Source organism: Macrosteles quadrilineatus, unplaced genomic scaffold (assembly GCF_028750875.1).
Source record: "Macrosteles quadrilineatus isolate MER2022 unplaced genomic scaffold, UCM_ALF_1.0 Scaffold_4__1_contigs__length_99947679, whole genome shotgun sequence".
NCBI classification, from domain to species: domain Eukaryota; kingdom Metazoa; phylum Arthropoda; class Insecta; order Hemiptera; family Cicadellidae; genus Macrosteles; species Macrosteles quadrilineatus.
In genome coordinates this window covers 97,121,080-97,409,437 of record NW_026542597.1, presented here as the reverse complement: position 1 = coordinate 97,409,437, position 288,358 = coordinate 97,121,080, and the positions used below count along the sequence as shown (strand labels likewise).

The following is a 288,358-nucleotide window of genomic DNA, read 5'->3' as shown; positions in this document are numbered from 1 at the left end:
TCTTCTTGATAACATTACTTAAACCCCAATTTTAAACCATTGTTTAACTTCAGGAGACATTTTGATCTAGATTTCATCTCCTACAACCTTGCTTAAGAAAATATCTGGCAGCGTTACGTTACTGGAGGGGGGTAGAGGCACGGCCGCCAGGTGGCTGTGCATCAGCTCAATAATTCGCCCTTTATTGACTTAAATTTAAATTTATGAACATGAATTTATTAACTTAACATATTGAAAACTAGCTGTTGTACCCGTGCTTTGCAACGGGAAGAGGATACAAAATGCAAAAAAGTTAATAGTACTGCACCCTGTTGGTAAACCTTATAACTTTTTAATGCTATTTAATATCATAGGACCAACTTGTGTAGTTGAAACAGCTGACAAAATTCTTTTATTCCTTTTAAATATGATTACTCATAAGGTTAACATGGGAAACTCCAGAGCCACTGGGGCGGAGCCCGAAAGGACTTTTGAGATAAGAATGCGTCTATATTTTAATCAGGAATGTGAGATATCATCACACCAAATTTCAGACCGATTCGACCAGTATTTTTCGCGTTTACTTGTCACAAACATACATCCAAACTTTCTCATTTATAATATTAGTAGGATAAAGATAAAACATACAGAATTGAAAACCGAAACAATATGAATTAAAATCTATATCCGTACATTTTTAAGCGGAGTCAATATTGTCATAGTCCAGTAACCAATCTTTCGTTAATACACAAATACCATTAGCTGCTTCCAAACAAAACAGCTGTTACAACACCACTTGGGACGTTGCCAGTTTGAAGGCCGCGGCCACTGGAGTTAAAGGCGGCCGTGCTACTTCCTTAGCTGTATGGGCTATTAATTAACAGCTGTGTCTAAGGAATATGTCGGCCTTGCCTTAGTCACTAACAAGACTACAAGATCGCGCCACCATAGATAAAACATACTCCTCAAGCAAACTATTTATAAAATTCTGTTTTTCATCTGCATTTTTTAAACGGTAGTAGATAGAAAGAAAATTTAAATACCTAAAATTGTAGAAAAAGGAGGATAGCAGCTAGCTTACCTTAAAAGTGTGGGTAGGCCATAGAACAAGTAGAAAAACACTGTGCACACAATATTTCGTCCCCTAAGGGACTTTGTTAACTGTTAAGTGTAGAGAAAGAGTTTATGTTTATGGGTTTATGTTTTCAAGGTAAGCTAGCTGCTACCTCCTTTTTCTACAATTTAAAATCCTGGCCTAGAGCCTTTCCTTAAACAAAACTAAATAGGTACGTAAAATGTTTGTATTGTATTTGGAAAAAGGACCTTTCACATGATATGAAATTGGTTGTACCTTGCTATTTAAGAATTTTGAGCTTTCAGCTTTCTTTTATCCTTCAAAATTGAGGTTTTTTTTAATTAGAAAATAACATGGAAAATGCCATTGTAGCTCAAGAATAAGCTTGGAAAGAAATTTGGCACTGTTCCGTTCAGTAGTTAGGGTAATACAGTAGTTAACTTCAAAGTCCTTTTTTAAACGTTTAACATTTTTTTGCACCAAAATGAGCAGGGTGATTAGACCTTTAAATTGATGTATCACACAACCCATGTTTACATTTGAAAATTTCTCAAAAAACACCCCTACCCCCAAATTGGGCCCTTTTCAAAATTTAAAATAATTTTATTAGATTTGCCATGTCCAAAATAGGGGGAAATGAGAACAAACAAGTGTTAAAAGCCCTACCTTTGCACACAACAGATATGGAAGTTTTCATATGAACACCCTGTATATAGCATACAAAATAAAACAAGTTATGTTCTAATCAGCCCATTGTTCACAACAGAGGCAAATCTCCTCATCTGCAAAGCAACACAGCACTTCCATTTACAGTATTTAAATAAAATACAGCACAGGTGAACAGATCCCTTAAACTCCTGGTTTATTTATTTATTACATGGCGTGCACCAATTTACATATTACAATGTCCCAAAAAAAGGGTTTGAGAAAACATTCTTTTTGCTTGAATTTTTAAGCCGCGTTTACACCGTGTTTTTAACAAAAAGTTATTAACATAACAGTATCGCTCAAAAACTTCTCTAAACAAAAGTTAATAACTCGTGTTTTTAACAGAAAATTCCTTGTTATTAACAAGATTTATGTTATCCACCAAGAGTCGGTAAAGATCAAAGGAAATGTGTTATGTTTTTAACAAATGTTAATAACAAAAGTTAATGGTCCCTTTTAGCGCGTTAACTTTTGTTAATAACAGGTCCCTCTCTTCCCCGCAACCCCCGTGCCCAGCATCGTGCTACTGCTACAGAGAGCGCCCTAGTCGCCCCTAAGTACCAACTGCAGCAGACTCTCAACATCACAGCTGGTCATGCGGAGGAAATTCTTTATGCTTCCATCGCACCTTAGCTCACCTGAAAGAGGGTCACGATTGTCTTCTTGCATATCACTCAAACTGTACAAAGTCCTTGCTCTGAGTGATGGTTTCACACAGCATCTCCTAGGTCTCCTTTGGGCAGCAGTAGCCAAAACAACGCACACAGCTGCAGCGAGAACCACGTCATCCTCTCGCACCATTGTCTCATCTACAACTGCTGACTGTGCATGAGCAATGATTCAAGATAGTGGAGTAACTTAATGTTTTTAACATAAATGTTTTTAACAAAAACTGAAGTACAAAATAATATGTTAATAACTTTGTTATTAACTTTTGTTAATAACTGCCGGTTAATAACAAAAGTTAATTAACTTTATGTTATTAACTCCGGTGTAAACGCGGCTTTAATAGTTGAAGCCTCTTAATTTAACAAATATTGTTACTTAAACTGGATCTGGAGCATCCTTTCCAATTTCCATTCCTTAAAGGTAGTGTTTCTCAACTGACGAAATGGACTCTTACTCTTCACATAGGGGTTAGTAGTTGCCGAATTCGTCAGGGGCTGTTTTAACCACATAAAAAACTGACTTGACATTCACAATTCCGCAGCTAGAAAAGAAGGAAACCCAGACTTAGGAAAGGAAATTTAAGTCGGGTCAAAGTGACAACTAGTTCCAATCTGACTTTGGACACATGTTCTTATTGGTCCTTTTTACCTTGGACTAACCCTTACAAAACACAAAACATAATATGACAATTTTATGTGACAACATCACATTTTTTCACCAGCTTTTAGTGGCAGTTTCATTTTACTGCTACATCTTAGAGAGTAGGAAATCAACAGTTATTATTTGTATCTAGTTAATATAATTTTTAATGTTACTTTTTTATGCAACACAAACAAGTGACCTACCTTAATTTTCCTTTTCGTTTTACTGGCTCGACTATGAAGAGTCATATCTCATTCTGTGGCTCTTGATGATGTCACGTAATGCAGTTTTATTTTTTACCATCTCAAACGTTGATAAGGAATTGGTTTTGTTGAAAAGGAAATGCTCAAGGCCAAGACCCTAACCAGTAAACAGAATTCAAGGACAATTACGCCACACTTTTAAGTTGTTTTTTTCTCATTTTGCACAAACAATCATTTTCTAAAGTAAATATATATATATATATATATAAGAAAGCTTGAAAAGGTTGCAAAATATGTGTTTCTTTCAGCTTTTTGAAGCTTGAAGATAATAATTTAGACATTTTTCAATAGCTAATAATTGAAGTACCTATTTTCTTTCTGTTAGAAAATAGTTTCATATCCTCCTTGGTACCAACTACGTTTTACAAAAGGTAAAGGGAGAAAAATAAAATCGTAGCACAGAATTACTAATAATTTCATTATATAATATTTACATATTTATTCATCATCCATTCTAGTCGAAACTTTTTGACAAATTATACATTTAAATAATTATTTATACTAACTGCGTAGATAAAAACATTAACAAAAATTTATAACTCGTAAAAATGACTGATAAATGATCTCCAAAGGTAAGGTAAATATAATCGACCAAGATTTATGTTCACGCATAAGTTTACAGCCTCAATGAACTAATTCATTAAATTTCATTTTTACATACATTTCATAAGGTGAAAAATATCTTACACAGACTATATTACACCGCCGCAGTTTCGAATACACTCGAAAACTTAAAAAAACTAAACTCACTATAAATAAATTATACAACAGATAAAACACGTATAAAAATATTTCATCGCCTATTTGCAAAACGATCGATTCGCTAAAACTCAGTCTGACACGTGCGCCCTACAGTCCTATGTACAACGGCGCCCGCGTATAAAGCATTTGCACGATAATTTCAAACAGACAGTCGCGAGTTAAAAAATATTACACAGCACATAAAATACGAATCACTTTTGAAATTTGAAAGTAAAAAAATCAACACACTGTCTCTTAAGAACAAATTTAAAATCCGTCGTCAGAATCCGGAGACTAAGGCATGTTGGGCTCGGGGGAAGGCGGCCTGTCTGAGACATGGTAGAGCACGCGGGACACGAGCGCAGCGACCTGCTGGTCCAGGATCTGACTCATGACGAGCGCAAGCAGTCGCTGCTCCTGCTGCAGGAACAGCGGTCGGTTGTCCGGGTGTTTGGAGAGGTGCAGCAGAGTGCGCGCGGCACGTCGCAACATGTCCAGACTGGTGCCCATACAGTCAGGGTTGTCTCGTAGGGCGTTGATGCCGAGCTGGTTAGCCACACCCAGGGCACTGGCCTCGGCCTGCTCTATGAAGGCAACCAGCAGTGACACGCAGGGCGACTGAGCTGCGATGATGCGAGCGACGCCGCTGTCAGCCGCAGCCAGGTAGTGGAGCAAGTTGACAGAGAACTCTCTCAACACCTTCAACAATCAAATATATATCTGGTTAGATTGTGAAATATATGATAGACTCAAACAAGGCAATTATATTGAAAAAAAAAAAAAAATGTTTAGGATTTTAGAAACACTTAACACTTGGATGAGAGGGTAACATTGCAGATGGCTGAAGAATCTGAGGGAACTGGTTGCTACGGAAAAGGCCTGGATTTTGGAGGTAACACTTTTTTTATTTACTTGTACTCCTTGATTAAATAAGGTAACTGTAGCCTTAATTTGTATATTTTAGTGTAATATAAAAATTAAGTCAATACATTATTTTCCTTTAACAAAATATTTTACAAGAGAACATACATTTTTACAGAACCATTTTGCCTGGAAGTGCATGCATTTTGCTCCTCTCCTGCTATACCAACCACACCAGGTTAGGTTAGGTATCCAAACTTGGAATGAAAGTGTTTTTTAATGTACAAATAGCCCAACCCAATCTTGTGTGGTGTATAAAACAGCCTAGTGTGGTCAATATAACATTAGAGCACCATTATTTAATAGAAAGAACTGTAGATAATTGTTAGTTGGCTCACCTGCTCCTCACTCCTACACAACAGCCTGGTTAGTGTCGAGCACAGCCTCTCTAGCCGAGAGTGAGGCGGGGTCGCTATCACCAAGTCTACGTTGTTCTCCGTGACACACAGCTTGCAGAGCGCCTCCAGTGCTAGCCGCTGAGGCGACAGTCCACTGGACGGGGCGACTGTGGGGAACGGGTCTTGTCCTTGCGCCGCCGGACACACGGCCCAGTGTAGCAGTCCGTCGAGCAGAGGACGAGACACATCCTCCGAATACAGCCCCAGGTCTACGTAGCCAGCCATGTTGGCCAGACACACCAGCGCGTTCTCTCTCAGATGGTGTAGAAACTCCCACCTGTAAACATTGTAGTCGTTGAAATGCAAGTTATAGATGAGTTATAATCTTCCCCCCATATAAACAAAGTTAAATTAATAGTAGAAACCATGTCTAAAAAGGATTAAAATATTACATTAATCAACTAAACCCATTAACAAGATAAATAAATATTTGTTGTTTTTATAATTATTTGAACAAATGTGCCCACGTTTGTCAATGTGTTGTGTAAAACACTACAATAGTTTCAAAACCAAATTGGTTTATTTTGATCACAATAAAAAAAGATTAGGCCTTATGCATAACAGCAATTAGACAATTCATGTCAAAAAACTAATTGTATTTTTAGGAGGACAGAGGTCCCAGAACATTTGCTTTATTAAAATTGATTCTGGAGCAAAATAGCGTGGAGTAAAATTAAATGGTAACTTTACTAGGCCTACTAAAAGTAATAATTATATATGTTTCTCATAAGTAAATAGCCTGATCACTCACCACCATTCACCCTCGCCTTGCAGAGATGAGCAGCAGTCACCGTAGTCAGCGTCGTCATCTCGGTCATAATTCCTCTGTTTCTGAGTCCTAACAGGATGTTCGTGGTGTAGCAGCAGCAATTTGCCCAATAAATTAAGGAACGTTACATTTTTAGCAAACTCGGCTTCGTTGCCAGGAACAAAGGTTAAATTTCTCAAGATCGTAGAAATACATATACACCGCCTCGCTAACGCGTCTTGACTTTCCGTTACTAAATACAAGCTGGCTTCGTCGCGGCTATAGCACTCGTCTTCGTAATCGGACATCTTTCTCCGCTTTAGTATTCCCGCCGGGTCTTTTATCCTTTCGTCAACTTCCTCGTTTTTCACTTCCGACTCGCTCGGCTCTAACTTTACCCGCGTCAACAAGTCGTTTAACGACCTAGTCCTTTTCGAGTCGGTCTGTTCGTCAGAGTCTTTTTCTCGTTTCACTTTAACATCACATTTGTTTTTGTCGGGCAACAGTCTTACAAACGGCACAAGTCCGAATTCACCTTTAAAACAGGGAATTATATATTTGGTACTAGAATAGTCCGGGACTTCTGGCGTCTCCTCTACTTCGTCTTCGTCCCACACTCTCCGCTTGTCCGACACAAAGACTTCCTCGTTGGCAGGCGTCAGAGTCACAGGATGGCCTTTCCTGGACTGCATCGTGTAGTCGGGTCCACGGATGACTCTCAACCTCTCACCAGGGTCCGGGGGCGTAGCTATGCTGCCGAGGTCAACTGTCTTGCTCTCGGAGGAAGTGCGCTTGTACCAGCGGTGCTTGTCTGCGGTCTCGACCGTCGGCTTGTCCAGCATCTCGGAGAGGGCGTGCTTGAAGTGTTCCAGCAGAACGTCCAGCAGTCCTGGGAGGTGTGCAAGGCCGAAGTACGCGATGCTTGCGTCATCAAACAACAGGATGTTGAGGATGTCCAGTGCCCACGTAGTCTCACCCAGCAGCCCGGAGCGCAGTGACATCATCACGCGCCAGGCGTCCACCGGCGCCACGTCTGTCTTGGTCAGTCTGCGCCGCTTGTACAGTACAGGCTGCACGGCCTCCACACTGTCCATAGGAAACACTAGCTCTCGCTTGACTCCTGGACCTCCCTGCATGGGACCTGACATCTGACCCTGGCGACACAACAAACAACACATTACAACAATGGACTAAAACAAACTTGAAAAAAAATCTAGAAAAATTATTGGAATAGATTGCTAATAATTGTAAAAGCAATAATAGCTGTATGGATAACATTTTTGGTTAGAGACACACTTGTTACTGTACACAAAACACAAGCCATTTTAACATTTATGGATAATGGGTTTGTATCAATTTATTTCTCACCTTAACTTGATGAAGATGTAAAAGTGAGTCTGAAAAACTATTATTTTAAAACTAGGTTAGTAAACTTGCATTATTAATATTTTGAGCTAAAAATCAGTCTATACAATCTTAACTATCAAAAATTACTCAGATCTTTTTTTATTATGGTAACATAATTTTATTTTTTCTACAAATACCTGCATTATTTACTTGAGTTGTTGTTTGAAAATTAAAATTGTTGCATTCATTTAGAAATATTATGAACAGAATTCTGCTATGTTTATTTATTTATTTTTCTTAAATCACCTGATATATTGTATAGGAGAAAGTATATTAGGTAAAACATATGTATTAAAGTTTCATAACTCTTTACAATTTTATCAAGAACAATATGTATAATCTAGTTTATGTTGGGCATACTAGGATACTAAATTATTATTTAAAGAAACCCTAATAAGAATAATATTTTTTTTATGTGCATATTAAATGTAATAGCAAAAGTCTTAATCATGTAGTTAGCAGTCATAATAAGTAGCAAGAAAAACTTTTAAAAAATTGTACAATATTATTTTTTAATAAAAACAGATATTTGAAAATAAGTTGAAATTTGTTTAAATGTGCGTACAGAGGTAATGGTTAACTTTGGTAATCCAATGTAGCTTAGGCTTACAAAGGCAAAAGAATACAATTCTAAACTGATAAATGGTTCCATTATTTAAACACCACAAAATATGTTAAAATAAATATATCATAATTAAAAATAATCATTAACTATAGTTCGTTCTCAAAATATAGGCTGTTTTAGGGGAAGAAATCTATCCCCCTCCGTTTGAACCTACCTCTTTGAAATAATAGCTCAACAGCTGAGGTTTGCCTAAACATGAATAACAGCTGCACCATATATATTAAGAAAAAAAAATGTGGGGGAACTTCTTCCCATTAAACCACCTAAATTTTGTGACTGGAGTATAGTAGTACTGCTAACATAAGAGCTTTGGTAATTAAGCCTCTATACCGCATTATTGGCGCGATTATCACTCAATACTCACTTTCATACCACCAGAAGAGTTCATCTGACAGTAGGGTTTGCCGTCGGGCCTGTAACCTCGGGGCCCCATGGGGGCCCTATGCCCCGAGTTGGGGCCCACAACAGTGTTGCCCATACTTGGTGGTACACCCCACTAAAAAAATTACAAAACCAAAAATAAAACAGAAACATAAAAAAGTTGAAAATAAACAAACTGTAAAACAATGTAAAAAATTATTGAAAATTTGCTAAAAACAAATTAGTTTCAGAAAAATCATTCCCAGGAACACAAAATTAAAACAGTAAAGACTCAAAATATAACTGGCCTAAATAAAATCACCGCATATTGTACCTGGTGTGTAAAATCAAAATAAGTTTGTGATTAAAATATGAAAAATGTAAATAAAAGAAAAGTCATATCGACAATTAGCCAGAACTGGTGAAGTTTGGTTTCTGTGAAATTCATATTCCATTTTTATTTACTTCCAGTAATTAGTGTAGGTGAAAACATCACATTACATAACATCTCATAACATATTACATGGACCCGCTGTAGCCAATTTGTATTAGATTTGAACATAATTGAATGAGCCACTCAGAGAATATGCCAGTGCCGAAATTTGATTTTTTCCCACAGTTTTTTTCCAGTTGATGAGACATAAAAAATTATACAATAAGTTCTTTTATCAGTTTGGATTGGTTTAAATGTTGGCATAATATAACAGAGAAGTAAGATACAAAAGAAATATGATTATTGGCAACCGTGCACTTTAAGCTCTGGAATGGTGGGGCAGAAATATACTAGTACCGAGCAAGGAAAAGGAGAGCGGAAGGGATGACCAATAGAATTTACTAGACACAAGCGACTGGTGCTAGACACGAATTTAATGTACCATTGAACGTTTCCTCTATATCTTACTTCTCTGTGCAGGAGAACACTCCATGGCTCAATTCAACAATGTAAATTCTTATCCAAAAACTGGTTACAACTTAAATACAAAAATGGGAAGTCTATTTTGATCAATGGTCCGACAGCGACTCAACTAAGATATTATTGAATTAGACTAATGAAATCATCTTGTATCTGAAGGGCTTGTTACCTGTTGTGAGTGGTAGGGGGGTTGGCCAGGGTACCGCTGCTGATCCCACTGTCCCGGGGGTCCGTTGGGGGGTTGAGAGTTGGGACGGGGGCCTGACACCTGGCTCCACTGGCCCCCCGCAGGCCCCGGGCCCGGGCCGTACTGCCCCCGATACTGGCTGTTGTTGTTCTGAGCCGGCCATCCACCTGAACAGAAATTATTTTGTCAACGTGTATTAAACCTAGAAATAGGAATATTAATAAATTTAATTGACATTGACGTCTTTACAATGGTGTTAAAATGGTTCTGAGCTGAAATCCACATAAATTACAAAATAATTTAATCTGGAAGTATTTTTGTTACATAGAGTTCTGCTAGCTTCCTGAGAAAGTTTAAGTACCATAGGCTTAAGAGATACACAAAAAATGTGTCTCACCTCCTACCATCATAAGAAGACCTACACAAGGATGAAGTATTTTGTCACGGAGGTTAATTAAACAGGGAATGGGGATGGGAAAGTACATCCATTTCTCGTATGGGAAAAAGCTTTGGTGCTGGCATCTATCAGTAAACTTTAATTCACATAAACAGGAGGGTAGAGGAGCCAGAGAACATTCTGACATTTTGCCAGGAAAACACAACCACTAGGGATAGTCACCAAAATAGTAAATCATTAAAGTGCCCTATATTATCTTTTTCTCTGAACTAAACTACATGCGTTCCCAAAAATCTCCTTAGTCACAACTCACAAGGATTATCTCTAAAATATAAAATAATTAAATAGCAAGATACTAAATGAAACAAATTGCAATACCAATGACAATTAGGTATTCTAAACAAAAAAGATAACACTGAGAAATACCAAATCCCTACCAGGATAGATGGCAGGCCTCTGTTGGTTGTAAGGTGGGTAAGGTTGGTCTTTGGCAAAGTCGGGATGTCGCCGGGGCTGTCCGCCGGGCGGAGGCATTCCCTTGTTGTTAGGGTAGGGTGCCCCGCCGTTGGGGCCCTGGCCACTGCCATACACCTGAAACACATATATGGTTATTGCATATATTTCCAGATCATCCTAATTTCTTTTAATGCAAAATGTATTACTAATGTTTCCATGAGTTGATATATTTAGGCCAGATACAGATGGTATAATGCAAAGAAGTTTGTGATCAACCGTCTAATGTTCAAATTTATTAAATCAACAGAAACAATGATAACAACTTTGGAACCCCATTTGCGTCTTGTATTGTTTTAACTTTTGTTCCTTATGTCAATTCAATAGATATCTGTCGAGACATTCTAATTCAGTTTTTTTCCGACATATCTGGAGATAGTGATTTCTACTACCACCAGCACTTGATGTACGTTTGGGCTGCATTCAGTAAATAAAACATTTGTCAATATAGCCTATTTTTAGGTAAATTTTTACTATGTTAGAAAGTCCCAAGACCTCTCGCTTATTCTAGCACTAGAAGTGATATGACAGTTTACCTGGTCCTGGGGGTAGTACGGCTGCTGGGGTGGCGGGTACGGCTGGTTGGGTGGCTGTCCGGGTGGTGTCTGCCCGGGTCTGGGTGGGTAACCGGGTGGCTGTCCAGCTCCCATATTGTACCTGTTGTAAGGGTCTGGTCCCGGCGGCGTCCCTGTAGCGTTAGGACTAGGCCCCGTTGCCCCGCCTTGGTTGTAGCCCCTACAAACGTAATGCAGTGGTAATATAACTTTTGTCCCATGTATAAGTGAAGAGTTGAAGACCATGGGGATTATTGTGGACATTTGGCATCCCAAAAGGTTCTCATCACACTTCATACCTTGATAAATTTCTGATTTACTAACTGTGATAGAAATATTCCAAAATAATCCACAAACATCGTACACTCACCATTACCTTAATTAAACATTAAATAAAGGAATTGAAGTTGAAAAATGTTACATAACTTCAACTGCCTATTAGTAACAAAAAATTGTAGCATTAAAGAAAAGAGATTGATGTTATTTTCCTAGAATCAGAAGCAATAATTCTTCACCAAATGAACCTTTCCATTTCCTCATGATGTGACCCCTCACATAGAAAAACTGTGCTATAGCATAAGAAAAATCAGTACAACAATAATCTTTAGTAGTGATTATTTCTTAAAATGGTTAAACTAGTAAAAACTGTAAAAAATTTTCTCTAAATAAAAAGGTTCTCTAATATCTTTCACTCTATTACCCTCAAACCAAGCTTTACAAAAGGTCCTGTGTGCAATAGAGATGAAACCTAAACCAAGTTATTTGAATTTTCCTCATCGTCAACACAACTAAGTAGTTGCTGTTAGGAGGGTGTGAACAGCCGCGAGGAGTGACTAGTCGAGGGGATATTACTAGATAGCTCTACACTAACCTGTCCTGGTCCGGGTAGGGGGGGTACAGTGGTCTGTTGGGGGGATACGAGCTGCCCGGGGGGTATTGCTGGTTGTACTGGTCAGGGTACTGAGAGTAGTTTCCTCCCTGGTTCTGGTAGCCTCCTTGCATACCTGCAACAACCCTCGTGTAACTCATTCTGCATCACATGACCAAATTTAACTTTTTTCTTTTTTTCAGGCTGGTAGATTACAAAATTTTACCCCAGGGTCGGATAGTAAGGGCTGCCCTTTTTCTATGTGGTTTTCATATTAATAAGATATATGCTAAAAATCCTGTTTCCAGCATTAGGCCGAGTGGATTTTCTACTACTAAAGCCTTCACAGAGACTGAGCTCAGCAAGTGTGTTTGGAAGAGTTTACAGGCTTCTGGCCGAGTTTGAATATACGAGAATTGCACTTTTGTTGTTGATATTTTAGTAATATTTTTACTGCTTATGAATTAAGACAGATTTCAGACATAGTTCAGTAACACACCATTTTTTGTACACTGTCAAGTTTGAATGTTTTTAAGGTTAAGAGCCAGAAAATATGGTTTTTTAAATGTTGAGTGTGCTTGTATCTAAATTACAAAATTGTTAAGTAAATAAAATCTCTTGTAGATACCAACAAATTCTCCAAATTACATTTATCATAGTCATGTAATGGTAATTACATTAGCAACGTAATTGCATTTTCTGACATTAAGTGGTGCAGCCCTTACTATCTCTTCTTGAAAGTGAATGTTGTTGAAAAATTGACACTGACTTTAACCTTGCTTGAATCGTCACTCTAATATTTTAAAAAACAGCTGTAAAAGTAACAACCCCTTTGCCGCCAGAAAAGCGACAAAAACTTTGTCGACTGCTGTACAGTTTTGAGGTTTAAAAACTTAACATAACCATTAAGTAACAAATAAGATATTGAAAATGTGCAAATAAAATTCAAAATATTGTAAACAGTACGGGAAAACAACTAAAGATAACTAACAAAACAGTATTTAAAAATACCGATTGAAATCGCATGCAGAGATGACAATACAAAATACAAACGTAAATACAAGGAAAACGTTTACACACATAATGAAACATGTAACGGCCTCAACCAGGTAACCCTCGACGGACCGACTGTAACGTCCGAAGACGTGAAATTACATCAAACAGTTACGTTAGATACGACAGAAATAGAAGTGTAGAGTCGAGTTGGAGAGTGAATTCCCATTCCACCACCAAGTTAGGGTAACAACAAGACGGGAGACCTTCGAGCTGGCGACAGTCAACCTGGTAACATTGCCAAACTAAATTTAACGGTGGCTTACTGTTTTATTTTCGGATTTACGAATTTTAGAAACAATAATGATGAGAAATAAATACAGTCACATCTGCCTATCACAATCTTTACCCATGAGTACCGATATCACAATTAATATGGAATACAGACTGTCAATTTATGCAGCCATATAGTGTAGTTCTGTGATTTTATTTATTTCCGAGGTGATATAGTGTAAATAGATTTCTTGTTTGCATATACTAATTTACCCAAGAGGTTAAAGCATGATTTATTCTGAAATCCTTAAAAATCAAGTGAAAACATTTCATTTCATTACAAACCTACAAAAATATTTATCCTGATGTATAATAAACTTAATTTTTCTTAAAAATTCCACAAGACATATAACCCTCAAACAACAATAATTGTACAAAAACAACCACTCGGTATCCTCGGCAATGTTACCACTTTGAGTTGCTACTGCTCGGGAAGGGTCCCACAAAATACAGGGTGCAGAGCAATGCAATGTACCTGGGCGTGGGCCGCGGGGGCCTGCGTCGTCAAACGGGTTGGAAACACTAATGTTATCCGTCGGCGCGGTCGGCACCCCCACACCTGCACACGGCAACTCTTACTCTCAACCACCATACAAGACTAAACATCCCACCCGCTCCACAACACCACACTTCGCTGTATTTTGCTGTTAGATATTTAAAAACCCACTTTATCCATAAGTGTGACAATAAAAATCTCACTTGGTTCTCTACCTAGTCATTTTATCCCATTTTTGCGATTAACCCCATTTTATTTATAGCCTTGCCATTTAATGCCACTCTATATCCTCCCACTTTGCTTTTAATCCCACCTTATTCCCAAGTTTGCCATTTAATTTCTACTTCATCCTCCAAGTTTAATCCCACGTTATCCCCCAAGTTTACTATTTCTCATTGTCCATCAAGGTTATAATTTTTTCCCATACTTTATCCCCGAGTTTGCCTTTTAATCCCACTTTATCCCCATTTTTTCTATTTAATCCCACAGTTTGCCATTAATTTGCTCTTACATATGACAATTTTCTCCCATAGTATCTGTATCTGTCCTTTTGCCAGTTCAAATTCCATGTTAATTGTGTTGTGCCTTAATTGTTTGTATCATAACTTTAGCTTCTGAGTGCACATTAGCCATTTGAAGACACTAACAATTGAGGGAATTTGGTAATGCCATCTTTTTAATTAGTTAAGCCTCTGTAATAGCATTTTTATTATACAAAGTTTTAAATACGACAGAGCCTAAAAAAGTATCTTGCTGACTTAACTCTGTTTTTACAACGCTGCTAGTAAAAAAGTTTGACAACTTTTAGTTTACAACAAAATAGTTTTGTTTTAACATTGTAAAAATACATTGAGTTATTTAAGAGGAAACATAAATTGTTAGTTTTCAAAATATAATAAAGAAACACAACAGAGAAGGGGGTTAATGGCAGATAAAATATTTCTAATAGAATAATCTCTTTATTTAGAAATCTGGGAAGATATTTACCGTCACCTCACCCCCATACTAATTCAACAAATCATGCATCTTCCAATTAGAAAAAATAGTTATTAAGTATCTAGGAATCCTATTTGTTGTATTTTCGTACGACTTGACATTGATTTGAATTTGTATTTACAGGTAGCTGTCGAAGTTATGCTTCAATCTTAATACCAAAAGAAAGGGCAAACTAATACGTTAAATAAATTTCCGATGTTGACTCAAAAGTCCATTCGGGCTCTGTTAAAATTATATAAAAAGAAAAAAATATACTGCATATCTAAAACATTTCGCTATGCTAAAACAAAATAATTTCCCCTAAAACCTTTAAAATAAATATTATATTTATAGCGCTAACGCATATTAAAATATGTTTGTCCCGAAAAAAAAAAAAAAAAATACTACCTACTGCAGAGTAGCTACTACCCTGAAGCAAATAACGGCACTGAAACCTTAGATTTTTAAACAAACAACAACAATGAATCCTATCAAACATAAGGCTTTCACATTTCCTAAAAATCCATTAGAACTTTGGCCCATGAGTAACTTCCCAGACATAAAAGACTCAAGAAAAATGTATGAATAGTGAACCAAGAATAAATATATTATACGATTAATAAATCAAGTTGTACTAGCAATAAATGGACTCCCATAAAAATATGCTTTGAAACAAACTCCTTCTAGTAAACTAAACAAGTAATAGAAGTAAAGAATCTCTTCTCCAAATATCTTGAAATATTTTTTTTTTTCAAAACAAAAAAAAGTTTTAAAAAGACAAGGAAATTAAAATAAAAGAACAAATATTTTTAAAGAAAACAACTTAGGATAGCCTACAACTTAAAAAAACCAACCAAAAAGGTAAAATGTGTAGGGTATTAAAAATCATCTTATTGGAAAATTCTTTGAATTGGTGTAACTAAACTGAAGATTCTGAATGGTCCATTAGTTTATAATAGGGATTGTTGTATTTGCAATTCAAACATTAATTTGTACATGAAACAATTGGAACCACGTATTGTATTATGAAAAATATCTAAGTTCAATTAAATAAATTATAACCTGAATTGCATTTGAACTTCATCGTAAATGTCTCGTACTTTTAGTAAAAAAATATGGGTAAACTTTTATCAATTACCAAATAAAGAATATACCAACGTAAAGTGTATCTTTAATGAATTTTGTTACTACAGTATTTAATATTCAATTTGACCAGAGAAATTAGAAAATAAAAATATTTTAAGAGTTAACCCATCAATAAAATACAGCCTTAGTTCCATAAGTACGGACAAGACCCGACCGTAGACGCATAAGTTTGTCCATTGACAAAAGTAAATTGTGAAGACGACAGGATAGAGAGTTAACCATTAACCGAAAACCAATTACCTTGGTTGGACTGGGAAGGTGGTCTTTGGTTGTTGTAGTCAGGTGGATAGCCGTAACCGTAACCGTCCATGGATCCGCTGCCACCACCAGAAGGGAAAGAGTCTTGCGAATTTGATGACCCTGAGAACAAAAGCAATCTTTGATGAAAAATTATAAAATTTACATTTAAGGTGGTGTTTTAGTTTTATTTCATAGGCCTACTATGCTTGGGTTCTGACAAAATTGAAAGGCTAGTCTTCAGACTTGAGACTCTCGTTTATAATTACACTCTTCTAACAGAAAAAAACTTGAATGGTAAATTCTGGATTAAAAAAAAAATATATCAACTGAAACACTATAATTAATTGTTCATCACAATTGCTTAGTTGACTGTAAAACATTCTTAATTTAACAGTATAATTATAACTAGAATATAACTGTAGCCTATATAACTAGTCCAGATTAAATTAAACAATTTAATTTTTTTTTTTTTCATTTCTTCATTGTTTATTTGTCAATATCAGCCATGTTTGTAACATCAATCACTTACACTTACTTGATCTAGTCAAAATTGTTGATACTATTATTGTTAATGTGTTTAAATCTCTTTATGCTTTTGTTATTATTATATTATTTGTTATTTATTGTATATTTATTACTAGAGTAGTTACTGTTGCTCAATATTTTGTGGCTTATTAGATACAACATGTAACATACCATATATTCGCTGTAAAATGGTGTAACCGTTGAGAGGAAATAAATAAATAAATAAATAAATAAATAAATTAAGGTTGACTAAATTGACAGCTACAACAAATTTTGTGTGAGATTGTCTAAACCATCTTGAAAATGTTACACCTTTCTCAGTGTACGTCCATCACGGACGGATAAGTTAAATCCATCTTGAGTGATATAAACATTTTTTACACTATCCACAGAGAAGTAAGGTACAGAAGAATCATTCAATGGTGAACAATCAATACACATTCAGTGGTGTCTAGCACTAGTAGCTGGTGTCTAGGGCAAAATCAACACTGATTCCCCACCTTCATGTAGCCTACTACAATGCTCACGGTGGAGACAGACCCTAGTAATGGGAATTTCCGCACAGTGCTTGCCGCTCGTGCTCTTCCTTACTCATCAAAAGTATATTTTAGGCAAAAAATACTATAGCTAAAAGGGCACGGACTTCCCATAAGCATATTTCCTCTATACCTTATATATCTGTGCGTTATCACACTTCAACAATACAAGTCTATTCATCTCACCAGGTGAAGGTACAGGTGCAGTCTTGGTGGATTTCTTTTTCGACGTAGCCTCAACCTGGTTGATGATTGGCTGAGGATCAATGCCTCCTAGATCAAAGTGGCACTCGTACGGCAGCAGATTCTTGGTGTAATGTTTACGCAGAGTGTACGCCGCGCTAGACGACGCTCCGATACCCAACAACCCGGCAATGTCCTTCCAGATCTTGTTTTTTGTCACCTGCAAAATGGAGTGTTCATAAGCCAATGCTCTCGAGTTGAAACATTTTGTTCACTTAAATATGATTAGAGGTTAGAATTTTTCAAACATTTTGGAACCTGGTAAAGATTTTGTTATTGTAATTTGAAATGTGATAGGATGATACAAAAAATGTATGTTTAATTGGACGATTTGGAAAAAATATTAGGCACAAAATTTTTAGCTAACACTTTTTACAAACATTAAAAGATATAACGATTACTTTCATTTTGAATTTTCCTTTTCTACAACTTCTGAGAAATTCTTAACTACCCATTGGTTACAGGGACAAATGGAAGTACACCCAAAAGCCACATAAAAACAATGATTTTAAAAGAGAGGAGTTAAAACATTTTCATGAAGATTGGACAGGTTATTGGAGGTTATCATTTCAAAAAGAAGGTAAATAGTAACAGTAAATTGCAATAAAAAATATTATACTTCTTTTACTGAAGTTAAATGGTTTTTCTTTAATTCAGTTCCACGGCCTTGCTTCTTAGGTTTTCAATAATTTTCTTTTTGTACTGTAAACATTATTTTTCATATGTCGTTAGCTTTTGTCTTAATTATAACTGTTTAGCAATTTAAGCTTGGTTTGAATTGTATTTATTACACTCAAGCAATACAATAATTATTCTACTTCAAAAACTAATTGTGTTCTGAGCAGCAAATATAAAAAATATGGGACAGTAACGTTTTGCTTTATGGCTTGAAATGTAAATTCAAAGGTTTTTTTAATTAAAAACAAAAAAGTATTGTCCATATAAAAAAAATGATTGATTAATTTTTCAGTAGCAAACCAATCTTTTGACCAAAAACTCCTCCATAACATGACCAATTCTCATGTATAGCAACATTTAAAAACACCAAAAAGAGAAAAACAACACAGAGAAAAAAAGGCAGCAACGGAAAAGAGGTTTGGCGATGTATCCACCTGACCTCTCCAATGGACACAGCCTGCCTTACCTCTCAGGGTTGCCACCACAAAACAACAACTGTCAGTGTCGCCACTACGGCAGCACGACCACACAAAACTGTGCTCCACCCAACAATTACTAGATAAAGAAAAAGTGATAAAGAATTGAAACTCGTGATTTGACAAATGTTAAATCCATTGAATCTAAGAAAAGATTAAAATTTTAGATTTCCTCAGCTGAATATGTTAGTATTTCAAACATAGTTACACCCAGTTTGCCAGACTCCTAAATCCCATAGGTTAGTTTAACCCTCTCAGACAAGCAAATATTTGAAAAACAAAACTATTCATTTTCATTTCATGTATTTTTGTACAGGCTACCATTTTAAATGCATACTCCACTTTGTTTTTCCATAACAAATTGTTTCTCAGTGCATGATTAATTTTCCATTTCCACTCCGAATAATCGACACGGATTTATCTGCTACGGATGTTAATATCTATAAATATTACAGATACAGAAACCTGTCTTTAAAATAAGATTTGAAGACAGGTTTCTGTATAAGTAAGTTATAAATCTAGAATAAAGTGGCCGTGATATTTTTTTAACAATATTTAGCTTCAAAGAGAACACTGTATGTAAATTTGAAAAATATTTAAGTTTAAGAAAGATGTCCAAATACAAAATTAGATGTTTAGCATTTGATATGCGACGTTTAAGACCGCAGCGCTTCTGCAGATCACAGGAAAGTAGTGCCATACTAACGAGAACCAGCTCACTGACCAGTCAACAGAATTGGCGGAACTTTCCGCTTCCCATTTCACAACATCATTATACTTTACAATCATTATAGACGTATCAGTTGCTTGTCCGGGAAGGGTTCAGACAGAAAATAAAACAAAATCTGAGACTGAATACGGGTGTTAAAGTCCCTCAAGTTTTTAGGAACTTTTATAAAAAATTATATTTCTGTTTAACAGGGAAGAATTTATACAACAGGGTGTCTAGTTTATTTCTGATTTAAAATTCAAGACTAATTCCAGATCTTTCAAGACTTAATCGTCGTTGTTCACGATCACGGCAAAATTATGAACATTTTCCGCGGCCGTGTAGGCATCCATCATTGAATCCCATGGTCACAAAAACGCCATCCTCATCTCCCGTGGTCTCGAACACATTATCGTCGTCGTCCCCAATCAAGGCAAAATCATGAAAATCTTTGGTGGCCGTGTAGACATCATCATTGAATGCCGCAGTCACCAAAACTTCTTCGTTGTCGTCCGTGATCGCGGCAAAATTATGAACATTTCTCGTGGCCGTGGAGACATCATCATTGACTCCCGCGGTCACAGAACATAATCGTTGTCGTTCACGATCGCGGCAAAATCCTGAATATCTTCTGCGGCAATGTAGACATCATCATCGTCTTCCGCAATCGCCTTAAACTCATGAACATCTCCCACGGCCATGTTAGCAACGGACTGCAGGTACGGAAACGTCATCATCTTCGTCCACGATCGCGGAAAAATCATGAACACCTTTCGCGGCTGTGAAGACGTCGTCGTCCAGCATGATTGCGGTTTAATCAAGAAAATTTCCAACTTTGATATCAAAATAAAGACTAATTGCCAACCTTTCAAGATCATTTTTAAATTCAATACTAATTCCCGACTTTCCCGTTTTTTCTGACTACTAGACACCCTGTTCAATTAAACTATAGGATCATGATTAAATTACCAAGATAAAAATGAATCAAAATTATTTATAGTGAACGTCTATTTTTCACAACGATTCCTCGATGCATTTTTAAATTTTAGAGTCATGTCTCAATATTTTGGATTCAGATCCCAAATTCTAATCCTAACCACCCGTAGTTAAAAAAAATATTTCCATTACTTGTTACTTTCATCTACTAGTTGGAGTAACTCAATAAATGTTGATGGGTTCTTGTTAAATAAATGTTACTTATATGATTGGTGATAAAAATTATGTTACAAATTTGCAGAAAAATGAAAAGGAGGAACAATATGAGTTTATCACTAAGTGAATTCACAAAAATGATTTAGTTCAAATTATTATAAGTTATAGTACAGGTTAGTGTATAGTATAAAAGTGTTAAATTTGATAATGTTAAATATATTATGAAAACACTTAAAAAGTAATAATTGGTCCCAAAATGTTTCTTTATAAGTATGAAGAGAAGAACAAACTTGTATTTGGTGAGACAAACATGCAGTTACAAAAATAGGGGAATCAGTATCCAATAAAGCCATCACCAGTTTTTTTTCTATCATGCACGTTGGAGTTTTCTATTTACATGCAGAATTCAACAAATATTTTATAAGAGTATTAGTGAGACAACTTTGCCAAGAATTGCATTTGTAAGGTAAGTAAAACTTTCAAATTTCATAGTGACTTTTTCAACCTATTGATAAATTTACAAACTTTTAACAAAAATACTTTTTTTCTAATGTTCTGCATGTAACTGGAACTTGGTAATTGTTTTCAAAAAGATTATTTAAACAAATAATTTTCAGTACAAATTTCAACAGAAGTTGAAAAGAAAATCAAACCCAAAGAACCATTTTTCCGTTACAAAAAATGGTATGACTTGGGTTAATTTCAATAACATGCCAAGTTTGTATCCCCATACGAGAAAATCGATCACATGTTAGTTACTTTAAATTGTAAAAATATTGTTAAACTGTACGAGAAGCAAGTCTAGCACATGCTGCTTCTACGGTTTGTTCTTCTCTTTAAGTAGGTTAGTATTTGGCAATCAAATATAAATATCGCCTCTCTAAAAATCTATACTGAGCGACTGTCGCTAAAACCAACCAAACTAAAGACCTACTTATCTAGTTCACTGTTGCAAGATTATGCAATCCGAAATAGTGTAGGTTAAGTTTATTTTTTTAAGGAGTATTTTTTTTAAGGCAATCATTTTAGATCGTAGTTGGTGTTAAAATATGAAAAGTTGTTTGCAACAAAGGAAAAATTAAAATGTAATGTACATAATATATATTGAGCAACCAAAAATTATAAACAAAAAATTTAATCAAAAAGTTTTTAATTTGTATTCCATCAAAAGGACACAGTGAACAGATACTACAAAAGAGAATATGTACACGAATACAGCATCTAACAAATATAGTTATACCACTTACCTTGTGAAAAAACAAAAACCAAAACAAGCAAAAACAAAACCTTACCTTGAAATCTTGATTTGCTGATTCTGCTTGGAAAGTTAAATAAGATGTTAGGAAAAGGTTCAGTTCGGATCGGTCGTACTTTACTGGACTTGTCTAGTCAAACTACACCAACTACAGAATTTGTCATTTTTTTAGAAAATAAATTCTTAGGTTCGAATTAAAGGCAGGAAAATAAAGTAGATAAATGTAACCAGTAGATTGCAAAAGTAAAATGAGCATTTTTGCTACAAGCATAGATTAAATTATTTTTCACCATATTTATTTGTTCAAGTTAACCATTTTTTCTTGCATTAGCAAACCAATTCTTTTGACGTTTCAATATTCCAGTAAACAGTTTATTCCTTTCATCATTGAAAAATTTAAATAAAATTTAAAATACTCCTTTTTTACAAAAAAATAAATAAAACTGCATTTTTATTTTTACAACAGTGAATACTCATAAAAAGACAGACTATTCTAAATGATTTATTTGTAAGGTTAATCACAAAAGCTTATTTCTATGTTACAAAAAATAACAAAAACAGTGCAGTGTTCTGGTAGTCCTCGGTGGTAGTGCAAGCAGGTGGGGAGGGGATAGGTGGGGGAAGATAGATCTCACAACCAGCTGTTAGGAAACGGAAAGTGTTAGTTGAGTCATCTTGCCACGCCAAAAATACTAGTAAATAGCGTAAAAACAGTTCCAATTTACTGTAATGTAGCCAAATGAATTATTTCTCTTTCATGAACTAAAAAATGTTATGGAATTTAATATTCTAAAAAATTTGAATTACAGAAGAAAAAAGTCATCTAAGTAAGGATCAATTTATACAAACATTTCACAAGTTTTACAATGCAAAGATGTTAGCGTTTCCCAAATTAGAGTAGTTTTGGGTAAAGAATACATACTGAAACCTGCATTCAACTCATTGGTATTGAAATTCTTGAGAGACATCCTTATAGAATGATCATACTTAGGAAAATTACAATCATTTTAATAGAAGATGCTTTTTTACTTCAAAACATTGGAATGATTAAATTAGTTATATTTCTCATTCCATTAGTACAACCATAAATATTAAAACATTAATTTCAATGCTGAAGATAAGTACAAAATACATTATATATCAAATCCACAAAACAACCCAATTCTAAACAAAAACCACCCTCAGTAAAACCACAGGCGATGGACAAGAATCGACTCGCATGCGTAGAGAAAAAAAACAGACAACCCATCGAAGAAGACGGACTTAACGCCTAGGTGAAAAATAAGGTAAAAAATAGCTACCATGGAACTACACTGCACCTTGCATACCTCCATGAAGCCCCCTCTCTCCTTGACATAGAGGTATAGTCTAAAGAGATCGAGGGGGTTCTTGGAGATTGTTGGACAGGTGGTGATCGGCGTCTTCCTCTCCTCCATGAACTGCAGCAGCTTGTCCAGCCAGTGACGACGGTCCGGCGCATCGTCCATCTCGTACAGCTTGCTCAGACTGTCCTGCTTCTGGAACAAGGTCATGTATCAAGTTTTCCGCTACACCATATCCACCTACACTTAACTGTTCCGAATTGTATGTGTAAATATTAGTTTATTTACGTCTGTTTTTTCCCAACAAATTTACAATGATACATAAATAAATAAAAAAATCTAAAGGAATTTACAATAAAACCTCCAAAATCCGAATGGAAATCTGAAATTAGATGGGAAGCCATTTAAAATTATGTTTTTGGACGCCAGTGTGAATTTCTTTTTTAACAGTTAAGACTACAAAATCAATCAAATTCTTGTGAATATGAAAAGGATCATACTAAGGAATATGTCACTCAAATGCTAAGGACTAGACTAATAATTTCACCCAATAATTTTTTTTTAATGACAGAATTTTTTATCTTTATCCTATCAATCAGGTAGTAAAAACTCATTGATGTAAAAACTTGATAGTGTGATGTACATTAAACATCACAACTGGATTCCAAACCAGTCTCTTTACTTTATTATATTGTAAATAGCTTTTCCATGGCCATTGGGGTGGTAGTTTTCACATAGGCTACCCAGTAATTCTTAACTGAAATTGCAACAGGGTTTGTCATCACATAGGGTTGATAAGGTTCCAATGTATACCGTTATACAAGCCTGTCACATTAAAATTGATTTATCAAAAGTTTAAATCTACAAAAACCATGGTCAAAATTATATTTTTATGAATTTAAATCACAGGTTAAAAATATTTTACGATCAATTATGTTGTGAATTTGAGTATTGTAAAGAAGAGCACTGTACTGACGTATGAACTTATAACTTGTAAGTACAATATACAGCTAATTGTCACATAAAACTTAAGTTTATCAAGATTATTGGCTTCATCCTTAAAGCTCGTCCCAACCCACCACCAAAAGAGCAAATTTTATTTGACAGAATTTTACAATATAAAAATATTTTTAAAAAAACCTTGGTCAGAGAAAAGATTTTTATTGAAGTAAAAACTCTTCAGTTTAATATATTACAGAAGTTTTAGCAATCCAAGACAGTTTTAACCACACAAATTCATCATAACAAACCTGATTGAGACTTAAATCATTCTTCGTAGAAGGATTACCCTTCAAATAGTAAAGCAAAGAGTAAAATTAAACAGAATTATTAAAAATTGGCAAGCAAAGTTATTGAAAACTGCAAGACATTGAATAACATTCAACATTGTATAAACGTAGAATATTAAAAGAAAATAAATTGTTACGTAGAAAAAATCCATAAATCTAAAACTTAATTTTAAAAATCTTGGAATTAACCTAAAAACATTGATGTTAAAAAATAAGCAACGAAGAGCGTTAAAACAAAAATAGCAGCGTAACGAAAAACCAAAAAAAGAAACATGCGCTTAGCCCAAGCAACCAGTTACGAAGCAACAGAAGGCCTACTCATGCCGACACCAAAGCGAGGAAACATTAGTGGGGCTGAGACAAAATGATATTAACCTTTGGCCTGTATAAGTCCTGTGGCATATGACTGTTATAGACCTGCAAAAGAACAGACTCGCATCACCTGGTGTAACCGACGGCACCTCACGGTTACGGGTTAGCCAAGCTGTGGTTACGGTTACAGTACACCTTCCTCACACAATGGTACAAAATTGTCAAATGTTGTGGGAAAAGTAAAAACTCTTTGTAGATGAAAAATGAACTCAATTTATTCTTCAGTTTTTTAGTTTTAACGAATGTTCTTTGAGTTACAAACAGCTTTATAACCTTCCTTGGCTTGGATGTTTATCGTGGCAAAATTTGTAAACATCGACACCAGTAAACCCTCAATAATCCAGACAATTTGGGGGTGTAAGTTTTTTGGAAAAACAATCCGACTCAAATTAAATCATTTTAAGAACAATCTCAAGGCTGTTTGGACACCCATAAATAAACTATGTTAAAAAAACTTGAGGTTTGGAGAGAAAGGGCTTATTGCCTGAGAATAGGTGTGAGAAAGGATTGGATAAGCAGGCTTACCTTAAGAAATGTAGGCATCCCACTTCGTTCACTACAGAACACAGAAGAAAACACAAAACAAAATAAACACTGGATATTTTGAGGCCACTGGCCCCTTTCTCTACATGGAGAGTCACATTAGATATTAATGTGATATCTATAATGTACTATCTACTGTGACTCTCCATGTTGAGAAAGGGGCCAGTGGCCTCAAAATATCCAGTGTTTATTCTGTTTTGTGTTTTCTTCTGTGTTCTGTAGTGAACGAAGTGGGATGCCTACATTTCTTAAGGTAAGCCTGCTTAAAAAAGCCTAAATAATGTAATCTGAATTTAAATGTACAAACAGTAATCGTAAGCTGATTTTCAATGTTATTCCTAGCATTGATGGTTTGCTATGAAATGTTTGTTGACTACTATCAAAAGTATGTCCAGACCAAGCAAAGTTTGTATCTAACTGTAGATTAATTAGGGTCTACAGAATGTTTAGAGATTGATTATTCACCGTGTAAAATTTTGATTAAGAAATAAGTCATTTGAACTCTAGGGCAATATTTTATTCTAAAACAGATTTGACTAAAGATTTAAGAGGAAGGCGGACTCTAATACTCTAAATGACTAATCGATGTGCTATTGTTGTTAATGTGTTAAAACTATTTGCCCATACAGCACTAGATATTAAAAAGCCCATAAAAGCTAATACCATTATTATGGGCTTCATGGATTCACTTGGAACTATAAATAAGCTTAGAGCAATAGTTCAACATATTATGACTCGAAGACTTCAGATACATCAAAAATTCAAACAGTCACTCTAGAAAAATATTATAGAAAATTAATCTGTAAAATGGGCATATGGTTTGGTAACAATGGAATGCCATTTTATTTGCAGGCAGACTGGACCAATCTGCGTTTATTGTAAATTTTATTGAAACGTAGCACATAGCGTATTATCCATGTACAAACCACGTGTTTACCCTAAATAATCATAATTCATCATCATCTGTTCTTTAGGATTCATGAGAAGAATTAACAACATCATAATAGCTTTGTTTTAAAATTAGAGCATCTCTTTTGGGCAATTCAATGATAAATTATTATTAGGGTGCGTTAAAAACAACTTGATGATATCAGTAGAAAAAATTCTCACTACATAAAATCGTTGTTTGAACCAGCACAATATTTTTCCCACTACTGAATTGCGAAAGTTGACTTATCATCCTAATATATAATCTGGAGACTGATTTTAAATGCATTTCATTTTGGTAACGTTTGAATGCGACAATGTTCAATAAATCTTTTATATTTAAGAGTATGATTTTAATACTTTTCTCATGCTTTCTCCAGATGACTAGCAAAAGTTGACAAATAGTAAACTACAAAAATGCCTCAAGATAAACTAAACAATGTAAATAAAATTTGGTGATCCATAAAGTTGATCTATTGGAAGTAAGGACCAGACAAATTACAAAAATGTAGTCTAGGAATATACCTTAGTCCTCTTACCAAAAATACAAACAACTACAAAATGGAGAGAAATAATTTATTGGCTAAAAAACAAAAATTCAAATATCAATGGAATTATTCACCTTAACGTTAGGACAAGGCCGACAAAGAACACGTAAAGGTGTGTAAAGCATTTTCAGACAATACAAAGTGGCAGAGACGAAAATTTTGACGACATCACAGAATAGATACTGAAGAGAAGACATTTAATTTTACTAAAGATCTTTCAAAATAAATTCCACTTTGATCCAAATACTAAATAATATAAAACCAATACAATTGATTGTAAAAATGTTCTATACTTCTCTACAAAAATTCATAACTTTTAAAATTGAAAAACAAATTGTTTTGAAAGATCTTTCAATAACACTGAACGGTGCAGATACAAAGGCGACAAAAGCTGTGTATCACATCCATCTTGATTGTGACTTATTTTTTAACCCAGCGCATATCTTACTATAATTGATTCAAAAACCACATTCTTTAATGGTTAGTACAATACTAATCCACCTAATTTGCTAATATGTGCAAATTGTAGGTGTAGTTTTGAACTTTCTTTCAACTTTTGTCGGTTTAAGCTCTCTTGTCAGTATGGACAAGGGTACAATCCCGTGGTGTCAGAATGTTTGGCGGGGCACCTACCGGACTGTTGGGGGTGCGGGGCCATGTAGGGCTGCTGTCTGGAGGGTACTCGTCATGCATGCTGTTGATGCTGGCCGCGCCGGGGCTAGGCACCGTGCTCTGGGGTGTGCCAGGGTGGTACAGACCGTCCTTCCTACCCTTGCTGGGGGTGCACGATGGGTCTTCACCTGACGCTGTAAAAATATTACAAATCAAAATGTGAAACACAAAAATTCAAATAATAAATCAGTTTTTCAGGTTAAGCAAGTCTCAGACTTGTGTACAAAATTAACAAGTTTACAATGACTTCACGAAGCTGGAAGAAAACAAGGAGAGAAATGTTAGGAAAATAAAAAAAGGGAAAAAAGATAAGTGTGTGACGTTTGAATATGAAGGAAGATGAGCAATGAAAGGGTAGATGATGAAGGCACCTATTCAAACCCACCAGACCCAGAAATAAATGGAGCAGAATATTGAATGTATGGTGTACCTGCACTGGCGTTGGAGAGGGTTGATTGTTGAGACGCCTCGTCTATAGGAGCACCATCAGGTCCTGTAGTCACCAGAGTCGTAACTGTACCTGCAAACATTTACAAGCTTTAGTACAACTGCTGTGAAGTAGACATTCGATAAGCATATTAGAGTTATAGTGTAACAAATAACTAAATCAAACTATGAACATAGTGGGCTGCTGATGACATTTGTATGTACACACTCTTTAGTCATGTCAAACTGTGAGCCCATAATTATTAAAGAGTATTTTTTATATGGACCATTAACTGTCATAATATGAACTAAAAGTGAAAATTAATCTTCCATTTAGCACACACTATGATAGACTATAACTTGTCTAATTTAAAAAAAATTACTACAGCTAGTTTATTTAGATGTTATGTCTATTTCAGAATCCAATGTCAACGATACAATCTATTATACTTCATTCATCTTAGTGTAACAGTAAGAAAATGTCCAAAACAGTAGGATAATGTAAGACAATAAAAGTATAACAATCAATGAGCAGAAAATAGTTTAGAATCATTTAAATCATTTGACAAAAATTAAATTCAAGAAAAAAATTTAGGTTTCTTATTCAGCAAAACAGAATATTTTTGTTTTAGTTGAAAAATGAATAAAAATTAAGATTTATCATTAAGGGTTGAACATTAATTCATACAATAGATCACAGTTAAAATTTTTTCCAAAGTGGGGGGAAAATACTGACAATATAATTAAAACCCTCAATTTGAATTCAAAACTAGCATCACCACTTCGCACCAACAATTACAATCACAACATAATACTGTCAGAAAAAGACACTAACAAAAATTATAATTTCATAGTAACTAAAATCAAGCAAAATCCCCTCAAAAATGCACAAAAAACAAACCTGAATAAAAAATAATTTTCAATAAAAACTTTTAAATTCACCAGAACTTTTGGAACCATTCACTCAGGCCAACTGCCTCAGAGTGGTTATAAACTGTAGGAGAATCAAAATCAAACAACCCTATATAGATAGAGAATACAACCTCTCTCTCAATAGTTGCCATTATCTAGAGTCATATAAAACCAACAGCCGCTATATCAACCACCCACTATCATTCTGCCAACACAGAACACCACGTACACCTACTGTGGCAGTTCAATATGGGAAATTTAGAAAAAAATACATGTCTGTAATCAAGTAAGTAAATCTTGTTTAAAAACATAGTTTAGTTTTCTGAGTTTTTTATTTAGCCTACATCTACGATGCAATTATTTAGAAGACATTTTAAATGTTTGCACAACCTTACACAGCTCACAAAAATAAAACTATTAAATTTAATTACTTTATGGTAGGTATTAGACTAAAATATAAAATATTATATTCAGTTACAATGTGTCTTGCAATTTATTATTCCGTGACAGTGGCATTACTTATAACCTTCGCATTGTGGGTTTTTTTCCACACAGAACTTGTCCCGAACAAGTCCAGCGTGTATTAAGACAACAACAGTAAGTAATCTCCAAACACTGATAATTCTTAAATTAGTGTTGAGTATGGATATTCTTAATATCTTTGAGTATGGATATAGCTAGAAATTCCATTTCCATGTAAAATTGTACCCAATTTTAGAATAAAAATGAACAAAGTTAAATTGAGCCGACAGACTGAGCTGGATGATAATTACTAATTTTTGTCAAGTCAACTTTTTAACCACGTCAAACTGATGGGACAACTGGTTTTAAACTATTGCATATTTTTTGAAGAGTTATTTAATATTTAGCATCCCGTAATGTTGTTTAAAATACCAGTGATCGTAGTTTAAATATCTAGGTCCCTTTGAGATTAGAAATTTTGTTTGTAGTTTGGTAAGGGAGTCCTTGAAGGCTAACGGTTTTCTTGGATTTGCCTGCCATAAGAGCAATGTTGATTTCAAACAACTGCCGAAGAGTATGACGCTAAGGCAAGGGTATCAATACGTACATTTGACTTACTGCCGGCCATTTTACTATACACAAAGGGTATTGACACGTAAGTTTGATGTATGCGTTCCAAGAAACCAACTAGCAAGGACATAAAGAAACACACTACGACCCAACCAAGGCAGCCATAACAAGACAAATGACAGCTGAGAGCATTGCTGAAAGGAGGGTAGCGTCAGTTGAGGGGGTGGGACGCTAAAAATAATTCGCCCTACATCAAATTTACGTGCCATCTAGGGTTTGAGTTAGCCTGCCTAGGCTCCAAAGACTCTGAATGGATGCATGCAACTTTTCTCACCAGATGCAGTGGTGGTGATGCCGTTGTCGTGCAGATCCGAAGGCGCAGTGGTGGGGGGAGTGGAGGCTGGAGGTGGAGGCATGGGCCCGTCATGTTGACTCATATGACTGTTGGGAGGCCCCATGCTAGGAGGGCCCATGGGGTGGTGGTGAGGGGGCCCCATACCCAGGCCCCCGGCGTTGTTAGGGTAGCTACCCGGACTGGGCGGCATCCCGCTCCCTGCGTTTCCATAAGCTGCTTTGTGCTGTGAACAAAATTGTCATTGTGTAATGTAATAAAATGAATCCCACAGAAGAATGATTGAGGTTTACTGTATAGTTAAAATGCATACATATTGCAAATTGGGAATAAAAATGGGCCAGGTCTCAACGAACAAAAGTACAATATGAATGCTGTGTTGCTTCAGATACTGTAGTTATTTTATTGCATTATACGTTTTGCTGTAATAAGGACACCTACATTAACCTTTGGTCAAATGTTTTCGATAAGTACAAATAGTTATAGCTATCTCTAAGTTAGATGACATGATTCACATTAGACTCAAACATTTTAAATTTAAAGTTAATTTGTGTCATGTGGATAGCTTTCAAATGATGCACATGTTAAAAACTTTAAACAGGTTTTAAACTTGACACTACCATCTTGTGGCTGTTTGGACTCTTTCCCATCCAGGTAAGGTTATAATACCGTATTCTACATCCTTAATAATTGTAAAGTTTAGTGACTTTATTTAGAAAATAACAAGGAAAGTTTTAATCCGTCACTGCACATAGTTAATGTTTAACAAACACATGATAAGCTATTATATGGCCGAATGACTAACTTTACTCAAGGGGTTCATTACTTAATTTTAAACTAATTCCTGGCAATTATCTCCTGCATAAAAATCGTGAACTAAATATTTGCTGTTGTTACATTTACCTACATTTTTAAAATCTAGGCCTAAAGCCACCATTGCTAAATAATGTAATTCAGTAGAACCGAAATTAGGTTAACCGAAACAGCTTCCATAAAATATTACAGGGCTAAAATATAAGTAATACGTAATGCAAAATGCTTTAGTAACTTCAGTTGTTTAGTTTAAAGTATTTTCTAACCCAATTTTCATTTCTGTTACTGCAATAAAACACAGTAGGCCTATTATATAGTGTATTATATAGACATTGTTTTAAATTCATTTTTCTTAAACACTGTGGTAATACAAAGGCAATTTTTAGCATTTGACAGGTTAACCGAAAAATTGGTTATCCAGAACAGCTCTTCCCCCTTTATTTCGGTTAACCGGGGTTCTACTGTAAGTGGAAAATGAAATACAAGTGTACTGTTGGCCGAGTTACCTGTAGTTGCTGCTTGAGGTAGGCCTGGTGTGGATGTGGAGGTGTGTGTGACCGAGGAGAGTTGGTGGCAGGCGGAGGTGCGGGGGGAGTGTTGGCGGAGGTAGGCGGGGCAGAGCTGGGTTGTGTTGGTCCTCCTTTGCCAGGTCCCAGGTGGTTCATACCTCCAGGTCCAGGAGACCCAGCTCCCCAACCCTACAAAACACAGACTACATCAGAATCTTGATGAAGATACAAGTAATCGTTTATTTAAAATCGAGGGATTTCATTATGTGTTACAGCCTTTGACTACAGATAGAACTACACCTTCCCTTCCTAGGTTAACGTTGTATATCTAGTGCGGCCTTGGGCTGCCTCAAGTTAGGGTGGCGAGGACTATAGCCAAGTAAGCAAAAATTGACAAAGTTGTTAGCCCATCATCAGAGAGCAATAATAAACCACTCATTTCTGTTGAATACGCTATCTTTAAAAAAGTCAAACCGAGAGGACAACGTATTGTAAAGTACAGTAGACTCCCTCTTATCCGGACTCCTCGGGAATTAGGCCAGTCAAGATAACAGGTTTTCCGGTTAACCCGACGTCCCAATAACTTAATAAAACGGACCGTTTAAATGCATACTGTATACAGTATTTGACTTAAATTTAGGAGAGCATTGTATTTAGACAAGTGATAGCTGGTCTCGAATCTTTCCCATGAGAACAGTCGTTTCAGTACCGCCCACTTCCTGGTGATCTAGTCCGGTTAAACCAATGTGCTGATAAAAATTTTCCAGTTAAAGAGATGTCATTTCCGCCGAGTGTAGTCCGGTTAAACCGATGTCCGGTTAAAAGGTGTCCGGATAAGAGGGAGTCTACTGTATAGCATATTTTATGTTAAATAAAAAATCTGAAAAAAAGGTTAAGAAGAAAAAGAACTACCTTTAGCGCTAGACAAAAAAAAAAAAGGATCATTGACAGTACAACAGGTATTTCAATTTTTTTTTCAAAAAAATGTGATCCAGAGGTTAAACGTGTTTATTTAAAAGAACCATAGACAGTAGCACACTATCAGGGCTTATTTAATTATGTTTTTTTTTTTAAATCCAAATTGATTTACAGATTACCTACCCTTTGGATGTATCCTACATTGGAATACATAAAAAGATTTAGTGCCCTTCGCCTTCATAGATGATCTAAAGCAATTAAGCATCCTGCTTGAACGAACCCTACGTGTGTGAGACACATAACTATTACTGCTATAAAATGTAAGAGTGTTTCCAAAAAGAGTTAATCATTAATAATTGTCGTATGTACCTGAGCGATTGTACATACCTGGTAGCCAGGGAACTGAGAGTGAGGTGTATGGTTGGGCAGAGGTCTCGGAGGGTACTGAGCCCCTGGTGGTAATGCACTGTTGCTCTGCGGCTGACTGCCGTAGCCTTGGTAGCCCTGCGGCCTCGGACCATAGTTGCCTGTGAATCACAACAATAATTAGAAAACTCTGCAGTGCTATGACACTTCAAAGGGTAAATTTAGATACTAACCTGTCCCAGGGTTGGGCCGTGGGACTTCTATGTCCAGAAATAAGTTTCGAAGTTTAAATTCAATTCATGGCAAACGACTCAGACACATACCTCTCGAGGGATTCAATGAAATTGAAAAATGACCTTCACAATTGTATTTGTCTTGAAGTTTGTCATAAAACTTCAGTTGACAATTAATCTCGTTCCAGGTTTTGGCCATGCTGGAATACTGAAAATTATAAATTGCTGAAAGTCTGCTAAAACTACCACTATTGCAGCTCCCAAGTCAGTTGATTGCTACCATTGTCTGCCTATCTCTTCAGACTCTGCCACTTGCTTAGTTTCAGACTCTGCCCAAAGTTAGGTTATCATTCCTGTTTCTGATGATTGCTCCCAACTCTTTTGACTGCTATTTTATATTTAAAAAGGTTTTCAAGAATTTGTTTATAGTTCATTCAACATATAATAATGCGTTATAGAAAGTGCCAGACCAACTAATACCATAGACTAAGCAACACAAGTAGACTCATCATCCCATTGTAAATTTTGAAGCTTATTTTTTGTGTCTAGTTCATGTACACAGTGATCGCTGGGGTGGACAAAATTTTGTTTCTATATTATTTTAGGGTTATTTTCATGATGCTTTACTATTTTGGTTACATAATTAGGAGACCATTTTTTGTTTATGATTATATTGTTTTACTTGCTTAAATGAGGTTTTAAAAATAACAAAGAAACAGATTGTAAACAAAACACAACCTCTACTAGTTGGACATACAAAACTAACCAGAAAATTGGCTTAAGCTGTTCCATAAGGATGACAAATCTACTAAGGGAGTATGCTTTATCTGCGCTAATACCTCATAAGAAGGCTTTTACATAGTTGGTTTGAATTATTTACAATTTTCACTACTTTATCACTGAATCTACTATCCATCACGACAATAAACGTACTTAAGACTCTTTTGATCTCTTCTACTACCAGTTACCATAGTTATTTAATGGAAAAGCCTACCTTGCTGAGGGTAATGCTGCTGGTAGGAGGAGGGAGGGTGGGGAGGCATGGGCTGTCCTCCCATCCCAGGACCTCCCATCTTGTAGTGCATGTGCTGCATGCCTCCTGGTCCTGGGTAGCTGCCTGCAACATCCACTAGACATCAACAATCTAGACATTCAACACAACTGACAACATCTACACATAGAGCCCATCCCAGGACCTCCCATCTTGTAGTGCATGTGCTGCATGCCTCCTGGTCCTGGGTAGTTGCCTGCAACATCCACTAGACATCAACAATCTAGACATTCAACACAACTGACAACATCTACACATAGAGCCCATCCCAGGACCTCCCATCTTGTAGTGCATGTGCTGCATGCCTCCTGGTCCTGGGTAGTTGCCTGCAACATCCACTAGACATCAACAATCTAGACATTCAACACAACTGACAACATCTACACATAGAGCCCATCCCAGGACCTCCCATCTTGTAGTGCATGTGCTGCATGCATCCTGGTCCTGGGTAGTTGCCTGCAACATCCACTAGACATCAACAATCTAGACATTCAACACAACTGACAGCATCTACACATGGAGCCCATCCCAGGACCTCCCATCTTGTAGTGCATGTGCTGCATGCCTCCTGGTCCTGGGTAGTTGCCTGCAACATCCACTAGACATCAACAATCTAGACATTCAACACAACTGACAACATCTACACATAGAGCCCATCCCAGGACCTCCCATCTTGTAGTGCATGTGCTGCATGCCTCCTGGTCCTGGGTAGTTGCCTGCAACATCCACTAGACATCAACAATCTAGACATTCAACACAACTGACAACATCTACACATGGAGCCCATCCCAAGACCTCCCATCTTGTAGTGCATGTGCTGCATGCCTCCTGGTCCTGGGTAGTTGCCTGCAACATCCACTAGACATCAACAATCTAGACATTCAACACAACTGACAACATCTACACATAGAGCCCATCCCAGGACCTCCCATCTTGTAGTGCATGTGCTGCATGCCTCCTGGTCCTGGGTAGTTGCCTGCAACATCCACTAGACATCAACAATCTAGACATTCAACACAACTGACAACATCTACACATGGAGCCCATCCCAAGATTCAACACTAATCGCTGGGTGTCTAGGACAAATTCCAACACCACCCTCTCGTCCTCAATATACTACAACACACTCACGGTGGAGACCCTGTGCCATGTGAGATAATAACTTCCGCAACAGTGTTTGCCGTTCGACTCTTCCTTGCCATCACAAGTATATTTCCTTAGCCATACATATACACACGCACAACGTCCTAGAGCTGAAAAAAGAGGGTCGTCCCATCAGCAAGTTTCCTCTTTCCCTTACTTCCCTGTGATCTATCCTGGATTTACTCATCCTGTTGGCATCCATCCAAATTGTTCATTCCAAAGCTTTGCTACAGACAGGTAGACCAACATGAGTTGCACACTAGACCTAACAAAGGCATGATTCAATCTTCAGAGCTGTCTCCAGGCTGGGGAAGACAACATCTTAAGACAACTCAACCATTAATCAGACCTGATGACCAATTGCAATAGGCCTTTGATAGGCCCTAACCACAAACATGTTTAAGGTAAACAGAACACTTGCTTATGGGACGACTGTGGACTTTCATCTCTAGAATGTTGTGCAGGAAATATATTTGTGACAAGCAACGAAAACCTGCAGCGGCGAGCACTGTGCAAAAATTTCAAACAGGGCAAAAGGTATTCCTCCACTGTGAGCGTTGTAGCACATGAGGGCGAGGGGGCCATGATGGGCTTTCCTCCGGACACCAGCGATTAGTGCTAGACACCACTGAAGTGTACCATTGAATGTTACCTCTGTACCTTTCTACTTTTCGGTGCCCTAACAAAGTAAGTTGCAACACTTGACGGATAGTTTTTAACCATTCTTGTCAAGTCGTAATTATAATACAGTACTTGCAAAAAGAGTTGTAAGTGAAGGTTAGGTCATAATCCTCATTACAGTTAGGGTTGTTTACGACAAGCAGCATGATAGTTACCCTGATTGGAGACGGGTGAGTGACTGATGCGTGCCGGGGGTTGACCAGGCGCTGAACCTCCGTCAGACTGGCTAGACGACGGCCGCGGCGGCATCGGAATGTTTTGTTGTTGACCTGTAATACAACATAACGTTAGTGAAACTGAAATTAAATTATAAAAATGTATTTTTAAACGTGGATTTAAAAGGTTTTTGGTACTCCCAACAAGACTAGTGGTGATACGAACTTAACTATTCACATACTCCAAATTTTCCTTGAGATGACAGTCAAACAGAAGTTTCAATTTCATTGTTTATCATTTGCTGAACAAGCCTCATACAATAAATAAATGAAAATAATGCTACTATTATGCCTAATTCAAATTTTCCTTAAAATCATAAACAAGACAAAAAATAGTGGTTCTCGAGTATCCCCCTTCTCTGACTTCTCAAATCAAGAATGATGAAACGAATTAGATACAATATTATGAAAGAAGCATATGAATGTAGGAAAGAGAAAATAGTCATAACGTACTACAACACCTAACTACTAAATCACAAGTTACAAATTTAAAATGTACAAATAAAAAAAAACTGAAAGAAACTGTTTTACACAAAATCATTGATAGCCACAACAAAGCCAAAGAATGTGACCCCAATAAAGACCTGACCAACTGTCCAAGAATTTAAAGGTAACAAGTGTCACTGATTATTCTTAAAGTGGATAGACTGGTACAGTTTGGGCTGGAGTTCCCCTTTAGTCAAAGCAACAATGCACTACCCACCCCCAGGTCCCAAATCAAACTGCAAGAGAACATGAATCTTTCTCTCTCTCTCACTCCCCCTTCCCCCCAACCACTCATCCCTTTCCAACTATTACTACACCCTTCATTCATAAAAATCTGATGCTGATAACACAGCTTGACCCTAAATAAACATGTTTCAACTGATTCTGAAAATGGGGAATTTTTACAAAAAATTAAAATGTTTATGGTGAGAACTGATTGGGAAGAACATTTACAAATGGTTAGGAATTTTTAAGCCCATGAAATGTAAGGATTTTTTTTATAAAGGTTTAAGTAAAAAGAGTCACAGTACAATGATCCCCCGAATCATTCATATTTCATAAAAGTATTTTATAACAGTGTCCATTTAGTGTGTTGGAAGTTTCAATTTGAATATGCTATGAAATGTTTTGTTAGGACAGTTGCAACATTTTCAAGGGTGTAAACAACTGATAACTATTTGGAATTTCCACAAACTATTGGAAATGTTTTGTTAGGTCAGTTGCAACATTTTCAAGGGTAAACAACTTAATAACTATTTAGGATTTCTACAAACTAACTGCTAAGCCTTATTTCCATAGCCTGTTACAATATTTAAAATAGTTATTTAGACATAATCTCACCTATTTTTACAAGTGGGCAAGGTTCTTAAGCAGTTACAAGTTAAAGGGGTATTTTTAAGAAGGCTGGGAAGGCTGCCAGTATTAACATATTCCATAAGCAAATGAAGTTGATGTACATCACTGTTAGCTTGTATCAGCCTTATCCCGTCTTATCAGTGACTTAACTTTACAGGTGGACTGCAGTTGCACTGGTCAGTTTAGTTTGGGTTTGTAGGTAAGGTTGATTTAGGTTGGGTTAAGTTATGTTAGGTAACAACGAATATTGGGCAACCAAAATAGTGCATCAATCAATCAGTATAAGTAGCCTCGCCTTACATAAAGGAAAAGATATTCTAAATACCCCCGCCGCAGCAAACCTGCAGACTAAGCGAATTTCCATATACACAGCTGGAATTCCACTAAATTGTTCCCTTAAAATTGTCAGATTTATTTCCTATTTAAACATCATTAATATTAATTAGTACTTAAGTTTGCTGCTACAGGGAAGAAAATAGGGGGGTTTTATTGGAATATTAATAGCTCAGTATGAAGTAAACAAAATTTCAAAATTTCATTAATATATGTCCATTCACAAGCAAGCTACAACACTGTATTTATTCTCCATAAGAATAACATGGTAATTTTAAATTTACATTATGTTGTGATTTTTCCGTAACCGTTAGGCATGCAACAATGCTTCAATATACAAAATTATTTGTTTTTTTTGAGCTCTACAAAATGGTTTAGAAAGAAATTGCAAAATTTTATGTTTTCAGGGTGAAAAATTAGAAAAACCCATTTTTACCCCATAACACCCCCCATAAACCCCCGTTCCCATAGTCCAATCATGCTGGTTTGAGAACTCGTTTGAATAAATGTAGGTTTACATGTTTATACCAAATTTCATCAAAATCGGATCATTTTTGCTCGAGTTATCGCGCTAACGGACACATATATAAATATATATAGATATATAAATTTGAACGGATGGTGTTTTTGGCCTCTGGGGACCTCAAAACGAACAAATAAATCGGTCCCGGGTCCAGGTCTTACCATGAGACCTACGGTAATAGCTTATTCCCTATATGGGAAATTCGCTAAAAGATCAACACCAGAACAACATGAAGCCTACCAAAGGTGGGCAGGTAAACAGCTCACATAAATACAGGGTATTCCATAGATAAAGGGCTAAACTCAATTGAGAATATCTGGTCAAAAAAATGTTTTTGGGCAGATTACATTCTTGTTTTTCTTTTTTTATCCTGCCCCATCTATGGAGCCATTTTCCAAAGTTCAACTCATTACTTATGGTGTATGTGTACTGACCACAGACGGCTGGAGACATGGACCTGGACCCGGTAGAGCCTGTGGGCGAAGGTGTCGGCCGCATGCCCTGACTGTTGGGAGTGCCCGGCGCGGGCCCGCTGCTGCTGTCATTGCTGTTCTGGCCTGTCAAGTCCTGCAACAAAACATATCACTACGTTAGAACTACCATAGACAAGTCCCCAGCAAAGCTAGAAGTTACTGATTACATTACACTTACAGTCAATAGTCTGCATGATAGAACTCTCTGCATACTCTACCTCTAACTGGGGACTGACCAATGGGTTTAAGCCTGGGCCAGTCCCAGGTAGACGGAGAGTCAGGATACAGGTTCCATCATACAGACTGTAGTAAAGCCAAGGTATGAAAGTGAAGATTTAGGAGTAGGGTATTGGGTAGTAGACTAAGTCAGGGGAGGAAATTAGAAGTACTCAGCAAATGTACCAAGAAATCGTTTTAATATACTGAAATGTTGTCATCGAGAAGATGGTATGGAAAAAATTGAGGTTTTTGAGGAGATAGTTAAAATGAACTGGATAGGATAGGAGTCTTATATAAATTATCCTTCATCGTACTCTACTATTGTACTGTTGTACAGCCAACTGAAATGAGGGATGGAAATGAAAGAATAGATTTGTAGTGAGTAGAATCGATTGAGATAAGGACGACATGATTTAGTTAAAAGGATGAAATAGATGATTGAGAAAAGATGTATAGAGGCCATAGCAAAAAGGGGAGGCAAGTCTGCTTCTTAGTTATACAAAAACACTGTTACAATAAGTAAAACAGGTGTTCTATTACGTGGAATTAAATAGCTGGTAAAGATTAAATATATGGAATCCAGTATTATCTCAAGATTACATACATATTGCTGAACACAGGTTCATAATTAAGTTAGCACGACTCACATAAATAAGGAAAAACTGGCTTAGCAAGGATAGATCATTTTTACGCTGCATCGCCAAAAGAACATAGGTATCGCAAACCTTCCATGGGTTTTAATAATGATATTGCAAGTTCCTATGGTGGTTTTTTTGGTGGCAATCTCAGTGTTGTGTAAACTACAGAGCCATATAGGGAACTACTCAAAGTAACCATTAACACGTGCCAAACCCTAACACCACTACACACAACACAAACATTGAGGGACTGTAATGACTGCAAAACCAAAGCAGATGAAGAATATTAAAAACGAAATTTGAATGTTACCAAATGGTTGTGGTTATCAATTGCACCTCCTAGAGACAGCATAAATGACCCAAGCATTATACTAACAATAGCCTATCCTAAAAAATTACAGTAGGATATTTTAATTTGTGATACTCGTATGAGGGGTCGTCGGTACTCAGTTGGTGCATGTGATGCCATAAACAGACATAGGGAGCAAATGGTTTAACAGGTTCATAATTTAGGGCAATTTACACCTAGATTTACTCCAAGTGTAAACATGATCAGTAATGAGTTAATTAGCAGCTGTTAGGTAGGCATTGGATGTGAGGGCATGAAATGACAATATTTATTACAGTCCGTCAAACATTCGGTATTCTGTCCCTGGTTGACTCATTGAAAATGGTCTACGAACTAATTTCATTTTGCGTTAGTTAACACGGTGTTAGAATGTTTTTGTGGTATAAAAAACATCTACAAAAAGCATAATTTAGTTTCCGAAACATATCATTCTGATGTATGAAATAATTATTTTAGAAAATACCTTCCACGGTTCGGAAGCATAAAAAACTCTACAAGAAAAAATTCTACAACAAAGAATGTAAGTTTCCCAGTGGGTTCGCGCCAGGCCGGGCGGTATCTGAAGGTTCGATCGACTGACGTTGTTTTCTCGACCAGACCCAGCTGAATAATACACAAATCTAGTGATGTGACGAGTTGAGTTGGCGAGTCGAGTTGACTCGAGTCAAGACCCGAGTCGAGTCAACTCGAGTCAACTCAATTCCAACTCGAGTTCTTTTACGAACTCGTACGGAGATTGCCGAATCTACACGAACTCGTAACGTTACGAGTCCGACTCGCAAAAGCCGAGTCAAGAAACCGAACTCATACGGAGAAAGCCGAACCTTAACGAACTCGGGACGTAACGAGTTGACTCGAGTTTACTCGCACTCGCTTTCGGCCAATAGCGTCACAGCTTTACGAGTCAACTCGCATAGATTCAACGCTATTGGCCGGTACCGAGTCGGCCGACTCGCAAAACTAACGAACTCGTACGGAGAATGCCGAACTCACACGAACTCGGAACGTCTCAAGTCGAGTCGAGTTGACTCGTAAAGCTGACACGCTATTGGCCGGTACCGAGTCGGCCGACTCGCAAAACTAACGAACTCGTACGGAGAATGCCGAACTCACACGAACTCGGAACGTCTCGAGTTGAGTCTGACTCGACTCGTAACTCGAGTTCACGGCAGTTGGCGAGTCGAGTCACTCGAGTCAGGAAAGTACCCGACTCGTCACATCACTACACAAATCACCGTCAAAGTGCCGGGGGGAGGGCGGGGGGCAGCGAGGGGAGGGGATATAGGGAAAGTGATGTCATTAAAATCAGACACTACGGCTCAACTCGGCTTCTACACTCCATTTCACATCCATCTCACCTTACCCGATGAGGATAAACATTTTTTACAATTTCCGTCAATTTTCGCCGTTTCAAAACGCTACATAATATTACTCGAGTACTGTACAAGGTTCCTCCCCCGCTCGACAACTTGGACCGGCCCGACTCGGCACAGCGTCTCCTATATAACCTCGCGTCGAGGAGGCGCGTGAGGTACGGTCGCCGCGCCGCTGCCGACACCAGCTACTAACCGGCCGATAAATCGCTTCACAAACACCTGTATTATTAGCTTACTCGCTCATTTCACTGAAACAGCTGTTGGGCTAATTCCCCCCCCCCTCCGGGTCCACGTTATTGTGACAGCTCCGGTGTAAATCAGCCACGGAATGTTGAATGTTCTCGGATGAATGGGAATGTTTATTGTTTACCTCCGCACCTACTACAGCGTTGATGTTTGTTATCTTATCTAATTGATTGTCACGGCCAAACATGTGTGAATGAAATGCGGAGTGACGAAACCACTAACAGATCAATGATCGAACGTGAGCGAGATCGAGAATCGAAGACTGCCTAGTGGAGTTGGAAGTATGTTTTCATGTTATACAGTATACGTTCCTGTTATTCAGCGTAGTGTGGGTGTGTTATACTTTATAATAAGGTACTGTACTGCAAAATAAAAATACACACAATTCAATTTTAAAGGTTGTATAGGGTAATTCAATAGTTTTCACTGTACCCCAATTAAAAACTTGCCCAGCAATAAATAAGCTGATAAAAGAATGTTTTCATCAGACAAATTTCCAAAACTATCAGAATTATTCACATTGAGTGCTGAAACAATATTTCGATAGAGGATCAGAATTCCATCCCAAATACGGGTTAGTGTTCCTGTAGGATATAAATATGAACGTTTTTGGATTTTCACAAACTGCCGTCTCTATATAAGCACTATAGGTACGAAAATATTGGCATTTTATCGATTACAAGAAAATAAAAAAAATGTAAGAATATGGAATGCAAATTTTAGGGACGATGTGAGAGTCTTGGAGATCGAGGGGTATTTTGAAAGATTTGATCTTGGAAACATTTGAAGGAGTTAAAGTAGAACTAACTGGGATTGCAATACGGAAATCCCGACATGTCTGTGATTGTAGTGTAATCGTATAACGGATAAAAATGGGATGTAACACGGATAATCGTAGTTTTCTACAAAAATACAGAATATCCTTCATCGTATACTGCACAAACTATAGCAAATAAATAGCCTTCAACCTCCATCATTTGACGATTCATGTTCTGAAGCAGGTCTGCAGCATCGCATCCAGCGGACCAAGACTGAAATGCCGTTCATCAGGCAAAGAAAATCCCGCTGGCTGTCAGTATATCCCGCGTACACTCAATAAAATTTTCCCTCATTCCACATGAATTCAATTGAACATTATTGCTTCTTTTTCGTAAGCTGAATTTTGTTGATACAACTGTTTGAACTATTTTTAAAAAGTGACTCTCAAAATTATATGCAACAATTAATTTTCAAAGCTTATTGCTATAAGATCCAATAATTAGCTTAGATGGAATACAGGACAATCAGTACAAGAAAACAAATAAAAAAATAGCTGTTTAAAAATCCCGTTTTCTGGATGAAACTCCCGCGTGTGGAACCATTGAATATGGATTGTTATCGGTATATTGAATATCGACAGGAAGTTGCAACCGAGTCTCCATTTCGCTCCGGCGTGATCGTCAGCGATAAGTGCAAAACTGTCGATTATGCCAATGGATCGTTTGGACGGAATGCTCTCAGAGTGGTGATCAGAATGTGAAATGGGTAAAGTCTCATCTGAAGAGATCCGCTATCCAGTATCGTATACTAGTGATGATCTATACATGTTTAGCCTATCCTAACCTAATTCAGCCTAAAACCTGACTAAAACAAGATTAAATTAATAAAATCTGCTAAAGATTAGGTAAGAAAAACGATGACTCAGACAGAAAAAGTTGGAGTGTCGATTCTAGGAACGATGTATACTACTATGTTTTATATCGTTGACTGAAGTTTAAATGACAAAAGCTCGGCGAGGATTGAGGCTTTTCACAACGAACACTCAAAGTAGAATTGTAAGCGGAATATGAATGCAGTCCTGTACAAGTGTGAAATGAAAGTAACTCTTTGTACAGCTCTATTGACTCAAAGGTTCTTTATTTTGGATTGGATCAATACATAGAACCCCATGATATACAGGGTGTTTCTTTAGTGGATTTAGTTTTAAGTGAGCGGTGTTTTAAGTTTATAGTACTGCTTCACACTACATTTTCTCCTAAATCACGAATACATCAAATAAGAATAGTGATCGTTTGATTCTACAAGCCAATAACTGTTCCATGCGAACAGCAATCTCATCAACAGCGAATCGAGCGAGTCTTCAGTAGTGGAAGCCATGTTGGATTTTTTCCCCATAAGAACAATGTTAAACATTACATCATTTGTGGACACGTAACGGCGTTATTTGTTAAGATATAGCTTTGAAATTTATAATTTGTAGTTTTAACATAATATACTCGTGACTGAGGTTTTTGAATTTCGAAAATCCATTTTCATTTCCTTTCAATAATTAGCTTAATTTTAAGCTAATTAATAATCAATTATTCATTATAAAAATTAAAAATTGTGAAATAAAAAACGTCAATCTCTAGAGGACCGCAATTCCTCAAATTTAACTCCTTATCCATAGTTATATGACAATTTGCTGATGAGATATTTGGACCCAAAGTTAACATTGTTCTTATGGGGAAGAAATCCAACATGGCTTCCACTACGGAAGACTCTTAAGATCATTTTGAAGCGCCTTCAACTTTTACGGAGAAACTCAGGTCAACTCATCAGAAGACCGGCTCAGGTAATCAACCATTCCAAGAACTCAACAAATTCTCTGGGTAGCCGAGGAATTGGGTGGCTCCCATTCATTCATATCTGAAAGTTTGTTCCATTCCGTACAGGATTGACTCTATTCTCAGATGCCAATTATTGTCATGGGACTACCACATATTGACCATTAACACGATTTTGTCTGGATCGACAAGTAAATTATACTTTTCGAAAGCTCCAGTACTCCGATTCTAATGATCATCGCTAACCTCGAATGCCAATAAGATATCACTTAACGATCTGACACAGGGTCTATGTAAAAAACCGCAAACAAAAACACCAATTAGTAAACTCCCCTTTGCGGATGAATAAATCATCCAAGCAGGCGCTTGTGCCAGAGAGGGTAGCGGTGGCACCATCACCTGTGACCGGTGTGTGGCAGGTGGCTTGTGTTGTGTGGCACCTGCTACTGTTACTGACACTGGCTGTGTCTTCCACAGGTGAAACGGACCCTTTACACAAACACCCTACAAGGCAACTGACCTCTTAGTACACCAGGAGGTTGTATGGCGAAGTGACGATGGATGCAAGGCACATCGCGAGAATTGAGTAAGTAGTTAGCTCAGAAATTGCTAGATGAAAGAAAGGCTTGTCGTAGGGATTTTAGAAGAATTGACTAGTTGCCATGTATTTCGACGAAATGATTGATTGAATCGTCTGTTCGGAAAAGTAAAGTTGCACTCACATAAACGGTGGTCCAACACAAGAAGCTGAGGTATTGCTTCGTCCAAGGCATATCGGAGAAGTTTAAGAAGAAATTGAAGGGCTGTTATGATTTTTGACGAAATGTTTCATTAATTTGTCTTCAAAGTCTATTTGCGCTCAATCATCAACGGTGGTCTTACGTAGAAAGCTGCCGAGGAAAAAAATCACAAAAACGAATCAGAAACAACACAAAACACGCCATGCTTGATCGAATTCCTCATCTTCAGAAACCAGTTACCGGTACCGACTAGGCTATTTATTTAAGAAGCGAGCACTACCAAAAGGAACAGTTAAAATGCAATACAGTATTCCAAAATCTAGCTCAAAACTAGATTCAATCATGCATTGTGAAACTCAAATACGAAGTATACACATTGCACAAGGTCACAAGGATGAGTAGAATTAAATGCATTATCCACTAAGACCAGCTAAGAAACGTTAGTAATTATTGCGAAACTCGAATTCTAAGAATGACACAGAACACACTAAATACATCCCACAATTGTTCTCCCCTAAACACCAATTAACAAGGAACCACAAATATAGGTACATTACCCAACACCCATTGACTTGAAATAATCTCTAAACAAAAACGAAGAGATATTGTCCAGGCCACCATGGTCGTCGTAGTCAAGGTCATAGGTTCAACCAGGGAATCCCGGCAATGCAGACGTGGGGGGAGTGTATTGTCAAAGAGAGAAAGAGAGAGTGGGGGAGGTAATGATTTGGCCGCAGTCTAGTGTCAAGTTGTAGATCTGGTCCACGTGGTCTAGCCCGAGGTCAATGACAGATAGCGCGACCTTTGACAACCTAGACTTCACGCATCATCACTGTCCACTACCTGTCGTCTGCTGCCAACGGTGGATGACAGTGTTGGACCCACGTCTATCCTTGTCACTTTGGTAAAGGCTTGCAACTACGTCTATCCTTGTCAATTTGGTAAAGGCTTGCAACTACGTCTATCCTTGTCCTTGTCATTTTGGTAAAGACTTGCAACTACGTCTATCCTTGTCCTTGTCATTTTGGTAAAGACTTGCAGCTACGTCTATCTTTGTCACTTTGGTAAAGACTTGCAACTAAAATCGATCCTTGACATTTTGGAAAAGAATTGCAATTACGTCTATCCTTGTCACTTTGGTAAAGAACTGCAAACACCGAGGTGTCTCCAGAGTTGTATCCAATACTTCACTCTGACACTCCTAGATGAACAAATTTCTACAGCACTGACCGATAGAGACCGTAGAGACCATGCGGTGGAAAATTTTATTGGATCCGATACCAGTCCACGTCTTGTCTCTCCGTCGTACAGATTTAGGCAAAACTACAAGAATTGCGAACACCGAGGCACCCCTCAAGGTAGTGCCTTCGGTCAGGCATCTTCCACTGACATTTCCAAAGGTAAAGCCTTGGTCTATCACACATGATAACAAACCACGAATCTGACTAATCTGGCATGGCACAATTCAGCACGATGCAGTCTAGTAGAAACTTACTTAAGTAGATTTTGCTGATGGATACTGTAAATTTTACGATGTATCAACTGGCCTCAAATCCTGATTTCATGACTGAAAAACTGACTCATAAAGTCACAAGTCACACTTGGAGATAAGTACAGTCCTATTCAAAATTCTTTGAAATAAACTTGAAAATGGGATTACTTTCTCGCCTTTTGAAGTCTTGTCACCTTCTGTTCAGCTACAAGATCTTATCTATCCTCAATTTTCACGATATGGCAGCAAAAGAAGCTTCTGAAGCACCTCAAGGAAGAAAATTACAAAGAAATCCGAAATGTAACAGTAAATTCTATTTGTTCCTTAAACGCTACAAATATGCTAAGAAAGAGCACAACGAATATTTGCCGATCGCTGATTTACTGCTTGGTCTACAAAATGCGCAAGCTTGAGGATCGTCAGTTCTTTCCTAGATGTCCAGAGACTTCACCTCTTTGATACATTTACTTGACAGCACGAGAACGATTGATGGATTCCGAGCCACCGGAACTCGTCAGACCGCAACTATCTCAGTCTATTATCTCATATCGGTCTGATTACAGTATTACACATTACGATGTTGATAACGAGGAGATGGCGTGAGAGATGCGACTTGGCTGGAACACAGTCTACAACACTGTGGCTATGCTGTAATCATACACTCATTATCAGTGATACGGCGTATCTACACGTTATCACTGATAATGTGTGTCTACACGTTTGATAGATAGATATCTCACAACACAAGATGAAGGTGTTTATAGTAGACTGATAATGCAACAGGGAACTAACTAAAAAAAAAAATTGGAACCTTATAAGATGTTCGTACCCAACATATACTTAAGATCTAATAATCTTTTGCTGTGTGTAAATTTATTTAAAGGTATCATGGAAAAAATTGTAAATAGCGACTCAAGTTTAGTTCATGGAAAAGAGGTTATCTAAAAAAAATCAGACGTATGGCATTTTCTTAAGAACGAAGTACCGTCAGGGTTAAACGTATGTTAATCAAACATTTGTATTGATTTCAAATTTATAAGGTAAATTATAAATTAACATTTTGATCATTTTAACGACTACCGACAGCATTTTTAGAGTTTCAAAAAAGGGCTATAAGTGGAAGAGCGAAAACTAACCCCCTCTTAAAATCACCTTTCGATGGTCTCATTAAATTGGCTGAAGAACAAATACTTATAGAATAACTTACACGGCTCCAAACTGCATCAAAATCTGAGAAAATATTTACGATGACTTAAATCAAGCCTACTGTAAATCTCACACACGATGTTACAGTATAAGGCAATTGGTTTATGTACGGTATTATTTTTTGCTTCACTGACTTGCCGTGACGGTTGTTTATTTCTCCTAATTATTTATAGTAGCCTAATTAGATTTAGTAGACAACAACATAAAATATCGTTCAAAAATTTGGAAGAAATTTAAAATAAAGAATCGGCTAAACGTTGGGAGCGACGACTTGGTGAAACCAAACTAAAAATATACATTTTAGTACTAGTAGAAATATCTTTAATTGATGATGCAAGCAATCCAAAGGCTAAAATGATTAATAGAAATGTCTACTCTTTAATCTGCGGTTATAGTGTGGTAGGTAATGTATATTTACTACATACCTATTTCATTATCCTAGCTAAACTATGAAACCTACAAAAATGTTTACATAAAGGAGTTTTTTTTTTTTTTTTATTAAACTTTAGTTGTACTTGAATTGAATTGAATTTAGAGGCAGCAAGGGAAGAAGTAAAAACAACCAAATTACTGCCTATCATGAAAAAACAAACACAGAAATTGTATAGGCCTAATATGTCAGATTTCTAAAGCTTAGCGTTAATGAATTCCAATCTATTATTTTTTTTAAACAAGCATCTATACCTAATATTTGGACATTAAACATAATAAATTGGTCAATTCCAACAATTTAAATTAAAAGAACGATTCTACATCAAATTATTAAATTTAATAAAATATTATAAATTTCTTATCACATTTATTTATAATAAAATCCGCACCAGGCTCAATAAAAAATAATAAATATGTTGGGGAACGTGGTAATTCAATTATGTAACGAATTTTAAATGCTAGCCTCCGGAAATGTGTTGCATTCATTTATTTCTAGAAAAATTGAAACACTGTCCGAAAACCAAAGCCTCTACGACGAATGTTCAAATATTACGATGAATAAACAAACTGATATGATAAAATATAAATGTAATGTAACAAATTAATAAGTACTTCGTTAATTGAGGGTAATGGCTCAATAAAAAATAATAAATATGTTGGGGAACGTGGTAATTCAATTATGTAACGAATTTTAAATGCTAGCCTCCGGAAATGTGTTGCATTCATTTATTTCTAGAAAAATTGAAACACTGTCCGAAAACCAAAGCCTCTACGATGAATGTTCAAATATTACGATGAATAAACAAACTGATATGATAAAATATAAATGTAATGTAACAAATTAATAAGTACTTCGTTAATTGAGGGTAATAAACTCAATAAGTCAATGAGAAAAGCTCTTATAATAATATCAAAGAAAAAGAGGGATGATTAATGTATACGCCCAGTGTGAAACCGTACGGGAGGTCTCCGTGAAAACTGATGGAACGACCAACCACCGACCCACGGAACAATTATTTTACGAAAATCTTATGGTTTATCATATAAAATTTAACAATTTGTATATAAAATAACCTGGTACTATGTTTTAAACATACCGTGGCATCGTTAGACACCCAGTCCTGATGCGGCAGCGGGGTTATAACTTTTCCTGCCAGCGCGCTGCCTTTAGTCACCACTTCACACAAACCTTATGTCACTTGTACAGCCAATAATCCATAATCCAACCCGCGAAAAACACCACAACACTGAATATCCGGCGAGAACTTTACAAAACAAGATTCCGACGAGAAAATCGAAGCCGGGCGTCACCGAGCGAACTTGGGTGTGAAACAACCAGACCGCGACCAACTCGACACTGGCGAACTCGGCACACTTACAACTCAATAAAATACACTATTTTCAAAAAAAACACAACAAACTCCGCGCTAAATGGTATAAAACAGGGCAAACGGCGCGCCGAGGCCCGTAGCTGTAGGACTGTAGAAATGGCTGTGAATAATGGTTAGGCTCGGCTCTCCCGCTCCCCGTCCCATATGTGCTGCAAGCAACGGCGGCGCAAATACAGGAGGCGCGTGAGGTACGGTCGGCCCGCCGCTGCCGACACCACCACAGTGCCGCGTCGACGATAGTGAACCGGGGAAACGATGTTTTCAGAAAAGACGGTAACACCGGACACTCAACCTATCTAGCCGGCTACTGTTACTTTTTATGACTTTATATTGCGAGGTAATTCGGCTTGTTAAGGATTCGGCGAAAGTTATGTACTCGTTTGAGGTCGTTTGTTCGCCTAGATTCGCTCATGCGCGCTTTTGATGGATGAATATTTCTACTTCATTGAAATTAATGCTATACTTAGAAGAATCAAAACACCTGATAGAAGGTTGATAAATAAAATAATTCTAACTCGGGTGAAACTAAAAATTTTCAATTTATTGTATTATTTGGCTACATAATTTGACTAAATCCTACATCATTCCAACTGAAATATTTAGCTTGATTTCAACGACTTCACTTGGTACTGAAAATGTATATTGTATCGTACAATTTATTATATAAACAAGGTTTTCTAGAAGGAGTAGCCTTAACTTTTTAGATAGCAAAATGAGGGAATATGGATAAAACGTGAATAACGAGTTTTATTTTATCATAAATTCCACATTGTCTCTCCAGGATATATATTTTCCATTCCTGATTATAATCTGCGTTAAAACAGGAATCCCCTTATCTATTACAGTACTCTAATCTAAATAATCCGAAATAATTATTTAAGTTTCTGAATCAGAATTAGTCTACATAGTTTTAGATTACATACAAAAGAAGTTTGTGATTTCAAATAATGCCATACCCAGCTAGAATGCTAGATTACAATCCTGAAATATTTCTCTTTTGTATTGCCAATGAATTGTGCGGTTAATGACCTGTGTAAACACATTTCATGGTTATCTTCCTACATAATAGTAGCTTGTAATTTTAAATACAGTTCAAAATTTTTGCTATATCCGACAAGTGAGAGAGGAAATAGCATTATGATAAATTTTGAAAATAATTGCTACATTTGGTTTGAAAATACTGTATGGAATTTCTACCATGCTAACTGACAGCCAAGGATATTAAAATATTCATTTTATTTTAACATGACCATAACAAAATTAATAACCGCAACAAGGGACAATTCTCAACACCCCAGTAACCCTCAATGACGCCATCACTGTAGTAGTCCGTCAACTACTTTAAACGACAGAAAATTGTACACTCGACTACAAAATATACGACGCTGTCAACAAACAAATTACTCGCCTTCAAAGTCAACTGTACTGTAACGTATAGAAAATCAACTCACTCAGCCTGAGAAATTATCGTTCATTTGCTATCATCAATGTACACGTAGGCTCCCACATAAACATTTTTTGTTAAGGTTTTTTTTAATGTTCCTTAAGCGTGGATTTAACTTATACGATCATGCCTTTGCATATTAGTTCATATGTGGGGCCCCTACCCATAGCAATATGGGGGGCCATTACTCATAGCAATATTGGGGGCCCTTACCCATAGCAATATGGGGGGCCATTACTCATAGCAATATGGGGGGCCCTTACTCATAGCAATATGGGGGCCCTTACCCATAGCAATATGGGAGGCCATTACCCATAGCAATATGTGGGCCCTTACCCAGAGCAATATGGGGCGCCCTTAAACATAGCAATATGGGGGCAATTACCCATAACAATATGGGGGTGCCCCTGAACGCCAGGCAAAATACAGTACACTATGTTAAGGAACTCGTATTGCTAAAGGTATTTTGGTTGAAAATATGCTTGTAATGACATACTGTAAAATATTTTAGTCCGACGTAAATTTATGGCGGAGTTAGCTTTGTCAGTTGTATGAGGTTTAATCCAAATTTTAATCGGGAGATTACTGAAAAATAGACTTTTACAGAATAAGTTGACATTACATTATTGTTGGTAAGTCCATGTGACAAAATATACTCTATAATTTGCAATAAGGTCCTCTCAGTTTGGCTTGGTGAAAGATTTGGCGTTGACGGATATAAATAGTTAACAGCAGCAACCTATGACAATAAAATTCACCTACTGCACGTCCAATGTAATTCTAAACCTGACTAAGGATATAAAATATAAAAGGAATTTAAACTTATGGCATGTTAAAAGTAAAAATGTAACATCTACCTTCCTCTAGGTAAATAAAAACCTTAGTCTCAGCTACAAAAGTGGGAGGATTCCACAGAAATCAGTAATTGGCAGCTAAACACATTATCGGTGATTCAATTCAATTCTGAGTTTATTTTAATTGTGAATCTGGCTACTGCTATTGACATGGGAAAGATGAATCTATCTAATTCTACTCTAAAAAATTATCTAAGTCCATATGGAGAAAATGCGTACAAAAACTGTATCTAACGAAATATTATCCACAGAAATGGCCGACTAAACCACCTCATGCAGAGCAGTTTCACTCACACGACAGTTTTCAACAGTTTTCGACGACACCACATTGTGTACAATTATGCCTACATCGAGCGTCATATTCCCCATTATTGCAGCAACGATAGCCGTTACCGAGGTTCATATATCACTTGCTTCCTTCCTCAGCGCTAACTACACACTTGCAGTATGGGCTCGTTCACTTTCAATATACTGTACCGTATTGCTGTTCTTGCAACACAGAATTTGACCCCTTGAAACGTTTTCTTGGTTCTTCCGATTGTAATTGGTAAAATAGGTCAGTAATCTTTAATCTACAAATTTGCGACTGCATGCTTGTCCAATTTAAAAACTGTATCTCACTATGCAGGCGGCTGACTTTGGTTGTTTGTTCCTCAAGTACAGTACACATATTTTTCAAATTGGCAGGTATACTCACTTCATTATATTTACGTTAAATTTTTCGAATAGGCCAATCACTGATTGTATACTTGGCCCGTATCTTGGCAAGTGCCAGGTCCGCAGTGTGTACGAGAGAGGCGGGGTGAGGCAAGGGGGAAGGGTGGTTGTATTGTTATTTATCGTCTCTGATGCGGTCTTTTAACTTTATTACACCCAATAATCAACAGGTTCGTCCCTCTTTGTCTTCATCAGCTGACAAACAATTGGAGCAAGTTTTAGCTGAGAAACTTTTATAAAAGTAGTAAAATTGGTTTCTTTCAAATTATTTTTTTTACTTCTTGAAATTAATTTGTAAAATCATACTTAATTAAAGCAGAGAGGTGTAAAACTTGGAATACATCTATGTAATTTGGAATTTAATTAACTGTTCTCTGTAAAACCCTAGTTTTGATTTTCACCAAGAATAATTGATTCCGTAACCCCCCACAACAACGATTAAACGCCAAACAAGAAATCTATGTCCAACATCCAGAGACGAGTCTACATTTCCATTTTCCAAGCTCTACAAAATTTCCGAGCGACAATTCAAAATCTCCACTCGTGCCCGTCCCCTCGGCGGTCTCGGGTGTCCAATCGATGCTAGAGGTCGCAGTTGTAGCTGGCAGCGAGGAGGCGCTGCGATCAATACACCGGGCGAGCTGGCAACGTCGCGCACCGCCACCGCACCACTTGGCAACAGCGCAATCGTTACACAGCACACGGCCGCCGCACACCGCACACACTCGCACTCGCGCCGCTCTTGTTTTCTTGCAAACTAAGTTGCAACATGAATAAACAAGTCGTCGGTGCGCTGGCCTTGGCAACTTTGATTGTTTGTTGTCCCATCAGGTAACTACAGTAGTCTCCCTCACACAGAGCCGCTACTTAGCCTAATTGACGCCGCCGTTCAAACGCGATAATTGATTGCGGCCAAATCCGAGCACGCTTATTACACTCGCCTTGATTGCCGTTCATTGGATTAAGTCTTCAAAGTCTCGTGGAATGCGATCGAAACTGTAGTCGTTGACACTATTGTGAGCATTGCATTCTTGTAGGAATGTAATAGAGGAAACACATAATGGCGTACATTGTATTAGGCCTATTATATGAATGTAATAGGGGAAATGCATAATGGTGAGCATTCTTATAGGAATTTAACAAAGGAAACTTTCTGTTATATTTAAAAAAATCCATTGTCAAGTAAACGTACTTTTTAGACTATCTAGACTATAAACAATCTTTAAGTTGTAACACGTTAGAACAAAAGTAATCATCCATTGGCATAGAGTGCTGCTGCGGATAAAAATTATTCCTCGAACATTGTACTGACTTTCCATGCCGGCCTGAAAGGGGAACTTATTGATAATTTTATAGCACCTCTTATGCATTATGAGACAGTATGAAACTGTATGATAAACAGAATATCAAACTTCAACAGTATTTCATTCAGGGGAGGATTATTAAACTTTTTTTAGTTAAAACCCTACTACTCTACTACTACAGGTGATCTTTATGGATGGAATGTCCTGCTTCGGAATACCCAAAAGGAATGAATAGACAACTCAAAATCAAGGACTTCCCATCACAAATAGTAACGCCAACAGTTTTTGACGTTTGATTTGGGACAATTTTACAAAATTATCTTACTGTAATTAATTATCTATTTAGAAGATTTACACTGGAATTGAACGGGTGATTGATAAGCGGTTGTGAAGAATGACGATAGATATTTTCTAGTTCATATTGCCGTACTCGATCGGGGCGTGGCCCGCAGCAAGATCGTAGGGTGCAGCTTCAACCACATGGGAAAAGCTAAATTTTTGAACAGCTGATTTGCCAAATACGTCAGATTTCTCATTATACTTTAGGGATCAGCTGGCCTAAAGAAAAGAGCGCAAGGTTTCTATCACGAAGTCTGGGTTCAAACACCGTAAATCACCAATTAATTATAGCTAAAGCGCTAAAGTATAATTCGAATACCAAGTGTCCCAACTACTAAGAACACAAATGTTGACGAGTCTCTAAAGGCGGGTCACTTCTGCATTGGACAACTGATTTTATTTCCCACCACACGAATAATATTTATAAATTAGTCATTTCCATAGCAAACAACTGTACAAATGCAATAAAATCGCGCCACCGATGCCACACACAGACAGCTAGAGACGCCGTTGGTGATATGCGTCAAATGACAAACCAATTTAGACCACTGAAGGTCGTTTGATTGTTGACACTAACACAGACACACTGACGCTCAAACATTCAACTGTTGTTGACATCATTACAGTGTGGCCAACATTACAGCTTGTCAAGTCGTTAGGACTATCTTGCTGGATATGCTGAGGAAAACTATACACGATCATAGGGTAAATAGAACAGACTGAATTGAAGAAGAAGATTGTTGACACTAACACAGACACACTGACGCTTAAACATTCAACTGTTGTTGACATCATTACAGCGTGGCCAACATTACAGCTTGTCAAGTCGTTAGGACTATCTCGCTGGATATGCTGAGGAAAACTATACACAATCATAGGGCAAATAGAACATAGTCTCTGGCGGCTGAATTGGAGAAGAAGTAGCTAAGACAATAACATAGACACACTGACGCTTAAACATTCAACTGTTGTTGACATCATTACAGTGTGGCCAACATTACAGCTTGTCAAGTCGTTAGGACTATCTTGCTGGATATGCTGAGGAAAACTATACACAATCATAGGGCAAATAGAACATAGTCTCTGGCGGCTGAATTGGAGAAGAAGTAAAGACACTAACACAGACACACTGACGCTTAAACATTCAACTGTTGTTGACATCATTACAGTGTGGCCAACATTACAGCTTGTCAAGTCGTTAGGACTATCTCGCTGGATATGCTGAGGAAAACTATACACAATCATAGGGCAAATAGAACATAGTCTCTGGCGTCTGAATTGGAGAAGGAAGAAGCTAAGGAAGGAGTTTCAGAGCGTATTCCCATACGTCCTTGCAAGAGTGCAAGGAGTCAAGAGGATAGACCAGCATGGATGAGTTTTTAACTGAAGATCCCAAACTGATATTTACCATTGCACTTTTTCATCCAAGGACTATGCTTCATTTCCGTGGAATCACAACACAGCTGTTCAAGCTGGAGTCGTAATGTAGTTAGATTCCTGAACACGAATAGTGGTCAAGTAGACCAAGTCCGAGAGTGAGTATATATTATACAAGACCTCATACCGAGCAATGCGACCAAAAGTCCAACTCTAAAAGGTAAGGATGTCCAGGGAGATCGAACATAAATCAAATAAATAAGAACCAAACTGGACCAAATTCGAAAGAAGAAGACTGCATGAAATGATTGAAGAAAAGGCGAGTCCTGAAAAAAGTATGGGAGTCTAAGGCCGATCATTCCCAAATAAGATTTCAACATATTTGGAAGCAAACATAATACTGTAATATGATATCTATCTTTGCACACTGGATCACAGAAAACATACTACTATAACGGTTATAGTAGTATGTTTTCTGTGACTGGATCTAGATGAAAGATAGACGAATATCAAGTCAAAGGAAGAAACACCGAGTATTCAGTGGAATTTGACTAACGTACGAAGTATTGCAGTAAGCGATTTTTGAGCTAAAGATTTATCAACCTTTGTCTTCTCTCGATGACTCCTTCCATTTAAACTAAAACAAAACTGAACTTTCACATCAATCATCATGTACAATTTTGTTCCAAATCATCTGCGACCTCAATATCACCTCACAAACTAGCTCAATCAACAAACTTATACCCTGATGAGGAAACTCAGTCGAATATGACTCACTAGCAAACAACAAAATGTACAACTTACATCAATCGTTGAGCTAAAACCCTATCGACCTACATGTCTTCTATCACTAATACATCACCTTAACTAACACAACACAACCTATGTAGCCTCCAGTCAAATCAGCTGACACATCAGCTGGTCTAGTCTAGACCCCACACGTGACCGATGACTCATTCTTGACAGCTCGCTCGGCACGCGACAGGTGTTTGTGTGTGTGTGATGCAGTCTCGTCTCCATTCAGTGAGAACCTCATAAAATGTGGGTCATTGCCAGAGGGGGCGGGGTGCGGGGATATGTAAAACCCAAGAGTGTGTACAGTCTGTGACATTGGGCCGGGGTGGTAGGTACAGTCTGGTGCAACACGCCAGATTCTTGTTAACACTTCACGGATTATCACATCAAACTTTGGCGAACTTTTGAAGTAGAATACTTGTTGACTTTGTAAATTTTCCATATCCGTCAGGATACCATCGTGAGAGATGTACCCAACAATTTCATTAAAAAGGACTAAAATCAAATATAAACACAAAATTTTGTCCAAACCATGCGGAAGTAATATGTTATAAGGGATTAGTCCCCATACACCGCTCATATCCTTAAAATTTGAAAACACTTCTTTTTGAAACACTGCACGGCAAAAAAGTAGAGTGGAGACCAGGGCTGAAGGAGTTCTAATGATGTGTTAGTTTTTCATTGGCATAAGACAGTATTTATTACGTTTTATTGCTTTATTTACACTCAACTGCCATTTTATGTACGCAATTGCTTTTTAAAAAAGGGGAAAAGTGACTCAAACATGCGTCAGATCAAAAGCGTGAACATCAGTTTGTAGTGTTAATACGAACACATAATCAGACTATAGTAAACCCCTATGGGGCGAATTCAAGGACTTGAGGGAACAAAAAAATATCATCAATGTGTGTGGAAAAGACGATCAACTGCTCAAACTATTATAAGACGACTATGAAATGGTGTATTGAAGGTCTTCAATGAACAGCATATTACAAACAAGAATAAGATGCAAATTAGAACATTTTTATCTTTTTCAACAGTTAAATTGACAAATTGTTGCCATAATCAAATTTTGCTTAATATGACGTCCGTGGAAGCCTCCAGTATGCTGTCTCGAAGTCGGCTACAGAAAACAACTATTATGTCTACCTTCCCACTCATCAGATAAGGTGCATCCGCTTGAAGTGGGAGCGAGTGACCCTGCCAAAGGTTGACCAAAGGTAAAAAGGACGGCACGGAAGAAACTTGCCATTCAAATGTATGTATAAAAAGACAAATAACTGATGAGATTAAATGGGTGTGTTCTATTAAGATAGTATAGGAGGGATTGGGTTCAACACTTCAAGGATTTAACAAATAGATCGTTAGAAGACTTGTACAAAGCTCTTGACAACATTGTCACCACCAGTTACACTTCCATTACGTGTGTAAGTGCGAATAAGAGCCTAAAACCAACAATGTAGTGAAAACGAAACCAAAGAGCAGCAGCAAACCTGCTAGGCAAATTTCCATCTGCCTGATCGGAACTTTCATCAAAATCGGACTAAACTTATTCTAGTTAAAATGGAAAATAAAATCGCTCCCTGTTAGGAATTTATTTTACTGAACAAAATCTGCTAGTTCTTTGGCCGGGAACCCAATAATCATGAACGTTATAGTTTCGAATCATCATAAGCTACTGACTTTTTCTTGAAATGAACTTTAAGTACTTATTTCCCGGTATCTCAGAAAAAACGCAGTTCGTGTAAATTTTTTAAAATTTCAAATCATTGTGAATGTTCCTAAACTATTAGTTTTAAATACCCAAACCACAATTCCCACACACATGCCAGTAGCCGCCCTAAACTTTCTACACCGCCGTTAGCAGCGTTATACCAGTTATTAATTAGCAACACTTCATCGGTGCTGAAACTGTGTTCAATCACTTTCACCGCGGTCTTCACTACTTTGCTACTTCGCTTTCTGCGTTCCATGCGATGATGCGCCAATCAACGCGATCCCTGATTAGCTTATCTCTGCGGCGAGATTGTCAAACGAAATCTCCGTTTTTCTGGAGACTGAATCGCGATTTAGGCGATGGATCGAAATTCGTGATTTCTATTGGAACTGGATATTTATATAAGTTTTCACAAAAAAAATCAAATATAACATAGCGAAAATAATTTTAGGGATTTTTTACTGGTAGCACACAAATACTGTCCGCGAGAGTTAAGAAGTCCCCTGAGTCCTGGCCTATTGTAAAAATGCAGGCGCTTGCTACTTAGGGTCTAGGCGGGTCGAGCGGGTTAACTCACGTTCCACGCGACAGTCAGGGCTCACATCCACTGCGTTAAAACCAAAAGAGCACCTGCAAATACCGCGCGGCAACACACAAACATTGCTGCATTCACTCTGGCTCAGAGGACTTCTTAACTCTCGCCTACAGTAGATACCTAATATTTACTGATAAGGCATAGACCCGAAAATGGCAAGATCTGACTTCGAGATAATACATTTTTGAGTGATTGAGTTATGATACATAAGTTCAAAAAATGAGTTAGAAGAGAAATCCTAAACAGGGTAACGATAAATTGCTTCAATTTTAAACTGACTCTTCAACATGTCAGGGGTTTTAAAATATATCGACATAAAAAATATATTAGGCCTGAATTTTCTATTTACATGCGACACCAATCAGGTTCTACGGTTTTAATTAAATTTGTACCTTAGACGGTGTACAAAAGAATTCCACGAAATATAAAGAGGACAAATTGTGAAATTAACTACTTTTTGTATTTTGGGTATGTTAAGAGTTATACCGACATTGATAAAATAAAATTGTTAGGTTAGGTTAGACGGTATAATATAACGGTACAGGATTTGTTTATGTTCCAAAACTCATCCAACACATACACAATTTTTAAAATACCACCCTCAAACAACATTTTACATAATGACATCGCCCCCAATTTCCGACATCTACATACAAAACCGGCGAGCTCGGCAGAATATAATCGGAAATAAAACAGCTCGGTGCAGTGCATTAGCGCTAAACAGCGTTAAATAAAATGCACATTTCCATGCAAACGCGTATCGGCGGAAACAAATGGGTGAATTTCGGCAGCGGCGACTATGGGGCTACGGGCGCAGCGCTGCAGCGTTGTAGCCGGTCAATACACTACCACTACAGCACCGGCGCTCCACCCAACGTAATGGCACCGGTTTTCAAAATTGGGTTTCCACGCTAATGGTGGCCACCATCAACATTTATGGGGTTCAATGGGTTCAATTAGTCCCGTTTTGACGGCTCCACGTGGACAGCTTAGAGTATACCGAGTTGCATAGTTAATTTGGGCTTTAAACAGATGATGTTATCCCACATTGCGTAACACTGTTGAGCCTAATGAACGGTGTGAATTAAATTGTTGTTTGTAAACGTGCGTTTAGAATTTTGACGTTGGTGATTTTATAACTTTCGTTGAAACAATGCACAATATAAATTGTCCAAATACGAGATTAGAGTAAAACCAACCGAAAGATGGGAATTTTTAAGCTGGTCACATAAGGGACATACTTTATCGAATTGCATGCCCAATCATCTAAAATCATCATGTATCATGCATGCTCTGATGAAAGTTTCTAGTATATTCATTTTGGAATATGAATAGAATGTAATTTTATCAGTCGACTTGTAAATTTTGATATAAACTTTCTGTACTTCACTTAACTAAATGGGGGGTTTAAAAAAACCAAAAAGTTGTTTCAAAATTAAGTCTATAGTAAAACAACATAAAGATTCGAAACTATTTAAACTGTTAAGTCGGTCGTCATAACGTTGTACAATAAATTAGTGACAATAAAATTTAAATGGAACCACAAAAGTATCTCCAAAATGCTCATTTGTTTTTAAATTTGAAGCTTGGACCAACCAACACATATTAAAGACAGTGTACAAATTTGAGCAAAACCATTAGGTCGCTTTATCTTTACAGAATTTAGTAAAACCTGCAGTGTAGTCAAGAGAATCAATGAACGACCGAATTTAAAACATACAACAAATACAGATTGTCATCGGTTTTTGATAGATGGACCAGATTGGATTCGGAACCACCGAGTCACATCTTATCACAAAGCAAAATCGCTGATTGTCTGGATTCGAACCCAAAACTCTTGTGAACACGAGTTCTGCACCATTCCACTACATCAAATCAACTAAATCCAATATGCGATAAATTCCCAACACGCAAATTCCATCATTTACTTTCCTTGCAAAAACTACAATGGAGAAGTATTGCTAGAAGAATGGCAATTATGAGGGGAAGTGTCTGCTGTTCGTCGAATCGAAAGAAACACTAAACAAAGAGCCTCCCCCCCCCCACAAGGAAGGGTTGATTGAGTTAGAGGGAGAGAGACTTGAGAGCGATTGTCGCCTTGGTAACGACAATGCAGCATAGCACAATGTACAGGGTGCTTCTGAACTGTCTCTACAAACATGAGATATCGCTATTGTGGCCCTGGAACAACGTTTAAACGTCATTCACAGCTAATAGAGGGCGTTTGGACTGTATATTTCATTATAAAGTGTTTAAAATGTATCTTTGGGGGACTGAACCTGAGCAAGTGTTGGAAATGCCTTTGATGAAATATTTTTCCATCAACTGTATTGCACTATTGTGGGCATCGCTTGATAAAATAAACTGTATCAGCAATCTTACAGAACTTTCTTCCAGCTTGACAAAACTCCTTATCATCGGTTAGCGGTGGGAGTGACTATGATATTTTTTGGCTAGAATCACAAAAATTGCAAAAACTATTAAATTGTAATTTTTACGGGAATGGGGGTTGCACTATTTTGTTTAGGGATAACAGGGACCACAACCATTGACTATCTATGCCACAACATACTAAATGTTAATCAAAACTATAACACGAAAATTTGTATGAAAACAATACTTTCTTCTTTTACTACAGTATGTATCAGGGAGGGGGGTAGCAAAGAATAGCATTAGTTCCGAAAAATATTGTCATATTTTTTACTATATGTATTATTTTTGGATGTACATATTACTTTATCGTTTAATAAAGCACTTATTCATTTAATTTAATTTAATGTATTACATTGAGTGGCCTGTGTATGGTCTTTTGAAGAATGTTAATATGCCAAAATATGTTTATTATGCCAAGAAGAATGAAGTAGATTTTACCCTGCCAATGTAAATCTTTTCTAGGTATAGATACGATTACTGGACTATTTTTACGAATAATTATTTGGTAACACAGTACGCTAATCACAATTATTTTTGTAAAAACATTTACTATTGAGTCGAAGGTAAAAATGAGCAACTAAGGGGAAAATGTACTAAGCTTATAGGCTTTCAGAATTCAGTTTTTTTTTCTAATGATTAGTCTAAAAAATAGCAACTCAACGCCTACAACGCAAATTATCAGTTATTGCTTTTGTGCGACGAAAAGTTCTTTACTTATGAATCGGAAAAACTACAATAGAACTTTACGTTTTCGTCCCTAGAAACCTTCAGAGTCATTATCGTATCAACATTATGCATTCCGACACAAAGCTCTAAAACGTCGGTTGTAACAATTACACGCCAATCAAACGCCCATTGATATTTCACCGACTATAAAAATACCATAAGGGAGTCCCTCCCCCCTCCCCCCCACCCGCCAAAACTGATAGCAGTAGAGACGTAATGTGTTTTTGATTACAGCGCCACTGGAACGGCCGACGCTTGTTTTCTATGGCCAGTATTTTGTTGGAACTCCCTTCCAGTTTATAAGAAATTGCAAGTCTTTATTTAAATCTATTTAACAATGCTGATGTATATTCGTCCAAATCTTCTTTGTCCAAAAAATATTGCTAACCCGCCAATTAGATTGCACCCCTTCGGGAGAACTATTTGTTTTTATGCCTTGCTGAAAGGTTAAGGGTAACGGCAACTATTTTATTTGTAAGATTCAATTGAATTTGAAATAATTATTAAATATATAGGGATTTCGTCTTTCCAGCTTATTTGTTTGACATGTATTTAAATAATGTTACAATTTTGTTAGATGGAGTCAAGGAATGGAAATCGGTAAAACGTGTGTAAAATTTGAGTATCTACGTAAGGTCAATTGACAAGTGTGGGTAAAATCTTTATTAAATTGTTTACTGCATTTTTATGGATTGTTCAGCCAAATCTTTGTGTTCTGTGTGAAAAACTGCAAATTCCTCAACCAACAGAATCATTTAATTTTAAATAAAAAAAAACTATAAAACTGTGTGCTAACCTAAATGGTTAAAACGAAAGACTTATGCGCTAGAAACCTAAGACGAAAATAAAAACCTATCATGAAAACAAGCGAATAATGAATCGCTACGTGATTATGGCACGATGGTTCGGGACCCATCCACTTAGCTAGAAAAATGAGTCCAGGGAACTTTACCTGCACTAAACCCTAAACCAGACTGTTTCACCAACAAATTATTTGAACACGTTGTAAATCTAAAATAATAACCAGGCCCACTTCCTATACAGGGTGAAGAATCAGACCACCCATGCACGACGGGGTTTGGCCCAACAAGCGTTAAAAAAACTTTTTTTATTGAAACTTCGTCATTTTTTTAGTGGGTTACGATTTCTAATTGTCACTTTAGGCACTTTTCTTTCAATGTTGAAATCATAAAATGAAGAAAAATATGACCGAAAAGTAAAAATTAAAAACAGGTTGAACATCCAAGACTTAACACGTTTTAGAAGTAGGGCGTTTTTTTAGTGAAGGAGTTTGATTTTCGAAAACCCCTACGAGTGTCTTGTAGAGTATTTAATTCTTGACTATGAAAAAATGTATTTCAAATATTTGCTAGCTCTAACCTTTTTCAAGCTATAGCCAGTTAAAAAGGCATTTTTCTAAAAAAAAGGGGGGTTTAAGGGATTTATTGTGGGGGTTGTAATTTGAAAATGTAACTTTTTGGATTTCCTGAGTGTTTTGGGACCAAGATGAACCTTTACAAAGAATTTCAGACCCCTAGCTATTCTAGAAGTGCGTAAACATTTGTATAACTGATCAGTGAGTCAGATAGTTACACAAGCGGCTGTGCACGGGTGAACTGAATCACCCCGTAGTAACAAAAACGTATTCAAATCCACGTTACCGTAGACTTTGTCAAAATACGATTTACCCCACGCAGCGTGGCGTGTCCCTGTTGTGGCATGAATGGGGCAGCAATTTAATTTGTTTGCGTGAATTTTGGTCTACTCGAGTTTCAGTTTATTGAACAGAGACCAAACACTGACTTCATCAATACTAAATATGACGGCTGAAGGTTCACACCCGTGTGGGATCTCAACAATACGATACAAAGCTTAGAGGAATTGATTGTAGGCTAGGATTGTGAGTAATAGTTTAGTCCTATGAATTCCTTATGAAACACGAGGAATTCGCAAAGAGCCTATCTAAAAATTCCCCATAACAATTCTTATTTAACTTTATTTTTTTGTTTCAGTATACAAACGATTTTTCTTGTGAAAATTTTTTCAAAGTTTATTTTAAATTTCCGTGGTTTTCTACAACCACTGTAACAGTTATAAACAGTTATAGTGTTTTGCTAATTTACTTAAGTAAAATACAATATTGGCTAATTAAAGGAAGAATTCTATGTAGTAACAACATAATATAATGTTATGATCCATTAGCCGTTTAGGGGCTTAACGCTTTACTTATGAAGTGGACGCAGTATTTATTTTAAAGCCAATTTATAGTATTAATCATCTTTTTTGTAGTTCCTAGCTACAAATGGCCTACGATTCAACAATAAACTCAACTAATTGTAGCAATATACATTTTTCACGTATTTATAATCCTTTCCCCAACCTGATCGTAAAAGAGGAAATCCTCACCCGGTTAATTACCATAAAATCGCGGGCACGGCCAACTATAACGGTATGTTAAACAAAGTTTTACGCCGGTAATAAATTAGACCCTCCGTTAGCTTCGTCGTTTTACGATCAAAGAATAACACGATCTACCTTCCCCTCCCCCTCCACCAGGACGTTTGTAGGTCCGTCGCCGTGCGTTAGCGTTAGCGTCACAGAGCCCTATCAATTGCTCGGCAAAAAGAGCGGCTCCGCCCGACGGGCGAAAGCCCCAAAAACGCTTTGGGGACTCAAAAAAATAAACTGAAAACGGGGTAAGCTGCAGCCTTAGTAATAAATGAATCCCATTTGGGGGTGGCGCGACTGCGCGGTTGCTAGGCGACGGTGACGTCAGCGCTCGATACGGCGGGGGCGGGAACTATTCTCCCCCACCACCGCTAAGCCGTTTCCCCCACCACCGCATCAAACGCGAGGCGACCGCGGCCCGCCTGTACAGAGCTATTAATTAATTTAAGATTTCATTAACAGTTCAAAAAGGAGCTGTTTCAATGGAAATAAATCTCCGTCTCCGGTTGCGAGCCCTTAGCGATGAATTTGGGACAAATAGTAGAGGGTTGTATTACTGTGTAGAGGGGACTTAAAGTAGGAGAGTTCCTCTTAATTCTTACGAAATACTGTATTCATTTTTGATGAAACGTGTATACTTAATATTATGTCGGATGTTTGTCTTTTCTGTCAACACAGAAAATTGAGGCAAATTAAGACATTATATGAAGCTTGACACATTTTTATCAAAAATCTTCTCAGAAGAAAACGTAAATTTGTATAATAAGGAATTAATATAGATTTTTCCTTTTTAAACCTTGCACCTTTTCCTTTTGTGATTACACATATGTTAATAATTATGAAAACAACCACATTAGGTTACACCTTGTTTATTCATCCAATATAATCCAGTTTCAAGGGAGGGGGGAATGACCCAAATAATATCAATGTGAAAAGTATGGGTGAACCATTATTTATACAAGGTTAACAATTGCAATATCTTTAAAGCCTCATAATCTACCCTACCATTTTCTTTTCTGTTGATCACCATGAAGAACCCATAAAGATAAGGCCTGATAACTATGCATCACTTGCTGTTTACAGTTTAGTATGCACTAGAAGCACAACTAACTGATAACTTCCATTATCTTATCTCACCTAAACAACAGACAATAGCACAAGATCGTCATTGGCTGATGCAGTGATTCACTCTAGTTTGCCAGCCCGTCTGTCTACTCAACCATTTCCTTATCTATTTTATAGGAATTTAACGGTCCTGTTTAAATCTCTTATCAGGAGGTTATAAATAGTCCTGATAACTTTTGAAGGGAGGTTGATTTGACCTATCTAAAATTGGATCTTATTCTCAAATATAAAACTACAGTGGAAATACTCCAATGTTGCTTGAATTGCAATATTTAGAAGATTTTTTGTAGGTGATAACTTTTTTTAGGGAAAAATAGACCAGACACTTCATAGCCCTATTATTACAGTCCGAAATCCAATGTTACCTAAATAAATGGTAGTGACAGGAAATAAATTTACCCAGCACCAACCCTTATATTATACCCTATTTTTTTAATTACGATTCTCATTGGAAGTATTATTTCTGCTTCTTCTTATGCAGTTAACAAATTTCACTAGCCTACAAACAATTGTAATAGTTTCATTTAAAACTGGAAATCAGATTGAAGAATATTCTTAAAGAGTTCAACTTCTTTACCATTACTGTGCAGGCTAACGGTTTATCTCTTAGAATTTTCCTTAAAAAAATGATTTCCGAAATAAGTCTTTTTGATAGTTAAGAGTGAGTTGTAGTTATGCAACACATACGAAAACAATCATGACTTTTGCTACAACAGCTTAGGCTACACGATTTTACAAAATATTTCCTTTAGCACACCTTTATAGCATGTGTAATTTTGGATGTTCAAGATAAATTTAAACTAGAAAATACTCTTTTTTTACTAGGCCTAAATATCTGCCTGAATTATGATACAGTATGAATTCTGATTTCATCTATGTAACGTGGATATTTAAACTTAAAACATCCTCAATATCTACGCTCACTGTGGTAACCACTGTAAAAAATATAAACTACTAATTTTTTTTTTTTTAATCGGATGACAATAAAGTATTTAAGTAATTTCTGAATTATCTATACAATTCAACGCCGAACATTTAGGCATAGTCTAAGAATATTCAAGGAAACAGGAGACCAACTTTCATAGCAGTTTAGAAACTCAACCCCAGAGGCCAAATTTAGGCATCCAAACTCCGACTAGACGGACTGTGACTAAGCTTACAGGAATTCCCACCAAATCCCATAATCCCCATAGACAAAACTGTACTCACTGCTGGCTCAGGGGCTGTCGGTGTTGAAGAGGGTGCTGGTCTATTGGTAGAGTAGTTCTGTAACAGAAGGAACAATTTTAAGATACTGAATTACTTAGTAATGTTACATCTTACATATAAGATAATGTTTGTTTTGCAATAGAAAGAAATATAGCTTAGGTAAAGTAATTATTTTATCCACAGAGGATTCTACCAAGTTAACAAAACAACTCTAAACCACAATTCAACTATACAAAACACATGTCTTCTAATTATGAACTAAAAGCATCTATCAACATAGGTTCCAGTAGTGACTTGTTCTCTACTTAATCTTAAGCAAGTTTTGATACAATTTTCTCTAGGTCACAGTACAACTAAGGTGCACTTTAATAATCCAAATCATATCATACCAAATCATCCTAACTCATTCATAGTCAAGGGGGTATAGATGAAATGACTCGCTCTGACTTGTGTCTGGCCCTTTCTATGGACCTAGTTGTCATTTCACCAGTCTATCAATTTAGGAAGATTTCTATAAACAGGTTGATGTTATAGATGACCATCGACTTTCACAAAAAAGTGCTGTTTGTTCAATAAAAAATCATAATTTTTAATACTAGAAACAACTCTCTGGTACACACCTGTGGAGGCTGCTGATGATGAGGGGAAGGAGGACGCTGAGGGCTGGGCTGTGGTGGGGGCACTGTATGTGGGGAAGGAGACGGGGGCTGGGGCCCCGCTGGACTCTGACCATTGGGACTAGGGGCCCCTGCAACTACAGGACCAGGCCCACTGCCAGAGTAAGGGGCAGATCCCATCTGCAACAACACATAACATTTATCATCTTGCATTGCATTTAAATAGATAAGTTAAAAAGTTGTTTTTCATCAGCTAAGTAACTAAGGAAAATCACAAATAGTAGGTCTAATTTGTCTACCAACAACTATCAACAGGTCTTTAAAGTCACAACTTAGACTACACAGTTTAGTGGTTGTAGTGCACACTTGGTAACCAGGTTGCTGATCCAATCCTAAAACAAGTCAACTTATGCTTGAACAGCTGATCTTAGTTAGCAAGGAAGCTATCTTATCATCCATTCAACATTTATTAAAAATATTTAAAAAATTAGATCACATTCCAAAAAATACAAAGAGAATTTTAGAATTAAAATCAACTAGTTAAATTCAATAGCGTCTTCTATGCCACACCATTATATTTGAAGGCAGAGCAGTCCAATAGTGGCCCATGTTCTTTGCTCAAATGTGCTTTAGTCTTATACAAAACCGGCTAGAACTGACCACATTTAGATGGAAACTGAGGTGGACAAGTATTTTAAGTCCACGACTCAACACCTATCCTTAAAAATACCCCCACCCTTGTTTCGCAATGTCCACACAAATCTATGTAAAATAGACAAATAAATAATTTATTATAATTTTTGTCCTACTGCATCATCCAATTTATTTATATTCTTTAACCAACACACAATTGAAAAAATGACCCCAATTCTATCACCCAAACAAAAGCCAAACTCACACCACAACGCACCCTCCCCGTTAAAAACCCACTAACCTATTGAGAGCAGCATACCGACACCGACACAAGGAAAGAGCGAGCGAGACAGAAGACAGAAGTAATAGCCAGAAAAGGAAGGTCGCTGTGCATTATCGTGTCCGGGGGGAGAGGTGAGGGGGAGGGGGACACGTGAGCTGTATCAATAAACCGAGTCAGCTGATATGTAAACAAAAACAAATGACTGAAGAGGCGTTGACCTTTCAAGGTCGTCTATATATAGAGCAAGACACCTTCCTAGCAGTGGCCCAATTATATCAGCGAGGCCATTACCGTTTGACGGCTTTACAATTGCCGCTGTTATCGTTGCACGTTTCATGGCTTGTGTTGACGTTTATGATTTGGCGTGATGGACGTTTTTAACATTCGTTCTTCTACGACTCGTTTCATATTTTATTTACAGTACCAGTTACAGGATTTATATCTGATATACTGATTTTCGAAATGTGGTCATACAGTATAATAAATGTGTACTATTTCGATTTATAATTTAAAATAATTAATTTAAATCGCCATTTTAGAAAATCTTTTGAATGTTGATAGCATTATACGTTCCATTCACAAGTTGACCAGTTTACCAACGAAATATATAAACGCCACAAAGACTGCCAACAGTGTGCCGTTAAGTCTGCAAGGACTTTTATTCAAGAAAAGTGACAATCAGCGCGAGAACCGTGGCTTATTCTTTGGTGACGACTAACAATAACATTGACCAAACAATAACATATTATGTCATCGATAGAATGCGGAAGTAATTGACCAAACAATCGTCAATGCAATTAGAAAGCATTCGAACTCTGCAGCTAACAAACAAAGTAAAAGTCTACTTAGCTCCCAACGAAAAGTGTTAAGTTCACTGCTGCGGGCGAGATGGACAAGTTTCCCCCCACAACCAGCGAAATACAAAAACAATCTACCAAGCAGATAGCGAACGTCAAAAACGTGTTTACTAACAGCAAGCGAACGACATAATCCACGTTCTACCGAGCAGATAAGATACTATGTGAACGTTCTACTGAACAGCTAGCGAACTACCTCAACTTTCTACTCAAACTACGTCAACGTTCTACCGAGCAGATGACAAAATACGTGTACGTTCTACAGATCAGATAACGAAAAACGTTAACGCTCTACCAATAAGATAACAAAAAACGTTGACGCTCTACTGTGAATATATCCAAATACGCGAACGTTCTACCGATCAGATAACGAAAAACGTTGAAGCCCTACCGATCAGATTACGAAATACATTAACGTTCTACCGATCAGATTACGAAATACATTAACGTTCTACCGATCAGATAACGAAAAACAATAACACTACCGAGTAGATAACGAAAAACGTTAACGCTCTACCGAGACGATAACAAAATACGGGAACGTTCTACCGATCAGTTAATGAAAAACGTTAACGCTCTACCGAGCAGATAATAAAATACGTCAGCGTTCTACCAATCAGTTAATGAAAAACGTTAACGCTCTACCGAGCAGATAATAAAATACGTGAGCGTTCTACCAATCAGATAACGAACATCGTTGACGTTCTACCGAGCAGATGACGAACTACGTGAACGTTTTAACGAGCAGGTAACAGACTACGTTGGCGTTCTACCGAGCAGTTAACGAACTACGTGAACGTTCTATCAATCAGATGACGAACTACGTTTAGGTTCTACTGAGCAGAAAACGAACTACGTGGACGTTGTATCGAACAAAAAACGAACTTCGTGTGAACGTTCCATCAATCAGATAACGAACTACAATGAAGTTTTACCGAGCAGATAATGAACTACGTGAACGTTCTATCAATCAGATAACAAATTACGTGGGTAACAAACTACGTGGACGTCCTACCGATCAAATAACAAACTACGTAATCGCTGTCCCGAACAGATAAAAACTACGTGAACGTTGTACCAAACAGATAAAAAGCTACGTGAACGTCCTACCGATCAAATAACAAACTACGTGAACGTTGTACCGATCACTTAACAAACTACGTGGACGTCCTACCGATCAAATAACAAACTACGTGAACGTTGTACCGATCACATAACAAACTATGTGGACGTCCTACCGATCAAATAACAAACTACGTGAACGTTGTACCGATCACATAACAAACTATGTGAACGTTGTACCGATCAAATAACAAACTACGTGGATGTTGTGCCGAACAGATAACGAACTACGTGTAAACGTTCCATCAATCAGATAACGAACTACGTTGACGTTATACCAAGCAGATAACAAACTACGTGGACGTCCTACCGATCAAATAACAAACTACGTAAACGTTGTACCGAACAGATAAAAACTATGTGAACGTCCTACCGATCAAATAACAAATTACGTAAACATTGTACCGAACAGATAAAAACTACGTGAACGTTGTACCGAACAGATAACAAACTACGTGAACGTCCTACCGATCAAATAACAAACTACAGTACGTGGACGTTGTACCGAACCGATAACAAACTACGTGGACGTCCTACCGATCGAATAAAAAACTACGTGAACATTGTACCGAACAGATAACGAACGACGTGAACGTTCTACCAAACAGATAACGAACTACGTAAACTGCCCACTGTTGCTAGCGAACAACGTGCATGTTTCACTGCGTTGCTAGCGAACAACGTGCATGTTTCACTGCACTGCTGGCGAACGACAACGTCAAACGATATTATTATAGTACACAATCTTCTGACAGCTGACTGGCCAAGGTCTCACAGACAGCGGCTCATTTCCTTTGACTCGTCGCTGACTCACTGTTCTCAGACCGCCGTGTCGTAATGGCAGCGGCAACCAGCCCTGAGCGGCACCAGCGGTACCGACAGCGCGGCGCGGCTAGGCGTTCTACATTGAACACTGAACACTGCTGACAGTTTACTGTGCTTTATATCACTCAGTGTGTTTCGTATATCCCATTACCTTATAATATGAATTTTCAATCCTGAAATGCTAAGTAATGAATTGAAAACTAACTATTGAATGTTTTACAAACCCTAACTTACCACGAACTTTTTGTATGATAAATATTAGTTTCAAAACAAGTTTCCTTCTTGATATACTGTATTATTATTTATTTAACTATTCAGCTCTCATCCATGTTCAAATTTACCGTAAACACAAAGGTTATGGCGTTTCAAAATAAAAATAACATTTCTCAATTGGAGAAAACAACAGCGTCAAATCCAGGACTGAGAGAGATCGCCGGGTAAATAGAGCGCTCATCCTTTTGCTTTTCTCGAAGCTTAAATGTTCGGAATTTCCGTTAGCAAACTGGTAACTGAACTGCGATCGCGTCAACAAAAACTTAAAATAATAACAGAAGGGAAAAACGTCAGATAACAGAAACGTTTTTATAGTAGTTAGGTTAGCCGTGGACGGGAGGGGAGGGGAGGATCCAAGATGGCGGCGGTGACGTCATCTGTTGCTAAGCGACCGCCACAGAACACAGAACCGAACTGGGCGACTCAGCGGCAATATAAACACTCTACAGCCTTAAAACCTCTGATAAATAATTTCGTACGATAAAACGTCCTCTGTAATGTATTTGCTCACTTTTCGGGTAATATTCCTGATGTGGGAAATTGTAGATAGTAATACAGTACTGTACTACTATTGGCATTGTAGGGCTTTATTTTATTTATCACCGATAACAATACATATACTGTACTGACAAATACATAAAAATATAATAAAATTAGGTAGTTATACTACAGATTTCAAAGATGCAGCGGTAACAATATTGAAAATAAATTATTCAGTATATTTTTCAGATGTGTCTTTGTCTTTTTTAGTTTCTCTCACAATACCGGCATTACCAACCATTCTCAAACACAACATTCCCGTAATATTCGTCCTTATAGATCGGCTGAAAACTAGTTTACCCATGTTTAGGTCTATTAAGAAAATACTTGATGCCATGACGTTTTATATTTTTAGGACGGGCTCTACAACCACTACTACAGTTTAAGCTAAATTAAAATTCCACGTCTACCGTGCAGTACAGGTCTTGCAGTACAAGCTAATTAATATTACTAGAAAACGTAAATAATTGACATGCGGATTGCATCAACTCTCGTTTCAACGATTGAGTACTTTACTTCTTCTACTAACTTCATAATTTTTATAGACAAGTACTTCAACTTAATTTGAGGTTTCGACTTTGGAACTGTATAATCAAACTAGGTACCGTATCCATAAAAGCGTACAAAATGCAAAAAGAATTGATTCGCGGTTCCTGAGGTTAAATAACCACTAGAGTCGCTGAAACTACTTCGAAATACATTGCCTTAGAGACGCTCCGTACTGTATGGTAAACATACAATTAGCATTTAATCTTTAAATACACTCCCTACACTCCTACAGTAACTGTTGTGAGCGTACCTGGTGGGCGGGGAAGGGCGGCCTAGTCTGAGGCTGCTGCGGAGGTGCCGACGGTGACGCGGGGGACGGGGAAGGGTACCTGTGAGGGTACGGAGGGTACTGCTGTGGAGGTGTAGGACCCGGACCTGCTGGGGACCCGGCACTGGGGGGATACACGGGTCCTGGTGACCCGCTACCACCACCGTACTGACTGCCTCGACCACCCTACAACAACACAACATGGTAAGCAACATAGCCAGTGTACATAAACAAGTAGTTTACACAATTACCTTCCTTACAACAATACTGTGCCCTTAGCAATATGGGAGTGCCACATGAACGCCAGGTAAAATACATATGTGCCGGGGTAATATCAAATTACCAAGGATATAGTAGGTAGATCAATGAAACTAAATATATACAGACAAATATATCAAATACAAGTACACAAGTAACAGTTTGCATTTCTACTTAAATATATCCAGATACAATTACCTACCTCCTTTAAACTCACGGGAAAGGAAACATTTAATGTTATTAGCCGTGTGGAAAATACAGACAATTTTGTAGGTTTTTAAGAACCACTCGCATTTTAATCCCTTACAAAATATTACTGCAACAGAAATTGTAGTTTCAAATGAAGACTGCCAAGAGAGAGTCTCTTTATAAGATGTTGTAAAGAATCATTGCTGACCTTGGACGTTTAAAATAGAGTTCCTTGACTCTTGCATTAGGCTATCAGTTAATTTCTACTCCGTGTGTTTAAAATTTAAAACCCAAAAAACGAGTTTGTGACAAATATGCTGTACGGGAAAATAATGCCACGAAGTGGAACTGTAGCTTTAAAAGTTTAATGTACAGTTACCAGTTTTCTACAAAAAATTATACAAAGCTAAAAATGAAATAGGCTAATATAAATATGTAAACGAAACACACGCAACATATTGTATCCGTATCGTATCGCAGAGGCCCGCTGCTTATTCGGCGGGTCGTGATAGTGTGGCGTGCGCTACTGTAGGTTACAGCTGATAAACAGCTGACTGAGTCACGTGACTGATGTGATAAGCCAAGGTCGCGAGGTCATTGACCTTGACCCTCTCTGTTTACATCGTCCACCTGTCACTATCGCCATCTCTCTTCAGCAATCAGCCTCCGACCCACGACAAGACGAGGCAGTTCTGACGACAATGGGCTGCGATTGAATCATGGCCCAAGGGGTTTTAGAAGTTCAACTATTGTGGTGTGGTGTTTTATGACATCTTATCGTCAACGTCTTTTAATTTAGAACCTTCGTATTACATACAGTTATCATTGATGTACAATCTTTGTCATTCAATGTCCATCTTTCACTCTTTTAAATACGCATACTGGTGTGTTTGCTACGTACAAATCTATTATCATCTTATATCTTTAGAAGTATTCAGCTTACAGTAAGTATTCATCCATAATACTCCATAATATAGTTTGAGTTTAGTGAAAACCGGGAAATCAAACGTCTAGACTCGTGATTGTGGTTGGCAGGCGCATTGTATCAATACAGTACTTAAGTATGTATATCCGTTCCGAAAGTATAAATACAGTACAAGTGTTTAAAAGTGATTGTAAATATATTCACCTAACACTACTTGTTTTGTGTCTGTAACATTATTCTTAAACACTTTTAAAAAATGTATAAGAAAAATAAGATGAATTAAGACTTGTAGACAAGGGGAGTTTAAATTTACGGCCCAAAGGCGGAAGGCGAATGATAATTAACTGAAATTGTGAAAATCTCAGTATTGAAAATATAACTATGGTCATTCAAGAAGAGGTTAGGAATTGATGTATGAGCACGGTTTAATGGTATTTCCTTCCCACTTTGAAAACAATTGAAATTACAAATTTCCAAGTACCTACGTAACTATATTAGGCCAAATTAATATGGACCATAACTATTACTATATCAAAACTCTAGAGATATGAGGGACCCCCCTCAAACAACTTTACATTTCAAAGTGCTCAATGCCAAACCGCAAAACTATCCCCCTAAACATATACCTGAACCAACTACAACCAACTACAAAGGGGGGATTACCAAAACACCACGAGTTTCCACCTCAACTATTAAAACCCTAGTCGGGGAAACCCTTCTAAACGCATAGCGGCTTTGAAAACAAAAATTTGCATCGTGGAAAGAAGTAGTTTATTATACGCTACGTTAATGACAGAGTATACATCAGCGGGATCTCGGACAAAACACCCCCCCCCCCCGGCCCCCTAGCACCCCCCTGGTCGATGGACCAATAGCGGCGTAGGGCGGGGCGAGACTACCCCTAGAGGGGACCAGGGGGCAGTGTACCGTGTACCGTCTTAATCCCCCACGGACCCCACATCAAATAACAAACGTCCGCTCACTAGACAGCGGCAGCGGCCCGCAAAGCCTGATTCGATAAAAACTGACGATATTCTACAGTACACGCGGGGAGTGAAACCGATAGTCGATGGACCAAAACGATTTTAGATCGGTAAAAAGATTTGTATGTTTAAGCAATGTGGTTGGATAGAAGGTAGTTCGGTAAACAAGTTATTGATTTTTTTTAATAGTCCACCTTACATATTTTGTTGGCTTAAGACGGATATATCCATCAAACCAATTTTATTTTCTTTAGTACAAAAATTAGTTCAGATCTAGGGAAAATCTTTTACAAAACATTTAACCACTTTAGTTTTTAAATTTTGGCGAAAAATAACCAAGCTCTAAACTTTTAATTAATTTGGCCCTAGAATGGGACATTAATTTACATATATAAACATTTAATAAATCCATGTTCAGAGTGAACGATGCACAATCGTATAAAGAAGCGAGATTAAGAATAAAATTAATTAACACCATCGAAATTCTTTTCATAACGTAAGTACCTACTTGGAGAGGTGTTTTCGCCCTTCAACGGCAAATAAAACAACGCACAAAGACACGATTTAAAAATCGCAGAATTTTAAACATACAATTCACCAATAAAAATACACGATATTCCGAGAAAGTATGAGTAGGTACTCTTGGCTCACAGCTATTTACTTACATCATGCCACGCTTTGAATGTTACACAAAACACAATAGAACTTTACATCCATTTGATTACAGAAAGTATTTTCCCTTTAGCACATTTACATATTATTTATTTTATTGTACAGTTTTATATGACTACGCGATGTTAAAGATATTATAACCATTTATTATATGTTAAAACTTTTAATGTAAATATACTATTGTTATACCATTTATATTAAATTAGTTTTGGTGTTCACAAGTCACAATAATTCGGAAATACATAGTAATGAAGGCGTTTTAATAATTGAAAGAGATTAAAACAGCAGCCATTTAAGCCACAACCGTCACTTTATACTGTAAATTGTATCTATACTATGCAATAAATGCAAGCAAAATATTTAAATAGTGGTACTGTACTTCAATACACAAGGAGGCGTAGGCCTATTTTTAGCTAAAATGAAAGCAGGATGAATAACCTTTGTAGCTTCGTAACTTATTTAACTATGCTATCTTTGTCCAAACCCATTTATTAAAACCCATATGTCCAGACGGCCATACAAAGCTACTACTTTTCCCCAAATTTAATCCTTTCCACTGTAAAGCGAGTACTTAATCTAATCAGTTCCGCTATAAAAATTATGACGCAATTTATATAAAAGCTATACAGTCATAACTAAATAAACCATAATTTTTGGCTCGGATCAACAATGATATTGATTTTTCAGTGCATCAGCAAACTCAGCAGTCTCTGGCTGCATCACCATCGATCCGTGGCTGACTGCAGCCAACCCTAACTGGACCTCCGCTGTACTCTCGTACTGCTGACGATAATACGAAATTCATTTTTATCAATTTTTATTGTTCTATATAAGATTACTACTGGTGTACGATATACCTCAATATAAAGTATGGTTCAGTTTATAGCCGTCAAAAGGCGAATGGCTTCTTAACATAAAAAGCTGCTGGTTTTTATCCATAAAAAATTGTTGGCTTCTAATCATCAAAAACTGTTGGCTTCTAATCATCAAAAGCTGTTGGCTCCTAAGCATCAAAAAGCTGCTGGCTTTAAACCATCAACATTCAATCTATTGGCTTCTAATTAGGCTATCAAAAAGCTGTTTGCTTATAACCATAAAAATCTTTTGGCTTCTAATTATCAAAAAGCTGTTTACTTATAACCATAAAAAGCTTTTGGCTTCTAATTATCAAAAAGCTGTTTGCTTATAACCATAAAAAGCTTTTGGCTTCTAATTAAAAGCTGCTGTTTTTAACCATCTATTGGCTTCTAACCATCAAAAAGTGATTGACTTCCAACTATAAAAAGCTTCTAACCACAAAAAAGCCGGCTTTTTAATAATTAAAAAGGTTACGAACTGATTAAGCTTAATAGGTTACACCACATTTCTAGGCATATAGGCTACCCTGTTTGCCCAAGGAATGGGACTAAATGAATGATTGAGCTCCAGCCGAACTCCCTGAGCAAACAGGGTTCAGAATACTCAAAAATGTTTACACCACAGCTTAGACAGGGGGGCAATTGCGACTGATCTAGAAAATCTGTATGTCTACTGGTAAATGATGAATTCAGTTTACAAAAGGATTATTGCCATACATCGTTGTCATACAAGTAAAATGAAATATTTTAAAAGCTGGTGAGAGGTTTCGTTTTAATGCCATCCTTCGATGTCATGTTGTATACAGCATGTACACGAAGGCCAACACTGATATGATTGTAAAAAAGCTACTTTAGTGGGACGAAATATCGCCAGAAACTAGCCTGCAAGATCGCCGAGCAGATCAATACGCAGCGGCGGCACATCTCCACCCCGCGGAATCGGCACATGACCTATATTAGGACACTACCGAAGGATTGTGGCGAAATTTGGTTTATTGTCGAATATCAGTACCTGTGGTAATTTTGTAATACTTAGGAGTATTTTATGACTGTCTACATTCAAACTTCACGAATATAAAAATATAACATCAACAAATTTTACGAAGGATGATGTATACTATTCAATTGGTAAAGAGAGAGAGAGAGAGACCGATGGATGGAGGGAGATGCGTAACGGCAACGGGCTGGATATACAGAGTTTGTCGCCGTTGATTCACTTAGTTTCGGTGGATCGGGCGCCAAACTAAGCGGAACTCGAAATCTCTCGAGTAAAACGAGCTTTAGAAATTTTGTGAACGTAACACTTTCTAACTGTTCATGGGTAAAATGCCGTTAAGTATGAGAACTGAATGTTTCATGCTACTTAGTGAGTGTTTGGACGAGACCACCGATATATATTTGGGTGACATAAAAGAAAATGGTGTACTGAGTAACACATCTTCAGGAGGAAAACGTTTAAAAATTCAATTGAAAGAAGGCAGAAGTTGACGACATTTAAAACTACTCATCGCCAGCAATAAAACATCAAATTAATCAACGAAGCCACCACCGTGGGAAACCGTTATCAAGGAAGATAAGACTGTTAATTAGACACTGACAGATGGGAGCAAACAAAGAGAGATGGAGGCAAAGATACCGCGAGCCGATGGAAATCAGCTGAGACGGCGGAAATAAATTGGCGATAATATAACGGCCCAGAGACATGAATGAATCAAGGTCTACGTTACAACTCGTGCCACTTGCCGCCGCCATTCATAAATAACCGTGAGGAAATAAATGGGTTTCTTGGAGTGAGCGCGTGTGGGGGAGGTGGGGGGATCTGTCTAGACTGTGATTGGCAGCCGGGATTGATACCGCACTAACAGACCTGTCAAAACATCCCACTACACAGAAAACTATACACAACTACTGTTGTATTCTGGCACCTTGGTAGATGACGTATGGGGAGGTGGGGGGATCTGTCTAGACTGTGATTGGCAGCCGGGATTGATACCGCACTAACAGACCTGTCAAAACATCCCACTACACAGAAAACTATACACAACTACTGTTGTATTCTGGCACCTTGGTAGATGACGTATGGGGAGGTGGGGGGATCTGTCTAGACTGTGATTGGCAGCCGGGATTGATACCGCACTAACAGACCTGTCAAAACATCCCACTACACAGAGAACTATACACAACTATTGTTGTATTCTTGTACCTTGGTAGCTGACGTGTGGGGAGGTGGGGGGATCTGTCTAGACTGTGATTGGCAGCCGGGATTGATACCGCACTAACAGACCTGTCAAAACATACCACTACACAGAAAACTATACACAACTATTGTTGTATTCTTGTACCTTGGTAGCTGACGTGTGGGGAGGTGGGGGGATCTGTCTAGACTGTGATTGGCAGCCGGGATTGATACCGCACTAACAGACCTGTCAAAACATACCACTACACAGAGAACTATACACAACTATTGTTGTATTCTTGTACCTTGGTAGCTGACGTGTGGGGAGGTGGGGGGATCTGTCTAGACTGTGATTGGCAGCCGGGATTGATACCGCACTAACAGACCTGTCAAAACATACCACTACACAGAGAACTATACACAACTATTGTTGTATTCTTGTACCTTGGTAGCTGACGTGTGGGGAGGTGGGGGGATCTGTCTAGACTGTGATTGGCAGCCGGGATTGATACCGCACTAACAGGCCTGTCAAAACATACCACTACACAGAAAACTATACACAACTATTGTTGTATTCTTGTACCTTGGTAGCTGACGTGTGGGGAGGTGGGGGGATCTGTCTAGACTGTGATTGGCAGCCGGGATTGATACCGCACTAACAGACCTGTCAAAACATCCCACTACACAGAGAACTATACACAACTATTGTTGTATTCTTGTACCTTGGTAGCTGACGTGTGGGGAGGTGGGGGGATCTGTCTAGACTGTGATTGGCAGCCGGGATTGATACCGCACTAACAGACCTGTCAAAACATACCACTACACAGAAAACTATACACAACTATTGTTGTATTCCGGCACCTTGGTAGATGACTTGTGGGGAGGTGGGGGGATCTGTCTAGACTGTGATTGGCAGCCGGGATTGATACCGCACTAACAGACCTGTCAAAACATCCCACTACACAGAGAACTATACACAACTATTGTTGTATTCTTGTACCTTGGTAGCTGACGTGTGGGGAGGTGGGGGGATCTGTCTAGACTGTGATTGGCAGCTGGGATTGATACCGCACTAACAGACCTGTCAAAACATCCCACTACACAGAGAACTATACACAACTACTGTTGTATTCTGGCACCTTGGTAGCTGACGTGTGGGGGAGGTGGGGGATCTGTCTAGACTGTGATTGGCAGTCGGGATTGATACCGCACTAACAGACCTGTCAAAACATCCCACTACACAGAGGACTATACACAACTACTGTTGTATTCTGGCACCTTGGTAGCTGACGTGTGGGGAGGTGGGGGGATCTGTCTAGACTGTGATTGGCAGCCGGGATTGATACCGCACTAACAGACCTGTCAAAACATCCCACTACACAGAAAACTATACACAACTATTGTTGTATTCTTGTACCTTGGTAGCTGACGTGTGGGGGAGGTGGGGGGATCTGTCTAGACTGTGATTGGCAGCTGGGATTGATACCGCACTAACAGACCTGTCAAAACATCCCACTACACAGAGAACTATACACAACTACTGTTGTATTCTGGCACCTTGGTAGCTGACGTGTGGGGGAGGTGGGGGATCTGTCTAGACTGTGATTGGCAGTCGGGATTGATACCGCACTAACAGACCTGTCAAAACATCCCACTACACAGAAAACTATACACAACTATTGTTGTATTCTGGCACCTTGGTAGATGACTTGTGGGGATCTGTCTAGACTGTGATTGGCAGCTGGGATTGATACCGCACTAACAGACCTGTCAAAACATCCCACTACACAGAGAACTATACACAACTACTGTTGTATTCTGGCACCTTGGTAGCTGACGTGTGGGGGAGGTGGGGGATCTGTCTAGACTGTGATTGGCAGTCGGGATTGATACCGCACTAACAGACCTGTCAAAACATCCCACTACACAGAGAACTATACACAACTATTGTTGTATTCTTGTACCTTGGTAGCTGACGTGTGGGGAGGTGGGGGGATCTGTCTAGACTGTGATTGGCAGCCGGGATTGATACCGCACTAACAGACCTGTCAAAACATCCCACTACACAGAAAACTATACACAACTATTGTTGTATTCTTGTACCTTGGTAGCTGACGTGTGGGGGAGGTGGGGGGATCTGTCTAGACTGTGATTGGCAGCCGGGATTGATACCGCACTAACAGACCTGTCAAAACATACCACTACACAGAAAACTATACACAACTATTGTTGTATTCTTGTACCTTGGTAGCTGACGTGTGGGGAGGTGGGGGGATCTGTCTAGACTGTGATTGGCAGCCGGGATTGATACCGCACTAACAGACCTGTCAAAACATACCACTACACAGAGAACTATACACAACTATTGTTGTATTCCGGCACCTTGGTAGATGACTTGTGGGGATCTGTCTAGACTGTGATTGGCAGCTGGGATTGATACCGCACTAACAGACCTGTCAAAACATCCCACTACACAGAGAACTATACACAACTATTGTTGTATTCCGGCACCTTGGTAGATGACTTGTGGGGATCTGTCTAGACTGTGATTGGCAGCTGGGATTGATACCGCACTAACAGACCTGTCAAAACATCCCACTACACAGAGAACTATACACAACTACTGTTGTATTCTGGCACCTTGCTAGCTGACGTGTGGGGGAGGTGGGGGATCTGTCTAGACTGTGATTGGCAGTCGGGATTGATACCGCACTAACAGACCTGTCAAAACATCCCACTACACAGAGGACTATACACAACTACTGTTGTATTCTGGCACCTTGGTAGCTGACGTGTGGGGGAGGTGGGGGATCTGTCTAGACTGTGATTGGCAGTCGGGATTGATACCGCACTAACAGACCTGTCAAAACATCCCACTTCAAAGGGAACTATACACAACTACTGTTGTATTCATGTACCTTGGTAGCTGACGTGTGGGGGAGGTGGGGGGATCTGTCTAGACTGTGATTGGCAGCCGGGGTTGATACCGCACAAAGACCTGTCAAAAGATTCCACTACACAGGGAACAATACACTACTGTTGTATTCTTGTACCTTGGTAGCTGACGTGTGGGGGAGGTGGGGGGATCTGTCTAGACTTTGATTGGCAGCCGGGGTTGATACCGCACAAAGACCTGTCAAAAGATTCCACTACAAAGGGAACAATACACAACTACTGTTGTATTCTTGTACCTTGGTAGCTGACGTGTGGGGGAGGTGGGTGGATCTGTCTAGACTTTGATTGGCAGCCGGGGTTGATACCGCACAAAGACCTGTCAAAAGATTCCACTACACAGGGAACAATACACTACTGTTGTATTCTTGTACCTTGGTAGCTGACGTGTGGGGGAGGTGGGTGGATCTGTCTAGACTGTGATTGGCAGCCGGGGTTGATACCGCACAAAGACCTGTCAAAAGATTCCACTACAAAGGGAACAATACACAACTACTGTTGTATTCTTGTACCTTGGTAGCTGACGTGTGGGGGAGGTGGGGGGATCTGTCTAGACTGTGATTGGCAGCCGGGGTTGATACCGCACAAAGACCTGTCAAAAGATTCCACTACACAGGGAACAATACACTACTGTTGTATTCTTGTACCTTGGTAGCTGACGTGTGGGGGAGGTGGGTGGATCTGTCTAGACTGTGATTGGCAGCCGGGGTTGATACCGCACAAAGACCTGTCAAAAGATTCCACTACACAGGGAACAATACACTACTGTTGTATTCTTGTACCTTGGTAGCTGACGTGTGGGGGAGGTGGGGGGATCTGTCTAGACTTTGATTGGCAGCCGGGGTTGATACCGCACAAAGACCTGTCAAAAGATTCCACTACACAGGGAACAATACACTACTGTTGTATTCTTGTACCTTGGTAGCTGACGTGTGGGGGAGGTGGGGGGATCTGTCTAGACTGTGATTGGCAGCCGGGGTTGATACCGCACAAAGACCTGTCAAAAGATTCCACTACACAGGGAACAATACACTACTGTTGTATTCTTGTACCTTGGTAGCTGACGTGTGGGGGAGGTGGGGGGATCTGTCTAGACTTTGATTGGCAGCCGGGGTTGATACCGCACAAAGACCTGTCAAAAGATTCCATTACACAGGGAACAATACACTACTGTTGTATTCTTGTACCTTGGTAGCTGACGTGTGGGGGAGGTGGGTGGATCTGTCTAGACTTTGATTGGCAGCCGGGGTTGATACCGCACAAAGACCTGTCAAAAGATTCCACTACACAGGGAACAATACACAACTACTGTTGTATTCTTGTACCTTGGTAGCTGACGTGTGGGGGAGGTGGGGGGATCTGTCTAGACTGTGATTGGCAGCCGGGGTTGATACCGCACAAAGACCTGTCAAAAGATTCCACTACACAGGGAACAATACACTACTGTTGTATTCTTGTACCTTGGTAGCTGACGTGTGGGGGAGGTGGGTGGATCTGTCTAGACTTTGATTGGCAGCCGGGGTTGATACCGCACAAAGACCTGTCAAAAGATTCCACTACACAGGGAACAATACACTACTGTTGTATTCTTGTACCTTGGTAGCTGACGTGTGGGGGAGGTGGGTGGATCTGTCTAGACTGTGATTGGCAGCCGGGGTTGATACCGCACAAAGACCTGTCAAAAGATTCCACTACACAGGGAACTATACACAACTACTGTTGTATTCTTGTACCTTGGTAGCTGACGTGTGGGGGAGGTGGGGGGATCTGTCTAGACTTTGATTGGCAGCCGGGGTTGATACCGCACAAAGACCTGTCAAAAGATTCCACTACACAGGGAACAATACACAACTACTGTTGTATTCTTGTACCTTGGTAGCTGACGTGTGGGGGAGGTGGGTGGATCTGTCTAGACTTTGATTGGCAGCCGGGGTTGATACCGCACAAAGACCTGTCAAAAGATTCCACTACACAGGGAACAATACACAACTACTGTTGTATTCTTGTACCTTGGTAGCTGACGTGTGGGGGAGGTGGGTGGATCTGTCTAGACTTTGATTGGCAGCCGGGGTTGATACCGCACAAAGACCTGTCAAAAGATTCCACTACACAGGGAACAATACACAACTACTGTTGTATTCTTGTACGTTGGTGGCGTTTTTTAGGGGGGGGGGGTCAAAATATTATAAATTGTTTAGTCAGAAGAAATGGTTTCGTCCAATAATTCCATTAACTGTAATTTACCCAAAACAACTCTTTATAATACCTCGGAGTTTGATCGGTAGTGGAAGTAGAGAAGATTTGATCCAACTATAGACCTCCATATTTATCTTAAAGCATTAAAAAAGTCAAGGATAGGAAGCAATAGATTTGTACTGGTTTGCCAAGCTTTGGCAACGAAGTGGATAGAAATGTATGACTTGATATTATACAAAACCGACCAAAGATACTCAACAACAGGTCTCTCTCTATTACGTTTAGAAGTAATTTTATATATCAATAGAATCGATCTGCCAACCTTAACACTCCTAGATCACACTTTCTTTAAATACAAAATTATTAATTCAACCCAGTTATTTATCTTACCTTCATATTGCAACAATATCTCAAGACCTCTACCCTTTAGCATATAGAAACCTGCTTTCTACAACCCGTTCTAGTACTTGTTCCACAAGTTGTGGAAAATCCTTGACTGTACCTACCCAGTGTACAGACACATTATCATCACGGCAGATCGCACAACATATACTTTCAAAACTACTAAATCCGACGATACAAAATCTCTAGAATCGACCACAGTAACCGCCTGTACAGCTGGACGATTTTGCACTTTTAGTAATATGTCACATTAGTCAAGCGCTTGATACAATAAGTCCCAGTGCAGGAGGGTAGGCAGAGAAGGGGAATATTGGATTCACCCCCTCCCCCCACTAGCGACGTTGTCATACACAATACATACACTATACACTGTGTCAATTATACGTAACATACGCCTATCTCGCGGGACTGACTCGCTGGACAGGACGACGTTGACATGTCTAGTTGTTGGAAATTGTATAATGAGGCTGCTGCTTTTTAACATTTCCACTTTTAACAGTTATTATTTCTCAAAAATATTTCCTTCCAATCCATTGCAAAAGGGGGATAAAAACCTCGAACAAAAATATTTTTGGCCTAAGGAAAATGAGGTTCTTAAAGTTAACACTAGTGGTATTTGGCAAGCTATAATGACAATCAGTTTTTTAGAGGGGGGGGGGGGCGGTACAAACACCAAAAAATGTTTTTTTTTAGATTGTTCATGTCATTTATCACAGTGATGCTTTGTTTACATATTTTAACTGGGATGAATGCAAAGTGAGTGTAGAATGGTGTGAAGTACCTAGCTTTGTCACTGACTAATGCATTTATAGTCAGGACCACTATATCTGAATATGATGAAGACTATTTGTACCATTTTAAAATAACAAAAAGATCAAACCTTCAAAGCTGTGAGGTCGGCGGTTCGATCCTAAGCATTGTAAATTCTTGACCAACATGTCATTTTGCCCGCCTAGATTGACGATGATATTATGCTATTGACTAGATAAAGCCCAAGATTTGAAATGATCTCTAAAAAAAACCGAAAAATTCACCAATGGCGTTAAGCCGCTCACAAAATTACCACAAACAAATACATTCATCCCTCCCAACACTTGGAGAAGAACAACATGTAAAGAGCACTGGCAAAGATCTGTTTACAATAGGATGACTCACTCACACACCTGTGTTAGTCCCGCATGATAAACGATTCTGTCAAGTTCATTATCATTCCCCCCTCCCACCCTCGTCTACCATCTCTGTCACACTCACGTGCCCGAGACTATCACCCTCTCTCTCACACACACACACTATCAGATTGCCCGATACGGTGATACGGTTTCGTAGTAAACAGTGAAACTTATCAATGAAAGTGATACCGGTGTTATCATCAACGTCCTTGGCACTTTCAAGGTTCAGCTGGTGGATTTGAATTTGTGATGCGCGAATATTGTCTGGAAAGTTAGGTTTAAGTGCTCACCTTAAAATCAGAAGGTCACTGGTTCGATCCAAGACCATTCTGCTGTAATTCAATTGACAATGATGCGACAGTAGAACCTCAATAGTAAGACACCCTTGGGGGACTTGTTATTGAGGTTCTACAGTATCTTATTTTAAACATTCAACAGATAGTAACAATAGAATGGTTTGAACTGATCCCTAGAAAAAAGGATAAAAACCCCTGCATAAAATTGTATTGTGAACGTCAAAAACTAATTGAAATCAAACCATGTAAAAGCTTAACACCCAAAAAATAAAACGTGAAATAAGCTTAACCAAACCGTGTTAAAATGATCATGTCAACTACACATTATATACAGTCATTGCTTTTTCATACCTGGGATAGTCAAAGGTACAGCCTTTATAAACACAACTCCAAGATCATGTTATACCTTAACTGAGAGCAAAGAGCAGGTAGAGGAGGAGAGTAGACAACTACACTACCTAAGTCCACACTGTCACAGACATGTACAGTCCAGTTTAATGGGTAGTAAACCCTACGTGTGTAGATCCAATACATTTAAACCTTTATAGATGCAACTCCAAGACCATGTTAACTGAGATCAAAGAGCAGGTAGAGGAGGAGAGTAGACAACTACACTACCAAAGTCCACACTGTCACAGACATGTACAGTCCAGTTTAATGGGTAGTAAACCCTGAGACGTGTGTAGATCCAATACGATTAAACCTTTATAGATGCAACTCCAAGACCATGTTAACTGAGATCAAAGAGCAGGTAGAGGAGGAGAGTAGACAACTACAGACACTACCAAAGTCCACACTGTCACAGACATGTACAGTCCAGTTTAATGGGTAGTAAACCCTACGTGTGTAGATCCAATACGATTAAACCTTTATAGATGCAACTCCAAGACCATGTTAACTGACAGCAAAGAGCAGGTAGAGGAGGAGAGTAGACAACTACAGACACTACCAAAGTCCACACTGCCACAGACATGTACAGTCCAGTTTAATGGGTAGTAAACCCTACATGTGTAGATCCAATACCATTAAACCTTTATAAACACAACTCCAAGACCATGTTAACTGACAGCAAAGAGCAGGTAGAGGAGGAGAGTAGACAACTACAGACACTACCAAAGTCCACACTGCCACAGACATGTACAGTCCAGTTTAATGGGTAGTAAACCCTACGTGTGTGGATCCAATACCATTAAACCTTTATAGATGCAACTCCAAGACCATGTTAACTGACAGCAAAGAGCAGGTAGAGGAGGAGAGTAGACAACTACAGACACTACCAAAGTCCACACTGCCACAGACATGTACAGTCCAGTTTAATGGGTAGTAAACCCTACGTGTGTGGATCCAATACCATTAAACCTTTATAGATGCAACTCCAAGACCATGTTAACTGACAGCAAAGAGCAGGTAGAGGAGGATAGTAGACAACTACAGACACTACCAAAGTCCACACTGCCACAGACATGTACAGTCCAGTTTAATGGGTAGTAAACCCTACGTGTGTGGATCCAATACCATTAAACCTTTATAGACGCAACTCAAAGATCGTACCAAACCTCAACTGGTGTCTTCCGTGACTTACTTTCTCCGCATTATTGAGAGACTATCCTACATTAAGAAACTAACTGAATTATTGGAAAAATTGACATTAGGCTAGGGACCTATATTGTACGTATTCTAAAGCAGTCTTTCACAACTTTTTCCCCTGGTATTTAAACTTACTTAGATAAAGAAAATATATTTGGTACCAACCATTGACTATAGGCTACACAGTGTAGGCCTATACATAGACTCGGTGTATTTTCAATGGTAAGTCACACTGAGGTTATTTTGGAGAATATTTTTAGGCCTATTATTTATTTCTAAGCTAACCTATTTTTCAACCAAATGAACCTTATATTGTTGTGGAAAGGCTAATATTTTTGCAATTAATTAAAGTCTCTTTAAGTACTGAGCACTAGGGGCAAGAGTTAAAATTTTGCTTACATCACTCAACTGCTGTTATTTCGGATACTTCGGTTTTAACCAATAAAATAATCTCTTCGTTGTTGTTACGTCTTGAAAACGGCACACGATGTTGCCACTTGGCCATGAACTAATGTCGATGCATCGGCCCAAACAATCCCGACAAATAATACTCTAGAAAGAACATCTAGGTTAAATGTAACACCACAATGAGCTCTGATTAGGCAGACTATTGTTGAGTGTACGAGGGTGGAGATCCACTAGTCTAAGACACTGAGTTCTTTACAGATACACTTTTATCGAATTACCTAGCTAATGCAAGTCTAACTAAAAACGTAAAAAATAAGAGAAATATTCCTACCTACAGTTAAGTTTGTAGAAGCCTATGATGATTACACGAAAAAAATAAAAAGCTTTTAAATTCAAGATTAAAAAACTCTACTGTTATGAAACATAAAGAAACAAGTTAATCCACAACCAAATACTGTATAGTCATTCTGGTGTATACCTAAATTGAATTTAAAATCAAACTTTGTCAAGAATATGAAACAGCATATATAGGTAGTGTGTATGAAAACGCAGATATATATGCAAAAGACCAAAGAAATTTCTGCTGTATAGATGTTGATTAAAATAGGTTTAATGGGCAAAGAAGGACACAAAAGGTTAAATTTAACAAAACCTTTAAGTAAAATGGTTTTAACATTGGTTTGAACCAAATGTACCTAACAAGTTAAATAGCTAAAACCCATCGGAAACTCATAAATTTTTATATCCTAAATTCAACAAGTTTATTGCCAATCAATCCACAAGGTTTTAATTAACTTTCTATGAAAAACAATAAAGGCATCTAAAAATTGATTAGGAGTTTTGATTAATTCACCTATGATGAAGAGGGGGTGGTTAAAAAAACAACCAAGAAAGTAGACACCATAAAAAGGTATCAAGGGAGCCGTTGTATCTGTATGAAGGGAAATAACCATAACACTGGGGCTCTATGGGCTATCTGCCTTTACGGCCTTCTACCACCACGCTGCTTCTCCATGCTGACTTCGAACTTATCATCCTCTCGCTGATGCGACACTTAGTTAACCACAAAAACCAAGTAGTTAAGCTAGTTATACCCCTGAGGTTTATTATAACTGGGATAAGCTTTTAAGTTGACTTGAATTTAACTGATGGTTGTAGGCCTACGTAGGAAAATTTTTAAAAGTGAAACAAAACACAGTGGGTCTAAAATGTAGGCTAAATGGCTTTTGGTCAACAATGTTCATATAGCCTACTGCAGAACAGAACAAATAGTTTAGTAAAGAAATATTAGGCAAAAAACCAATACCTTACTTATAATTCCTAGAAGTTAGGCTACGCCTAACTAGTATACTGTAGACTATATCACTGCAGAGCCTAACATAAAAACATTCAATCGACAACACTCTTTGTTTGATACATGGACACCGACTTATAAAAATAATTGGTGGGGCAAGATCTTTAAAGGGGGGTTTCAACAGGGAAGGTGCAACCGAGGCCCGTGATATACGGAGGGGCCAGGGGGTATGGGGTAATTTTTTTTATTTTCCATTGTTAAAAAACCAAATTCTCTGCCATTCTTTAATCATAACTTTTCCAAATAGAAACTCAATTTATTCAATTTTTCTCATATTTCGTCTATAGGCCTAGGCTATTATAAATATTTTGATACTATTGCCAATGGACTATGAAAATTTTTTATAGTAGCCTAATTTCTACACCAATGTTAGTAGCCTTTAGGCTAATCAATTATCTTTCATGAAATTATCTTTGGCAAATAAAAAAAAATGACATATTATTTAACAATAGGATTAACTTGTTCATGAATAACAATTTGTGTAGGCCTACGCAATCCAGTATCATTAGAACCAAACAAACCTAATTATCACAATCAACACAAAGCCTAGGCCTATCCTTTGTTTAAATGCTACAAAGATAAATACCCCCGCCGCAGCAAACCTGCAGACTAAGCGAATTTCCATTTGCCTGATTGGATTTACACTAAAATGTCTCCTTAAAAATATCACATTTATCCCTATTTAAATAGAATCAGTTTAACACATACTTAGGTTTGCTGCAACAGGGAGGGTAAAAGTGTTTTTTTTATGTAAAATGTTAATTGTTACTAAGAAATAAAAACATGTTCCAAATTTGGGCAAAATATGTTAATAAACAAGCAAACTTCAACAGTTTACTTATTCTCCATAAGAATAACATGGGAATTTTAAATTTGCAATTTTTTGGAATTTTCTCCGTAACCATAAGGCGCATTATAACGCTTCAATATACTAAATTATTTGTTTTTTTAAGCTCTACAAAATAGTTTGGAAAGAAATTGCAAAATTTGATGTTTTTTGGGTCAAAAATGGGAAAAACCCCATTTTTACCCCATAACCCCCCGTTCCCATGGTCCGATCATGCTGGTTCGCGAACTCGTTCGAATAAACGTAGGTTTACACGTTTGTACCAAATTTAATCAAAATCGGATCATTTTTGCTCGAGTTATCGCGCTAACGGACACATATATATATATGAATTTGAACGGATGGTGTTTTTGGCCTCTAGGGACCACAAAACGGAAAAAAAAATCGGTCCCGGGTCCAGGTCTTACCATGAGTACTACGGTAATAGCTTATTCCCTATATGAGAAATTCGCTAAAACAAAAAGATGATGAAAACGGAAAATATGTGACACAATGAGGGTGTAAGTGAGAGTTTCAATGGAACTAAACTGCAAACTAAGTCTATTATTTTAGGCTGTGTCATTTAATTTTACTTTCACCGATTTTTAATATTAATTAAGTAAAAACACAGCCTACACAAAACTGCTAAACGCTAACTGAACACATAAATAATATACTGACACCAACCTTAAAGCCTCTGCAATGTTTGTATTTGTTTATATTTGTATTACCAATGGGCAAAGAGCACCAAAATTGTTCTAGTTAACTCGTTAAAGTTAAATGCTCTTAGCTGTTCAGCTGTACGATTGAGTGTCAACCCGCTTCTCCGATCTTGGCCACGGCTGTAGCTCGCTTAGTTTATAGTGGGTTTATTAGACGGTTGGTCTACGAACAATATAATAATTTGATTGCACAATTTCGTACTGAACATTGGATTATTGTTCGCCAATCTTCCCCGAGTAAACAATCTGCAGCCTGGGCAAGGGCAACTAACATGCCATCTATTGTGTAGCATCTTTGTTGCAACCTGCTCTGGGGATATAAAAATATAGTTAACAAACAATATTAATTTTAATTAAAAATGGAATCCAAATTAAAATGTGTAGTAACACTTTACTTTATGAAGCTAGGTAGCCTACCACAATCTACCATACAAAATCTTAGATTTATTCTTACTGTATCGTACGTACAACACGATAGGCTACCGAGAATTGGAATCATTGGATCTCTTGCAATAACATGTGATTAGGGGTAAAATAATTTCAAGGGGATATGAAAATGCCCCGTGTTATCAAGGGTGACTTGTTATCGAGGTTCTACTGTAGCCTACCTACGTTATTTTATTTTCAATAAGGAAAATATCGCTATGAAGTCTAGTCAGCGCCCATGTTAATTAAGATAGGCCTAGGTAGTATATATAGCCTAGGTAAATTATCACAACAATATTCCCTTTCCCTAAATCATACCAAATACTGGGCTAATCGTTAACATTTTTAACATTTCTTGATACAACTAGGCTATTAGCCTTGTGACGGTTCTGTAGCTTAATAAGGGAGGTCGTCCCTCCTATCTATTCCATGTTAATTTCTTCAATATTTTTCAAAAAAAGGACAGTATTAGAGTTAGGAATCGAACTTTGATGTTAGGCTATTGAAAAGAGTACAGTAGGCCTACCGGTATGAGTAATTACAGCTGGTAACTTTTTAAAATACTAATCAGGTAGACCTACGATATCTAATCTTTTATAGGCCTATATTTTTTAATCAGTAGCTTTTTAAATTTTATTGATTAAAGTTATATTAATTTATTTTACATTTTTTTATATCCCAAACAATAAAAGATAATGTTCTTCTGTAAGTCTTTCTGCACTTTTTCCATTAATAATATTCCGATATAGGCCTATAGGAATGGTCTACTTTCCCTGACCACGGCATATTTTAGGTACCGGTACAGGTACATTGAGTTTTCTTAATATTTAGGTAGGCCTATGGTATTTATAAGTTAAGTATTTATCACTTAAAAAACATCTTGTTTTTATTTAATACTGCCTCCACCATCCCCATAGCTGCTAAACACCTCATTTCAGTGAATTTCCCATACAGTACACTCCCTCTTGTCCGGACACCTTTTAACCAGACTACACTCAGCGGAAATGACATCTCTTTAATCGGACAATTTTTATCAGCATATCGGTTTAACCAAACTAACTTAGATCGGCAAGAAGTGGCTAGTACTAAAACAACTGTTCTTGTGGGAAAGACTTGGGACCAGTGATCACATGTCTAAATACAATGCTCTCCTAAATTTAAGTCAAATACAGTAGGCCTATGCAGTCAAGTAAACGGTCCATTTTAACAAGCTTTTGGGGACGTCGGTTTAACCAGAAAATTTGTTATCCAGACTGGCTACGGTCCCGAGGATACCGGATAAGAGGGAGTCTGTAGGGGACAAGCTATTACCAGAGGTCTCATGATAAGACATCTAGACCGGCAACCAATTTAAGTACTGTAGCTACTTTTTATATTTTGACAAATTTCATTATTTCATATTGAAGATTTTAATAAAAACCACTCCTTATTATATTTTTTGTAGCAACAAACCCATGAACTTTTTAAAATTAACCTTATTTGAATAGGAAATAATTTTAAAGGATTTTTTTAGAAATCCAGCCAGGTAAATGGAAATTTGCTTAATCTGAGGGTTGCTGTCGCGGGGATATTAATTAATACAATACCAAATAAGAAATCAAATTCTAAATAAGTTAGGCTACTTAGACAGCACTAAAAATAAAACAAAAACAATGGTACCTAAGCTTAATTAAAAATTACATACATACACACCACAGTTTTTTCAGAACTTATCTTTTCAGCAACTAAACTTAGGCTCTAATATCATTTCAATATAACTTAGGTAACTTACGGTAGGCCTAGACCTATCCAAAAAGTTTAGAAATCTATCTAGGTAGGCCTAGCCTATCTAAGTTTTTTTGTAAATTTCCCAGACTTAACTAAGCCTAACTTAACATTATTTTTTAAGTTCTTCCCTGACTTGCGGCTTTTTTTCAAAACTTTCCCTGACCCTACAAGTTAACTTAAACGTCTGTTTCCCGGACCTTCCAGGTCCGAACTTAAAAAAAAATGCAGGTAAGTTTACCTTAAGTTTTAAAGAAATTGACATGGGATAGGATAGATAGGCGGGACGACACCCCTTAAGTTACGAAGCAAAACTAGCCTGCACTTAAAACTTCGCTAACTAACTTACCAGCTGAGTTTGGGAGAGTTTTCTTGAAAACAGACCTAGCCTAGTACATACGTTACACTATTGACTCATTTAAAATGTTCTTTCAATATTTAAATAACGGTATCGATCCGATAATACTAAAACGTGTGAAAACTAAGACTTTAAGCCTATCCGATACGATATTAAAGTTACGTAACACACCAAGTTGATAATAATAATATGTAGGCCTACTTAAGTAGGCCCTAGACCTAACATTTTTCATTCAATGAATAGCCTTTGAAAAATAAGCTAACTCAGGCCTAAGTTTTGAGGGACTGTACTCAATAAGTTTACAGTAAGTTAGGTAGGCTACTGCATAGGCTAACTTAACTTAGTAGCTCAAGTTATAGCCTAAGGTATGTTAAGTTAAAAGGCTAACTTAGGCCTACATAAAAAATGGCATAAACATAAGTAATGATTAACTCACCATTGGAGGTTGTGGCCGGTATCCCGGGAGGCCTGCTTGAGCTCCATACGGACCCATTGGTCTAGGCGGCCACGCTTGATTATACGGCATGTTTCCTTGGTTCTGTTCACCTCCTTGTTTCCCCATACTATAGTCTACATAACTGTTCTGATATCGATGCACAGGGTTGGAGGACTGGAGAAGTTGATTCAAGGTTGGAGTAGGTCCTGTGGGCTGAGATATGCTCTGCCCAGATAAAAATCGTTGTTGTTGTTGTAGATGAGGAGAATAATTACCTGGAGATCCCAAGTTTGGGCTTGTACTCACAGGTCTTTGAGGTACAGGTGTCCCCGGCCCCGGAATTGGTTTAGAGGTAGCATATGCATGTCTCATTTGAGGATTAAATGGCCCAAAATTTTGCTGATGAATACTATTTTCTCCTCCAGGTTGCAAAGGACTCCCACTAGAATGTTCAATATGATAACCACTCCTTTGGGGAAATGGCAATCCATAAGATCCAGGCATACTTTGGTTCCCATTATCAGGGGAACCTTTCACAAAGTTGGGATCACTTTGTTCAACATGAGAAAATTGTTTATTTTCAATATGGTTAGCTTTTGAAAGATCCTCACTATTAGAACTAGGATCTGGGTTGTGAATTCCCGACCCGACACTAGTGTCTTGGCGATATTGACTCATTTCGGCAGAAACTGTATTTTGTCCTGACGATTTAACTTTAGGATTAGCACCATCAAATCTAACTAAGCTACGACCACTATTTCTATCTGTTCCATTTTGTAATCCAGAGTTTTCAGTTACACACTGTTCTTGCTGCACATTTTCCCGATTCACCTCATTTTGCTGGGGTTCAGATTGCGTTGCAGCCATGTTAGGCACAGCCTCGATTGCTGCCAACACCCCGCCACTGCAACATCCAAAGAATGCTTATTTTGGAACTATAATAATTGTAAAACACTTCACTGGACACCATGACGCACTCATCACTCGACTCCAATCACGATAAAAATTACGAACTATTGAATTTAAACGCAAACTGACACAAAAGCGGACACATTTTTACACAATCACATAAGCATTTCACATTTCTACATCATGGATGCAAGCGCGAAAGGAGGTTAGGGCAGAGAGGTTAGATAGTATTCATACGCGACAATAACAAAAGACACAATTTATAGTATTCAACGTTTCTGCAGCTTCTCAATGTAAATAATACCGGTTTAAATGTTTGGGCAAGATGGTTTTAATAGTATTTTAGATTTTATGTCAATTTATTACATTTAAACATGCCAAATTTCAAGGGACTATGTTTTGGTATAACCGAATTAAAAGTGATCGTTTACAAGTGTAGAACTGCTTTGTCAAGAATGTACAAATACCATTATACTACAACTAATCTAATATTCTAGCTTTTAAAAAATTAAAATTCAATGGAAAAGAGTGATATTTAAAAGTTTATAGTTTGCAATACAAGTAATTTATTTCAGAAAAAGTCAACTAAATCATTGGATGATTCCATTTTTAGACGCTCAGCTGACTAAAGTTGTTTGAAGTGTCCTCCTCCGCTTCGTCAAATACTTCCACGTTCCCTCCCTTGGGAGCAGCACTTGCCAACTCGACTCATGCCAAGTGCCAACCTTCCAACAACGCACCTCATCTCAACTCAACTCAACCAGCCAACAGGCTTGCCAACCTTCCTGATTTCAGTGATTTGATTTCTATTTTCTAACCTGATGGGTGGCTGAAGATTTCAATATTGGTTTCAAGAATTTTAGAAAATTGTATTATTGAAACAGTAAAATGGCTTCAAAAGGTGGCCCTATGGCCGCAGGAACTGACGGCACTGATTTTGCTCACAGACAAAGGGTAGCAGCACAATATCAAATCAGGTAAATACTTAAAAAGCGAGGTTATTTTTCCATCTAGGCCAGCATGTTAGGTTATTTTAAATTACCCCTCAAGGTTTTGTTTATTTTTTACAGACTGTTCTTAAACTAACCCTAGTTTTTATAATGGATCTAGTTCAACCCAAACTCATTCAAAAATTGATGGTCCAGGAAAAAATTAAATGTTTAAGTTACGGTACCTTATTTGGGAAATCAGATCTCAAGTTATCTTAATTTGTTGGCCACCTAACTCACTATCAAAGAGGCTACCTAAGGTCTACATCATTTAGAATAAACTGTGAAATTGAATCTTAGATGTAAATTAGGCATGTAACTCAACCATTGATATGTAGGTAGTCCTACTTATAAGTTAAGCCTTAGCTAACATAAGTTATGCTACCAACTTAATAACTTTCATGATCAACCCTACATAAATCAGTAAATTAAAAACCTAGCGTAGCCTACATTTTTTGAACATTTTCCACTTGTGACATTGGAAACTAAGTTCAGTTCTTAAAACTCTCCACGCAGAGAAACAAAACAGCACACAACACTCGGTTTCTACTTAAATTAAGTTACATTCCTCTTTTAAATAAAAAAATTCTTTAACTTTATGGTTTTCTAACTAGGCAAGGTTTTTAAGCTATAGTTCTTTAAAGCTATTTGTGGTTTACAAACAATATAAATCTGAATCAATGATTAAGTTAGTAGGCCTACATACTTAAGTAGAAAAGCGAAGCATTTGATTTGCAAGTGAGTGTGACCGTGAAACAACATTCAGAGGTTTCTGCCAGCTGACCGATTAATTCTTGGAGGTGGTAAACTTGTTAAATATTGATGTGATGAAATCCCTGATGATCAGCATTTTGAAAGATCTTCACTATTAGAGCTAGGATCTGGGCTGTGAATTCCCGACCCGACACTAGTGTCTTGGCGATATTGACTCATTTCGACAGAATTTACCTGCCTTGATTACGGTAGGTCCCTATCTACTTGATTTGACTTTAAAAAGCTATAAGTTAATCCATAGGCCTACCAATCACAAAATTAATTTGGTCTTCCTGAGATAAACTGGCGGTAGTCATTCATAACAGCATGTTTTTTTTTTTTAGCGAATTTCCCATATAGGGAATAAGCTATTACCGTAGTACTCATGGTAAGACCTGGACGCGGGACCGTTTTTTTTTTTTCGTTTTGAGGTCCCTAGAGGCCAAAAACACCATCCGTTCAAATTCATATATATATATATATATATATGTGTGTGTCCGTCAGCACGATAACTCAAGCAAAAATGATCCGATTTTGATGAAATTTGGTACAAACGTGTAAACGTACGTTTATTCGAACGAGTTTGCGATCCAGCATGATCGGACCATGGGAACTGGGGTTTACGGGGGGTTTTATGGGATAAAAATAGGTTTTTCCCATTTTTGACCCAAAAAACATAAAATTTTGCAATTTCTTTCCAAACCATTTTGTAGAGCTTCAAAAAACAAATAATTTGGTATATTGAAGCGTTATTATGCGCCTAATAGTTACGGAGAAAATTCCAAAAAATTGTAAATTTAAAATTCCCATGTTATTCTTATGGAGAAATAGTAAACTGTTGTAGTTTGCTTGTTTGTGAACATATTTTGATCAAATTTGGAAAATGTTTTTATTTCTTACTAACTATTCACATTTTACAAAAAAAAAAAAAAAAAAAAAAAAACAGTTTTATCCTCGCTGATTCAGCAAACCTAAGTACTTGTTAAACTAATTTTATTTAAATCAAGAATAAATGTTATATTTTTAAGTAGACATTTCAGTGTAAATCCAATCAGTCAAATGGAAATTCGCTTAGTATGCAGGTTTGCTGCGGCGGGGGTATTTTTTTTTTATAGCATGTTACTTCTCACTTCATTGCTTAACTTATCATATATATCCCTTTTGATGTCCTATTCATCCATGGCAGATACCTAACTCTATTAATGATTTTGTTTCAGTGCTCAAAACAAGTCTCGGTTAAAATACTGCATTTTCTTCCATTACCTATTATTTTTTGCGATGCTCGCCAAACTGTCTGCGGACATTCTCGATAGACTTGATATTTTCATTCTTGAAATAGAAGAACTGGCAGTACCAAAGGTAAGAAAAATATTTCATTTTAATTAAGAAAACCTTAAGTGGCATGTTACGGCGTGCCTAACCAGTTCAAATTTCATATTTCTGTTTGTAGCAAAAGATTGTTCATCAATGAAAACAGCTGACACAAATTTCCCACAATCCAATCACCAACCATTGTTGATGTTGTTGCGGTGATGGTGAGAAGTTAAACTAAAAAATAAATCACAATAAAACACTCAAATTTGATCTTGGAAAATAATAATTTTCTTAAATATCAGCTGTCATCAAAAATAAATACTTTCTCTTCGGAATAAAAAAAAATCTTGTAATTGGTGAAACTAGGCTAAATCATAGTTGTTTTGATTTGCACATTATCTTATTTCAACATATTTTCAAAGAAGGTTTGAACTTAGAATCAACTGCTATATTCATTCAGTTAATCATGGTTTAGAACTGTTACTAAATCTACATAGTACAAATAAATCTACATTAGTACAATGTAGTAAACTAATTGTCCTCTAAAAATGTATAGACTAATATTGTCTTCTTCTTCCATAGCCACTACTATGGGAATACATTTGGTGTATAAGCTTGCTCCTGTCGTTTCTGGGTCTGGCGGCAGTTAGAAAGAACAGGATCGTAGCCATGAAGAGATACATGATTGGAATCTGTGTGTTTGGTTTCGGACCCATCCTTTACGCTGCCATCTACTACTTCTCCGAGGCCTGGCAATATATTACCACCGGAGACACTGAGGATATCCAACTATGGCAGGTGTGTGCTTTATCTATAAATTCAGACTAGGTGATTGATTGAGAAATGCAGAAGATAGTTGCAATAAATAATGATAAGTAAATATGTTGCAGAAAGACGTAGGTAATGGGACTGCAATATAGGATAGTTCTTATAAAGATTTTGAATCAAGATATTGGTTCTAATAAAGTCAAGCTCATTAATTGTTAAAACACACAAAGAATCAAACATTAAAATTGAAGAAACATTGTGCCCAGTCTATTATTTTTGGATGATATTACACATTAGGCCTATTTGTATGAAACTTAGTTCAATAGAGATTTGTAAAAATGACTAGGCTAATTTATTGAGTTTATTAAAACTGTACAGGTAAGTAATTTAGTACCTAGTAAAAGATAAATTCATGTGTCAGTTGAATTTATTCATTCCAGTAGAGTCTCGATTACTGTAGTGTAATTAAAATCAACTGATAGCTGGAAAATTTGTCAAGTAAAAGGTGAAAAGCGTTATTTAAACAAGTGTGAAAAAAGTTTAGTCACAAGTCATAAACCCCATTTTATCGTGTGTGAAAACAAAGAGCAAGTCAGTAGGGTATGGTATGGTCAAGAATATAGACACCTGAAGTTTGCTTTTTCTCATGAGTTTTAATCGTTTGTAAAAAAAGTTATCTATAACCACCTGTTAGGCCTATATTATTTGGGCAGTCATTCATAGATGAATATTTTAGCTCTTGTAACCATACAAAAAAGTCAAATAATCGTGACTACTGTCTGTACAAGGTAGGTTTCCTAAGCATCACTTTCATAACACACGTGACAAATATTTTATGTTACCAGGGTTACCCGTACGCTCTCCTGTGGTACGCTTTCATCATGCTGGCCATGCAAGTGCATTCTTTCTCGTTGTTGTTTGCACGCAACCTCATGGTGGCATGGTCGGCCAGAGGTACGAAGAAGATGGAGTAGAGTCCTTCACCACTCCAGTACAGTGTTCATTGAGTTTTCCAATCTGAGTTCTGCCTGATAAACTCTAGTCTGCTCTTTAGAACAGCTGTGGTAGCATCAGTGTTGCCTTCTGTATCACTTGCAGTGATTGTAATTTACGTTTTCCGACTGAGTTTAACAGTGATGATTTTCGGAATAGTTCGGTGACTTAAGGTAGAAGTCCTATATGCCATGAGATTCAACTTGTTCCAGGACTTTCTGTTTTAATCACTATAAAAAGTGCTGTTTTGGATATTGCTCAATAAGCTGTTTATTTTGTCCTCAACAGCACCTAGAGGCGGTTTTATCAATCTACGAGAGCTCTTTAAAGTTTCACTATTTTTACATCCGATTGTTAGGCATAATTGCATTGTTTGGTACATAAATATTAATTTTGTGTATGCAACAAGTGTATTTGTGCACACTCTTTAAATGAGCAAAAACACTCAGATTTGGCGTCTAATGCATTCGTTTGTTAGAGTGAATAACGGTTTGCAATACTTGAAACTGAACTTCGAACATGTAGGTACATCCTATTAGGTTTAATTGAGAACTGTACAATTTACATGATTCTAAAGCCTCGGTTTGAATGGCAACCATGGTGTTTATATGGGACATCTACTTTGGTCAGTTTGATTAATTATATAATATTGTTCTGTTTTTTCTGTTAAAGGCCTAAACCACAATATTTTGATAGTAGGCCTAACCTACTTATTGCTTTAACTGTTTTTGTAAACTTAAATTCTTGCTAAAAGCTAGTTGTATAAAATACTTAATATTAATTGTTCTCAGTTATAAGCCCAATGTTTTGTTATGGACTTAAACATTTTTGGTTAGTATTGGAAAGATTTACATTTTTATGCTAAATGCAGAGTTAAAGGATTCCTAGATTTAAGGGTGTGAAATAGTTTTTAGTTGGAATCAGATTCATAATGGGTAATAGTTTTAGAACTTAATTGATGTAATGGTGCTCAATGGATTAGTAGAATAACAAGCTCGAAAAAGTTTTGATAATTTTCATTTGCTTAAAAAGAATTTAGCAAATTATCAGTTTTATCAGCCTAAATTTTGTTTAATTTCCAAATCAGTACTTAAATGTAAAATTCTTGGATCACTGCAAACAACTGTAATACTGTACCTACTCCACTTCAGCTTGGATGCCATGAAAAATGTATATATTTATGGATAAACGTGAATGTCGATGGAATAGGATAATATTTTTATACTTGACGTAAGAACCTTTTCGAATGACAAGCAAAACTACTATACTTCACTACTTAAAACCCCAACATTGAATCTTCAAACTTTATCATTTGTACAAACACATAACCTAATCAACCATTTTAAATCACTATTTTCAAATAGTTGTACTTCATTCATAAAGTGGATTGTTTACTCATGTAATGCCTAATATTTAAGCATATTTTACATGGATTTGATGTTCACTATACATATGTATTTGAAATTTCTAAGAGCACTGACTGTTGGTATGTATTTCAATATTTGTGGTCCAAATTAGAGGCTATAGGAAATCACATTTGGCAATATATTTTGTGCCAAAATTTTAAATCACCTAAATCATAGTTTTATACCTAAATGATCTGAATGCACAATTTTAATGTACAATGTTGCGTCCTTGAGTTGATAACTAGTTATGTAAACGTGTGTATAGTTGCCTTTATTTGTGTTGAAATTCAACGGCTAAACTTCTTTGTATGTTTTGAACTCGTTACGTAACATTTTTACATCTGTGTTATTTTAGTGAATGAATCAGTCCATAAAATCCTAGGTGACTTAGTTATACTCCAAGCGATGCTCAATTTTATCCTCTAATTTGTTTAATTTACAAATTTACCTCGGTTGCAAGGCACTTGGCAATTAAATGTTGCTTGATCCCGACATACGTGTGCATTTAACTTCTACAGGTTGGTCTTGCTGTGATTAAAACATTGATGTTGTGATTGTTGAAATTTTATCGATGTGTTTTAAATAGTTTCAATGTGTATTGGATAGTTAATGTTGTAAGGCCCTCTGTGTTCACGTCCGGACCTGCGTACAGCCATTAGTTCCACGTTGTAAATATGACGAACCCTTCGAGGTTCACTTGTTTGTATAAAAAAACTTTATTGAACTTGTTAAGATTGTGTTTTATTTCTTTACCTGTTCAACAACAACTTAACAGCCTGGACCAAGATGTTAATTAATTGTTGTAAAGGTATAATTTTAATTTAATTACAGTAAGGATTTGTTTAAAAGCAACAAACCTTGGGTTTGGAAATTATTAAAACGTGTGTTTAATAAACAAAAAAGTATTCAAAGCCTTGATCTACTACTTTGCTTCTTATCTAAGGATGTAAGTAACTTGTCAAATCTGAATTATTCTTGTTTTTGAGACAAAAGGTACAATAGAAATCTCGTTTCTAAAGAGAGACCCTAGATTTATATTAGTACAGATGGTAAAGCATCTGTAATTCTTTTTTTTTCCATTACCAATTACCGGTATATCTCAAACTGCTTGAATAATATTAGCATATAGTAAACATTTGATAAATCATTGGAAATTTCATAAAATGCAAGTTATGTGCAACTTTACTGTAACATATGTTTAATCTATTATAAATATTTTTTTAGTATGTTTACAAATTTATTGACAACTTATTTACATCAAAATTATTGTTAAAAGAACATTTTTATAAAATACTCATTCTTCGATTCTTCTCTAACCTCAAGTAGCGTGCATTTGAATTGAGATTAATAAATATGGTGATGAAAAAACTTGATATCAACATTACGGTGCAAAACTTGATGATTGAAAACACTATTGATTCCACGGCTAGGTATTCACTGTGTTTTTGAGAAACAACTAAACTCACAATTCTGTTACTAGTTGTCATGTCCAAATGGAGATAGATTAGCCACAATGCAATATAACTTATTAGTGTCACGGTGCAAAGGAAAAATATATTGTTAAGTGAAACCCTGAACAAACTGTAAATCATTGGGAACACTTTTGACATTGGTAACAAAAGAAAAACTCTCCAAACACCAAGAAGCAAGAAGAAACTAAGACTTAAAGTAATACTGCTATGAAAATTCCAGAATAGGTCAAAGTCAAAATAGTCTTGTTCTTTCACATAGTACATGTCTTCAAAATTGTATGTGTAACAGTCGTAAACGTGGATTAAGAAAACTACAACGACAAACACACTTGGAATTACTATCACCACAAGTAAAATACTTCGTGTTTCTGAGAAGAAAGTGTAAAATCCTTCATAGTTGACTCGGCAGAAAATTTCAAAAGAATACAACAATGTCATTAGGATAAAAGCTACGTGTTGAAATTGAACCCCGTTGCAATCTGTTACAGACGTGATTCTAGCAGTTTTCAGCGATACTCCTGTGGTTAGATATTCCAATATAAGTGTAACTTGGCTGAAACTGCGGAGATTTACATTGTACAGTGTGAGATCTACGAACACCACTTTGGTGAACATGTCTGCCCACGCGTTATTCACCAGCTCTGCGATCTTCGCTACAGTTTCATGCACCAACGGTCCGATCTTAGCTTTATACCCACCGCTGTTGTAGGTTATACCGGATACACCTTGAAGCCTATAGTATGTTTTCATCCAGCTCGCTGTTGGTGAAACGTAACACCACGGGGACTCAACACATTCTTCTTTTGTTTTTGGTGAAGAAACAACACCCCATCCGATTGTGTACGGATTTTTATCCTCGTCTTCAGAACTCCACCGAGGCGAACAGCTGGTTGCGGACGGAGTAATGTTGTGGCAAGGACTTGGGTAAACTCGTAATTGTCTGAGGAACGGCGCACCGACTGTCACCCACGAATAATCAGATGTGTGATATTTGGAGCTGTCGTTAGGAAAGAGAAGCCACCCGTTATACCATCTGTTGCTGTAAATTATTTTCACAAAAGTTTGATCCAAATAGTTATTAAATTCAGAAACATCATACACATGAAAAAACCTCTTACTAGAATCACTTTTGGAAGAGGTCAAAAACATTTTTAAATAATTGTTTTTCAAATATTTGAAAGACCTTATTTGGTGAATGTTTGTGACTATAACAAATATGTAAACTAAAGACAAAAATATTTGAAACATTCTCTTAAACCTGTTGAACCTAAGAAGGTTCTTGAATAGTTTTTCTCGCTCTTCGTCACCTAAAGGAGTGTACATCTTGTGTTCCCTGTTCTTGATCAGTTGTTCATGATCGACAGATTTCATATCAGAAAGTATTTCTTGGATTTCAATTTCAGTTGCTCGATAATGAGAAGGGTTTATATAGCCCAATATTGCAGTCAACATAGAAGCCAGTAAAACAATTTTTAGAGGTTCCACAGCTACTTTGTGTTGAACATATGAAATAAGAACGGACGTGAGCCATTCCTTGCTCTTTGTGGATCCCATCTTAAGACCATACAGCAATATGAAGACCATGCAAAGAACTATAATTGAAACACAAACAATCCAAGTTATTATAAGCTGAATCTTTTTAGATTCAACAACAGACTGTCCTTGTGGTAATATTGCTGGAGCAGTTTGTTGATTTTGCATCATTATTTTAACCATAAAATTTAATATTTTATTTACACGTGTACTTTTACCCTTGTTATCTGCTGATCCTAAAACTGCTTCGTGGGAACAATGTACATGTTCTTGAAATTCTTTTGCAAATTCACTTTGTCTCAAATACAACAAACTGTGATTACTACTAAGGACATAACGATAGCTCTTTCTGAATAGGGAACATATGATGAAATTAGTTACAACTATTATACCGGTGGTCACTAAACTGATGTATAAATCTCTCATTTTTATTCCAAATTTGTAATCATCCGTCTGAACATTTTTTTTTGCACCTGTGTAGAACATGATGTTTGATAGCAAAGCGATTAGTAAGCTACTTGTGAAAATATTTACCCTGTGTATTCTTCTCACAATGCTTCTCGGATGTTGTGTAAATATCCCAGTGATAAACTTCTCTCCTCTAAAGCTTGCAGAAACATTGTCGCTCAATACTCTTTTTATCTCAATAATTTCATCTTTACTGGCTGGCAAAACTAGAGCTTCTGGATAATGTGTCACATTCAGATCAATCCACTGTTCGACTATAAACAAGCTCTCCAAATGATTGTTTACATCGAAAACGTGGATTCTGCTGCAATACCAGCCAGGACTCGTCCCGGAATTGTCATGCCATATGTGAAGATAATGGATGAGTCCGAGAGGTTTAGAACACAATATCAGAAACCAATCATCTGATTGTCTGCCTAGCACTTGATACTTGCTCTTGAGGATGTGAGGACGACTTCTCGCCAGCTCTCCAATAATTCTAACTCCTACGTTAGCCGAAGTTCCTGAAAAGAAACGAGAACTCGTACAAACCGCTAAGATATAAGGGACTGTGTCACCAGGTAAATTGTCTTCCAGGACGGTAACAGTACCAAGATACTTATCTTTTTTATCTAGAAAATAAGCGCAGACAGATAAAACCAAATAAGAGACAAATATAAATCCTAATACAGATCCAACAATAAGATTACTTTGAACTGTTATGAAAAGCTGTATGTCGTTGACAACATCTAACCGGTTGGGCGCGATTGGAAATATTGCTGCGAATATTGACAGATGATTGCATTGACAGTGGATGCTATGGTCGCTGGTGTTTGGTCCAACATTACACCCTGAGGAACTCCATTTCACATTTTCCCATGAAACACATGCGGTAGTGTTAACACTGAAAGAGTAAGTGAAGTTGGTGGTTTCAGTCAATGGTTTTCCTATCTCAGGTAGTACGCCCATGTAGTAGAATTTATTTGGTTTGGTCCTTGTTATTCTTGGCGAATAGTACGGTGACTGTTCAGTAACTAGGCTTGACAACGACATCATCATCTGATGAGTCGGTCTGTAGTCCTCTACAATGATAACTCTCAAGGGAACGTTTGTAGGAGGATAAAAGAAAAGCACAGATATCTTGCTTCCTGGTACAGGATCAAACCTATGCACAGAAACTTGTGAGTCCAAACTATCTTCGTTTGATAGAGGGTCTAATTGGATTGATTGAACAATTTTCTCAACGTTTGGCCATGAATCATTTACGTACATCTCCAAATCTATGACAGATGAAATCTTTCTCATTTTAACTATCTTGTCTTTAGACCGTTTACTCAAAGAAACGATCAGGATGTTAGAAACAGTAGATTTATCGGGCAGTTTGATTATAGTTCCTCTTACAACTCCGATGGAAATAGAAAAGTTTTCATCTGGCTTTAAACGTCTTTGCAATCGCTTCAAGGAATCTGATGAGAACTTCAGAGGGAAACCAGAATATTTCTCCAACATTTTTGAAATGTTCAAGTTATATTTTCGATCCTCCTCTAGAACATGAAACACAAAAGTGTTATTAGCAGAAGAAATTTTCGTCGGTGGCAAACCTGCTAGCTGTAAAGTTTTTAGAATGTTTTGAATATCTTTGAATACTTGTTCCATTTGCATACTACTACGTGTTGAAAAGAAATAATTTCCAACGTCAATATTTTTACCAAACAAATCAATTTCTTCACCATCAACATTTACTGACAGCTCCAAAATGTTTAAGATTACCTCTAACACTTCTGTTGTTTCTTTGGTGTCAATTATCTCACTTTCAAGTAGATCCTTCAACGTGCTTGTAATACGGAAAACCAGTCCTCGAGTTTCGTGGAGCAATGTGAAATCTATATTACCTTCACCTAGTTTGGATAAGATGTTAAAAAGAGTTAAGGAACTAAGTTTTACATCATCAGTGTTGTGAATTTTGGCACGAACAAGATATTGAATTAAAATGTGTAACAACCGTTTTTTATCTGTGTGTTCTTTTACAATATCGGGAATAGATGAAACATACTGCATCTGTGTTGAAAGTAGATAATTGTTCGAATAAAAACTATTTAGTATTCCAAGCAACAGAGTATCATTTTGTGTTTGGTTGTCTATGAGATTAACCTCACATTCCCTACTAACTCGCCTTAAGCCATGAATTATATAAATCACAACTACTCCCCTAGTGAGTAAAACTGCTTTCAGTTGTCCTTGATTTGATGATCCAAGCCTTCTTCCATTAACATAAAAACCTTCAGTTGCTTCTTTTGATGTCTTATCGTAAAATTCAAAAGTAACTTCCTTTTTAACAGCTGAGCAACTTATATCAAAATAAGTCTCTCCCTTGATGCCTGAGTTAGGGTTGACTGAACAATTCCCTGAGTAGTTAAAGGGGTCTGTTTTGAAAAAGTAGTTTGTTGATAAATCTTCCCCGTTAACTTTGACTGTAGCTGTCACAAAATAACGAGTTCCACTCTCCAAAATGTTTTCTGGGATTTGAAATATGTATGAGGGATCATAATCATCTGTTAAGTTCACCGATATAATTTCTCCACTCCTAGCTTTTCTGCAAGTCCACTGGTAAGAGAGTTCATCGACATTATCGAGATACGATACCTTCAGTGTTAATTTACAGCTGACGGAAACTGTTTTCCCACAATTCCTTTGGCACAAAATCAGGGGATTTGGTTTATTCGTAACTATTACAATTTGGTAGCTAAACTGATGCAGCTTTGCGGTTTCACATTGTGTGCAGACTTTTTCATTGTAAATATCACTCCAAATCTCTAAAGTAAAGTTGAATTTTCCTTCCATCATCCGTGCCGCAGGGATGAAGTAATTGTCATCACTTTTCAAAACTACCGGTTTACACATGTTACTTACGTCTCTGTGGGTGTGATGTAAATCTGTGCAGCTCCATTTCGTAGTAATATCTTCGTTACCCCGAAGCTGGTTCGGATCTCTAGAAATTACAGCATTGAGCAACAATCCTTTGTTCACAGCAATGCTGCGTTCACTGCCACCTTCTATGACAGGCTCTAATGGTAAACTGTTTATATCGAAATAACAAAAGGCAAAGTTGGAAGACTTTTCCCCGTTAAATACATTTGTAACTTCCAGTTCAACTCTGTATGGACCAAAATCCAAAAGATCAGTTAACGGTCTAATGGTTATTGATGCTTCTTGAAACGTTTGCAAAGCGATTTCATTTACAACCTTTGGATTTGTCCTCAAATGCCAAATGTTCCAAGCAAAATTGTTTTTCAAACTTTTACCACAAATTTCCCTATTTCCGTCATCTTCAAACACATCTATACTATTACCATTGGGTAGGGTTATCAGTGAAGAGCTTAAATCAATTCGCAACCTTTTGTTAAAAAGTGTGGGTGTACTATAATCTAGACTGCATTCTCTTAGTTTAATTGTAGGCACACAAAAATTATTTTCAGGGTAGTTTACAAAAACTGTAAACTCACTGGCAAAAATAATTGTTCCTTTGTGAACAACTTTTATTTGGAATTTTGTAAAGTATCCCAACACATTTTTACCCAAGTAAAGAAAGCCAGTGTCGTCGCCAACGTACTGATTGTGCAAAAACAAGTAACGTAATTCACCTTTGTACTTGTAATTACAACTAGAAGGACCACATTGCTCAGTTGATACTTTCATATTATCAAAATAACCATCCTCAGTTACCAAATGAACATCAATCGGTGATTCTTCATTCGTCAAACTAAGCATTACGATAACAACTGTGCGTTGATACATTGCAATTGAATCTGCAAAATCTATTTCGTACAGGTCCAACAAGCCGAGATGTTTGTACTCTAAATCACAGTGTTTTCCCACATAGTTTGGTTTACATTCACAAAAGTAAAGCCCTTTCCATTTGTCTTGGCACGTTCCACCATTTTCACAGGGGTTTTTTGTTTCACAAACATTAGCTTTTTTCACTGTACACCTATTACCAACAATGAGGTATCGTTCAGGGAATGGAAAGTAGCATTTTCTATTTTCAGAATCTCCTGTACATAGGGAACAAGCTGCCCCTTGAATTTGTGTTGAACAATCTTCCTTTTTCTTACATTCATCACTATTAGATAATTTTATTAGGGTAAGCAACATTAGAACTGCATGTAACAATAAATAGTATGAAAACATACTTAGATTTCACAAGTGTTTTAAATGCTAGAAGGTATCAAGTCAATTTTAATTGTGTACAATTTTGTTTGTTTATTTGTACTGTCATATTGACTTTTGCACTTTGAAAACAGCTGTTTACAGACATTTGGGGGTTAGTATTGGAAATTTAATAAGTGAATGGTTTGGGAACCATTGTTTTTTTATTTTAACCAACCTTTCTAATTAAAAATATTTTGATCAGTGTGTGTACTCCAGTACTGGTATGTTTGCAAAGGGAGATTTTAAAAAAACCTTATTTAACTTAACAATGAAGTACTATATGAGGAATTCAACAAAAATGAATATGTACGGTATCTCAAAAACTGAAAGAATGAATTATTTATACAAATAAACCATTCAAATAATTTATTAATTTATTTTTGTTATTGTATCCTTTGGTTCCATTATATATCATCAAATTAATCATGGCAAATGAAAATAATGTCATGATTATTTTGATTATATTTGTTTGGATTTTTTGTAGAACTTAACAAATTTTTCACATGTACAAAACTAAACTACATGTAATCTAAATGTTAATGCTTTGATTTGCGTGGTGTATGTTACTCATCACATATTTTGAGGCAAGAATCTTATGTTTTGTAAAATCAGTGTACATAACCTACAAATTTAAAAATCCAAAGAAAACTTAGATAGAATCATTAAGAAAGTGGTTGGGCAGGGTGATGAGCTAATAATGAGTGAGCAAATCTTCAGAAAAAATTGTAACAAACAACTCTTAAGTAAAATAGCTGAGTTGTAATAGTGCTCGCCTGCTAATCAAAAGGTCGCTGATTCGATCCTAAAAGTGTGAACTTGATTGTTGGGACCAATAAATAATTTTGGACCAATAAATGGCCCTGGCTTTAAAATCAGCCCTAACAGCTGTGTCTAAGGAATGTCGGCCTTAGTCACTAACAAGACTACAAGATCGCGCCACTCATCTTCATTCATACTTGGCTTAAAATACCTACTATGTATGGTCGCAATTTCATTGAACAGTATCTAACAGTATCAAAACATAAAAAATGTCATTGGCATAGAAAACACACAAAACAAAACCAAACAGCTGTCCTAGTCTGTAACAAAGGCACACAGATTTTCTTACTCCATTCTACGATTATATTTGTGCTGAAATGTGCACGTAGTTTGTGTCCCTATCTCATTCTCATTTGATAATAATAATACCTTATAAAATAGTCAAACTTTCCACACATTTCAAAGACTACAGGCAAAAAAGCACTACAATAACACACACAACAAGCTGCAAATAATTAAATTTATATTTAATATTGAAAATTTCCCACCATTACAAACAATACCGATATCTGAAGACACTTTGAAGTTGGGGTAACCGCAGGTAAACGTTTATATAAAGCATTTTGGAAAACTAAAGTTCTCCTACATTCATCATTATTTCGGAATCAACTCCTTTACCAAAACCATTTTATGGAAGAAACCAGTTTCAGCAAGACCCAAACTCTTCTACCCATGACTGATAACGGACGACATCGTTTGCGCTCACGCTCTTCTTGCATTTGTCTATCGCCTCTGTGAAGTCTCTTGAAGTTACAGGCAAGTCAACATCTGCTTTCTTCATCTTTTTTATTTCCGCTGGAGATCTTCCACTGATTTTCCTTCTCATACACATCATCGCTGCATCTCTGCAAACAGATATTAGTATTAGAAAAGTTACAATTATTATTTTATACATAAAATTGCACTACTTTACTATCTGTACTTACCGGCAAACATTGGTTATATCTGATCCAGTGTATCCTTCCAGTTTCTCCACAATTGCTTTGATGTTGACGCTTGCGTCAATCTTTATTCCTTCCATGCAAAGCTGAAGTAAGGCAGCACGAGTTTCACCTGGAAGAGTAAAAAATTAATCTGTTTGAATTCTAACCATAAAACAAAAGTGTTTGACAAAGAGATTGGTTAGTTTGATGGTAAGGACTTTTTTCAGCGGCAAAAAAAAATTGGATTCCTGTTTATATTTTTCTAACCCAAGCTGTTGTTGGACAGAGAATGCAACTGATTTGAATGATAACTCACTATTTGGCAGTGGAATGTAGACTCTCTTTTCAAATCTTCTCCGGAAGGCCTCATCAATGTCCCACGGATGGTTTGTGGCTGCCAACACCAGGATGGACTTTTCATCATCAACCCTGAAACAAAGGTAAAAACTGAGTTGAAAAACCCATCCTGTAAAAAAATATTGCTCTGACTTCCACTGGAAATGAAGATGAATCAAAACAGAAAACCTAAATTAGTGTTATTGGTCTATGAAGGAATCTATGAAGGATCTATGTTGGAATGTTGGAAATACTGATGTATGTCATTAAACATACATCAATTCAGTGGCGTAAATAACACCCCTGCAACCCTCTCATTGCGGGGAGGCACCGAGGTCCAGGAGGCGCCGAGGTCCGCTTGTCACAGCTCACCGCAATCACAAAAAAAGTGACTGTGGCAGACAAAGATGATGTCTTCGAGACGGAAGAATATATTCATGATTTTGCCACAGTCACAGAAAAGTTGTTGTCATTTCTGTGACAGCGGGAGACAAAAATAATGTCTACAAGACCGAGGAAGATACTCAAGATTTTGTTGCAATCGCGGAAATAGATGACGTTTTTCTGTGACCACGGGAGACAAAGATGTCTTCAAGACCGAATAAGCAATGATTTTGCCTTAATTGCAGAAAAAGATTACATTGTTTCTGTGGCCACGGGAGACGAAGATATTGTCTTCAAGATCAAAGAATATATTCATGATTTTTCAGTGGTTGCAAAAAAAAAGATGACAGTGTTTCCTTAACCGCAGGTTATGATGATGATGTATACAAGGCTATGGATGATGTATAAGATGTTTCCACGATCAGGGGAAACGACAACTAAAATCAATGGCCGTGGGAGACAATGTTGACATGAACATAGGAGATTTTCAAGATTTATCGTCACGGTAAACAATGACGATATTTCCATGACCAATGCGGAGGCTATGTAAAAACGTCCGTGGGAGTTTAGGATTTTGCCGCAATCACGGCTTTTGCTTAGATAAGCATATTAAACATAAGTGGTTTTGTTCTGGTATGAGGGTGGGGGGTGCCATCCACATAAATGTACATAAATTCACAGCAACAGTATTTCATATCCAATAAATGTAAAGTATCTCTATCTCACCAATTTAAGTACTTCTTCTCTAAATCCACGTTTACAAGGAGCCAGATGGCGGGCAGGCTACCTGTCTCAGGTGAAATACACTAGAGGCAGGTAACTTCCCCCTTCACCTGCCTGTTCTACTGGCATCGTGTAAACGTGGCTTTTGAGTAAATAAATAGCATATGTTAGCAAAAATTAACTAATGCAGTATGGATCAGGTTAGGATAATTATTTTATTACAAAATATCTATACGTGGATAAGGGCACATTTTTTTCCAACCCTGTATGGATCATTATTGATTCCTTTAAAGGGAACAAAGTGGATCTATTACATCAGTTCAGGTTCATAGATTAGAATTTAGATAATTTTATAAAGGTTATCAATTACTTAAATAAACAATATATACCTATGAATGAATCTTAGTGAGCAAGAATCTATATTTTAACCTCAATTTTACTGATAAATAAAAACAAGCCCATGGGGCGTAGCCCAAGGGAAATATGAAAATTAAATTGTATAATATTGCATTGTCTTCCATTTGTGAGATATGTTTCAAGTTTTAAGTCCCTAGCTCATCGGGAAGTTAGTCTAAAATCGGTTGCAAAATTTGTAGCGGACAAGAAAGCGACCTAATAAAAACGTTTTAAAAAGATAGTAAATCATGATTTTAGTTCCAAACTAAATAAAGGAAAAGATAACCAAAAGATTACTACAAACAATTTTTGTCTTGGAAACGTATCTGCAACCCTTGAAGAGAGAGTCCTCCTCTAAACAGTAGAGAGTATAAGTAGCGCAAATAAAGACTTTATGGCAAACCTCTGTTCCATAATATAGTGTTCTCTTATCCATTCAATTTTTTAAGGGAAACAAATATTTCTTTATTGTACAGATTAACGTTTTTAACAAAAGCAAAAGTTGAATACAAACACTTGTCAAACAACAGGTAAAAATAAAAGTAAAACTCGTCTAATAAAAGACAATAATTTTATTACAAAAAAACTAAACTCATTTTTTGATTGTCTACGAGATACAAATTGTAAACTTACGTAGAATTGTTCAAGCCATCCATTTGTATGAGAAGCTCAGCTTTGAACCTGCGAGAGGCTTCATGCTCAGAGTCTGAGCCTCGCAACGAACACAGTGAGTCCACTTCGTCTATGAAGATGGTGCTAGGAGCAAAGAACCTTGCCTGGATAAAACATGGTTTTTAAAATTTTATTGAAATTACAATAAATTAAAATTAATTAAACCTTCTTTGCCTGAGCTCTTGAGACAAGTTATACTCAAATGACCTTATATATACATTTCGTTGCAAGTATACTCTATCTCTATTAAGTAGCCCACAGTAAGTCAAAGGCTCATTATTCTTCTCATTATTTTCAGCCAAAGGGTTGCAAAAGGATGGCAAAAATCTGCCTCGAGAGAGAGATTGGTCTTGAAACCTCACAAAAGAAATTTCTACTACAAATTGAAGAAGAGAAATTTTACCTAGTGAATTTGAGATTAGACCTACTAAATAGACGATGATTATGATAACGATCATTGTGGTCCAAAGACCAAAAATTAGTATTTGATCAAAATTGTAAGTGCCATCACAGGAATTATCGATTCATGACCAGTAATAATAAGATTAATTATTATTACTGACTTGCTGAACTAAGGCATAAACCATGTTAAATGTCAAGGCAGGCGATTAAAGAAGGATGTCAGTGATGAATTACTTCTAACTGACGATGATGGTTTAGCCAGTGTCACTAATGTTTAGGAAAGCCCAATGATCAAGGTAAACTAGGCTCAGTTTCAAAGGTGTAAAATGTGGTTCAAACACTAAGGGCTGAATCTTAGGAATACTAATTAAGCTATAAAAACTCAGTTACCGGTACCCAGTTACTAATTTGATTGATTGAGAGTTTATGCTCATAAAATGTAATCAAGACGAGAAAACTAGCATTGTAAAAGTTAACCATACTTACCATTTCAAACAATAGACGGACCAGTTTCTCAGACTCGCCACGGTACTTGGAGGTGAGAGTGGATGAGGAGACGTTGAAGAACGTCGTCCCACACTCTGTAGCTACAGCCTTGGCCAACATGGTCTTGCCTGTGCCCGGGGGACCCACCATCAGCACTCCCTTCCATGGCCTCCTGATACCCTGGAACCATCCCATCACATGATTCACTTGGAGGTGAGAGTGGATGAGGAGACATTGAAGAGATCGATAATGAGGGACTTTTGAGAAGCTTAATTATTACCAGAAAATCTAAGGAGCTAGTCTACCTTCTTTTGGTCCTATAATTGCCAGTTATTTTATTTTATTTTATGAACAAATCTTCTACTTATAATGGCTTAAGTGTTATTTAATTCAATAAAAATAATGCCACCTTTACATTCTGTGCTAAAGCCTTACCTTGAAGTAGTCAGGCATCAGCATTGGCAACACCATAGCCTCTTGTAGAACAGACTTGGCCTCCTGCAGCCCAGCCACTTTGTCCCATTGAATGTCTGGGTTGCGCTGTAGAATGTCCTTCTCCAGAATCTCCACGAGATGTGCCTCGTAGCCAGTGGGATTGAAAATCTTCTCATCCTTCTCGCTGTCGTCTTCCTTTTCGGCCTTTTCTTCTTCATCCTCAGCTGCCGCTGCCAGCAGTTTCTTTACCATGGGTCTAAGGTTTATTTTTCTCTCTCTCCTTGAACTCTCGCTTCTATATCGCCTCGAATTACCGTCTTTGCTGTTGCTACGGCTGAAAAACAAATTGTTCTTAACATTTTTTATTGTTCATAAGTGTTGTTTTTGTGTTTGTCATAGTAGTCATCAAATGTATCCTAGTTTTCCCATAGACTAGCTAGATTATTCCACACAATGTAAGAGAGTAATCTAAGTGAGCAGTATGTATGACCTTGAGCGATTGATGGAGGGTAGTGTGGGTTGGATCTCCGGGTCACGTCGTCGCAGCGAGGCTACCCAGCGGTCAGCGGTAGCGTCGGGAGACGTGGTACAAGGCTTGCGGCTCTCCTCACCCCCTCCACCACCTCCACCAGTCTTGGTCTGGTTACCTGGGTAGAGATCAAGTATTATTACATGACATTGACAAGTATTGTTTTACCCCTGAATGGTAAAGATTAACAATTTTGACATTTTTATGGGAAACAATCAATTATATTTCCAGATCAAACTGAATATCTAATAAATACAAGAACTTAGGGTGGAAACATTACAGAGAAGTACACATGTGTTCCTGTGTTCAACATTGTAGACAAATTCATACGGATTAGCATAGTGGGAATGATTCATCGACAGTGTGCTGCTGTCAAATACGGTTAATTTGTTTCTTAATGCCACGACTTTTTACCTCTGATCACATGAGAATCAAAAATCACATTGAAAAATTAGTCAAAAAATTTCATTTTGAGTAGCTTATTCAACAACAGTATTTTTCTCCTGAACTCAAAATTGGCTACACTGTTCTTATAGACAGTGTATAGTTCAATTTCTACAAGTCAATAGTCGTACTTTGTGGTTGTTGCGCTTGAGGCTTGGGGGCAGCGTTGGCAGCTACGGGGGCAGCAGAGTGACGACACCCCCGGGGACGGTGGGCAGTGGTTATCTTGGTGAAGGTGAAGGGAGAGAAAGAGTCGAGGATGAGAGAGTCCATCATCCGAGCCACCTGGTGGAACCCAGCATGAGGCCCGCTCATAGACGAGCTGCAACAGACATCAACATGTGTAAATAAAGTAAACAATTGATTTTTACCGTTCAATCTATTTTACACTTTGTTTTACAACATAACATGTGATACCTACTCAATCACACAAAATACATAGACATGATAGATGTCTGTGTAAAATAACATTCATCTAACATGAACATGAATCAAAACATCTTTAATTTGGGAACTCTTTAGTAAATGCACCGAGTGGGTGGGCCCAAGGGGGCGGGAGGTTTCAATTTCCTGGCGGCACAAGGATAAGAACAAAATTCTGTTGCAATGAATTAGAAATGAAATTCCCAAAATTGATGATTTTTTTGTCAAGATCCGTTTATCAGTGTTTGCAGAAGAAAATCCTCCCAACACCCTGCAGAAGATGATTTAGCTCTTTATCCATGTTCTTTGAGAATATTCCATATTCCATTTGTCAAAAAGGTACAAAGTTTGTGTTAAGCTTGAATAGTAGTAAGTAGTGTTGGTCCATTAGAAATGCTATATGGTCTCTCCAGCAGCCATCTGGCCAGTGATGTCTTAACTCTTTGCTGCACGGAACCATCCCTAGTTCTTTCAGGGCCGGACTTGGGATTTTAGGGGCCCCGGGCAAATTTCCCAATGGGGCCCTAGGATTTCAGTGTGGGGGGCCTCCGGGGGGATTGGGGGGTATGGAATCTTGCAATGTCTAATAAACACTCACAAGCTAACTATTTATATGAGAAACTGAAAGATGTTTAAGTGGTTCCAATATCGATTAATACAACACAAACATAGCATTGAATACAACATTACTCATTTCAGCTTCGTTTTTGTACTGTTAGTTTGCAGAATTACAATAAAATAAGTCAAAAAGTAAGACAATTTCAACCAACTTGACGTGACTACTAGTCTCAAAGGACAAACTATGGGAGTAAAGTGATATAACTTGTTTTGGATAGGCGATAAGGCTTTTTATGTGCGTGTATGCGAGTGCGTGAGACAGACAGGACTAGACAGGATCCCTTATCAGCTCATCATCATTGATTGTTGCAGCTGCTTCTGCTTATCGCTTGTTTACGATTTCAGTCGACAACGCTCCCCACTCCCAATAAATGTAATTTTTTGTTAACATCAGACGACTCTAGTTGTTTTAAGTGTCTATATAGATTTAAAAAATCTTACTGGCGCTGTATGATTTTGACTTTAAAGACTAATTTGGAGATCAACATTTCGACGCAAAACTTGATTAATTACTATTTTACAAAACCTTTAAATTGAACGGATAATATACTTCTACCCCTTAAAATCCTGATTGGTATATACTTAGAGGTAAAAGAAAAGAATAACATTTAATAAAACGGAGCAATGTTTATATTTTTAAAAGTATTTGAACTCCAGTGAATCTTCATTTAACACAACACAATTTTACAAGTTACGTTCTACGTTGGGACAAGAGTTTTCATATTTATTGTATTTTTGCCCCAAGCGCGGGGCCCCCTTCAACTCATTTGCCGCGGCCGTACGTTCGGGTGAGCGGCTTCATTGAAACTGAAACTTGTCCATCACATTCTAGCACATATGCTCGTGTAAACCAGGCCTAAACTTGGGGCCCAGTGCAACTCTGAGGAAAAGTCTCTTAGGGTCAAGAATTTTGTTCCTAGTAATGCCTTAAAATGCACCTAACAATAATCTTAAACATAGGATAACGAAAATAAAAATAAAGCTGTTACAAAAGAAGGCCATTTGGTAAGTGTCTGATAAATGTTCAAATTAATTAATAAAAACTACTGTGCAAGGGGGCCCCTGCCGGGGCCCCCCTTGTGGCCCGGGGGCCCCGGGCGATCGCCCCCTCCGCCCATAGGTAAGTCCGGCCCTGAGTTCTTTGACCCCATGTTGCACGGAACTATGACAAATGCAAAAATGCTTGTTTTTAATTGTTTTGACCTATCACCTAGCAACGTATAACTTAAATAAATTATGGGAAAACAACTTCATATTGTATAACGAAACTATAAGTTCATTTTCCATTTAGAATAAGTATAATCAGTAATAAACTTACCTCAATAATCATGAAAGTATCAATGATAACAGTAAACACCAACACGAACACATGTGAACGTCTCTGAACACAATAAATAAATAGGTTTCCCTCAAATACCCACATACCCTATCTAGTGGTGATGTGTTGAACTACAGGGGAACAGTTCCGAAATAATAGCGCTGTGTGTCTGGTTGGAAAAAAATAAAACATGTGGTGTTACACAAAGTGTAACACTGTGAAACAATGGACAAACATTTGGTGTTACATTTACTGTAACACTATGCTGCAATGAGTTAAGAGTCTTAAATTGAAATATGAACAGGATAATTTATGACAATTAAGGTGATTTATTTTTATATATTTTACACAAAAACTTTGTTACAAAACTAACTGTGTTATCACACAAGCAACGCAAGTTATTTTATTTACTTTTTTATAATAACAATCAATAACAATGCACACTTGCTACAAACAAATAAAAAATCCTAATGAGAAATAATTTTGAACTGTTTTAAAATTTATCACATTTACCTTAGATTTATACAAAAAAAGTAATGTCTACAATTAATAGTAAATAATACCGTCTACATTTTGTACGGTTCAAAATATTTTAATTTTATCCGTGACATTGGATACTGCAAGAAGGATTTCCTTGCATAAAATCTGACCCATCATAACTGTTTCCTTTAATCTTCAAACCTTGAGAGCATCGATGACAAGAGTTGGAATTCCCCCCTCACATCAGGGGTAATTAATTGTGCTTTATTTATCCGTTTTTAAAATCATCATAGAAAAACACATAGTTTTGAAATAGTATAAGTTATAATTTGTTGTTAAAAAGGTTTCAATGATATTGCATAAGAAATAAATTGTTAAAATAAAAACTCACTCTGCATATTGTACCGTGCAGAAACACACAATACTTCAGAGTTTATGCCTTTCTAAGTGAAAAAATCTAAAGTATTATGTTTATTCCGATAGTAAGCTTAAGTTATTTCATATTCGTACTAAGGCCTCGGGCCTAGTCAATAATAAAATATGTTTGTGCCGCTACTCAAGTTCAAACAACGTGTAATGTGGTAAAATATATATGGTATAATTACCTAAAGAAAGGATCGCTCACAAACTCCTGAAAGGCGTTTCCGAAAAACGACATGATGTGGCGTCTTCAAATTTTGTAATTTTTCTAGGTTAAAAAAATATATACAACCACATCTATATAAATAAAATTAGAGTTTTGTCTGTACATTGCTTAGAATAATGAACTTTTTGGTTATTTTTACATTTCATAGGTCAGAGAAACCGAATCAAACCTTATCTCAATTTCTGTCTGTCTGTCTGTCTGTCTGTCTGTCTGTCTATCTGTCATTCTCTTGGTAACGCTAAAATACGCACTTTATTACAACTACTCCTCAATAACTATAGCACTGTCCCGCCTGAAACTTATTTTCCAAATACTATACATATATGAGATGGTTTTAGACGTATTTCATCGAATATGAGACAGTTAGATATTTAACAGTAAACCCTTGAAAATCAAGTTTTTGTCGATTTTTGACGTGGAATTTCTGGAAGCCCATGTTAACCTTATGAGAAATGAAATTATTGAATCTTAACAGCTGTTTCAATTAAACAAGTTGGTTCTGTTCTGTGATGTTCAATAGCATTAAAGTTACAAGGATTACCAACAGGGTGCAGCACTAGCACTATTATTTCTTTTACATTTATGACAACAGCTAATTTGCAACCTGGAGGCGAGTGAGCGTAGCGAACGAGCTAACCTGAAGGCAAGTGAGCGTAGCGAACGAGCTAACCTGAAGGAAAGTGAGCGCAGCGAACGAGCTCCAACATACAGGTGAGTGAGCGTAGCGAACGAACTTCAACCAGGACGTGATTGAGCCATGCAAACGAGATCAGATAGTAAAAATAAAAGTAAGCCTACCGTTATAGGATCGACCGGCAGACACAGAGGTAATTTAACCTTTTATTGATTGTCATACCGATCCGGAACAACAAAAAACAACATAAAATGAAGCTATGTATAATAGTTTGGCCAGCATATCTTAAAATATGCAAACCAACTGCTGTTCGTTATATAAGAAGGTTTCAACTGAATATTATAAGATCCCCGTGCGTAGAACGGGTACACAGCTAGTAACTACTAAAAATTCACTCTCAGCTGCTGAATTCTGAACGTCGTCTGCTGTAACTTTCCTTTGTGCCGATGCATGACGGGAAGGTTGTCATGGCAACGCGGCGCAGTCAATTCTTCCCTACAGCTGAATAAAACATTTGATTTAAACAAATTATGCTTCGAGAAAGAACTAAAGGCAAATTTGTCTCTAACAAAAGGTAAACGTTTTTGTCTCCGGACAATGAAGTACTTGTTAACCAAAGAACCTTTTAATCCAAATAGAAAGTAAGAGGGTTGGGAAGAAGGGGTGGTTTTGATCTTATTTTAGATCCTCAACCGGGTCAACTTATGACCTCCGTACCTTCACTTTATACACTTTTCCTTACACCGTTTGAAACCCCTTTAAAATACTCTTGGTTTCTTTGAAACAAATTTATCGCTGTGGTAAGATGTACTGTAGGAAATGAGACTACTAAACTAAACAAGGAATACGCAACTCTACTTAAGAATAGATAATCAAATGAACGTAAGAATGTTTTAGATACTCCTAAACGCAATTTAAAAGTTATGTTGAAGTGATAGGTTTGCGAGATTTGTTTTACTGTTTAAATTACTTACCGGTGTACTCTGATTTTTAAACTATAACGCCTAATTTTTTCTATAGCTCAGAGGTAGGATCTGTGCTATCTTGAAAGGAGCAAGGATCTAGAAAGTCGCACTAAGGATCAATTTGCATAGAAATCACGTTTAAAATCGACCTTTAACTTTTACACAAAAGTTGTTATACATTATTACTTTATGATTATGCACCAAACACACTTAGTACGTGAAGAAAACATATCGTGTCCGCGTGCAATCTGCGTTTTGTCAATTGTCCCTTGTTTAAATGTGGCCGGCCTACCGATAATAAATGTTTTTTGTGTTATATTTGCACGTTATGTGTCGACGTGTATTAACGAAGACTTCCGTCGGATTCATGGACAAACCAATTTGATGTGGGTTTGAAAATTGGTCTTTTTACCCGAAACTAGTCTCTCTAGACACAGAGAACAGTATGTTGTCTGTGTCCCAGACACAATTAAAAGACTGAATACGAACAAAAGGTACGTACCCTATCATACCATTCGTACAATCAGTCTTGGTGGGAAAATGTTTAAAGGTAAAAAACAACACACTGGGTCGTCAACAATCCCGTTTCCCACACTTAAACCATTTTATCCAATGTCACTACAGTTAAATATTACAGTAATATAAAAATGTAAATAAAGAAACACTTTTTCATTAAAATATAAGATAAGTATGCAAATTTTTATTTTTAACGCTTATATCGTATGGGAAAATATCCCATTGACAAGAAAATTTCACATATACGGGATACACATCCAACGCATGAACGGACTGACGGATGGCACGACACCAGTCTAGACTACGGTTTACGAGATTCTCAATTGTCTAATCACGGGAAGTACTTAACAACCGTCGAGATGGAAAGTTCTGGGAAGATAATTGTAAGTTTGTCTCCAGTATTCAGGGAAATACAAAGGTGGATAAAGTTCGTTTGTTTCTTATTACTTTCTTCTTTTGGAAATTTAATGTAGGTATTTCTGATTCTTTAGTGAGAATGAATGATTTCTATTTCAACTCCAAAAGAGAGCGATTCTATAACTATCTTCAAAATCAGCTCAATAACCTCTTGTAAAGTCATTTTTTCAGCTTTCGAGTATTTTAACTTCTTGGTTATTAACTCTTGAAACACTCTCTTAAAACCAGTTTATCTGTATTTACAAGAGCTTGAGATTTTTTCCATATTTTCTGCGAAACGGTCTTAATCTTAGGGTACCTAAACATTCAACCACTAAAATTTATTATATCAAAGTTTGCAGATTTTGAATGTTTTGCAACATCATCTAAAAATTGAGTCATTCCTTGTTATTAAAAAAATCTAAATGCTACTATCATGTCCACTGAACCATATGTACCTCATATGCTACCCATATAATATGTAACAATCAGTGCATATACATAATGAGTGCAATTTTCGAATGACGTTCTACAATAATAAATAGTGAAAAGTATCACAAAACACTGTATTTATTTAATGTACAAACGTAATTGGTAATAACGATAATTAACCGATGCATTTTTGTGAATCTGGATAAATATGACTTATTAACCCGTTGGTTTATCCATAAGGGTAATACATCTTTATGGGAGGGTGTTCAACCAATCACATAATCATAATCTCAATCAATAGAATCTTGTGTCTACCCGATACTGCAGATGTTTCGATATTAAAAATACAGTACCACATCTATGGTGTTACTATTTAAACTTGAAAAAGTACAACCTATAGACTATGAAATGTTCGCATCCACGATTGCGACAGTCATTTGTAAACTTCCAACAACTAGTTTTTACAAGCGCGAAAAGCTATTCCTTTACCTCCACGACTGACCACTTATAGGTTTGTTTTGCCCATGTTTGTGTTTCTGCCTGGTCGCCTGGACGACGCACGCACATTCATATTTAATGCGTGTCAGACGGAGGGTAGGAACGCACGTTGCGTAGACCACTGGTCACTACCCTGGCCAATGACCCAACATCGATCCTACTCTGGACAACTCCTGGAAAACGGAGAAGAAACCGACTTAACACACTTGGGACTTATTCCTCCACACAATATTGCAAAATTTCCTTCGAAAAGTGAACTATAGTCAAATTTGGTTGTAAATTTCTTCCTGCAATTTTGGAAACAAATTCTTCTGTGGGAACCGATAAGATAACGTGGATTATTGTACTTAGGACTTTCGGCATGTTTATGTTTTGGATAGTAATTAACATTACCGATGACATTTATATACATACTAGCTGTAACCCGCGGGCTTTGCCCCGTTTAACTTCTTAATTTTCAAGATGATCTCGTTCGCATGGCTCAATCACAACCTGGTTGAAGTTCGTTCGCTACGCTCACTCACCTTTTGGTTGCAAATTAGCTGTTGTCATAAATGTAAAAGAAATAATAGTGCTGCACCCTGTTGGTAATCCTTGTAACTTTAATGCTATTGAACATCATAGAACAGAACCAACTTGTTTAATTGAAATAGCTGTTATTAAGATTCATTAATTCCATTTCTCATATAAGGTTAAAATGGGAAACTCCAGAGCCACTGGGGCGGAGCCGATTGGACGGATCACGAAATTGATGGTGTATTTCCTATTCCATAAAATTCTACACGTATGTACCAAGTTTCGTGGCAATCGGTTCAACGGTGTCTGAGTTTATCACTGCCAAACAAATATATATACAAACATCCTCTTTTATACTTATATATTGTGAAACAAACTCAATTGTAAAAGGTACCTGAGAGATAAAATCTTGAATCTATTATCATAGTTTGTTTGGTTTTATTTAACAAATTTTAAGACAATTGATCGCAAACAGCTCTAAAAATACGATTGCCCTTCGTCAATCAATACAGCAATTTGCTTTTAATACAGTGGTTGTCCTTTGGTATCAATGTAACGTAACGAAAGAGGAAAGGACAAAAACCCTGACTAACATTTCATCGACACGTCGCACTCAAATGTCACCGACATAAAATCACGGTTCAGGGTGTACAGGGCGAGAAGTTTACCATCTTAAGTTCAATGATTGTAGTCAGTTTTGAAATAAAATCTAGCCTCATTCAATATATAGTGCAATTTATCCACTGACATTCTTACAAGGAACTTCAGTTTTCTTTCACAAATACAAACTTTTGTCATACCAAACTAAAAATGCAAACTATGTCAAACTTTTTAATTTTCCCCCATCAACCATAGTACGAAAAACCAGAAGAGAAGTAAAACTTCAGCAATAGCAAATTTTTTGTAAGAGGGTGATTTAACTTTATCCTTGAGTAAAAAAGTCCCTACAGCTGTTCTATGAGATTTCTATTTAGGCTCCTAAAGTCACTCATAACTCTTCCTCAACCGAGACTAAAAGTTGATTTACGAATCAATCACCAAATCCCTCACATCGTTACGTTTCAATCAAATCGTTCAATTCCATTAACGAACCTTTAGGTTCGCGGAAATTAAGAATAAACAATCCCTCAAAAAACATTTCTGTTAGACCTACGATTGGAAATTCCGAATGAAAAACGAAAATTGCCAATTCTGTCTTTCAACTGCGTTAATCACGTTAAACAGTCCAAGTTATGAATGAAACATTGCTGCCAACCCATTTTTGTGACCCTGGCGCTGTATTGAGGGCACAAATATGTAAATTAACATTATTGAAGCCGCGTGCCGGACTGTGGCCCCAAACATGCAACTCTTGGACTTATCACTTCTCGCTGTAAGTAGAATATGCCTCGTCCCTTACTTTGCCGACACCTCACTTGTCTAAGGAATTAGGTGACCCCATTATGAAATGTTAAGTTTAAGGAGATTAATGCGGAGGTTTTGAGAATATTTGCAGATGCTCCTGCTAAATTTTATTAAAATATTTCCCGCTGAATATTCTCTACACTGGATAGTATAACACACTCTGCCACAGACAATATAATACTTTCAAGGTTTATTCCATTGTCTGTGATAGTACGTTTCATCCAATCCTGTAATTAGCAGTGGGTATTTTGATATTTAGTATTCATTTGATGTGGCACATTCATAATACTGTAATACGATTCTTCACATGTTTAAGAATAATAATGTGAAGGTTTTCGGGAAAACCTATCAATTATCAATTACTATTTTAACCCAAATATAAATAGTGAATAGCGTTAGGAGCCTATATGTATTCATATCCTACTAGGGGTCGCTCAGTGGTCGAGAACTCTAACAAATAATGTATTGTGCAAACTTCTCCATTTTCACCCCTAGCTGTAAATAAAACGTGTGATTGGAATTTCTTCAGTTTTTTTTATTTTCTGTTTATATTTTTTTGTTATTTCGTCACCAACATGGCAACCCATAAGGCTAATCTTAATTTTTTCAATTTTAAACGCATGTTTTGTGCTTATTTTTGAGCCTATTTTAATTTATAAAGGTATTCTGCACAACTACAGGAAAATATCTTTTTAAGAGGGTGCGTAGATTTTCCCTGCGATGCACAGGAGCTGAGAAAAAGGTTTTCATTAAACATACTTGTTTATTAATATATAGAATTAGCCCCATGTTTGAGTGGTAATTCGAAACATAGAGTTTACGTTACGACAAAAATCATATTTTGTGAAATGAAAAAAACTATATAACAATAATTTAATAAATACCACTATAAATTCTAAACAAACCTACTAATGATTTTAATAAATGAAATAAAGAATCTATCCCTCAATTCTTCACCTATTTTCATTTTATCGGAAACCTAGAGGTTAGTTGCGTTAAAAATATTTGTTTCCGCCCAGGATCGAACTGGGGACCTTCTGCGTGTTAGGCAGACGTGATAACCGCTACACCACGGTGTGCTGAGACAGCTGGTTTTTATTTTTGGTTTCCATGGAAATAATTGATTGTAAATAAACTAATACTAAAGAAAGAAAGTTGATACAATTTTAACTCTTTATTTATTCTACATTTATTAACTTAAAACTTAATTTAAAGCAGGAAAACCAAACATAACTTTACTTATCCACGGATATCACTATATGGGAGCAGAGCGTGGTTTCCTGCTTTAACTTTTTACAACTTTCTAAACTTAACTTCTTTACTCAAAATTTTTACAACTTCCAACTTTGAACTTCACTTTCCCGAATAACTAAGAATGACTTCAAGATGGGACCTTCGATTGAAATCTGCCTTACTACGACTGAAGACTTATACTACTGATACAAATGCATTCTTGGAGACTACAGACTTAACAGAACTACAACTTCAAACACGACTACGGACTTTGACAAGCTTTGTAAAGAGAGTGGAAGAAATTCAAAAACGTTTGGACACCGAGCCTATTACTGAAGATGGACAAACTGAAGGACCCACCACAGAGGACGACTTCATAAATACTATGATGGACTGTGAGGAGGTGCTTGCACAGCTTACGGTAAGACTAGATATTTCTCAAACTAATAAGTCACAGGCAACAGTGCCTGATACGTCTACCGTTCAGCCAATACCAACTATACAGCACCAGTATGTTCAACTACCAAAGTTGGTATTACCAACCTTCCAAGGGGATATGCTACGGTGGCAGGAGTTTTGGGATAGTTTTGAGTCTGCCATTCATAGCCACCCCACACTCAGTAACGTTGACAAATTTAACTATTTGATTGCACAATTAAAAGGTGACGCTAAACGTTGCATCGCTGGACTCCCCATTACAGATCTAAACTATGATATTGCTATTACCTTGTTGAAAGACAGATTTGCTAAGAAACAGGTAATAGTGAATTCTCATTACTGTGCCTTGAGGGATATGCCACCTATCAAGTCCAGTGACACGGTAACACTAAGGCGAGGATTTGACAACATTGAGAAACATATGCGTTGTCTTCAAGCCTTAGGTGAAGACGTTACTTCTAACTACTTTGTTTCTCAAATTTTCAGTAAGCTGCCCTATGAAATTGTTTTGAAAGTTGAAGAAATGAATATTTCTGGGGAATTGGATGTTAAAACTTTGTGCAAATTTGTAAATAACTTAATTTCGATTCGGGAGAAAGTAGAGCAACTGACGACCTCTACACCTAGCACTTCATCTTACTCTAATAGTTTTGTTACTGTTCCCAATCCACAGGCGGACACTAAGAGGTTGACAACTACCCACTCACTCGTGGGAAACGATAAATTAAATTGTATTTTTTGTGAAGGAACACATTGGAATGACCAATGTACAAAATATCAATCTGCTGAGGCACGTAAGAAAGCAATTCAAGGTAGGTGCTACGTATGTTTAAGTAAGGGACACACTGTGAAATTTTGTAAATCACATAAAAGGTGTGTTTACTGTAAACAGCAGAATAATCACAATAGAAGCTTATGTACCAAACAGTTTCCTACAGACCAAATTTCTAGAAACACCATCAAAGTAGACACCCGACCAACTAATCATGCCAAAACTTTGCCTGCAAGTAACTTCAACCCGAGCAAGGTACCTATAAATACCGAAGAGTCTGCTTTAATTTCTATGTCGGAGAGCGTTATTCTTCAAACTGCAACTATTACTTTGCGTAATGCTGATACTAAACAAGAAACGCGTTGTGGTGTTCTTTTTGATAGTGGTAGTCAGAGGTCTTATGTGTCCAAAGGTTTGGCTTCTAAACTGAGTTTGAATAGTAAATATTGTCAATCATTGTCTTTATTTACGTTCGGCAACCGTGAATCTAAAACTGTTGAGACTCAAGTAACAGATGTTCGATTACTGCTGAACGATGACACATGTATGGATATTATAGTAAACATTGTTCCACATATCACTGGGAAGGTAGTTTCTAGTACCAATATCAACTTAAATACAATTGCTTCCTCCTATCCCAAATTAAAGTTAGCAGACGGCCAGTTTACTTCACAAAATATTGATCTATTAATAGGGAACGATTATTATTTTGATATCATTCAGGGCCAGAAGATAGAAATTTCACCAGGCTTATTCTTAGTGAATAGCAAATTTGGTTGGATCGTAACTGGTAGGCATAACGATAACAATGATCATTTCCCTCTGATGTACGAGTCATCTTTTCTTACTCTAGTAAAACCCAACAACTTATTTCCTAGGTCACCACAAACTTTAAAGCCTGATATCAATATTTGTGAAGGTGACGACATCAAAAACTTGTGGCAATTAGAGACTATTGGTATTAAGGATGACCCACACGTGAAAGATGATGACATCGCATTGATTAAATTTAATGAGACTGTTAAATTTGAGAATGGTCGTTATTCAGTTTCCTGGCCTTGGAAAGATTATCCTCCAAATTTACCTACAAACTACAATCTTTCTCTCGGTCGTTTGAAATCTTTAACAGATAGACTTTCAGACAAACATAATCTTCTATGTGAATACGACTCGGTAATTCAAACCCAATTGAAAGACGGTATAATCGAACGAGTGAGTTTTTCAAACGAAACGAGAAACGATGGAGTCCTTCACTATATACCTCATCACCCTATTATCACTGAGTCGAAAACCTCAACTAAACTTAGGATAGTGTATGACGCGTCAGCCAAAACCAGAAAAGGCAACAATAGTCTTAATGATTGTCTTTACCGTGGACCTGTAATTTTGGAAAACCTATGTAGTTTACTTTTACGTTTTAGAATGAATGCTATTGGAATTATTGCTGATATTGAGAAGGCATTCCTTCAAATAAATCTTCAAACTCCAGATAGAGATGTAACTAGATTTCTGTGGCTCAAAGATCCTTTGTCAGCACCTACTAAGGATAATATTGAGGAGTATCGATTTTGTAGGGTTCCGTTTGGAATCATATCCAGTCCATTTTTACTCAGTGCTACTGTTTTTCATCATTTGTCAAATTGTGAACTTGATAATCTTAATGAAAGGTTGAAGTCTTCATTTTATGTTGATAATGTGGTTACCGGATGTGACACAGATCAAGAGGCCACAACACTATTTACAACTGCTTCTAGTTTGTTCTCTGATATTAACTCGAACCTTAGATGTTGGTCTTCAAACTCAAAGACACTAATGACACAAATACCAATGGAAAAAACTACAACTGAGAATCCTACTGATGTTAATGTTCTTGAATTAAGATGGAACACCAATCTTGACAATCTTCACATAAAACCTGTTAACAATGACAGAAACAAACCTATTTCAAAAAGACAAGTTTTAAGTACTATATCATCCGTTTTTGATCCCTTAGGGTTATTATCCCCTGTAACACTGAAGGCTAAAATCTTTTTCAAACAGTTGTGGGAAGACAATTTGGATTGAGACGAATTACTAGATGAGCCTAAATGTAGGGAATGGAATATTATATGTGATGATATTATTAAAGTAACTGAAGTTTCTATTCCTCGATTCGCAGGATTACGAGCAGATCATGTAGAGCTCCATTGTTTTACGGATGCATCAAAGGATGTATATTCGTGTGCTGTGTATATCAAATTAATTAGTAAGGAGACTGTCAAAGTGACTCTCATGTTTTGTAAAAGCCATTTAACTCCAAAGTCAAAGCCGAAAATTACCCTTCCAAGACTTGAACTTTTAGGAGTGTTGATTGGAACAAGAGCATTACGTTTTGTGGAAGAATCCTTAAAATTTCCTGTTGTAAATAAGATACTGTGGACTGATTCACAATGCGTGTTACGTTGGATTAGCACAACAAAGCTGCTTCCTAAGTTTGTGGAGAGAAGAGTAATGGAGATCAAAACCAACACCGAGACGCAATTTAGATACGTTCCTACTGACGAAAATCCAGCTGATATGGCGACTCAAGGTAAAACGGTGGATAATCTGAAACACTGCAATGAATGGTGGTCAGGTCCACAATGGCTGTCTTGTAGTCAAGACTTGTGGCCGGATTGGTCTTCTGATTTTAACAAGCCATTAACTGAAGACGATATGGTTGAAACTATTGAAGAAAACGTCGTCACCTTGACTACAAAGACCGAAGACGTGAGTGAAAATAGTAGTCCTTTTGGCATAGATATACAAAGGTTTTCATTACTTTCGAAACTGATTTTGACAACAGTTTTTTGTAAAAGGTTTATAAGTGGATGCAGACGGAATAAACAACCAAATCATGTTATTCCTACATCTGAAGAACTCAAAGATGCTCGTTTATCGTGGATCAAACATGTTCAAAACACTTGTTTTAGTGAAACACTAAGTAATATAAGAGATGGTAGGTATGATAGATTGCAGAATCAACTTGGCCTATTCGTTGATATGAATGGACTTATCAGATGTAAGGGTAGGATCTCAAATGCAGACCTTGAAGAATATTGCAAGTTCCCTATACTTCTACCAAAGAACGATTTATTTACTCAACTGCTCATAGAAGAGTGTCACTGTAAGATTTTTCACATGGGAGTGCAACAAACTCTCTCGGAACTTCGGAAATCCTTTTGGATAATCCATGGCAGAGCTGAAGTCAACAGAGTTTTGCGAAAATGTTTGAAATGTTTAAAATACGAAGGTGGACCATACAAGCTGCCCCAAATACCCTCGCTTCCAACAGAACGGGTGACTGAAAGTATACCTTTCCAATTTACAGGACTTGACTACTTTGGCCCTCTCTACATTAAATCCTTTCAAGCTTCTAGAGTTGAAGTTTCAAAAGTTTACGGTTGCATATTCACCTGTTTAGTCACGAGAGCTGTTCATTTAGAGATCACCAATAACTTGTCGTCAGAAGAATTCTTACTATCTCTCAGGAGGTTTGTGGGAAGAAGAGGTACTCCGAAGAAGATTTACTTGGACAACGCTACTCAGTTTAAGAAGGCTTCCTCGTTCTTGAATGATATGTTTGTTGAACATCTCGATACACCAGAATTACTGTCTTATGTAAGTGAAAACCACATCGAATTTACTTACATCCCAGAGTTTGCACCTTGGATGGGAGGAATGTACGAGAGGTTGATATCTTTGATAAAGAGATGTTTAAGAAAGAGTATTGGTTCAGTTACTCTGACTAAATCACAACTCGACACTGTGATGATTGAAATAGAAGCTGTTGTCAACTCAAGACCACTAGTTTATGTATCTTCCTCAGATCAAAGTTTGACTGACTTTATTATAACTCCTGGCCACTTCCTTAACTTCCATGGAAAAAATGGTTTTGTAAATAGTTTGAATGAATGTCAAGAAAACGACATGGAGTTTATTTCTAAAGTGACTGAATCGGACTTATTAAAGATGTGGAAAAAGGGAACCAACAACTTAAATAGCTTTTGGAAGATTTGGAAGAAAGACTATCTGTTGAGTTTAAGGGAGAGAACTCAACATAATATCAAACAAGGAAGAATTCTGTCAACCCAACATCCACAAGTTGGTGATGTAGTTCATGTTCACGACACATTACCCAGAGGGACATGGCGACTTGGGAAAATAGAAGTCCTTAACGTCAGTGCTGATGGAAACGTAAGAAGTGCCAAATTAAAGTTAGGATCTGGGAAATACATCACCAGACCTATTAACTTGTTGTATCCCATTGAAGTCTCTGACGTGAATTCCGGAAAGAAAAAAGGGGCCCAGAACAACTAACTAATGATGTGGGAGTGTGCTGAGACAGCTGGTTTTTATTTTTGGTTTCCATGGAAATAATTGATTGTAAATAAACTAATACTAAAGAAAGAAAGTTGATACAATTTTAACTCTTTATTTATTCTACATTTATTAACTTAAAACTTAATTTAAAGCAGGAAAACCAAACATAACTTTACTTATCCACGGATATCACAATACACGGAAACCTTGTTAGGCAGTGACTCAAATAGGCTAATCAATAACAATACATTTATTACGACGAATACAAGTATCAGCGAATAAGACTGCTTACTTGGCAAGCACTGCGTCCGAGCTGTATAATACTGAAGTAGAATAACTGCATGCAATTAAGCTATCCAATAATACCCCCACCGCAGTAAACCTGCAGACTTGGCCAGTCTCCATTTACCTGATTGGATTTGCACTAAAATATTCTCATCAAGTTGTCTTTTTTATTTTCGATTTAATCGCATTAATTTTGATTAGTACTTAGGTTTTCTGCTACACGGAAGGTAATAAAGTGTATTTTCTTATTGAAATTTAATAGCTTGGTATGAAATAGACAAATTTGCCATTTGTTATTAAAGTATATCCCTAATGCATTGTATTATTCAGATTGGATTATAATTGTTGATTGCAAATTGTCAAGACAATAAAGTATTATTATTATTATTATTATTATTATTAAATATATTGGTCTGCAACTTGTATTTTGACCATTTGCATTTTCTCGACAGTATAATCCAATCTTGTACAATGCATTAGGGATATTTTTAAAATTTAGCAACTGCAACATTGATTTTACAATCATTCTAAAGAATTTCGTTCTTCTTGAAGTTGTACCCAATTTTGAGGCAAGGCTAAACAGTAGTCTACTATAGTTGCAAATAGATTTTGCATCGCAAACGCTTTATGTATTGTTCTGTTTCGTGTAAAAAAATTTAAAATTTTATTTGTGGGAACGGAACTGGAAAAAGTAATAGGAAGTTTGCATTCTACAATACGTAATTGGCAAATGATTGACGTCCAAATCAATACTTATCAATACTTGCTAGATAAACCCGAGGGTATATACCTGTACTTACTATATACTAAGTATATACTTAGTATATAAGTACCCTTATCTACATTTCCGGGTTTAAGGCTATATCATACAGGTTTCTGTATATTTTCATATAATTATTTGACCCGATTCCTCACAAAACCGAACATAAAATAACGATAAACTCAATAAATCCAATGCCTTTAAAAATAATTCCCCCACCCCCAGGGCAAGCCTGCTGACTAAGCCAATTTACATTTCCCCGATGGAATTTTAATAACCTTTTTAACTCAATCATATCATATTGTTTTCTTTCCTACAACATTTAAATAACCTCAGGTTTATCATCAGCTTCGAAACACCTAAACAGCCTTTATTGGAGGTTATGTCGGAAATGCAGAAACAGACGTAGAATACAAAGACACAAAGATGTACATTAAAAATTTGTACACCCAAATTTTAGACTCATTTTGGAAGCTATAGCAATAGCGTTGTAACCTCAAAAGTAATTAAATAGAAGGTAGATACTCAAACTGGTAGTGAAAGTAAAAATAATGCAATTACAGTAATTTGAAAAAGAATGAAAACAACCCATTTTGAACCTTTTTAGAACTGATATCATAGCTATTTTCCTAACCAAGATCACCTATATTGACCAGGATCGTGATAATCAATCACTCAGCTACGAAAATCTACTTTTGAGGTTAGGTCGGACTCGGAACAGCTGTACAATGTAACAAGGTACCCACATAACCTCACAAACTTATTGTTAGCAACTCACCAGCCCATGTTCCACAGAGGGTTGTTGTTATACAGGGGTAAAGTAACCTCCAGTTCTAAGTGTATCCCTGTATGGTCTCCCATGGTGCGGCGCTGCTATAGACTGAGGATGGGTCGATACTGACCACTCACTGACCGATGTACAGTCCGTGCATGCTTAAGCGGGTTCAAGGTCCTGTACATGCTTCCCTTGCGGCGTGTAAGGGTTTAATAAACAAATAAAAAATACCTAGTTTTTTTTAGTGAATGTCACATAAAGGGATAAGTGTAGGTGACACGAACACCTAGTCTGGCACCGATTTGTGTTCTAGTTTTGAGGTTCCCAGAGTCCAAAAACACCACCATAGTCTATGGGAACCCGTCTATAGGGACGGTTTTGTGCGAAAATTGGATTTTCAAATTGTTTACCCTCAAGTAAACATAATATTTACATCTTTCCAAATAATTTTGTAGAGTTTGACAGTAGAAATAACTCAGAATCTTGATGCGTTGTTGCACGCCTTAGTTTACGGAGAAATACAAAAACAATAATTCCCATGTTATTTTTATGGAGAATAAATGTACTTATTGTTGTTTGATTTTTTATAGATATAGTATGCTAAATATTATTTATTTAATCTTTTTAGTATCAATATTTTCCTAAAACACCCTTTTCACATTTTATCACTGATATTAATGTACCGGTAATTTAAATCTGACACTTTTAAGGGAATATTTTAGTAAAAATACAGCTACTGCAAAAAGAAATTCACTTAATCTGCAGGTTTACTGTAGTGTTGCTATTCAGCACTCCGTGATTATTTATTTTACCATCGGAAACTAGAACACACTCCGGTGAAAATTCTTTTGGGGTCTACATAGGCTTTATTTGGCGTGTTTTTAGGGAATTTTCATATTTAGGGGTTTTAAGGCAATGGCTCAATCCCTAGTCCTGTTACTTTAGCAAAACCTAGATTTTTTGTTAGAACGCATTATTGATTGTGAGCACAATAACAAATGGGTCCGAAATTAACCCAGGAATCAATATTTTAAAAACATTCCCTGTAAAAATTTGGCTTTTGACATAGCTTTATTCTGTGTTGAATCCAATATTTTTTATGGTTTATAATAGAATGTGTGACTAGTGACTAGACAGGTGTGCAGTGTTATAGTTTGTTGTAATAGAAGGTCAATATGTATAAACTACATATTCCGCAAGAAATGAAAATTCCCGAGTTCACCTTTGGTTATGAACTCAAATTAACCACTTCTTTGTTATCCGTAATAACGTAGAATAACATAGTGGTAGGGCCAAGAAAACAATAACATGTTTAAAACCGCTGATTGGTATGATTACTCTATAGCTTGTAATAAAGTTCTTATCGCTGGACCTTCGCTGCGTTATCCTTATCAGTAAAATGTGCCTTCAAGGTCGTCACGAAAACCCTGTGAGTCACTTACATCGATTGACTTCTTTGTAATCTTGACCAGTCATTTTTGTCGTTGAAATTGTTACGTTTTGTAAGGTGAGCTAGACTTTTGTTGCATTCATTTTCAAACGGATAATTATTTATAAGCATTGATTCTTGATATCGTCATCAATTAACATTTTTCATATGATTCTATGTAAAAATGTATTTACTAAAATTTTGCTAGTAGCTTTTGACGAGTTTAAACTGTAACTGATAGAATTTTTTTATTTTACTACAAAAGTTCACTTAAGGACCATTAGAAGCTCAACACGCTTGTTCGTGCAAACTATATGTCACGAAAAATTGTTTTATTTCGTGAAAATTTGTATTGGTAATTTATTTACAACTGAAACTGTTGTCTTCCTCGCAGTCATAGTAGATATAATACCAGAATATGACCCCACTTTCGGCGTTTTAGAGGCACTTTTAGGGCACTTTTTATAGGGGAAAAATGAGAAAAATGAGTGGCTCATTTTTTTGGCCACTTTTTTAAAGACCCAGCTCTCGACCTATACACCCCTATATAAATTTTCTACTTTTTTAATACTGAAAAATACTTCTGGAATATGGCTCATTTTTTTGACCACTTTTTTAAAAATCCAGCTCTTGGCCTATACAAGCCTATATAAATGTTCAATACCATTGTATAACTCTATTCCACATCCATTCGAACATGTATATCTCAAAATCATGCAAGGTTTGTACGCGAACTCGGGGGCGCTCTATGGCTATGTGTAAATTATGCCTGACTCTAACGAATGACTGTGAGTGTACCTAATGACCCTAATTAAAACCAATTGTCAACATTTTCTGCCTGTCTTGTGCCAATCTGTCTGGCATCAATCTGGTTTAACCCTTTCAGTGCTATGAAACGATATATTGTTGTTTTTAAAAATCTCTAAGGGATATAGAGAGGAAGGTTATTTTTAATAAAAAGTAGCAAAACGGCCATTGGTGACCTGCATGTTCATAGGATACACTAACAACCACTTAGCTAAAAGATTCGCCCAATCCGATGATTTCGAGGTGTATGTCTAAACCCAAGGATTATGAACACCTCACTATGCCCCAGCGGTTGTAGTATATCGCTACAAACACACAGGTCACCAATTATTTGCCACACAGGACGGGGATGGAACCCCGAGCAGACGAATGCCACTGGCCAAGTGACACACGCCTTAGCCCTCTCGGCTATCTGTGCTTGAAGACTGAGGAGTCAAAAACTGGTATTTAAGCTAACACCACTGATCGCGAACAGATAGCGCTACAGATGGTTGTTCAATGCATTACTAAGTAGCAGCACTAGTTAGTCATGGACTATTTAGATGATATTTTTCAGTTGAAACACAACAGTGATCATAAATGTGTTCCAGAGACTTTGCTGCAAAATATTATTTTTCTTAAAATAGCTATAAGTTATTAAGATAACCTTGTCTAACTAAATCAAAGTTAAATTCAATATTACGTTGTAAACTATATGTATTTTGATTTTATATGAGATTTTGGTTTCAAAGAATGCTATCAGAACATACAAAATTATAGGAAAACTGGGAAAATTATTACAAAAACTAAGTTTTATTTAATGTTTACTACAAATACTGGGATTTATCTTTGTTCTATATTTTCTTATTGTCTTATTATTCAAAATTAGCATAATTATTAAAATAGTGACAACATTACAGTTAAAATTCAACAACATGTAATGGAATTAAAAGTCTTACAAAATATGAACTATTGGCCTAGCACTGAAAGGGTTAAACTGGTCTGTCTAGGGTAGGTTTAGACAATTACCAAATATGTTTGATTGATTGACCTTAATTATTCAAATTGTTAAGTTTTAAATTAATTTAGACAATTTTGTGATATAAAAAAGGGAGATTCTATAGTATCATCACTCACTCTTCCACCTGGATCTTCTTGTTTTGGTAAGTCTTTGATATGTAAGCCTAGTAGAAATAAGTTGTCGTGTGTCGGGTCATGGGATCAATTGGTTGCATAATTGATGTTTGTACTCATACTCTGTATTTCTTTTAACTTAGGAGTGTAGCTAATATTCCATTTCTTAAACACTTGGCTGATTTTGGTCACTAAGGAACTTGTAAAAAATATATACAAGTTATTTCTTAAAAACTTAGCCGAATTATACTCACTGGGGAAGTTTGAGTGACTTATTATTTAAAAACTTAGCCGAATTATACTCACTGGGGAAGTTTGAGTGACTTATTATTTAAAAACTTAGCCGAATTATACTCACTAGGGAAGTTTGAGTGACTTATTATTTAAAAACTTAGCCGAATTATACTCACTGGGGGACTTTGAGTCACTTATTTTTTTTAAACTTAGCCGAATCTCAATCACTGGGGACTTTGAGTCACTTATTTTTTTAAAACTTAGCCGAATTATACTCACTGGGGAAGTTTGAGTGACTTATTATTTAAAAACTTAGCCGAATCTCAATCACTGGGGACTTTGAGTCACTTATTTTTTTTTAAACTTAGCTGAATCTCAATCACTTGGGACTTTGAGTCACTTATTTTTTTAAAACTTAGCCGAATCTCAATCACTGGGGACTTTGAGTCACTTATTTTTTTTAAACTTAGCCGAATCTCAATCACTGGGGACTTTGAGTCACTTATTTTTTTTAAACTTAGCCGAATCTCAATTACTGGGGACTTTGATTCAAAAATATATACAAGTTATTTTTTAAAACTTAGCCGAATCTCAATCACTATATAATTTTTTCATAGGTAGTCTTCTCTATATAACTAACACTAACTCTGTATAAATGTAGACTCAGCATTCTGCTAAAAAGAGTTTTTATTTAAGATTTAGAATTTAGTTTTGATTTAGAAAATTTTAATTGCCATATATTATTGTATAAAATTGTTTTGAATATTAAAATTTAGAATTATGATTTGAATTATTACTTCTCATTAATTTAAATTGTAAAAATGTAATTTCTACTATATAGAAGATGCCAACCTATTTTTTAATTTCATATATAAAAATGAAGACCACATGTCAACATTGTTTTGCATCGCTCTCCAAAAAAAGCAACCTTATTCGCCATTACAAATTGATACATCAAATGAAGGTATGTAAACTATGTGATTTAATCTGTGATAGTAACATAGCTCTAAAATCTCATATATTACAAAGTCACAAGACTTGTAATTTCTGTAAAAGAAATGTTGTTGGTCATTTTAAAAGACATGTAAATTCTTGTAACAAATGTCCATATACAATGATTAAATTTGTCGGTGAATCGATTAAAACTGAACTTAAAAGTACTCTTCAGTCTTGTCCTCTACCAATAAAATGGACTTTAGTAAGGAGAATCAAATTTATAAAATATACAATAGATCAAAATGGAAAATTAGTTAATGAGAAAGAATGTATTGCAGATTTCAGAAGCCTTACTATCCTTACCATTGAGAAGAGAGATTTAAAGCCTCAAATTGAAAATGCTCTTTTAAAGATTGACGCTTCTATGCACAAATATCAAGCGGAAGGTAGTGGATGGATATATGACCACACTAAATATTGGCAGTTGCACGTTTACAAGTACAAGCCCCTAACTCCAAAGTCATACATTCCCACACCAAAAAGTATTAAATTGACAAAAGCAGTTTTAAATATAAAGAATGTTGATAATAAATGCTTCCTTTGGTCAATTTTAGCAGCTTTACATCCAAGGAATGCTAAACATGCTAATAGAGTCTCTAACTATGCACCCTACGTAGGTAAGTTGAACATGACAAATATAAAATATCCCGTAAAAATATCTGACATAGATCAATTTGAAAGAAAGAATAATATAAGTGTTAATGTATTTGGAGTTGAAGACCAAAAATTTATATATCCATTAAGAAGAACCAAACTGAATAGTAACACTCATATAGATCTATTATTATTACAACAAGGTCGTAAATCACATTATTGTTTAATTCGTGATTTTAATAGGTTAATGCTGCGGTCTACAAAACACGACCATAAGAAGCATTTTTGTAAGCTGTGTTTACAACATTTTTACACTAATGATAAATTGGAGCGTCATATAACATATTGTAAAAACTTTGATGCCCAACGAGTGGAAATGTCTAAACAAGATACATTACAATTTAAAAACTATAAATATCAACTTAAAGCCCCATTTGTGATTTATGCAGATTTTGAATGTTTTATAAACTCAAACAATCATACTCCATCTGGATTTGCATTTGTTGTAGTGAGAGATTCTAAGATTATTTCTGAAGAGTTATACAGTGGCGAAAATGTTATGGACGTGTTTTTCAAAAGGTTGTTTGAGACTTATGACTTCATTAAAAGTCAAATGGCGATATATATTCCTCTTGTAATGACTCCTGAACAAGAGGCATCTTTCCAAAACTCAACGCATTGTCACATTTGTGAAAAGCCCCTATATTTTGATAGGGTACGTGATCATTGTCATTCATCTGGCCGATACCGTGGAGCTGCCCATAATGATTGTAATTTAAACTATAAAATAACAAAGAAAATACCAGTATTCTTCCATAACTTGAAAAATTATGATGGACATTTAATAATGCAACACTTGGGAAAGTTTAATCGTAAATTAAATTGCATAGCCAAGGATATGGAAAAGTACATTTCATTTTCAGTTGATGATTTAGTATTTTTGGATTCCTATAACTTTCTGCCCCTTCCATTATACAAATTAGCTTCCAATTTAAATACATTTAGATTCATAGACAATCCACTACTACAACGTAAAGGCGTATTTCCCTATGAATATATGACAGGACCAGATAAGTTTGCAGAGTCTCTACCTCCAATTGAAAAATTTTACAGTACTTTAACTAAAGAACATATCTCTCCCATCGAATATGAACATGCTAAAAATGTCTGGACCCATTTTAATATACATAATTTACAAGAATATCATGATTTATATCTTAAAACAGATGTATTGCTACTGGCTGATGTGTTTGAGACATTTAGAGACCTGTGTTTAAAGGATTACAAACTTGACCCCGTACATATGTATTCACTTCCAGGACTAACATGGGAAGCTTGTCTTAGAATGACTGGTATAAAATTACAATTATTTCAAGATATTGACATGCATTTGTTCATAGAAAGTGCAATCAGAGGAGGAGTCAGTATGATTTCTACACGTTACGCTAAAGCCAATAATAGATATATGGGCAAACATTATGATCCCAATCAAGAAAGTGTGTATTTAATATATTTAGATTGTAACTCGCTATACTCCACAGCTATGTGTGAGACACTACCCGTGGATGGATTTCGTTGGACGAATGAGATAGACTACAAAAACAATCAAAATGATGAGTTTGGATATATCTTAGAAGTTGATTTAAAATACGATAAAAGCTTACATGATTTACATAATGACTATCCATTAGCACCTGAGAAAATGAATGGCAAATTAATACCTAATTTAAATGACAAAACTAAATATATTTTACATTATAAAGCATTACAAAAATATGAGGAATTAGGTTTGGTTGCTACAAAATACTATAGAATTTTAAAATTTAGACAATCAAAATGGCTTTCACCCTATATTAATTTTAATATTGAAAAACGCAAATGTGCTAAAAATGATTTTGAAAAAGACTTTTACAAATTGTTAAATAATAGTCTCTTTGGTCGAACAATTATGAACCAACGCAAGTTTCGTGATATATATCTCAAGGATGAGTCACTATTAACAAAATATGTCACTAATCCAAGGTTTGACTGTAGCAAAAAGTTCGATAACAATTTACATGCTATACATTTAAATAAATTAGTTGTAAAGTTTAATAAGCCGATATATTTGGGAATGACAATTTTGGATATTAGTAAAGTAATAATGTATGATTTCCACTATAATTATATGTCAAAATTTAAGAACAAAAGATTTCTTATGACTGATACAGATTCTTTAATGTATTCTATAGTTACAGAGGACTTTTACAAGGAAATAGAAAGTGACTTGCACTATTTTGATACCTCTGGATATAGTAAAGACCATTTCTTATACTCTGATAAAAATAAAAAAGTCACAGGCAAGTTCAAAGACGAATTAGATGGTCATATTATGTATGAATATTGTGGTTTAAGACCAAAGTTATATTCTTATATTCCTCTAAAATGGTTATATGAAGAAGACAAGCAAGCTTTAGAGGTGAAGAAAGCTAAAGGAGCTGATGGTGCTACAGTTAAACATCTCCTTAGACATCAACATTATTTGAACTGTATTGCAACTGGGCAAGATTACTATGAGAATGTGACAAGAATTAAATCTACAAATCATCATCTTCAAACCTTAACCATGAACAAGAAAGTACTATCATTTGACGATGACAAGAGGTTTATTCTAGAAGATGGCATCAATACGCTTGCGCTTGGTCACTATAAAATTGATCAAACATAAATCTATATTTGCCATTATTCTTTGACCTTTCTTTGTCAATTACAAAAAAGCCATATTTAGTTTTATCCCAGCATTGGTGGCAGAGATTTCTAAATTGGTTAAATGAAAAGTCATTACCAACATGATTGTTATATACATGTTTTAAATTTAAATCATCTTGTTTAAATAATATTAGGAAATTTACATTATCACGTAAATGTTTGTGTACTTTGCTGTAAGATTGACACAAGTAAAAACAGTTAATATTTTTATGTCGACCCATTGAAAAAAATTGTGTAATATTTTGACTATTTATGTCATCAAATACAACAACTGACTGTGATTTTACATCATTTGGTGTGATTTCACAGTCAGTAAACGTGTGTAATTTCACTTCGTCACACAAACTAAATATTTCAATTATTTTTTTATATTTTTCTTGTTCTAAAGATTTAGATATTAAATATAAGTTTGTAAATTTTAATCCTTCCTTTCTTACAATTAAATTGTAAATTACAACCGTCTTCCCACTTCCACTTGGACCACAAATAACACATCGAATATTGGTAGGAAATAGACCCAACTTCTTTGGTATATTTTCCTTAGTATGTACTATTTTAAATTTGTGTTTTTGTTGAATAAAAGACATTTTTTATATAATAAAAATGGTAAAAAATAATAAGAAAACATGTAAAAAAGGCAAAGGTTTATTCCTAAAGCCTTACAGGGGTCGAGGGCTATTGAATACTCTTATAAATAATCTTCCATTTCCACTTCACATACCATCATATCGGTACTGTGGACCTGGAACGAATATACGTCAAAATCTAGCCAAAAATGTACCTCCAAAAAATAAGTTAGACTCTTATTGTAAAGAGCATGACATATTCTACATGAATAATCCTGATACCGCTGCTCGGAACAAAGCAGACATGAGATTAGCAGACTTAGCTTGGACTAGAGTAACGGCAAATGACGCAAATCTTGCTGAAAGAGCTGCAGCTTATGCGGTGACAAATTTGATGAAGGCAAAAGCAAAAATGGGAATGGGATTAAAATTTAATAAAAAAAATGGACAACTACCAGCTGTTAGAGGCCGCAAAAGACGTGCCTCACTTCCGGGGGGTGTACCTAAAAAACGAGCTAAAAAATCTAACACCAAAAGTAAAAGAGTGCGGAATAGTTAATTTAGACAGTTCATCTGGCACACATTGGACAGCATATCGTAAAAATAAAGATATTGTAATTTATTTTGACCCATTTGGAATCCAACCTCCAAAAGAAGTAATTAAATATTTTGAGGGACATAAAATATTCTATACAACCGATCAAATACAAGATTTAAATAGTTCTATTTGTGGAATTTTATGTTTATCATTCATAAAAAATTTTTGTTTATAAAAATGGATTCATTTACTATAACATTTTCGGGTACAGAGCCAGAGCTAAAGTCAGTGTTCTTTCCTCCCATAGAATTAAATGATGATTATGTAATTGGATTAGTTGATTTTCAAAGTTATAATTCTATATTTAATGTGAAAAAACCTCTAAATACTTTAACATATTACAAAGTAGAGAAAAAAACATTACCAAAGGGAGAGATCTTAGTTGATGATTTAAACCAGTTATTAGATGGTAAACTTAAAGTTATAATACATAAAAATGGAGAAGCATTAATTAATACTAAAGTCAAACTTTTATTCAAAGGGCTTATTCCAAAATTAAATAAACTTAAAGGCAACAAATTAACCATTGGAGAAGGTGATGATGTTTTCTATTATGACCACAAAGCTCCAGTTACAATAGAAATTTCTGAAGGAACATATGAGGTGGTTGAGCTTGCAAAGGAAATTCAAAAGCAAATCCCAGACTTTTTCCTTACAGCTAATAATAAAACTATGAAAGCGACATTACTTTCTAGCCACGTGTTTGATTTTACAAAACCATGTTTAGGGTCTGTTTTATTGGGATTTAAAGGTGTTTCTACTCCTGGTGTACAGTTTGAATCTACAAATAAAATAAACATTAATAATGTAAATGTGATTAGAGTAAAATGTAATATTGCAAACGGGTCCTATTTAAATGGAAACAAATCACACACCATACATAGCTTTTATCCAGAAGCTCCTCCTGGCTACAAAATTATTGAAGTTCCAAGAAATATTATATATTTTCCTGTAAATAAGAGAAGTTTAGATGTTGTCAGTATTACATTTGCCGATCAGCATGACAAGGCAATTGACTTTAATGGAGAAGAAACTACAATTACTTGTCATATAAAAAAGATATGAGAATTTATAAGAATTTATCTATAAGTATACAAAATGCTAGGTTCCTACGATCAATAGGACTAAAGTTAAAATTTTCTATTAATAAAAATGGAAGATTTTCTAGATGTTACAGGGAAATCCCAATTCGACGATAGTGTGGTTAAAATTACAAATCACTCCTATGTTCCCCATAACACTTTAGCAATAAATAATTCTGATGAAATTCGAATATGTATTAATAATCAAGATTTGCTAACTCTCCCATGTAGGAGTTATCTGTATATTAAGGGAGAAATTGAAAATCATGATAAAGGTCATTTTATAAATAATGCATTTGCATTCTTATTTGATGAAATTAGATATGAAGTCGCAGGTAAAGAAATAGATATTGTAAGAAACCCAGGAATTTCTAGTCTTATGAAAATATTGAGCTCTTACAATAAAACAACTAAATTGTCAAATGTGGCATTTGATTCTGACACGAATTTAAAAGAGTTCCATAAAAGTGGCAAGTTTAGTACTTGTTTGCCATTAGAACTGTTAATGGGTGTATTTGAGGATTTTAATAAGGTATTAGTAAATGTCAAACAAGAATTGGTGTTGAAAAGATCCAAAAATGATTTGAATTGTATATTAACAACCACTAGTGCTCCAGCCAGTGGTACTGCTGATGCAATTCCCAAAATTATACTTAACTCAATTCAATGGGTGATGCCACATGTAATACCATCAGATGGGGAGAAGTTACAATTACAAAAGATGTTATTGCAAAATAAAAATTTGCAAATTGCATTTAGAAGCTTAGAGTTGCATGAACTTCCATCATATCCCAATACTACAAGACATACATGGTCAGTAAAGACATCTTCAAGTTTGGAGAAGCCTAGGTATATTATATTTGGTTTCCAAACAGCTAGGGATAATAGTGCACGAAAAAGAACTGATGAATTTGATCACTGTAAGTTAAAAAATCTCAAAGTATTTCTAAACTCTGAATATTATCCTTATAGTGATTTAAATCTCGACTTTGAAAATGGAGATGTCTCTAAAGCTTATGAGATGTTTATGAGGTTTAGAGAGACTTACTATAATACTATCCCAGATCCTATGATTAGTAGGGCTGAGTTTATGAAGAAATATCCACTAATTGTAATAGACTGTTCTAGACAGAACGAAACAGTGAAGGAAGGAATTGTTGATATTAAATTAGAGATTGAAACTGCAGAAAATGTACCAGCAAATACATCTGCATATTGTTTAATAATACATGATAAAGTGTTTGAGTACAATCCTTTGTCAAATGAGATAAATAAAATGTAAATAAAAGATGAAAAACATTCAACAAGAATTGGTTGACTCTGCAAATCAAATACGAGAGAAATATAGAGCTTTGAAACGTGGCAAGTTTCTAGAGGCTGAAGAGAGGTTCCAAACATTCCAACCTTTAATAGAGCCATTACAAGAATTAAAAAAAATCGCCAAAACAGAGAGGCCTCGAATGGAGATTCTCCCAATGACTCCATCTAGAATACCAGTGATACCAAGATTGCAACCATTACAGCAATCCACCCCACAGAAATTAGATTTTGGTCTTTTAGCATCAGACTATTTAGGAAATTACCTCAGTAAAAGTAGTATGACAGACACTACATATGGTATTAGACGAGAAGCAAATAAATTTTTTATTGGAAATAAGGAAGTTGACATTGCCAATGATGATGTTACAATTGCAAATAAAACCTACAAGGGGACAAAAGGTTTGTGGCAATTGTTAACTTTAAAAGAACCTGAGGATTATACTCCGGCTGATTTGCAAAATTATAAAGAAATTTTGGAAGCTACAAATGGACATTTAAAGAGTTACAAAGATGGTGCACCAATTTCAAGTAATAGACATACTAAATATCTTAATATAATTAAACCTCTATTTAAATCTGTTGGTGAAGGTTTGAGACAAGTGACTGGTAATAAAATAGACTATATTTATTGGGATGATCCTAATGAGCTTGTAGATAGGTTAAGACTTCTTTGGCTAAGTCGCCAAGCCGGTAACTCAGGAGTGGATAATGAAATAGATTCCATTATTGAGGAATTGAGAGAAAGTGGTATTATTTATTAAATAAAAATATGTTTATAGATAAATTTTATCGTTTATATAATCCATATAATAAGCCTGCAGAACCCAGGGCTAGTAATGAACCTACTTTGAATTTACAAGACGATAGTTGGAATTGTTTAAACCGTAAAATTGGTAATGTTAAAGATGGAGAGTTTGTAGATGATGTATCAACTTTGGGTCAGACATTAACTAGAAAAGGTGATGTCTTCTTACAAGGTAAAACTAAATATGAGTTTTTAGAATCTAAGAATAAAAATTGGAATGCTAAAAAACAGAAAATTACTAATGTGGAAAAGGGTGAAAGTTTAGATGATGTGCCCACTTTACAACAGACTTTAATACGAACAGATGGTAAATTTGTACAAGACAATAATAATTATGAATTTTTAGAATCAGAAAATGGTATTTGGAATGCTAAGAAACGGAAAATTACTAATGTGGAAAAGGGTGAAAGTTTAAATGATGTGCCCACTTTACAACAGACTTTAATACGAAAAAAAGATGGTAAATTTGTACAAGATGATAATAATTATGAATTTTTAGAATCAGAGAATGGTGTTTGGAATGCTAAAAAACAAAAACTTAGCAATTTGATGGAAGGTACAGATAGTAAAGATGCTGTGAATGTTTCACAAGTTCCAAAAATGGAAGTAGGCTATTGGAATTTTAATAATAAAAGGTTAGTACGTGTTAAACCTGCCATTGATGACACTGACTGTGTTACAAAAGAACAGACTATAACTTATAATAAAAAAGAAAAATGTTGGGATGCCAAAAATCAATTCATAAGAAATCTACCAGAGGGGGAACATTCGGATGATATTTGTCTAATGTCACAATCTATGCATTACGATGGATCAAAATTTGTATATGGAGAAAAAAATTTTAATTTGATGGAATATAATCCTGATTTATTAGTTGCTGACCCCAGATCTTTGAGTGGATTTAAGTATATAGATAATAGACCATATATACCAGAAAACTATGTATTTAAAAGAATGGAAGATAATCTATTGATTGGGGCTAATGGTGATGTATTTAGAGTTACAGGAAAGGATGATGTTATAAAAAATGAATGAAATTGCATACGAGCTTCATAAGCCTGCAAGAAAGAATTTCATTAGAAGGTCTTTTAAAGTATTGGGTATAAACGAAACCATACAAATAGATTTAGTTGATATGCAAAACTATGCTAGAGAAAATTCTGGCAATAAATATATTTTAACTTTAATAGATACATTTTCTAAAAAAGCTTATGCTGCTCCACTAAAGAATAAGACAGGGTTAGTGGTTACAGAAGCCATTAAAACCATTCTACCAAAGGGGGTTAAAAACATTCAATCTGACAATGGAAAAGAATTTTTTAATCAATATTTTAGCAAACTAATGAAAAAATTAAATATTAATCACTATCACACATTTTCTACAACTAAGGCTGCAATTGTGGAGAGGTTTCAGAGAACTTTAAAGAATTGGTTATATAGAGAATTTAGTGCTCAGGGGAGTTATAAATGGTTGGATTTACTTCCAAAGTTAATTCGAAAATATAATAATAAAGTGCATAGATCTATAGGAATGAAGCCTAACCAAGTGAATGTTAAGAATAGTAAATATGTGCATGAGAGGTTGACTTCTAAAGTAGTGCAAGTTAAAAAGCCAAGATATAAGGTAGGTGATAGCGTAAGGATTTCCAAGTATAAACATGTTTTTAGTAAAGGTTATACTCCAAATTGGACAGGGGAACTATTTACAATAGCAGAAGTTAAGAATACAAAGCCTGTGACTTATATCTTGAAAGATGAAAATGGCAATATAATCAGGGGAGGCTTCTATACAGAGGAGTTGTTAAAGACCAAGTATAAGGACATGTATTTGGTAGAGAAGGTAATTAGGAGAAAGGGTGATTCGTTGTATGTCAAATGGCTTGGGTTCCCAAGTAGCCAGAACTCATGGATTTCCACTAAGGATGTCCAAGGGAGCACATCATGAGCCGGGAGCATGCCCGAGTTCACGCACAAACCTCACATGATTTTGAAAATATACATGGGAATGGATGTGGATTTGAAATTTTAATGGAGTTTGAACATTTATATAGGCTTGTATTGGACGAGATCTAAATATAGCTGGTCTTTAAAAAAGTGGCCAAAAAATGAGCCATATTCCAGACGTGATTTTTAGTATTAACAAAAGTAGAAAATTTATATAGGGGTGTATAGGTCGAGAGCTGGGTCTTTAAAAAAGTGGCCAAAAAAATGAGCCACTCATTTTTCTCATTTTTCCCCTATAAAAAGTGCCCTAAAAGTGCCTCTAAAACGCCGAAAGTGGGGTCATATTCTGGTATTATATCTACTAGTCATGTCCATTGTTCCTACAACAAACTTTATAAACGATTCCTAGACAAACCCGAGGGTATATACCTAACCTAGGTAGGCCTATATCGTCAGTCTCCGTTGTATATTGTCCAGTGTCAGTGACCAGTCCCTTGCGCGTGTCGTATATCACGATATTGATAGATTGTTAGGTTAGGTTAGGTAAAGTTAGGTTAGATACCAAATCCCAGTCCCCGACCCTGGGTATGGTCAGTCCCCGTTGTATATTGTCCAGTGTCAGTGACCAGCCCCTTGCGTGTGTCGTATATCACGATATTGATAGATTGTTAGGTTAGGTTAGGTAAAGTTAGGTTAGATACTATTCCCGAGTCCTCGACCCTGGGTATGGTCAGTCCCCGTTGTATATTGTCCAGTGTCAGTGACCAGCCCCTTGAGTTTGTCGTATATCACGATATTGATAGATTGTTAGGTTAGGTTAGAAAGTTAGGTTAGATACCTAATCCCGAGACCCGAGTCCTCGACCCTAGGTATGGTCATTCCCCGTTGTATATTGTCCAGTGTCAGTGACCAGCCCCTTGAGTTTGTCGTATATCACGATATTGATAGATTGTTAGGTTAGGTTAGAAAGTTAGGTTAGATACCTAATCCCGAGTTCTCGACCCTAGGTATGGTTAGTCCCCGTTGTATATTGTCCAGTGTCAGTGACCAGCCCCTTGAGTTTGTCGTATATCACGATATTGATAGATTGTTAGGTTAGGTTAGAAAGTTAGGTTAGATACCTAATCCCGAGTCCTCGACCCTAGGTATGGTTAGTCCCCGTTGTATATTGTCCAGTGTCAGTGACCAGCTGATCGTGCGTGTCGTATATCACGATATTGATATATTGTTAGATTAGGTTAGGTAAAGTTAGGTTAGATACCGAATCCCCAGTCCCCGACCCTGGGTATGGTCAGTCTCCGTTGTATATTGTCCAGTGTCAGTGACCAGCTGATCGTGCGTGTCGTATATCACGATATTGATATATTGTTAGATTAGGTTAGGTAAAGTTAGGTTAGATACCGAATCCCCAGTCCCCGACCCTGGGTATGGTCAGTCTCCGTTGTATATTGTCCAGTGTCAGTGACCAGCACCTTGCGTGTGTCGTATATCACGATATTGATAGATTGTTAGGTTAGTTTAGGTAAAGTTAGGTTAGATACCTAATCCCCAGTCCCCGACCCTGGGTATGGTCAGTCCCCGTTGTATATTGTCCAGTGTCAGTGACCAGCTGATCGCGTGTGTCGTATATCACGATATTGATAGATTGTTAGGTTAGGTTAGGTAAAGTTAGGTTAGATACCTAATCCCCAGTCCCCGACCCTGGGTATGGTCAGTCCCCATCGTATATTGTCCAGTGTCAGTGACCAGCTGATCGCGTGTGTCGTATATCACGATATTGATAGATTGTTAGGTTAGGTTAGGTAAAGTTAGGTTAGATACCTAATCCCCAGTCCCCGACCCTGGGTATGCTCAGTCCACGTTGTATATTGTCCAGTGTCAGTGACCAGCTGATCGCGTGTGTCGTATATCACGATATTGATAGATTGTTAGGTTAGGTTAGGTAAAGTTAGGTTAGATACCTAATCCCCAGTCCCCGACCCTGGGTATGCTCAGTCCACGTTGTATATTGTCCAGTGTCAGTGACCAGCTGATCGCGTGTGTCGTATATCACGATATTGATAGATTGTTAGGTTAGGTTAGGTTAGATATCTAATCCCCAGTCCCCGACCCTGGGTATGGTCAGTCCACGTTGTATATTGTCCAGTGTCGGTGACCAGCTGATCGCGTGTGTCGTATATCACGATATTGATAGATTGTTAGGTTAGGTTAGGTTAGATATCTAATCCCGAGTCCCCGACCCTGGGTATGCTCAGTCCACGTTGTATATTGTCCAGTGTCAGTGACCAGCTGATCGCGTGTGTCGTATATCACGATATTGATAGATTGTTAGGTTAGGTTAGGTTAGATATCTAATCCCCAGTCCCCGACCCTGGGTATGCTCAGTCCAAGTTGTATATTGTCCAGTGTCAGTGACCAGCTGATCGCGTGTGTCGTATATCACTATATTGATAGATTGTTAGGTTAGGTTAGGTTAGATATCTAATCCCCAGTCCCCGACCCTGGGTATGCTCAGTCCACGTTGTATATTGTCCAGTGTCAGTGACCAGCTGATCGCGTGTGTCGTATATCACGATATTGATAGATTGTTAGGTTAGGTTAGGTAAAGTTAGGTTAGATACCTAATCCCCAGTCCCCGACCCTGGGTATGGTCAGTCCCCATCGTATATTGTCCAGTGTCAGTGACCAGCTGATCGCGTGTGTCGTATATCACGATATTGATAGATTGTTAGGTTAGGTTAGGTAAAGTTAGGTTAGATACCTAATCCCCAGTCCCCGACCCTGGGTATGCTCAGTCCACGTTGTATATTGTCCAGTGTCAGTGACCAGCTGATCGCGTGTGTCGTATATCACGATATTGATAGATTGTTAGGTTAGGTTAGGTTAGATATCTAATCCCCAGTCCCCGACCCTGGGTATGCTCAGTCCACGTTGTATATTGTCCAGTGTCAGTGACCAGCTGATCGCGTGTGTCGTATATCACGATATTGATAGATTGTTAGGTTAGGTTAGGTTAGATATCTAATCCCCAGTCCCCGACCCTGGGTATGCTCAGTCCACGTTGTATATTGTCCAGTGTCAGTGACCAGCTGATCGCGTGTGTCGTATATCACTATATTGATAGATTGTTAGGTTAGGTTAGGTTAGATATCTAATCCCCAGTCCCCGACCCTGGGTATGCTCAGTCCACGTTGTATATTGTCCAGTGTCAGTGACCAGCTGATCGCGTGTGTCGTATATCACGATATTGATAGATTGTTAGGTTAGGTTAGGTTAGATATCTAATCCCGAGTCCCCGACCCTGGGTATGGTCAGTCCACGTTGTATATTGTCCAGTGTCAGTGACCAGCTGATCGCGTGTGTCGTATATCACGACATTGATAGATTGTTAGGTTAGGTTAGGTTAGATATCTAATCCCGAGTCCCCGACCCTGGGTATGCTCAGTCCACGTTGTATATTGTCCAGTGTCAGTGACCAGCTGATCGCGTGTGTCGTATATCACTATATTGATAGATTGTTAGGTTAGGTTAGGTTAGATATCTAATCCCCAGTCCCCGACCCTGGGTATGCTCAGTCCACGTTGTATATTGTCCAGTGTCAGTGACCAGCTGATCGCGTGTGTCGTATATCACTATATTGATAGATTGTTAGGTTAGGTTAGGTTAGATATCTAATCCCCAGTCCCCGACCCTGGGTATGGTCAGTCCACGTTGTACATTGTCCAGTGTCAGTGACCAGCTGATCGCGTGTGTCGTATATCACGATATTGATAGATTGTTAGGTTAGGTTAGGTTAGATATCTAATCCCGAGTCCCCGACCCTGGGTATGGTCAGTCCACGTTGTATATTGTCCAGTGTCAGTGACCAGCTGATCGCGTGTGTCGTATATCACTATATTGATAGATTGTTAGGTTAGGTTAGGTTAGATATCTAATCCCCAGTCCCCGACCCTGGGTATGCTCAGTCCACGTTGTATATTGTCCAGTGTCAGTGACCAGCTGATCGCGTGTGTCGTATATCACTATATTGATAGATTGTTAGGTTAGGTTAGGTTAGATATCTAATCCCCAGTCCCCGACCCTGGGTATGGTCAGTCCACGTTGTACATTGTCCAGTGTCGGTGACCAGCTGATCGCGTGTGTCGTATATCACGATATTGATAGATTGTTAGGTTAGGTTAGGTTAGATATCTAATCCCGAGTCCCCGACCCTGGGTATGGTCAGTCCACGTTGTATATTGTCCAGTGTCAGTGACCAGCTGATCGCGTGTGTCGTATATCACGATATTGATAGATTGTTAGGTTAGGTTAGGTTAGATATCTAATCCCCAGTCCCCGACCCTGGGTATGCTCAGTCCACGTTGTATATTGTCCAGTGTCAGTGACCAGCTGATCGCGTGTGTCGTATATCACTATATTGATAGATTGTTAGGTTAGGTTAGGTTAGATATCTAATCCCCAGTCCCCGACCCTGGGTATGCTCAGTCCACGTTGTATATTGTCCAGTGTCAGTGACCAGCTGATCGCGTGTGTCGTATATCACGATATTGATAGATTGTTAGGTTAGGTTAGGTAAAGTTAGGTTAGATACCTAATCCCCAGTCCCCGACCCTGGGTATGGTCAGTCCCCATCGTATATTGTCCAGTGTCAGTGACCAGCTGATCGCGTGTGTCGTATATCACGATATTGATAGATTGTTAGGTTAGGTTAGGTAAAGTTAGGTTAGATACCTAATCCCCAGTCCCCGACCCTGGGTATGCTCAGTCCACGTTGTATATTGTCCAGTGTCAGTGACCAGCTGATCGCGTGTGTCGTATATCACGATATTGATAGATTGTTAGGTTAGGTTAGGTTAGATATCTAATCCCCAGTCCCCGACCCTGGGTATGCTCAGTCCACGTTGTATATTGTCCAGTGTCAGTGACCAGCTGATCGCGTGTGTCGTATATCACGATATTGATAGATTGTTAGGTTAGGTTAGGTTAGATATCTAATCCCCAGTCCCCGACCCTGGGTATGCTCAGTCCACGTTGTATATTGTCCAGTGTCAGTGACCAGCTGATCGCGTGTGTCGTATATCACTATATTGATAGATTGTTAGGTTAGGTTAGGTTAGATATCTAATCCCCAGTCCCTGACCCTGGGTATGCTCAGTCCACGTTGTATATTGTCCAGTGTCAGTGACCAGCTGATCGCGTGTGTCGTATATCACGATATTGATAGATTGTTAGGTTAGGTTAGGTTAGATATCTAATCCCGAGTCCCCGACCCTGGGTATGGTCAGTCCACGTTGTATATTGTCCAGTGTCAGTGACCAGCTGATCGCGTGTGTCGTATATCACGACATTGATAGATTGTTAGGTTAGGTTAGGTTAGATATCTAATCCCCAGTCCCCGACCCTGGGTATGCTCAGTCCACGTTGTATATTGTCCAGTGTCAGTGACCAGCTGATCGCGTGTGTCGTATATCACTATATTGATAGATTGTTAGGTTAGGTTAGGTTAGATATCTAATCCCCAGTCCCCGACCCTGGGTATGGTCAGTCCACGTTGTACATTGTCCAGTGTCAGTGACCAGCTGATCGCGTGTGTCGTATATCACGATATTGATAGATTGTTAGGTTAGGTTAGGTTAGATATCTAATCCCGAGTCCCCGACCCTGGGTATGGTCAGTCCACGTTGTATATTGTCCAGTGTCAGTGACCAGCTGATCGCGTGTGTCGTATATCACGATATTGATAGATTGTTAGGTTAGGTTAGGTTAGATATCTAATCCCGAGTCCCCGACCCTGGGTATGCTCAGTCCACGTTGTATATTGTCCAGTGTCAGTGACCAGCTGATCGCGTGTGTCGTATATCACTATATTGATAGATTGTTAGGTTAGGTTAGGTTAGATACCTAATCCCCAGCCCCCGACCCTGGGTATGCTCAGTCCACGTTGTATATTGTCCAGTGTCAGTGACCAGCTGATCGCGTGTGTCGTATATCACGATATTGATAGATTGTTAGGTTAGGTTAGGTTAGATATCTAATCCCCAGTCCCCGACCCTGGGTATGGTCAGTCCACGTTGTATATTGTCCAGTGTCAGTGACCAGCTGATCGCGTGTGTCGTATATCACGATATTGATAGATTGTTAGGTTAGGTTAGGTTAGATATCTAATCCCGAGTCCCCGACCCTGGGTATGGTCAGTCCACGTTGTATATTGTCCAGTGTCAGTGACCAGCTGATCGCGTGTGTCGTATATCACGATATTGATAGATTGTTAGGTTAGGTTAGGTTAGATACCTAATCCCCAGTCCCCGACCCTGGGTATGGTCAGTCCACGTTGTATATTGTCCAGTGTCAGTGACCAGCTGATCGCGTGTGTCGTATATCACTATATTGATAGATTGTTAGGTTAGTTTAGGTAAAGTTAGGTTAGATACCTAATCCCCAGTCCCCGACCCTGGGTATGCTCAGTCCACGTTGTCTAGTGTCCAGTGTCAGTGACCAGCTGATCGCGTGTGTCGTATATCACGATATTGATAGATTGTTAGGTTAGGTTAGGTAAAGTTAGGTTAGATACTTAATCCCGAGGCCCATATCCTAGGTATGGTCAGTCCCCATCGTATATTGTCCAGTGTCAGTGACCAGCTGATCGCGTGTGTCGTATATCACTATATTGATAGATTGTTAGGTTAGGTTAGGTTAGATACCTAATCCCCAGTCCCCGACCCTGGGTATGCTCAGTCCACGTTGTATATTGTCCAGTGTCAGTGACCAGCTGATCGCGTGTGTCGTATATCACGATATTGATTGTTAGGTTAGTTTAGGTAAAGTTAGGTTAGATACCAAATCCCCAGTCCCCGACCCTGGGTATGGTCAGTCCACGTTGTACATTGTCCAGTGTCAGTGACCAGCCCCTTGCGTGTGTCGTATATCACGATATTGATTGTTAGGTTAGTTTAGGTAAAGTTAGGTTAGATACCAAATCCCCAGTCCCCGACCCTGGGTATGGTCAGTCCACGTTGTACATTGTCCAGTGTCAGTGACCAGCCCCTTGCGTGTGTCGTATATCACGATATTGATTGTTAGGTTAGTTTAGGTAAAGTTAGGTTAGATACCAAATCCCCAGTCCCCGACCCTAGGTATGGTCAGTCCACGTTGTATATTGTCCAGTGTCAGTGACCAGCCCCTTGCGTGTGTCGTATATCACGATATTGATTGTTAGGTTAGTTTAGGTAAAGTTAGGTTAGATACCAAATCCCCAGTCCCCGACCCTGGGTATGGTCAGTCCACGTTGTACATTGTCCAGTGTCAGTGACCAGCCCCTTGCGTGTGTCGTATATCACGATATTGATAGATTGTTAGCTTCACATGTGCTATTAATGTAATCATGTTTCCATCACACTTCCTAGTTTACTATGCATACGTCACGAACATCGCCGACATTTCCGGGGTAATAGTCTATCTGTGTCATCGGGACTTTCGCTGATTTGTATGGTTTTATTTATTATCTATTTACTTACAACAAATAATAGTACATTCGACGTATCTTGTTAGATGGATGATTTCCAATAGACAAATGATCACTAATGACTTTCAGAAGAATTTCAAAATATAGTACATATAAAATAGGTTTAGGTACCTTACGTCGTCAATCCTAGAATAGTCTTTCAAGCGACTAGTTTCGAAACTGACTTTTTATTTTCAAGTCTTGTCGTCTGACATAAAATTATTTGAAGTCGACAAGGCTTGAAAATGAAACATCAGTTTCGAAACTAGTCGATTGAAAGACTATTCTAGGATTGACGATGTAAACCTATTTTATACTGTCTTAAATCAATCCTGGAGGCAATGCTGAATAAATTCAAAATTTAGTTCGAGAAAACATAAAAACATTAATATGCCTCTATGTGCTAATTATTTTTATTGAAAACTATCAAAAGAGCTTAAAGCCGATTTCCAAAACAAATTTTACTCAAGATGTGTTTGATATGGTAGCTAAAACAAAGTCTCTTGAAAAAAAAAACACACAACAACATAACATAATAAGTTAGAATATTATATTTGCAGTTGGATGAACCTGGGTAAAAAAGACTGCCACTATTACGATCTTGACAATGGTAATTTTCGTATATACATCAACTGACATCGAAAACAACTACTTTCCATACGGGGAAAGTTAGAAACTTAATTTGAAACTTTTTAGGATCTCCACGAAAAGCCACACAACAATATTTCACACGATTGTTCCTATCTCAAATGTCCAGTCCTAGTTTCACTTATGTATGACTGCCGTGTTGCATGTCCAGCTCATTTCGCATGCTACTGTCCTCGTCCTCGACAATAGAGAATCGAGACCACGGCTAGAGCTATTACGGGAGTTATGGACAGTTAGCAGATGACCCGCCACTATACTTGGGCCGTGGGGTTATCACATGTCGACTGTATGAATGATGAATCATCTGCATTCAAAAGGGCAAGAGTGGTGAATAGAATTGTGGAAAATACTATAAGCAAATGATAAAATTCACAAACAATGTTTACAATGTCTACTAATACAAAAATACATAAAAACGCTCGTAGAAATAACATAACGTAGATATTGACACCAATAACTCGAAATGTCTGGTAAGAAAACGAAATTATAAACAGAGTAGTTGCAATGACACCCCCTAAAGAAAACTGTTAGAAACCTTGACAAATGCAATTGTTGTGTGTATTTTCGCGTCTATGAAGGTTTGTCTTGAACTTCATTGATTATAACCTCATTTTGTCCTAATATAAACGCCTATACAAATATTTCCTGCAGTTTCGTAACTCCAGTTAGCAGTAGTATTTGTCTCTTACGCGATTTCCGAAAGTTGAACGGGTATAACACAGGTTCTATAACATATTTTATTCGATGGTTGAATTGTTGAATAATTTATCCTTTGTTTTGAAGAGCAGATTATATTTTCCAAACTCTAGCATGGAAATAGTCAAGTTGATAAAAAAGGCATTTAAGTGAAAAACAAACCTTTTAAATATTTTAAATCATTTTTCCATTTAAATATTTCTATTGCAATATTTAGTCTAGGGCCACATTCATTCTACAGATTCTAGATGCAAACGTACTCTTGAGATGAAAAAAAAACGTTTACTTAATTATTTTACACCTATAACGCAAGATTCCGTCCCCAAATATCTGTTTCCAACAAAAATCCCCCCTCGGGGGAAAGGGGGTGGTTGGTTAAATCATTAAAATTCAATCTTTACACGATAATTGTGATGAAAATAGAACAATTGCTTCAGGGTTAAAATTTAAAAAATATATAAAAAATGCAAAATGCCGGTTTTTAGTCCGATCACGCCCCCAACGACTATAGGTTCTTAAGGGAAATTTGCACAAACTATTAAAACCATATTGAAAAATAAAACACCCCTACCTAAACAACCCTCCACTACACACTGAGAGGACGGCAGGGCGCCGCATACGCACTCTAGGCACTCCATACGTTAGACAGGATAACTCCACGATTCCACTCACCTGAGGGCAGGCAGGAAGGATGCTATGTAGGTGTCCTGCACCAGGATGTGGGAGTCCTCGTGTCCCATGGTGTCCTGTAGAGTCCCGTAGGATGTCTGTCCAGAGGTCCGAGGAAGGAATGATGGCAGGATCAAGGAGTCTGGAAGGAGCAGGATCGTACGGCGCAAGTCCACCCGCCTCCCCCTGCTGTGTGCAGGGATTTCTCCCGCGAATGGGATATTTGGTTGTCTGTGGGATAAAGGGGGGATTTTAAGATTCAAATATTCAAGATATAACAGTAAATGTGTGTAGATGATGTGTGTAAATGGCTTAAAATACTTTGACAATTCGATACCGAGTTTTAAAAAAATGCGCATTTTAATAAGGTTCGACATTTGTTTCCGAGACAAAAATGAATCCAATGCAATACCATTTACCTTTCACAGAAGTTTGTTTAATCTGCACATATAGTGCCTACCTCAATCAGGCTACATTCATAAAGCTAGTAGCCTATTTAAAATCAATTTTCATAACCTGTTTCGTCCCTTGGTGGTTTACAATCACTAATCAGACTATGATTAAACATTCATGTGAAATGTTTAACAGCTAAAGATATAACTAAAATTTAAATTTAAACTGTTATAAAGAAAGTTGGTCAGCATCAATGTCCTTTTGAAAGTAAAAACTCTAGAAATAATTGAAACGCTAGGGGGAGTTACTACTCGTCTCTCCGATAAACCATTGTACGTTTATGGCACCTCAAGCGGAAGGATCGGCTCAGTAGGACGGACGGAAAAGAGATTTTATAGAAAAACCCCTTATTCTATTATCGGTATAATATTTTTGCACCTACTCCGTGCGGCCCCAAGATTCGTTGGTGCTGAGAGCTTAAGATGGCGGAAGGTGGTCTACCCTTAAATTAGCCCTATCGCTGTCCTTGAAAATTGGGATTTAAATAAATGATCGGCTCCCTGGCTGGAAAACAGCTGATTGTAGTCAGTAACAAAGCTACACAGCTGTCATAGCTCACTACGAACGGACAAACTTACCGTTAAATACACTCAGCTTAAAACACTCAACTAAATGTGCGTTCCGGTCTTAAAAGAATTAATTAAACGTTTGCCATTTATGAGTGAGTGTTTGATCTATGGACAAGATACGGTGGTAAGATACCATACAACACTTGATTTCAAGATGGTGCATATGGGATTTTAAATGTCCGATGTGGGATAAAAGGGATTTTCTAGTGGTGTGGCAACACCTCTTGCAATCTCATTACAGACAAGTGTGTCAGTATTGACTGGTCGCGTTTATTATTGCAGGCATTTATACCGCAAAACGTATTACTGTAATACCCAACGCTGTTAATTATATGTCCCAACTAATATTGGTAGCCTATTAATTTGAAATAACAACTTCGCCAATATTTCTGAATTTTTAATTTTTATGAGGCCTTTCGCCAGCTATGCTGGCATCATCAGACACATCACAAAACTAGTATAATTATAATATTGGTATGATTATCACATACTGAAAATTAATTAATAAACAATTACATTTTTTACTGACTATAGAGTCACAAAAAATCATAATGAACTCTTCAGGGTGAATTCTTGCGAAGAGTGAAACATTGATAAATTAAAGCCTGCTTGCTACAAGTAAAATGTAAAACTAAAAGTATCAGTAAGGCTACAATAAAATAAAACCGTGAAATACGCAATACATTTTATGTCATTGTTTTTGCATCAGTGAGAATGAAAATTCAATGAATGGCAAAGCATCATGATTTATCTAAGGGAAATTCCCTTGTACGATCTTCTTTCTGAAAAAACGAAACTTTCTCCAACCCTCGATTTTGATGTTTAATAGAAAGTTTAGCCTTTTTACGGTTTCATGATCTGTTTATTGCATTCAATTTATAATATAACGAGATGTATCAATAATATTTGCCTTTTAGTGAGCCTTTTTACCAAATTGACTACTGTAGTTAAATTTATAGTGGTTGGACTCTTTTTTTTATTTTTTTTTGCGGAAACCACTTCACATGGACACACTAACTTATATACCATATCTGAATGTAGACTTGTATGATCTATATTTCAAATTTTCTTTAAACTACTTCATCAACGATAATCAAAATACATTTCCCAATTTACAATGTTCAGTTTATTCTTTTAAAAAGTAAAACTCGAGCCAAAGCAAGGATTCAATCTTCCACAATATGCTTGCATGAAAAGGCGTTTGCTTCGCTGTTGGAGCAATTCCATTCCCGCCCAATTTAGACCAAGAATTGTCAGCGAGCAACAAGTGTAATTTATCCGTGTCAACGTCGCTGCTTCATTTCTCAGTCCTTTTGTTGAACATTAGTCGAGTGCGAGACTGAAAAACTGCACTGGCCTATCACTATCACTGTAGGCTACCCGTGTTGATGGAATTCGAACATGAATTCGTTCATGAATTTAGTTAAAATTCTACCTCTCACAATTGTTATATGAACGGTTGAACTACCCATTGCTATTATCCAGCTATCAAACAATAACAATCGATTGACTCAATTTAATTGTCAATATAAACGTTCTTTGTTTTGTAAATTCTCACTTCATGGTTATTGTTTTATGTTTGTCAACGTTGCACTTAGTTTCATGTATACAATGCATGGTTAGCCGGTTAGCCCTACTATATAGTCGCCAGCATGGCTGGCGAAAGGCCTCATGAAATTAAAAGTTCAGAAATATTGGTGAAGTTTTTATTTAGAATGTATATTTTTTTGTTTTAAATGGCGGCCATTTCTATTTTTTAAACTTAAATTAGGCCTACTTATTTATTTAACAATAATTTTTGCCTGAATTGAAAGGTCTTGTAGGATGTTGGATCACTCTATGTGCATTTGTTTTAAAATTAATTACTAAGAAATAGTTGATTTTATAAAAATTGTAGGCCTACTTGTATAGCATTTAAAATTACCCATCCAACAACATGTTTAAAAAACTCCGTCATAAACACCGTTGACTATAGTCAATGCGACCTAGTGGAAAATCACGATTTTTTTATTTTGTACAGACCGCAAGCTGTTGTGTGCCCCATTTTGCACCTAAAATCGTCATACCTGAATAACCTCCCTCAACGTCCATAACCAGCTCTTCCTGGATGGACAAGAGTCAAAAACTATTTATAATTAGCATTTTACATTTTGCAGTTGGTGGCAGGTACGAGGCATATTCAAAAAAATGTCCAGGGAGTACATGGGCCTTGCCAGCAGCCACTCTCTCAGTTGATTTATAAAATCTGGGGCTCCATGGTTTATCAAGTACAATCGGTTGTAGCCTACATCTTAACGGAAACAGCTACCATAGAAAAACTGTTCTGACAGGACTAATCTTTGCATGAGTTTCATACTTTAAAGTTGTACCAATTATTCAAAATGATAAATACTCTTAAGGGCACCTGTCATTCTTTTTTAGAAAATACAAAAATATATGAATTTTAATTAAGGTTTTTTATCCACTAGGGACATCAAAACTAAAAAAGTAAATAGGTCCCAGGTGTTGGTTTCTTCACTAATAGCTTATTCTCAATATGGGAAATACCCAAAAAAGTTATCTAGTTAAATATCGAGGCAGGCTTGAATAAAACTAAAAATCCTCTTGACAATGTAAAAGTAATTTTAAATATAGTCCACGGTCAAGCCTTTGTTTAATCATTTATGCTGTTTGATAAACACGCAAAACAGGATTCCTTTCATCATTTGTGCTTTTGTCACTGACCTATTTGTCAATGTTCTACTTTCATGTGTTGATAATAAATTATGTAAGGTTAATATAATCTGAGTCCACAATGGCAAGAGGCTGACTTGGATAGAGTTCATTAATAGAACAAAATATTTCCTTTGTGAAAATAGCTTCTCCCCTGATTACTCTTTAGTTGTGTCAATATGTTTTTTAATTGTGTTTATTTTTGTTTAATTTTTAGCCAATTTCCCATATGAATAATAAGCTATTACCGTAGGTCTCATGGTAAGACCTAGACCCGAGACCGAATTACTTTTTTGTTTTGAGGTCCCCAGAGGCCAAAAACACCATTTGTTCAGATTCATTTTTTACATGTCCATTATTGCGATAACTCAAGCAAAAATAATCCGATTTTGATGAAATTTGGTACCAACGTGTTAACCTACGTTTATTAACGAGTTCGCGAACCAGCATAATCGGACCATGGGAACGGGGGTTTATGGGGAATTTTTACAATTTCTTTCCAAACCATTTTGTAGAGCTTAAAAAACATATAATTTAGTATATTGAAGCACTGTTTGTATGTCAAACAGTCACGGAGAAAATAAAATACCCCCGCCGCAGCAAACCTGCCGTCTAAGCGAATTTCCATTTGGCCGAATTGATTTTCAATTGATCTATTTAAATAACATTAGGTTTAACGAGTACCTAGGTTTGCTGCTACAAGGAAACTAATAAAGTAGTGTGTTTTTAGTAAAATATTGATAGCTTACTATAAAATAAATAAATTTGCCAAGTTTGATCAAAATATATCCATAAACAAGCAAACTACAACATTTTACAATATTCTCCATAAGAATAACATGGGAATTTTAAATTTACCATTTTTTTAGTTTTCTCCGTAACCAATAACCGTAGAAAAACACTTTGATATACTGAATTGTTTGTTTTTTTAAGCTCTTTAAGAAGGTTTAGAGAAAAATTGGGAAATTTTGTGTTTTGAGGGTAAAAAGTGAGAAAAACCAATTTTTACCCCATAAAACCCCCCATAAAACCCTGTTCCCATGGTCCGATCATGCTGGATCGCGAACTCATTCAAGTTTATCCCGCCTTACACCTTTAAACCAAATTTCATCAAAATCGGATAAAAATTACTCAAGTTATCGTGTTCACGGACACATATATATATATATATCTATATATATAAATATATATATATATATATACATATATAAAAATTTGAACGAATGGCGTTTTTGGCCTCTGGGGACATTAAAATGAAAAAGTAAATCGGTCCCGGGCCTAAGTCTTACCATGAGACCTACGGTAATAGCTACTTCCCTATAGGGAAATTCGCTAAAAAGTGTAATTTAAAATTCCATGTTATTCTTATGGAGAAAATGAAAACTGTTGTAGTTTACTTGTTTATAGGTATGTTGATATAATTTGGCAAATTTATTTATTTGATCCTATACTATTGACGTATGATCAAAAAACACGGTTTACCTTCCCCGTGGCAGCAAACATAAGCACTCGTAAAATCTAATGTTATTTAAATTGGGAATAAATATGTCTTATTTATTTATATAAATATTTTAGTAAAAATGTAATCAGGCAAGTTGAAATTCGCTTAGTTTGCAGGTATGCTTCGGAGGGGGTATTTAAGATGTTTATGTAATCTTTAACATTGCATTAAATCAAAATATCCTTTATTCATATAGGGAGATATGTGACTTTTTAAAAAATGTTGTCATGGTAACGGGTTTTGTTAAAAAAGGGTGGAATTTCAACAAATAATTCATTTATATCCCTTGGCCTCCAAACTAAACACCTAAGAGTTGGAAGCCAAGGGGTATAAGTGAATTTATTTTTATTTTTATTTTATTTTTTATGACTCTGAAAAAAATACAATGACATTTTTTAAAAAGTCACTTATCTCCCTTGGCCTCTCAACCCCTCATGTACAATTGTACAGAAATAGAGCTAAATCCTAAAAAAAAGTTTATTACATGAAACTAAAAATAAAACAGAGTATTTATTTTACTTGTTCTCCCAAAAATAAGGTGCAGGTTAGCAGGTTTAATCAAATACTGTTTCAGACAACTTTTAAACTGTTTTGTAGGCCTATCATTTTCAGTTAAAAGTGTTTTTGGTAGATGGGACATAAATTTATTTCCTGTGCATTGCTCTTCCAGATGGGCCACAGAGGCCTTGGAAGGTATCCAGTAAAGCAAGGGGTGAGCTAGCATAGCTCAACACAAGGATGAACTGTACTGATAAAACGTAGTACTGTAGCATGTACAGTGCCAGAACGTGGACCCTTGACATGGCTGCATTGGGCCCAATGTCCGTGGTCCTACTAACTCACCAAATAGTGTTTTTAGTTATTGTACAATTCATGCTACGAATTATTGCAGTTTTAAATATCCACTTCATAGCATAGACTCAGACTGTGCTTTGTCTAACACCTTATGCCAGGCCATTTTAGACAGTTAAATTAGAATCTCACTTGATAGCCAAAGGTATTTGATCAATAACATTGAAAATCTTTGTGTCGTCTCGAGCAGTAAGCTTTCTTTTTCGGAACACATTTCTTTCAACATAGAGTGACGATATCAAGCTAAGGGGTCTATATCGGCCGAGAAAATTTGAGCGGATGAAGTCTTTGGTATTTTCCATGTGTTTCCATGATGCTGTTCACACAAAAATATATGATATTCTAAAGAATTGTTCAAGTTTTATCAACAAACGTACTCCTTTTTTCCATTGGCCAAATATGACACAGACAGAAATTGAAAATACCCTCTAGACCAGCGGTTTTCAACCTCTTTGGGCACCCTCCGCCCTTAGAAAAATAATAATACAAAAACGCTAAAGCAAAAAGGTACCTACAAATGTATTTGGCATTTGTAGTCATGATAAAAACTTGAAACCACATTATCTTACTGGAAATAGAATATAAATAATTAATTACACAGAGGGATTAGAATGCCGCTTTTAAATATGAACAAAGTGATACAATCACTTTAGCTCAATGATATAGGAGCTATAATATGGAGGGTGGGGATGGGGGGCGTAAAGCAAAAAAGTTGAGAGCCCCTGCTATACGGGGACCGTCAGCTTTTTTTGTAAAACGTGAAAAATCCAAACAAAACATGAGCCCAAGCAATGAAAAAGCAACACTATTATATTAAATATTTTTTATCTACCATTCAATTTCCATCACAAGGCATATTTCATTTTCATTAACCATCTTCTGATTCATATCTTGCCCATCTCTGCAATGGTCTTGTCTACAATAATATCCCACTTGGTCATTGAGGAAAGTTTAGGAAAGGAGCTTCAGGATTCATAAGGTTAAGCTATAACAAAACATGTAAACAATTATATTTATGTTATGAAGAAAGTTGGTTGTTTTAAGAGATAAAGATCTTTACGATTCAAAAGGTAAGGCGATAACAAACAATTCTCCAAATAATCGTACACAGTATAGAGCTTCAGGATTCATAAAGTAAAACTGCAAGAAAGGAAAACAAATAAGCCAACCAGCCATCAAACTCCTTAGAATGATAGGCCCTATTTTACCTGGTGGTAGTAAATATGTTACGGTAATGATTATGCTTACATCAGTTATTTTAGGAAACAAGGATCTTCGGGATTCTAATGGTAAGGCTTAAACAAAACTCTTAAATAATTAAGTTTATTTCATAAACTGTGAAAACTCACATATTAATTGCATCAGAGATTTAAAACAATCCAAATAGCAACAACTTACGTAATCTAACTCCCAACAATAAATATTGACTTTAACACTGCTTAAGTACGAGGCCGTTACACAACCGTTGTGTTTATTATCAGTAATCTGAGCGTGTTAAGAAATATTACATTGTATTGTCTTCCGTTTATCTTCAAATCAGAAAAAACCCTAGATAATTAAAGAGATTGTGATACGATTGCAGATTAATTACTTGTTACGATCTACATTTTAAGGCGGTGATGAAAAAAATAGTAAAATGTCGTTGAACCACTAAGTTTTGTCGATCGCTCTGCGCCGAGTAGACAGAACCTCAGTGTTCCGACAGGCCACTAAACTGGAACAGAACACAACAAACTGGTCAAATACTTAGATTAGTCATTATTGAAGGTCTTAATACTGCACAAAAAGTAAAAACACACAGCAAACAAAACATTGCAGCTAATTAATTAAATAGTTGAACTTACTGTATTAAAGGTTTAAATACTATACAAAAACTCACAGCAAACAAAATGCTTGATATCAGTTATTTAATGAAATAATTGAACTTACTGTGTTAGAAAATATCATCTAAAGCTTTTCATTAACGTACCAATAAAAATAGACAAATTTTATTGCTAACCCTGACTTCTTCCTTATCAAGATAAAAGACTAATTTTAAATTGACGTTCAGGTAAAAAGTAAAAATAATACCACTAAAATTAAAATACCAACCAAATAAATCAACCTTAGCCGCGGAAAAATGTAAGGTAACGATCCTTCTGTAATTTGAATACTACACTCAAAAGAAACAATTATAATGTTTCAGTGAATTAAATACTAAAAACCATTTTGCTCTCATTTCAGATATGGCCTCTCAATCTGATCTACCCCTAGAAGCCACTAGAAGCATTGCAGATCCCTTCTGACTGTTTTTCAGTATGAAATACCCATTTAATTAGTCAAGGATTCGCAATAAAATAACACAACTTAAGTAAGGAGATAACCACAAGTTGCCATGAAGTACAGAAACTAGAATGTGGGTTCCCACGGTCGAAGCACACAGTCCAAGCTTGATCTTTAGGGAATGAACAAGCAAAAATTTTGTCCAACATTTTGTATGTGCATACAAGAATATAAAATTCAACTTTAAATAAGTTCAAACAATCCCGAAGATGGATTACTTCAACGCATCAAAATTTTCTGTGAATATTTTCGCCAGTTCAATGACGAGGTCATCTACCAAAGACCAAGACTCGTCAGGTCACCAAATAAATCAAAAACTCTTCCACGCCACTTCGACACCACCTACATCGGTTGATTACCTCATGATGAGTCGCCCGGCGACTCTCCGTTCCACTATCACGTGGAGCCAAACTCGCTCATCCACTTCTCATACTTGTCGAGGTCCTCTTTGCTCACACTCTTGTTACATTTTGAGATGGCCTCAGAGAAATCCTGCATGGACACTGGCAGGTCAAGCTCCTCCTTGGCCAGCTGTTTTATCTGGTCTGGTCGCAGCCCGGCGATCTTGCGTCTCATAGACATCATGGATGCGTCCCTGCAACACACAAATATATGTGATCTCTGCAATTGATGAGTTGTAAATAAAATTATTAGTTCACGCCTCTAGGATAGATAAAGGTTACGCAATATAGGAGATTTTATCACTTTGTTTGCCCAGCCATGTGACATGTTACAACAATTTAGTTTTAACGTCTTTTACAATATGACGTTTCTTTTACCCAATGTAACGTTATTTGTGTCAATAAATTGATTTGATTTGATTTTGATTTTATGATTTTGTGACAATTTTTGATGACATTCTGACATAGAAAATGTAGCTATAACGCTTCAATATTGCTTAAGATTTGTCGAGGGAAGGTAATAAGGGGAGATCCGAGGGGAAGGAGACCAATAGGAAGACAACAGGCAAGGTGGTGGGATCAAGTTCGGAAGGATATGGAAAAGATGAGACTAGTAGAGGAAGATTCGGAGGACCGAGAGAACTGGTGACAACGTGTTGGCAAGGCACAGTACCAGCATGGGTACAAGTGGCCATGGAAGTAAGTAAGTAAGAAATGCTCCAAAACTAATAGTCTGATAATAAATAGTGAGTAATTGACAACCAGAGGTACGTAGCAGGTAAGAAAAGGATGGATAAAAAACAACTACAGAGAAGTAAGTTACAGAGGAAAATTGCTTATAGGACAACAGTGCGCTTTCAGCTCTAGTATATTGTGCAAAAAATATTCTTGTGACTAGCGCAGAAGAACCCCAACTACGAGCATTGTGCAAAAATTCCCACGGCACAAGGTCTTCCTCCACCGTGAGCGATGCAGTACATGAGGGCGAGTGCAAGTCGTAGAACTTTGCCCTAGACACCAGCAACTAGTGCTAAACGATCACTTAAGAGTTGAATGTTTCCTTTGTACCTTACTTCTCTGTGAAATAGCCCACCCTCTCAAGTGTCATTAGGTAATGGCCTTAGTACATATAACATTTTAAGCAGTTTAAAGTTTAGCTATCCTGCATGTTTTAACTTGTTTTAAAGGCAACAAATACCTAGACAGCTATGCATACTAAAAATGTCAGTTAGAAGGCTGCACAGACGGTTTTGATAACTTTAAAACTCATGATAGTGTGTTAGGGCAGTTATAAATCATTTGAATAGGCTATTTAGCCCATGGAATGTGTTAGTCCATGATATTTGTCTTATATTGAAGGAACTAATTCAATTACAATTGTTGGAGCTTTGATCCTGAAATTGAAGAAGCACAACCGAAAGAAACAATTAAAACGCCATCTAAAAAATTAGAAGGGACTAATAGTGTTTCAAACAAACTAAATATAGAATATTTTGTCTAATTTATAATAAACCAGCCATTACAGTCACAGTGAAAGCAGATGATTAAGAAGGATAGTACATTTAAGTTATCATAGTCTCAATTGCATACCTAAATAATATGGCAAAAACAGTTTTTTACTCAACACTCTAAAAGCTTAATATATGTTTTAAGTGTTATAAGACGTATCTTTTATTTACTTTCCGTAAATTTAATAACACGTACAATGCTGATCAAGAAGTTATTTATTTACAATTAGACAAGCAACAAAGCAAGCGACGTTAAAATCGATTGTTTGCCTTGTCGAGATCTTGTTTTGAAAATCCAGTACTTTTCATCACACACTACAACATTGATAGGAGATAAATTTCCAGTTTGCATAGTGATAGTAATGTGTTACCTGCAGACATTGGTGATATCAGCACCAGAGTAACCCTTCAGCTTGCCAGCAATGTCCTTCAGGTTGACATTAGACTCAAGCTTCACTTCTCTCAGGTTGATTTTGAGAAGTGCTTCTCGTCCTTCACCTAAAAAAAAACAAATCGGCGAGTCACACATAGGTTGAGGGTTTTTAAGATACCCAGCAACTTAAATGTTGCGATAGTTTATACTTTTTTAGTTCCCAAAGGGGTTATGTCTTTAGGGGTCGGGAAAGAAGGGAATCTATTGTCAAAAATAAAGTTTTTAGGAACATTACATATAAGCAGATTTTATCCACATATCAACAAAGGAAAAGGAAGAATCTACTAAAAATACAATTTGAGTTATGTTACATAGTCTAAATATCAAATTGTAAGTTATTGTCTTGTTGTATTGGTATACTCACTGTTAGGCAAAGGTATGTAGATTCGTTTCTCCAATCTCCGCCGCAACGCTTCATCAATATCCCACGGAAAGTTGGTTGCAGCCAGTACCATCACCACCTACACAAATACAAAATAAATAAATATTAAATATATATGCCTTTGATCAATAACGTCTCAGTAAAAACTTTTTCTATGGAACTCAAATCAAGAACCCACTAATGCTATGAATTCAAAATTTAGTATATTTACAAAAAAATAGTGAGTTGGTTGGCATACGGTTTTGCATTGTCCTTTGTAACTGGGTAAAGAGGCAAAAGAGAAAAACCCTCTCATACCCACTTCCAGAACCTTTGGGAAAGTCGAACAACGCTTGATGTCAAGTTTTAAACTAAAGCCACTGGTTCTGAAGCTCCTACTGAACTAACACCCAGTGAACGAGTTTGAAATTCTGTGTCAATTGAAAAAACCCCATTCAACAGACTATGATAGTTTTACCTACTGGAAGTTAGGAAGGATGTTAACCGGCTGTATCCTCACATGTTTGATCATAGGGTTATAGGGCTGCATAACTCAACAAAAAGCAATGTCAATATTACCTTGCCAGCCTCTTCAGTGCTGCTGATGCCGTCCATTTGCACCAGCAACTCTGACTTTACTCGGCGACTGGCTTCGTGCTCCGACTCAGACCCTCGCCTGGAGCACAGTGAATCTATCTCATCTATGAAGATGGTTGATGGCGCGTAGAACCGGGCCTGGAGGAACAAATTTAATTGAAACACTAAAACCAGTACAATCCATCTCTTTGAGTCTACCTAATATTTATCCTAAAATGTATCGTGAATCCTTTTCTAATCACAAAAACCGATCATGACTCAGAATCTCTTTTTTGACTCAATACAAGGTAAGGGAACTTAGCCTTAATAATTGTAAGAAGACATAAGAAATTTAACTTACAATAGCACTTTGCTTGAATCGTGTTGCTTAACATATTCAAAACAAAAAAATGACTCTTGAAAGCTTCAAAGCTAAAGACAAAGCAGAGGATAACTTTGTAGCCTACTTGCCATTTCAAACAATAGACGGACTAGTTTCTCGGACTCCCCACGGTACTTGGAGGTGAGAGTGGATGAGGAGACATTGAAGAACGTCGTCCCACACTCTGTAGCTACAGCCTTAGCCAACATGGTCTTGCCTGTGCCCGGGGGACCCACCATCAGCACTCCCTTCCATGGCCTCCTGATACCCTGGAACCATCACAATACATGACACACTTGGAGGTGAGAGTGGATGAAGAGACATTGAAGAACATCGTACCACACTCTGTAGCAACAGCCTTGGCCAACATGGTCTTGCCTGTGCCCGGGGGACCCACCATCAGCACTCCCTTCCATGGCCTCCTGATACCCTGGAACCATCACAACATGACATCCTCAAAAGTTCATTGGGTAAAATTTTAATAGGGCTCTAATAACTCCGTCTCTTTCTCAGTTGAAATTAACACATTCCCTACCAGTTTTCTAACACCCACTCACACACACACATACAAAAGCTAGGATGGCTAAGTGAGACAAAATTCTGAATCTGTTTTGAAAACTGAAAATACATAAATTTTGAGTGTCCGCTTAGACTAACTGTGGCCACCATTGGCTTGTGACTTTTATCACTGTCTATGACCTATACTCTTTAACAGTTTAAGCCTTCTTTCTTTAGATTACTGCTTCTGACTACATCTTTAGATCAATCCTGTAGGCGCAAGGTAACAAGCCGAAGTTAGTCATACGTAACATTTTCCTGCAATACTAGTATGAAACTGTGATGCTTACCTTGAAGAATTCTGGCATCCACATAGGCAGGACAACAGCTTCTTCTAACAATCTCTTGGCCTCATGAAGGTCTGCGATGTCGTCCCATTTAATGTTGGGATTCTTCTGGACTATGTCTCTCTCTGAAATCAAAACACATGGCCTTTCAATAATTCATAAAACATGTTAAAGTGGGTTTCCGCCAGGTAGTATAATGGAGGTAAAGTTTATTTACTAACAACGCTATTTTACCATGCCTAATAAGGTTTTTGCCATCTTTTGCCTGGTTTTGACCAGCACTCGATACCAGAATCATAAAACACTAAATCAGTTTTATTAAGGCATGAGTTTTGTAGAAGTGAACTACTTTTAATGTTGAACTAACCCATTGTGGAAGGAATTAACGTGTTGCCTGCCGCTCCCTCTGTCGGCAATTAATTTCAACGGATTTGTAGACTACTTTTAATCTAATTGTTATAGAAAGAAACCTTAGGTAATAAATTAATAATTCTTTTCCTTTTTTGTTCACAGTGAAATCGTCTGTAAAAAAGTGGTAGTTGGATGATCAAAATAATATAAAATTCCAAATGAATAGAACTTTATTTTGTTATATTTTTAGGGATTGCCCGTTTTAACCAACCAAATGAGTTATCCGACCTATTTCCAGTCCCATTAAGGGCGGTTAAAGGGGGGTATACTGTATTATGTTTTTAGATAAAGCTTAGTAACCCACCCTGTCAAAATTCCGAATGTGCTAAATTGGTGTCTACCGTAAAGAATTTCATAGACTAGACTATTTCAGTATTTAAGTGGTTTAGTCTGATGTCGACTTCTTAACTTTAAAGCTTAAAGCCAAAACAGTGTCCCCATCTATGGCAGCTTACCCAGCATCTCACAGAGATCGTGGTCGTAGCCCGAAGGGTCAAACTTCCTCTCCTCTGGCTGAGCCTCTTTGTTATCTTTGTCTTCTTTCTCCTTGTCTTGTTTCTCATTCTGTAAAATCACAAAATAATAATATAAAGTGAAAAGTATTAATTTAAAACAATAAATCATAAACTATAAGAAAAGTGTTCAAACTAAAACAATAAAGAGCTAAAAGTAGCAAATTAAATCAGTTATAAAGTCTAATAAGAATATTTATTTCCATCTTATCTTAAGCAACGAATTACGTTTTGCAAAACTAAAGAAACATCCTTGGCAATAAAATATTCCACACTGTAACAAAAAACACCAGTTTATATGCCAGGGATTTTTTAATACAGTAGACTTTCGCTCATCTGGACTAATGTGGCGGACGTCCGGTCCGGTTTACGATAAATCCGGACTATCGAGAGTCAAGCAAATACAGTACCGTATATAGTCCACAGTATTGATAGCCGGGCAAATGCAATACCAACAGTAATAATTTTTACTGCCGTGATATCAGAGTTTTTTACTGTCCACGGTCCCGTTTAGCTAGGATAATCGGGATTCTACTGTACTGTGCCACAAAAAAAATCACGATTGCCGATCTTGACTATTGGGAGTCCAAACAAGGCCAATCCGGATGAGCGAGAGTCTACTGTAGAGGGATTAGCTTCATAATTTGTATAAGTTACACTTAATTTCTAGAAATCGCAAATTATAAAATTCTGTAGACTAGCCTACATTTTATTACTAAGGCCAGACTGGCTGGGTGGCTGAGCAGTTATGGTGCTGGTCTAACAATCAGATGGTTGTAATTTTGATCCTGAGAAGGGACAGTAGCTTTATGATTGTTTGAAACTGTACCCAGCTGTTCCTGATCATTGGGCTTTAAATAAATAATCCTGACTGATGTCACAGCTGATCTAGGAAATTTATCAAATGTTACAGCTGTTATTAGGGATTTTCAGAATAAAACCTATTGAGAGTTCCAGGATTGTAAATCTCTACCTAATCACATGCAGTTCTAAATCAAAGATCTTACGTTGGTAACATTGTTTCCGTTGTTTTCTTTCTTCACTGCCGCAGACGGTGCTCTGGGGTCTACGCTCCGTCTCACTCCACTTTTGGCGTCGTTCTTTCTTGTGAGAGTTGATGTCTTCTGGTTTCTATTGGCAGACTTTGTGTCCGTCTTCTTCTGCTGATTTCTGGACGGTTTCACTGGTAAATTGCCCCTGAAATCAAACAATTATTCATAAGCTCAAGCTCATTTGATAATCTAAGTTTGCTGAATGTCTAAATGAATTGAAGAAAGGTGCTAATATAACCAGCTGCATCCGCGACGAGTCTGAGATACCTTTTTTAAGAGGTTGGTGAACTGTGTGGACCTCAAAAAGGCATAAGAATGTATTTTATTCATATTAGTGATGCAAACCATTGACATTGTTATCTTGAAAAGATACATACATTCGTCCCTCAGTAATCTGATGTACTCTGCAGTCAAGTAGACAGTCTTACCGCTGTCAGTTTTGTAGGCAGAAACAAAACAAGCCTACAGCAACATGAACCCCTCTCTCCCACCCACACATTTTTTTCGCTCCCCTTAAGGTGCCTATTCCACAGTTTTAAAATAATACAAATTCAAATAGATCAAATAATCTTGTGATGTTTCTACTCTTTCATATAGGATTTCACAAGCTGAAAATCTAACCATACCATTTTTTACAAGAAAGTTTTGTATTACTAAGTCAACACAAACCTGTGATCAGCTGGTGTAGGCGGGGGCCACACGTCAGGATCCCTGTCAGGCGGGGGCCAAATATCAGGGTCTTTGGGGGTGCCGAACCACAACGCAGCATCTCGGGTTGGCTCCTCTAGGAACTGCGTGTTGGAGTTGCGCAACATGGTGCCTGCAACATGCGAGTCCATAAATAGTATGAATTCAAATTGTAGCTAGCTCATGTTTCCTGCAATGTCATATTTAATCGTAACTAAAATGCATTTTATGTTTGTGCAGCATGCAAAGAATTATTTACACAATATGTTAATTGAATTGAGAGATTGGGAATTGTTTGATTTGAAGGATTAGGCCTAGTAAAAACAATTTTTACTAATTTTCCGCACTAATCCCTCAAACCACATAATCAAAATTAACTTCAAAATACCAATTTCATGGAAATTGAGTAGCATGTAAACTTACAAAATCCAAGAGCTAATTACACGAGAATTAAAAAGAATGCTCTGAAAAATTTTACCAGCCACATAATGAACCCTAGGCCTAAATAGAAAAAATAACATTGTTCAACCATTTTGAGTAAATTTGAAAATATATAGACTACTAAACACATTTTGCATTTAAAAATACAAAACAGACTTAAAATAGAAAATTGACCAAATTTCAAATTTTCCACGGAATTCCCTAATGAGATTCACCAAAATTACAGTCACTCTGAATTGGTCATAACTTATCGTGACAGTTATATTTCCACTATGACACAAACAAAGGTAAGGAGGATGGGAAAAGTACAGTAAATGTGAGATGAGTCAACATGCAAATGTGATCAATACAACCTCAACCTACTGACATGGTACCAGTCCACTTAAGCTGGTGAACCCAATATTATTGTTACAAAGATTTTGTCAAAACAACCTAATGTAAAATTCCTGCAAAATTAGAAGCTGGGAAACCTACAAATATTGTTTCAAAAATACTCTGATACTTTCTAGTTCATTATTTTATTTCTTATCAAAACAATCTTAAGTTAAAATGTCTACCAAGCGGAAAACCTATACAATATATTCACCAAAATACTTGGTTACTTCTAGTCAGCGCATTTGTTCCCTTTATCAAAACAAAGTTAAATTTAAAAGTGTAGGCCTACTCAAGTTTAACACCCACTACTATTGTTATAAATATTTTTAAATAATATAGGTACCGCATTTTGAAATCACTAGGCTGACTAAGTATCAACGTATACTGACTTGGGATGGAATGGAATGGAATAGAATAGAAATCTTTAATAAAGATGTTATTTCTTAACTTGGGACAAACAAATTAAAACTGCTAAATCTTCTATATATAAAGCCAAAAGTACCCATGAACTTTTGAGAAAACTGCAAGTTACACCCCCATAAACCATATACTTAAAATGTTCGTCATGACGAGAAACCTTGCGCAAAACTATCCATTATGTCATAAATTGCCCTTTAAGGATCCTTTCTGAAGGGAACTTTTCATATACCACCTAATGTTAAATAATTTATAAATAAAAATACTTTTTAAAGATGCCACGTTTTAAACGCACTAAAAAGTATAAAATAATTTATAAAATTTTGAGAGAATAAATACTTGTAAGATTTAAAACAAAAAACGTGGGGCGCATGCAATAGATCACAATAGTTCAATAGGTGAAATTAATTGTAAATCAACATACGCCCCACGTTTTTTGTTTTAAATCTTTCAAGTATTTATTCTCTCAACATTTTATAAATTATTTTATACTTTTTAGTGCGTTTAAAAACGTGGCATTTTTAAAAAGTATTTTTATTTATAAATTATTATCTAGTTTTTAGTCTTTAATGTTTAAATGTGTTAAATCTATTTTATATGGCCTCTTAATGCATAACCAAAACCCAAAACCTTATTATCTGTAATCAGATGTTTTATCTTTACTTTGAAATGATTGTTTTATATTTTTAGAATATCTCAGGAGCAGAACCTGTACCTCAACCTCTGCTCTTCTAACTGTCAAATTTAAGTATTAACAGCTGACTTAAATTAATTTATATGCTTACATTCTTTTAAAATGTAAACATGGAAAATTTAGAAGCCAAAGGGGCGTAGCCCAAGGGAAATATGAAAATTAAATTATATAATATTGCATTGTCATCCATTTGTGAGCTATGTTTCAAGTTTCAAATCTCTACCTCATCGGAAACTTCGTTTAAAATTGATATCAAAATTTGCAAGAAAGCGATTTAATAAAAATAAGCCCATGAGGCATAGCCCAAGGGAAATATGAAAATTAAATTATATAATATTGCATTGTCTTCCATTTGTGAGCTATGTTTCAAGTTTCAAGTCTCTAGCTCGTCGGGAAGTTAGTATAAAATTGATTTCAAAATTTGTACCGGACAAGAGAGCGAGCTAATAAAAACGTTTTAAAATACACTTTGTTTTGAAAAATTGAGTACTTAGCAAATGTGTTTGAAAAAGCGTAAATTTATTTTTTATTTTTGACAGTTAGAATAAGGTTTTTAAAATTTAATTTTTAAACCGTCAATTCTATCTTAAGACAATGTTTTTCCCTTTGACTTAATGATTTTCTATATAGCCATTAAAACAATAATTAGCAAAGATTACCATTTTTTATAAAAGTTTTAAAACGAAACTGCAAAAAACCACACAAATTCATTCCAAGTAAATCCGTTTAAACTTTTAAACCGTATAACAAAATGTTACAAATTTATTCAGCTAATTAATTAGAAAGGCCTGGTTAAATTTGTAAACAACAACAATGTTGTAAACCCAGTGTTATCAGCAAGGTGACAACAACAACAGCATGAGTCAATAGAGGTGATGACTATCAAGGGAAGCCGTACAACAACCAAGCAACACTCTTAACATAATAAACTGCGGCCTTGGTACAGCTTTGTAATCAAAGCATAACTGGTTCGTCTCATAAGAAAGATAAAGATTGTTTACAATACCAATAAAAATTGTTTCTAATTTAGATAGAACTAATTCTTTGTTCTTACATGGTCTATACATACACTTATAAAACGTGATGTAGTTCTGATGAAGGAATAAAATTTAATTTAATAAACCTTTAAAGTTGAGGGACAAGTAAAAGAAAATATGAGCCGATGAAAGTAATAATTGATTTCCATATTGTGAAAAGTATTGAGTGACGGATTATCGAGTACTGAAGAATGGTAAAGCTATTTTGTTATTATATATTGACGATACAACAGCGACCATTAAATAAAAAAACATCTATGAACTAAGTTTAGTCTTAACTGTCAAAATGGTTTCTAATTAACGGTTTGAAAATGAACCACATTAAAATGCAAATTGTAAAATTTCAAACTGCACATTGTAGGGACGACATTGAAGGCTTTGTTTATTTCGACAATGTAAATTAAATCTTAGCAACACAGTTTCATTTTTAGGAATTGATATAGGCTAGATAGTTTTTGAATTGGAAGAATCACTTTCATAACACCTCTAAAAAGTTAAATTCTGTATGTTTTCTAATGATGGCCTTAATAAATGTTGTTGATTTAGACACTTAAGAGTAATGATTTATCATGCCTTATTTTTATCAATTTTACAATATGGAATAGAGCTTTGGGGTGTTACCTCTGATTTGTATCAACTTTTTAAACTTCAAACAAGAATAAGTACTTAGAATTAATGACTTTTAAGCCCACAAAACATTTTTGCTAACAACTTGTTAAAAAACTTAAGATTATAACAGTTCCTAATTTGTATATTCTTAAATAAGAATAGGAATAATAATGTCTTTATTGTCATTAAATACAAACAAAAGTACAATAGACAACGTCAAAACAAATAAAATTTGTCTATGGATTAGGGCTATTGTGTGGATAGAAAATAAGTTAGCCTATATAGAAAATGTTTATTGTATGTGAAATTGAATTTTGAAAAACTCCACAGTGAAATTAATCCCCACAATTATAACAATAGATTTTATACATATTTTCAATATGAATTAAAAATATTGTGGAAAGGACACCTTCTTATGGGTAAAAGATTTTTAACAACTTGCCATTTTTTCAAAAGAATTATTATAGTATAAATCAGTTTCTTAGGACAAATCAATGTGAATTTTTTATTTTGTTACTATGAATTTATTTTTTACCATAAGCTAGTGTATTTTAGTATAGTTTGACAATGTCACCTGTTTTGTCTGGCCACCAGAGCATTGTAAAAAACCTTATATGACAATAACGATGACTTTAACTAACTCGGTACAAAACTTACCAATAGGCCTATCGATCTGCGTGCCCAGTCTGAACATCTGAAGGGTGTTTGTGACTGCACTCAGCTGTTCATACTCCGACACAACTTGCTTTTGGATCTGAAAATAATAAGTATTAAACATAGCTGAATCACCTTGCCGGTGCACTTTGAATATTGTCAGTTTTAAGCTAAATATGAAAGTAGTGAGCCTTGTTACTTACTAGTTGAGTAGAAAATGCTTAAAAGGACGGCTAGGTTCTGTTTCAAAATATCTAAAAAGAACTGTCTTTTACCAGGACCAAACCAGGAACCATCCGAGTATTGTATCCAGGAAAGCATTACAAACTAGACAAATACCAAAATTAAAGGGTCTACATTCTTTTTCAAATTTCAAATCCTTAATGCTGTGTGTCAAGCCTCCCTATAAAGGTTTTCGACACATTGTTGACTGGCTAATGAAGAAATTAATAACTATAGGTCTATAAGTTGTCTAAACAATGTTGGAGGTAAAGAGATAGGATTCTGCTAGTGTTTGCAAATGAAAAAGTCACGCAAACAGCTTTTATAACCTTAAATACATAGGTTGACTTGACTTTTTTTACGTTTCTATCAAAGCCTTAGTTTTAAAATATTTAAAAATTTAGTACCGGTAGGTTGATAGCCTATCTCAAACTTATCAAATAAAATATTCTTTTAAAACATATTTAGGCCTACATGCTATTTACATTTTGCATTTACGTCACATTTTACAAATAAAATACAGGTCCCTAATGAGAAATTACCTCGAAAGAAAACGTTACAAAATGTTTATCCCTACATTTACAGCTGAAACCTTTGTGGTTTTGAAACTATAACTTAGAGCCTACCGGTATTCAATTGTTTATTAACTTTCGATGGTTTGGACAAGGATTTTGTTTAAATACAACTGAGTCTACTTCAACGCCAAACTATGTACATACTTGTTGCCACTTGGCTTTCCTCGTGTTATCAGCAATGGAGATGAGAAGTTTCTGGATATTCTGGATGACACCTTGGTAGTAAACAGAGGAAGTCTCGTAGTTACCCATCAACGCCATCTCTCTTGCCAGCTTCGTGTTCTCACATATCTCGTTGATGGATACTGCCATTACAGTCATCACAACTGGAACAAGAGACGACTCTTCTTAAGTTTCACACCCTAAAATACCTATGTTTTACTTTGAAAAAAGATAACTTAAGTTAAGTTACCTGAGCCTGCATGAGGTTAAATCAAGGCAAATTAGCAAGAATAGGATCAAAATCGAGAAAACAAATTCCTGGTGAAGCTTCTAGTGAAGAAATATCCCTTCAATCTATAAGCCGCGTTTACACCAAAGTTGACAACCAGGTTGTCGACTAGTTTCGGAAACTTGTTGCTTTTTCTACAAAATGCAGCAACTTTTTCCGTCGTCAACTAGTGGAGCAACAAGTTTTCCACTAAATTTTGGTTTCCCGCGGAGAGTCGGTAAGATCAAAGAAAGTTGACAACAAAAAGTTGAAGACTAGTTGCTACGCGCTTTGCGCAAGCAACTTGTTGAAAACTAGTGGAGAATTATTCCCCTTCCCATATTGTATACATATTGTAAATGTGTATTATTGAATTATTTTAATTATTATAATAGGGTAAATGTTACGGTAGCTATCTTTCTAACTTATTTTAATACAATTATGCCTAATAACTCTGGATGTGTACAGAGCTATAGACCACGCCTGTGGCCTGATTTTGATTAAAATTTGTATGTAGGTACTAATCCATACTCCAGGTATTTTAGAATTTTTTATAGAGATTTTGATTTTTAATGGTGATTTTCCCATAAAAAGACGGAAAATTTGATTTTTTCGGAAATGGCCGAAACGACTTTAATAAAGACTTAGTATGATAAATAAAGACCCTTGAATTACTACCTTTGAGGTCCTTGTAGTTCTAAACAATATACAGTCGTGCAGCGACCTAATATCATAGTAACATAGTTACTAAATACCTATTAAATATCATTATTACTCTAATCACTTATCAACGATAATGGTTGTTGACAAGCTAATGGGAGATAGTATGTGCCAGATTGCTGATTCAATAATGTAACTGAAGTAAACATTATTTTCTGTTTAGGAATGATTGCACCTTCTTCGTCCGACGACATCCTTACACACTGTACTGATTATTACGCGCCTATTCTTTGGCAACAAGTTTTCCACTAGTTGCTCTAAATTAGTGAGGAGCAACATTTAGTTGTCAACTTTTAGTTGTCAACTTTTGGTTGTAAACTTTTGGTTGTCAACTTTTGGTTGTCAACTTTGGTGCAAACGCGGCTTTATATATAATTCCGTAAGTCAAATTTTTGTAAAGAAATTGTGAGTGACTGGATGGCCGTAGAAGGATGGGAGGGGTCTTATTTTAAAGGTCTTGACGTGAATTTTGAGGGAAAACTATTCATTTTTCTTATTTTTTTACCATAAATTCATCAAAACAGCTGTGCCACAGATTTGAAAACAGTGATCAATACACACATTTGGTTTACTTTTAGCCAGTCAACTATGAAATGTATACCGGTACTATAATAAAACTGAAATATTGAAGATTAGTCGGAAAAACGTCTGCATTCTTTGTTTATATTTAAATCATATAGGCTACTCAAGTTTCATTTTTTCATGCTTTTACGTTATTGTCGTGTTAAAGGAATCAACGACATAAAATAAATATTCTGTATAAATAATCAAAGAGTCGAAATTAAATCTAACTTCTGTTTTGTTTTTATTTTTAAATCATATGTTCAAGTTTATTTTAAATGATGTTGTTTTTTTTATATTTCTACACATTTTAAGGTTAAGGTTGTGTAAATATATACAACTAAAATAACCTATAAATGTTATTGGTTCTAAAATGGTGTATTTGCATTCCTTCGCAAGTACATTTTTTTAGTGCAGTGAATATACAACGTAGAGTAATCATATTCGATCATACTTTCATAAAATCACCAGGGATTCAAGATGTTTTGGTATGTAGGCTGCTGGATTTAAATTCTTTTCATTATAAGTACTGTAATTAATATGAATGCCAGGGGAATACCACAAAGGCGGGGAACTGTTCATAGGAATGACAGTGCGCGTAGGAGAGCAAGAGTAGATAATGACGAACTTAATCAAGATATGTTACAAACCCCTTTTTAGGAGACCCATGGTAGACGAGAGAAATGTAAAGATCCATGATGCAGGATTATTGGACCAAGAGTGCATTCAATGTAATGCTCTTCATTTTAGAGAAGAACTAACGAAAAATCATTTTATGACATGTTGCCATAACGGACTTATTAACCTTCCTCAGTCAAAAACTAATGTAGAACTTAAAATTTTGTTTGAAGAGAGCCCACAACTGTATAAATTCATTCGACAATGCAACAGTGCGATGGCTTTTGCTTATTTTTCAGCCAGTAAGAAAAATATTCCAGGAAAAGGACCATACTGTTTCAAAATTCAAGGACAGATTTATCGTTCAATCTCAGATTTGCTGCCTCAACATGATGAAGACCCCGTGTATGGCCAATTGTACATTATTGACACATCAACAGCAACAGAAATTCGTCAAAGGCGTCGAGAAAATAGTGACTTAAAACCTGAAATATTGTCAAAACTAGCTGAAATTCTATTAGGAAATCCATTTGCAGAAATTTACAAAAGAGCTTCGGAAGAAATGGTTGTACAAGGTGACAGTGAATTAGAACTTAGGTTTGTAGACAGGATTTTATGGATCGTTGTAGGTATAATAAGCCTACTGCAGATGAAATTGCAGGCGTCTTCAATTCATCTGAAGTCAAACCTCCAATGAATTTTTAAAATTCCAAACAGGGAAGCTTTTATTTATCCTCATTAACCACAAGACCAAAGCTACCTTAGTAAACCAGTATTTATTCACAAACAATGATATGTTTGCTGCCTTTTCATGTTAAACCACTGGAGTGATTCAAATTATTTATTGAAAATGACATCAACAAAAGCAAACAAAGAAGAACAACAAACTGGTTTTTACACAAAAGATATGGTGTAGGGATGCCTATTCTGACACATAGATAATGTTATTCTGAGTTTGTTTAAATACCGGTATTGCAAAAAGTTGTTTTACATTTGAGATTTTTAGGGACTTATGTCCCTACAAGCCACTAGTAATTCAATAATTCCTTAATTGATTTTGGCGCAAAGCAGCTATAAAAAGAACTACGTAGGCTAAATAATAAGTTACCAAAGTTATGCAGCCTGTTTTAGGTTGTAGGCCCAACTTAAGCCTAAAGGCCCTACATGTAGGTCTGTGAGACAGTTTATATAGTTCTAACTTATCAAAATTTGCATGTTCAACTGTAGGGCCGACACAGAATTAGGTAAATGTAGCATTAGGTAGATAGGTTATAGGCTAGGCCTACTCCAAAGCTTAGGTTTTCTATAGGTACAGTGTGACAGGCAGTTCAGCTTTTAAGTTAAGTAGGCCTAGATCTAACTTAACCTTGTGTTAACATTTTAGCCGTCTACAGAATGCTATCCTAGCTAGTCGTAGCAATTGCTACCATTAACCCTAGAAAGGTATTGTTAGGCTCCTACAGCATGACGCTAAGGGTGTCAATATGTAAAAAAAATTGACGTAGGTACCGTACCTACGTAGGAATTGCATGGCAAGGTATCATCATACAGTGTGACACTAAGGGTATCAATACGTAAATTTGACACATTGCCGGCCGTCTTACCATACACTAGCTGGCCATTTTACTATACACAAAGGGTATTGACACGTAAGTTTGACGTACATGCGTTCCAAGAAACTGACTAGCAAGTGCATGAAGCCCCACACAATACAACCCACACACTACACCCACTACGACCCCACCAAGGCATCCATCGCAAGGCAAATTACTGCTAAGAACACTACAGAAGGAGGGTAAGTTTTATTGTCGGTTGAGGGGGTAGGGGGTTAGACGCAAAAAATAACTCGCACTACATCAAATTTACGTGTGATACCGTACCTATCTGGGGTTAACTCAAAAGCCTAGGCCTATAACTTGAATGTCTGCAACACAGCCTAGCAAGAACACCTAGCCTAGCATAGGGCAGCTTCCCATGATAGGGTTTAGCCTATTGTCTTAGCAGCAGCATACAACTAAATTTAAGGTCCGGAGTTGTTAACAAAAATTAAGGCCAAGACTCCCACATGCTTAAGTGACAGTAGTACCCTAATTTCGCTTTTGTGGCCTAGGCTAGGCATAGACTTTATTACTGGTAACATTTTACAGTAGGCCTAGCCTAGGCAAGGTAGGACTACATATGCTATGCTTAGTCTTAGCCTACAGAAGGAAATTCTAAGTTCCATTAGCCTTATTTGTAGCACAAGTGACCGTAGATTAAGTAACTTAGCAATGGTTTATGGTAACCAGTCAAACTTGTGAAAAGTTAGCAGTTTGTGTTTAATTAACCTAGGCCTAACTTGTACCTTGTCACAACATGTTACCTTTTGAGTAGACTAGGCCTAGGCCTAGGTAAGAATCATTAGGCATACCTGGATCTAAGATTTCCATTTACTATGCAGAAATATCGAGGAATACTAATCCAGGGTTAGACAAAACTAGCAGCATTTACAAGGAACTTCTAAACACACTTAATCACTACTTTATGCTCCAATAAACACAATTCTTTCTCCTTTCTTCATACTCCAACAATCGTTAACACTTCCACCTGCACAAGGTAAATTTACTTGACTGACTGTAGTGGTGGGAATCACCGAATGAAAATAACCGAATCAATCGGTTATTGATGCTGAATAGACTAATTCGGTTATTTTATCCAGGTTCGGTTAAATTAGTCTTACCGAGCGATTCGGTGATTTAGTTATTTAGTTGATAGTTTGTCACATCATCAGGAAACTAAAATTTATTCGGCGATTCGTTCGACTAAAAATCACCGATGGACGCTAAAAGACTAAATGCCATTCAGTTTCCCATAAGATAAAAATTAGTTGTGTTTTGTGTCAGTGAATAATGACTAAAATTGATTCGGTGATTCATTCAACTAAAAATAACCGATTGACGCAAAAAATAACTGATTGATTATTCGGTCATGGAAACCATTCGGTTATCCCATCACTAACTGACTGAATCTGAAGAAAACGAAACTGAAACTAACTGAACTGGGGAACGGAACTGAAGACCGAAGGTAAGTTAGTCGAAGGAGAGTGGAGTGAACTGAAGACTTGATTGAATTCTGTCAGAGGAGTCAGACTCGACTCAGGACGGACTCTCTGGCTAGAATTGAACTGACTGAACTGCAAGAACACTGAACATTGAACAAAAACCAAGCACGACGTTACGTACGACGAAAACAGGACACCGGTGGATGTAGGCTAATTTGTTTATGTTTATGATCCATACATAAACTTTCTAGTATTCGTGGTATTCACTATTCTAAATTCTTTACTACTGAAACTGAATTCACTACAGTATCACTAGTCAGTCGGCTTCGGCTAGACTAGTCTTACTCGCTCCACTCCAACTCTAATCCATCAACAACCAACCAAAAGTAAAACGACAAGTTCGAATTTTGAATCACAAGCTAAACTGCCCAACTTTCACGTTGGCTAGATATCAAAATTCCATTAAAATTTGTAATTTCTTTCCATGTTTAATCACATGGCTCAATTTGCAAATTATTGTTGACTTCAATCGTACATAATATTAAAAGTATTGTGGTGTGTAGAGTGAAACAGAACGTACAATTTCATTTCTTTTAATTTTTGGTAAAAAAAAACACTATAAATTAGAATATTAATAACTAAGTTGAGATAAGTTCCTATTACTAGGTCGTAAGATCATTAAGAAAACATGCTTGATTAAAGCCATCAATTTATTTGATTTTTAAAATCGAGTTGAAAATATGATTTTTAATCATTCATGAAAACGGATCTTTCGAAGAAAACTATAGGTAATGCCATGAATACAGAGTTTAAAATTTCAAGAACATGCATCGTTGATTCAAATGTTTGATATTATCATGCACATCAAGTTTAGTTTAGTTTAATTTTTTGACGGATGAGATGCTGATAATGGAACTCTATCGATATATGGATGGTAACCGATCGGTTGTTTATATACTGATTCCGATGTCGATTAATACCTTCCTGGGACAGAGTGTAATGACAGAACAGAACAACAAATGGATAACGACGGAGAAACACCTATTATTAATAGCTGTTTTGATAAGTAACTTAATTATAGCAATAGCTTAAAGTGGGTTTTGAAATAAGCAAGTCGTCAAGTTAATGAGTTAGCTAGCGCGTTTACTTTTATCATTCGCACTTCACACTTCTCTATATTTGACCAACTGTTAATTTTTTGGTTGGATAGATTTTGTCATGCGAAAACTAATTTTTAGTCCTGTAAAGTCCGTCGTCAACCACACAATGAATAACTTTAATAATTAAAAACACTGATTGGCTGCAGGGTTAAGAGCTCTTTAATTCCTTCAAAATGTGTAAGGTTAAAAAAACTTCAAAGTTTGTTTATGATTTTGATTATTAATTTACCTATACAAAAGAGGATTTCTGTATTAGTTGTGGTTAACTTAGTTAGCTTTAAACATGTTGTAGATTTGCTACATGTACATCCATTTTTTTATTTTTATGTGTATTCATTTAAACGTATGTTGGAGATTTTTTATGTATGCATGAGAGGCAATCACAAATATTAGAACGGAAACGGTAGGATAACAAACCTAAACAAATAACGACACTGACATGAAGTAAACCGTTTCAATATTATTATTAAATAGAACCATAAACTAACTACTTAATCTATGGCCTATGATGAATAAACTATTTAGTATTTAGCATTTTGAATTATTTTTACTAGCATTCAACACTTAAGATAGGTACTGTAACGGCTTGCTTTAGTTGTTAAAAAAGTATTAGTTCACCTATCTGATACAAAATGAAACAAACTAAAGCTATCCATAATTCATTTTAGTAATCAATTCATTGATTAACTAGTAAATATAAATAATTTCTCAACAGATAGGCAAGGAATAGAATGTCAGTCAATTCTAGCATTACTTAGTAGTAAAATAATATATATTAATGCAGCAGATTCTCTCGAATGCATTCTCGGTGGGTTTCAAAATAACAATGAATCCATAGCAACTTCTTTTGCACTACCACTATAACTGCAAAATTTTAGTATATAAAATTTGATTCCCCTTTGCCATTCTATATCCATTATGGCAAAAACCTGTAATATCAGCAAACGTATACATTTGCCAAGAAGAGGGGGAAATAGAAAAAAACACCTCTGTAAACGACGGGTGCAACAAAACAATCCTAAATGCACAAAGGTTTTAAAGGAATGTACAAAAATGGTAGGCAAACATAAGCGAAGATACGTAGACCTTGACGGTTGTTCAGATACTACAATGAGACACATTGACGAGCCTGTAAGAAAGAAGAGGAGAGAATCTACGTTTCTTCAGCCAAAGTACAATTCTCCCGTGAGAACCATTTACAAAAAACCAGATTACAATGTGTCATGCGAATCTGCCTTTCCACCCATAAGTTTGCCTTTGATTTCACTCTTGCCAAAGAGCAAACTAAACACAACGCGCAAAAAGCAAGTATTCAGCAAACTTTGCAACGAATCTGCGACCAACGATTTTGAAAATCAACCACGGGTTGTCATGGTGACGACTCCGAACGTGAAAAGAGAAATAATCATAAGGAACGCGGTATTGATGCACGTACGAGAGACTTCGGCCAACAAAGAAAGTTCTGTGAACGCCCAAGAAGTCATTCACAGTAAGCCTATTTCAGATGTAGACCTCGACTCGACCGATGTGGATTGTGAGTTTGGTGGTAACTTTGCCAAACACGTTTCTTCATTGGAACTCATGAGGCTGAACAGTTCCAAAAAGTACACCGATCTTGGATCAAAGAGATCACATATCTCTAAATCCGAACAAAAAAACCATGAACGATTGGCTCAGCCTGAGCCACACTCACAAGAAAGTCCCAGTACATCATCAGACCCAATTCTGATGAACTCCGATGACATGACAGTAGGAAAAGACAACTTGCCGACGAAGAATTCTGAAGCACCAACGAAGAGGCTTCCTTTCCAGGACGAAACAACTTCATCCACAAGCTTGAAGCCTTCCACTACAAAAACGCAAGATAACCCTAAAAAAGACTTGGCTTGTTACGCAGTTTTGGCCCTCGTTACTTTCATACTTAACAGATTTTCGAAAGTGATTTAGTAGTGATAAAATATGAAAATCCACCGTTTATTATTATTTATTACAATGAAATAACTACGACCTGTATAAGTTTATCTTTTCCATACTTACTTGTCAGAGCACAATCGTTCTCCAACTCATGCTTAATTTCTAAACAGATTTTCATGATTGTGGTGTCGAATAGAATTTTCCCTCAGGGGTTTCCCTATTTAGGCCCAAAAGAGTTTTAATATAGTCTTAACATTTTCACACGTCCATAAAATCACGTTGGAATAGTACTTGTCTAAAGTTCAATTATATAGCCAACACCAAGAAATACGTTTATCATTAGTTCTATGGGAAGACAATATAATAGGTCACCGCACGTACCGTACCACTAGTGTATTTTGACTTCACTAAGGTTATTTTAGCAACAAGTTGCTTATCACGACACAGACTATCTGTGACCATTGTGATAAACATGATATATACTATTTTGAAACATTCTTTTACGAAAATTCCAGCAAAGTCCCCCAGAGTCTAGAGGCTGCAACAGCTTTTCCAAAAAACTGTTACTCCAAGTTAGGACAGTGCGGGTTTTTGTCCCCCCCCCCCCCCACACATTAGTTGGGTCGTAAGCTTGTGTGTCTGAGATTAGCGAAAGTCCTCTGTTGTCCTTGTATACACTTGTCCAAACAAGGAGTCGTTTGCCTTGACTGTAGGATGCCAGTTCTGGGGGGGGGGATATGGGGGGTTCGCGGACACGGTCCTTTAGAAAAGTTATTGCAACAAAATAACATTAATTGGACTGTTATTGATCAAATATCCACATTTTGCCTACAAAAACTTTTAACTGTAGTAATTAACCAAAATACGTTGGGTTTCGACCGTTTTTACAAAGAAACACAAAGTTAATGCTTTTTAACGCTATTTAAGTATCTGAAGCTGTTTCCAAACACATATCCAGTTATTTATTTGTTTTTTTTTACGTTGTAGGCAAGAAGAATCTGAAGGTAATTTAATATTTTTTCACTAAGCAATGCAAGAAAAGTGAGTTAAATCCTAATGCCACCTTTGAGAATCACCTATGGCTGAAACCTTTGACCGCGTTTTCTATTTGTGTTTTTCCTAATATATTTACGTATCAATAACCTATCAATGTATTATAAAAATATTAATCGTACACATTAACAGATGCATACGTTCTTTTATTGTTTTACCATAGAGAGGCTGTAGGGGAGGATTCTACCCCAGTATTGACTGAAGACTGGCACTACACTTCCAGTATCTGTCCGCTACCCTTACAGTTAGGCTACATAGCAACTAAACATCCCTACCCTCGGCGTGCTCCATGGCTACTGTGGGTGAATATAACCATTTATTATACACACACTACTGTATAAACTGAATTTATATTTGCACTAAGTGAAAGTTTGAATAAGTGTTTGTAAATTGTAGGATAATTTCGTTCCGTGAAAAGTTTTAAACTTTGTAACCACGCGTTAATTTATTCGCTTGATTGTTTTCTATTTAGGGAAATGTTACTTTGGTTGCTAATTTATAAATGGAAACAAGTTAATTAATTTTCTTAGGGAAAATGTATCTTTGAGTGAGTAAATTTTCTTTTTTCATAAATTAACATAAATTAATTTCTTAAGTCAGCCTCATTGAATGGTATCGCAATTTTGAACGTTATAGTAACAATAATAACTCACCGTTTTGCCAATGTTACTGGTTTTTAACCTAACAAAAGACTACGAAATGTTTTGTGTGGGAAACAATACTACATGTTATTTAAAAACAGAGCTTTTATCAATACAAATAATTATTTAAATACTTTAAATTTGTCATTTGCATAATCAATTTTAGTATTCCTGCAAACTGCGAGTGGTGTAATACAACTTTCTAGAGAAAGTTTTCAAACTCTGCACTGAAAACCGTATTGAAAGATTACCGAACATTAAGATATCTATGCTTTTATCAAACTTCAGAAAAAGTAGACACACAAGGATCAAAAGGTGATTGTGCCCAAGGCTGGAAAGTGTGACCGTCCAGTGCCGGGTAGGCGGGAAGAAATTGAAGAAACCACAGAAAGTGTTTTATTACTTCTCGAGGTTTTCACTAGCAAAAGTCTGACGACAATGAAATTGTTAAATGTTGCCATCTTCATACATTTTTAAGACTATTATCAACATTGTTGTACCTAAAATAAAGTCTGTTATGTTTAAATAGCTTTCGCCCTTTCGAATAACGAGGTTATTTTATGGTAGAAATATTTCTTAATGCACTTTTATATCGGTATTTGTCAACAATTTTGAAATACTTCGGAAATTACTTCTTTAACGTATACCCATATACCCATATATTCGACAACTCAACGCAACGCCACCAAAACAATTCAAATCAGTATAAAATATTAAAAATTTATATTTCAGAAATATATGTGTTGAGATAACTGCGTAACATACAATCCCCTGCTTGTATAAAACAGATGGAGCTAGTACCTGACAGGTTACAATGTTCGCCTAGTAATCTTTAAGTTCACCGGTTCGATCCTGAGAAATGCCATTAAGTTTGCACGGTGAACGGGATCCAGCTGTCCTTAATAAAAGTTTGTTTTAATTAATGGAGCTGGCTAAAGAAACAGCTGATATTAGTAACAAAGCTACATTGATCACAAATCACCACACTTAATTACTCACTCTTCAATTATTTCCTTTTAAATTACGACCAAAAATTGCGTCATTATTTTGTGGTACTTAACAACACAACATACATCAAGGAAAAAAGTTAACTAAGAGGAAATTTAACGTAAACTGTACTTCAGTTCCAGTAGTGTACACAGATGATTTACACCGTATTAAAACGATCTGCGGCATTTAATCTGGTTAAGATGCATAAGATCGATTTTCCCACCTCTTTCACACGTCAACCACAGATTAAGGTCAGTGTCTCAAATGAATTGCTCGTTTTCTTGAGTGGATGTTAGAATTTAATTAAGATGTTATGTTAATACATTCCATTCAAATATACTTAATCTACCCATTATATCATGTAAATAAGACAGTTGTCTGTATCACGCAAAAACCGTTCAAACAAATTAGATTGTTTCTTGTACTGAGATAATCTACATTCTCAAGATTACAATAGGCATATAGCCACTCCGATTTCGACATAGCAGGATTTCGAAAGTCTGAAGTACTTTTGAGAGTAAATATTGATTGGTAACGTTCGAGTAAGTTGATGACTACACGCTTCTCTCTAATTTGAGGGCAGATTTTACTGTTCAGGCATTACTCTTAGATCAAACTCAAACTCATAAAGGCCCAACAAGAGTTTTCAAATAGGTCGTATTGGTAGGTCGTACATTGTTTCAACTTTTGTTAAACAAATCGCAACAAATAACCACAAAACTCACTCAATACAGCAATATACAGCCTTTTAGCCGGGTTTTCCTAGGCGCGGAGTCGGCGAGCGGAGAGAGGAACGCGGAGAGCGGACTCCACTTGCCTTAGGCAATTTAATGTTACTGTTTTCCTAGAAGCGGAGCGGAATGCCATGTTAATTTCAATTCCGCTCTCCGCGTTCCTCTCTCCGCTCTCCGCTTCCGCGCCTAGGAAAACCCAGCTTTATAGGCATAATTATGCATTTACATTGTCTTCAGCTGATACATAAGATTGTGATAGAATTCTTTAGAGGATTTTAAGAACCACACTATTTTCTTCTGCGTCCTCAAATACGTTTTGAACTTGACGCATTAGTAGTTCTATGCACAACCACTTTTGTCCGATATTCTATCCCTGTCTGACCACTCATACTCTTTGCTCGTCGGTTGTATCTCGTAAGTAACGGGGCAATCAGGAGCCTAGTTAATATTCCACAGTAATTATCGTGTCTACCCAGTGAGCCAAGTGCTCTGGGGTGTAGATTGCAAAGCGTGCAGCAGGAGGCTCAATAGTGATCTGGTTATTTCATAACTTAGATAACTGCTGAATCTGAAACAGCTGTTTTAGTTATGGTTAATCACAGTGGACAATGCGTGAATCTGAAACAGCTGTTTTAGTTATGGATAATCACAGTGGATAATGCGTGAATCTGAAGCAGCTGTTTTAGTTATGGATAATCACAGTGGATAATGCGTGAATCTGAAACAGCTGTTTTAGTTATAGCTAATCACAGTGGATAATGCGTGAATCTGAAACAGCTGTTTTAATTATGGATAATCACAACGTGGTTAACTGCGTGAATCTAAAACAGTTATTTAAGTTATGGATAATCACAATTTAGATAACTGCTGAATCTGAAACAGCTTTTGTAGTTCTGGAGACTACACCAATTGTTGCATATTGTGACCCTGTGTCTATTGTGTTATGCCCGTCTGTTCTCATGTGCCGTAGGTATAATATTTAAAATAGTCATTTACTGTGAGAACATAGTTGTGCTATTCACATTCAACTCATTCCATCTTTACTTTTTTCTGTCGTTGCAAAGGAGCGCTAAGAACACCTTCTTTAGTCACTAGAACCCGTAGTCCGAGGTATAAATAGATGATTCAACGTAATCATTCGAACCTAATCACTTATGCTAAGTGTTTGGTTACAGGCTAAGTTCTCCTCCTCTTATCTCTTGAACACGTTGACGCGAAGTGACGAATTTATGATTCAACGTTTAAAATCATCCAAACTTAATCAAGGATGCTAAATGTTAAGTTAGACCTTAAGCTAAGCCCTGCAACACTTTGTCGGAGTGACGAATTGATTATTCAATCATTCAAATCATTCAAACCTAATTATTGATGCAAAGTGTCCATTAAAGGTTAACCCCTCCTCATATAGTAAATGTGGATACACTGTCAGCTGATGTATCAGCGAATCACTCAAACCTAATCATGTCTAGTGTACTTTAGCCCTCTTCCCTTATTCTCTAGAACAGTTTTTTGTACATTTCGGTCGTCTCGGCGCTCCGTTGGTCCAACAGCTGTTTGTTATCTCAGTTCGTGATCCGCGTGAGAAGTGTCTTACATAACACCAGAAGTAACAGTACCCATTGTGCCTGAACGGTCCCGCGCTCGCTATGGTAAAGTTCACATCTCCAGAACCCCAGGTCTTCTTACTTTGACCCAATCCAGCTTAACTGTAATGCATTAAAGGTTGTCTTTGAAATTCAGCAATATCTTGGTTATTGGAAAACATATCATAAAAGGATGGACTTGAACAGATGGTAACACTTTGTATCGAGGACTGATTGGAAAAACTATATTCCGCTATAGAATGTACGAGAAATGTAGTAGTGCTGAGAGGGTTGTTGGTTCAATCCTGACAAAAGTGAAAAGTATTGTTTCAAAACTGGAGCCAGTTGTCTTCGATCTTATGTATAGAATATATCTCGAATAAAATATCCAGTTGGTTATTTTGTATATTGAATTCATCCGTTTTTTATAAACTAAAATGTCATGCTGTATCTACGTCGTATAATAAAATTGAATATACTTTACACATAACATAAATACCTATACACGTTTTAACTAAATCATACAAGGTGGCCACGTTTTTGTAGTTTCGAATACTCTAACAGTTTTAACCTTGGCAAAGTGTTACAAGCCAAAAAAGGAAGAATCCAAACCACCTCCGCTTGGTGAACGAAGGTTAATCTTCCAGAAATAAACACGATCTGTGCGAGGTCGTGGGTTTTGGGAAAGTTAACGTTACGATAATACGACTAAAATTATTTTCAGATGCATCACGATTCAGTCGAACGCACGTGAAACACGACTCGTTACCGATATTTCGTCCACGATTGTTGAGATTTTCTCGCATCGAGAACAAAACGAGAGGAATTCGATACACAATGTCCTTAATTGAGGAACGTTCATTAGTCCGTATTGAAAATGAATGAAAAGGCTGTTTTGAGCATAATGGTATAGGAGTGTACGTTGTACAATTTCTTCATTTGTCCTGTCAGATTTTGAGAGACAATTCATCGTAGCGCATGTATTTTCAGTTAAACCAATACATCAGAAAGGTTGGAGTGTGTAGTAAGTAGGTAGAATGGAAGTAACTATACAGTTACCGTAGGGTTTCTGCAATACAGTTTCGATTCTATAGTCTACAAACAGACATATTGGGAAAACTGAAGAGTGGTCCATGGTCAATATTCTTGACGATTTTAATTGAAAATTCCTTCGATCTCAATAACCTAACGATCAATAACATCAGTGTCCAAATACAAACTGTATTTTCATCAGAAATGTGTACATAATTTTTTCGTTCCTCATTAAACGCGAACCCCCCTTTCTCTCCACACACAGCGATACCTTAACATTTCTAACGCACATGTCTTTGTCGCAGACGTTCGCCACTTTGTGTTAGTATCTCATTTCGCCAGATGAGGACCAATCGATGCCCAGGTAGGCTGAAGGCACGCTGGTCGCTCCTGGCACGACACGCAACATCGTCCAGGATCGCTCGCATTCACGCACCTAACTTCCATTCTCTCCTCTCTCCCACCCCTTTCAATCCTTCAATCTCTCTGTTTCCACCCCTCTTTGATGAATAGTCGTACGCAGTCAATGTCAGTCCTCAAAAAATTGTTGGGGAAATTTAGTTATATTATATTGCTATATTATATTGGAGATGAGGCAATTTTGAAAATAAACTTTTTGCTGAATTAGATTCAGTCAATTGTATCATAGTCGATGTCAATTTTCCAAAACAATCGAGGAAATTTCAGTTAATCACGGTTAGTTTTTACATAATTATCTTCGATTAGTTAAATTCAGTCATATCTTAGTCAATGTTGATTCTCCAAAACAGCAAGGACAATTCTGTCGTCCTAGTCAAAAGATTTTTGGATTTAAGGATATTGTAAGGCAAAGAAATACTTTTCATATAATATGAGTCAATTTCAAGTGAATTCTTTTTTCTTTCTTTTTTTTGAAAGTCCATGTCTCTACAATACTTCGCTGAGTTACTTTCAGTCATTACATCACATTCAATGTTCATATTCCAAGGAATGTAAGGTAAATAAAGTTATCCAGGGTAAATAATTGTTTAATCTTTATTTCATTGAATATCGTTGCACGTACCGGAAACCATTGTAAACCATTCTAAAAAAACATTGTTGAAATCGAGTTGTTTATGGTAAATTAATGATTTCTTACGTCTCACTTCTTTAGTGTTTAGAATCACGGCCGATTCTATTACTTTGAATCACTGTCGTCACTATTATGGTACAGGGATGCTAGTAATATTATTTTTTTCACTCGGATATACGAGTAAATTGAAGATTAATCTTCACTTGGAGATGAGCCTTGAATAGCTTTGTTGTTGGATCAAGGCTAAACGGTCAAATAAACTGAATGGATATTAAACGTCTCCATATAGTACTTTTTTTTAGAATAGTGCATGCAGTACAGTATCTAGCTTATCATCTTTAGTGGATAAAATAGAAAACTATGTATTTTATTTACGTCCTTCAACTAGTAGTTATCAAATGAGGAATTTCAGCGGATTGATTGATTGTTGTTTACACACTCAACGCTATCTCAACTCGTTGAACTCTCAAGATTACCGATACTTATTTATATCTTCACTAATGGTGACAAATAATCGATGTTTCCACACCTTGTGTTATCAGCACTAATTACGTTGAGGAAACAATAGAGTTAACGCCTTGACTACAAGAAAGTTGGAAACTAATAGGGAGATACTCATGTTATGTTCCAGAGACGCTAAAAATCGACTCAAATAATATCACAATAACAGATTAATACTGCTCTTGATAAGTGCTATCGGTGCTAATGATAACTATTTCCCTTAAGTTCCTAGGGCTATTTCTGTTTTCGGCCTTCTATTGCCGAAAATAGAATCAAACTCCCAGATGGATAAAAGCAGATCTTCGTGGGAATTTCGTAGGGCGTAGGATTTGAGTGGACGATTCGTAGCTATAACGGACAGCTCTCCACTTTCATATTTATTGCTAGTACACAAAGTGGTTTGTAGTGTTTAAATACTTGAAATTTAATAGACGAAAATTTAATATACAGCGCAATAACCATTAACTTTTTAAATATAATATTGTTCATCGTCTGGTTTTAGAACTACTGTATTACAAAAAGGTAAAGCAACTATAGCAATATTTATTTCAATGCCTAATATGGACATTTCAACACCCTCAACAACCCATAGGCCTATCGGACATTACCCAGACATCAAAACATGTTACAGATTTTTACGGCGATAAAAAGTATATTTTGTCCCCAAATTCAATATTTAAAGGACTACAATGATAAACAAAACTAAGTGCCGTCATCACGAAGGAATCAAATAGATGTCAATGTTTGGAGATGAACAAGACAGCTAAATTACTAAATTGACATACGAATTAAATTGGCATACGAGAAACACATTTCCTGTAATCTGACAAGCCTACTCCCATACTTGCCGAAATTAAGTTGTTCGTCTAGGAGAAAATTGGATGTACGACAGCTAACCTTGGTTTCACCCAATTTTCTATTTGACACTGTTCAAGATATGATTCATGTTGTCAACTCAACAATTAACAAAGATGTACGTAATTTTGGACATAATTTTAAGGTTTAATCCATAGTAACTTTACTTGTATACTTTGTATGGTAGAAACGTGAGATGAAAATTTAATTTTACAAAAACAGTTAACATTCGCAAATTTATCTAAAAACATTTTCAAGCTTATAAAATAAATTATTGAGGGCGTAAATTAACACGTATCCCTGTTAAAACTGCATAAAAGAGGATATACCGATATATCCTCTTGTTTTAAAGAGGGTTAGGTGTAACCTTCTACAAGAGGATTTATCGGTAATTATGTTAGGAAGTATTGGTTCTGGCAGTAATCCAGGTACTATCACCATTCGTATGTTTTGTAAAACAAATATTCTTCAATAATACTCTTAATCAAATACTCTACGATTATTCCAAGTTAAACCAACTCTCGATCACAAAAACTAAACACTTTGTTCTGTTTTCCAACATAAACAGCCTGTATAAACACACCATACATGGTAAAAACTATAAACATAGCCAGGGCCTGTGTTGTGTAGATCATTAATAGTTGTATAACTTCGGAAAGCACAGTTTGAAGCCTACACGCGGGGTGGCGTGATCTCCGACAATACTGTACTGAAACTTGTGTCAGTGTTCATAACGCCTTTGAGAATTCAAGGTTATAATACGAATATAATACATTACTTCTTTCAACACTATAATAGTTGAACACCATTGATTTTGAATAGTTTAAGTGGGCGCTTCTCATTCTATTATACAATATGAAACCTTCGCCTGTGTGTCGTGCTGGTAACTGTAGAGAGCGTTGATGTCGACGTTCTATGATCTCAAGGGAGATTTTACAATGTGCCATGTTTTCGTTTTAACACCAGAAGCTTATGGTTTATCATAAGATCGAGTGATTATATTGCTCGTCTAACAATCAAAACGTCGCCGGTTCGATCCTGAGAGGAATTAGTAGCTTTTTTATGGTTCGAAACTGGACCCAACTGTCCTTGATCATTAGCTTTAAATAAATTAGTCTGGCTAACGAAACAGCTGTTAGTCAGCAACAAAGCCACAAAGATCAAATCACTCCCTAAAGTCATCCTTCACTCCTAGATAATTTATATTAATGGTGATTAAAAAATACAGTACTCACGATCTTCAGTCCGTCTCCGTGGTTTGTAAAAGGAGACACCCACAGTTTTCTCTTGCAAGAACGAAATCAAACAAACACAAACACTGATGACAAACTGCACAACACCACTCAACATGAATTCATCCAACGCCGATCTTTCAACTTCAGTGACGTCGAACAAACTAAGAATAACCTGACAAACACGTGGATTTCCTTCACTTCTGACTAATACGGGTGACAAACAAGTCTTAGGTTTCAGGGAATTCAAATTCTGAGGGAGGGGGCGTCTGTGGGCGCCAGAGACTTGCCGCCCATGGGCGGACCTGTACTGCGCCTACCGCACACTGTCACCTCGATGATTACCACTTACCAGATCAAAGTGTCTACCCACATTGGTAACACTTGGTAAGGCCTTCATTTGTAAGTCCGATGCGGTACGCCAACAGAAACTCTGTAGGTCTTTGAACCCATCGATGACGTCAAGAGTTTTCTGTATGCTGTGCAGCCTACATTTTCGTCATTTTAAAGTATTAGAAACAGATTAGCATTTCAAAAGTTATAAGCTGGACCCAGCAGTTCTTGATTAGTAAGGTTTCAAATTGTAATTCATATTGAACCAGCTGATCTCAGTCGTTAACGAAGTTATTATAGGTAGGCTAAAAATTCAATTCCAAACACTAACTATTTTTCTGTAATTGGGAAATTTATGGCAAAACCAAATACAATACTGTATCGACAAACTAGAACGTTTGGCATTTATACGCCTAGATGAAAAGGAAAGTAATTTCAGATCAACATCTTATCACAGGGCCTACTGTAAAATTTTCCAGTGGGAACTGAAAAGCTCTCGAACACTCTCGTTGAGCTCCAGAACAGTCGCAATAAGCTCTTCAATCACTGAAATCGCCAATCACGTAATTATAGAACGATTCTCTAAACATATTTGAATAATACGCGTTTCAGTACAAATGAACCCACATTTGCTGACCTACATTACACCTACGACTTCCCTTTACAAGTATGAAGGTAAGATAACCTCCTTATGTCAATCATTACTGAATAAGTGGAAAACCTTGTATTCAAATATCGTAAAAAAAATACACTCTACATCAATAATCATGTCTGCTTCGATGAGACAAAATTACTGTATTACTAATTGGAGTAAATAATTAGTTAATGATTTTAATTTCTGTCAACTAACCAAAAAAGTTCTGTCAACAAACTATGAAATGTTTCATTCTGTGTCTGTAAAGTTAAGCTAATGCATTACTACGGTATCCCAAGTATATCAATACTTATTTATAAGCTAGTAAAAGTTTCATGTTTCCCTAGTTCAGTAGTGATATGATACAAATAAAGTCAAAGCAGAGATATAAATTAACGTAAAGTAGTTCCGGTATAAGGTCAAAAAATTGCCTTCATGGGGGGGCACTATATATAGGTTAGTAGTTGACCTTGGCGAATAGAGATGGCCATCGATATATAACTACTAGATGGCTTATCAGCTAAACCATCGACATTTGATACCACACGAAAACTTCTCGCCCCACTGTTATATTGTAAGACTGATCTAGCTACCTGATGTTTTAGAGTACTAGTAGTATGTTTTCTGCGGTACTGTATACGCCTATCGGTTTCTACTTGACTCTTGAGCATTCAAACACACTTTACATACTACCAATATACATACAACAAATTAGTAGGCCTATTCAGCTTATCCATAAGGAGAAAAAAATCTATTTTGGTTTATTTTCTACCCATGCCGAAACCTTTAGCACCGTTGACAATATTTTCTACATTGTTATTTGCAAAATGGAATGAAGAAATAGCAAACAGTCCAGTATTATTCCAGCAAGTACACACAAATTATTTTACACACGAAATTAAATAACGACAGTAATACAAATGATAAAGAGCTGTTTAGCATGCGATTCGTAGACACAAGCGAGTCCAAAACAAAGTCAAACACGCACAAGTTACAACACAAACATGCTTGGGGAAACAGGAAGAAATGTCCCTGAAAACTTACTCTGTGCCTTCTGTTAATGTCTTATTAATTAAACACATTTTCAGAAGTAATGTCTAATGTGCAGTAATGGTATTGTTAATCTGTTTGTGTTGCTATAGTAATGTCGTGCTATAGTAATGTCGTATAAGTAATAGTGTTTGGCACTATTATGATTGATTTGTCATAAAAGACACTATAGTTTACGGTAATTTGTCGTTTCAGTTTGTTTTGGTTGTTTGGTCTTGGTGAAGTGTAGAAATAAGTACACATCGGCGTACTCTGTCGGTGACGGTGGCATAATTTAATCAGGTTCATTTTCACCCAACTAGCTAGTGGCTTTATCAATTGGTTTTCTATTCCCCCTATTCAAGAGGAACGAGCTGGTCTAGTGGAGGTCCCTCAGGTCATGGGTTCAAATCCCGCGAAATCACAAATTTTAACTATGTGATAATGCCGCAACCCCTAGGTCTAGCCTGAAGTAATGTGAAAACAAACCCGGACTCGTGCCTAAATAATAATAAAATCTCCACAGTCAAAGTTTAATATTCAACACGCATATTCTCTACTGGCCAGTAAAGACACGTGGAGGCAGAGGAGTCAAAACAGCTGATGACACCTGTGTACCGAGCGTGCCTTGGCGGGAAAGGCGCCAATCTCGCAAGGTCGTCTGCAAGGACGTCCTGTACCTGCCTCTTAGATAATCGTCGTACCATCTGTTGTGTGAATTACCAAGCCATGCGAGATTAGCATTCTGTATACGCATGGTTCTGGCATTGATTAAAATTCCAATAGAGATCATCCATGGAACAGCTGACGACAGGGTTATCCGTCGGGCGTGTGAAGAGCGTGTGAATGCGTGGCGGTTGTTTGTAAAAAAATCTGTACACTATGTTTTATGTACAAGACCAGACGTTTCGCTCTTTCAATTAAGTGGCATCATCAATGGTAAAGTTCAGAATGAAATATTCTGTCTCAGCTATAAATAGCAACTGAGGATTATTTTTTTCTATTAACGGAACGACATGTTGTTATAAGCCAATCATCGGCCTCAGGTAAGAGACACGACTCTCGGCTTTTTAAACAATGTTCTAACTAGCTTTGTGCCAAGTTATGTTACTGTTATGTAAGACACTTCGCAGCCTAAGGTTAGTAGCTAGTCATGTTCCAGCTACTCAAAACTCCCTGCGAGTGTCAACGGATACAGGGGACTCATAGTAAAACTACCACGGCTTTAAATCACACTATTGTCCTTTAGTTTATAATTTAAGAATAATAGTTTATCTTTTAGCTAAAGGTTAAATTGTTGTTGTACCTTAATATTCCTAAATAATTAATAAACTTGGAATACTGGTAAGGATTTAGATGAATTTGTCTCACTGACATCTAGTGGAGACTCGGCGAACTCGGTTAAGGGTGGTGACGCCTAGCGGTGAATAGGTGAACTGTGGCGCGCCTGACGACTTAAACGATTTTCCCACACAGGAAACAAGCTATTATTATTTTAGGTATCATGAATATATCTACAAAGACCTACCTAGAAAAATAAAAGAGAATGCCCAATATACTGTATATATGTCCGTTAGCACAATAACTCAAGCAAAATGATCCGATTTTGATGAAGTTTGCCAAGTTTGGTACAAACGTGTAAACCTACGTTTATTCTAACGCGTTCGCGAACCAGTATGATCAGACCATGGGAACCAGTCTGTTTTATAGGATTTACGGGATAAAAATAAGCTCTCTAGTTTTTCACCCTGAAAAAATAAAATTTCCCAAAATCTCTATAGATCATTTTGAAGAGCTTAAAAAACAAATAATGTAGTATATTTAAGTGTTTTTGTATGGTTATTGGTTACGGATAAAATGAAATAAACTGTAAATTTAAAATTCCCATGTTATTCTAACGGAGAATAAGTAAACTGTTGTAGTTTACTTGTCGTATTGTTATCAAACGTTTACAATATATTTCTTTAATACTAAGCTATTGATGTTTTACTAAAAAAACTCACTTTATTAGGCTACCTTCCCTGTAGCAGCAAACGTAGGTACTCAATAAACCTAATGTTATTGAAATAATTTTAATTGAAAATCAAATCAGGCAAATGGAAATTCGTTTAGTCTGTAGGTTTGCTGCGACGGGGGTATTTTGGAATGCCTTTTTTCCTAGTAGAGCAGAATCAAGGTCCCACTATTTTCCTAGTAGGGCAGAATCAAGGCCCCACTATTTTTCTAGTGGGGCCTTGGCAAAATGAGAGTGAGATCTTCTGTGTAGCTTTGTTACTGAAGATCAGCTGTTTCATTAACAAAATTTATTTACAGCATTGACGTCGGCTTCACATTTTTACATTCGAAAAGTTCACTTGCAGTGAGATAGGTCGGTATAACACCTCTATCGCGTGACTGTTTACAACCGCGCAACAGAGATAACAACTTGGCCAATTGTGATTTTTCCTAATTACCACCTTATCAGATCCGTTATGAGATTACCAGTGTTTGACAAGAGAGAGTTTTCGGGCATCACAACAATGGATGTAACACCACTAATTAACCATTAGTATAATTAATGGGCTTAGGTTCGATAATTGTAGTCGTCGATGGAATGGGTGTACATTACATAGGCGCCAGCTGATGTGAAAGAGTTGATGCGCTATCAGTCAGGAGGAAACCCCCACAAAACTATAAAAATTGAAAAAATATAAAAATTGGCTTGCTCGTAAAAAATATCTTCCCCCAAAATAAATCACTTTCAAAACTAGTTAGTAATATATAATATACCCTGCAGTTTACTCTAAACGCGGCAGTTTTTTGCATTAATTTCAGCACGCAAAATAGCAGATTCCCGAACGTTTTACTCTGTCACACTTTTTACTTTTTTCCCCACAATCGTTTTACCTGAAAGCACAAAAAAATGCGTGAAATAACACTTGTTATCTACATAATATAGGCAAACATGTTTCTTTGAAACCTTTTTCCTCGGCTCGAGTGCATCGCAGGGAAAATCTACGCCTACTGTTAGAAAGATATTTTCCTGTATATGTGCAGAATCCCTTTATTAATTATAAGATATATTTTAAGATAGGCTCAACAATAAGCACACAAGATTTGAAAGAAATTAACATGTGCCTTATGGGTTGTTAGGCTGGTGACGAAATAAAAACAAAGTATAAACAGAACATAAAAAATTGAAGAAATTATAATCACGTGTTTTATTTACAGCGTGGGGTGAAAATAGAGAAGCCTGTACATTTACATATTTTTAATAGAGTTATCGACCACTGGACGATTTTTTGTTTATTTTGTTTCTTGGCTTTCAGCTATTTTGGAACGTTTCCGCTCCTACTACATGTACCACCCATAGATATATAAATATATCGATGTTACAACCACATAGCTTATTTGGAACAATACACAAATTGAAGTTCTACGTTAGGTCTACGTTTTAACCTAACCTAACTTTAAAATAAACTTGTAGATATATTAACGGTTTTCCGGCGTGAGATGCGTAAAATCCGACACTATTACTACATGAACAAGACCAGACGTTTCACTATTTCAATTGTAACATGTTCAATGGTAAAGCTGAGAATAAACTAGTCAGTCTCAGCTATAAACCGAGAATTAATCAATCCTATATACCTAATACCTGGTGTTACGGCACAACCAACGGCACCGGAGGCAGTTACAGTCCAAATTGATGTGTGGATGTCTTGTTACGTTATCAAAAGTAACCTTCATTGACAACAGGAGGAGATATTTATTTATAAGCCAATCATCGGTCTCAGGTAAGAGACACGACTCTCGGCTTTTTAAACAATAAAAGAATTACATTAAATTTCAGTTATGTTAGACGTTACATGGTCGCAAGTAGCTAGCCATGTTCCAGCTACTCAAAACTCCCTGCGAGTGTCAACGGATACAGAGGACTCATAGTAAACTACCACAGCTTTAAATCGTACTATTGTCCTTTAGTTTATAATTTAAGAATAATAGTTTATCTTTTAGCTGAAGGTTAAATTGTTGTTGTACCTTAATATCCCTAAATAATTAATAAACTTGGAATACTGGTAAGGATTTAGATGTATTTGTCTCACTGACATCTAGTGGAGACTGGGCGAACTCGGTTAAGGGTGGCGACGCCTAGCGGTGAATAGGTGAACTGTGGCGCGCCTGACGACTTAAACGAATTTCCCACACAGGGAATAAGCTATTATTTTAGGTATTATGAATATATCTACAAAGACCTACCTAGAATAATGAAGGAGAATGCCCCATAAGAAGTTAACCGTCTTTTTCATAATCAAACAGTTAGCTATTGACACACTTTATCTGGTCTACCCTCTATATTATGTGTCCGTTTGCATGATAATCTTGAGGAAAGATCATTCGATTTTGATGTTAATCTGTACAAACGTGTAAACCTACCTTTATTCGAACTAGTTTGCGAACCGACATGATGGTTTTTATGTCATGATTTTGTGCATTGGGTGTGCTAGTTCATCAATAAGTTCTTGCATTAATTATTTCAATCCATTATACCTACTATAGTTTAATTTTATATTGATTTGATAACGAAACTAAGTTGAAAAGTCGTAAACGTTACCGGACTATAAACACAATAATATTATCAATTAGTTGATATGGGACCGCTACCTACTACTGTTTACTCACAAGACGGTAAATGCATCATAAAATATGGTAAGTGGTGATGGATTGCAATTGGACACTCCAATCATCATCAGTAGGCCTACCAATAGGTGAATCATTACAAGTGTATTTGACGTATTTTTTTGTTTCAGGTAATTTAATAACACGCAACGAGGCTGATAAAGAAGTAATTTCGTTTTACTTTATGATACAATCAGCTACATAAAATTATCTTGCTGTGTATAAACCCAGTAATCTCACCTATGACGTCAACTAAAATTCCCATAGTGAAGTATCTAATTCAAGGATTGCTTAGTCTGCGAATTGTACCGGGTTTGTGGAAGTTAGATAAGATATAAAAGTAAATAATTCCCCTAACAGTCGAGTAAATCATTGCATATTCAAGGTAACACTGATGATTCATAATTTATTGACCTTGAAATAAGAAACTCTGAAACTCACAACAATGTCTATTGAAACGATTAACTTATCGCACATTGTGAAATACTAACTATTTATAAGGTATTGGGAAGTACTGTCAGATATCATCTTGGATATGGACAATTTGGTTATAAATAGCAGGTTGTGTTTGTTATCCCCTAAATCTTTTCGATCAATATAAGCAAAATTCAAAAAGTTTACTGTAGAAAATACATTAAAATATTAAATGTATTGTGAAACAATTAATTTCCTAAGTGAATCTGTTTGTATATAATTTTTGTTTTGATTCAGGGTAAGTCCAATAGCATGACATCATTATGCTACTAGATCAAGTCATTGATATTCATTTGTGTGACGCATTTATGTAAATATTGATGATATTTCGGACAAAGCATAGTTAGTTGACAAGGAAAAAGTTGTGTGGTTTTATTTATTCTCACAAGTTATAAAATAGTACGGAAGGTGTGGAACTTGTCTGCAGATTTATCACGTTTCAGGTTAGTTGTATTGCTTACATCAAGTCCTCTCACTATAATTTACACTTTCTCTTTACTACATCTCCTTCTCTCGAATAATTACATCAGCAAAACTTGAAGCGGCATTGTGTTTAAGCCTCTGAAAGTAACGAACTGACTGAACTATAATTACGAGGACGCAGGCAATAAAATATCGAATATACTGACCGTACAGATATTTTATGAGTTTTTCATTACAGTTATTCCCACTATAATTGCCTACAGTCACACTACTGTTCTGTTGTGCCTTTGGTTTCTGGACCAGACTGTTTCAGAAAAACGTCTCACTCATTCTCATCAACCAGCATTGTTGCGATTTATAATAAGTTTTTTCTATCTGCATTGAAAATTAAAATCATTTTTTAAATACAAAATTTATGAACTTTTTAGAAAACAACAGAAAGATGTTTTTAAGTTACGGTATAGGCTACAATATTTTATTGTATTTATTTTATTGGGAAAATACAGCTAATCTCTAATTTAAAAAGCTTAACATGCCAGAAGTTTAAATTATGATTACAGTTGGTCCATATACTCTGAAGTGACTACTTGAATATTCAAAGTTTCCACTATCACTACACACTGAAGCAGTTTGTACATAATTTAAATCTCAATCTCAACTTAATTAGGATTTGGGTGAATTTTCCATTAATTCACAGCCACTATATAAGTTTCTTTAATCACTAATAAAGACTGGTTACGCTTCATTCTGTTGATTGTAGGCCTACCTACCTAACATAACCTACACCAATCTAAGTTACCTACCGTTATCCTAAAAAGGATTTGTAGGATTACAAAATTTCAACCTGAAAAACAAAGAGTAATTAACGGAAAAGATCTGTTTGATGTCGTTAAAAGTTCAAACTTTTCGGATGTATGCAATATTTTAAAATAATAAATAACTAAATCTACCTTAGCCATCAGCGTATCCTTACGTTTTATCTCGAAACTATACACATATTTGCGATATTTGTCGCGTAGTATCACGTTTTAACACTTCCACTTTACATATTTACAACACAATAATCGAAAACCACAAAAACCACTCCGCAATTACCTTCGAACTCGTCCAAGTCGGCGAGACTGAGCGGACGCTTGACCAGCTGATCCTTGCCGCTCTGGAACAGCTGATCCTCATTGTTGAACAGCTGATACTCGGCACGTCCAAACGACACGACACTTCTACGGGCGGCCCTACCTTTGCGAGACATCGCTGCCACCTAGATCTGCCGCTGTCACTGCCACTACTGACTCCCGCCACGGCCACTGTGTTATCACCAGACACTGCCTTATCAGTAGGAACAGCTTCCCCTTATCACTGAGTCACCGCCCCTCTCCCACCTCTCTTTGTTCCTGGCCATGAGTACACAAAGACTTTTCACAGCTTGAAATTAAGATAAGATTGCACTTGTTTTAAATATTGGGGTTATGACACAGAGGCGGAATTTTAACTCTATCCCGTAGTAAGGTGTTGAAGAGAACAGTCGTTGCATTTTTATAGATTAAGTACTATTTGTATATTTTCCGCAATACAATTTACATACTTTTCTTTCAAAAGTGTTGAAATGTTCAAATCGCTCATTCAAAATTGATTATCCAATGGGGTGTTCTTTGTGAATCAGTTTTCAGCTGTATAAATTACGTGCAACAGCGAGTGCCTAATTATACTAGTATAGGAAAACTGTGCATACTCCTACTCAATTTATATTTACAAGTTTAAAGGAATAAAGCTACTAGAACGTTAGAAACTTGATTAAACTCAAGAATCATTTAGATTTCTATTGAACTGGACCCTGAATCCTCTCCCTTCTATTACTTATATGTAGCAAGAAATCAAAGATCAACCAAAACATTCATTAAAATTGAGGAACCGCACTTTCCTCCTAAATTGATATTCGGTCAAAACATGCGTAGAATTACACCGTAATATGCAGCACATCTTGAACCTAAGCCACGTTTTGATGCGCAATGGACGACAGGAAGTGCAAAGTAATTTACTGCCATTACTTCCCACGGTGTTAGTAAAATTGCGGCTATTACCTTGTACAGTAATTAACTATCGACAAACCACGGACGGCCGAGTCCAAGTAATTGTTGAACGATTGGTAAAACTGGTGTCCGTGTAATGTTTAGATGGCGAACCACGGACGGCCGAGTCCAGGGAATTGTTGAACGATTGGTAAAACTGCTGTCCGTGTAATGTTTAGATGGCGAACCACGGACGGCCGAGTCCAGGGAATTGTTGAACGATTGGTAACACTGCTGTCCGTGTAATGTTTAGATGGCGAACCACGGACGGCTGAGTCCAGGGAATTGTTGAACGATTGGTAACACTGCTGTCCGTGTAATGTTTAGATGGCGAACCACGGACGGCCGAGTCCAGGGAATTGTTGAACGATTGGTAACACTGCTGTCCGTGTAATGTTTAGATGGCGAACCACGGACGGCCGAGTCCAGGGAATTGTTGAACGATTGGTAAAACTGCTGTCCGTGTAATGTTTAGATGGCGAACCACGGACGGCCGAGTCCAGGGAATTGTTGAACGATTGGTGACACTGCTGTCCGTGTAATGTTTAGATGGCGAACCACGGACGGCTGAGTCCAGGGAATTGTTGAACGATTGGTAAAACTGCTGTCCGTGTTTTAGATGGCGAACACAGGTGTAAATGGACGGTGTTTCGTAGACCTCGAAACCTTTTTTTCTCGTTTGAGTGTGTTCTGTCGTATTTTGGAACATTTTCACGGCCAGTGGTATATTGTTTTCGCGATGAGAATGCTGAGCCCCCTAAAAGGGTAATGAGTTCCAACCCTTATATTTGTTGATTGTCCTCGATAGTAAGTTCCTATATCTCGCAGTGAAGTCCGAGACCGTAGTGGTTAGGCAAGCAACAGTAGTAACAAACCAATAACAAACCCAGCATAAAAGTAGTTAACTAATATTTATAATATTAGTAGGATAAGATAAGACTTGTTATCAAGGCTGACTTCTTATTAAGGTTTGCAATAACATGTTATTAGGGGTAAAATAATTTCAAGGGGATTTCAAAATTACCCTTGTTATCCAGAGAGACTTGTTATCGAGGTTCTACTATTATGAAGAATGTACTTTTGATGGCCTTTGACTTGTGGTAGAAATTTGGTAAGGCGATCTTCGATCTGTAGAACGAGGAATTCTCATAGTGTGTTTAATTGTCGTAGACTTGCAATAAGAATCGAGTTAGGTGTTCCGAGTGTTCTTTATTCGTAGAATGAGGAGTTATTTCACTAGTATTGTGCGTTTAGGTCAAGTGTTCTTTGACTAAAGACAAACATTCTCCGACTTCTATTACATTTGTACATAGGCCTAAGTAAAAGGTCATTCGAAAGTGGTCGACTTGTATATGGGTATGTTTAACAGCCATTTAACTGTATAAATGTGTCTCTACTAGTCTCTGTGTATATTTTGCCGTCTTTGTATGTGTTCAGTGCACAGAGAGGTCTGGTCTTCGCCAAAGATGTCAGCCAGTTGTCACAATTCCCAGCAACTCTCTCTTGTTTGCAATGACCTGTTTGTCTGTTTGGCACACTCGATATTCAGACGTCAAAGAAGCACTAGAATTATAATTGTTAATGGGGTGAGTACATGTCATTGTGCACATAACCTGAAATAGGATAAAAATTACGTGCGTTATCGGAGATATTCATGTAATCGGAGAGGTGTGCTTAGGCTAACAGTTTAGGTGCTCTATTTCTGGAGGTTAAAGTTTTAATCGCTCTAAAAGCTTCGAACTGGCGATTCAAAACCTATTTGTAAATTCTCCCATTAGGAGAGCAAAAGATTTGGGTGTTCCAGATGAGGGGGACCTTTTCTGTATCGGAAAAGCTCCACCTCTTACCTAAAGAAGGAAAGGACAGGTTTCAAGCAAGAAAAACTTTCTTTGTATCGAAAGTTTCCTCCACTAAAGCCACCTCTTAGCCTATTTAGAGAACAAAACAGTGCTTTCAGGCGATAAGAACTTCCTCCACTAATCACTTCCTGAACAAAATCTAGGGCACGGAGGAACAAGTTTCGCAATTCTGAGATAAAATATTCTCAACCCTTTCCTTTTTGTATTATATTTATACAAAACCGCCACAGAAATGTGTTCAATTTAAGGCAAAGATGATTGTATAAGTATTTAAATAATTTAATGATTGCCTTGCGATTGACTGGGGCCAGATATTTCTTAGCCAAGACCATGGTATTAACATCTCAATGATCAAGAACTGCTATGTCCAGTTAAGCGTCAAAAAGATATGTGTTGACTTTTTTAAATGTCAAATCAGCACCCTTTTGAATGCTTAATTGAATAATCACTCAATCTAACCACGTACACAATGAGAACTAAAATCTTTAATATAACTTATTCATATATAATATAATATATTCAATCTAAATTTTGGTCAACGTGTATCTCACTCCTGCTGTTGCTACTAACCTACTCGTTTAATCCGCGTTCGTTTATGGCGGAAAAGTTTTGTCATATTTTGGTTTTGCACGCGTTACAAAACTAATTTAAGTCCATATGGCTCCATCATGTCTGCTTTAAATAATAACCGAACAATAGTGTAACAAATGAATACAGGTTCTAGTCTAGTTTAGCTGGGCTGTATGATATCTAGTCGAGAAAAACTTGTACGAGTTGTTCAAATGAGTCTAAAAGTAATTACCTGTTTAATACTCTTGTAGGTCATGCGGCTCAGTTTTTACTGCAAAAACACGCGACACATTTCACAGATCGCACTAAACGTGCGTTCATTTATCTTTGCAGAGATCTTTAGTTTTTTTAGAAAGTTAATTGGCCTATAGTGAGCACTGACGACATAAAAACTCTATGAAAGTCTACAGTGAGAAGAGACAAGTTTTTACCAAGTTTCATCTGGTAGAGCGGAGCGTGTATTATCTTTAGCTTCAACACAGGCATTAATTTGTCCTGATGGGATGATTATGAACAGCTTGTTCCTTCACGAGACCGGTGTGAAGTTTGATGTAACGATGTAACCATATTACTTTCTATTTCCGTTCATCCCACACAAGCCCTACTGTTGGCGGTATATTCAGTTGTCCTGGGACAAAACTTGATAAACAACAGCATCTATTAGGTGAGGTCTTCAATAACAGCCTTCTACTTCCGTTCATCACAAATTACTGTCGCAGTACATTCAGTTGTCCTAGGCTAGTTACACTCGATCCAAATACAAGACCTTCAGTACAATAAGACTAAATGGCGATCTGAAGAATAAGAATATTGTTAAAGGTAACACGTATTCGAATCGGCTACTATAGGTATAATCTCGTTTTGTAATAAGGTTCCCCCATAGAATGGCGAAGAAGACCCCCTTATGTACTTTATATGGAGGTTATAGCTGCAGAAGTGGTTACTAAGAACATTACTTGTTCTTTAGAGGTAGGCATACAGCAGTGACCAACGCAGTGACAAAGATGCCTTCTTTTAAAGGTATACCTTTCAGTTGGACTGGAGACTAAGATTTCATTGTGTTGGACTTTCTTGTTTAACTACTTTCTTGTCATTGGAGTTGTATTTATCGGAGTGGTGAATTATACATTCCTGTTCTTTGGAGATGCATAAAAGTCAAAGTGCTTACAAAGTTCCTATAACTTCCTGCTCTTCTTGGATGTGTCGTACTATCTGAGTAATTAATGACACTTCCTATTCCTATTCCTACTTCCTATTCCTTTTCCACTCACGTGGTTATCAAGGGGAAATGGTCCAAACCCCTTCTTCTTGAGGCGTCTATTCGTGAACTCGACGCCAAAACTCCTTTACGATTTCCTGGAGGCTCCTTTCTATGCCTGAGCGATGACTATAGTCTGTATGATTGAACCTGTCTACCTGGAGATTAGCCAATGGTTTAAGGCACGGGCCAGTACTAGGTAGACGAAGGGGCAGGAGACAGGTTCCATCATACAGACTATATGACACTCTCCTACACTTTGTTCAGACACTGTTCTGTAGTGTTCTTCGGTGTAGGGCGGCGTCGCTGCCTCACCAGGCCCCTCTATGGTCAATTACACAGACAGGACCCATCATACAGACTATATGACACTCTCCTACACTTGTACTTGTACAGACACTGTTCTACTTTCTTCCTCAGTACAGGGCGGCGTCGCTGCCTCACCATGCCGCTCTACGGTCAATTACACAGACAGGTACCATCATACAGACTATATGACACTCTCCTACACTTGTACTTGTACAGACACTGTTCTACTTTCTTCCTCAGTACAGGGCGGCGTCGCTGCCTCACCAGGCCCCTCTATGGTCAATTACACAGACAGGACCCATCATACAGACTATATGACACTCTCCTACACTTGTACTTGTACAGACACTGTTCTACTTTCTTCCTCAGTACAGGGCGGCGTCGCTGCCTCACCATGCCGCTCTACGGTCAATTACACAGACAGGTACCATCATACAGACTATATGACACTCTCCTACACTTGTACTTGTACATACACTGCCCTGTTCTCTTCCTCAGTACAGGGCGGCGTCGCTGCCTCACCATGCCACTCTACGGTCAATTACACAGACAGGACCCATCATACAGACTATATGACACTCTCCTACACTTGTACTTGTACAGACACTGTTCTGTAGTGTTCCTCAGTACAGGGCGGCGTCGCTGCCTCACCAGGCCACTCTACGGTCAATTACACAGACAGGACCCATCATACAGACTATATGACACTCTCCTACACTTGTACTTGTACAGACACTGTTCTACTCTCTTCCTCAGTACAGGGCGGCGTCGCTGCCTCACCAGGCCACTCTACGGTCAATTACACAGACAGGACCCATCATACAGACTATATGACACTCTCCTACACTTGTACTTGTACAGACACTGTAGTGTTCCTCAGTACAGGGCGGCGTCGCTGCCTCACCAGGTCGCTCTACGGTCAATTACACAGACAGGACCCATCATACAGACTATATGACACTCTCCTACACTTGTACTTGTACTTCCTCAGTACAGGGCGGCGTCGCTGCCTCACCAGGTCGCTCTACGGTCAATTACACAGACAGGACCTTTCCATTCTGACGTACATAACGTAACGTAACGGTCCTCAGACAATGGTACAGGAACATCAACGTCCTCATCTAGATATGGCGAAGTAGGTGGCGGCACTGTGGGACCGGCGTTGTCCAAAGTGGGATTGGATCACTGTGTTTGTACTAGGACAAAGGATGGACTTAATTTATCCTGAAAATACTAAATAGGTTATTCTGACATGCTCCATCTTGATATTATAACTATGTCCTCACGTGTTTACGCTTCTACAGAAGATTTTAGGTCTATATATCGGCAACATTTGAGAGCGCGACTTAAAAGTTTAACCAAGGAAAAAAGTATTTTAGGGGAAAAAATCTTACATGACAGTTTTTATATTGTGTTTACATTTATTAGATAGCAATAAATTCAGACTATACAAAGTATTATTGTTACAAGATGGGCCACAACTGGGCGAATTGAAACTCAAATATGATTACAATAAGGATGGAGTGATACGTCCTGTAGCTATGGCACTGACCAAGACCAACTATTTATTTAGCTGAATGATTTTTCAAACCAGTAGTAATCAAGGAAAAACACATAATTTATAATTAATTGTTATTCAACCATTGCTGAAATGAAATCACGGATGTACCCTTACAAATCGTATAAACGAAGAGAATTACTTCATCAATATAGCTTTTTCCGAACAAATTTCTTCAACAAAGAACAATAACTACCTCTTGCAACCCAACTCGAACTCACATCAGACACAACAATGGTTTGCATATGCGAGCCATCTACCGGATAATTTGAGAACTACGATCATCGCTATCGTACAACAAACGCATTCTAGTGTCTAACTTGTGATCTACCCAGTGTGGCAGCGCCACCGTACAGAGACGGCTGTATGCTGCTGCATTCTTGCGGATACATCGGGAAACACAAATCGCATGTCTACATTGTTGCAATAAATTACAAAGTTATGGCTGTATCGATATAGAAAACAACCGTATGAATCACAAGTATCAAGGCCTACGTTTATCACGAAAAAGTAGAGACGCTCAACAATAGTTTTTTACAGAATACCATTGAATATGTCCAAAACATATCCACTTTTATTTCTAAGCAAAATTTTATCTTTTTATATGAAATTCAAATTTTAGGAACAACACATGTTTCAGAGAATTATTATACAGCAGAGCTTTCTTATAAATTTTATGCATGAACATTTACAACAATTCACCACGATGTGTCAACGTTATCAGTGTAGACCAATGTAATTTATACAAAAAGATAACCTCTTTCTTTTCAAGGAACCTAATATTTTGTGTGGACACCTGGAAAAATCGTATCTGGAATCCGGATTGAACATTTTGTCACAAAACGAAAAAAAAATACTTATTGGGGTCGCAAATAAGGCGTAATCTAACCCAAAACCATATGGAAAATAAATAAAGGAGGAGGGTGACTTGTGTAGCTGTGTTACAGACAAGGATCAGCTGTTCTTTAATCAGAATGTTAAAGTCAAATTATAATGATCAGCTGAATCCAGGTTCGCAGTTTCAAAAACTCTGCCAGTGTCTTATCAAATCAATTCCTAGCCTAATTCGAACACGGAAATTGAGTTATACACTGTTCAAAAGTTTCTTTGGAAACCTTTCAATTTAACAAACCCAACCACTTCTGTAGTATTTTTTAAAGCCATTCCGAACTGATTCTATCCCATAACTGATCTATCTGTGTACCGTAGCCTATACTAGTCTTTTGAGAACCCCCAAAGTTTAAGAAAACTCAACTACTCTGCTGAAATTTCTTTCGAGGCCAGTCTTGCCTAGTTATAACTCAACTGAGCTCTTTTAGGAGATCATTAACGACAAACCGATCTATTGTATAAGTGACAATCATCTGTTACGTCATGTATAACTTACCACAGCGACAATAGAAACAATACAACACATCTGTGCACAATACTGATGCGTTGTGTGCAATACAGCAATACAAGGATACAACATACTGATAACAGTGTTTACGTTTGCGCCTGGGTCGATTAAATTTATACTACTGGGAGAACGTACTGTCACAGAAAACATACGGTTATTTTTCTGTGGTATGTGTGATGTACCCGAGTGACAGTTAAGCATACAATTTCAAATCAGTAATCTTGGTTCCTGAAGAACGTAGTTTGGACCAACAGTAGCTAGATTTTTGACTCGAAAAGAATATAGACAATGTTTAATACAAACAAGTTTTTCTTCTTTGAATTTCCTTTCTCTAGGGTGTCAATATGCAAATGGAATACAAACTGGACTATCAATGAATAAACAACTTTTGATATTGAATACTGAAGTAGAAACTTCATCTGCTAAGATCCAGTTTGAACACAAAGATGAATGAATGAAAACAAAGTCGAATGAACCAGTTTTGCGCTTCTTTGTCATTCGTGGTTTTTCATACTAAATTCTGTTGTAGTTATGAGGCAAGAATATACTGAACTGCAATGGAAATAATAGCTTATGAATGAATTTAAAACCACTGACTTTAGATATTGAAAGTATAATCATCTTATCTATATGAACATCAAAAGAGCGCAGGTTTATGCCGAATAAATGAACTTGAGATCAATTAAAAGGGGTTTCTTTAAACTGTTTTCAATCTTTATGAGTTTATTAACGTTCGAATTTAGCTGGCGATTATTCGGATATGCAGCATAGATAAAATTGAAAGAATCGCTCTGTCAAAGCCGTAAAACGATTGAGTGTCAAGATTTCAATTTCAACATTACGCAAAACAATAGACCTTTGATCCTCGGTGCTGATCGCTAATCTTCAAACTGATGCAATTCCTTTAACCTAATCAATTTTGGATCAATTCCAACTCTCAAAAGACACGAGCAATGATAAAGACTATCAAACTTTACGTAGGAAAACTATCTTTGGATTCTAAGTTTAATAAATGTCTTTTAACACTGTAAAATCGTATTTTCGTTTTATCTGTGTTTCAAGTTTGGTTATGTTTGACTGGGATGTCTTCGTACATTTGTTGCGCCTATTTTATGGTTCATTGTACATGTTGCCATGTTGTACTTTATTGAAGGGTTGTAATGACAGATGAAAAACACAAGTGTACAAATGTAGATAGTTTAATCTCAAACAGTTTGAAATCCAAACTAGAGGGTATGCTTCCTCGATCAAAGTATACAGTCAAACCGGGCGAATCGTAGCTTGACCTGAAGCACAGAAAACATACTGCTATTAGTATGTTTTCTGTGCCTGAAGACGGATTGCTACGCGTCATTCGAAATGTCAGTTAGTATTTTCACCTATTCAAAGAAGCCGTCACAAATTATTTGAGATTTTAAAAATAAACAGGTAAAAACACGACACCCTCTACAAAAATCGAACTGAAATAAACCTTAGACATCAACTAATGAACACAACGGGCGAAAATTTTTAAAGACATGTTTCTCTCCCCTTTATGTACATTTTGATTTTCACAATTCAATTATTCACATACAAACACATGATGTAAAAAATCAGGATGTAAAAAAGATTATGATGTACGTTCATGATGTAGGTTGATGTAAAAATGTCACACATCCCTACATCAAGGCTTCAGAAATCGCAATTGGGTGTTCTACTTGTAGGGATTAAAGTCAAATTTTGAATAAAACAAACTGTCGATCAAAATGATGCAGCTCCTATGAACTAATCAATCTTTGATCAAGACGAACACTTTGTACACATGTGCGGCGTACAATAAAGACGCTCCCGGTCATCAACATCAACGTAGAAGGATCTAAATAAAACGAACTGTCGACGTGTGCTTCCTGCGGAGATATTTTGGGCCTTGATAGCGGCTACGGTGTTTACTTTTGTAACGGTGGAAGCAGAGTTTATTTTGTGAAGTCCACTTCTGGAATCTAGTTCCTTTGCGATAAATCTCATGCTTTTTCGGGTAGCATATCGACCAGGTTAATTTACTAGTAATGGACACAGTTATGATTGATGAAGTCAGTTACTATGTTGCAATCATTGCAATCCTGATTCATAATTTATCAGTTAATATAAAACCTAATAATAGTTTCTTATTTGTGATGTTTACCTCTGTGTCCCATAATGTTATATTGTATTTTTTTTACTAAGTTGGCAATTATCTGTGTTCCAGAACTAGATATTTTTGCTAAATTAATCAGCCTCTTAATGTTCTATGGGGAAACGGAGGACTGGCGAGCCCTGGCCCTAATCCTGGATCGAACCCTTTTCGCGTCATTAGGATTCAGAATTCGCACACCAACTATCTTTCCCCCCAAGAATACCGCTCTCCCCAAAAGTTCTATGTCACTATTTGTCATAAGTTATACTAGCCTCTGTGTCTCTGAGGCTGTTGTTTCTTATATTTTTGATAAACAAATTCTGTGTTTCAGAACACCAGGGTTCCCTTGTGCCACTTCTTCTTCAGCCACCCGTTCCGTGTCGGGGACGTCTGCCATGGAACTCTGCCTCTCAGACACCCTAGGCTACCGGCCCCAGCGCCCTTGTAAGTACCTCCAAATTATATAGTTCATTTTGTTTTAAAACCTATTCAAGGTTAGATGAAAAACTAGAAACACACTACACTAAACATATACAGAAACATACCTCAAAACACGGCCAAAGAAAGTAGACTGCCTGTCTTCTGAAGGTGACCAAGTCGTTGTATTGGCAAAAGTGGCTGAGTTTTTTGATACTTAGCAGCAATAATTCATCTTCGGGGCAAACTACGACTAAACACAATCCACCATTTCAACACCAATTTTAGCGCAAGGATTCAGTCATCTCCTGAAAACCAAGATTGTCAACAGTCCTCAAAATTGTCTGTAATTAGTTGATACAAAAATATGACAAATCCATAGTCTGTGTGATGAAACCTATCTCCTGACCATTCGTCCACATGGGACTGATCCGGTTCTTAAACAATTGGCCAGTCGTCAAGTAAAGGGTCAAGAGAGATGTGTGGTGGTATGTTCCACCATACAGACTATACAAGGCAGTATGTGTGATATAGTCTATGGTTCGAACTTGAAGGTACCAACCTCCTCAACTCTACCCTCCACCCTCTGTTCCAGGGCCTGGAGGCGAGGGAGGACCCGGGTGCGACGTCGCGGAGTCAGACGCTACCCTCCGACTCAACTGCTCAAGGCCCACGTCTTCCTACACCCCCCGGGTGAGTACCAGGGGTAGCTGCTAGAGAGGAAGTGGTGGTGATCCATTGTTATAGAGCAACTGTAATGGTCCCGTCAGTTAAGTTGATGAGAGTAGGGATACGTCTGGTTTTCTATTTGGATAATTCGAATTTTAATACGGTTAGAAAGTTAAGAACGCATTAAATTTAAATTTGGAAACTCTTTAGAAACTCCAATACATCTTGCATCCAACCAAAAAGTCACCTAATGTTGATAAAAGGAATATATTCATTTTCATACTTTCATATGCAAGCCTTATAAAAGATTAGATTTTTATAACGTTTTTTGTTTTTATTTCAAAACATACCTCTGTGCAGGTATCCAAACTGAATGGATTTAGATTTTAGATTTAAGGCATAAAGCTATACAAAAACACAAAAAAATATATTCGTAAATCAGTTTGTTTACATTATTTTAGGAAGTTTAGATGTGAGACTTCTCTGAATACCATTATTGCTCATCAAGTCCTCAAATGACACACACACAGGTTGTCAAAGTGTTTGACATTCCGACGTTTTGTTACTTTTAATCAGTGAGTGAGTGGCATTTGGATGATGGATGAATCTGCTATTTCCTCGTATCTATTAATCGAAGTGCAATCAATCGAATGTAATAAATCGAATTTAATCGAAGTTCTCGGTTACGATCGAGGTTCAAACAAGAAATTCAGTCGGTATCTTTCTGAGGTAGTGATATTATTAAACTGTTACACTGACACAATGCTCTACTCTCTACTACACTCACAGACACCCCTCCCCTCCGAGGTTGCATATTCATGATAAAAGGCACGATCAAGACGGCAGGGGTGGTTGACCGTCACACGCACCTTTCCCTCCATTGATCCTGATTCACCCATTTTCTCTCGATATAAACACACCCGAGTCCCTACTTTCTTGCTTTTAAATACTACGTTTGGATTTAAATGCGTGATATCACGCATTTAAATCTATATAGGTCAATGTGACCTATATAGGTCACATTTACTAAATACATTCACAAATATCGGCAGTTCGAGGGGGGTTTCCCGACTTTTCACTTTTGCATATGCTGCAGCTGATGGACCTCTCAGCTGTTGAGCTATTATTTTAAAGGTAGTATCACATGGAGGAGATCGATTTCTTCCCCTAAAACTACCTTAAAACAGCTGATCCTAGCCAGAAAAATACCTAAATTACAGTATCTTACTCTATTCTATACTCATCCTACATTAAATTTCTCTTAAAACACGCATCCCCATTGTGCCACTGCCTTAGTGGAGTATATTGAACATTACCTTTGGAAAATATTTATTGCTTCAAAAATATGAATGCTACTAAAATAGTAACTACTAAAATAGAATTTCGAACATTTTATCAATCCAATATTACATTTTTATATAGTTTTTTATACAGTTTGATGCTAAACTACTCTGTACATCTGGAAACTACGAAATACGAAATTTAGTAGTTAATCACAGACAGTCTAGGGTTTAGAGTTTCTTTATTATCGAAGGTTATATCATGAGGGAAGCTTGGGAAACTTTATGATGTATCAAAACTGAGCCCAGCTCCTCTTTTTCATTTGTATTTTGGCAAATGATTCTGACTCGTCAAAAGCTTTACAATCTTATAGCTTCATTTTAAACAAACTCTGCATTCTTTTTCAGCTTTACGGACCCAAGTGTGCACCGCTGTCATAGTATTGATTTAAGTGTAGAGAAGGTGATCAAGTTTGAAATTTGTGAACCCATCGTAGTGGTGGGGACCAAAAACGGTGGATGAAGATGACTTCTCAAAAATACGTAATCAAGAATAGAATGGCTAACCTCAATTCATTTTAATACAACATTCATACACCAATCTCCCCATGATCCCCATAAGGCTATGGGGGTTGAATGGTATGCTGGGAGGCAGGTACTGTAGACAGAGACTAGTGAAGGGGTTGTCTGTAGTTTGTAGCGTATTGAGCGACAAAATCGAAGTTCCTCAGTCGTGGTGCGCCCCCCGCGGATACCACTACGTTAACAGGTAACTAAACCAACCCTTATTTATTTATACCTCAAGGATTCCGAGGGTATTTTCCCCATATGGTATTTTACGTCATAGATACATTTATAAACACTTCACTATCGTCTTATTTTGTATTGGTATTCTAAGCCGAATATTACTGTACAGAGTGAGTATAGACTGAATTGGCTGTAAAATTTTGTTGCCACGATCAGCTGTTTTTAGCCAGTATTATTAAAAAAGTCCAATAATCAAGGACAGCTGGGTATAGTTCCAATAAAGTGTAATAGTAAACACAATAAAACTTTTCCACTAGGAATATTTTGTTAACCTTAAATTAGTATTGTTAGAGATATTTTTGTACTGTGTGTGCGAGTGCATTACTTTACCATTGTATTTAAAATAAAATGGGATTTAAACATATCCAAATGTAAACGTACTTTCATTTCTTGGAACGCGAAAGATTATTTCGGTAATTCGGCCCACACACACGCTAACTGGCAACTAAAAATAGTCCTTTCAAAACTTTTCAATAGCTCCCAAAATACTGATTTATGGGACATTCTACTTTCAAAATTCCATATTTGGTTTGTTATGAAAATCAAAGAAGTTTTAGTTTGGAATCGATATACATTATTGTTAAATATCAAAACTCCTAGAGGATAGCTATTTAATTGCCAATTAATGATTAGGAAACGGGCTAATACATCTTCTGTTTTAGTGTAAAACCTTAATGAATAAATAAAAATTACGAAATAAAATGCAAAATATAGCGTGTATATTACAATCCGTGAGTCAGGGGATTTCCCTCAGCAGATTTGAATATCATGTAAATTAGGGTTGTTGTACCTTCTGTCAGTGTTAGTATATCTGTATACCTGTTGCTCGAAATCGGCCCAAATTCTCTTTTGGGTAATATTTAAGTATTTCCCTTATTTGTAATTGTTTAAAATGATGACGATGTTATTAAATCTGTTGTAAACATTTAGACTTTAATAATCTGTTATCCGCTGCTTTACCTATACAAATTCGAATGAATTACCACCCCACATGCTACCTCTTACATTGCAAAAATTACTATGCAACCAATTAAGATAGGAACGTGACTTAGCGTATTATAAAAAAAATGTAAATAAAGAATGGGGTTTAAGTAGAGTGAGAAGCAATGTGAAGCTTTGTTAAGCAAGACCCATAATTATTAAGCTCAATGAACAGCTGGATCATTTTTGTTTTCAAAAATCGATTCCCTCTCCATGATATGAACAATCGCGTTAACTTTTTCGCTGAAAGGCAAATTATTTAACTCTTCAATTTTGGACTAAAGAGGTTCTTCTACAACAAACCTAATTTATTTTGTAGAAATCTAATCAATTTATCAACAGCACAGTTTTTATCAACACAATTGATCAACAATCAAACACCCAATAATTAATACAGTACACGACTAATCACATTTCTGTACAGTGTACAGTGTGATGTACAAATACGCCGACAATTCCACAACTTCGCTGAACCAAGACAGCGTGTTGTGCACCAATGAATGTCATGCAGCCATAAAATAACATTCTGTTACTAGTGTTCGATAAGCTATGTTCTTGAAAGATAAACGTTTGCTGTGTTTCCAAAATAATAGGTTTTAAAAACTGTTGATTGTTTAAGGTTACATTTTTTTGGTCGTTTAGAATCCGCACAAATGTATTTAGTGAAAAATTAATAAAATGTGTAGGTCTCGATGTACAGTAGCCTACGTATCGATGTACTCGATGTAGACATTTTGGGACATCGAATGATTAATGAAATCGGAATAAATAAAAATCCTTCTAAACCTTCAAAGTTACATAATTCGGTATCCACGTTATGAATTTATTTTATTTTGTTGTGTACACGAGAAAATGAACACTTATATTTGCAATATTACGTTTAGTGACAAAACAAGTATTCGTCAATTAAATTTATTAATAGAAAGAGGAACAAACCCATTTCAGGCTTCATAATAGAATTAGAAGTATTTCAAGTCAATGCTACAACTTTTATACACATGTATGGAAATGGAACATGCTACTTGGCAGTTTTGTTTATTTATGTTGCTATACAATAAATTCTATTTTTTTCATTGTTGTATTACTTGTTTATAGTAAATACTATTCCATAAAGTGATTGTACAAACATGCAACTTTGTACATGTGCTGTTGAAATAAACAAAACAATTTTATTTATACAGCTCCAAGCGTGACCTACTGCAGGTACAGTGGTTCAATACTTGACGTAGTTACACAACTTTTAAACGGCCCCATCTTACTTGAATTGCGCCACGATCATGAACATGTAACTCTAAATTAAACTGTTTATCTACTTAAGTAGATGTAAATAATCCCGATGGAGCAGTTGAAGACAATTTTAACGTTGGTTCTGTGTCCGAATTGTTGTTGTTCACTATTTATATCTTGTTATTTTATCAATCAATGCCTGTCTAAAACAGACAACAAAGTTAATAGCTAATTCATTACTTTAAAACTTTGTTTTCAATCAACAAACACCGGATAACTAGTTAAAAGGTTTAGGTGTACTTTTTACATTGTAAGACAGTGGTGAGTAGAAAACATATTACTAATTACGTACTAAAACGTCAAAGCTACTTAAAATATTATCTATTACAAAGTGCGCTCATTTAAATAAACGGTATCAGCAAACTGACACATACTTACATTAGTTTGTCAAAAGCCCTTATTGGTTAACGGTGGGAGTGGGAGTAGCTTTATTTCATGTATAAAATCACAATTGCAATATATTTCGAACCGTCATTTTTTTAGTATTGGGGAGTGGAGTGCAATTTTTTAGAGTTTAAAAGGCCATTTGTAGACTAGATTTGAAACAAATTCGCTTAAGCCATTTTTGTGAAAATTCTATTTTCTGTTATTTTATGGGTTTAATGGATAAATCATCTTTAAAAATCTAAATAAAAAAAGATAAACTGCTGGAGATATGGATGAATACCAACATACCAAATTTTATCAAAATCGTGCCACAGTAGTCTGTAGCCCAATCCGTAGACTCTATCTAACTAAAACTTGAACTCGAAAATGGATGCACCTTTATTAGGTTAGGTTAGGTTATATTATGGATGCACCTTTATTAGGTTAGGTTAGGTTATGCTATGGATGCACCTTTATTAGGTTAGGTTAGGTTATATTATGGATGCACCTTTATTAGGTTAGGTTAGGTCATGTTATGTACGCACCTTTATTAGATTAGGTTAGGTTATGCTATGGATGCACCTTTATTAGGTTAGGTTATGTTATGCCATGGATGCACCTATATCAGGTTAGGTTATGTTATGGATACACCTTTATTAGGTTAGGTTATGTCATGTTATGGATGCACCTTTATTAGGTTAGGCTAGGTTATGCCATGGATGCACCTATATTAGGTTAGGTGAGGTTATGCTATGGATGCACCTGTATTAGGTTAGGTTAGGTTATGTTATAAAAGCACCTTTATTAGGTTAGGTTTGGTTAGGTCATGTTATGTGTGCACCTGTATTAGGCTAGGTTTGGTTAGGTCATGTTATGGATGCACCTTTATTAGGTTAGGTTAGGTTATGTTATGGAATCACCTTTATTAGGTTAGGTCATGTTATGGATGCACCTTTATTAGGCCCTACGAATGAAAATTATGAGTGAAATTCTGTTTCTCAGCTACAAAGTCCTAATTCTCGGAATTCTGACTAACAAGTCATCAAGTGACAAACTACCAAGGATGAAGGTCTCGCCCACTCCAAATTTGCGTCAATCACAAGTCGTAGTCAAGTAGTCGGACATTATTTAGGTCGCGGCCCTAGCATGCGTGTGTGGCGGCAGTGCACGACAATAGCCTAATATAAATAATTGCACCGAAAATGTCAAGACTGCACGGCATTATTGCACTGTCTGGGTTTATATAGTCTGTATGATGGAACCTGTCTCCCAATCCTCCACCTACCTGGGTATTGGCTAATTAAGGCCCGTGCCAGCAGTCCCAGTAGGAGCCTCAGGCGACAGGTTCCATCATACTAACTATAGCAATATTATGAGGTTATTTGTATCCAGGCGAAGTGTCTTTCAGTGATGTTATTAAGGAGGATAATTAGAGTATTTTGATTGTTGGTTTCGAATTATAATTTTAGGAGGGGATGTTGTAGTGTGATTTATAATTATTGTGTAGGAATTTGTTTTTGAACTAAGTCCACGGTATCGTGACAATTTTTAGTCCCTTGAATAGTAAAAGGTGTGATATAATGCATTGAACTGTAATAAAAGTTGAAAGAATTTCGTATTACCTCGGAAAAGAAATAGGTTTATTCCGAAAAGAGAATATTCAAAGGAATCTGAAAAGATATCGGTAGAACTTAAGAATTAAAGTTAAATAGCGAATACAAAATAGGAAAAATCCTTTAAGGTTGGTAATTATCTGTTTTAAACGCAATATGTCTTCAATCTGATTAATTCAACTTCGTAAAATTCGCTTTGCTAAATTTGCTTTTAGGAAGGAAGAGACAAAAAATTTAGAGTGAGTCGTGGGAGCACACATACTATTTTTCTCTTATTTCACAATTTCAGGTTGTAAGTTTTCTTACAAAAATAAATTAATTATAAACAATAACTTATCAATTAATAACTGGCAACAGCAGACATATTCTCATCTACAAATTTAAATTTATTAAATTCTTCCAGAGCAACTTTTAAACCTTAACATCTTCAGTAATTAAATTAACACTGCACCAGTGTGCCGAGCTTCCTTTGCATCTAATTAATTAGTGTGTTTCAAGCGTGATACAGACCTAATCCAACACATTGCCGAGGTTCAGTGTTTAGTGTAAGCCGAGAGGGCGATGGAAGAGGATGTGGCGCGGCGTAGAATTGTCGACGTTCAATTAAGAAATAACCAGTGTGGCGGAGGCCGGGGCACCGCGCGTATGGGGCCGCGGATGCGTGCATTTTGAGGATATTCGCAGTCAAATGTAGTTCATGAAGTCCTTGAAGTGATTGTGACAGTGTTGTATCCATTGTGATATTCGAGTGTTTGTGTGTATGTGAGTTTTTGTGTTTCCACGATGGATTGGTGGTACATCCCCTCACCCTGCTATTTGGTGATTCCAGGGGCGTCGTTGGTACCGAGGACTCCGCCCACTATTGAGGAGCTCCTCTGGACCATCCGGGACGCCTGGCCTCCACCCAGGAGTCTCTCCCTTGACAGGTAGGAGAAACTAGAGTATTTGTATACAATTCTTAGATTTGTCATCCTAGGAACAGTCAGTTTCTTTTGGGGATTCGGAAATGGACCGAGCTGTTCTTTGGGATCAATTGGTAGAAGGAACCACACAGAAAATGTATCTTAAGTTTGTCATCTTTTGTTAGTAGCTTTTCGATAGTTCTTGGCTGTAGATTACGATTGGGTGTGAACTCAAGAAACAACAACAAAGGTAAAGCAATAACTTTTTTTAGGAAGAACTAATAGAGTGAAAAATCCCTAGATTTGTCACCCTATATGATGTCAATCTATGGATGATAATGTATAGATGTCAACCGATCTATGGATGTCTTCCATCTAGGTGTGCCTAAGGATGTCAATCGCTTTTCGATAGTTCGAAACTGAAACTGGACTCGGCTGTCAATCATCGGGCTTTCATTTCATCAAATTTGTAGGGGGAACATAGAGTAATCATTTCTCGTATTTGTCATCCAATGGATCATAAGGCATGTTTTGGTGAGTTTGTACACAGCTGTTCTTGAACATTAGCCCATTTAATGGTAGCGGCTAGTAAACAGCTGATCGTAGTCAGTGACAAAGCTACATGTGGCTGACTCATCCCCACATTAATCTAGCGTCCTTATTTGGGTTAAACTACGATTTAGATGAGTCCATTTGATTGATAGGATTGATAGTGATAAAGTTATCAGCTGACGCTAATTTCCAGCTGTGTTTCTGTCCAGAATTTAGAATGCGTTTGAATGTTTACTATTTGTAAATTATAATTTAATAGAAATGCATTTAAACTAAATAATAGGTTATTACCTACATAGGCAATTCACAAAATGATTATAGTAACCCTGTAAAGAACTGTCTGTAAAATTTACCTCGAGAGAAAAACATCGAGTCGACATTGGACCACTCAAACGGAACAGGACATGAATCGCAACTAAACACGCTCCAGAGTTTACAACAATAGGATGAGAAGTCTATTGCAGTATTCAAAGTCAAAGTAGGAACCTACTATAATTGAAAGTGATCGAGGTTAAAAGTCACGAGACTACGCGATAACCCAACGGTCAGTTTTTACTTTGGTACAAATAATTGTTTTCTAAGAAGTTATTATTTTGAAACATATAGTTTTAACGATACAAATTAAAACAAATCTATTTCCCCGCACATATTTTCATAATTATTGCTTCACAATAGCATTTGCCAACTTTATTTGAGGCTATAAAACATTCTTGTATTAGAATCGTAGATCCAAGGATTTATAGTCAGAAAATGCCTCAACTCGGAAACCCTAAACAATCTGTAAAAGACATAAGTTTCCATTTGAACAAATAAAGATGTGAACACAAAATATACTTTACAGTAGAACGAACTGATAGGCTGAGCCTGAGAAGTAGTTAAGCTCCTGGATATCATAGTATCGAACAATTGATTGGCAGTCTTGTCCTTGACTGTACAACCCTCGAGTTGATCAACAGAGTGTACCTACCTGTCATACCCAATTATTTACACTTTATTATTCATAGAACTATCAATTATTTGCGAGTTTTAAACGAACCGTTGGATTTGAATATTTCTGCTTAATAATTATTATATACCAGAATAATGCCAGTATTTATCAACGTATACAACATTGAACAAGTTAAGTATTTTTTAAATAATTGACAACAAAAAAGTCTTCATTCCTTGTTTGAAACTAGTTATCTGATGACATCAGAAGTATTTATTCAAGACATCAAATGATAGGTGATTTTCTACCTAATCACACATGAAACATAATTATATTTCACCATAGATTTTGGGACTAGATTGGTTGTTTTATTTATTATTTATCTATTATCCTGTTGGTTTGATTAGAGTTTATTCTTTTTGTTACTTTAGTGCAAGTGTTTCACTTTTATATCAGAGCGGATTTTTTGTTTTGTTTTTTACTCTTTCGTTATAATAACAAATTTAAAACATTAATTCACTGAATTAAACCGCGTCCGCATTATTAAATTAAGTTTCCTATAATTTAAATAATACGTTGTAAATAGAGTGCTCTGCCTACGATGCAAAAAATTTTAAGTTGTTAAACAGCCAGAAACAAATAGTTTTACAACTAAACACTCTCTACATACCCGGACAGAACTAACCTTATTGTCTTAAGTATAATAGTATGAATCTATAAACGATCGAGTTTGATCTTTGGCGATACTAAAATTCTTAGTCGATTAACTTTTTTATTATTTTTTGTTTGTTATTGAGCCAACTTTAAATGTATGGAAACTGAATTGAACAGATGTAAAAGAGTAAAGCATATACATATCTTAAAATGCACCCTAAACTTCAATTTAGACGACATAAGCGCGCTCACGTCACCAAATTTAAATACATCAAAACAGGACTTCAAATTTTACACCAGAAGTCTACATGCACTACCGGTATTCAAAGTCAATGGTAATACGACGAGCGCAGTCGAGTCAGCGAGAGCTAATATATCATGACCAACGATACAAACAACGGATCTGTACATGGTGACGTCATCACACAATGTTTGTTTGTCACTGCGTAATCGAGGGCTAAGTGAATCAAGGCACAAACATCTGGTCAGAGACCACCAAAGTGATACAATTCCTGAGAAACTGTAAAATCATTGACTATAGCCTACACAGAGTAGACTTCCCATCCAAAAAGAAATTGAAGCCAAGAAAATATATGACGTTCTTACTCATCAGAGGGTACTAGTGTATTGGGTTGAATAGGTTGAATATTAATTAAAATCCGTGTTAACAGCTGGTTGATTTATCACTTAACACAGAATTTTATTTTCATTTTGGTAGACCATCTCAACAGATTGCACCACGTTTTTTGGCTTCAAATTTTACAATAGATGGAAAGTCTACTCTGCATATAGTCAATGATAAAATACTTTTTAGTGAATTTCCCATATTGGGAATAAGCTATTGTTGACATTACTTTTGTTGGTTGGTTGCGATTTTCTCATTTATACAGCGACTGAAACTGTTTTTACAACTTCGGTAGATAAAATGATTAACCAATCTTTTTCGGTAGATAAAATGATTAAAATCTTTTTATAAAAAATTTGAACTAAGGCAAAATATTAACTGTATCAAACCAGTTTAGAACCATTTCAATTCAACAATGTACCCAACCCAGTTAGCATAAAATGTGAAAAAAGAGATTCCACTAAATATTAGCAGGCTAAAGCAAAAAATTACGTTATTTAGATTTTCTATCCTCGGTACAGTAAAAAACCCGTGTATGTAGGCAAAGGTAAAACGTCTGTATGCTGGAACAGTATTCCAGACAGCGTTAGGTGGGTTTCTTCTGTGTTATCTCTGGCTGAGGGGATGGGAAGAGGGACGGGACGGATCATTGCCAGTTTTAGCGACCAAATTCCACACTCTGCGCCCGTCTAGCCATAGTCTGAGGCCATGTTCGCCTACCGCTACCTTTATCAATTGTAAGTCAAACTTGTGTGAGCTCAGAAAACCGTACTCAATAAAAAAATCGTATGAAATATGTGTCAACTCAGTAAATTGCATGTCTGTTAACCCAGGAAATCGTAACCAATGTCTGTTACACATTGTTATTGTACCACACCACATTGTAGGCTCACAAAATTGTATACCTATTTAATTTGTGTTGAGAAAATTGTATCTAATTTGTGTTCATTCAGAAAATCGTACAGGTAACATTTTTGTTGACTCAGAAAATCGTATAAATGTCTGTTAGCTCAAAACATTTGATTGACTTTCTGAGTAATCAGAAAGTTGAATCAAACTTGTTTTAACTCACAAAATCTTATCAAATTATTTATGACAAAGCTACTTATATCTGAATGCAAGTGTAAACTTTAATAATTTGGAAAAATTATAAATTTTATTAATAAATTTTTTGTCAAAGAAATACATCTTGACAATAAAGATTTATTGTAGTTAGAAAACATGGTTTCCATAAATACTCTTTAATTTACAGTTACATATACTGTAATATCATACAAGACGGTAAATGTCACATTTTTGCCACATTTGACCTTTGCCAAAACTCCTGCAGAAGATTTTTACCGCCCATGCATAAAAACCATATTTGAATTAATTTTGAGGCACGGGTTGTGACGTCTTCAGCAGAATTTACTCTTAATTAGAGGATGTTAATAGAAGGCGTATGATAGAATATGGATTACAACATTATATACCCTGATGATGGAACATCCTGCTGCAAAATGTGCATAATTCACTAAAATACAATATGATTTTGAACGAAGAGAACGGTATCATAAATGTGTAATCTTTGCATTACACTTGTTATATCACTATTTCTATCACTGTTGTCTTATATTGTTTAACACTGTGACTATCCATCCACAACCTCTTGTAGGTTGAGTGGTGAATCTGCATCGTTGTTAATTGATGCAAACTGCTAGAAAGTATCAAACTTTCATCCTCGTCTCACACTCAATCATGTTGAAATAACACCCTTAACCTACTTGATGAGACGAATAAAATAGTTAACATTAAGAGGCTCCAATAATAATCTACTGATATCCTTACTGAATGTGTTACGGTTGAGCTGCTATTTAGCTACATTACATTGGAAATTTTGTTTGTATACAAATTTACCATGGTATATCACTATGTTCTGACCTTGCCCCTTTTAGATTGTTAGATAGAAAAGACAGCATCAAAAATTTAAATTTAAGAACCAAGCACATTTTATTGTGATTTAATTTGGATCAAATACAGTACCTAAGCTATTTAAAAGATATTTATGCGTTTATGTGTTATATGTTTATTAGTAGACCATAACTAACTGTTAAAAATAAAAAAAATATTAACAATTTTTAATTTATAAGCACACTTGTAATATGGTTTGGATTTTATATAAATGAAACTCCTCTGACCTCCCAAGTGCAGTTTTTTATCCAATTCAAAATTAAAAAAAAATTAAATTCAAATATAAGAAATTTAAGCATATCATGATTTGAATTAATTGCATTCTAAAACAGATTGTTACTGTAGGCATGTTTTATTAACAAGTTGTTTATAAAGGAGTGATTTAGATTTAATCATTATCAGGAGAGTGCTGATATTTTGCTGGAATGGACAGAATATAAAAATTCTCTGAGAGTTTACGGCATATTAGTACACTTTTACAGAAAATACAACGGCTACAGTAAAACTCTTAGGCTCAGTAATTTAAACTCTTATGATTTCTCTTCAACTGTTTTTGTACGGCCTTTTTTAGAATAATTATAAATTGTCAGTAACATATAAGCTTATTTAATATATTGTACTAATACACCTTGAACACTTTTATTGTAACACACAATTCAAACATCCAACTAAAACAAATTTTTATTTCCAGTGAGCAGAGGGACAAGCCCGCCAAAGTTGCCGCAGATGTGATGGGGACAGGCAAGAAGGACCAGCCTGCGCCGAGGATGGGACTTCCATACAGACGATACTCTGTGCCTGAGACTGTGATGCGCAAATACACGCTGAGTCGTGCCCAGACCTCAGCGTCGGACGTTGTGACCGCACCGACGCCGTCGGTACCTAGCATCGGCACCAGCAGTGGAGCGGTGCGGCGCATGTGTCACAAGGCTTGTCAGACCAGTGCGCCAGACAGTCATCGCGCCGTCCCAACCGTCAACATTATACCTTCACAAGAGGTGTCCAAGCACAGTTCCAACTCAGAGTTGGCTCCGAGTGAGGAAGTGTTCGATTATGTCAGCGCGAACCAAAACCAAGTGTACAACGAGCTCAATTTGCCGGGAGCTGTGATCGAGTCCGCGAGATTCCTCAGAGTTCCCGATCTAATCCTAGATCCTCACGACAGTCCTCAAGTCTCAGAAGACGATGTTGAAAACTATGATTCTGAACTTAGAAACTCGGTGGTGCTAGATCAAGACAAGTGTACCGAGACTGATAACACTTTGGACGAGAACTTGTCCAGTTTGATGCAAAGTGATATTCAACATGATAAACTATCAACATCACGTTCGAGAATAGAATCATCGTATATTTCAAATGGATTACATGCGGAATCCAATCAGAGAATTAGTCCGCCTGGTGAAAGACACCACGATCAGATATTCACGGAAGAGTTGACGATAGAACAACAACTTCATTTTGAACAATCCCTGTCTCCCGAAGGCACTCCCACTCCCGCCCCGACCTGTCACACGTACGACTCCCAAGGGAACATGCTGAGTGAGTGCTACATCACGGACTGCGAAGCGTGCAACGCCGAGGGAAGAAAGTGCTGCAGTCTCGACGATTCTGGATCACAATCATGTAGTTTTACGAGTCCTGAAATGATGTCATCCAATGAACTAAAGTCGTCAACTGACTTTACGACTAGCTCTATGACTCTCGACCAAACCGTTAGCGATAGAACGACGTCAACTCAAGACTCGACGGTCAGTTTAACGTCAATTACTCCGGAAAGTGCCGAATCCAAAGGAAAGTGTTCAAACATAAATATTTCACCGATACTAGTCATAGATTCTGAAACGACACTTGTAGACGTCTCACCTAAGAGCAAACAGAAAGACTCAACTCATCAATCAGAATCTAATCTCGATGTAAAACCAAAACCATTGGATTTAATAAGCGCTGTAATAAGCTGTGAAAGTGGCATAGTACCTGAGCCTCAAAATTTATCGAACAATAAAATCATAAACAAAAATACCGAAGAAAAAGAAGAGAGAAAAATATCAATTACTTCCCAGACGTATTTAGAGCTAAACAACAATAAGATAACAATGACAAAGGACATATACACTCAATTATCTGAACCTTTATCAACCATCAAAGAAAATGAAATATTTCAAACTCTTCGAGGTGGTGCAAAATATCAAGCAGACCATTACTTATATATCTCTGAATCCGAGTCTGGATTGACACAAGGTTCAGTTAGTAGTACAAGTACAAACATGGAAGGTAATCAAAAACTTGCAGGCAATCAAGCAACTAGTCATTTATACCTGACAGAAACCGAATCAACACCAACGGAAGATACAGACCATAGAGTTAATAAAAATATAACAGGAGCTTATAAAACAGACTTTTTATACATGACTGAATCTGAATCGTCCGTAGCACCTAAAACTACGTCTTCAGACACTACAGATGCTGGTCACGACCAACCAAAAGCTGGAAACTACACAAGCAACTACATGTACATGAGTGAATCTGAATCGTCAGGATTAACTAAAACGGTGAACAATGGGAAAAATTCTAAAAGAAGTAAAAAGAACGGAGGGAACTATTCGAAAAACTATTTGTATATGACAGAAACTGAGTCCCCGGACACCTGCAGAACCTCAGCTTCAGAGAGTAAAGATGTTGAGATCAAAGAAACTTCAGTTCATCAAGACATTACTGGAGCTTACAATACTAATTACTTGTATATAACCGAATCCGATTCATCAGAAGTTACTGGATTGGTACACTCAAATGTAAAAGAGGGATCAGAATTGATTAGGAAGAATGCTGGAACTTACACGAAAAACTATATGTACATGACAGAGTCAGATTCTCTGGACACTAGAGGAACAGCACGTACAGACACTGAAGAACATACTGACATAAAGGAAGGGAATGATAAAGAGGAATTAGAAACAGAGGAAGAAAATGAAAAATCTCCAAAGGCACTTGAAACTGCTACGAAAAGTGCCGGAAACTGTGCAACTGATTATCTGTACATGACCGAAACAGAATCATCCGATACTAAAGAGCGAGAGGTAGACAAAGAAGAAAAGTTTGAGAAACGCAAGAATGCAGGAAACTATTCTTCAAACTACATGTACATGACAGAATCTGAATCACCATCAGATACATGTAGATCAGAAGAGAATAGGAATATTAAAACTGTTAAATCATCTAACTATGCAACTGAATGTTTATACATGACAGAATCAGAAAAATCTAAGGAAACAACAACTTCAACTCCTGTCAAAGAAGATACAGCTGTTTCAAAACAAGGTGGTAACTTTACCACTGATTACTTGTATATGTCTGAATCAGATTTGTCAGGAAATAAAGTCACAGACGTACAGAGTGAAGTAGAAGCTATTGATCAGAAAGCTTTTGGAAACTCTACTACAAATTATTTGTATATGACTGAATCATCAAGTACATCAAAATCACAAGAAGATGAAAGATATCACAAAAATAAGAAAACAGGTGGGAGAAATGCTACAAGTAACTTTTACATAACTGAGTCTGAATCAACGCCAACAACTAAACGTTTGTCTCAGAGTGAAGGAGATGGAGAATGCAAGGGGTTGAGCTATCTTGGAGAAAATAAGAGTGGAAAATGTACCACTGATTACTTATACATGACCGAGTCCAACTCCTCGGACATCACCAAAGTTTCAACACCAGAAAACAAAAAAGATATTTCAAAAAATGTTGCTGGAAACTACACTAAAGGCTATTTGTATATGACAGAGTCAGAGTCAAGCAAAACACAATCATCAAGTGAGAAAATTCAAAATGCAAACATAAGTCATAAGCCAAGTAAAAACTATAAAACCAACTATATGTATATGACAGAAGATGAATCCGGTTTCAATCCTGATTCGCTTGAAATAAACACACCATGCTCTAGAGACGATTTTGAAATGGACTCACTTGCCATAAACGAGTCAACCGATGAATCAAACATGTTGGAAAATTTGGGATTTACTGAAACTTGTTCTATACTAGATCGTAATTCTGATGTGACCATTGCCAACACAACCGTCGAACTTAGGAGTGAAAATACACAGGATAAATTCTGTGGCAATATAAAATATGAAGTAATTTCAAAATGTAGTGATGCTGCAAAAGGTAATTTCAAAGGGAACGTCATGCCTGCTTTAGAAGACAAACTAGGACCCCAGCCATGTAATTTGTTGACCAGTAGAAAAACATCAAGTCCACCAATGAAAACCAACCAAAACTATGATTTAGAATGCAATATATCGGTTGATAACGAGAATGGTAAACTCGTTGACCAAGAAACTACCATGGGCTCCGTCGCTGGAGGTACATATTGGGAAATTCCCGGTAAGGAATTAGTAATTCCAAGATTTTCTGCACTACCTCGTACTCTATCAATGATAGTCAACACTTCCTCAATGGACTGTTCCAGTGACAGTGACTTGAGCTTGGCCGATAGTCTGGAGGATAGTAAAAGTGACGATAAGAACAGAGGATTAAAACTGTACAATAAATACGACAATAGGCTAGTCAGGGGTGACGTAATCACTCTTCTACCTGAAGAAAGTGAAGCTCCCAAAAAAACCTCCAAGGAATCACAAGCGTACTTTTTATCAATCACTGGTGAGGAAGGTGAAATAAAAGTAGAACAGATTCCTGAAGAACTGAAAAAGAAGTTGTTGAAAAGAGGGTTGGAAGTAAAGAAACACTCTGATCAATTATCAACCCATGCTCATAAGTGTAAAGGTAAAAACTGTTTGAAGAAAAGTAAAAAACAACACCACCACTGTTGTTCATCCGCTGGTGATCTTTCTTCTAAATGTAGTAGCAAAACGAGGTCACTTGACGAATTTTCTGGGAAAATGTCAAAATTTACACAATGGGAGGATTTAGACTCCAGTAAAGACTCTTCTGACACCCTAGTGCCTTCAGATTCTTCGGAAAAAGACAAAGACGTTATTTTCCAAGGAGACTACAAACTTAAAGATGTTTCCACATCCCCTCGCAAATGTGAGTTTATAGACAACGATCAACAAAACGACTTAAACTGCTGGCTGGAGACGGTAAACAGTAGTGCAACGGTTGATGATGAAAATGACAAAGAAAATAACAAAAATACTGCAACAACAAAAAGAAAAACTGATAAGAAACCAAGTCCAAGATTTAAAACAAAAGCAAAAGAAGTTCAAAGATTACAAAATAAATGGGTACAATGTGAAAATATGCCTCATGTTGATTCTGACGTAGACAAAGAAATATCACATTTACTTATTGAAAACTCAAACGATGAAAATGAGATCGATTCAACAGGCGGGAAAAAGTTGAAATGTGCTGACCACCAAGTGCCTTTTTCAAAGGACATGTTTGTACAAGTGTCTGAAGACATACTTGTGCAAGATATTGTTGATAGTGACGTTATTAGTAATGCAGTCACTGAATCAAAATCTGTTCAAACACCTTTAAACAACAGCAGCGAATTGTCAAAAAGTAAAAAAGAAAACCCAAACAGAAATAAACCTTTACTTGAGGACCCAAGTAATAAACTTGAGTTAAATTTAACTGGTTCACCGAGAATTAATCATGAAAATTGCGAGTCTGAAATACAAATTCTGAATGTCACAAGTGAAAAGGACGAAGAAAGATGCAAAACACCAGTTTTAGGAGAGAGGCCTGACAGCAAAACGGACAATATCACAAAACTAGAAAAGCAGCTCAACAAACCTACCCCAAAATTCAACGTTAAATCAACACCATCACGCAGGCCAGGAAACTTGGGTACCAGATTCAAACAAAAATTTGAAGTGATTCCAGAAGAAAAAAGCGGGTCCTTCGAGTCTTCAAACGACGAGAAAAAATCCCCGAAACCAACAAGAGGCAGAAGAGCCTCAATGCCGTCTGAGATAATACTGAAAGATATCGCTCACAGTCAAAACAAAAGTAGCGACAGCAGCACAAGCAGTTCCGACAAAAAAGACGATGAATGTGTTCGCAACTTCCAAAGCGGTGAAGGCGATTACCCCAGAAGACACACGATCCATGGCAATCTCACTAGAAATACAAAAACCGAAGTCAATAATCAAGACAAAAACGAGCACTCGAGAAGGCACACGATCCACGGTAGTTTATCACTTTCGAAAAGCGACGCAATGTTGAAACAGCTCAATCTGCTTGGAGGGACGTTGCTAAAGGGGCGAGTGTTTGGGAAACAGTCGGGAGTTATGTTCGGGCGATTCCGGCCGATAAATGAAGAGACTCAGGTGCAGAAAGACGAGAGATCTCTTGTTGAGGAACAGCTGGAGCGTCTGAGAGGAGATGCGTCCAAGGGAAGAGAAGCACTGGCTGTGGCTCAGACAGAAGGAGAATCAGAAGATCTGCTCACTCTGTCTAAAGGATGGATCAACTTCTACCTGCTGGGAGACAGCCAAGACCTCAACTCTGACGGCAGCAACGCTGATGAAGGTAATTCAATCAAAAGTCTTCTATTCATATTTTACTCGTAGTAAATTGTGTCAATAATAATTAAAAAAATATTATGAATGCTATTTGCAAAAGCACCAGTGCAAATATCAATCACACTAATTGTGCATGGTGTTGTTCCACATGTAAGTATTATGGTTCAAAGCAATTGAATCGATAAATATGTATTAACTATGAATACTGGAAAACCCCATGAAACTAGACTACGGTACTCATCTTTTTTTAAAAGCAGTTACAATAATCATGATTACAATGAAAGTCTTGTGATATGAGTCAGTCTCGTATACCATGTTGAGTAAAAAATGGTAAAATAGTGTTAAGAAATGTTACATTCTCCTCAGTAGTTATCAATAATCAATAATCAAAAACTGTTAATATCAAAGTGAAAAGCCACTAAAGATTGGCATAATATTGACATAAACTGTAATAATATGCACTCTAATCATAAGGAAAATGTCAAAAGTTTTTTTTTTCTATATAGTTTAAAACTCAAGTTTATGGTTTTAAACCTGTTTCTTTCCCAGGATCGAAAGATGGCCGAGGGGAGGACAGAAAGCGAAGCACACCTTTAATGAAGACTGTCACGGTGGTCGGCAAGTCAGAGGAAGACCTTCGACATCAGTTCACCGTTCAGATCAACGCTTCTCCCGAAACTTGTCCAGAGGCGGGGAAACTTCCGAACATCTGCGACCAGAACAAGAGCTTCAAGACTCCTTCTCTCTCCCCCGATCTGACACTCCCAGACATCACCCCTACATCTTCCCCAGCCACCACCCCTCCCCTGCCAGACACTCCCCACCTCAAGCCAGAACTGCCGCAGATCAACCCCAAGAGTAGAAACAAACGGAACGATAAGTTCAAGAACGGAAAGAAGCCAGAGAAGACGGAGAAGCGAGAAAAAGTTCAGATTGATAATGACCAGAATCTGAGGTACATGAAGCTGTCGTCGATGAAACACGAACTACAGACGGAGAAGACTTATTTTGCTAGTAAGTATATGAATTTTTTCATTTAATTAGAAAATAGTTTTGATTATAAAACTCCCAGAAGAATAGTAAATGATTTAATTCCCACAGTAATATTTTTTCAACCAGTTTTTTCTCACGGCAACTCTATTTTGAACCCCTGAGCCTCTGATACAAAACAGCTGTAGGCTATGAAGAGTGTTTATTTTGAGGTGTTTGTTAATCGGTGAACCCTCTTGAATAAAGATAACACTAGAGGAAACTACACACACACACAAACAACACAGAACACACAACACATGGAATTAACTTAATTTATTTATTCTCAGAGGAGTTAAAAATTGTAGTATCAAAAATATATTTATTTATTTAGATAATGGCAATACTACATTACAGGCATAGAGCCCAATTACAATGCAGCATTAATCTTTAAGTCCATTTTAGAAAGTCCATGCAGTCTTCTTGGTAGGTACAACATCACAATTTACATAATATTTAACTACTAAGACAAGATAACAACCAATAAATAATAATAATAACATTTCATAAAAACAATAAACAGACATATAAATAAATAAAGTAGCGAAAACAAAACTCTCAGAGAACGGTTAAAAAAATATTGTATAGTTTTCTGAGCAGAAGCAACCAGTTGGGACGTATGCCAACACTAATCCGCAGGCCAGCTCGCCAAGTCCAACCCGCAAGCGTGCACCAAACGCGCCGGCCGACCAATACGGCACAGTGCCGTGTAAAAACACAACACAGTACAATCACTCAGTCAGCCAGCACCCCTAGCACACGCCCGCGGAATAAACTCAAAGAGCAGCCAAACAAATCAATATCAACACACGCCGAAACAAAGTTATACAGTTTTGTCATTACATTTACAGGCGAATTTGCTCCAAGATTTGTTCGAGTTTGTATCATGTGATATAACTCATACCCAAAGAATAACTTTAAAAATGCTATATATGATCATTCGGCTTTTGGTAAATGGTCCTGGTTTAATAAACAATCTTAGCCACTAACAAAACTTTGGGTGTGTTGTTAGTGGTTATCGTCTTAGACTTCGGTGCGGGAGGAACGGGTTCAATTCCTGGCACATCCACAAAACTAACATGGGCACGGACCGCTTTCCGTTAAATGTGTTGCAACTGTAAAGCTAACTTCGTCTTATATAAAAAAACTACACTACTACAATCTACGCTCAAAGAAACAGAAGCATTTAACAATAAAACTAAAATAGTCAATAAACCAATCTGTCTTTGGCAAGGGCAATGATTTATAGTAGCGCACAAGTAAGATAACAATTTTGATATTCTTTTCCTCAAAAGTCATGATGTGTATGGAAAAATACAAAATCACATAGGAGAGGTTATCAAATTAGTCGAGGACATTGAATTATCTCAATTGTATAACTAGTGATACAGGCATAACAGGTTACCCGTTGCAAACTGCAAAGCTTAGATTTTCTTTTCAAAACCTAAAATACTAATCCTAAAATCCTTTTACCAAAACCACTGACCATCTGTTACGCCAGGATCAGGGGAAGTTGCTTGTTCAGAGCTGTCGCAATCTTCCTCAACGTCAGTGACTGCGGACAGCCCCACTCTACCTAGTATAAAGTGGCCGTCGCGCCAGTTACAACGTAGGTCGCACTCACGCCATCTACACACTCGTGCTGCTTCCAACAATGCGCCAGCCAACCCCCAGGGTGAGCTAAACCTGTGTTAAATTTGTGACTAAAGAATTGTGAAGTGTTTGTGATATCATAGGATTTCAAGGAGATGGGAAGGAAAAGCGTTCAAGAATTTAGGGGGAAGACGACAAAGTCTCAGGATATGCATTTACTATAAGTCAATTTCTCTTTATTTAGAAAAAAAAAAAAACAAAAGCACTGATTTCTTAATATTATACATCTGCTCTCTTTTTTGTCTATCATTATTAGAATACGGATCCGTGTAGTATTCTGTAGCGAGAAGTATGCCTACCATAACAGTACTAGTCACAGAAAGCCAGTGGTGAATAGTGATACAGTAAGATGCTGAGAGCCAGTATTGAACCAGAAATACTTGGTTTATTAACAGGTAGAGCACAGGACTTCAGTCCTTAAAGGATCCCCACTGGATTTTATCTAAATGATAATGTTGCAACCCATAAGTCTAGCCTGAAGTAATGTGAAAATAATCCCGGGCTAGAGTCTAGCATCCTAGGACAAAAAAGAAGACGTTATCACTGAGTGATACAAGAGTGTTATATGTCTTATAGATTCTGAAAATTTAAAATTAAAATTTTTTGACATCCTCACATTTTGTTCAGAATGTCACAAAAACAAATCTGTACGAGCCACAACTAAAATTATTGTAGAAACTATTGATCAACTACTGTTGTTTGAAGCGATTTGATAATTTCTCCACTGTTACAGCTTGTTGGACGGTGACACTTGCAGGTAGTAGCGGCAACCCTACACAACCACCGCCTGACGTCGAGATGAGGCTTAGCTTCAGGTAAACCATATGCTTTGTGACAATTAGACTTATCATCCAATTGTAGTTTCTGAAACCTGTATTTATGGGTGTTTGTTGGTGACAAGTGAATGTGTTTTGCTTATTTTGGGGTAAAGTTAAGATTTGTGCTTTACTTTAAAAGTTAAATCATCATAGGAGAAGCAATACAGTAGTTAGTAAACATGTTTTATTTGTTTATTGTGTCTATTTATTTTATTTTAAAATAGTTTAATAATCTCAAAATCATTCTAAAATTGTGTAAACAAATCATAAAATTAAATATTAGTTCATATTTTGAACTTCCTAATCTGAATTGATGATCCAGTAACCAGCAGCGAGGCCCTGCTACTAGCCAGTCAGACTCTGGTCTGGGAGAAGACGGGCCCCCGGAGCGGGGTCATAGAGGTCATCACGCACTCCCCCCGCCGAGCAAACACCCTCCACCCGACACTAGTCAGTGGAAAGTGCTGCTGAAGACCCACCAAGGTAGGTGAACATGTCTTCTATTCAATGTGGATGAATCCTTAAAATGGAAACTTTTGGGCTTAGAATATATTCGATAAATCTGTTCACCATATGAGATGGGTAAATGTTAAATCAACACTGTTGTATTTCAGAAACCGAGAAATCCACTGATCAAATAAAAGCAGAGAAGCGAGCAAGTCTACCTGATTTCAACTTCACACCCAGCACTGCTCGACAAAAGAAAAACAGCAAGGTAAAGATTTATCCGATACGTAGGATTAACTAAGAATGTAACATAGAGCACAAGGGCCTTGGTTTTTAGGACTTTTGTGAGGAAAACAGGCCTAACTGAATGGGAAAAGTCCAAACTGGTACAAGAAGCAGACAACTTTACACTATATACACAAGACATTGGAATACTCCACTGTCACTAACCACATTTTCAACTAAGAAAGAAAGAGTTTTATGGTAACTTAACCAAATTCAGGTCTAAGGGTTGCCAGAGAGTTGTTGAAACAGTATTGACAATATGTACACATTAAAACATAGTTTTAATTAATTTTATATTTACGTATATAGATGTGAATAAGTTGGTAAGCCTGTTTGTTAGGCTGGATATTGAAATGGATCGGATGAAAGGTGTTAGAGGTATCTAAGTTTGGGGGTTGTCAAGACTTGTGAAAGTGTCATTGGGTTAACAAAGCCAGCTTGTTAGGATAAAGCTTGAAGGCTCAAAACTCAAAATTTCTCACATGACTATCCGTCAAAAAACTAAATTTAGTTGAAGAACTTTACTATCAGGTTTCTGAAAGTAATTATAACATCAACATGATTCATATCTGTTGGTTGAGTAGCTGTGTTAAAGCGGTCGTAGTTTGTGCTTGACAGAGAGGAGGGAGGTGTCAAGAAGACCCGTCGAGACCCGGCTCTGTCCAAGTCCAAGAAATCCTAGAACACAACATCAGTCTGCACAAGAGCAGGTGGGTTTTCAAAATCGTTAGCTTTATTAAAAAAAAAACCTTTTAAATTTCCAACTAGATTCAAACTTTGGTTTAAGTAAACGGTTACTTGTATTTGTTGTTTAGTTTCTAAACTTTCAGGTTATGAGTTAATTCCTTTTTTCTAAAAAAAAATATTGAAAATATTGGTATTTAATATAGTGCATACTAGATATGTCTCTCAATTTCGTACATACACATTCATTCTCATAATGGTTATTACATCAACTACGCTATTCTGTATTTTCCTATCCCTCCTCATTTCCTCTCCTTCCACCATCTCACTCCACTCTTTGCCACATTCCTCTTCACCTCTTCTATTGGCCTTCTTCCAGGTCTTATCTCCTTACCCCTACTGAGTCAGTATAACCTCTATTTTCATAAGAATCCTTCTCAGTTCTTGCTTCCTTTCTCATCATCCAAACCATCTCTAAGTCTTACTTTTGCCTCTCTTCGAAGTTGTCATTACCTCTTCTGATCTTCTCATTCCTACCTTATTTTACTCATAAAATATCCCTAAAAATAATTTCTCAAGCTTAAACTCTGCTATATTCTCTTTACTTTACATTCCCTACTCCCCCCATATGAAATTCTCTCTATCATGTCTAATTTTTAATTCTAGGCTACTTCTGTAAGATAAAATTTCACACTGAACGAATTTAGCGGAAAATTGAAAACTCTTGTCTCCAGCCTCACCGAGGAGGAGTGGGTCGAAGGGCTGAGCGTCACAGGCCAAGCAATCACTCCCGAGCGCAAACCACGGGTGCCAACCATGAGCGAGCGGGACCTGACACGCCAGTGGTACCACCGTGCACGACTCTTCCAATGACTGAGACATCTCTGCGACGGACAGACATGTCTCCAGCAACCTGCTGACGAGCGCCACACTCTTGGACGGAGGTTAACGGTTCTACTAGAATCGTTAATTTTCCCAGAAGTGGACTTCACAAGGGGTTCTTGCCTAGTCAAAGCCTTTGAGGCACAAAGAATATTTTTAAGGAAAGGTTTCTACGGTGCTTACAGACGTTCACGTAACTCGAATTTTGTAAGTTTGTTATTTGATTTGTTTAAAATTTATCAATTAAGTATCCTTATTATATTTGTCTTGAACCTATAAGTGCTGTAATCATAACAAGCCTTAGATATGTGGATAATCAAGACTGCTCATATTTAAATAACAAATCCACAAGAAGACATTTACTGAAGTTGATTTCAAAAAATTTTGTCTACAATTTATTGACCATTTATCGTGAATGCTCATGAAAATAGTGAATATATTTTCAACAATTATAAGTTAACTCGCAAACTAATGTACATGGAATCATGTAAAAATGCCAAGAATTTAAACATTGCAATCATTAGTAATCATAAAGGTTGGTAGCTTTGCATTGAATCATAAAAAAGTACGTTAAGTGCCATCGGAGATGTAGTGAGAATTAGAAGAAAACATAATAGATACCTATTATGTAGTAGAAGAAAAATAACTGATAACCCCGAATAATATAAAATATTATTGTGTAAAAAATAACTGAAAAATAATACTAACATGCAAGAAAAGGATTTTAAAGTGAAGGTACACCCATCTATATTTCAAATATAATTTATTCCTTGAATCCAAAGACCACATAATTAAGTCAATCTTAATGTTGTCATAAAACAAAGTTGAACTAGTAACTAGGTTTTATACATTTTATAAGTTAATGTTTGTAATTTATAGTTTAACGCCATACTTAAAATAGTTTGTTCCTAAAAACCACATGGCTAATTGTTACAAATTTGTATGTTAATGTTTCGTTTTTGTTTTTACATGTTTAACTGGTTACAACTAAAATGCATTTTATATGTGTATATAATTTATAATAAACACTATCTTGATTGTTATAACTGTGCGTTATTACCATAATAACCCAACAATCTAGCCTTCGGCAATTTATAATGTTGATACCAGAGCCACATTAAAATACGGTGGAGTAAGCCACAGGAAAATATGTCACCAGAAGATCATTGTCAGGTGAGCCATATGAAAATATCAGAGTTAGAAATTAATTGATTTCCATATGTGCCACGGTCAGGGATTGTTTTCGGTTAAGTGACGATAAATTTGCAAAATAGATTTAAGTGTACCGTACATTGAACCTAATTACAAAGTTGTTGATCAAAATTCAAAAATTGCTCCAATAAACAAAATGCATGTTGAGATGGGGATTTAAACCAGCCTATCTCAAATAAACAATCTCCCTCTCGTTTAGAAATCTTGGACCAAACTCTTATAAACTAAACAAATCGGTACAATTGTGCGAATATTTCTTGACCAACCAAGGACCGAAGGAAAACAGTAACCCCAAAACTCTCCATGGATTACTGCATTTTTTTAACCTTAAATTCTATACATTAGAATAGGCTTAGCCAAACAGATCGATCTATATTTGCGACAGAGGTGAAATTCGCTGAACACTTGGGGCTGAAACCGGCTCTATAGCTCAGAGAACGTTGACATTACTAGGGCAAACGAGAGGCTTAGGAAAAGAAAGTAATTAGTGTTGTACAGTTAGGATTCGCCGTGAAACCTAAGACCGATGGACAGAATTAAGGGGTAGAAGTAGCTGGGAATAGTTATACACCCCCCCCCCCCCCAAACAAATCCTTCACTCAGATTGGTTACACAATTGACCATTTGCTACTGAAGCAGACATGTATATATATGGACCAGCTGTAGCATACTTCTAATCTATATATATATAAAAGGCAAAGCCCTCACTGACTCACTCACTCACTCATCACTAATTCTCCCACTTCCCATTTACCTAGGAGGCTGAAATTTGGTACACTGATTCTTTCAGCACTAAATAGGAAAACTAAGCTTTTTTTATTCTGATCGGTCTCTCGGGCTCCGCCCCAGTGGCTCTGGAGTTTCCCATTATAACCTTATGAGTACTCATATTTAAATGGAATTAATGAATCTTAACAGCTGTTTCAGTGAAATTAAACAAGTTGGTTCTGTTCTATGATGTTCAATAGCATTAAAGTTACAAGGATTACCAACAGGGTGCAGCACTATTATTTCTTTTATATTTATGACAACAGCTAATTTGCAACCAAAAGGTGAGTGAGCGTAGCAAACAAACTTCAACCTGGAGGCGAGTTAGCGTTGCGAACGAGCTAACCTGAAAGCAAGTGAGCACAGCGAACGAGCTCAAACCTAAAGGTGAGTGAGCGTAGCGAACAAACTTCAACCAGGACGTGATTGAGCCACGCGAACGAGCTCACTTATTAAGTAAAACGGGGCAAAGCCCGCGGGTACAGCTAGTCAAACATAAAAAACACAGTAAAATGTACCACTTACAGAGTGCGCTTCTGTCTTAAATTCTGATTCATTTCAGCTTTTGTTACTGAGTCAGTTGAAAGAAACGGGGCTTGCAATAGATAGTTATCAGTTCAATTTGGTTAAAAAATTAGCCTATTTGATACAAATCTGTGTTTTACCTAAGCGCAATCTGTTGGTGGTTCAATTAAATTACGTCCATTTCAATTTCAAAAACTGTTGACAACTTTACCACAAGAATGGAATGTCTAGTGCCACATCAGACGGGTGTGTGAGGGTTGTGAGGTGGAGGGGGAGTGATCTGCCACAAGTCTGCGAGAGTGTAACCGGGTCGCAACGGCTCTATAGCCAATCCCAGCTGACTGTTGTATACCGGCGCGACATCTTCCTTGTCCACTCCTGCGATAGAAAAACATCCTGAATCTCTTTGTTGATACAATATATATATATATATCAATGATGAAGAAATGAACAATCCAAATTGAATCTTAAATGTATCTAAATACATTTAAACTTAAGACCAAATCAATCTTAGAAACCAAATAAAAATTAAGTCCAACATCTATCTAATATATAAAATTCTCGTGTCACAGTGTTTGTCTGCAAACTCCTCCGGAACGACTTCACCGATCGTTATGAAATTTGGTGTGTAAATTCTGTAGGTATGCGAATCGGACGTAAACTATTTCCCGTTTCGAAATTCTTAAAAGGGCTCCGCCCCAGTGGCTCTGGAGTTTCCCATGTTAACCTTATGAGAAATGGAATTAATGAATCTTAACAGCTGTTTCAATTAAACAAGTTGGTTCTGTTCTATGATGTTCAATAGCATTAAAGTTACAAGGATTACCAACAGGGTGCAGCACTAGCACCATTATTTCTTTGACATTTATGACAACAGCTAATTTGCAACCAAAAGGTGAGTGAGCGTAGCGAACGAACTTCAACCTGGAGGCGAGTGAGCGTAGCGAACGAGCTAACCTGAAGGCAAGTGAGCGCAGCGAACGAGCTCCAACCTAAAGGTGAGTGAGCGTAGCGAACGAGCTCCAACCCAAAGGTGAGTGAGCGTAGCGAACGAACTTCAACCAGGACGTGATTGAGCGATGCGAACGAGATCATCTTGAAAATTAAACGTAACGGTACTTTCTTTCCATCGGTCTGTCTTAGGGGAAACCTATAACTTAGGCGATACGAAGTTCGCCGGGTCAGCTAGTGCTTCCATAAAATTCAAAATTGTATAGTCGAACTATAATAATTCTAACACCAAGAAACTGGGAAAATAATTGACTATCCAAAAATTTAAATTAAATCAGTTTGATAGGGGTTGAAAATTAAGTCACACTCTTAATTGTGTGACTGTGCTGGAATCAAATATATTCAGTCAATTTAACGGTACACTTTACCTCAGTTATTTTCAGCAGTAGTCACGAGTAGTAAAATATTTGAAGGTTGGTTTGACTTTAAAGATGATATCCAATAGCAAATTTATGTTGTTGATATTTTAAGGGTGGTAAGGAAGGAGAAGAATGACCTTGCCCAGATTGTGTGGTACACACAATGTACAATTTTAGTCAATGCCAGTTTGTTTTTTATATTTCCTCTTATCAAACCCCAGTTATCATTAAATATGTTTAATATCTTTGAAAACCCAGGATAATTCAGCATTATATTTGAACTACCTATTATTTCGACAACGTTTTTTATTGTATTACATAAAACGTGAACCTGTAGCATAGTATTTAGTTACCTTCACTACAGTAGGTGGCCAGACTGGTAGAGAGTTCAGCAGCTGATTCATCTACTTCCTGTACTTCCTCTGCCACTACAGCAGCCTCCTCAGTCAGGGGAGTCTGCAATGTACATCAGCAATGTCAGGACCAGGTCTTAAACTAACTTTGATCAGATTTCATCGTCTTGCAAAAATATATAAACCATTACCATAAATTTAGCCTAAGCATCATCACCTGGACGCTAAGTGAATACTGTACGCCAAACTCCGGCTGTTGACTATGGATGTTGTACAGTGAGATGAGCTCTCTCGTAACACTCTGCAGCTTGGCCGGAGGGTCGATTCGGAAGCCGAGCACGTAACCACCGTTGACACCGCAGCTCTCCACCACCAGCGCTGGTCCGAACTTTGACTCCCTCACTCGTATCTGCAGGAAAGTGCGTAGTATGTGTTGACATCGGTAAAATCTTTCACGATGAATATGTGGAATTGTCAATAAAAGAGGAACTTCATAGACACTATACAAAAATAATCGTAAATATGTCCAAGACAAGAATACATCATTTATGAATAATATGATGACAATCTATTTACAAAACAGTGCAAAAACCTGCGTAGTTATCAATTGTGAGTTAAAACTTTCTTATTCAACGGAAAGGGGTGGATCCTTGAGTGCTCTGAAGGCTACTCTTAAAACAAGTAGAGTAGTGCCTTTGACTATTAATGCAACTAGACATTCCATTTCCATGTTAAAGTTGTCGCAAGTTTTTTAATCAAAATTGTCGTAGGCTAGTTGATGTGAGCTACCGATAGGTTAGGCAGATCTAAATCACTAATTTCTGTCGAATACAGACTTTTTAACAAACTCAAACTAATGGATTGACTTATAGTGAACTATGGCAACTTTTATGACCCATCAACTTAGGGACAATAAATAGGGTAGGAAATGGAATTTTAGACCCTAGCACATTCTGTGACTGGCTCACATAACTATATTCTTTTTTAATAAAAAAATGGCAACAGCTGTTCCATATAGATGGGATGTCTACTTCAGTATCCAATAGTTAATGGTAATACATTGTTGCGAATAAATTACTTTAAAAAACTATCAAATCTTAAGCAGTACCTAATAAGTAATTTACTTACCGTCGCTATACAGATGTATGGCAGTGAGACGTTGAAGTTCTCGTTCATTTCTGCGTACCAGACCAGACGGATGTTTGTGATTATAAACGATCCAAGATTTCCCTATAACAATTTTGTCTTAGTTGGCTAATAAATGAGTAGATGGAAGTATAGAATTGTCAGCATATAGTTTAGGTAAGTTAACTTCACCTACTTATTTTTAATCTTACTCCCAAATTATTTATAACCCTCTTACTCCCAAAACTTTTTATACCCAAAAAGGTATTTGGCCTTACCAACTGCCTCCACTTTTTCCGATTATGTGCGTTTTTTTCATCGGCTGTGAGTGTTTGTCTACATGCCACCTTTTTAAGGCATTCAGTGGATCTTTTTCATCTAGGGGTTCCTTCCACATATTATATCACAGCTTAATCCACCCTCTACAAATAAACCTAATCCAGACAAAATTACATCCAACAGTCAAAAAATCGAAATCCTGATATTAACATTTTGAATTTTAAATACTGAATTTAACATTGCAAGTTGCAAGTAATCAACTAAGCCCAAACTATGATCAATGTTACTTTCAAAACGTACTTGTGTTTTTACTGAATTGAAATAGCCTAGCTGCTTGATATAAACAATATTGATAGGGATGAAAGGTATAAATTTGAGTTGTCTCGTTCTTCACCTGATCACTGGAAAGATTCCAAATCCCGTCTACCGTTGTGTAAATGGACTCAAGGGGTAGTATTCTTAACTGCTTATCTCTGACTACGGCACCTCTTAGTTTCATGTCTCTGTAGATTCTAGAAGACTGGTATGCCCTTGGAAAAAAATATGTTGTTTTTAAATAACATTAATTTAAACACAAGAATTTTCCTCGACACGAACATCATGGATACGGTACCATGTTAACGTAAAACCTTCTGGGAAATTGCAAACAAACTTTTACTAAATTTTAAAAATAATCAAAGACAAAAAAATTGTTTAATGGTCAAGGAATAAACGTTTAATGATGTACCATCATTCACCTACCGTACATCCAATCTATGTGAGCTTTTAAAACAAAATTGAAATAGTTTTCCTTGCAACATGACACAAAAAAGCCACTGAATACAGTACGGTATATACAGTAAATTATGAATTCTATTTGCAATTTTTAAACATAAGGTTTCGTCTACATGTGTGTGTGTGTGGTGTATGTGTATGTGTGCCCTTCAAAAGTATGATAATAGATATAAATATATTTCCACGTATATTAATAATATTCACGTATGGATATTTTACCATTATGGATCAGCTAAAGAAAGTTATAAAGGTAAGTTTTGTATCCAGTATATAAAAGGATTTTTGATTGCTTATTGTTATTAGCTATAGCTGTATTGATATTTAACCAGCTTAAACCCAATTTGAACCAATAAACCCATTTTAAAACTATTGCTAGTTGGTCCATAGCAGTTGTAAATGTAATCTTAAAATACAGAGAATCATGTAGATCAGTGCATTAAAATGTAACCAGATGTGAAACGCATCAAAACAGACTTCGGCTTCAGATGTTTAAAGACTGAGAAGTCTAAGTACTTGCATTATACAAAATCAATGATATTATTTGCATTATTGATCAAACATAATATAACCTTACTTGTAAACTCCCATGACTGAGGTAAAGTGTCGGGTGTTTCCAGCGACTAAGTTTGTGAAAATAAACTCGAACCGAGAGCTTCCATACTTTGTCAAAATGTAGAGTGCCTCGGTTGTACCTCGAAGTTTCTGGAAAAATAGTTTTCAGGAAAAGATTAGGAGCAGAAACACATAGCAATGTGAAATGGGTGGGCGATAATGCTTTATTCATTAAAGATATACGGTAATTAATATAAATGATTTTGTAACTGTACAAAATAAAAAGTTAGATAAAATGAAAAACAAATATTGGCATGTGATAGTTAATTTAAGCATTTGAAATTGCCATCCATTAGGTAGGCCTTGAGGCCACTTTTTATTTACAAAATTCAGCAATTGAGTGGGCTAAGTGTATGATTGTAGAAATTAGTTGTATATTGTTAGTACTAGGAAATAATAAACGAGACCAAATAAGTAAACCATACAAATCCAGAATGTGTATCATGCTAATTGTATGAACAGAGATAAAAATTAAAATACATGTGCAATAGGTCTACATTTAAATGTCTATGTGCTTAATTTGAACTTTTGGCTCACCGAATTAACAACTTTCGTGGTAATGGAGAGCATGCAATTAAAACCGATTGCTGGAATAAAAACAATAGTTTAGTAGGCTTTATAGTCACCACAATTTAACAAATACCTAAACTTAATTGTATTGGTGAAGACGGTAGGCTACATATACTAATTTACCACCTTACACTGTAACTGATGGCATTGTATTTGAAAGTTCTGCTACGGCAAAGATAGATGTTTTTACAATTGGTTAGGCACTGCACTAAATTTTCTGGTGTCAAATGTCATCAACATGTAGGGTAAAATATTATTCTGAATAAAAAATTGTATCTCCACTGACATTGATAGGCCTAATACAAAATTACCAAGTCAACATCGCTATTCAAGAGAAAATTTTTGTAGCCTATTCTCCTAAAAATATTCAATAAAAAATACAACAGATCTATTGAAAAAAAGTCTACAATTTATTGTTAGCGATCTTTATTCAGAGTTGTAAACTCATAATTTATTTTTTAGACTAGGTAATCGTTTAAAACTCACATAGACTTATCCTTGCGACTGTCAATGAATGCCAGAGTATTCTCAGGTTTGTAACAATCAACCTTCCTTTGTCCCCTCCATTTCCTTTTGTATCTTCCACAAAGTCCAGCCGATCTATGACTTTTTCCCCAGATCTCATTTTCATTTGGCTAAAACCATGCATAATTTTAAAGATACGGTATCAAATCTGTTGATAAGAAAGTTTGAAAATTAGTACAATTTTTAGAAAGTATGCCTAATTCTGCTACTTATGCAATGGACAAGCTGAATACTGCAGTAGTAAAGTTTGAAAAGAGAACAAATATTCTGAGGAAAAATTAAGATGGTCCCATGATTGAGCGCTACCTTTGATTAGGAAAAAATCAGGATATATGCCCCCCTCCCTCCTGGATTAACTTAGGCTTATATACGGCCATAAGGAACCAAAATCGGAACTGTCCCGACAGATTCGGGACGGGTGGCAGCCCTGGTAGGCCGATATCTAGGTTGTTAGGCTATATTCATGTTGTAAGTTTTCATAACATTCTACTTCACTGAACTGTAGGCCTAAAAGTTGTAATCCAGTTTACCGGTATAACTATATAGCTAAACTTTTTGAAGATAAGAAGCAATTCCAGCACCAGAGTCAATTTCTTCAGGAATATCAGGATTAAAATGTATTTAATGGCTACCTATAATAGGCCTAGGTTACAAAAACTTGTCCATTTACATAGCAGTCAATGACACTAGGACTTAGGCTAAAAAACAACAATTTAGTTAACTTAGTTATCATACCCTAGTAACTGGGAAAATATTGAATAATAAGAAACTGACTTATATAGACAAAAGGAAGGGTGTGAAGTAAGCTGTAAGCAAACCAATGTATATGATTAGCTTATACTTCATTTGACCAACTGATACTGATACTGTAGCCTAACAAAGTGAATAATATGAAAAGATAGAAAAAATACTTACGCTATGGGGACATCAAAACGAATCTCCCTATCTTCCCAAAGTTCCATAATGAGTCCCAGAATTAGGCTCAAAGAAGAAAACTATACAGACCAAATTAGTTATTAAAATATAGGTAATTACTTCCTCTCCATTTACCCACTAAAACAATCTAATATAATCACAAATAAAATCCATTCTATAGGACATTATTTGATACAATGAGATTAGTGTAAGAGATTGGCGAAATTGCATGGAAGTAAATAATCATTATATTGTCGAGACTGTCATCCGCATCCGCCGGCATAAAGTCAATGTTGTTTTTGTTTTTGTTACTATGCCAGCCATGCCTGAGCCTGATGCCTATTTGTTTGCTTGCATTTGCATTGCGTTGTCATGGTAACTATAACCAGCTGTGCCCTGCGCAAAAGATTTTTGAAACACAGAGTAAGCACATTGTAAATAGTCATTTGCGGTCATTGATCATGTACGTAAAGAAAACTTCTTGACCAAATATTAGTAATACAGAATAAATACTGCTGTTGATATAACGTTTGAAAATAAATCATAACACTGCCCGGTATTTATTTTTAGATACAATACACACCATATAATATATACACCATATATATACACACACCATATTATATGATATGGCAATCTACGTTATTATCGTTATTTCAATCTAACTGAAAATTAATAAGTTGCTTTTTCATATTGGTAGTTGCTTATAGTTCGTTAATCGTTTCCCAAACACTTACCCAATTACCCATTCTAGAACAATAAGGCCACTACCTACTCACTAGACTTCAAGTATTAATACTTTTTATTTGTATTCTAATACCAATGATAATGAGACAAATATGAATCCAAATTCTTATAAGACAAGCCAGTGGAGGTGGGGACTGGGGATGTGGGGGCTATTATAGGGGCTAAAGCACCCCGCCCCCCATTGGCCTTTGGAAATATAAATTTCACTTACATTCCGTTGTAAAATCGTAAAAGAGGTCTTTTTCGCAAAGATCTAGCCGTTAAAATGTGTTTCAAATTGTCACCTTTCTGAGGGAAGACCCCTCTTAGTGTGAAACGCCCCAATTAGCCCCCCCCCCTGTTAAGGTACTAGAACCACCACTGAAATAAGTTTTGGCTGAAAGAAAGGATAGTTACAAGATCAGATAAGATGTTCTCAAAGAACACCCTAACACCCATCCCATCAACTTTTTGCTACCATACAATCAAACTGCAGGGTTTAAGCAGTGGTAGCATTTTGCTACACAGAACTTAAAAATGCTACATGAATTGTTTTTGCAGGTTATTGCAAAGTTGCAACAAATAAAATTAAAGACATAATGTTCAAACATGTAATATTATTGACAATTTTTTAAAAGCGTAAAGAATAATATTTTTGCTAAATTTTCCTGTGAGTTTGTAGCATTAGCAAACAGGCAATCAACAACCTATAGAGCGTTGGAGTAACTATCCTGGACTAAATAATTTAGCAAAAAAACTGCTCTCAGAACCTAACACCATCTTCACTCCCTGGCTGCTATATTATAAAGCTGGGAGAGGGCAGGTCAAGCGGGTACTTCTTTATCACTGGACACGGCCATTTCAGGAAACATCTCCACACTCAATAAATGACAATCAGAATCGAGTTTCGACTGACTTTGCAACCCAGTCTGATGAGACACTGGCAAACACATTATTCTGTATTGTATTACGACAGACTTGGGGCTAGGAGAAGGGCTATGTTACCGTACTGTTTGGTCTAAAGCAGCCAGAGGTGATGAACCAGACGCTAACATGGGCAAAAGCTCCTGCACCTAGTCAAGGACACAGGCATATACTTACCCAGTTAGTGGCAAGTTGGATGCACAATAAGCTTCGGTTGAAGTGCTTGGACCATGTGTCCACCACTCTCACAATACAATTTTAGCATTTTTGCTAAACATACCAGGAGCCTATACCCTGCTGAACCGTCAACCATTTGTTTTAGGCGGGCCTTCTCCATTAAGCTCTAACAAAGATTGGTGAACTCCTAATGAACATCAGACTTGTCCTGATGGAATGTAGGTAAATGTATTATTCAAACATTGGTTACATCCAGGCAGGATATGAATCCTCGTTCTATGGTGTTGCTTATAACCAGGTTAACACCTAATCTCTCGGTGAGCAATGATTACAACCAAACCTAATGGTATCCAATGACACCCAATGTCATTTAACAACTTTCTGTCTTCATCTGGTTCGTTGAGTCATGCTCAAATAAATAGTTTTTCTGTTCACACAAGGATCTGTAGTTGATAATTGTACAAATTAAACAATCCTGGCCAGACAGCTTCCATATTGTCTTGGCTTGTAACATTTTGTTTGCTGAACAAATAGTCCAGCAATTTCTAGGAGTGTCCAGCAAGTCCAGCCAGTCTGGGTAGGAGTGGTTGTATCAAGTACTCGCCTTCATATCTGAAGGTCGCTGGTTCGATTCCAAGCAAGGTTGTTTCTGGACCCAGATGCAAGATACCGTTGGGTTATCAATTGATTATGTTCATTTTTATAGTAAGGTTTTGAACTATTCAGTTACAAAAATGGTAAAAAATTGAAAAGGCGATACAAATACATCAATCCAGTTTTCAAATGGTAAACAGGGGGAAAATACAAACAGCTGTGATAATTAGAGATTTGCCAGTATTTTTATTACTGAATTTCAAGCTCACCAACCACTAATATAAATATGACCTGTTTATACAATGCTGGCAAGATTTACCTGTACAAAGTATAACCATACAAACAAGTAACGAAAAACATTTTATTACTATTCCGATAACTGACTATATACATGGAATAACTATACAATTATTTGAATCAACACAGTGCAAGTCCTATTATCTAATCTAAACACATTTAGGAGTCGTAGATAAGTTATACTGTAGTTCATGAAAAATAAATGAAATCGATAAAAAAATATTAACCGTAATATTTGGTTAGGAATGTTATAAAAGATATTCTCGAGCAGTGCAAGGTGATAAAAGCAATCACACCTCGAGATTTACTTTGCTACAATACGTGCTTAGTTTAAAAAGTGTATATTTTTACAGTGGGGGGCTGGTGACTTGGTTAATGAAACAGTTACGTAAGATTATCTTTGAGGTGTAAGCCTTATTACTGTACTGTATGCGGAGGATTGGGTGCTTCACACACGGCACTTCAATCTAGAATATTTGTAAGTTACTTAAACCAAACTATACCTTTAATTGGAAAAAACAATTCAACACTGACCGAGAAATTATCTTCCATTGATTTTTTACAGATTATTGTTCTTAAATATTTGGTACTTGTGAAAAAAATACTTTGAAGAACATTTCAGAGTTTGACAATAAGCAAAATTGATGAAAGATAACAAAATGATTGCAGTTCGTAACTAATGAAAGACAACACATTGTAAAACAACAAAGAGTAGGTTTACATTAAAAATAAATTGCACACCGGTTTTCAAACAGGTTGGTTAAAACGGCACACGTTTCAAAAATAGTTTTATCAACACCTCTTTTGCACACTCTCTTTTATACAATAACTTTAGTGAAAAATAATTAAGAATGCATCCACAACTAGGCTTGGCCTTGGTTGGTTAAAAAATTTTGTTATTCAACCTTCAAGTTGAAACAAAATGTATAATTCCAGACTTATTAAAAAAATCCAAAACAACAACTGCACTTCTACAGGTAAATTGTGTTATTCAGATAAAAATTTGATTTAACAACTAGAAAATTTACTGAACTGATTTGAAACCAGACTGATTATGTGAGTTTAAGATTGCGCTATACAACAGATACACCCCTTTACATGAACTGTAAAAGTTGTGCAGAACAAAGTGAAGCCTGAGATTCAAAACATTATCGTAACACTGAGTTTAAGGCTTAAGAACCTAGGATTCATCTGTTTTTGATCCCCCTCATTCCACACGAACTCAATATTCGACTATAACCATCGTAATCATAAAGCGTAGGAGTTCAATTCAGCTCTGTGAGACAATATTTTTAATTTTTCCGATTAACCCCTTCAATGCAGAATACTGCATTCATGCAATTTCCTAACAAAATATAATACACTTTATACAAAATTCTAAAGCAATAAATTTCTGAATTAAAACATAACAGAGTAAAACATCAGCAAAAACAGTCATTACACCTTGGCCATAAATGAAAAGTCAAACAAAAATCACACTAAATCGACCCCTCTACCATTTACAAAGTTTGAAAAAGCCCAGTTGGTTTTTATGCCTTGTTTAACTTAAGATTTTCATTTAATATGGTTTTCAAATCATAATTTCTCACGTATTAACAACTTACAGTAACAATATTGTAATTTTCACAAGTCGCTTTTAAGTCACTTACGCTAAACATGCTTAGTTAAACTTTAACGAATACAGCGAGAAAGTTAAATTTCCGTAGCCGATGGTGTACAGTGCCCGTTGTGAAATGTACAGTTGAGACCGATGGCGTAGGATCTATTGTTTTACAAAAAAATATGATCAGTTTTAAAACAACGTGACATGCGCTTAGACTACAAGCATCAGACGCTGAGGTGGGTTAACGTAGGTCGGGGTTGTCGTTGACTTGTTTCTTGATGCGAAGGAGGATCGTGGTGTACCACTGGTCTAGCCGGGAGATGGAATCGTAATCCTTCACGGCTTCTGTGAATCCGTCAGCATTCTGCTCCTCTACGTGGTCAATCAGCACCTGTGGAGAGTGAGAAATGCAATAATATATTATTTTTTTTTGGAGGAAATAGCACTTGGCAGGATTCTGTAAGAGCAGCTTAGGAATACATAAAGGGAGAAGGATTGGACACACAAATAACACATAGTAGAGTCCCATAAGTTTGAGCTAACAGTACTAAATCCTATTTGCATTAGGGGACTTTTATACGTGAAGATGTACATAGTCATTATCCAGAAACAAAAGTCTGGTTGATTTGCCGCAGTGTAGACTACAATCAACTGTCAAAAGTAATTTTTGTGTCAGAAATTAGGTTTTTCAACAACCTGCATTGTGAATCAAGATCACTTCCTTTTAAGGGTTTCAAAAAGAAACTGTCTGTCTGGCTTTCTGCAAACCCCTTTTACTGTACCAAAGATTTTTTTAAACATGGAAATATAGTTTTACAAGTCATTAATTTTGCAGATTCATTAAACTTTTTTTTATCTTTGTTGATTATTATTAGAATTCCATTCAGTATTATTTTTCATTGTCATCTTTTAGTTGTTAAAAATTCTATCTCAGTTATCAATAATTTACACTGTGTATGTCTATTGTTCGCCGTTTTCATGTTTACAATTAATTTGTTGCAGCCAATCTCAATCTGTGATATTAATTTATATCTACTGTGATATTATTCTGTGTATTAGTTTAAGTCTGAAAAATTTTATTTATATCCTCAGATAACTAAATTCAAATATTATTGCATGTCATGTTGTCTATTGTCAACTACAATGTAGCCAAAATTAGGATGTAGTTATTTTTGACAAAATCAATCACAATGTTGTATTGTTTAAAGATGGAATAAATGACTATTCATTGACTATAAAATAAGCAGACTTATTTAATACTATCAAATCAAAGTATTAATGCCGAAAAAGGTGTGATTGTGGTTCTTGTTTAGCTGCAATCACAAAAGTTGTTTGTATTAAGGCCACCATCAGATAACATCGCGAGAGATGATGATGACAGCATATGTGGAAGATGAAAAAAGTCGCCGTAATCAATAGAGACAATGTTAACTATATTACTACTTTTGGAGACAATCGTGGTATCACTGAATTCCCCACCATTTGTCGGCATATTGCTAAGTTGACGCTCCAATCATCATCACTTGATTCTAGGAAATTTTGGGCAACATTGCTGATATCGCCAACATTTATGACAAAATCAAAAGTCTTTCTGACATTCGCGTCAAAATCAATACCTTTTCTAACATTCTTGAAACATTCTTTAGGATCTTCAACAACCCCATGGTTGTTACTTAAATCGCTAAAAGCACATCAAAATTGCTAACTTTGGCGAGGTTTGTGGCAACATTGCAAGCTTTTTCAGCTTTGAATCGATATCGCTAAAAAATAATTAAATAGCTTCTGAACTTAAGTTCGGAATAGTCGCAATTTGAAACAGCAGGGTTTGGCTTAGTGCAAACAGTTTTTGCTAAAAAATTATATTTTGGTTTCGTGACATTTTGACGTCGTGCAACACTGAACATTATTATTACCTTGAGTAGTTTGTACTCCCTGGAGTCCTGGAAGGCGGGGTAGAGCTCGACGTAGCGCTCCAGAGCGTGCTGCGCATTCAGCATGTCCACACACAAGTGACACAGAGCTGCTCGGAAAAAGTACTCCTTCGCGCTGTACTTCAACAGCGAGCTCTCTAGCGAATTGGACGCTACCTGCGACGGACAAACATATTTATATGTTAACTAGAATAAATTGTCTATTTGTCTATTTCTAGCTTTGGTTTTAAGTGTTTGGTGTGTGGGAATAGTAGGTTGTAGTGGGCATTACCTAGCAGGGCTACAATAGGGAATACTCTATCATGGCACAAGAAACACAAAAACAGCTATAATGGGACCTAACCTATTTATACTGAAAGCTGGATAGTAATTAGATTATAACTTATTCCAGAAACTATAATAATGCTTTGTTAAAATACAATATGTAAGTTTTGGGCAACAAGATTAACCCTCAGGTTCAATAAAAAAATATCAGTAACCTGGATTTTAGGGTTTCTTATATTTGGAGATAGTAGGCTTACTGGTTTGTGTGGAGAGCTTTAAATATTTAGGAGTTACCGTCAATAGTTCAAATTCTGAAGATCTGGAGATACAAAGTAAACTAGCAAATGCCAATAAGAATGTTGGAGCCTGTACAAAACTTTTATCATCCAAACTTTATCTGGATGCTCAAAATTATGCTTAGGCCTATACAAGACCATTATACAGCCAGTATTATTGTATGGAAGTAAAACATGGGTCCTCTCCAAAAGAAATTAAGGACGTTGATGGTGTTTGAAAATAAGGTACTCCGTAAAATATTCAGCTCCATTTATGAAGAAGGAGTTCGGCGCATAAGGAATAATAGAGAGCTGCGTGCCCTATACAAAGAGCCTGACATAATAGCGCTTATAAGAGCCAAAAGAATTAGTTGACTGGGTCATGTACTTCAGAGACAGGATAGCACAAGACAGGAAGACGTCCCTTGGGTAGGCCTAAATTAAGATGGTATGACCAAGTCAAAAAGGATGTGATCCAATGCGGAGGAAAAATATGGGATGGCGGAGGATAGAGAAGAGTGGAGGCGGCTAATCTACGAGGCAAAAATTCAACTGAGATTTGTGACACCTCATCAGTAAGTAACTAAGACCTACTGGTTGGAGTTTTACTACTTCAAACGTTGGTTTGTTAGATTGGTAAGGTGGAAATGTACTAGTCTTCACTGTATCTAGTGCAATACAAAATGGCCGCCAGCAGCACACAATCCTTTTGAGAAGTGCTACCTCCATTATTCATTACACCTTACTGGCTGAAAATATACACAGCTGATTTGTTTTACAGTACCTTGTGTTGCACAACCTATAAAATCCATACTTACAGTTTCGTATATTTTTATAGCCTTCTCGTAGTTCTCCAGCTGTGCGGCGTATTGGGCCACTTTAAGCATACACTTGTTGGCCGAACTATTGCTTTCCTCCCCCTTGAAGTAGTCGGCTGCTTGCTCGTAATGCTGCAACAAGTTCAACTTTGATTTTACAAATGTCGACCTTAAAGATGATATTTATAACAGAAGAATTTTGTAGGTATATTCGCTAAAGCAAGGCCATTTGCATGGGCACGACCGCAAGAGGTTTTAAGTTTGCGGGGACGCAAGGAAGAGAAAAATTCCCTGTTCGGAAAGTGGGGAGCAATTATCTCTTGAGCCCATAGTGTGTTACATGCAAACCTCGGGCCTGTGAAATTAAATCAAATTACATTAGACACACAATTTGTTCAATACAGTTTAGTTTAGTTCTGTTTCATTCAGAAGGCCCTATGACTTTTGTGCTCACAGAAAAGAACCAGTTTGTCAATAGCCTCATAAAAGAAGCTACAACATGTTCATCTAATTGACATGTACGATGTTATTATAGCTGTATTCCCTTAATTAGTAAAAACAATTTTTCTCATGTACTGTGTGGTTTTGTGACCTAAGCTTATGGATCAATTTATTTCTGTATTAATTTCTGATAGTTCAGACTGTCTGTGGAAATAATTTTCACACGCAAAATTGGGTTTCCTGTCTATGAATGAAGGAAATTAAGTTTGTTACCATAATTTTGATAGCAAATATCACCTGCAAATGTCTTTAACTTAATACTAAATTTTACAATAAAAACCTTATCAATTTTACTACTTTTTCAGATTAAATGCAAGTGCCATTTTTCTATAAGACTGTAGAACCACTCTTTGACAATTATTAAATACCAAAAAAATTGCTAAATGTTATGTCTAATTTCAAAACTAAAAGAGTTTTCAGTTTTGTCAATTTAAATGTCAATCGATACCTTAGTAGGATTATGTTAGAAGACAAAGTGATGACTCAACAACTGATAGACTTAGCGATGACTAATAATGAGATAACAGCTATCTTTGGATAAGAAGCAAACAGTGACAACAAAATCTCTAATAACATGTCCTGCATATTTGGAGGTGAGCTTAGAATGACTGAATATCACTGTTGTGCTAAACCTCTATGTAAGATAAATGTTCCAACCGTCTAAAGCTTAGGCCAGGAAAGAACCTCAGACAAGTCATGTGTGCGGCTCATGACTGCATCGGAGCTAGTTGGGAGGGACAAGCTAACGAGATGTGGATTGCTTATGAGCTGTAAATCTGAGCAGGCATTTTGCTGGAATTTATCTTCTATCCTCACCAAGCAAATGTTCACCAAAGACTTATTTTATTAGAATTGAGTTTTGTATTTATAAGATGAGAAAAAATGAAAAAATAGACAAAGTTAAGCTTTGTTAAAAAAGTAAAACTTATCTATTTCTACAACAAATGCCAAAATTAATCACCTGTACAGCCCGGTCGAGGTCGACCGCTTCTGTTTCGTACATCTCTGCGATGGTCTGGTGATGCTTGGCGGCCATTGTAAACCTTCCCATGTCAGTGTAGATCTCGATTGCCTTCAGCAGACAGTTGACGGCCTCTGGTTGGGCAAAAACAACAGTGTAATAAACTACTTATAAGAATATTTTGAGATAATACTTGAATCTACGGCATAGACATTGAATGTCCGAGTAATTGATTTACGATGGAAAATTGATTTTGGCTAGGCCTAGTACATTTTTATTTGGTATTTGGGCAACTAAACTCTACATGAAATAACAGTGAGACTCCTCAAATTAGGCCTAGCTTTTCTTTTTGAATTTTGAAACACAGGCGTAAAACAGAATTTGTACTATAGGTATAGCATAGGCAAAAAATCATAAAAATGCTGATCCCTGTAGGCATTTGGTAGAAGCTCTAAGTAGGAAATGCAACCCCAATAGAATGCTTAGAAACGATGGATGTACATTTTAATGTCATCTGTAAGAACATTGTGTTAATCTCTTGTCTCCTTATTTTATTACTTCATTTACCGGTACCCTTTAGTAGCATCAACTCAGCCCATAAGCTGAGCTGGCCAGTCTATGTACTTTTTAAATCTTAAAGTATGCCTTTGTTTGTTCGTTTGAATGTGTATGTTCAATGGGTACTTTCCTGTTAAAGGGAACATTCATTATTATCGATGATTTTTTTCTCGATATATCGATATTAACAAATTTAAACATATCAGCTGACAACTACGAAAAATATTGTTCAGTATCAACAAACATTAATGAAATGATACTGTTAAAAAAAAAATAACCTAGCATAACTAACCAAACTCGCCGTAACATTTAAAAATTCCGTGTTTATAACTTGCCTTTTATATTCAAACCCAAAAGTAATTTTTAAATGGTACAACAAGTTTGGTTGGTTATGTTAGGTTAGCTTAGAACAGTTTAATTTCTTAATCCATATAATAGACTATTTTAGTCTAAACAAGATCAGTTAGTTGTTGTCAATTTGTAATCGATCGGAAAACAAAAACATCGATATATCGAGAAAAAATCATCGATAATAATTAGTGTTCCCTTTAACAGGAAAGTACCGTTCAATGTTCAACAACCTGGTGATTTAAGTTTAGACTTAAAAAACTACAGTTTTTATGAGGTTGGCATCCTTTTTAATGTTAAATTTGCCTGTCCACAAAACCTGTGAGTAAATTAAGTCTTGTTACACCAGAAGGTGCAATTTATTTATTTATTATTTTTTTTTTATTTATTTATTTATTTGCCTTGGGGGGCAATAATGAGGAGTTGACCATAGCCTACTAAAATATTTTAAATTAAGAAACCGTGACATGAACCCAAGACATTGCTGCCATGGGTTCACAGTCCACTGTAGGGTTGCCACCTTTGCGTGGGGGAAAATCGGGATGGGACCCCCTCACCCTGGAATAACATGGGCATAAACACGTGCACAAGGGACCCCCTCGCCCTGGATTAACATGGGCATAACGTGCACAAGGGACCAAAATCAGGACGGGTGGCAATTCTGGTCCACTGTGCTACTGATTGAACCACTCCTCAGGTGTCTTGAGGAGAAAATAAACTCGACAGAGTTAAATCCATATTCATTGTTTTCTGTTAACCTAACTCACCGTTAGGGTCAGACTTCTTATAGCAGTTGGCGGCGTCCACAAAGTTTGTAGCAGCGTCGTGTCGGCTGCCTGCCTTAGAGTGCAAGGCTGCGGCCTCACAGAAGGCGTTGCCTGCCTGACCCCACTTCTTGGCCATCTTGAACATGTTCGCTGCCCGTTGGTAGCACTCAACTGCCTCCTCCACCTTTGAAGATCCACTGAAATTTGGAAGTAAGATAAATTATATATTATAAAACTATGATTAAATCACAAATCAATTTTACATTGACAAGAATTTCAAGTTGTGTATCAAATGGTAAAGTAATTATTGAGGGCTAATGTTTAGTGACAGTTTTAATTGTTGACTATTTCAACTACTCGGTTCATTATAGGCCTAACCTAAATTTTACCTCCCTGATCCAACCTAACTTCAAAACGTTTACTGTAATACAGTCCCGAATTCCCATAAAGCCCCTACTAACATCCTCACATGACTAAATAAGACGTAGGCTACATGTAATTAATCTGTCAATCTTTCTATATATTCATTTGAGATGCAGATGCCACCCCATGTGTGTATTTTAACCCAAATATGAGTGAAGGATGAGTGTTGAATTGGAGTGTGATGCCTTGCTTTGTTACCCACTAAGACCAGGTGTTTCATTATTCAGGACCATTTATTGGAAGTCCAATGATAAAGGAAAGCTGGGTCAAGTTTCTAACCATCAAACAGCTACACACTTTTCACAGAATCGACTGAATATCCCCTGTATATAAATTGTTTTTAGATACCATTTATTATTATTATTATATTTGAACAATGATTTCCCTTAACAATAAGTATTGGCGGTTTTGCTAGGGCCACCCTGTGTGACCTTAGCAAAGCCTTTGATACTATTGCCTGTGAAACTTTATTTAAAAAGTTGAATTTCTATGGTTTGAATGAAAAAGCTTTGATTTGCTGAGGACCTATCTGGCCGAGCGTGGGCAGCTGGTGTCCCTAAATGGTAAAATCTCAAGTAGCCTATCAAAAACTAACACATGGCGTTCCACAGACCTCTGTACTCGGGCCCCTGCTTTTCAGTATAATGATTAATGACCTACCCATGTGCCTTTGGTAGGCCTAATGGTGTTGTTTGCTATTCAGACGACACAACAATTGTTGAAGCTAGAAATAGTGCTGTAGAGTTGAACTTATTTTAAAAACAGTATCTAAATGATGCATCTACCTGGTTCCGGGCAAACTATCTCTTTTTAAATCAAGAAAAACCCAATCTATTGTTTTCAGTCTCCGAAACATTGAGCATGAGGTGACAAGCGAGTAATTAGGTAAGTTATTAATTGGCGAAAAGTTGCTTGTTGTGCTATGTTGCTTATTGAATATTTTTTAGAAGAAAAACTAAGTCAACCACTGTTATGGAATATGCTAATGAATTTGAAGATAGGCCTAATCCATAAATTTGCTCTTACTGATGTTAAAAACAAATTGTTAGAAACTAAACATTAGGAATAAGCTAGGCCTATCCTAAAAGAATGAACATAGGCCTACTAGACCTCTAGAGCAACAAAAATTATAGGATCATCAGATCAATTTCTGCTTCTTTTGCTACAACCTGACAACAACTATTTTTGTGAAAAGTAAGAAGTAGGCTAAACATACTTTTCCACAAGAACTTTTAGAATATGCAAGTTGTTATCATTATAATCTAGTGTAAGGAAACGGTTTATGAAAAGTTTTCGATTACACAGGGAGGACATTGCCCGATCGATGGAGGTAGATGTCTACAGATTTGGATTTCTATTCAACTTACCCAAAGAGTTGCCCGAAAAATCCTTTGGATGAAGTCAGTTTCTTCTCTGCTTCAGCCATGAGCTGCATGGCTTTGGCTTCGTTATCAGCCATGGTTAATTGCAGGATTTATTACAACAAATCACAAGAATTTCATGCAAATATTGCTGTGTAACTTATTGACAAAATGTTTATCGTTCTCTCCACGAGATGGTAAACTGTCATTTCCATTTGTGCGCATGCGTCATGCGTAAGCAATTGTCAGATGAGATAGCAGACAGCCGTCATTTTAAAGCCTTTATAATCTATTGTCTAAACATTAAATGTTTCAAATTTTGAGTCCAGACTATATAGTATACCGCTGGTATAAAGTAGTGAAGATATTGTATTAGAGAATAAATTTTATTTTCATCCTTATAGATCAGCCGATAGAAATTTGGAAGTTAGTTACAACAGTTTGAGGAACATATATAAGTCGATGATTCCATATTAAAAAAATTAAATTACAATTTGCAAAGTACACTGTACTGTATTAAAGGAGTAATATAATTATTGGTTTATTTATTGGATAAAGATGGACCACTGCAAGTTTTTTTATACACATTTTGGAGAAGTTTTCTATAGAAACATTCTATAGAAAATTTTCTAAATTTGTGATATTAAAAACTTCAATATCAATCCTTAGAAATCACATAGGTACCTGTAACTGATCAAGATATTTTTTTTTAGTTATCAATTATCAATTATCAATCAATGAGATGGGGACGCCCCATAGGTGCGTATTTTAACCCAAATATGAGTGAAGGATGAGTGTAGAACGGTGTGTGATGACCTGTGTAGCTTTGTTACTGACTAAGATCAGCGGTTTCATAGTTAAATAATTATTTTTTTTAGTTAAATAGTTCAGCCTCAATTAGTTGTAGTTTGTTATCCTTTGTGTTCAGCAGCTTGGTTGACGGAGCAAAGAAGGTTATAATAATTTATTCATAATAATATAATAAATTATGACTATAGAAAGTGTTTTGTTATTCACTCCGTCTTAGCCCTACGGTACCTTGAATAGTTATCCACGCTCGGCAATTAAAATCTCTGCCACTCTGAACTCTCGGTTTTTCGTTGATGAGAGCCACGTCGAGTTGGCATTTACACATACACACACACTGTGTGTGTACAAAGCCAGATTTTTCGTCCATGATATGACGACTCTGCCTGGCATCCTCTCTGTGCCAAAGATGAGTCTCAGTCTGAGGCAGCTTATCCTTTTCGTAGGTCTATTGCTATCATGCAATAATTTTATCATATAATGATGATCTCCACTATTTTCCTTAACGATTATGTTCAACAAGCCACTCTACTAAACTTCGAAACTATTGAGACAATCAATCAGTAGACAAGAATCAAATTAAATCACGACCCTCTACTTTCTGCTTGAAGTACTCCATGTCACATCATGAGGCAGGTGGCATCAAATATTTCTCGCTTTACTTCCAGAATACCTACTGTCTGGGAATTTTAAACAAAAAACCCAGTTTGAAACAGGGAACTATACGTAATGTTCTACTTCGGTTAATCATAGAACTTCTTTACATAATCAATGCCCAACCTTATTGTTTTCCATGTCTTGGCTTTTTATTTTCTAGTACCTTTGACTTTGACTATGGTTTATTTAGTTTCTATCTTCTTTGCTTTGGTTTGATTTGGTTTTGGTTTGATGGTTTGGACGGTTTGGACGGTTTGGTTTGGTTTTACTTTACTGACTGACGACAATATCAAGACACAACACAAGAGCCAATAATTGTTATCTTTATCTATTTTGGTTGTTTTTGCAAGTTTTAAAATAAAATATAAACCTCAATCGTAATCGCGAAAGGTTAGTTTTAGTTGACTTAAGTTCTCACAACGTGCCTAAATAACGTATGTGATTAGAGTAAGTTACTGTGTTTTAAAATAATGACATGATATAAACATTTCAGGCCTATGTACAGCCATTGACTATTAATTGGTAAGCTTTTACAATTTAAGTTCAATAATCTGGTTCGTTTGTTGAGTTTGTTCAAGTTTCAAGTTTAAACTGGCTAGAGAGTAAGATAGATACTTTACTACTTAATACAAAGTGAACTATGAACTAAACTAGCCTCTTGTTTAATTGATATTTGGATAAATTATTTTATGTAATCTAGAGCTAAGTAGGCCTATAATTGCTTAAGTTACCTGCTCATTCTACTTAAGTTGGGTACCCTTTTGAAAACAAAATTTCATTAAATCAGGCCTCCTTATTTACCATTGATTTTTAGGAACTGATTGCAGGACCAATAAGTAGTAGCTAGCCTAATTAGCTTAGTATTTGATTTAAGCCCCCCACTCAATTCTATTTATTTACCTAAGCTCCTTTTGCTATTAGTTCGAACTGTCAAACACTAAGTTAACTTTCCCAGGGCTATGGACATATAGGCTATATATCTCTCAATCTTTGTCTACTTTCCGGGCTGAAAACGGATAAATCCGTCCTGAGAAATTTATTTTCTGGGCTAAAGACAGATCCGTCCATAAAACAAATCAATATAGATAGGTACACAAGGTAGTTTTTACAAAAATAATTATTACACTGCACTATAAATGGGTAAGTATTCTAGACTTTTTTGTGGTTGGTAATAATAGTTGCTGTACAGCTGTTTCAGGTATCATTTTGCACCATAGAGAGTGTGAATATTTTGAAACTGTCTCTTTACACATGGTTGTTAGTGAGTGATGTTTACATTATTTGTGTTTTGGGATTTATCCTTACTAGTGTACATGTTGCTCGAATTCGAGCAATTGCAAAGTATTACAGGAGTTATTTCAAAACGAATAACAGTCTCATATTTACAATGAGTTTAAAAGAGTCAAAGATTACCGGTGTGTAACTCAGACCATGTTTATCTTCGTTATTGATAAACCTAAAGCATTCCGGCCGGTTTTTTTCTCTCAAAACAAAATGCCTCGCTGTACAGACAACTCAGGTCATTGATAGAGGGCCAATTGAGAACGAAAAGTTGTTTTGGGGTTTAGGGCACATTTGTTTAACCTATAATAGTTGAGATTGTCCAAGGTCAGGTGCTGACTGTGATGAGTTAAGCCTCTTACGCGCCTCTGTTCTGTAGCTGCGGTCGTTATCACGATTTACGCCTCCTGACTATGTTTCGTTGTCGTCGCGTCGGAGGCATTTAAAAGGAAAAAACAACAAATAAACAAATTATAGCTAGGTACACAAAACAACGATAAATGCACAAATATATGTTACAATCATACTAACACGATCCGTCATAGCAACACAAAACAACGATAAATACACAAATTTAAGATACAACCATACTAACATGATCTGTCTTTATTTTTTTTTTACCTTCCAACGGTCAAGAACCAATTTATAATATGTTGTATAGATGACTTAAGTAACTTAAACATATACATACAAAAGTATTTTGACAATGACATGCGTCTTGGGGGGTTATGTTTACACAAACTCAAATAGGCCTAGTAAATAAATGCACTCAATGCGATACATTGAATTGAAAAATAAATAACAGCATTTAAATTATAGGCTACAGCTGATCAAAATGTAAACAATTATGTTTTTCTTAAGGATAAAATGGGAACTTTCAAAGCCACTTGGGCAGAACCCAAGGGACTTAAAAAAAAGTGTAAGGCCAGTTTGCAAATCTACGCAAAATGCTCTTTTCAATGAGACGTCAATGGATAAAATCGTTTAAGAAATGGCGGAGGAGTTCAACCGACAAAGTTTCATGTAGCATATTAATTAAATAGATTTTATTGAGCTAAAGTGACCAATCCAAACGATCTGAAATTTAAAGATGTTTTTGAGATGCTTAGTGAAAGTATTACTGTGGTGATTTTTAAGCAATTAAAAAAATAGTAAGGAATGTGATGAATATGTTGAACCTGAAGAACAGTCTTTATGTAAGTTAGTGATAGTTTTGGTGGGGAATGAGTCTGAGGACTTGGGAGCGGAACTGAGTGGTTAGATTTACTTCAGAATGATAAAAAATATATTTTTATGGATAAAAATAAAACATGGGTGAAGGAATAGCTAAAGACTGACGGATATCCTTCTACCACCCACAAGAACCTTCAAGATTATTGGCAGTGTTCATAGTTTGTAATTATCACTAAGGGCGGCAGACGGACATATCCATCCACCTTATGTTTTTTGTGGGCCTAAACCTAAGACGTATATATCTGTCTTAAAATAAAATTTTATTTTCTTCATATTTTTTGTATAAAAATCAGTTCACCGTTAAGAAAAATCTTTTTATGATCCATGAATTATTTCAAGCAAAATTAATACAAAACGTAACCGCTTTAGTTTTTGAATTTTGGCAAACAATAATTAAACTCCATCTCTTCATTTAATTTAGCCCTGAAGGGTTAAATCATTCATTTCATTTAAAAGTTAGGTACTTCCACAGTAACACTAGGCCTACTTTCCAAAAAGGTACAATAGGCTAAAGGCTATTTTGGTAAATCTGCAATTTTATTTTAAATTGCACTAAGCTAAGTTGAACTTAACCCTCCGGGTGTTATGTGTCGATTCGACACATAACACATTTTGTGTAGTGTTTTGTGTCAATTTTTCGACTCACAAACACTGTTTACGGCGAAGGCTCTATGACTGACAAAATCGGATTGAACTGGATCGAGTTAGGTATCGTTTTATTTGGCAGATTCTAAGCTTTCTCCCGAGGTCTATCTCTAAGCGCTTTTTTTTCTCGAGCCGATCATAATTGTAGCATTGTATTGTAGCAGCCAGCTGACGTGCGTATTTGTAAACAGCTTGGTTAACCTCGCACCGATGACTGATATGTTTTATTACGTTTATCATTTTTTTAGTGTTAAAAATCAAAAGTAGTGATATACGTGGTGCATTATAAGAAGATTTAAAGTGATTTTGAAGGGCTGGTTGATGATCCTGAAGAAGTAGGTAGTGATATTGATGTAAATTATCAGCCAGATTCCTAGCTATGGTTAGGCTATGCATTCTTAGCTAAACGCTATGTACCGAAATCTGTTTTTTGCCCATAACTTATTTATTTGCAAATCTACTTCCTTAAATTATTATATTTTTGGAAACCTCATAAAATTCTGAACAAAGTGGCTATTTTCAAATATTTATAGGCCTATAATGTATACAATTTCATTGAGCGCAAACTTATTTTTTTTTTGAAAATTTTCCAAAATATTTTTTTTTTACCTAAAATTTTTTTTTGAAACAAATGTTCCTTATGTTTTATGTATAATATTGAAGCCCATGATTTTCCAAACAAAATGGTATAAAGAACAATATAATTAACATTGTTTTTAAGCTTCTCAGATCCGTTTTAATAAAACCTTGCAAATGCGCAAACAATAGGCAAACATTAAGGCCAAAACTAGGGACACTCGGAGGGTTAATTGTAAGTTAACCCAATTTTAAAATTGACTAAACTTGTTTCAATTAAGTCAATTTTAACCTATTAACTTACAAGGTATATTCACACCCTACAATTTCACACTGTTTATTTTTCATCTCGCTCATACACTCACCTCAATACCGGTAACTTACTTTTTGTCATTTGTTATATTCTATGTTTATAATTTAGGGCCTCTTGTAAGTATTTATTATTGTTACTAGGCTATAGATAGTTTTCTCATGTTTTCTTTCTTGTATAGGCCTAAATGTATCTTTTCACTGTAAAATAGCTATGTCAGTGGGAAATAAAAGATAATAAATACAAGATTCACAACCAAGAGAGTCAAGTTGCTTAAGTTATTTTTACTTTATTTAAGGGTGTTATTAGCTAGATTGGGTACCTACTATTTAAATTGGCAAGTTAGTTTTTAAACTAGAGAAAACTTGTGTAAGCCTATTAACTCATGTTAAAGTCTGCAATACAAATTGTCTTTCTTTTCAAAAATGTACGAGCCTAGAAACACATGCAATGTATTCTAAATTAGAATGTTAAGAACTCAAATCAAACAAACTAAAATTAGGTTTTAAACTATAATATAAACATTGCTTGGATAAAAACTAACTAACCCAACTGCTGCTTTTGCTGCGTGCTTTATTTTAATAAGTTAACAATTTAAAAGTAATTCATGTTTTATTGTTCTTTGGGTTACCTTAGCAGTCAATTTACTAACCGGTAAGCAATAATTCTAAGTTGTTGCATTTTCAGATGGGTAAGTTGAGAGTCACAAAAACAAAAAAAGAATCGTTACAACCTGGAATAAAAGTAAAAAAAGAAAATTCGATGAAGAAAAATGGCTGCAGAGACCATCATAAACGCTTATCAATGCTTCGTCGCCGCGTCTCAGCCCTTCTGGATGGTAAGATTGTAGGATAGCTTAAATTATTACTATTTATTAATACCCCTGCCAGTAAACCTGTAGACTTAAGTAAATTTCAGTTTGTCTGATTTGATTTTTACAAATATTTCCACATTATTGTTGGCCACTTGGGGTGGTGAAAAACTACAAGCTGTTAAATACAACATTTATTTGGATAATAATGAAAGTAAGTTACATCATACACGGCGCTCACATTGCTTTTAATTACATGAGCATGGGAAGAAACTGGAAGTTGTCAGGTTGTACAAAAAATACAAGTTAAATACGTAACCAGTTTGTCCAACCTTATGACATGTTAGATTACTCATGTAACTTAATAGTAGTATATATACATATATTATAACACATACCCTAGGTAGCCTATAATATATTCACCATTTAAATAATAGTTAACAAGTACTTACTTAGGTTTGCTGCTATGGGGAAGGTAAAAAGTATTTTTTGTGTTAATAGCCTATTAAAAGGCTGTTTTGAAATAAATAAATTCGCCAAATCTGATCAAGATAGGGCATATTCCTATATTCATAAACAAGCAAATTAGCCTACAACAGATTTTTTCCTCCTTAATAATAAAATGGGAATCTTAAATTTACAGTTTTTTTTTAATTTTCTCCGTAGCCTTTCATCTTCAACACTTATACTTGTTTTTTAAATACTTACGCTCTTTTCGGTGGTTCTATTGAAAATTTGACGTGATCTAGATATAATTCTGCTTAACCTCACCAAATTTTTTAGGTAAAATCCCCTGTGTCCGTAAAGTAAAAATTTACCAAGGTATAAGTTACGGTATGCTAATAAAACCGTACGTACCACCTGTTGTACTTGTCAACCTGTCGTTTTCTCTATACAACCACTCATTGATGTGCCACGCCAGGACTACAGTACCTAAAATCGTGCATCATTAAGTTCTAATGATATCTACTTGAGTATCAATATCAGAGACTAGCTCAGCTAGTTGATGATTGGGCCACTGTTGCCTAAAAGACAATGATGGTGCATACGGATGCCGTTTTGTAGTGTTAAATCACCATAGTAACACTGTCCACCAGTGGAAAACGTCTAGGTTTTAGGGACCACTGTGTGTACACCTGTCCACATCGGTGTGTTTAGAAACTGTAAAAGTCAAGGGGATAATTGTAGGAGCGTAGGTGTTAAGTGCAATCACATAATAAAACTAACATCACAAAGGTGTTTTAAAGATTAATTTGCAAGGGATGGTGCAGGATATTTAAGTTACAAAATCTGAAAACTGTTGCTGTTACAGAAAAGGAATCTTTGGAGGCTAAAAATCAAGAAATCATTGAGAACTTTACCAACGAAAAAAAGCTAAACGCCGAACTGAAGAAAGATGTATTCTATTGGCAACGGATGTATCATGAAGCAGTTTTGTCCCACAATGCATTTAAGGTACAAGATTTGCCTTATTTGTCTTAAATATTTAATTGTAAGTTAAGATTCTAGTCTTAAAAAACTAGAATCTTATTGGTGCTGGTCTAATAGCGACTGTTTAAGTAGATAGAAGCTTTGCTCTATTCTCCTTAAAATAAGCTAAAGAATTACAAAAATTGAAAACCATTAATTTTTGAAATTTTTTTATGAATTGGAAAGGTTGTTCAATAAAAGGAAATTTTAAAAAATAAATATTTTGGACTAAGTTATTGTTTTTTTTTTACAGGTAAAGCAGACAGACATGATATCAGTGTGCCTGAAAGATATCAAGAGTGCATTTCCCCACTTGGTTGGCCTATCTGACCAGCTTTGTCGAAACCAGATTCGACTGACCACCATGATAAATTCCTTCAATGCTGGTGAGTCTAGATTTTTAAAAGTTTTTAAATTATATTTTACATTCTACCATTACAACTGTGTGTTCTTAGTAATTTGAAGTTTACACTAATCTTTTTCGTGTCAAAGATTATTAAGGTTTTCGTCCTTGTGTTTCAGCAAAAAATTATTTAAGGTATGTTTTTGTCCAGTAGGTTACAAGTTGATGTTTCCTATTTATTTCTGGTTATTTAACTAAACTTCACCAAACGATATCATAAAACTATTGTTTGGTCTGTGGAATTTTCAGTGACCTAACACACTGAAAATTTACTCTAAAATGAGAAAAATTCTATTTGTTAAAATTTCTTAATGCAAATGCAACTTATTATGACTGTTTATATTATCAGGGCTTGGATTTTACAACATAATAAAAGATGTATTTGCAGTATCTAAATTTTTTGTTAGGATTTGCACAGTTTTAAACTTGTTTTAAGAGTTAATATATTGATTCAAAACACTACAGTTCATTTTCCAACAAAAGCAGCGATCATCTTGAAGTATTTGTTTCATAACAAGAGGTTTCTTTGGTAGGCCTATAAATCTTTTTTATTTGTAGAAAATGAAAATAATCCTCCTCGTGCTTTTGGAGATGACCGTCAGAGAAACAGTGACCATTCCAAGAAAAGTGGTGAGTTAAAAATGTAATTTTAAATAGGCTTACATAGATCTTTTTATTTACATATTTTTTTTATCCTTAAACAGATGATTATTTTAGTGGAGAGGTATCTTAGGCGAAGCCAAATATCTTAGGTTTCAGTCAGTATTTCCACACAATCAAAATAATAGTCCCGCTTACTTGGTCGATAAATCTTGTTTAATCCCGCTGTTAAATTGTGAAAAATCCCGTTTCATCCCGTATGATTTATTTTTTTGTTAAATCCCGAGTATTATATTTGACGTATCATGTTTCAAAAGTTGTTTTACATCACTATTATATTTTGCTACAGTATTTTAATCAATTGGAGTTAAAAAAAATGAAAATTGTTGTCACAGCCAAAAATCCTGTTTTATCCCGCTCAAGGTCTAAAAGCTCCGTTTTCGGGATAAATCCCGAGAATGAAAACACTAGTTTCTGTAGCAGAGGAAAGGGGGTAAGGTAAACAGATGAAGGATAAAAAGTATATCCCTTTACCATGTCCAAATCTTGAGCTTATTTGTACGATCAACTCCCTTCTCCTAGTCAACCATACAGTAGGGCTTATAATATAACCATTAGGTACTCTAGTAATAACTATGCATCAAAACTGAGAAGAATTATATTAGATTTACCTTTGTTGCCTGAGTTCTTGTAGGTAAGATGTTTGTGTTAGGCTACTCTATTTGTTTTATGAATTCATCTTAATATCAGTAACCCGTCTATATTTAAACATACGCGGCAGCTAGTATCGTGGTCGACTCGATCTGAATACGTGACGATGACACAAGGCGTAGTCACCACTCAAGATTGACTTTGTTTTAAGGTTTTTTTTTCAACGTAGTATGACTGAGTAACTTAGATTTTACATTGTAGAGAATTTTAGTTTTCTTGTTTATTAGTCAGTTTGATTATACTTGATCATATTTTTATAGAAAAACAGATGAAGCAGCAAAAGGTGGGCCCGATGGTCAAGGGAATTCTCATCCAGAAGCCAATGATCCGACTGGAGCGAGTGATGCTACAACAGCCTCAAGGTAATTTATTCTGACGGTGTAGATTAAAAAACTCTTCATTTACAAAATTTTGCACACCAAACTACTTACAGTGTAGGTCTATGAAAGTAAAATAAAACATGTTTGAACAAGCTTACCAACTCAAGTGCAGACAAAATTCATTTTACCCAATGGTTAATGTCCACATAACATCACTAGTAAGGAAGTTAATGGTTTGATTGTGGGGAGGCTAGTAACTCCTGTAAATAGTCTGAAAGCTTACTTTTGGAGCTTTGCAATGTAGATTTTTTAACAATGGTTTATATATTTGTGTTATTTGTTAATAATTTATTAATTTATTTATCTTTCCTCACTTGACACTGGTTGTATGAATTTACTAAGACAGGTGGCTCTGAAAGACGTATGTTACATACATATGTATTAACACATACCAAACACTACTCCTCAATGCATTGCGTTCATATCCAAACTTGTACACTTGCCTAATCATACACCTATCCATATCACCTAAAGCTAATGTATTTGAATCGTTTTCAGAACCTGCCAACAACGATCTTGCCTCGGACAGGGGGAACGCTCTCACTCCAATTGTAGAGGAGAATGAACAAGACACGGTAAGTTTATTTTCTATTAGAGGCTGTGCGGATAGCCAAAAATTCCGGTCAGATTCGGATCTCAAATTTGATATCAGGCACTATTCATTAAATATCCAACTTTTTTCGGATAGACTGTAGGCTATATTATGACGTTTCAGAATAAAGACAAAATCTTCACAAGTTAATAATCATCATTGTCTCCATTTTCCAATGAATTTCAACATTACGTTTCCATCGACACAACAGCAGTCGACTACTAATCGTCTATGGAAAATATCAAAACAGTGCACGTTGGTTTTGCTTGTCATTATTACTATCTACAAGAATATTTTGTCAATATTTTTAAACCCATCCCATCCCGAAAGTCAGGAAGAAAATAAAAATCCCGTCCAGAATTAAAGATACAATCCCATCCATACCTACTTTAAACCAACAATTTCACAAACATATCAGATATAAAGTAAAAATGCGTCACTGTATGGCAAAACTCCACCTTACATGCTTTCTAACATCCCGTTGCACTCTGCTCTTCAGTTCAGTCTGAAGAGCAGCATCTGCGGTTCAGTCCAAAGTAGCTCAGATTAACCGGAGTCCAATATCTAATGTAGTTGTAGTTGTCTAATGTAGTTGTATACACAGGAATTGTCAATTTTTCCAGGACTTACGCTTAGAGCAGATTTCTATGAGAAGGAAAAAACGCCGACTTGGGACAGGAGAGAGATGGCGAATGAGGAAACAGCAAGGTATGTGGGATTCCCTGATGTATGTTTTAATCATTGGAAACACTAGACAAATAGATTAGCAACCTTAACCCTTATTATACAGGGATGGAATCCTGTCTCGGTCATGTCTGGATGTGCAACTGATGGAAAAGCTTGGTGGGGACAAGTGCACCTTGGTGTGTTATCTTATCTAGTTATCTAGTAATCGATACTAATAGGTTTTAAAGGTTAAATGTATGTTTTGACTATTACCTGCCTACAGGCAGATGCAGCGTGTAGGCCTATATGATGTAAATAAATAAAATAATTCGTAAACATTCTTCGGGTTCGGATTGTTTGTGTGTTACACCTCAAATCAGGTTTTTTGCTTCCTATTGTCCTGTCGTATAGGTTTCTCCACAAAAACTCAGTTTGTAAGAATACGGGATTCTTGTGTTTATACAGTGGAACCTCGATAACAAGTCATCCTTGATAAAAAGTGGCATTTTTAAATCCCCTAGAATTTATTTTATCTAGTCTTTTATTTATATTCTCTTACTCTTAGTCTTGTAATCAAGGTTGTGGCAGGTCATATATCAATGGCCTATTTGCAAAACAAATAGCCTAAATAAAAGATAGCCAACATATAAAAGCCTAACTATTTAATCAGTTACTAGCCTAGGCCTAGTTAGGCTCAACTAACTAATTTCTACACTAATGTAAATTGAATAAATAGTACAAACCTTCTGAAATATATTACATTAGTAGGAAAAATGGATAAAAGGGGAGTATTTCATTTGGTCCAAAATCGTTTGGTCCACAAGTTGTAAAACAGTTCGTTTGGTCCAAAATCGTTTGGTCCAACACTTGTAAAACAGTTCGTTTGGTCCAAAATCGTTTTATCATCCAGTTGGGGAGTATTTCATTTGGTCCAAAATCGTTTGGTCCACAAGTTGTAAAACAGTTCGTTTGGTCCAAAATCGTTTGATCCACAAGTTGTAAAACAGTTCGTTTGGTCCAAAATCGTTTGGTCCACAAGTTGTAAAACAGTTCGTTTGGTCCAAAATCGTTTGGTCCAAAAGTACAGGAATTACAATTGTGTATTATGGAGTAAACTTATGAAATAGACTGTACGTTTCACTGTGGACCATTCGATCGGGTCGTTTCATCCAAAACTCTAATACGAGTTCGTTTGGTCCAAAAGTATGAACTATTGCGTCCCTCACATAGAAGGCGTTCAAATAATCGCCGTCACGTCGTCAACCCAACCGCCTGCCTTCCGAGGCCTATTTGTTGTTTTGTGTTACGTTTCTAAATAATTGATATGTTTGCATTTATATACACGTACATATACATATATTTATTTATATATAATGTGTTTTTGTAATGTTTACTTTTTATCCCCAGTCAATCTTAAAACAACGCGTTTTAATTCCCTAGATTTGTGGATAAACATTGACTTTGCTTTGAGTTTGCATTTAATGTTAAACAGATGGTTTATTTAATTTATCTATATATTAAAATTCAATCTGTGTTTGTTGTGTGTTTGTCATGGTATTTGTAACAATTATGTAGTTAATAATACAAATATATAAAGTTAATTTCTCATTGAATATATATCCTAAAAACTTCCCAAAATGTTATGTTTACTCCCCATGAGAACCGTGAATAAATTATTGAAAAGAAAAGAGTTTGTAATTGTTGTACCTTTATAAAAATTACTAGCAGAGTACCCGTCCTTCGTACGGGATTGGCGTATACAGTATAAGTATAAAACTTGTATTGCAGTTATACTAATTTAGTTCTTTAATTTACGGTACGCTATAATATAGCGAATCTACCATAGCCATAATGTTCTTAACTGCACCTAAACAATAAAAAAGTTAATGTCTCATTGTATATCACAGCTTTTTGTTGCTAGTTGGTTCAAATTAGCTGTAGTCATAAATGAAAAAAAATTAATAGTTCTGCACCCTGCTGGTAATCCTTATAACTTGTTAATGCTATACAATACTGTAGAACTAACTTGTGTAGTTGAAGCAGAATTTATTTTTCTCTACTGTTTAGGTAAAATGGTAGAACATTATGGCTATGGTAGATGTGTAATACTATAGAATACTGTAAATTTAAAAAATCAAATTTTATCAAACTGTGTCCTCCACCCATTGCAATCGCAAAGCTTGAGTATAACTGCAATAAGCATTCTATACTTATATTCCAACCCCGTACGAAGGACGGGTACTCTGCTAGTTTTTATATATTTTTATATTTTATATTTTTAAATTTTATTATATTTTTTTGTATACATTTAATAGTTAGTTTTTAGTACTGCAACGAGTGCCGGATAAATACTAGTCTGATACTGTATATATATACTGTATATATATATATAAACGCGTTTTTTATTTTGATATTTTGAACCACTTTACGGATATTAATGAATTTAAATAGAATGATAGATAATTAAGAAATGAAGGGGATGTCGAGGCCATAACCGTACGTAAGGCTAACTTCACTGTGTTATAGAAATAAGTGTAAATTGCGTACTAAACAGTTCAAAGTAGTTTCATGTTGTTTTTTCTAAAAAGTGAAAAGGTGGTTTCAAATTAAATTGTGACTTGTAAATGTTTATGTTAATAATGTTTTGTTTACACAAATGTTGTGTTTGTCGTTGTTCGCCGACATAATATTTAACTTTAAAATGTAGTTTTCCCTTACCATAAAGGATGTGCGTTATCACTAAATTTGCAATTTACTACTATACATAGAAAACACTTGCGTATAGTTGAGTTTCACAGTACATACAATCATTTTAAGTTTATGTTTTGCCATCAAATGTTAAGTCATGTTAGAAAATTTCATTTCTGTAAAACATTGTTCAATTATTGAAGATGTCAGTGAATTATATTTACTACGAAATTTTTGTGTCTTTGTGTTAACTAGGCTACCTGTTGTGATTTATATTGACTACTCGATTCACGTGCGTAGGACCCTAGATGAAACATACTGTAGGACTGACCAACAGTAGAACATAAACTACCTGTACAGTAGTTGGTTTCAGTTGGTACTTAACAGTATTTGGTTTCAAATTGCAATTGAAATATTTATGTTAGAAGTTATATGTGTACAATAATATTGATTGTCGTGATTGCCAGTTAGCGTGAGAAAGTAAGTTAATACATATTTGAGACCATGTTTAATAGAGTGCTAGATTTAGCAAGCACCTTAAATGGTCAAGAATATGTATTGTAACACTTTCACTTGGGGTTTGTTCCTTGTTTTTATAATATTTTTATAATCAATACTAAGTGAGCAATGTTTTTATTTTTCCTTCGTCACGTTGTTAATCAACGTATCTTTGAAAGGATGAGGAGATCCGGTACAAAATGTACACGACCTTTCTGTCATGACAGTAAATGGTAAAAAAATGATCACTCTTTGTGAAATTTGTTTTACAGTTAAGGTGTAGTGTTATTAAAAAAATTCCCACTTAAGGCCAATCAAGTGGGCCACGGTCCGTAATATCGTACAAAAGGTAACATGCTACTGCAAAACATCTGTCAAGATATAGGTACTACTGTAATTTAAGGTTTCTGTGTTTGGATGTCATTAGACACGATAAGAGCACACTGAACTTCTTCTGCAGATGAACAATCTGGTGGTTACGAGAAATATAAGCCGAATTAATAAATGCTACAATTCAAGCGCTTTAAATTGACTCTGGCCTGAGTAACTGTTTATAGTATGGAGTTTGGGCCTTTTTTATGTCACCATCTGGGTAAGTAACTTAGAGAGATCAATGATTTTTGTTGCTGAGTAGCGCCAGTAAACATGTACAACACTTCTTTAGTTGAATAACATTCATTGGCTCTATTGTGTATTCTTTCACTAAGCTGAATTAATACATCAAAGTAAACTCTCTAAAAGTCTGTAATGAACTGAAATTTAGGATTAATAACTTTCTATAACTTATCATGCATTTATTCATAAAAGTATTAAAAATTTAATCCAGTACCGTAACTGAAAACCACTATTATTTTTAAAAAAATATGGGCAACGTGCCTGAATGTTTGTCCCAGACAATTATGCATATCACAAAGAGTAGACCTATAATTGATGTACCTTAATGATATGTCTATGATAAATAAAAGTAGCCTATTTAACATTCATTTTCATAGACTGTAAAAGCCTTCTGCACTTTTATTATTCTGTATCGTATTACATAATGGGAAATTGTCCAATGATTAAATACACATGTATAACAATAATCTCGTGATGATCTGTCAGTCTTGAATAATAAGACAAAATATCGGCAAAAGTAGTCAAAAAGGCAGACACCAACCAGTACAATAGATATAACATAATGCAATAAGAAATTATTGAAAGAGTTACTGTAATATTACGATTATATAACTGTTCGTAATGGAACGTTATATTGCTAAACATGACATTATACAGAAGAACATCAATTCTAAAATAAGAAAATAAGATCCTTATATATAATTCTGTAAGACAACATTTTTACCAGGAAATTGTGGACGTCCAGAAAATATGAGTAGGCTAATTAATGTAATTTTCATGTTCTATTTTAACCTTTTGATTAAGAATTATAGACAACCATGATCAATAGTAAACACTCCATTGTAAATAGGTACCGGTACAACAATACAAATTAAGGTGTATGATAAACATTTAAAACACGTTGGTCCACTGAACACTCTGTATATTAGAAGGTCGCCAAATGTGATAAAAACTGTTAATTTATAAGATTTCCAACCGTATGATACACTATTGAGCTTTAAGTTTGTTTGTGTACGCTTTAGTGGTTTGAATACAACAAAACATGGCGTCTTTATCGTTAAAAACATAGAAAGTCAACATGTTTAAAGGAAAAATTGTATTAATATTATTATTGTATACGACGGCGGATATTTGAACGCCTTCAATGTGAGGGACGCAATAGTTTATACTGTGGACCAAACGAACTCGTATTAATGTGTTGGACCAAACGAACTGTTTTACAACTGTTGGACCAAACGATTTTGGACCAAATGAACGGCAATATAAACGTACAGTATATTTCATAAGTTTACTCTACAATGCAACATTTTACTTCTAGTTTGGCCTGTACTTTTGGACCAAACGATTTTGGACCAAACGAACGTGTTTTTAACTGTTGGACCAAACGATTTTGGACCAAACGAACGAGTTTTTAACTGTTGGACCAAACGATTTTGGACCAAACGAACGGCAATATAAACTGTGGACCAAACGACTTTGGACCAAATGAAATTGGATAAAACGATTTTGGACCAAACGAACGAGTTTTTAACTGTTGGACCAAACGATTTTGGACCATTAGAAGATGATCCGATAAAAGGAATGGTATTTATTTAATAAAATTGTATTCTGATCCTCATAACATGTTAAAAATCTGCATTTATAATAGAACAACCAAATCAGTGGGTAAAAGCTATCCTTTACGACAGAAAACCGTGATAAAAAACTAAATAATGATAATACATATTTTTCTGCCGAAATCGTAAATAATGGGAATAATTTAGAAACATAACCACAAAACATTGCAGACGGAAAACTAGATTCAAATCAAAAAAGTGGATGACGTCAGAACTCGAGACACCAAAGAGAACTAAAGTGTAGAGGTTAGACCAATGATCGAGAATGGTTTTCAATCATTTTGCCACAAAAAAAAAGCTAGTAAGCTACATGCAAACAATATATTTGGACTAAACCACGTAAATTTCTAAGCCAATAGGATTACGAGTTGAAATTCGAGTCGGTGTTGTTGAACAAATTCTCAAAATTATTTAGTTTTTAACAAGAAAGTAAGAAAAAGCTAGCCATCTTGAATCTGACGCAATGAGGAACTAACGTACTTCTCTCTCTTCTTTGGTAACGAGTCAAAGGAAGTGGCCATGAAATTATGTTCTCAATTTTAAGAAATTAACAAACTGTTTTTAAACTTTTAAAATGAGATAAATGTGGTTAATTAATCAACTACAAGTTAAATAGGCATACAATTATTAATTATTCATTCAAATTAACCAAGAAGACTACTTTGAAAACCTGCACGTTAACCAAATTCGCAAGTACCTACCAACTTTTTCAAATTGAACTAATAAAAAAAAACTTTTGATAAGCTTTTTATAACAATCTAAGTTATTAATCAAAGACTTCACTATAAATTCTATGATACCTTTCCCATATAGTAAGTCAGGTGTAGGTTTAACCTCAATTATCCCATCCATAATGTAAGTTAGATTAATTTATCATAAACTAGGCTAACTTTATTATTGTATTTAAACTATACCTTGGGCTATGTAAAATTATTGTAATTGATTGTAAATTCAAAACATTAAATAACTCTTTCTGTAATTGATGTTTTAAGTTATCATTTTCACACAGCTCCACCACGCACCCTAATATTTAAGTTAGATAAGTAAAAAAAACCCTGAGATTAAGACAAATTAATTAAAGTTTTCCTCCAAAATTTAAATTAGGCTAATAAGAAGAAAAACACAACAAGGTTCCACTGTAACCCAAGAGTAAATTGCATAGTTAAAACAATGAATAATCTCTGGGACTTAAATGGTTGAATACATTACTGTAGAGACTTGTTTACACGACCTTCATTGACCCGACAACCTTGATTACAAGTCCACTTTTCAAAACCCATGACACTCAATGTTATATTAACCTCTATGAAACAACTGTTTCTATTCAAACAACCTCAATAAATCCCGAGGCAATTCAGAACCTCCATGACAGTCGTTTTGAGAAGTCAACCTTCGTAATATGACTCTACAAAACTGTATGGAACAATTCACACGGAAATTTGCCAGAACAGATGTTTTTGAGGAAACAGTGTCAACTCAGCCTAGAGCAAGTGAAACACCTACCCCACTAACATTTTTTAGAAAATGATTTATCTTCGATAGCTTTGTAGTGAGGCTATTCATGTGGTCTAAGTCTTTACTGCTTTACCGATCATCCATTGTTTTATCTCAAGTCCAGTATTTGTTCTTGAATCAATAACTGTACTAATAGTGCCTTAGGAGCCTTGTGAGCAAGTCTAAACCAACGATATAAACAGTAGTTCTTTATATCGTAGGCCCAAACAAACAAAAATCAATGACTTTTGATTAGTAATGTATGCATTGTAGGCCTATTGGGGAGCGAGCTGGCGTAGTGGTTAGAGCGCGGGACTTCAGTCCGTGAGGTCCCGGGTCCGATCCCCGCCAAGTCACCAATGGATTTTATCTAAGTGATAATGCCGCAACCCCTAGGTCTAGCCTGAAGTAATGTGAAAAACAATCCCAGGCTCGTGCCTAGCGTCCTAGGACAAAAAAAAAAAAAAAAAAAAAACTGTAGGCCTATTAAATGTACCACAACTCAAAAACTAAACGGTAATCTTTTTTCCTTCAATTTTCCTCACTTACTTCACAGAACAACTGGAAAATGAGCGAGAAAAGGAGCGAGAGCGGGAGGCAGGGAACCAACGCCACCCTGTGTCAGAATCGAGTGATTCAGAAGATCAAGTCCCCCTCCCCGTCATACGACTGAAACAAATCAGCGGATTGTTGCTGAGTCCCAAACTGCTAGAGGTATGACTCTGAAATAATGTAAAGCAATTCAGTTGAAATTCCAGTTTCAATTAACACTGATAATGTTACATAATAAACAATTGTAATAGTAAAAGCAAGTAGTGTGGGTGTGATCTTGTGTGAGTGGGATGATTGATGTCGTCTCTGAGGATAATTGGCTTACGAACATTCGTCATTCGTGAATAGTTGCTCGATAAGCAGAATTTTTATCTTTTTAACAGACAATTGCTTCTCTACCACAGTACTTGGCTAGAAATTACTTTTTTTATTCGTATCTATCTATATATTAATAGGCAAGCATGTTTCTTTAAAACCTTTTTTCTCAGCTCGTGTGCATCGTAGGGAAAATCTACGCATACCGTTGGAAAGCTATTTTCCTGTAGGTGTGCAGAATCCCTTTATAAATTTAAATAGGCTCAAAGATAAGCACAAAAAATGAGTTTAAAAATTTGAAAAAATTAACATGGATCTTATGCGTTGCTATGCTGGTTACGAAATAACAACGAAATATAAACAGAAAATCAAAACAAATGGAGGAAACTCCAATCACATGTTTTATTTACAGTGTGGGGTGAAAATAGATAAGTGAGTACATTACATATTTTTGGTCGAGTTTCGACCACTGGACGACCTCTCGTAATTTTAAATACATAAAACAATTCATTTATGAGGAAACATGATACACAATGTAAAAGATATTACCAACTTTATTGTACGGATTACTTTAAAGGGAGTTAAACTAGCTGACTTGGAAAATTTAAAATTCTAGGGTAGCTACACAATAAAATTTCACACAACATAACTCTGACTTTCTGTCCCACTGTAGGACTTAAGAAATGTCAGTTAAAAAGAAGATCTATCATCACTCCCAATCTCAATGTTACTAACTGTTAAACATTTTCTCTCTACTAAGGAAAAAACTCCAATAAGAGATACAAAATATAAAAGCCATTTTCACTTACCAAAAATTACACTCTCTAGAAGTCCTTACCAGTGTTAAATATCAGTGTTTTAGTATTTGTTTGTTATTTTTTGTAGTGTAGTCCCCTGGACTGTGTTTCCCTAGGTAATCTCGCTGGACCGTTCCAAACTGATGGCTCTTTAATAACCTAATTATCGAATGAAAATACTTGTTTATTTGAGGAAATTTCAGGTTCACATGGTCCTTTCTTACTAGATTATGCTACTAAAATGACTTTTCCTTGGATAAGTCTATACATAGTTGAAATAAGGTTTAATCTACAAATCAGCTATTTTACACAGGTGAACAGATCGAGACCCAGTGAAGGGAAAAAAGGAGGTGGGCGGCCATCAGATCGTGACAGTCGTAGACCAAGGAGCGAAGACTCTGACGGTTATATACCAAGGACAAGCGAAGGCCCTGATCGTCATAGACCGAGGTCGACCGATGATCCACAGGAAGGGTGTAGCTGGATGCACAGCACTCCTCACTCCGGCCAAAAACAACAAAAGAGGAAACCCGAGACATCAAGTTCGTCAGAGTCGTCAAACGAAGAAAGCGAAGTTGAAGAAAAACAGCGTAGCAGCCTGGCTGATTCTTTATACAAAAAGAGTTTTGGCAAGAAAAACAAATCTAGCGGATCTTCAACAGCGAACTCAAGTCTCGATGTGTCAAATACCTCTAAGGCCGAAGCGGACTCTACGAACAATGTTGATGTAGTGTATGTCAGGGAATCAGCTGTCGATGATTCTCTCGGTGTAAGCAGAAATTCAGCTTTATCCAGTAGGAATTCATCCAGGACCACTCCTGTAGCTTCCGCTGAGCCCTCAAGGTCAACTCTAGGCCAAAGACAGTCCAGCAGCTTTTGTAACAATTGCACTCCAATCACGACTCCGGATGTATCAGGGAAACGGATCAGAAAACCCAAAATACATCTCTATCCGGGTGAAGAAGCCTCGTCCGATGTCGTTCCCAAATCCAAGAAAGGAAAAGTTTCCGGAACAAGTAGCAAAGCTGTGAAAAGTCGACCCTCTACTGGTAGTAAGAAGAAAAGGTAATTGCTTTCTTTGAATCAAGACTATTTAATGTACTTTTAACTGAAAAGCCACATTGAAATTCATTGTTGAGCCCCTGAGCTGGAGATAATTATTGTAAGATATATTAATTAGGTACACCAATTTAGCTCAAAATTCTGAATGGTGAGTTTCAGGACATGTTTCGATACGTTAGTGAGTTTCATCATCAGCTGAGTAGCCTAATTGCGAAGAAGGACACTAATGTGTCAAAACATGTGTCACCATTCAGAATTTTGAGCTGAATTGATGTAAGTATCTTACAATGAAATGTCACATTCTAATAAAAGTGTAAGGTGCTAATATTTTTGATGAATTACAAGCCTATACAATAATGAGTTATTCATATTTTATGTATGAAGTCTACAGTACTTTAAATAAACAATTTTCTATAATAATACAAGCAAAAATCACACTAAAGTCTTATATGAAGCTGAATGATATTTAACTCACTCCAGTTTGTTGTTAAAAACCTTTTGTTTCAGTTCCATTAAGAAGAATTCAGTCGAATCATCTAGAACTTCAGTAACTATGCGTCTATCACAGGACACAGGTCTGTATGGGTTAAGTTTGGCTGTTTTGAGTGTCTTTTATTATTCTGAATACCATCCTCAGAAAGCTGTGCAGTGGATTGTTGAGGATAACATGTTGTAGATGAATATGATTTAGCCAATTGATTGATCCCTCTACATTTGTTCCAAACTTCAACTCCATTTTGGAAATAGTTTTTTTTAAAGCTGATTTATATTTTTGTAATGTATCTATATGATAGCACTGAATTAAAAATCAATAATTTGCAAAAGAGCCCAAAACAGGTTTTAAATGGATGTTATGTGTTCTCCCCTCTTTACGTTCATGGTTTGGCAGACACAGGAAAGCTGGCAGTTGAGGACTCTCAGTAATACTACATTCACTCTTGTGCGGGGAAATGGGATTTGGGAGGGAATAATGGGGTAATGCTAATGGGTAGAGAATTGCAATATCTGGATCAAATTTAAATTTAAGTGTGCTGAATCTGCTACCAAAAGTTAAGTTAAAATGTAAGATTGTTGGGAACCGAGGGACGGATATCTTTTACATGGATCAGAAACACTTCGCTAGCCAGCTTTGATCTATGCTAATTAAATTGAACTAACTAACTAAATACATCCTTCCAAACACTGAGTGCTAAAAATGGTGAATTGGTTGCTAATACTGCTGAGTGAATTGAATGATATTGGTTGGAGATTTAATTACTGAAAGGCAAATATCTATGAATTTAACTGATATAAGGTGGAGAACAGTCTGGGGAGATGTGATTAAATGTTATAATTGAAATGGTCTGATGTGAGACACATTGAACCATGTAAACGTTAATTCCTACATCTCAACTATCAGGCTTGCTTCCTAACTTAGCCAGACATTTTAATTTATCTATCTCTAACTAAACATCTTAAACTATAACTTAGCCGGTATTGGTAGTAACGGAGATCCTTGATCGGTTATTTTTGTGTCGAGAGCCTTGATGGAAGAGGAGTGAGGGTCGGTAAGGAAGGAGGGGGAGAATGTTCTTGCAGTCGCTGCAGGTTACGATCTTGACATGTAGCCCGGCTTCGCGAATACTCACACTATAAAAAATACAGCTTGCTGCTATGCGTTACAACTTTACATACAAATTTTATGACTTGGAAGTTTTAAGTTCCATATTACACTTTTTGACTTGCATAATCCGATCAAATCACAAATAAAAATGTCTTTAATTCATATTGTACATAAAGTACATCAAATGACGTCGAAATTAGTCTACTGTAAAAAATAAAAATATTCTTCAAACGTATATAAAGACAAAGACGGCAAGTGGCGCTTTAACAATTGTTTTTTGAATTTTTCAAAGATTATTCTCTTTTAGCGAATTTACCCATATAGGGAATAAGCTATATTTATGTAAGCCTACTGAGGAAGTCTATATTATAAAACTTAGCTCCAGCATAAGAAGTATTTTTTTCATACAAACCTAATCTGTGGGCAGGAAGCCCTTGCATCAAAAACATATTAATGTGAGACAACCTTCTCTTATTCTTAATGACGGTTTTTTGTTTAAGGTAATGAAAAAGATGATTTAATATTTACAGGTGAAACCGAAGGAAGGAATTCACGAAGAATGAAAACCCCGATATCATACAAGGAACCTCCAGCAAATAAGTGAGTTATGTAGTAACAATACTAACCTAAACTTGTAAACAATAGACACTGTTTGAAGGCTTTTGAATCGTGCCGATAACATCTGCTTTGATGAAGGAAAACTGAGTGAAAGATTTCTTTTGTAAATCCCCTGTTTGCAGCAACATCTTATTGCAAAGTCTGCTGTCAGGTTAGCCTACTAGCATACTGTTCCAAACCATTGCACATGGCTGCCATTTTATTTACTTTGTTTGGATATGGCAATTAGAATAAGGAAAATACTAAAATGTAAACAATTAACACGTTCGCTGCAGGTGAGTGCTCTAGTTCCTTGCTGCCACCTTGAACGCTCTCCCCTGAGTGGGACATTGTTACATTCCATTCAATTTGTGAGCAGCAGCACACAGGGAAGAACGGTTTTTATATATCTGCGTTTAGTTTGGAATGGGTGCTTTATTGTGATATAGGTTGGTAGTAAATTTCCCGTTAAATTTTTCTGGCAAGCTTAGAAATCAACTTTTTGTCCCGTCTTTTTTCCTCCAATTGGCAATACAATGGTAACAGCTAGTTCCATACAGTGCTGCCATCTGTGAGTGTTTCAGCAAACTACGTTGACTCTCGTCAAAAGACAGAACATCACCGCACATAATATGCTGTTTGTCAGATCAGGCCCGGACTGGCCCTCCGGAAAACGTTTCAGTACGTTTAAAACCCAACAATTACGATTAAAAATTGTCTGAGTAAAAACTCTGTTGTAAAATATCTCATATAAATGCGCAGTTTAACACGTACAAACTACTATAAGGCAACGTCGACTGCAGAATAACACTTGACGCGGACGCATGATGCTTCACTGCAGTACTGCTAAGGTCATAAACACTCCCACACCCCTTCCCACTCATCGAGCGCCAAGGGTAGTGTAGTAGAGGAGTGCGGCGAGGGCGTAGTCGTGCCAAAGAGCCTAACCTGAGTCGTGGGTGTTGAGTGGTTGTAGTATAGTGTTTAGTTGGTGAGTTTGTTTTGTTTTAGTATCTACGCTTAAAACTTCTGCAAGAACTTTTTGTTCATGGAGTCGCACGATATTTAACGTAAGAAAATGGAAATTAGTTTTACTTATGTTGTTTAAAGTCTGATCAAACAACGAACCGAACTGAAAATGACCCACTAGGAGTCTCAATTTCAAACCAAAATTGATAAGACGATTGACGCTTCCCGGACCAGCTTTTTTGCCAAATACAACGTCAGCAGTGTGTTGTTTACAGTACAATACGAGCTACAAAGCATAGAATTTTAGAATTGTGACAAAGCAGCTATGACGTTAGCTCGCCAGCTACTTAATAGTCATTGGAGGTTAGCGGCCTTCTTGGATTAACTCCAAACAGCTGGTGAAGGCATTATCATCCCCAAATATTATTTTTCAAATACCAAGTGATTGTAATTTAAATATCTAGGGCAATGTGAGATTAGAAATTGCATTTGTAGGCTACAAAGGCAATTTTTAATCTCACATTGCCCTAGATGTTTAAATTACAATCACTTGGTATTTGAAAAATAAATGGTAGGCCCCTAGTTTTGTTACGTAATACATCTTGGACAATATGCCAAAAGATAAAAAAGGTCATTTTGAAAGTGATAAAAAATTTCTAAAGTAAAATTTGATATATATTTTACCCACTCTCCACGTTCTAAAGTTAAGTGCCATAATTCATGTAATATTTAGAAATGGTAAAATAAAACGAACGGTAGACATGGTTAACAGTTCAGTTTGTGTTTAGTGAACATGTGGCCACACGTAACGTAAGTAACGAAACCTGTAAAAATTCATCAATAAATGAACAAGCAAATCATACAATTTGCTTGTGAGAGAATGGCTCAAAACACGTTTTTAAGACTTCCTATCTATTATCTAATAGACTAACGGCAAGCTACTAAACATCAAGTGTTTCTCCAGTGTGTCAATTGTGTTCTAACACAAATATTTAGCATGCACAGATAAACTATAGAAACTAATGTCTTTCTGTAAAATGATACAAATTCCTTTTGTTTCAGGAAAATGAGAAGACCTTAACGAGACTGACTTTAAAAGTAGTGATTGTATTATCTTGTATGCCGAGTGTAGATTTCACTTAAATTATTTGTACATAAAGTTGTGTTTTTGAAATAAACATTTTACAATTAATGTTTGCTCATATCAATAAATGATCTTTTCATCCTTTTAACCCGTCAAGGCGGTGATGAGCCTTCCTCTTCATGCTTAAAAGACACATCTAGATCTGAAAAGTGCTGCTCGTAATGATGCACTGTGGTAGCATCTGTCAACTGATCAGTGATCGAGGACTGTTTACAGAAAATTGTTGTCTGGCATATTAGTTCCTCGATCTTTCACAGCTGATCCTGAGATCGTAGCGTGACAAGAGACAGACAGATGTATTGTTTTTAACTTTTAAAATATGGAAGGTTATGAACCCTCTAGAAAGATATTTAGTTGTAAATATTCAACATAAAATTCCCAGTTGACAGCTCCCTAAGTTTTTTTACTTTTTTTCTTTCAAGATGTGATTAAGAATTTAATCATGACCAACTCTTATGCCAAACAACAAAGGGTAAAAAGAGGGATGGTTTGGCGATATTTGGGAAATACTAATATTTCAAATTAATATATTTGTATGCGTGTTTATACTAAATTTAATCCAAGATGATTTTTACCTCAGTTATTGTAACAGACGAACACATACGCGCCCACACACACATGGATAGAATTGTTGGCATCTCTGGCGACATCAAAACTAAAAAGTGGTTCTGGGTCTAGGTCTTACCATAAAACCTACGGTAATAGCTTATTCCCTAAATGGGAAATTGGCTAAGTTAAAAAGAAAATGTTAAAGTGACGTTTGTGTGTGCGTGTCTGGATATTGTGTACAGAGCTACATACTACACCTGTAGTCCAATTTTGATGAAATAACACAGATGTAAGGTACAGAGGTAACATTCAATGGTGCACTAAGGGGTGCCTGACACTAGTCACTTTCCTAAACCGCCCTCCCCCCCATCACATATACTCCTTTGCCCTGTGCAATAGGAACTTGAGCACAGTGCTTGCCGCTTGGGCTCTTCCTTTTTTGTGACAAGTGCCTCTATTGTGCACACACAAATTAACATACTAGAAATGAAACCTTAGGGTTGTCCATTAAGTAAGTTTCCTCTATAACTTACTTCTCAACAGTATTAATCCGTAGTATTTCCAGGCTATTTTCATTAAAGTTGTATTTTTAATGCTCATTTTCCGTAAAGATGGAAAAATTAGTTTTTAATAAAACCCCTCAAAGATTTTTATTAAAATTTAGTATGTACATATGACTCCATACAAAATAGCACAATCTGAAATCCTGTAAAAGTTATAGTTCTTATAGCAATGTTTGTATTCCCCCCCAGACCATATAATTACTCCTGCCACTTACCCATTAGCCTTGGTTTCACTTATAAAAGAAGAGATTGTTGAATTTTAATGTCATTGTCAGGATTTTAAAAATACAATAATTAATTTTTGGAAACACCAGTTTGTGTGTATACAATTATTTAATTAATTTTATATCCGCACAATCCGCCGGTGTTTCCACAAGGCTCAATGTGTCTGGATTCGTCAATGTTATGTTTCATCTGACAAACAAAGAATGTGACATGAATAGTTGAGTACATATAAGTTATCTTAATAAACATTTTAAATCTAAATCATGAATTTTCTGTCTGAACTGATGATTAGCACAGCCATTTCATTAACACTAAAGCTTTTTTTAAATTTTATGCATTTGAAGTTATATACCAATTTTTCTTAAATGTGCATTTTATATTTTTTTATTTTGAAACTTTTTTAGACTCTTAGCGGTTTAATTGTGAATTTTTTAGACCAAACCACCCTATAGGAAGTGTTAGGCAGCAGTGTTTGAATTTAGATCTAGGATACTAAACTTGATCAAATGTAGCCTATTGTAAACTATTGTTGTTGAGTTGGTGGCTCAGTTGGTAGCGTCGCGGACTTCGGGCCCAAGGCAGTAGTGTCGTGGGTTCGGATCCTGGTCACTGACACAAACTTTTATCAGTACAGTTCACCTTTGTACTGTACCGGCTCACCCCTTGCTTTGCTGGATACGTTCCACGCACAGATCTGTAGTCTATGTGGACGAGCAAATGCAAGGTTAAGAGGTCGCCAACCTCTTTATATAAAAAAAAACTTGCAATAAAAAAAAGGAAATTCAAACTTTGCCTATACTTTGATCCCTATACATGGGACCTGTCCAGGTATTCATACGAAATGGATGGTTTAGGAGCCAATGCTAGAGTGGAATCACCACTCATCAGCTTTTCGGGATTGGACCAAGCGAGGAACGTTAATAAAAACTGTATTGTCATATCATCTTTATTAATGAGTTGATAGGTTGTAATTTATATCATATGGTATGATTAAATTCCATACGATATTAATATCGAACCCATAGGCTATTTATCGTCATTCATCTGATAAAATATCATTTGTTCTCTGCGGAACTGTACTCCTTTTCAAACTATTGTTTAACAAATGTATTAAACAGAAATTCACTCATGAAAAAGGGTACAAACAAAAACATTGAGTTGTCTAAATTTTATTGTTTTGAGTTCAACGGTTTTGCAACATGTTCTTACAGTAGTTTATTTTCATTGATCAAATGATTGCTCATAGAATTATCTTAAGGTTATTGATTATGACAATTAACTAGATGGATGCTGATAACACTTAATTAGGTCTTAACACATTCACTTCTTCTTTGGTTTCAGTGATAGGTAAAGAATGTACAGTCCCACAGCTGCATACGTTGCCTTGGCAACCTGTAAAAACCGTTAAAATTAGGAAACATAAAATGTAATGACATTTTTATCTATACTGGAGAAAAGAGAAACGTGTAGAGATAAAAATAAAGTGGACTCAATCAAATTAGGCTACCTTTTTGTGGTAAGAAACTAATTTTGAAACGGATGTTAAGAAAATAAAGTCTTTAAAATAGGTAAAAAGAGCTGTAGTAAGTGTACTTAAGCCTTCGTTTACTGCCTTAGGTGAAATACATTTTCCCCCAAAAGTTAAAATTTAAAGGATTTAAATTAAATTACAGTTT

At 36.4% G+C, this 288,358-nt stretch overlaps 8 protein-coding genes and 1 non-coding gene across 24 annotated transcripts; 3 read left to right on the top strand and 6 right to left on the bottom strand.

Moving 5' to 3' along the window:
• Positions 1 to 3,743: 3,743 nt before the first annotated feature.
• Positions 3,744 to 94,489, bottom strand: LOC128991568 (trithorax group protein osa-like). 11 transcript variants are annotated; one of them, XM_054414568.1, is made up of 25 exons: positions 93,400 to 94,489; positions 72,426 to 72,629; positions 67,097 to 67,273; positions 66,477 to 66,533; positions 38,681 to 38,813; positions 35,990 to 36,103; positions 33,954 to 34,088; positions 32,748 to 32,887; positions 31,440 to 31,631; positions 30,103 to 30,346; positions 27,829 to 27,918; positions 27,360 to 27,532; positions 24,712 to 24,753; positions 23,027 to 23,242; positions 17,399 to 17,615; positions 16,152 to 16,271; positions 13,770 to 13,853; positions 11,972 to 12,104; positions 11,083 to 11,281; positions 10,471 to 10,624; positions 9,619 to 9,803; positions 8,541 to 8,672; positions 6,148 to 7,298; positions 5,337 to 5,673; positions 3,744 to 4,776 (listed from the first exon to the last, which is right to left on the bottom strand). In XM_054414568.1, exons 1-25 carry the CDS (start codon positions 94,264 to 94,266, stop codon positions 4,372 to 4,374), a joined length of 5,901 nt encoding a protein of 1,966 aa, XP_054270543.1. In that variant the 5' UTR covers positions 94,267 to 94,489; the 3' UTR covers positions 3,744 to 4,371. The 11 variants fall into 11 exon arrangements, with proteins under 11 accessions (XP_054270543.1, XP_054270547.1, XP_054270548.1 ...); XM_054414572.1 differs by having other exon boundaries at positions 23,045 to 23,242; XM_054414573.1 differs by having other exon boundaries at positions 23,054 to 23,242.
• A 607-nt stretch (positions 94,490 to 95,096) lies between these two features.
• LOC128993326 (protein jagunal-like) lies at positions 95,097 to 101,263 on the top strand. The gene is made up of 4 exons (XM_054417143.1): positions 95,097 to 95,285; positions 97,268 to 97,409; positions 97,947 to 98,162; positions 98,978 to 101,263. The coding sequence occupies exons 1-4, from the start codon at positions 95,197 to 95,199 to the stop codon at positions 99,104 to 99,106; spliced, it is 576 nt and encodes a 191-aa protein (XP_054273118.1). The 5' UTR covers positions 95,097 to 95,196; the 3' UTR covers positions 99,107 to 101,263.
• An 8,194-nt stretch (positions 101,264 to 109,457) lies between these two features.
• LOC128991479 (katanin p60 ATPase-containing subunit A1-like) lies at positions 109,458 to 156,093 on the bottom strand. Of its 2 annotated transcripts, none has more exons than XM_054414392.1 (9): positions 155,945 to 156,093; positions 114,873 to 115,063; positions 114,259 to 114,415; positions 113,769 to 114,102; positions 113,334 to 113,513; positions 112,407 to 112,549; positions 110,251 to 110,363; positions 109,938 to 110,064; positions 109,458 to 109,856 (listed from the first exon to the last, which is right to left on the bottom strand). In XM_054414392.1, the coding sequence occupies exons 1-9, from the start codon at positions 156,010 to 156,012 to the stop codon at positions 109,658 to 109,660; spliced, it is 1,512 nt and encodes a 503-aa protein (XP_054270367.1). In that variant the 5' UTR covers positions 156,013 to 156,093; the 3' UTR covers positions 109,458 to 109,657. The 2 variants fall into 2 exon arrangements, with proteins under 2 accessions (XP_054270367.1, XP_054270366.1); XM_054414391.1 differs by lacking the exon at positions 155,945 to 156,093 and adding an exon at positions 132,195 to 132,334.
• On the bottom strand, positions 124,594 to 124,667 carry Trnav-aac (transfer RNA valine (anticodon AAC)). Its single transcript has one exon. It is a non-coding gene; the product is annotated as a tRNA-Val (tRNA).
• A 7,242-nt stretch (positions 156,094 to 163,335) lies between the features above and the next one.
• On the bottom strand, positions 163,336 to 203,478 carry LOC128991480 (katanin p60 ATPase-containing subunit A-like 1). Its single transcript, XM_054414393.1, has 13 exons — positions 203,305 to 203,478; positions 176,687 to 176,868; positions 175,749 to 175,845; positions 171,501 to 171,651; positions 170,787 to 170,976; positions 169,723 to 169,831; positions 168,860 to 168,981; positions 168,101 to 168,280; positions 167,633 to 167,788; positions 167,057 to 167,153; positions 166,631 to 166,757; positions 164,710 to 164,945; positions 163,336 to 163,742 (listed from the first exon to the last, which is right to left on the bottom strand). The coding sequence occupies exons 1-12, from the start codon at positions 203,456 to 203,458 to the stop codon at positions 164,747 to 164,749; spliced, it is 1,764 nt and encodes a 587-aa protein (XP_054270368.1). The 5' UTR covers positions 203,459 to 203,478; the 3' UTR covers positions 163,336 to 163,742; positions 164,710 to 164,746.
• Positions 203,479 to 221,494: 18,016 nt separating this feature from the next.
• On the top strand, positions 221,495 to 239,718 carry LOC128992163 (uro-adherence factor A-like). Of its 4 annotated transcripts, none has more exons than XM_054415603.1 (9): positions 221,495 to 221,726; positions 227,103 to 232,906; positions 233,449 to 233,913; positions 235,430 to 235,603; positions 236,315 to 236,396; positions 236,722 to 236,882; positions 237,014 to 237,114; positions 237,750 to 237,841; positions 238,550 to 239,718. In XM_054415603.1, the coding sequence occupies exons 1-9, from the start codon at positions 221,584 to 221,586 to the stop codon at positions 238,686 to 238,688; spliced, it is 7,161 nt and encodes a 2,386-aa protein (XP_054271578.1). In that variant the 5' UTR covers positions 221,495 to 221,583; the 3' UTR covers positions 238,689 to 239,718. The 4 variants fall into 4 exon arrangements, with proteins under 4 accessions (XP_054271578.1, XP_054271581.1, XP_054271580.1 ...); XM_054415606.1 differs by having other exon boundaries at positions 237,736 to 237,841; positions 238,550 to 238,662; XM_054415605.1 differs by lacking the exon at positions 238,550 to 239,718 and adding an exon at positions 238,482 to 238,540.
• A 1,636-nt stretch (positions 239,719 to 241,354) lies between these two features.
• On the bottom strand, positions 241,355 to 247,977 carry LOC128992581 (Bardet-Biedl syndrome 5 protein homolog). The gene is made up of 9 exons (XM_054416228.1): positions 247,726 to 247,977; positions 246,772 to 246,920; positions 246,253 to 246,302; positions 245,678 to 245,805; positions 244,724 to 244,859; positions 244,054 to 244,155; positions 243,143 to 243,334; positions 242,926 to 243,028; positions 241,355 to 241,580 (listed from the first exon to the last, which is right to left on the bottom strand). Exons 1-9 carry the CDS (start codon positions 247,770 to 247,772, stop codon positions 241,441 to 241,443), a joined length of 1,047 nt encoding a protein of 348 aa, XP_054272203.1. The 5' UTR covers positions 247,773 to 247,977; the 3' UTR covers positions 241,355 to 241,440.
• Positions 247,978 to 250,366: 2,389 nt separating this feature from the next.
• On the bottom strand, positions 250,367 to 260,460 carry LOC128992661 (alpha-soluble NSF attachment protein-like). The gene is made up of 6 exons (XM_054416355.1): positions 260,260 to 260,460; positions 258,470 to 258,666; positions 256,797 to 256,930; positions 255,335 to 255,466; positions 253,960 to 254,133; positions 250,367 to 252,437 (listed from the first exon to the last, which is right to left on the bottom strand). The coding sequence occupies exons 1-6, from the start codon at positions 260,349 to 260,351 to the stop codon at positions 252,288 to 252,290; spliced, it is 879 nt and encodes a 292-aa protein (XP_054272330.1). The 5' UTR covers positions 260,352 to 260,460; the 3' UTR covers positions 250,367 to 252,287.
• Positions 260,461 to 261,973: 1,513 nt separating this feature from the next.
• LOC128993568 (zinc finger CCCH domain-containing protein 13-like) lies at positions 261,974 to 285,393 on the top strand. 2 transcript variants are annotated; one of them, XM_054417539.1, is made up of 13 exons: positions 261,974 to 262,107; positions 266,450 to 266,600; positions 267,886 to 268,028; positions 268,297 to 268,429; positions 269,005 to 269,076; positions 270,018 to 270,119; positions 270,636 to 270,712; positions 271,353 to 271,437; positions 278,863 to 279,020; positions 280,284 to 281,035; positions 281,540 to 281,607; positions 283,166 to 283,235; positions 285,264 to 285,393. In XM_054417539.1, exons 2-13 carry the CDS (start codon positions 266,450 to 266,452, stop codon positions 285,280 to 285,282), a joined length of 1,830 nt encoding a protein of 609 aa, XP_054273514.1. In that variant the 5' UTR covers positions 261,974 to 262,107; the 3' UTR covers positions 285,283 to 285,393. The 2 variants fall into 2 exon arrangements, with proteins under 2 accessions (XP_054273514.1, XP_054273515.1); XM_054417540.1 differs by having other exon boundaries at positions 261,974 to 262,239.
• Positions 285,394 to 288,358: the final 2,965 nt, after the last annotated feature.

What these genes read in the sequence shown, in the direction of transcription:
- LOC128991568 (XM_054414568.1), bottom strand. Translation starts at nt 94,266, where the DNA reads ATGGCTGCAACGCAATCTGAACCCCAGCAAAATGAGGTGAATCGGGAA. An exon ending in CATCACCACCACTGCATCTG is followed by an intron (nt 27,919 to 30,102) that starts GTGAGAAAAGTT and finishes AAATGTTTGCAG; the next exon opens with GTACAGTTACGACTCTGGTG. An exon ending in AGGTGCAGTGTAGTTCCATG is followed by an intron (nt 17,616 to 23,026) that starts GTAGCTATTTTT and finishes TCCATTTTGCAG; the next exon opens with GTGACAAAAAACAAGATCTG.
- LOC128993326 (XM_054417143.1), top strand. Translation starts at nt 95,197, where the DNA reads ATGGCTTCAAAAGGTGGCCCTATGGCCGCAGGAACTGACGGCACTGAT. An exon ending in GCAGCACAATATCAAATCAG is followed by an intron (nt 95,286 to 97,267) that starts GTAAATACTTAA and finishes ATTTTGTTTCAG; the next exon opens with TGCTCAAAACAAGTCTCGGT. An exon ending in AGGATATCCAACTATGGCAG is followed by an intron (nt 98,163 to 98,977) that starts GTGTGTGCTTTA and finishes TTATGTTACCAG; the next exon opens with GGTTACCCGTACGCTCTCCT.
- LOC128991479 (XM_054414391.1), bottom strand. Translation starts at nt 132,277, where the DNA reads ATGGGAGACCATACAGGGATACACTTAGAACTGGAGGTTACTTTACCC. An exon ending in TCAAGCGCAACAACCACAAA is followed by an intron (nt 114,416 to 114,872) that starts GTACGACTATTG and finishes ATCTCTACCCAG; the next exon opens with GTAACCAGACCAAGACTGGT. An exon ending in CCCTCCATCAATCGCTCAAG is followed by an intron (nt 114,103 to 114,258) that starts GTCATACATACT and finishes TTTGTTTTTCAG; the next exon opens with CCGTAGCAACAGCAAAGACG.
- LOC128991480 (XM_054414393.1), bottom strand. Translation starts at nt 203,458, where the DNA reads ATGTCTCGCAAAGGTAGGGCCGCCCGTAGAAGTGTCGTGTCGTTTGGA. An exon ending in ACGGAAACAATGTTACCAAC is followed by an intron (nt 169,832 to 170,786) that starts GTAAGATCTTTG and finishes GTGATTTTACAG; the next exon opens with AATGAGAAACAAGACAAGGA. An exon ending in CTACATACCTTTGCCTAACA is followed by an intron (nt 166,758 to 167,056) that starts GTGAGTATACCA and finishes GTTTTTTTTTAG; the next exon opens with GTGAAGGACGAGAAGCACTT.
- LOC128992163 (XM_054415603.1), top strand. Translation starts at nt 221,584, where the DNA reads ATGGATTGGTGGTACATCCCCTCACCCTGCTATTTGGTGATTCCAGGG. An exon ending in CGGCAGCAACGCTGATGAAG is followed by an intron (nt 232,907 to 233,448) that starts GTAATTCAATCA and finishes TTTCTTTCCCAG; the next exon opens with GATCGAAAGATGGCCGAGGG. An exon ending in GAGATGAGGCTTAGCTTCAG is followed by an intron (nt 236,397 to 236,721) that starts GTAAACCATATG and finishes TTGATGATCCAG; the next exon opens with TAACCAGCAGCGAGGCCCTG.
- LOC128992581 (XM_054416228.1), bottom strand. Translation starts at nt 247,772, where the DNA reads ATGGAACTTTGGGAAGATAGGGAGATTCGTTTTGATGTCCCCATAGC. An exon ending in CGTTTTGATGTCCCCATAGC is followed by an intron (nt 246,921 to 247,725) that starts GTAAGTATTTTT and finishes GCATGGTTTTAG; the next exon opens with CCAAATGAAAATGAGATCTG. An exon ending in GGCCACCTACTGTAGTGAAG is followed by an intron (nt 241,581 to 242,925) that starts GTAACTAAATAC and finishes TTTCTATCGCAG; the next exon opens with GAGTGGACAAGGAAGATGTC.
- LOC128992661 (XM_054416355.1), bottom strand. Translation starts at nt 260,351, where the DNA reads ATGGCTGATAACGAAGCCAAAGCCATGCAGCTCATGGCTGAAGCAGAG. An exon ending in TAAGAAGTCTGACCCTAACG is followed by an intron (nt 256,931 to 258,469) that starts GTGAGTTAGGTT and finishes TTGCCCAACCAG; the next exon opens with AGGCCGTCAACTGTCTGCTG. An exon ending in CTATAAAAATATACGAAACT is followed by an intron (nt 254,134 to 255,334) that starts GTAAGTATGGAT and finishes TGTCCGTCGCAG; the next exon opens with GTAGCGTCCAATTCGCTAGA.
- LOC128993568 (XM_054417539.1), top strand. Translation starts at nt 266,450, where the DNA reads ATGGGTAAGTTGAGAGTCACAAAAACAAAAAAAGAATCGTTACAACCT. An exon ending in TGACCATTCCAAGAAAAGTG is followed by an intron (nt 269,077 to 270,017) that starts GTGAGTTAAAAA and finishes ATATTTTTATAG; the next exon opens with AAAAACAGATGAAGCAGCAA. An exon ending in AGGAGAATGAACAAGACACG is followed by an intron (nt 270,713 to 271,352) that starts GTAAGTTTATTT and finishes CAATTTTTCCAG; the next exon opens with GACTTACGCTTAGAGCAGAT.